Below are 286650 nucleotides of genomic sequence, written 5' to 3' on the forward strand. Positions count from 1 at the left end.
CATACGACACAGTCGCGAACTGCACGTTCAACTTGGCTATCTAAGCCAGGCCACCAGTATCTTTCTCTAAGTCGCTGCTTAGTCCTGACAATTCCAGGGTGACTTTCATGAGCCAACTGTACGAGTTTATTGCAGAGTGAAGCAGGAATGCTTACTCTGTCTGCGCGGAAAACTAAGTTGTCTACATAAGACAGCTCATTTCTGATTGCAAAGTAGGGCAGTAGTTCTGGCTGAAGAGATTTCTTTTCTGGCCATCCGTTCGCAATGTATGGAATTACTTGTTGCAAAGTAGTATCCTCAGCTGTTGCTGCCTGTAGATCAGCTTTACTGATGCATGGAGTGACAAGTGAGATGATCTCTTCTTCCAAGTCTGGAGATACTGGAAGTTGCAAAGGCAGACGGGAAAGTGCATCTGCTACAACATTATTTGAACCTTTGCAGTACTGTACAGTGAAGTTGTAGTACAAAAGTCTGGCGCACCAGCGTGAAATGCGTAATGGGCGTCGGCCCTCTGATCCAGCAGAAAGTAATGTAGTAAGTGCTTGATGATCAGTGCGTAATGTAAAATGTCTACCCCAGAGGTATACATGCCATTTCTCGCAAGCAAAGAGGCATGCTAAGGCTTCACGCTCACCAGTAGAATATCTGCGTTCAGCAGGTGACAAGGTTCTCGAAGCAAAAGCAATTGTAAGTAACTGGTCACCTTTGCGTTGTTGAAACACAGCACCCAAACCTATGTTGGAAGCATCAGTCGTTATGACTATCGGAAGCTTCTCGTCAAAGAGTTGAATGACTGGGTTTTGAGCCAGTACTGCTTTGATACTGTTGAATGCCGAATTGGCTTCATGCGACCAATTAAATGTTTGGCCTTTGCGCAACATGGAGCGCAGTGGTTCAACGACGTCAGCATAATGAGGAATGAACTTTGAGTAATAGCCAGCGAGACCAAGAAATGAATGCAAGGATTTACAATCTGTAGGAGCAGGTGCATTAACAATAGCATGCACTTTGGACTCAAGAGGAGACACTCCTCTGGCACTGACATTGTGTCCTAAAAATTGGATTTCCTGGACAGCAAAGACACATTTGTCGTTGAGTTTCATTCCTGTGTTGCTTATGCGGCTTAGTACTGCTTGTAAATTAGCATCATGTTCAGCACGCGTTCGACCCCAGACCAAAATGTCATCTAGGTAGCATAGTACTCCAGAACAACCTTTCAAAATGTCTGACATCATTTTCTGAAAAACAGCAGGGGCAGATGCAAGCCCGAAGCAGACTCTACGGAATCTGAACAAACCATCATGCGTTACGAAAGTGGTTAAGTCTCTACTTGATTCTGACAAGTTAACCTGATGGTATGCTGATGCAAGATCTAGCTTGGAAAAGTAAACAGCACCTGTAAGTTGCTGGAGAAGTTCTTCGATGTGGGGCAAGGGAAACCCATCAATCACGATAGCTTTGTTTGGTTCACGCAAGTCCACACAAAGTCTTAATGAACCGTTCTTTTTCTTCACCACGACCAGTGGAGAGACCCAATCTGATGCTGAAACACGTTCGATGACGCCTGCATTTTCAAGACGGGAAAGTTCATCGGAGACTTGTTGTCGAAGCAGGAGTGGCAATCTGCGAAGCTTGGCAGCTACAGGTTGCACACCTGGGCGGCGTTTCACTTCGTGCATGTAGCCTTTCACCAGGCCAAGTTCCTGGGTGAAGAGGTGATGAAATTCGGACGGAGCATTGGCAGGAATTCTTGGAGTTGCTGTACTTGAAACTTGCGAGCAGGACAATGTAGCGCCGTCGATGTATATGTGGAGGCTTCGAATGGCGTCCAAACCGAGAAGTGAAGAACCTTCTTTTGTCACGTAAAATGTGACAGTAGCAGTGGTATCGTTGTACCGGACGTTTGTAGAGAAGTATCCAACATGGGGAATGCATTTCTTTGAATAGTCCTGAAGGACAATGTAGGAGTCAAGGAGTCTGGTCCCCGGAAAGTACTGCTTGAAATCTTGTAAGTTCAGCAATGAGACGGTCGCACCGGTGTCAACGAGAAAAGGAATGTTGACTTGGCCGACTTGAACAGAAATTTTCAGTGGCGAAGGACGGCTGGAGCGTTCATCAACGTTGAGAATAGTAACTGTATTTGTTACTGCAGTATCTTGCACTTGAGCTACGTTTGGTTGCGAAGTTCGGACATTTGCTGAGCGGCAGACAGCTCTGAAGTGGCCTCGTTTTCCGCAGGCAGAACAGGTGCGGTTGCGGGCAGGACAGTTTGCAAAATTTGCGTAATGTTGAGACGATCCGCATCTGTAGCAGAAATTCGATTCAGATCGGTGCGGTTCATTCTGCTGTCCCGAAGAGTCCGATGAAGAATGAGGACGGGTGTCATGTTGCGAGCGGCCATGTTGGCTCCCTCCCGAGTTCTGTCGGGGAGGCCGGCGGCCATGATTCTTTTGTTTTGGTGGAAAGGAATGTGAAGTGCTTTGGCGGCCATCTTGCGTACCCGCTTGAAATCCGACCCTGTCAACTTGTGCGTTCGCGAACTCCTGCATTTCGAGTTCGGTACGCTCCTCTTCTTTGGCAATCTGTATTGCTTGATGTATAGTAAGGGTAGGTCCCAGCTGCAGAAGTCGTCTGCGGACTTGTTGTGCGGTTATTCCGCTGAAAAGCTGGTCGCGGACCATGGCATTGACGGAAGTCCCGAAATTGCATCTGCTGGCCATCGTCTGTAGTGCAGAAACATAGTCAGTCACGGATTCCCCTGGTAACTGTTTACGCAATTTGAAGTAGTGACGTTCCAGAATTTCATTGCTCGGCGCCTTGAAGTGATTCTCGAGCAGCGTGAGCGCTGCGATGTACTCATCTTGCGTGCCTTCGTCCCGAGTGCCATCTCCGCTCCCCGCCTGTTCCTGGGCAGCTTGTAGCGTCCAATAAACATCCAGGCCTTCAACTCCCAGTGCATTCAGCAGGAGGCTCTTCTTCAGAGCGGGCCGGGCGGTGTCTCCGGCGGCAACGTCGACGTACGCCTGAAAGACACGGCGCCATTTAGCCCAAGGCACGGGAGGAGTGCCCGGAGTTTGTAAAAACGGCGGAGGAGGAATAGCGGCACTCATGCTGGAAACGTGGTTCACTGTTGAGTCGCAGTCGCCAGGATGCGTTGGCGAATCACCGGTGCCAGCAAGCATTGGCAATACGTGCACAGGGTGTGGCCGCAGTAGGGTGTGGCCGCAGTAGGCCTACCTCATTTCGTGCAGAATGTTAAGTGGGGTGATGCCCCGTAATGCGGCTGAAAAGGTGGCTGGCCACGTTGAAATTGGCAGAAACTGCCGGAGGTACCGTCCGGCGGGCTAGGAAGGCGGCTCAGCGCCGGAGCGCCCGCAGTTGTGTCAGGACAGCCGGAGAGCGGGGATGGGACTGAAGTGACTGAAGTTTATTAACAAAGAGATTTGGTCGTACGATTTCGTACAGGGAATACCCGTTGTGTGGCGCTCTGCGTCACACAATCGAAACCGAAACTGGTAAGGCGCGACACCACACTACGCCTGCGACGTAAATGACACTGGCCCGAGTACTGTTTACTTACGTGCCAATATATATGTATTATGTGCAGCTGGATGCTTCGTGTCCAAATAAATTTGGGGACATCAAACACTGAAATGAAAGCACGAAATTCTGGCCAGCTGTTGAGGAGCACCATGACATTTATTACCTTTTGAAGACGAAATCTCGAAGGCGTGGATGTCATCAAAAGCACTAAAGCTTAATACTACGTTGAAAGTGGCAAAGCATGCCGATTGCTTGTGCTTGAAAGCACTAGCTTGCACTAGATTTTCGTCAAAGGAAACGCTCAAAGGTATGAAGTGCACCCCCACACAAAGCTCGCGCCTGCCTTCAACCCAGCTGCGTGTCACGCAAATTAGGTTCGCGAAATGAAATAGGTGGGCATCACACTGCAGAATACACGCATTTAGTGTACTTACTCGAGCATTTTCACTCGGCTCCTAGTTTCTTTTTTGCTTGAAACACAGTTATCCACTCGCGGCGAAGCTGAAAACACCGCACCGGCACTATTTCTGTGGCGCGTCATAATCGTCGCAGATTGCGCTGCTTGTTTTGGCATCCAAAGACGACGCAGTGGTGCCCAGACGAGCTCTTATACGCTGAAGCGGCGTGAACGGGTACTTTTTTGCACTTTAGCTTGCCCTGTTTACTTGGTGCAGCCCGCGCGCGCCTTGGCAGCCCGGTCAGCCCGGCGTTTGGGTGCGAGAGTATCCGCTCGGCTCGCCAGCAGCCTGGGTGCGAGACAGGCGTGCTCTGGTGTATAGTCGTTGCGCGCGCACTTCCCCTACCCACGAAACACGAAACCTCTATAAAACGTGTTATAGAGGTTTATAGAGGTTTTAAACGTTTTAAAGACGTTTTATAGAGGTTTTGTGTTTCATGGGCAGAATGTCTAAAAATGTCTCAATGTAGACGTTGTGGACTTCTTTGGCAGAATACACTCTGGCTATGTCGTAGCTGTTGAAAACGGTAATAAACATTTTTAGACATTCTGCCCATGAAACACAAAACCTCTATAAAACGTCTTTAAAACGTTTAAAACCTCTATAAACCTCTATAACACGTTTTATAGAGGTTTCGTGTTTCGTGGGTGGGGGAAGTGCGCGCGCAACGACTATCTCAATGATTCTTCAAATGTTTTGTCCACGAGCGCAAAGACGCCAAAACGGCATGTCTAAAGAGCGGTGACTGTCGCTTTAGTGAAAGAAGAGACGCAGAAAACAAAGCCCTCAAAATAATTGGTTTCGCTCCGCAGCGCGGGTTTCTATCCGCAGTTTGGTAAGTATATTCTTTTCAAGCCAAGGCGGCTAAGGCCGCGCAACGCTCGCGCAACAGCGAACGACAAAGCGAACGCAGGCAAGCATGCTACTGATGCTACGCAGTCGGAGGCTCGAAGCGGGTGTTGTCGAAGCGCGCATGTTTACCCCTGCATTCAAGAACATCTTTTCACTCGGCGCTCCATCTTGACTGATGATGATGATGATGATGATGATGATGTCTGTGGTCTTCCCCTTTATACCGGGGGGGCACCTTTTAGTGTCCTGACCGGAACGAAAAACAAATAAATTTTAAAAAAAAGGGAGAAACAAAGAAAAATCACACCAGGTCCATGAACATCACAATTGTTCACTGTCTCCCTGACCACCACTGCAGAAGCCTTGCTTTTGTTATTGCTGTCGCTGCCAGGGGGTGCACGTTGGTATCGCGGCTGCCGCTTTCACCCGATGCGCCACAGTCTTTCACAAAGCCGAGTGCCTCCGGTAGTGTGGCGCCATCTGTCTGACGAGGCCAGAGGCGTTCGCAGTGAAGCACCAGGTGTTCAATGCTCTCCTCGTCGTCAATGTCGATGGCAGACACACCTATTGACAGGAATGTTCACTAAATATTGAGCAATAGGCGGGATTATTTTGTGAGAACCGTTGTGTCTTTTCTGTTGAATGGTGACGCTGCGCTCAGCCCTGTCAAGTGAAGGGTGAGGCTTGTTTCAGAATACTTGTTCCTTCCTCCCCCTTTCCCCTCTTCCTCCACTAGTTCGCGGCAGCAGAGCTAGGCGACGGCCGGCGGTCATTTGCGTTTTGTGTGGCGTTGTCAGCTTTTGTTTGTGAGCGGATGAACGGATTACGGGCTGTTTGGCATCAAGTAACGGTGATCATACTGTCTGTCGCATATTTTCCATCAGTGTTTGGTGAAACAAGCTTTACTGTGCTTTTTGCGACGGTACGTTCGTCGGTACGTTCGTTTCAAGAAGCGATTGTTCTGCTCACCACCTTCGTTGCAGCCAGACAAACAGCTAAGAACGTGTGCACGTTCGGATAGAGTGCTTTTTTCGGTAAGTGCACCCGACTTTTCGTCGTTTTTTACTGAAAGGTTTTAGAATTGTGATTAAAATGTGAACAGTTCTTTGCTAGGTTGAACCGCGTGGTCGAACGCGAAACTATAGTATACGCGCCGGTGCGAATCGTAAGCCAGACTGACTCGCCCTATTTTGAGTAATTATGTTTTGCGCGTTACAGCTCGTGGCTCCACGCACGCACGCTAGTCACAGACCGACATAGTTTAACAACTATGCCGGCCTGTCGCTGACAAAGTGCAAAGCTTCTACCGTAGGCGCCTCGCCTGTAGGTGAGGTTATGATTGATTGTCGTTTCTTAATACGTGACAGCATTTTATCATATCTGTAACTGGAAATGTTTCTTTAGAGTGACTTGATGATCTGTTATTTGTTGTAAATCCTGCGTAGCTTACTTGCTTTCTCTTTATGCAGCTTTTCTTCACTGGTGTTTGTGCAAGATATTGGGCCTGAGACCACGCCAGCTAATGCGGAAGCCAGTGCAGTTTCTTTGACGTGACTTGGAGTGCATTCATGCAGAATTTTATTTACGTTGCTGCCGTGCCACTCAGCTTCACCTTGTGCGGTCACCTTCCGACGTGTTTTGTGCCACATTTGGTTGTGCTTTATTCATTAATAAAGCCAATTTGACAATATCATGGGATAATTTATTGTTGCTGAGAAGCGCGATTATTTATTTGCGCGCCATCCGCTAAACGTCATCTATGTAATACAGTATACGTGTTGATCCCCTGCGTACGTGTTCAAATTTATTATAAACCGATGTCTTTTATATGAAAACTGGATATGTCTGGTGTGCTGAAGTAGCCAATAATTCATGCGGCATATATGAGCGACCGCAACAACTTGATTCGGTCCGCAATAAACGCGAGTAAACTCAGCGTCGAAAATTTATATATGCAACAGTGAGGACATGCGTGAGTGAACAAGTGTGTACGTATGTTAGTGATCTTGCTTGATTGTTTGGTCACTTGCTCGACGACTGACATAGCAAGTGGGAGAAAAACAGGAAAGTGCTCTTGCGGGAGCTCTTTCGGTCCCTTCAATCTCTATCTTCCTATGGTAGTCGTCAGGCTGCCGACCAAACATGCTGCAAAGACAGTTCTATTAGTTTATTTGATATTTCGAAAGTCCAAAATTTGGAAAACGGCGAAAAAACAAGAACGTCTATAAAACGTCTTACCTTGGTCTTTTCAGAACGTCGTCTAAAGACGTCAACTAGCGGGACATTAGCACAGCTATCAGACGTCGAAAAGGCGTCTATGGCTACGGGAATGTCTTGACCAAGACGTCTATTAGCCCTTTTTGTAGCCGTTCAAGACGTCTTTTAGACGGCAAATAGCTTCTTTTGTGTTACGTTGGACGTTTCAAGATAAGTGCCGCCGAAGCTGATATATTAACAGGGTGCGCTGCGTGCGTGCCTGCGTTTTGCTTCTGCTAGCTGTCAGCTGCTGTCAGTCGCTGCTGTGCGAGCGTGCTGTTAGAGGCAGATCGTTATCTGTTGAGAGCAATTAATATACATCTACATCGCGTTACGGTGTGAAACCAGTTATTTAGGGGGTTTTGTGGTCTGCGTCATTTGTATGAGTAATACCGACGGTCACCGCTCTTTTGACCACGACCTCCTGTGCTTTTGACATGCCGTTTTGGCATATTGGCCCTTCTCGACGAAGCATTCGAAAAATCATTGAGGTAGCCTGTGCCCCACTCGCACTTCCAGACAAAATGTCTAAAAAAATGTCTCGAAGTAGACATTATGAACTTGTTTGGCAAAGTAGACTCTTGACTATGCCGCAGCTTTTGAAAATGCTAATAAGTATGCAAGCACATTTGAGGCTCAAATATTGCATTTAAAAAAAATGTCTATTTTAGGTCTTCTCGTAGACCAAGACATCTGTAGCCGATTCTAGCCACCCTAGTGCAGCACTAATGTGCAATTAGTGCAGCACTAATGCGTGCTGCAGTCTAGTCCAGTGGCGTAGCCAGGGGATGGCACACCGGGCCCGTGCCCCCCCCCCCCCGAAATTTTTTTTGCTATGGCATACAGAGCCTAAAAATACACTTGACCACATCTACCTGCCCGGCCCCCACTTCAAATCAAAGAGGTGCCCCCCCCCCCCCCCCGAAAAAAATTTCTGGCTACGCCCCTGGTCTAGTCACGTGTCAATTTTCAGATTTCGCGGGCTTTATTAGTAAGAAAAAAAAGCGATCACCCAATTAGTACGTTGTTGAAAATAGCACAGTTAGATGCCATTTGAACATGCCTACGTATGCCTCATTGAAATTTTCATGATTAGGTGAGTATTTGTAGAGTCAGAAACATAATCGGGACTAATTAACTAATCCTCATTAACGGAAAAATTGGTAGTGGCTACTACAGTATACTGGGAATATGCACTAGGTGTGCTTTGCGTAGCGACGTTTCTCTTTTATTAAATTGTGCTGCGTGATAGCTGGGACGCCCTGTATATCCACTTACAAATATCATGGATGAAGGGGAGGGGGGGGAGGTTCAATAATTAACATCGAGAAGCTCATGATGTTCATCATAACATCAAGAACTTCAAAATGTCAAGAGAAGTTCTGCTAACAACGTGGAGCAGGTTTATATGAAATCCCAGTACACATAATCAAGCTGCCGGGTTCAAAGAACAAAGCATAGTGCCATACAGCAAGTTATTAAAACAAATTCCAAGGGGATGACATGAAAACAAGATGAATCTATAAATGCAAAGGGGAAAATGATACGAAAAAACTTGTAAAGGCCAGTTAAAATAATGGTGGTGAGATATTCAAAATGGCAATGCAACCTTGACAGATTGACAAACTTCAGTAAGGGCTCAGAACAGGCAAGGATTAAGAGAATTCATACCTTCCTCAGTGCTTAGATAAGCACTCCAGGAGGCAAGTTGGTGTGATTTCAATAAACCAGTTGTTAGTCTGTGTTTGTCCCATCTACTTCTCCTCTGGTGTTTCATCCCAAGTGCAGTTTAAGTTCACATAGTTATGCCTCACCAACTAGACCCCCAACACAAGCTCCTTGAACCATGCAATGTCTTTTCTGGAAAATATGAAGGTTTTAACCTTGCCCGACGGAAGACGGTGGCAAGAATGCAGTATAGTATAAAAAAAATTGCACGAGTTAAAATAAATGTTCACAGCAGACAACAACACTCCTTGAGGTGCCCAAATAAAGTGATTGAGCCTATGTCCAACATTCAGCAGGACATGTTGTTGGGTGGGTTTGTGCTTACTTAAAAACATAATCTAGTGCAAAAGAAACAACAAAATGTAAACAGCACCTGCGACACATACTTGTCTCCTTCTGCGTGGAGGTCTATTTTTTGCACCAAATTATGTCCATCAAGGTAGGCTTGTTTTCTCAAACTTCTGTTAGTCAAAAGTGCAGGCAACTGTGCATATGCACTTACAGGCACGATACCAGCAGGAGCAAGTGGCCCACACTCACGTCCATGTCAAAAAGCTTCACTGAATGTACCGAAATGTTGACCCTAGAGTCAGTTTCAAATGCCTCAGCACAGTGGATCCATGCTCTACCCATTAGACTAGTAGATAATTGAAATTGGCGCTAATATGCCTAGAGGAGTAAACATCTCGGAAAGTGCATCCAAAGAATGCTAGTCACACCAAAGGATACTGCAATTACAGCATGGACTCGTCTCGCATCGATATATGCTGCTGCTGCAATCTATGCCCAAGAGGAACAAATATATGCAAGCTATGTCCTGTAGAGTTTATGCGTGAAGGTGGCAGTAGAAAGAAATCCTCGTTTGACAACTGGAGATGAGGAAAAATACAATCATCACCACCAGTTAAAAAAAAGTGGTTCGTGCATTTGATGTGCCAAAACAATGACCCAATTATGAGGCACGTGGTTGCGGGAAACTCCCAATGAATCAGCTGGAGCTTTACAATGGGTGCCTCAATCCACCACTATCATCCGAGCCCAACAAAGCAAGTCGTATGCAAAGGCAAACAATTTGCATGACAGTAATATTACTCCTCTCACTGAGCTACACAGAATATGTTGCAGAAACCAGTAGCGAGAATTAAAGAAAGCATCAGCCCCTATCATGGACTATACTTATGCCCAGCCAGGCATCGCCAACACAACTGCTGTGATCTTACAAATCTGCTGATTATTATTTACTGTCACTTAACTTTAAGCATACTGCATGCAAGTGAGGTTCAACCTTGCTGGTGCGACATACTGATGATGTCACTGTAAAGTGTTCACTACCATCAGCTACAGCTGTGACCCTCATACTTTTTATTGCGATGCAGAGCATTCGACCCCAGCAATGGGAGGCAGGCAGGCACGCACTTTATGCCAGGGACTCGCACCTTACATGACGCAGTCGACAGATAAGGAAAGCACATGGGAAATTATGTGTAGCTTCAAATGAACTCTGAAAACCAAGAGAAACAAATTGCCAGTGGCGGCAGCCCCAGTCACCATCTCCACACCACGCATGTGTTGTGCTACCATTGGTACAAGTTCTACGCATTTCTTGGCTAGACATGGCTGTAAGGAACAAAAGTTGGGTCCCTTAATTTTTTTTTTTTTATATAATGTAGGCACATGAACACCTTATGCAAAAGAAGAGGCTGTGGCAAAGGAAAATGGTCTCTTGGCATAAATATACATAGTCTGCACCCCATCAAGGGAAGCATCGATTGTAGTAATCTTCCTTGGATTATATCTCCTATGATATCTCCTATGTACTGGTGCTGGCTGTACACAGTAGAGAACGGACTTCATCCAGCAGGCTTGATAGAAGCTGCGAGCTGGTGCTCTTCCCATCCACAAGGATTCGATTCGAATTCTGAAACACAGCAAGGAAGCAAAAGTTTTAAAAAATTTTTGTTGGGCCATGCATCTTTCTTTCAGCGCACGTAAAAACTTATAGGTTTCACATGCTCTGAAGTCTGCCAGCTTATGGCAGACTTCAGAGAACCCTTACGTGCTCACCTTGAAAGTTTGTGTGCACATTTTATGAATCTCAGTCGGTTGACTCTGTGTTCGATAAACATGCTACATCACACCTGAGGCACGGGTGGAACTGCTCAAAGCCACTTTAGAGCAATTTGTGGAGGAAGCAAAGTTGAATTTTGAAGCAGTTTGGAGCAAACAAAATTTTGTTTTGGATCAATTTTCAAACAGATAAAACTTGACTTTGATACAATTTAGAGCAGGCCAATCATGAATGGCAATTCACCACTGCCCCTGAGGTGAAAGCTATACAGTCATTGCGTTCTGCCATTATATATGGGCAGATGAATGGTAACAAAAAAACTCAAGGAGGACCATGCAGCATGCATGCAATGGTGCAAAGAAATGACAGGCATATTATTAAAAGACAGCAGTATGAATAAGAGCACTTCACATTAAGACACAAACTAATGAACCTGGGAAGGATAGGTGGGGGGGGGGGGGGCTCTTTTGTACATGTTCTGTGATAGAACCATAAGAGAGGACAAGAGGGAGCAGGCAGCCAATAGGCAAGCTGAGGGAATCCAGAAACGCACACAATTATTATAGCTGAACATCAATATTGGCAGGCATTGCTTTTCAAAGCTTGAAATTGAAGAGTGAGATGACTTTAACAATTTATTTGTGCTAGTGTCTTGATTGGGTGCTATGTAGTGTCGCAATTTAACGAGACGTTCGATGGTAGGGGGCTGGTCGCGATTTTTGAAAACTATCAGCATGGGATTGGCATAAGCCAGACACAAAGCAGGCTAATTCCATTAGCCTGCTTTGTGTCTGGCTCTTTGGCCCTAGCGCTTACATTTTGATCCAATCCAAGACGTCCGGATACCGTTATAATATCCATTCTATCGGACAAAATGGTGCCTCTGTCTATTCTGTGCCCATTCTGTGCCAAAATGATTGACAGCACTGCTGCTTCCGGTTGCTATTCCCATGTCTGACTGTGAGATGAGCCTCAGCCAATCCCGTGTGTTTCCCTCTCCTGACGTTTCGTTCTGTTTTATCACAAAATGCGTACGAAATAGCCCCCATGAGCAATTGTTAGATGGGTACCAAGAGATGGGAAACATAGCCAAGGACAGTAAACAGTTAGGTGGGATTTTTATTTACTTATTTATTTACAGAATACTGTCAACGCTCCTTGAGGGTTATTACAGGAGTGGGAAAAATACAAACATTATACAAGCGAGGTAATGCAATGCAAATACGAAGAAGAGTACACAAGAATAAAGAGCACACAAAAGTAATAAGTGTCTCGTGCAAGGGGAATACTAATGCATACAATATGCAAGCATGGCAATATATTGCTTACAGAACCAAAAAGAATGAAGAAGCAAAAAACAATACGTTAGAATGTAAATGCATTCCCCCGAACGCAAGTAGTTTAGCACTAGGAACTTAGGAGCACCGACATGAGATTTTCAATGATTCCTAAAAACTTTTCTAGTGTTGGCTGTGCTACAGTAGTTGGGTCAAGTGCATTCCATTCTCTTATTACGCAAGAGAAAAATGAAAAACGGAAGGTATTGTTATTGCAGAACTATTCTTTAAACATTAGGTCGTAAAAACATGGGTGTCGAGAACCCTAAAAACAGTGTCATAGTGCTTGGGAATGCATTGAATACATTTTTAATGCCACTACATATAAAAAGCACTTTTGGTTTCGGTATCGAGGAGGCCGCTTCGCAGTGACGTGTCAACACAAGTCTGATGGAAGACTGCAACTCGCCAAATGCTAGCACCAGCTCTGTCATTTGCTATCAGTCGCACGTGGTTCACGCAAATAACGATGAGTGAATTGTCGTGCAGCGGCTCTCACAGTGATTTCTGCGATTTAGGCTCCATGCAGGATGCAGACTTCGCAAACCCAGTGAACTGTGTTGACTTGTGATAATGTCCATTGCGGTGCAGTTGGCTTGCAGATGCTGGATGACGAAAACTTCACAATCAAAGTAATATATTGTTTAAGTGTTGTCTGGCTCCGGTGTGTGGAGAGCGTTGACAGTGCATATCATGGAATCGAAATATGTCCCACCTGGGGCGCCTCAAAATCGTGTCAGTACTCCTTTGAGATCACAGGATATTAAAACCCCTAAATATTTGTACTCAGTCACTGTGTGCAGGGTGACACCATTAAAGGAGTATGGAAAAAATAGCTTGCCTAGGATGATGAAATCTGAAAATTTACAGGCACAAAATCAGCTCATCCAGGACAGAGAGATCACTGAGAGAGGTCTCCATCCCACAGGCTGATGATGATACACTGGCTCAGCAGCTTTCACCAAAGCTTTGTGTCATCTACCGACTAACTGCTTGTCGGACTGCCTTCAATGGCAGCTGCAGGCACAACACTTCTGGGGCCATTCTGAGCAAGCAAAAACAAACATTAATAGAAGGTGCCCAATGGTAATTGGCGTCATGCATTTACAGTAGAACCTCATTGATATGTTCCCGTTTAGTACCGTTTGCCAGCTCCTACGCTCGCTATTGTGTGAACTAAGAATCGCCTGATAGAGCTATTGATTAGAACTAACAGACAAGAAAGCCAAGGAAAGTATAGGGGATGCTATTTGCAGTAATTGAGATGTAAACATGAAGAAAAATAAAGTGGGCGAAAAGGTAACTTGCTGCCAGCAGAGACCGAACATGCGACCTCCTTCGAGTCCTGCGTCCGATGCTCTACCGCTGAGCTATGGCGGCAGTCATCCTTCCATCCACTTTATGGGGTATATACATGCATTTAAACCCGCGAGTGTTAGCGCCACTAGTAGCCATGATGGCAAGACTACTCGCCATCACTATTCCCTACACTCACAGAACAGATCGAGTGAAAAGGGCATCTTTTTGTCCCACAACAATAATAGTCATTTATTTTGCCTTCGTTTCCTTGCATTATCGCCGCGCGCCCAGCACTTTCTGGTCACGAATGGCAGCGTGACATAGCATTCTTGGTAGGAAAGTGGCCAGTGCCGAGTTTTCAAGAAAGGAAACGCAAGCAAGCCAGATGACGATTAGTGTTGTGGGACAAAAAGACGCCTTTTTTACTCGATCTATTCTGTGAGTGTATACTGTCCTCGGCTTTCTTGTCTGTTAATTCCGATTAATGTTGTGTCTAGCAAAGAAAAACAAGTCCTTAAAATCCCCCTTCTTTCGTTCATCCAATAGAGCTATGTGTTAACACGTCCTGATTAATACATTCCCGGAAAATATGATTATACGGCAGCAACATTCAGCACTACGGCAACGTGCGATCGTATGATGCGTTTTGCAGCCAAAAACTCTCATTCAGGTGTGCAAAGGGGCCCTCTCGTGTACTTGTGAAGCGCTATGTGGCAGACCGCCACTGCATGGCGACAGCGGCTTCTCCGCACTGCCTAATTTCCCCCCTCCGCACCTTCTCTGCTTTGCTCCATCGTCCCCTCCATGTCTTCTCTAAAATGCTCGATCGTCACCTAAGCCATTGCCTCAGCTCTCCGTTAACCACACACTGACCCGAAGGTACGCAGCCACGGTGGCCGTCAAAATGTTCAAACGAGTTTAAAAAAATGCCTCTTTTCTGTAGCACAGAGGTTTCGTTCTGTGATGGCCCCTTAGCACGATTTTGCTGGGCACTGCAAATCCTTCATTCTCAGCACAGTACATAGGTGCACACTCGTTCCACACACTTCTGTTCGGACCCCATGGCTACAACAACAGCTGAGAGAACATTGCGGAGCTTACATGCGGCACGAAGAATGGATGCTGTCGAACACCTCCAGTGCGCCATGGTTCGGTATGAGACTACAGTGTACTAGTACACTGTAATGAGATCCACGGAAGCGGAAATGCCGCCGCTGCTATCAGCACGCAGTGCCACGTAACTATGGTAACTAATGTTGCCTTTGTGCCCAGTGCATATGGCCGATAAGACGTCATTTCCTCCACACTTTTCTCCCAGAGCGCATTCATATTTGGGTTGCTCCGTCCACCAGTCAGCGCACTTCCGGACAGCGAAGCTGTTAGTCAAATCCTGAAAACGACTTTTGTCCGGAGAAGACCTTGTCGCGCTGTTGCCATAGCAACCGCCACAGCTGTGCACCACCTGGCCTCGCCGCGACGTCACGCCAAGGCTCACATGTGCCGAAGCCACGCCACCTCCAAGCCTACGGAGGAGCTGCCGCCACGCCTGAATACCGTGACAGCTGGGGTGACGTCATGCCAGCCACGCATGCAACGTGCAACAGCTGTGTAGAGACCGTGCCAAGTTTAACATTCGTGTCGCCTAGCAACCGTTTATGTCATAAAATACGTCATAAATGGAGTTACTGCACATGTACGTGTCTTCGGAATCGCTATAGAGGAGCTGTGCCTCGTCATCCTGAGGTAGCTCTGGCGATGGGCCGCCCAAGGAAGGTCCATACACGCGAAGAAGAGGCTGCTTATCGCGAGGCTCAATGTGCCGCCGATCGAGAATGTCGCCGTCCACAACGAACCGATCCAGTCTTCGTGGCCAACGAAGCAGCAGTGAAACGGCGACGGCGGGCAGACCTGGACTATGCTTGGTGCGAGACTGAGCGGGAAACGGCGAGGAAACGAGTCATGCGCAGTGAACCTGGAGTCTGTCGAGCCGAGTATGAGCGGCGAAAAGTCTATGTGAGCACAGATGAGCCAACGCCAGATTTGCTCGTGAATTTCTGGTGCTGGAGTTTGGACATTCGTGTAAGGTGTGCGATAGGCTTTGGTTTAACACCAATTTAACTTCAACCAGCTTTATGTGATGCAACGAAAAGCACGCCAATGCCTATCGAGTTCTACGAGAAATGTTCCTCGAAGAAAATGACCACGGTGAAATGAAGTTGTGCAGGATGTAATAAAGCAGCGATAGGCCCGCGCTTCGCTGTGCCAAGCTTTGCGCGACTTAGTGCAAACTTTTTTTTTTTCTGGCTGGACAGTTGTGCCTATTGGCAGGTCGCGAGAACCTGCCAGCAGAAATTTGTTCTAGAATACCTCTGGAAGGTTTCTGGCTAGCAGACACCAAAAAGAGATGATGTGCGCTCGCTGCCATCTTTATCAGGAGTCAATGGATTCAATGCTGGCACTTGGAGTATTCACCTTCATGCCATTATGCTTGGCATTACCTTCTAAAGCCCATTCCGCCCTGCGAGATGGTGCGACTATGAGTGGCAGCAAACATATCGCCACACATCTCAAGTTGAGACAGAACGCACACTGATCAATGCGTGTGTGCCACGTAGTATGCAAATATCCGCGAGCAGGAATATGGCTTAGCAATACGCTAAGCAATAAAGGTATATCCTTGAGCTGTCGCTCTCGGCGACACTATCACTTTCGCTAGATTTCACATCGTGTTGTATTGCGACTGTCACGTGCACTGTGTAGAGTTGAGCTTGTTAAGCCATTTGCGGTGCAGCAGTTTTGTTCACAGACAGGGCAAGTTGCTCATGATCATGAAAATGTATGTGATCATATCCCAAATGCACATGCTCGAAAATATGACTTCAGCTCTTTGGCAAACCTAGCCCCATATCTCCGAGTGGCAATGCAGAAAGAACGGGCACTCACGCGGTGCAAAGTCTTGTTTCCTGCCATGGCGGTAGCGTTTTTTTATGTTTACACTGGCTGCCCCACCGTTTGATTTTGCAATCTTTGGGAGTCTCGGGATTTCAACATGCGTGACCACGACATTGTTTCCTGTCAGGACCGAAAGTAGCTGGCTGACCTCTGGCTGCCAGAAGTTCGAAAATTGAAGAGCGCCACTATGTTTTTTGAGAAATAAATGTGTTTTGTCCTTGCACCTTGATATGGGCTTGTCAGCCTCAATTTTTACTGGATTCGGATCGTATGTTTTCGCGGAAACATATCGCCGAGGTTCTACTGTGTGAACTGAATGATGGTTGCTGTACAGCTTCTTCTTCGCTCACCATATGCTTGATGAGAAGGCAGATGTGGTCATCCTGGATGGAGCGGCTGTACAGGGAGGCACTCAACCCAACTTGTTCGACCACTGCAAATCATTCACACACAACTTCATGTCCCTCTACTACTGTGAAGAACAGATGCCACGCAAACAACATGCAAACTAACAAAGATCCATGAGGCTCTCCAGTATACCCAAAGTGAGCCACTAAGCTCAAGTAATGTGGCTGTACGTACCTCGCATGGCTCGTGATGGTGGGCACACTAGTGCACATCATATTCGCAGGCAACCAAGGCTCTTGCTACCTTGTACATTAGGGACCATTAAATCAGTTTAAATTAAAATTAAAATCGATGAAGTATTGCTTGAAAAATCTGTTGTCACTAATTCTGCTAAATTAGGTTCATTATTGGATGATAATATATGTCACTTCTTTCTCATAACTGGGTCGCATTGACGTAAGCACAACCTACACTTGCCATGATCAATCTTTGGGGATCTTTAGAATAAAATCCCCTATAAGCAATTAAACAGACCTTGGCAGGCACTCTTCGTGACATCGCACCCAGCTCACTTGGAAAGGAGGCAATGCCACTCGCCTTTCCTTCCTTGTGCCTTTTCTGGCTTACTGAACGGCCTTGATGTAGTGCGAAAGGGCACACGGACATGAGAAGGCACATACGGACACCACACAGCATTAGTCGTGTCCGTGTGCCCTTTCGCGCTACATCAAATGATTCACCAACCAGCCCACATAGCGACCCTCGTTGGCTTCCAGAGCTGCAGCTCACAAAACTGGAGAGTCTACAAACTATCCAACACAGCTTTCTCCTTAGTGTCCCTCTATGATGAGGATGCCACTGTATAGCAGCTGCAGAAGATGCTATTTCAAGGGAATGTATGGAGGCTTAAATAGTAATAAATATCCTTTCAAATAACTGCTTGCACGATGCTTTAATACATCAAGCGTATTAATACATGAAAATTATAGGAGCCAGGCAACACTCATTGAATGAGTAATGAGCATTATGATCAAAACCAAATTATTCCTCAATTTTGCCTACCATTACTGTCAACAGCTGAAATTACCTTCAGTTTTCTTCCCCTCGTACACAAAGTGCCTCTTGCAAAAGGAGCCTATTACTTGTCAAGTATTAATGCCATTAGGTGGCAGCAGGCAGAGACAAAGCCAGTGAAGCTCGTAAAATGGCCTCCAAGATGGGCAGCAAAACAGCTTAAATGGGTTTTGGAGCATTTTTTGGGGCACCCTTTCTATCCCAGAGCTCACATACTTGGACAAAACATATCAGTGAAGTGAGATCAGGCTAGCCAATGCATTGCCTTAAAAATCGATAGGAAATGTGGGCATTACTTCAGCATTTCATAAAAACATTTATATGTGTCCACTTCTGTGAACAAACAGTAGTAAGTGGGCACAAAGCAATGGCAGTCTTTTCACGTCGCCTATAGAGGTGTATACCTACATTTTTTTTTTTTTATAAGTTCACTCTAAATTCGTAAGAGTTTTTAAATTATTCGGCTTTATTTGAGAAAAGAAAGGGTTTATCTTGTTTTTGTGTGAGTTTTGTTGCACTGTGAGCGAACAAAGTTTTGGAAGTTGAGCTGTCGCTGCGGCATCCACATTTGTGGACGCCAGGCATACCAAGTTCGCGTAAGAAGCCGACAGAATGCCGCATGGTAGTAAGACCTGCTTCGTTGTCGTGCGGCTCTGCACAAAACATTTATTTTTATTTTATTTTTATTTTCAATACTGCTAACCCCAATGATAGGGGCTCTAGCAGGGTGGTACAAAACATATAGTAACAAGGTTTCTTAACAAATACAATGAATTCAGACAATACAAAATTCAACTGACAATATCAACGTGAAATGTCAAAATTTACACTGTGAAGAATCTGTAATGTAGCTAAGTTCGCCTTTTAGAAGTTGTGTTTAGAATTTATTTGCCTTATTCGGGACGTGGATTACGTGATGAAGACATACATGCCATAATTTTTGAGCTGGCTAGCAGAAGGGAACGTTCCAATTTGGCGAGCAACGATAATTGGTGCGTTGAAGCAGAACCACCAACAAGCAAAGGCCTCTTAAACAATGTTACTGCTGATAATGAAAGCATTCAGTTTGAACGTAACCATGAACGCATTGGTAATGATGATAAACGATGATAAAGATTACTAGAAGTGTTTGGATGCGAGCTCGTTGGTACGGATCCATCACAGAAACACAGTGCTAATTTAAACATGAACAGGGAACCATCATACGTGGATGGGTGCTGACTGCCAACGAAGCTTGTATTGTGCGTGAACAAATATATGGCTTACGAAAAGGGGGGGTGGAGGTGTTCAGAAAGGAAGATGGTTGCAGTTGCACGTGGCACCAATGATAAAAGCAGATGGGTAGATTGATGCAGCAAGCTGTCTTCCTTGTCAGAAAGGGTGAGTGATGGGGCACTGACACACACAGAGCCTTTGCGCTTCATTGTGAAAGTCTTGAAAACTTCTCGAGCGCGATTGTCTTTGTACTTGCCCACTACCTTGGTGTTTGAAGCAGAGGTGTGCACCTGCATTTGGCACAGTAAATTGCCAGATTACTGTCGTGCTCGTTCTTCACATCGTTCGCATGTTCCCGTAGGCGGTCTATGCAGCGTCCAGTCTGGCCTACCACATGCAACTGCAACCATCTTCCTTTCTAACCCCTCCCCCTTTTCATAAGCCATATATTTGTGCCCACGCAAAGCTTCGTTGGCAGTCAGCGCCTGTCCACGTGTGATGTTTCCCTGTCCATGTTTAAATTAGTGCTGTGGGCAAGCAAACGGGCCTTGAATGGTGGAAATGATGGTGATGATGAAAGCATTGAACATGAGGATTAATGCGTTGATGATGAAAGTGTTGAATCAGAGCTGATAGCAAGCGGCCACGTGAATGTTTATGATGATGATGACAATGATGAAGGCGTTTATTATGGTAAGTAGCGAGGATGATAATGATTAATGCATTGAAACAGAGCCACTGACAAGCAAAGTTCCCATCTACGATGAAGAAGGATAATGGACCCAGTGCAACTGGTGTTCTCAGCATCCACATATGTGGACACTTGTTTTCTTCTAGAGAACTAAAAATAAATTTTCCAGGTTTTCAGTTTATTTCCACTTTCGTATGTACTGTTATTGCATATACGCCAAAAAATACTGACTTGCACAACTAGACTGGTTGTGGGATACAAAGGATTAACATCTCGGTGCAATAGGGGATATTCAAAATGTACAGCGTCATCTGTCGACAATCCCACAAGCTCGATCCGCCATGTTTTGTTGGGCGCGAAAACGAAACCAGTCGTATATCACAGCCTTTCAGGTGCTACCTCCAGTTTTTTTTTTTTTAAATCTTCGTTCTGTGATGACTTAGCAATGCTTCATGCACTGTTCAGGCAACGAGGGAGTTCTGACAATGCCGATAACACTGGCACACCATTTTGTAACACCATTTTGAATCGGTAACACCATTTTGAATTGAATTTATCAGTTACCTGAACAAAAAAAATAAAAAAGAATGTACCGACGCGAACTTGTTTCGTCAGCAAGATCAGCACTGCGCTTTCGTACAAAAGCATACCTGCCAAATTTGGAGAAACGGAATCCGGGAGATCTACTCAACGGGGGGTGGGGGGGGGGGGTACTGCGATAGCAATTATATGGACACTGTCAGCGGGATTTTGCGGTCGCCGCTGATCTGTACTACAGAGTCCAAACCGATAACATCGCTTACGCATCGTCTGTTTCACGTGCGAGTAAAAGTGTGCTAGCGCTAGGGACGAACGCGGTTGAAGCAGAGATGAAACGACCCGGCCGTCACCGTCACGCTAAGGGCACATGCGATAGCATCGCTCCGCATGCGAGGCCTGTCGTCGCTTGCTTACCAGTTATTTCGTAGGGCAAGGGACCATAAGGGGCGCCGTTGAGACGGGGACGGTCGCAAGCGCTGGCGAACGCGCTATCTCGACAGACATCGGTAATAGCTACCCTTTTAAGTGCTGGGCTCTCCACTTAAAGCAGTAGTGACACAAAATTTTGAAGGCGAGATAACTTGTGGGACAGATTTGTGTGTACACAAACGCATCATCTACGAAATATTAACGGCTGATATAACACATTTAGGATCAATTTTTAAATTGCGTGTAGTGCATCTGCACGCGAAACGTCCCACCTCGCGTCACCGTGACGCTTGGGGCGCGCAATGCACTGGACGCGCGGGGCAAAGCTGGATTTCCGGGAGATTTTCCTATGACCCTTACAACCGGGAGAAACGTTCAAAATCCGGGAGTCTCCCGGGTAATCCGGGAGACTTGGCAGGTGTGCAAAAGTGACTGGTGCGATCAGTAAAAAAGAAGCAGCCGCAGCACCCACCTGTGAAGTGACAGTGAAAGCACACCTTGGAGAGCACGTGAGGAAACTCATATTCCACGGCATCCAAAGTAATGCTGCCTCTTGCTGACAGCTCACCACCACCCAGGAGCTCTGCAAATGTGTCCCTGCAGAGAAGGACATGGGGGCTGTTCTATAGCACCTTTCTTCTTCTTCTTTTAGAAACTACTGCAGTCATTAAAGACCAGGCAGGCAGAAAAATAAACTATGCACACATAAAAACATAAAATATTAATGAAATTATACAAGAATATTCAACGGATGATCATATACAAAGGAAGCTATGTTTTATAGCACAGAGGAAGCCTGCACACAAACACGTGCACGCAAACATTACAAGTAATACAAAAGTATTCAACAATAACAGTATCAACAAATGACCCTGCAAAAAGACAAAATAAAAGCAGTACACAGTACAAAAAGTAGTAGTGGTAGATAAAAACTAAATTATTATCACGGTTTAGATGTTCCAGGTGAAGCTCTCTCAAAGTCGTTTAAGGAAACAACATCAGGTGGCAAATTATTTGCTCGAAGAGTTGTTTGAGGAAAAAAAGAAAGGAATATTTGAAAATGCTTGTCCAAGTGACTTATGGGAGCTGGTTACGCATATGACGATGCCTAGATGTGCGAGGAAAGAATGGATGCATGTACTTAGCCATGGTATAGTATTTGTGTTCCTATTATAAAGTGAACACAAACATTTCAGGCACGGACTTCTGCAATGCTCTTCAAGAACCGGGATATTGTTTTCTTCTTTCATTAATTTTGTAGGAGAATATGTAGATTTAAAAACAGCTAAAATGAAAGGTACAGTGTATCTTTGAACCATCTCAAATATCTGAATATCTTTTTTTTTAGAAAGGGTCCCAAACCACTGATGCATATTCCAGATTAGGTCAAATGTACGCTTTGTATGCGGGCATTTTTAATTTTGGAGGTGCTTTTTTTCAACTTATGCCTCAGAAAACCTAGCTTACATGAAGCTGATGTGCAGACATTTTGTTATATGTTCCATCCTGATTATTTGGTAGCACAACACAAGCAAAGCTGAAGAAGAGACTTACAAGGACAAGTGCACACTCACGCTTGTCCTCGTCAAAATCATCAAGATGCAACCATATCAACTCGCCCGAATGTCTATGCTTCTTGTTATATGTGTGTACCAAGAAAGCGTGTTCGTAATGTTTATTCCTAGGTTTTTATATTCATTTACTTCATGCACTACTGTTCCTCGAACAGGGTAGGTGAATGTAGGTAGTAGTTTTTTTTTTCAAAAGCAACCTTAACCCTTTCACTACTGCGTTGGTTCTGGCCGTGACACACCCCCAGTGTCGGCTTGGTTTTGGGAATGTCAGGGAAGCTTGAAATGCAGAGAAATGGTGCATTGTGAAGTCATATGAATGAAAACTGGATATAACAACCTCGTTTGCTGCTGATAGCAGCAAGCAAGGCCGCAGTGCGCGAACGAAAGCAGTGATCCGAGTCATGTTTCAGTTTTTCGGAGAGGCAATGGCACGCGCCCCTGAACTTGATGCGCTGCAGCAGACACGCCAACAGAATACACAAAAACCAACCCTGCAAACCTGCGGCAGATGGCAGAACCCTCGTACCCGTAATCGCACGCGTGCCACATGGTCGGTCCACCCACGAGAGCAGAGTGCGCGGAGCGGCCATGCCCCCATGAGAGGGGTGGGCGCGGTTGCTCCGTACTTTTCAATACCTGTACCCACACAGTGAGGAACAAAAATACGTGCTTCTAGATAGATTCGAGAGACGGAGCAACCAGTAGAATCACGGAAAATACGCCAGTTTTGCGCTTCAGCACAGATTTTTGAATGCATAACAGAGAACGTACTGGTACATCAGTGACATGGCAGTGGGGGAAACGTGAGAATGTACCGGTACGTCAGTGACAGCGAAAGGGCTCATCAAAATGAGTCACCTCCCCATCAGTTCCTTTAATAATACTGTGTAATAATGAGTCAGCTCCCTGGCGGTTGCTTTGTTGCAAAAGGAATTAGAAGAACAGAAAGTTGGGCGAGAGTGTGCTGATTCATGATGGTACTTGGAAGCGCAAATTACACACAAAGTGCACAAGAACAACTAGACAAGACGAGTGCTCCACTTCAAACTAAAGTTTATTTACAGGAAGCAGCCGGGTTTTATCGTACACCAAAAGACAAACGCAACAGGTAAACACATGCGTGCACAACGAACTAACAAATGATGAATACTTATCAGCTCAAAGATAAAAACCATAAGAGAAAACAAAAACCAAAAGTTACCTTTTGCCAGTGCTGGGCAGTATTGAAGATACATGTATCTTAGATGCTATCTTAGATACTCCTTGGGTATCTTGTATCTGTATCGCGATACGTCTCGCAAGACGAGTATCTGTATCTGTATTTCCGATACATTCAATAATGTATCGTGTATCTTAAGATACAAGATACTGCAATAGAAACAACACCGAGCGAAACAATTAACGGTGGCTGAACTACGCTTCTCAAGCTGATACTGCTGCTACTAAGCTACTTGAATAAAACTAGCGACAGTGACATTCTTTTATATATCTGCCAGAGTTCTCTAGCGAGGGCAGGCGATGAGGTTTGCGCGTCCCTATTGGTGGAGCACAGTCACGTGGTGACGCTTGCGCGATCTCGACAAAAATACGCCCTCGCTTCTTTCTCGGTATTTTTTCTTTCTTTTTACTTGTGTCGGTGCCATGACACTTCCTCGTATACACTGCACTGTTCTACGTACTCCAACAAATTCGGCACCTTTCCCGAAAATTCTGATGCTCCTACAGTGCCGTTATCGAAGTTTCCCTTGCGTGGTGCTTCGTTATGAAGTCTGGAGAATGCAAGAATGGGGTTTCTTGGCATCTCGCGGCTTTCACACGACAGCGATTTAAAAGATATCGGGGATGTAAGCTTGTCTTACATAAGATGAGATTGACTTATATGCAAATGATATTCCAAAAACTGTCGCTCCACCGGTGCTGTGCTAGATGCCGTAGAACAAGCCGTTACGTAACATAACATATCTTGGTGTACCGTATCTTTGTTCTTGCTGCTCAGTTATTCAAGGGGTTATTTTCATCATAATTCGATTGTCAGCATGAGTGCTATTTTGATGTCCTTCGTTTGCATCCCCTTTTAAAGAAAGCCCGCGAAACAGGACCACGTGACTGCCCTCGTGCGCTGCAGTACTGCAGCGCTCTCAAACGCGCTTCGAGCGAAGCAGCCGGCGCATGGACCACGGCGAAATGACCGGCCACGGCTTTATGCATAGGCTTCACAGTGCGTCAAAATTTCTGACGACCTCACACGGCAAGGAAACGCCGTCGTCCTCGATATGCTGACATTTCGTGCGCCGGTTGTTTTGCTTGAAGCACGTTTGAGAGCGCTGCAGTACGGTAGCGCACGAGCGGCGCAGTCACGTGGTTTCATTTGATATTTCATGCACTTTCTTTTAAAATCGAAAAAAATCACCACGCAGCATGTACTCTACGACGTGATTGGCACCCACTTCGTCATAAATGAATATTAAAAATGCTACATAATCGACCTCAGTTAATCAATTAAGCGCAACATAAAACCTATTATAATGAGCACTACATGACATACTCCATTGGATTCCTTCAGTCGAGGTTAACCACTTTTTTTAGATATTTGGTTCTATAGTTGCATGAAACAACCTGTAAACGTATTCACTGTGATTGATACAGAACCGCCTTGCTATTTGACTAAGATATATTGGTTTCCTTTTTTTAGGTCACCGTAAAGTTTTTCGCTGTTGCAAATCACGAGATATATGTGGCAATAGTGTGAACAGCAGTGGCATCCTGCAACGACTCGTGCCACTACAATACGCCTGAGACAATTCTCGACGGCACTAGTTCTCTCGAAGAAGAAATTTCGAAAGATTTCACGTTAGTGAACATGTTGCTAACGAACGCTTTACGCCAGCAGATAAGTAGAATATAAAAATCATTGCAGTTTTAAGCCTTCAATGTAAACATGATGAGTCACCGAAAAATGTCGCTACCAGCGTACGTTGCTGCATTTCGGGCATGTGATTTCGGGTAATCCGGTGTTGCGAAAACGGTAATACGCTTACGGACAAGGTAGAACAGCACAGCGGTATTTGCGCCATCGTGCGGAGGCTTCTTATTGATGTTCTTGTATTCAGATGGCTGGTCAGCAAGTAGAGAAGCGGCACCCATTAATTACAGAAGTGTCAAACAAGAACCATTGACAACGCAGCGCTCTCATGTTAAGCTGAATTGTTTCGGAATGAAACTAATATGTCTTGAGCAAGTAAGACAGAAATCTGGGGACAGAAACAGATATTTTCTCAAAATTAAACAAAGTTGGTCGCAGTTAAGAAGATTCCGAGTACAGATTTTTGTTCATAAGCGTTTTAAGCTTCATTATATGAATATATAAGAGCAAATTTGCAAATGTATCGAAGTATCTTAAGATACAATTCGGAAGTATCGTATCGGATACAATTGTTCCGCAAGTATCTTGTATCTGTATCTCAAATACTTCTTGCCTGGGTATCTTGTATCGTATCGCGATACAATTTCAAAGTATCTTTGCCCAGCCCTGCCTTTTGCACATGAGGGTCACAAGACTAAGGTGATACAACTGTGTTGAAAAAAAAAAACCAGGTCATGCCAAGCGTGCGTGTGGCTATTTCGAAACAAGATAATGAGAGAAATTAGTATTGAAGCTTTCCATATCCACAGAAATGCTCCCACGTGCGTCAGCCAGCCGTCTATTCACCTACTAGACAGTGAAGTGGCTAATCTCGATCAGTCTTTGGTGCTGGGAAGAGATCAATGGCAGCCACGCGAACGCTCGACATTGCCTGGGCTTTTTCTTCAACACAGTTGTATCACCTTAGTTTTGTGATCCTCATGCACAAAGGTAGCTTTTCGTTTTGGTTTTTTGTTACGGTTTTTATCTTTGAGCTGATAAGTGTGCATAATTTCTTAGTTTGTTGTTGCGCACGCATGCGTTTACCTGTTGCTTGTGCATTTTGGTGCGCGGTAAAACCTGGCCACTTTCTGTAAATAAACTTCAGTTTGAAGTGGAGAGCTCGTCTTGTCTAGTTCTTCTTGTGCACTTTGTGTGTAATTGGTGCTTCCAAGCACCAGCAAAAGGAATTCTTTATCCTTAACTCGATGGTGCAATAGCATACGTCACATGGTTCAAGTTGGCATGTATAAATGTAGGCAGGATACTCCAATAATTTGCTAGAGTGCTTCTGTTTGTGCTTCTCTCTGTGCCTCGCTGTGTCGTTTTTTAAGTGCGTCCAAAAACACACTAAATCGGACACTTGGTGTCGGTCCCTTCATGGTCAGAATAACGGAAGTACACACGGACACGCGAGCACAAAGGGGTTACTGAGGGATTTAATATTGTAGTTCACAATCACTACAAAGCCAACACACAATGAAAGCCAAGGAAAGCGTAAGGGAAATTACGTTAATTCCTAGTTAATTGAATAAGAACGGGAAATGAAGGTGGGCTGAAAAACAGCTGCCAACATGGAGAAGACAAACCCACATCTTCAAATTTTGCATTTGCAGCTTTTACCCCTGATATACAATGGCACCATTTCTGTGACATCTTTCTTGGACACTTGTGTGCGCTAGTTAGCTACATCACTCACAGCCATGGCAGTGGATGTGAAACGCCCTGTTCACTGCAAGCTTCACGCAGTACGTCAACATTTTAGGCGACCCACCAACACTACACCAGGAGGTGTCAAAGCTGCCGGAGTCGAGACCCTTGTGACCCAATTTTGTCAGGTAAAGCCATCATGAAGCCAATAGACAAGGAAAGTGCAGGGGAAATTCACATTTGGGTTATTCTTACTCAGTGGAATAAAAAGATCATAAAGAGATGAAATTAATGTGGGCAAGAAAAAAACTCAACGGTAAGAGCGTCGCATGTGACTTTTCCCACTTGTTTCTTCACTCTGCCTTTCAGTACAGAAGCACAAGAGCAAGAGTTTATTGGGGGCGAGGAGTTACGGAGTCGCCCTCTATTGGACGTGCCTCGATTGCGTGCTAGGTAGGATACCGCCGGCGCACTGCCCATAGGTTTTGCTGTCAGCGCTCTACAAAAACGCTCGTGGAAGCCCTTCAGGGCATTTCTGTAAGCACTTTCAAAAGGAACTGTGTTCTTTACTGCCAAAATAATCATTTTCGACGAACTGAAAGCACAAGACAGTCTACAGTCGCTGTCTCTTTGCAGAAAACCGAGCACCCGCTTCACGCAGTCACCGCGTTGGAGACCCCTGAGCCGGCTTCTTGCGTGAAAGGTAGTCACTCGCTGAGTGCAAACTATGTGAAATATCTCGTTAGAGTAGACTGCCTGTATAACCAAACGGAGCATAACAGAAAGAAGCCTCAAGCCAATGATCGCACGGGTTCGCCACGACTGACGGTGCCTCTGCATGTATGAGTGTCTGCATGTATGTTCGTACTGATAGTTTCAATTTTGCTATGAGCACGTTTTGGCATTGCGCTGTGAACTTTAGGCCGCAAAATATGAGAATTTGTGAGTACACAAACAACTACTGTTGCGCGGACGCTATCAGGGCAGTTCAAAAAAAATTTTGTTACAACCACGGCTTCGGTGCACCTATGGCAACTTTGTGATGTGCCGTCCCAACGATTCAGTGTTCTTTTGTTTTTTTTTTTCAGTCTAAATTCGTGTGCATTTTAATGTCATTTCACAAGTTGTCTTGCACTGCGAATTGATCGGCCTTCTCAGTGGGGTTTCGTTTGGTGCTCACACAAAACGTGACCAAATGCGACGCCTTTTTTTAATGCTCCTTAATTATCGTTCCCTTTGCATTCCAGTGAACTTGCCGCTCTCTGTCATCAACAAATTCATAGCCAAAGCTTTACCACTTCGAGATTGCTGGTGGAAGGAGAAGCAGTCTACGAGACCAAGCATGTAGTAGCATGCAACGCCAAGGAAAAGAAAGAAAATACCCAGTAACGTTTGCCGGACTTGTTCTGCAAACGTCGGCTGTGACCTAGGACGCACGTGAACTTGAAATAGCAGTGAATAAAATAGAAGTTATTGCAGCAACCAGAAGCCACAAAACAGGATAGTAATTATTTGGCGAATACCCCAGCAATTTTGGCAGCAGTGTCGTGTCTAACGCCAACAGGGTGGCATCTTTCCCACGTAAATAAATGAGGCTCCAAGAAAATACATGGGGTTGGAGAGGCCCAACGTCAGTTTGAGAGTGGCACAAATAAATTTGGGCTTTTTAGCACATTGTGTTTGTGTCAGGAGAACGCAAGCTTGACTTGAAAAATGTTACTGCCAACATAAATGCAGCACACAGCCGCAGCATTTGACTCTCTCGCTATGTACGTCCACCAACTAACGTCACGTAGCTTATGAAGGCGAAAGCCTTAGATGCCTCTTCAATCGGGAAGATTGACCGTCGGCGGCGTCAAGACAAATGACGCAAAAATAATCATCACCATATGACGTAATCATGATGTCACAGATCTCCCAAATTTGTAACTTCATTATGACATCACCATTTTGTGACATAACGTGATGTCACATGATGACGTATTCACACGACATGGTCCCTTTGCACTGCCTCCGTGAAATGTGAAACAGCGCCACGAAACACAACAAAATCACGAAGGAACGCACGAAATTCCTCAGTGATTTTGTTGTATTCCACGGTGCGATTTCATAATTGTGAATCTATAGCAACTTGCCCAATTGTCATTCCTGCTTAACAAGAGCAAGAGCCCAACAAAGTCAAGAGCTTCATCTTCTGCAGCAACCCTGGGGGCTCTCAGAGTGGTAAAGCAGACAGTACTTGCCTTTTTGACATTGTTCCTATCAGGTACGAAGAGACTGGCAAGTGCAGCTTCAAGTCCAGCTTCTCGTGTGTGGAACCAGTTTCTGTCTGAAAGCAGAGGCACAGAGGGAGAGCAAATTCATGCCAACAGTCAACACCAGGCTTCCTAGGGATTGTCCGAAAAATCGACCAGTCTGAGGAAATGAAGGCATACTTTTTTTACTTCCCTCGAGATGTCTAATTGCCCATTCAAAATGTGGCCATGCCTCCATATATACAGGGTGCCCCAGCCATCTCTAGCCAGTGTTTAAAAATATGCTGATGCACTTCATGACGGTGCAAGAAAATAAATGTTGGACAAGCGGCGATAGGCGGGCTAGTTCGTACATAACTCAAAAATGGAAAAAAACAGCGCGAACACAAGACGAAGGACGAGCACAGAACAAGGAACGCGTTCTCGTGTCACCTTCCTTCTTCCTGTGTTGGCGCTGTTTTTTCCACTTTTGAAGTACATGTTGCTGACTATTGCATGCAGTACGTCGCACTATATTTTGCGTCCTGCTTAATCGCTTAATTAGCTAAGATTGATGAATTAACTTTTAAGGCAACCAAGATGGGTAAAAACATTCCAATTAGAAAGTTGTAGATTGGTTTGCAAAACGTCCGATTAGACAGTGTCTAACTATATATTCATTAAGAATCAGCAGAGTCCTTCAATGCTTTTCTGGTCACAAAACTCCGCCCGCAGTTACATTCAGGGACAGAGGCTGCCACTAGGGTCGCCGCGGTCAACGCGGGGGCATTCGTGCGCGCGCGCGCTGCGCTCGGCTGAATGCTGTGTTGATTCAAGGCAATGGTTTATCTTGCGCAAAACCGCAATAATTCAACTACCACTAATACTTCACCTGATATACAATGTGGTTGTTGCATACACATTTAAAAAACTTAATTTCATGTATTTTTTTAACATATCAAGGCTGCGATGGATCCAGTCATGCCGACGCAGCAACATTAGCTGTGTATGTTGTTTCAGCGAGGTTCCTTACCTCGGGCAGTAGAGCACGAGAATATTTATTCAGGCACGGGATATTTACTTAGTCTTGTGACACTGCACAAACCTTATAAACCCACCAACCTGAAAACTGAAGTTTCGCAGCGGGAGTTGAGCCAGCGTCGATACAACTATTTACGATTAGGCCATCGATGCCGCGGGAGTTTGACACGGCCGCATTAGAAAAAAGAAACGCTCTACATTTTTGTGTTTAGAGTTTATGAAAGCGAACTTCACTTCACTGCAGCCTACCTCACAGAGCTTTGGCAAAACTTGAAATCAGGAGTGACAAAGCTTTCGCAAGGTAACATCTGTGTGCCGCGTGAATACCCGCTGATCTATAGGACCTAACCTAGCCTTAACTCCGTTTTTGTAACCACGTTTTGTCCATTTTCTCCGAGTAACTTTGACAACTTCATGTTACGTGGACGTTGCACGAGCGAAAGTGTGTCGCACTTTACATGTGCAGTGTCGCAACGGCACTCGGGTATCTCCGATCTTCGCACTGGTGGCACCTTCACAAATCAAAATGTGCGTTACTTTGACTGCTTAGACGAACTACGTCTGCACCATGTGATGCAATGATTTTCTTAATGAAGACTGCACAGGGGAGACTTGATTATCTGAAACGAAACTGTGTTTCACAGATCTAGAGAAAATAAACACGTGTTCACAAGCAGAGCTCTGTTGCGCTTTTGATTCATTCAGAATGTGAAAAACGTAACACGGGGCAAAATACCCAAAAACCTGCCAAGCTGAGGAAACACTAATGCCCATTGCATCCACATTTCACTTACTTCAATGCATATGTTTGAGAACATCACACTGTCGAGCCACTAATCTACAGTAAACAAAGCAAGAATGCTACGATTGAAAAAGAAAGACAGAAAAACTTTTTTTTTGGAAAAATACCTCAGGGAATAGAAAGCTATAACGACATTTTCCTAGCATAGGAAAACTCTCTGCAAGGCGAGTACATGAAGGGAGCAAGCTATTGCAAAAAAACGAAGCAAACTCTGAATTACTATATAAAAATAAAAATGTAGGCTCGCACGAATAGCATACCTGCCAAGTTTGGAGAAACGGAATCCGGGAGATTTACTCAACGGGGGGGGGGGGAGTGTACTGCGATAGCAATATATGTACATTAGGCAGTTTTAGAACAGCGTACTCAAAGCTTTGCGCCGGCTTTTAGCGCAACTGCGCCTGCGTGTGCGTCGTACGCTAAGCGCTTGCGGGCTCCCGGTAAGTGACGGAAATAGCCGGCCGCAAACGCTAATGCTAACTTAGCGTACGCAATTCTAAAACTGTCTACTGTCAGCGGCATTTTGCGGTCGCCGCTGATCTGTACAGAGTCCAAACCGATAACATCGCTTACGCATCGTCTGTTTCACGTGCGAGTAAATGCGCACTAGCGCTAGGGACGAAGGCGGTTGAAGCAGAGATGAAACGACCCGGCCGTCACCGTTGCGCGAAGGGCACATGCGATAACATCGCTCCGCGTGCAAGGCCTGTCGTCGCTTGCTTACCAGTTATTTCGCCGGGCAAGGGACCATAAGGGGCGCCGTTGAGACGGGGACGGTCGCGAGCGCTGGCGAACGCGCTATCTCGACAGACATCGGCTACCCTTTTAAGTGCTGGACTGCGGCGCAAAGTGCACAGCTACTTCATGCGCAATGAAACTGAGTTGAACCTTTCTTCCGGCAGGGTTCTGTTTGGTGTCGCAGAAGTCCGTTGTATGCCCGTGTCACTGTGGCGCACGTAACCCACGAGCCGCTTCGCCCTTCTCAGTATTTTGCCAGCGTCCGTGGTGTGCCGGTGTCATTGGGGCACACGTAACCCACGAGCCACTTCGCCCTCCTCAGTATTTTGCCAACGTCCGTGGTGTGCCCGTGTCACTGGGGCGCGACCCACGAGCCGCTTCGTGCTTCTCAGTCTGGCAACAGACTTCTGCGACACCAAACAGAACCCTGCCCTTTCTACCATCGTTAAAAAGAAGAAGAAGAATCCTTTCTACTATGTGGCCACACAACTTTGCTCATGTGGCCAGACAAAGCAATGGACGCGCGGGGCAAAACTGGATTTCCGGGAGATTTCTCTATGACCCGTACAACCGGGAGAAACGTTCAAAATCCGGGAGTCTCCCGGGTAATCCAGAGACTTTATAGTCAGCGACCATCTCGTGCAAAGATCACGTGCTACGTGGCCGCCTCTAACAAAAAGAGTGGCACGTGGTGGCAGGTATGGAATAGTAAACTTTAGGTTCAAAACGAATAGTGATTTGGCCGAACAAATTTGGTCGAATAATTTCAAATCGAATTCGAATAGTATATATCACATACTATAAAGTTAACTGCATATTTGTCATGACCCAACTAACTTGAACAATATTTTTTAAAAATTGAAACAAGGCATGTGCAAGTGTTGTTCTTTTCGGTTCAAAGGGAAGTGGAAGCAACTTTTAACCCCTTCAGGGTTTTCGCCGTACATGTACGGCAGAAGCTTCCTGGTACCAAAGGGTTTTCGTTGTACATGCACGGCATAGCGTTTATTTTTAAAACGCGCGCCTTTTTCGATCATTTCTCTTGTTTGGCCTGTGGTGCCACACTTCGGGAATACGTGGAATTTTTTTCATGCGCCGATGTCTCTCCGTTGTATTTTTTTTTCGCTTCCCAAAACGGCGCGCCGCCTATCGTTTGCCCATCCGAGCGCGTTCGCGGTGCAGCTGGTTTAAAGTGCTCGCCTTTTTAGATGATTTATCTTGCTTGGCATGTGCTGCCACGCTTCGGGAATACGTGGAATTTTTTTCATGCGCCGATGTCTCTCCATTGTTGCTTTTTTTATGCTTCGCAAAATGGCGCGCCGCGCGCCGGCTATCGCTTGCGCAACCGAGAGCGCCCGCGGCGCGGTTTGATTTCAAACGCGCGCCTTCTCCCATTTCTCTTGCTTGGAATGTGCTGCCACGCTTCGGGAATACGTGTAATTTTTTTAATGCGCCAATGTCTCTCCGTCTTTTTTTTTTCCCAAAGAGGCGCGGCGGCTTGTAGTCTCGCATCAAAACGCGCGCACGCGGTCCGGCTGGTTTCGGTTTCGTCCTGCGGGTGGTTTTCGCTCCTTGCGCCCGCAAAGCTGATGGTTGTTTGGTTTCTAATCTCTCAAAGGGTGACCGCTTGTTACTCTCTCGTTTATTGCACCCCGGCGCGCGATTACATCTGTTTCCGTGCGGCGCTAAATAACACAAACGATGATGCCGTGATTGCGTTTCCTGTTTTGGGATCTCGGAAAAACTAACTACGTCTTGTTGTTCGTCAGACGAGGATTTTTTGACGAGTTCCGACTCCGATGACGATCAAGGAGCGACATCTGAAACGCGTGCGCGGGGAGCCATGCTTCAAAGACTATCACACGCTGAAAAGTTTTTAGTGTTAGAGCACGAGCGTTTTTAACCGAAAATGTACTCTGGTGCGCTTATTTTTGTATGTTTGTGAGCTATGTTTAATACAATGCATAATTTTTATTCATAAAAAACTGTGAAGCTTTTTTTTAGGATTCTGCTTGATTTTACTACGAATAAACCATATGTATGTAACAACAAAACTGATTTTTTTGTCACTTTACGGTCACAAAAAAAAACCTTAGACAATTTTTTTCTTAAATAGAATAGTCTGAAGAATTTATTTCAGCAATAAAAAAATTACACATTTTTGGACTGGATTTCGCGAAAAAATTCGACCCTCAAAGGGTTAATAGTAGCAGGATTTCACTTTCGGCAGAATGCAAGTGATAACCAGCAAAATATGGCACAATTTAAAAAATACTATACTTAGAGCCCATAAGCCTGTACAACTAGCTTTTAAACTTAAAAATATGATGAATCGACGTGAGGGTAATAGGTTCATTTATAGTGATGCTACCAAGGACTTCTGATTTGGAGCAATTTTTGGAGCAGCAAGATTTCCAATTTGGAGCACTTTGCAGCAGCGAAAATTTCCATCTTGGAGCACTTTGAAGCAGATGATTTTGCATGTGGGAGCACTCTGGAGCAGCTAATTTTACACATTGAAGTGCATTAGAGAAGCAAATTGCATTAACATTCAAGCACCTGAATAATTATTATGGGGCTCTTATGAAGAGGTAGAAATATTTCGATTCATTGCAAATCTCATGGAAAAAATTGTCTCAGGAGAACTCCATATTTCACTCGATAATGAAAAAATAAGGGCTCATGCAGTTGAGTGTTCTAGATTAACCTCTTCGGTGATTATTTTCAACACTAGCAAATAAACAGAATACCGGATCAATGAAAGTGTACTTTTTCAAATCAAACTCTAAATACATCTATGTGGTTATCAGCAGACGTGGTAGACAAACACAGTGACTTACAAGTGTGCCTCAATGCCAAAGAGTCACACTGTCCCTAATGCATTACCCTAAGACGACTCCAAGGCGAAAGCCAGCTTCTTTTTGTTCTCGATCAATGTGTTGATCCTCCCCCTCCCACTCTCTGCAAGCTTTCTGCACCTCACATGGTTTTGCACTACCTCCATGATCAGCACACCGATCACGGACGCAGTGCAAAGCGACGATGTCATGTGATGATGTCATCACGTGACATTACGATATATGACGCCGTGGTGACGCCACTAGTTCTGACTATCTATGACGTCGTGATGACGTCACAAATTTTGACGATCTATGATGTCATGACCATGTGATTATTTTTCGTATAAATCGATTGACACCACCGACGATCAGTTTTCGTGTTTGATGAAGCATAGATCTAAGGCTTTCGCATTAATATTGCGTATAGAACGTTAACAACCTGGCCATTCACAAGCTGGCCTTACATGCCAAACAGCCCTCCATCATGTCACCACTGCGCCGTGCGCGAAACAGCTTTGCTTATCATCCACTTCACAGAGTGGAATGGCTCCTCAATTTTTAAAAATATTTGTTGTGATAGCAATTATATGGACACTCTCGACGGGTTTTTGCCATCGCCGTTGCCGTACTTTTCCGTATAAACTCCAAACTGATAACATCACCACGAGCATTCTACCCGCTGGTAAAAATTCGCGAGTGCTGGCAACGAACGCGGCTGAAGCGGAGATTAAACGACCCGGGCATCTCCGTCGCACGGAGAGCGCATGCGATAACACCTTCCCGCGTGCGGGCCTGCCGTCGATTGCTCATCAAACAGAGAGGAAACGTCTCGCTTTGATGGGCCCGCCCGTCTTTCGTAAGGAGCATGAAAAGACTCCAGGGGAGGGGTAGGGGGACTGCATCGCTCGAAGGGTGCAGTCGCTGCCACGCGCTATCTCGAAGCATCAGGAGACTGCTCGTAAACATGCTGTGCTCTCAACGCCTACTTCGCGTTTAGAGAACTCATGGCACGAAAACAGCTTCGGTTGCTGGAGCGGCCATATTCCCTTAAACCAGCGTTTTGTCGAGTTATGCGAGATCGGATCCAAAAGAGTTATCTGCTAGCCTTACTTCGTATAACAATACAATTTATTGGTATCACATTCATTGCTTCGCCCTTACGAAACTGACTTTTTTTAACCGTCAGCTGTTGACCCTGGAAAGCGAGAGGCGGACGTGTAACATGGCGTAGCCACTTCACAGTAGACCGTCAGCGATGGGCCCGCTACTGACAGCTGCGCATATTAAAACGCAATTGCGGCTTCTCAGATTAAAAGGCATGTTTTTATTCATGAGTCCACAGGAAGCAATAAATTCGATTCGGAACCCTATTGCACTGACGAGCTCGAAAGGGCAGCGCCTTTTAAGCTTAGAAGAAGTGAGCGCTGGGCGAGTTGGTATTGCATTCCAGATTGCATTTTGTTCGAAAAACACAAACACGAAGGGAACAACCACGACACGAGCGCAGACTAACAACTGAAGGTTTATTTTCAGAAATCACACATCTAAAGAAAAAGAAATAGGGAAGACACGTGGTTATGATTACCGCGTGAGAGATTGTGGAGGCATTCTACATTCACAAATCAGCTGACGTATGTGTGGCAAGGCCTTCGGTGAACTTGCATAAACTCGAGATTGACTATCTAACCGCCAACCTGTAATCATAACCACGTGTCTTTCCTATTTCTTTTTCTTTATATGTGTGATTTCTGAAAATAAACCTTCGGTTGTTAGTCTGCGCTTGTCTCGTGGTTCTTCCCTTCGTGTTCGTGTTTTTCATGCAAAATGCAATCTGGCCTTTTAAGGGGTATTTTAAGCTGTGGTGACATAGCAAGCTCTCCCCATAGTGTTACGGAAGAGTTTTGTGACCAGAAAAGCACTGAGGGACTCTGGTATTAGTGTTTTTCTGCTTCTTGAAGATTCCTGTGAAATACAAAAAAATACTATGTGACATGCTCACATGCGTACCATAATTGCAGTGCTCCCTACCTTCCACGTGCAAAGTACAACAGCATTCTGCCACAGGTGCTGCTGCCTTTTAAAGGCAACAGGACTGTGAAGATGGGGGTGGCTGTGCGATGACGGACCTGTGGCGAGCGGCCGCACAAGCGATAACCGCCGAGTCTGCTTATCGCTGTCATGAACCACGGCGAAGGGAGCGGTGTGCAAGTGGGCGTGTAACGCGGTATTCTTTTGTATTTCACAGGAATTTGCAGTAATGTCCGAAAATCAGGCATTGAACGTAATGCCTGCAGTATTCGAAAGAGTAAATAAAACATGCTACAATAACTGCTTACACAAGCTGTAAGAATGCATTCATCATCGATGTTTTTTTAAGGTGATTCTAAAATTTCCTAAAAACAATTCCCACATATAGCTGTGAAGCTAGTTTTTCTACATGGCTTTACAGCACTGCCACGAAGCCACCTTTGCACCCCAGAATTCAAAATGCTGTTTTTCAGCGACATCTAAATAAGCTTCCTTTATGAGATGTGCTTGCTCTTTTTTTTTCTTTTGTGCGATATTAAGGAGGTTGACTTACAATTGTGCAAATATGTTACATAAAGGGCACGACAGTCCCTTTTATAACATGTGCACAATGGACGTAGCAGACTCCAATTGTCATGATGAACATTGCTCTTTTAGTGAAATTCTATGAATTGTAAGTATTTGATCACAAGCTAGTTCAGTCTGACCACGACATTCTGTCCAGTCTTACTACTGCAAGGGCGAACCATAAAATCCCAAGCAAGCGCCTCCCTCCCTTCTTCAGGAGATTTCAAATATGCGCCCCCTTCTCTCCTACCACCATTTTCACTGTTCCATTCACTGTTTTTAATTGCCCGACGAGGGCAAATGAAAACAGTAAATGCATGCGTATTCAATAAAGCATTTCATTAGAAGCACAGGTGTGCGTTCTTCATTCTTAGCGTCTCTTCCACCGCCATCTTGAATTTTGATCCATGACCAAGCAAGGCACCCCCCCTCCCCCCAAGTCTTGTCGGATTATTCCTCACCGCAGGGGGGGTGCTTGCACGAGATTTTACGGTATGTAGGCACAAGTTCACCCAATAATGGGTTCCCACAGGTCATCCCCAAACAGCTGGAAAAGCACTGGGCCTTTCTGGAAACTGTACAAATACCTACAAACACAACATCCTGAGCTTACCATGAGCATGTAGGTGAGAGTGCCACGTAAACGCTGGGCCATGCAGACACTGTCAACTGAGAAGGCAAACTGGCCCTCATTGGCTGTTCCCTTGGGCAGCTGGAAGGGCACACTAACACCCTCGTGTGGACCCACCTGCAATGAAAGGTGGCACCAATACCAACTGCCATACACCTGACACCCAGCTCTTACCCCTCGCAGCATCTTGGTGTTGAGCGTGTCCAAAATATTGAGCTCCATCTCCTTGAGCTGGTATGGGCTCTGGTTGGTGAAAATCACCGACACCAATACTTGGTCCCGCACCATGGGCAGGGTACGCACTTCGTAAGTCTGCAAAGCACCCCTCTTACTGCAAATTCCTGCCTATGCGCAAGTGCTTGTTTTGCAAAACTGAATGCAATATAAAAATGATGTCACTCACCAGTTTGATATTCTTGTCCTCAGCTAGTAGCTTGTAATTAGAGGCAGGCTGAAAAATTTTACAACGTGGACATTATTTTGCAACTAGAATGTGAGAAGACACATGTGTGATACAGTTTAGGAAGAGGTGCCATATTTTCGGACAGTGACTTTCAGAGGCACTTTCACTTTTGCGAAACATACGACCATCTATTACGAGCCACGGCAATGTGGAACTGTGCTGACGGTGCTATGTTATCACTCAGAGAAGCCTGCACATCTGGCGATAACCATGTGAAGGTATTGAAAAAAGTGATCACTCAACAGGTGTGAGCGCCAATGTCTTCATTGGCCATTGGGGAACCTGATTTATTAAGACCACTGCCGAAATGCTCATGTATGCTGATGACATTGTCTTAATAATTATTGGTGAAACTTTTCTGATATAGAAGAAAAAATGCATATTGAACTAGCCAAACTTGAGGATTAGTTCCCTTCTAAGAAGCTTAGCAGTAATCCTAAATTATATATATATATATATATATATATATATATATATATATATATATATATACACACAGTCGAACTCCGCTACAACGAACTCCGCTTCAACGAAATTTCCGGTACAACGAAAAATTCTCGGTTCCCCGTCAACAGTCCATAGGAGTCAATGCATAAATATGCTCGCCACAACGAACACGTTTTCTGCTGCCGTTCCGCTTCAACGAAATTTGACGATGCCATTCGGGGCTCAAAAATTTAATTTACCGTGCAATAAACACAATCTCGGACATTTTGATGCATTTTAGAACATAAAAATACGAATTCGAAGTCTGAATCGCGTGTTGGAACCACCAGAAACCGCCGCTGTTGACTGAGCATGGGGGCCGCCATTGCTTGATAGCGACGGCGATCAGACTGCCCTGCTTTCGCAACTGGCTTGAGTTGCTTCCGAGTCGCAGACAATCCGAAGCCAAAGCTCAGTTGTCGACACGGGTGCAATCGCGAAACGATAGCTTTTCCGATGCCTTTCCAATACTTTTCGTGCTTTTCGCGCTTCGCTAGTGGTCAGAGCGACGGTACATCCGCCACATCCGCGTTATCAACGCGAGCAGCCCTGGGGTGCAGTCGCGGAATGGTGCCTTCTCCAATGCCAATGCTTTTCGTGCTTTCGCGCTTGGCCAGTGCGAGCGGTGGTCGGAGCAACAATTCGTCCGCTTTATCAACGGGATCAGCCAGCCGCGAGTGGTGGATATGAATAGCACAGAATAAGGCGTAAGTCATCGCTCCGCGATAGCACGCCTGCACGTCGTCGTTGTCGGCGAATAGCTAGTGTTAGCGTGTTGGTGCAACTGTGCAGTTCGTGCTGCGCGCCCGTGCTTGTTTGATTCGTTCGCGGAAGCCGTTGTTTCTGCGTGCTTTTCAACGTGGCGTCGCTATGCATATATGAGAATTGCGTCGTAACGCTGCTGGGGACGCAAAGGAAGCAGCAGACACTTTTTGAATATTGGAAATAAAAGTTTCACTGTTCTACTAGCTCAGATCAGCCATATTTTTTTCGATTTCACTACAACGAAATGTTCGCTTCAACGAACATTTTTCCGAGCACCGTCAATTTCGTTGTAGCGGGGTTTGACTGTATATATATATATATACACACACACACACATACACTATGTATATGTTATTCCACCCCCAAACTAAATCTGTTTCACATGAAATACTGCTACATATCAATAATTTCCCCATGAATCTTGCATATTTTTTCTCTTACCTTGGTGTCCCCTTCTAGATGACTGCTTCAACTAGATACTACCTAGAGGAAATTAGCTTCAGGTTGTTGTGCCTTCGTGCAAGCTGATGAATATTTTTATTAGGGGTGTGCGAATATTCAAACTTTCAAATATTTTTCGAATAGTGTTTGCTATTCGATTTGCACCGAAATTTTACTATTCTAAGTATTCAAACTTCCGGAAAATGAATATAACGGTTTATAATAACGGAAAATAAATATAAAGACGATAAATCAGCGTGCAGCGTGCTTGGTATTGAGTTTTGGGGCGCCGGCGGGCGAAACTGCTAACTGCTTCCACCGGTGCTCCGAGCGGTCGCTGCGCGACAAGCTTGCGGGGGGGGGGGGGGGGGGGGGGGGGGGGGGCAGGGAGGGGGTCCGTTGCCGATGCGTAAAATGCCCATCCACAGTTCCGAGGAGCCAGCGGGCAATGCGATTCGTTGCTTGCGACAAAAAACACTTGTGGCTTTTTCGCTTTCGCTTGTCCGCTAGCGCAACAGTTCTTGCTTGCAAAGTTTGGATTTGTCTCATACAACGGCGCCGTAAGCGGAGTTAGGCTTAGCCACAACTCAATGTGCGTCGCGATGGTCGCGATGTGCGTGGCCGCGGTGCCCAATGTTTCAAAGTACGTCATGCTCGATCGCGAGTACAACGAGTCGTCCCGCGATGGTCTTCGTCACAAGGTGCGAAATGCTGATAAGCAGAACAGTCGGTCTGAGACGCACGTCTTCGATGTTCATGACGAGCGCGGTGCACTATCATAATCTGATGGTTGAGCTTCCACTTGCAGCTGCCAAACTAAAGCGTAATTATTTTCTAAATGATTGTTGACCTGTGAACACAGAGTGAGTGCGAATGCGTCACTAAGTGGCGCAATTTTAGACAGCCATGACCTCACGACGTGCAAGCAGAAGACGACGCTCTCCCGGAGCGAGGATCGGACCAATGGCGAGGCGTGCTGGAGCAACATGGCGGACACAGCCAATCGAAGGCCTCGGAACGAACTTCAAACAACTTTTTGTACTTTGAGCTTTTTGTACGTTTTCTTTTCTGAATGGAGGACCTAGCTAAAGCGGGAAATTTGAAGACGGAGAAATGCTCTTTCCGATGAGCCCAAGATGGCGGCGCCCAGTTGCAACATTGTGGAGCTATCATTTTTTTTAACGCAGCTTTTTTTTTTTGTGATTTCCGCAATAATTTTCGCCACCTCGACAAGCACAACAAATTTTTTATCGCACTTGTACGTAGTTTCCAGTGACGATGTTTTGGAATCAGAAAAAGGGCTACAGAAGCTGAAGATGTAATTTTCAAAAATAGTTTTTTTTAACTTTTCGCGATACGAAAGCCGTATCCCTCCTTAGAAATAAATCTGCTCTTTGACCATGTGTGTGACTTGTAATTGTTACTGTCTCGTAAGAACATACTTAGGAATTCTTTGCAACTTTTTTCTGCAATTTCGCTTCGAAGTATTAGAAAAATATTTCAGAAATATTCGAAAATTGTTCGAGAAATATTCGATTCAATTCGCACTCAATCTTTATTATTCGAATTCGCTTCGCACCCAAAATGTTGCTATTCGCACAGCTCTTAATTTTTATGTTTGCATACCACGCACTTCTGTATTTTACACTAGTGAACCTCTTGTACTGCGTATAATCCTGGGGTTCGACATATAGATCGTTTTCATGGAGAGGAGGAGCGTAGCCTCGAACCGGTGTATTTTCACCGCTTTCTCTCTCTCCACCTCGGCCGACCGCTGCCGCTGGTGTGTGCGGATTCCAGAGTTTTGCACTGCGTGGTGCGTGAGAGGTCAGCGTGTTTCCATTTTTCGACGCGCTGAAGCAATTGTGCTGCCGCAAATCGAAATGTCGGACGAGAACAAGTCGACAAGCTATATACCACTGCGCTGTGTTTGGCTGCGGCAACAGCTACGGAAGCCTGAAAGACTGGCAGCCAAGGCATGCGAAGTGCACAATGCTTTTAAATGACTTCACTTCTCTCAGAATGAAGGAAAGAAGATTACTTTTAAGGGCTCGTTTTTCTTTGTTAGACACAATATTAATGAGAACTAACAGACAGCAATGCCAAGGAAAGTATAGGGGGTGTTATTTGTAGTAATTAGAATATAAATGTGAAGAAAGTAAAGTGGACGGAAAGATAACTTGCTGCCAGCAGGGACCGAACCTGCGACCTTCGAATAACGCGTCTGATGCTCTACCACGGAGCTACGGCGGCGGTCATCTCCCCGTCCACTTTATAGGGTATATATGTGTATCGAAACTTAGGAGTGTCAGTCAGCTTCTGTCAGGTCGCACGCCTTCTTCTCCCGCAAATAGTATATTATATGTGGTGTCTTCCCTTATGGCCACATTTTAAAATCACATCAGCTTGTGATTGTGCTTGGGTGCTGGTACACTTTATCATCTGCACCAAAGAGAACCAATGTCCAGGCTGACAATTAATACACAAAATGTTTGGCCAAGAGCTGTTCTCTCATTACATCAACCTCTCTAATTTCTATGCTACAGCACATGATTTACAATGCCTGCGGCTAGAAAATGTTCCATCTTTGTGCGTGCAATTTCGAGGTTATCGAATTAGCACTTTCCAATCTACATGACTGAAAGGCCTGCATGACATGTGTGCGTTGGCGCAGGTACGCGTCTCTAACGTTTTGTCGAGAGCACATTCTTTCTCGACTTGACAATTTTGTGACGATAACTAAGGTAGCGTTATGACAACCGCACTTTTTTTTTTTTTTTCGCGCAGCAACCCGGGTGTCGTGTATAATCGGCCCACGTTCGTTAAAGCCAGGTCGTTACCTGGACACGTGTGCTCGTCGTAATGCTTCTCAGATACTCACCAGAAAACAAGCTGACAATAATGTTACCAAAAGCGGGCGCCCTTTCGGCGTATCGTTAGTGGCGGCGGCTTGAACCGAACCGAACTTACGCCATGTCATGCTTCCAGAAACAGGCTTATTTTCATTTTATCGTTGTGTTGTTTCTACACCGAATTTTGAGCTCACCCGTCGTACATCTGTTTCTTATCCTGTGCAACGATCAGAGGCCACAAGCTTTTAACTACGACGGCGACACGATTGAACACAGGCATTGGTGTTTGTGCTGTCGTTCCATGAACATTGTATTGCGACTTGCTAAGCGCAACCAAATGGTCTGTTAGGGATTAGAGTTACGTTTCACTTGCATAATGACGGCACGGAAACCCGAGAGTCATCTTAAACACTAATGCGCACACCTAGCTCGCAGCCGGACAATGGCCCTACGTGTTCGCTCGTCTCCATTTACATTTCTCCGATTACTTCGAGAGTTGTCCTAAATGTTAACACTCTCTTATAGCGCATATTCCAAGAACCACACCGAGGTCAGCTATAACAAAACATACAAAGCAATTGCCAATTTACAGATGCTGCTTAAGAACTGCATTGGCATTCTACTCATCGTCGGCGCTGCTGCGTACACAAGTTGTATCTATTTCAGGTGTGCTCTCGGACTCCAAAACTATCAATATAGGAGTCCCACAAGGATCTATATTAGGTCCTCTTTTATTTCTCATCTACATAAATGACCTGGCAGACTGTTTATCACCTCACACAGAATCCTTGCTTTACGCTGATGACACCACCATTTTCACTGCACATGACTCCATTCCTGCCCTAACCTCCCAGCTAAACAGTGATCTTCAGAGCGTCATTAGTTGGTGCCATAAAAACAAGCTTGTTATTAACCCATCTAAGACAAAGTATGTCATTTTCAGTTCTCGGTCGAAAAAACGTGATAACGCACTACCAGTGTAAACAAATAATCATGAAATATTCCCATCTGACAAGTGCACATTTCTCGGCATCGAACTTGACTGTTTCTTGAACTTTAATGAACATATTAACCAAATAAAAAGAAAGACCGCCTATGGCATTCGTGTTCTGCTCAGAGCCCGCCAATATTTTGCGCTCCCTACTCTAACTTCTCTCTATTTTGCGTTCCTTCATAGTCATTTCAACTACTGCATTGAATCTTGGGGACTTACATATAAAACTTACTTAAGCCCATTAGCGCATATTCAAAAACAGGCTCTCCGTATAATAACGCACAGTAATTATCACGCTCATTCGGCTCCACTATTCTCTTCACTAAATATCTTTCCCATTTCAAATATTATCGTCTTTAACTTAGCCGTAATTGCCTACCGCATGGTACGTAATCCGAATCTGCTGTATGTCGTAGGCAAGAAATTTACGACTTCCTCTAATAATACACGTTTCTCCCTTCAAAGCAATATTTTTCCGCCCAAGGCGCGCACAAACTATGGACAAAAAACAGTAAGCTTCTCCGCAATCAAGGTGTGGAACACTCTGCCTTTGGAAGCCAAAACCTCGCCCTCTTTATATGCTTTCAAACATTCCGTTCGCCTTTTTCTGAACCATCCTTTGGATATTTGAACTATATTTAATCACTGTCGTTACTTCATCGCCGCTTTCACAATGCTTCATGTATTCTTTATTCACTTTCATTACATTCTTTTTCATGTGAAATATTTAATAATATACTGTCCTAAAGATAGCATCATTACACATTGTTAGCTCTTACTTATTTTGCTACCTTTCTTGTATTTTCAGTGTCAAATAGTGTTAATTGTCTTTGCATACCATAATGCCACTCCTGTTATTTTGTGCACATTCTATCCTTGTTTGGCGCTATTTCTGCTCATGATTTTATTTTCCTTTGTATTCTATAACAAGAGGTCCCATTGCAGTGTTCGCATTAAGGGACCTCTTTCTGTATACTTCTCCCCATATGTAACCCCCCATTCAAATACGTTCAATAAACTGAAACTGAAACTGGGAACATCTCGTGGGCCGCCGCCGCTTGCTGTTTCAGCCATTTTGAAGCTGACAGCTAAGCGATTATTTACCAGCGCCTTTACACTCGCGAAGCGTTGCTCTGTTTTACCCGTGTACCGCGAAGAACAGCAATAGCTTGTGAACTGAGCGTATACGCTGCATACACCGCCGCGGAACCCCACACACCGGAAGGGCGGCGAAACATCACAGACACTAGACGGCGCTGCGGCGGTGGAGAGCTTTAAAAATGGCAGCCTCCTTGTGAAATTGGTGTATACCACCTACCTTGAACCAATAAGACTGGCTGCAAGAACGAGCTATACGCATGATAACTTTTTTGCGATATTATGAAGCAAGCAAACCCCTGTTTTCTATGTTAAAGATCTTGCATTCTGGTTTCGTGCGGGAAGATTAGCCACACATATTAACAACATTATTAAGTGCAACGAGCCATTCCTTGTTTCGTATTGTACTTTGCACTCCACAATGCCACACCAGGAACAAAGCTCCAGATGGTAGCTTAAGGCATGAGGACAAGTGGAAAAAGAGAATTTTTTTTTTAAAATGTCATTTTTCGGTTTTTGGTCATGTTAAATGCGCAATTTATCGCCCTTCATTTTGCTGCATAAAGTTTCTGTCTACGCTGTTTCTTTCAAAAGATACAAGCAAAAACGTTAGACTATCCATCATCTATGAAACAGAAACTGAATGTGCCAGTTTTGTGTGCGTCATAAGATTAGCTTGATATGTAGTATTTTGTTGGTTATTTAACAATCATATCAAGTGCGAACACGTAATAGTGCTCTAATAGTATTTTATACCAATAATTTTTAATCATAAAAGTCATAAGCTTCTCACCAGGTGGACGTGCAACACCGTACATCTCAAGGACACGTATGTGAGCCTGTATATCATCAAATTTGCTTCGTGTGACGTTGTGTGCCACCTCAATAATGGCAACAGAAGCACATTTGATATTTTGAAGCAAGTTGGCATTGAGCCTGGCCTCTACACTGCAAAAACTTGCTTCACAAGTGATCGGCACCGCATCGCTTTTTCCCATCACGGTACTGATATTGCAAAGCAAGCTAAAAAAAAAAAAAAAAAAAAGGAAGTTGCCACTCAAGCAAAGGCACACAAGAGTAAGGTCGAGGATGGAACTAGCTACAAATATCGAGGATTTTTGCACTCTCGATCACCTTGTCTAAGCATTGCACCTGTTTCAAATCTTTTTTGTTGATTTTCTCAGAACTTACATTTTTGGTATTTTTACGTACGCAAACATTCATAACGTTCATGCTAATGAAAATTTTTCATTAGGACTTGGCACACTTCCTTATCACATTAGTGGGTGTGCAATGAACCTCAATAAGCAAAATCGTGCCACAAGATTTAATACGGCTGCCTGTTATACGTAGGTGCCCCTAGTATTAGTGCATATTTTTTTGGTTACCTATTTAATCGCTATAATTTTAATATTTATCCGATCTCATTTGTTTTGGTTCACTGCACTGGCCGAAGCTTCCTTTATATCTCTGCAAAGAATTTGGTTTTTTATTGAGTGGAAATTGAGTTAATTGAGTTAATTTTTAATTATGAAAAATTGACAAAAAGTAGGACTTGCTTTATAATGCTCACATGCTCCTAAAAAAAGTGTGCTTTATAATGTAGACTAATAATATCTGGTGATTATCGCTCTTTAAAAAAATTTTCCGACACTTCGCCACATACCTTAAAGGAGCACTGACACAAAATTTCGAAGGCGAGATAAAGGGTGAAATAGATGTATGTGGGGCCATACACAACGTCTACGAAATATCAAGGGCCAATATAGCCTACAACATAATTAAAATCAATTTTAAAGTGCATGCCGCACGACTGAGTGAGATGCGAGCGCCTCGTGACGCCGACATCAACGCGGTGGCAATGTAAACAAACCTACGTCATGAGTTTGTGTTGGATGGTTGCCGGTTGTTCCCTTGCGCTTGTGCTACCTGCCATTTCTTCTTCTATGCCTGTGGCTTTGCGTGTGCTGGTTGTGCTCTCTTCTGCTGTTCGCTCGTCGTGCCCGTTGGCAGATGTTATGGCCGGCTCACGCTAGCGGCAAGCCTGCCACAACGGCACGGTGCCAGAACCGTCGCCGCACGTGCGAGAGCTGTCCAACGTGCACGGCAAGCTTCACCGGCGAGGCATTTGCGCCTCCGAAAATCATGGTCACACTGCCAAAAGCGGTTGTCATCCACCTCGAATATATCAAGTGGCCGCCGTGCGCTCTGTAGCGTGTAAGCTCCAAACTTATGCTTCCATTTGCTTTACGTTCATGTCCTTAAGCTTCGACAGCAATGTATTCGTCCCGATTCGGCGCCGTTTTTGAGAGCCACAGTCGAATAATTGATGCTGTAGGCTTAGCGAGTCGAGATGGTCGCTTCCGAATGCTCAGAGGACATAGATTACCAGTTTGTTAGTTGTTTCTAATCCTCCATAGCTGGCGCCACTTGACCTGGCGCCAGCTTGGGGACACTTTATTTGGTTTTACGCGACGCTTTTTTTAATGCCAGACAGACTAAAACGCTCTATTGACTGCTGGAACCATGCCTGGCAACGACACGGACGACGTCTGCACTTCTAGCGTTAAAAATGCGGACCAAAAAGCAAGCAGCTCGAAGTGTCCCGCGTCAGACGAACTGGCGTAACAGACGAACTGTCAGTGCGGTGACCGCTCGCACCCGCTCTTGTGCGCCGCCTACGTCACAATTTTCCGTGGTCACGTGGCCAGCTGTGTTTACCTTGCCTCCAGAAGTGCTCCTGCCTAGCTCGGTGCTCTTTGAAACCGAAACTGCGACTGGGCGCTGTAAAAACGTCTTTAAATAAATAACCGTCGCGCACTCGCACAAACGAGGTTTGCAGCCGTGAGAAGTGGGTCATAAGCTATCTATTGCAACAAAAAAAAGACAAAGTGCAAAATTATTGTGTCAGTGATCTTTTAAACACTGCCCAAATAAAAAACACCTATGGCAAACGACCGCTACAGTTCAAGTCTGGAATGGCATTCCAAATTAAATCAAGAACTCAGAAAATCTTCGAAGAGCCATGAAAAAAATCTTATTTCCAACTAAAGTTGTTTGCATCTTGAACATACAGTAGACTCCTGTTAAACGAAAGCTGAAGGGACCAGGAAAATATGTTTCATTTAACAGGAGTTTCGTTTACTGAGAGATGAAAAGGGGTGCAGAATTCAAGCACAAAACCAATCATGTTAGAGGCAGTTGTTCCATTTAAGCAGCAGTTTCATTTAAGAGATTTTCGTTTATTGAGAGTCTACTGTATAGGCATTTTACTTTGTTTTCTGATCTTTCTCTTAACTCATTAAAAAGACTAATAACAACACTTACAGTCACGTTCGATTTGTCGGATTCCCTAGGGACCGTGAAATCGTCCTAAAAATTGGCCAGTAAGAAAAAATAATGGATTCGAGCTTTTTTTATTCCACTCAAGCAGTTGAATCACCACAGCCACGTCCAAAACAGCTTTAATGCCCTCTCAGTACACTTATCACGCAGTTTGGTGCACGCCCAGGCTCTCGTGAATACGATCAGTACTTGCCGCGAAGCCCACTCAACTACATACCAACTGCCAATTGCAAGTTTGTGTCTCGTGATGAGCCCCGTCGATGCTATCAAAACGTGGAAGAAGTTACAGCTCTCTTGCATGGAGCGTTTGGAAACGATGACGTGGAACACAAAGACTGTGCCGGAAGAGCGGATAACTCATCCTGCTTTCTCCGATGCATGTGCGCACGTAAATGATGTGTTACTGCATGAAAACCTCTGCCGACACGCAGTGTTTGCTGCTGCGTGAGCCGATCATTCCTAGTTGTGCACAGCACGTTGCCAACTAAGTTGACGTCACTGCCAGGGTGCTTTGTGTACCGTACGCTGTACAGTTTGCCGCAAAAGCGTTCATTATGCCCACTCCATTCCCGACCGTAATGGCAAGCTGCCTTCATTTGTGAAGGCAGTGCGGCGCACTTAGCGGTCTCACACAATGAGGCAGCACGAATGGCTTGCAACTGCGCTAGGCCACACGCACTACCAAGCAGTTAACTGAAGGTGCTTATTACCCGAAGGTCGCGGGATCGAATCCTGGCCGCGGCAGCTGCATTTTCGATGTAGGCGAAAATGTTTGAGGCCCGTTTACTTAGATTTAGGTGCACGTTAAAGAACCCCAGGTGGTCGAAATTTCCGGAGCCCTCCACTACGGCGTCTCTCATAATCATATTGTGGTTTTGGGACGTTAAACCCCAGATATTATTGAAGATGCTTATTGTAAGGGTTGTCAGTGATTAAGCCGTACTGGCGTGTTTGCCACCTGCCGCCATCACGCCTTTGTGCATTTCTGTTGCTTATCCATAGAGACATCGCTGCATGGCGCCGTGATAGCGGCCCCTTTGAATTTCTGGTCTGCATCACCCCACAACACTTCGGCATTGCGGCAAAGCTGACTTTCGGACTCTGCTACTGTCGCAAACAGATAGACTCGCAAAAGCGCTGGTTCGAACCAACGAGATGATGGACGCGGCAGAGGTGGGGGCTTCAATTAAAGCCGTTTCGGACCGGCAGTTTGGGCAGAAAGTCCAAAAAATCGGATGCCGGAGAGTTCCCGCATCTGAAATTTTAGAAGTTTTTATACATCAATGTCCATGGGGCTTGTGACGGTGCAGCGAAAGCACCCAAATTTTCAAGCATGTGCAAAAAATCGGGCGTCCTAAAAATCGGCAGTTGACTGTGTACGTATCTTTTTTGATTGTCCTAAAAATCGGCAGTTGACTGTATACGTATCTTTATTGCTAATCAATGTTCTAATATTATATATTAGTCATTTTGTATTTACTGCAAGGTGATGTATTCTTTTTTTTTTTGCTCCCTTTGTTTCGAGTGAACACTCTGATAACCAATTTGTGTGTCTTTTCCTTTGTCTGCATTTTTTTCTAGTCATTAGCACTTATTTTCCGCTCCTGTAATTGATCTCCTTGTATTTTCATTTAACGGTTTCTCATATGTACTTTTTAAGACAGGCCCTGTACTAGTCAATGAGTATAGAATGGAACACTTTGTACATAACTTGCAATATGAAATGTATGCAATAATGAAGAATTGTGTGAAATTGTGAGGAAGATATGACACTGCATGCGCTTGAAAAACCTTTTTGTGCTGATCGAGTATAAGTAGATGCACCAGGCAACGCTGCACTTTTTTTTTTTTTTCAGGCCTGTGCACTGAAATAAAATTCTTGTCACCACTACTCAATTTTTTTTGTTTCTTGGCTTTTATGTTTTTGTTTTTAATGACCCTGTGAAAAACATACCATATTGTACTGGAATCAAAATACAGCAATGCTTTTCCAAGATATCAGATGGGAACTACGCTCAGAGGGCTTAAGAGTGTTTTCATAAGATGACAATCAAGTTGTTTCTGTGACACTGTCACCAACATGGTTTCTTCAGCCTCTGAAAAAGGACCCCTAAATATGGAGGAAAAGATGTCACTACATTCTTGTGACACTGGATTGACACATTCAATTGTGCTTGAAGAAAAACTGGTTGACAGTGGTTCACATCAGAGTCACCTCTTGGGAAAAAAAAAAGTTCCAAATGGGTCACTGACCGGTGGCATGCTGGGTGTCATGGGTGTCTGGGTGGCACTGAAGCTGGGCTCCTTTGAAGGTGTGGTGATGCCCGGTGTCTCTTCGTATTCTCGCTTGTCCTTGGGCACATCCTGCTGCAGCAGGGTGGCCGTTCCTTTGGACGATTTGGCTTTCTTCTTCTTCTTCTCCCCTCTGCTGCTGCCAGACGCTTCACCCTCATGGTGCTTCTTGCGGCCACTCCGCTGCAAGCAGCACAAAGGAGTTTGGAACAAGGTGCAAGCACAAAGAAAGCACACACTGCACAAGCCACAGTTCAGTTAGTGAGCTTGTAAATCGACACAGTCAGACTTGCACAAAACAAGAAGGTCCAGTTGAGTCCGCTTTTGGCGAGCTTGGGTTGATTTGGTGAATCTGAGTGAGCCTCGTTGATTCTGCTTTTTGAGCCTGACAAGCCTTTAAATACTTGGTATGTTTCAGTACCTATATGACAAGAATAAATGAGTGTACGCTGGAATAATTAAATTCATTCACGAAATGGATATCCACATTTTTCCAATATTCGGCATATTCAAGGCAGGACCCAGCTGAGGCCTTGAAACAATCTCTGTTGGCATAGAGTCCAAGCAGGTAGAGAGAAACAATGATGCCCTTGTGTGATGCAGAGAAAACGTCAACAAAAACACAATAAAAGTGCAAGAAAATACGAAATCAATTATGAAGATTTAACTGATTAGCCACCAGAAGGTGCAGGAATCGTATTGGGCACATAAGTTTGCGCACACTGCTTGGACTCTGTGGTGTTGGCAAAAACCTCCGTCTACATGCATTCACATTAACTAATAGCTGGTTGCCCGCAGACCCAAATGGAACATACACAGTTGTCAAACCCATAGACAAGGCAACATAAAGTTTCTGCGCACAACGTCAGGGCCAGGTGCTCCCCTTGTGAGCCAATGGCCTTTTTCAGGTGGGTAGTCTGTTCATGCATGGTGGCAGTGACGAGACGTGCGCCATGCTTTTTGGAGGTCACAGCGCAGTGATGCGAACACACTGAGAGGCACCTGGCATCGCAAGCTTGCAAATTTCCCCCTCCTCCCCCCCGCCCCCCCATAAGAAGTGCAAATCCAGGCCCCTGAGATTTGTTTACTGGCACGCAGTGGACAACTTCGGAAGCCATGGACCCCCAGTTTTGATTTCGGTAATCTCCACTGGAGGCACTGCTCGAACCTCGAAAAGGTCCACGTTGAAAGTTGTCAGTTGGAACCAATGGAGCGGCCGCATATGTGTTTTTGGTAGAATGCACGCTGCCAGTGGCACGTGCTCTACAATGTCAGACGTGCTGTCATAACACAAGCTTGGTTCACGTCATTCTTATGTTGTGCAGGGTCGCAGCAGCCTTGAAAACTTCAAACACTGAAAACTGATTATTCAAGGAAAAACCACAAACAAGACAAGCGTCAAGCTGTACATGGGGCCGAGGCATGATTTCTTTCTATGTGCCTTCGTTTGATCATTGTCGTGTGGTTTACCCAGAGGCCCGTCTTACTGTGCACGGCACACTCGACGTCTCGCATGCAGCCACACTCATACAATACACTCGGGGAGAAGTGCCTCGGAACACCAGCTGTTGTTAGGCTGTTGCAAGAAATTGTTATTGTGTGCACATTGCGAAATTTTTGAAACACTGGGTGCGACTGTCTATTTTGCAATAGTGAAAAGGTGATTTTTTCTGGTGCTTTCCGACAACTCTAGCTGCAGTCTGCAAGCCTGTGAGGCGGCCACGTTGCAGAACGACTGCTGTATAGTAGTTCATTTGCACAAATGTCGATTGCACTGTTTAGGATTAACAACCGAGTTTATTGCCATAAGTATGTGGAAGTGTTTGCACTAATAACTGTTTGCAGTCATCGCCAATAAAAACAATATCATTTCTCATTCTTTTATATACACTCTTTACAAAGGGCTATCTTGGGCACGTGTCTGCCACACAACAACACAAACCTTCAGCTATTGCACATGCTTTCCTTGCGCCACGTGCCAAGTACTTTTCAGTCGCGAACGGCGTGCACGCTAAGGGCATCATGTAGCACTTCTGATACGAAAATACCTAGCACTAGAGCACTGCACGGGCTCGGCCCTACCCGAAAACCTGGGCTGGGCCGGGTAAAGTAGTTTTCAGCGCGGGTTTGAGGTGGCGGGCTTGGGTCGGGCCAAGCTTGGACTTTGCTCAGTTCTTAAAGGGACACTACAGTGAAACAATCAATTGGTTTAGACTGATAAAGTGTACCCTGAGAACTCGAATGTCATTAATTTCACCATCATAAGTTTATCGATAGAGAAAAAATTCAAGGTCAGAGTTTCATTTTAAAACTTCGCGCCGAAGTCTCTGCGTGTGAAGTCACGGATTTCAAACTGTATTTGTCATATTTTGGGGACATTGGCTCAACGAAATTTTCTGAAACTTGGGATGTCAAGTCTATGGCCCCGTCAGAGGTCAATGTACTTCATTTTTACCGATTAGGAACTACGCAGGCCCCAGTAGATGCCATCAGAATTTATGGCATCACGGCGTTTGCAGCACAAATTCCAAGGTGGCGTCGCCACCCGCATCTTTTTTTTTTTTTTGCGCATTTTCTCAATTACCAAGAGTCTTGCCGGTGGGAGTGGTGATTTTGGAATTGTTATAGAGTAATTTACTGTTAATAGAAAAATCGTTTTTCTCTTTAGTGTACATCCCTTTAGTTTGTTCCACATATGTTGTGCATACGTATACGCTCCACATTTTATTTTAAAAAAAACGCCTTTTTTACGTGGGGCAAGTACTAAATTTCTTTTACTTCTTGCTTATCTCGATTTTTATGAAATGGGCGGGCTAAAATTAAATAGACGAGGCGCTTATATAGTTGACATCTTGCTAGTCTGTGCTTTATTTGCATTTGTTATTATTTTATATACCAAATGTTCTTCTTTAATTGCAGTAATAAATGTAATATAATAAATTTATATGCCTATAACTTATCGCAAGAGCGATCACAGAGTCCCAAAGCAGGGAAACGCTCTTGAAAGTTCCAGCCGTGCACTAAAACAAAAGGACTGCACGAAGTCTTGTTACATAGAATCCGTATAAAGACACATTCCTTTTCCGTGGCTCCGTCACGGCTGCCAGTGGTCATGTGATGCGAGATGGACATGCCCAGTCTGTGTGCCGCCCACATTGTTAATGTCTGAGCTTTCGTCTTGTTCCGCTATATCAGGGGTCTCAAACTCACCTAAGCTGACGGGCCACATTAACGAAAACGTACTCCCACAACGGCCAGGACAGTGACGAAGGCAGGAGCAGGGCAGTGGGGAATAGGTTGTACGAAGTCTCAGCTAATGCTGCCATTTCAAAGAGCATCTTTCGCAGATCTTTTCTGAAAAAGGTTTGGTGGCAGGATTCCAACATATCGATACCGATCTCCAAAAGGACTAAAATCTGGACGGCGATTCTGAAATGCAGCTTTGTTTCACGGTTATGTATCGACACATGGTGACCGCAGGGGGTGCCTCACGATACTTTAGACCTGTCATGCCCGTGCAGCTCAAAAACGTACTTATAAAGAAAACAAAAAAATGGGACGAAGACAGTCGTTTGCGAGCCGCATGCGACCCATGGGCCACGTATTTAAGACCTCTGTGCTATATAGTGCGAGAGCTACATGATACTGCCGCAACAGTGTTGGAATGTGCAAGAATGACATAGGTCCAGTAAACAAGGTGTGGAGCAAAATATATTCGCTTGACGAAATATCTGGCTTGAAAAAAGACAATTATGAATTCCGTGCCGGGTGACGTTCCCTTACCTCGAACCATATGCATCCAGTGAGCAAGCGTCGAGAAGCTTATTCGCACCTTTGTTACCAAACTGGAATGAACACCAAAAACAGATCGAAATCGCTTTGTCTACCTCCTGCCAGTCCTACCCGCGTAGTCTAATGGCCACCTTCTACCGGTAAAATATTGTTAGGATGGCATACACCATTATAATACGAAAAAAAAAAAGAGCATGGTGCAAAGTGTGCATAACATACACTGTTGAAAACTGCAACGAGAAGCCCTCAAAGGGGAGTTTTATAGATGATAGTGAAAAGTGGCAACAGGTCCAGGAATGAGGGAAATGAAGGGATTAGCTGCACAGCTATGTTCATTCTGCAGAGGTTCACAGAGACATCCTAAATTTGCTCCAGTGGTGGAAGGAAGTTAAGAACGACTACCGACGCCTTCACAATTCGCAAGGCAGATGTATGCCTCTGCGGCTAGCGCAAGCAATGCAAGAAACTTCAGCGCGGCAGGATATGTGATGCAACGGCGCATGGCGTGCTGAAAGCCAGAATCTCTCGACAACTTGATTTTTTGCACAATAACATGTGACGAAATAAACTATAAACTATGCTACGAAAAACTTGTGGTCTGTATATACAAGCAGTGGTGTGATATACGAAAAGAATTCGATGAAAAATAGCTTTTTTTTTTCTTTCTTTCAGCTCCTTATACATATTTCTAAAAGTACACGTGGTGCACACGGTTCGTTATAATTCTTATCTAGCTTAGTGTATTTACAACAAAGGTAATAAATTTGACTTCTCTCTATTTCTCGTGCTGTGGCAAGGTGCTGCTATGCTGAATACAGGTGCTACATAGGTATCCAGAAGGGTGCACGATTGGCTTTGTCGTAAAAGCGTGCTTTAAATTCCAATACAGAGCACAATAAAAACAAAGTGAAGAGCGCGTTCTGTTCTCTGTCTCCCCTGTTCTTATTGCATTCCCTATCGAAACTGAACTCATGTTGCAAACCACTTTTCTTGTTAAAATACCTGCTACAAAATGCTCTTGATTGTCCCCACTGTATTTGCAGAAAGAGTGGGTGCAGTATACCACTGCCGAACAAACATTCATTGTTGGCAGTATGTCCACTCAACTGTTTCCATCGTGAGCCATATTTTATAAGAAATTACCATAGGTTAAAGTATAACCGTTAGCGAAGCACGCACCAACATAGCGAAGATATCTGCCTCTTAGGACACCTTGCTGTCGATTACATGTTCGGGCAACACCACCTGTAGATTACTGGCTCGGGCCTCTGACGGGCTCGATCTGCGGTAGGGTCGGGCCGGGCCGGCCGGGTAGGTGAAATTTTTCTCGGGTTCGGGCCGGGCCAGGGTCTCGCTTTGAGTTACCGGGCCAGGTTCGGGTGGGTAAACTTGAACGAGCTCCGGGCTCGGGCCCAGCCCGGGCCGAGAATCACGGCCCGTGGAGTGCTCTACCCAGCACACAGTTTTTGAGAAGGGAGACACAGGAAACCCAGACGATGATTACTGCTGCATAGCAGAAGGTTGCCCCTAACACCCCCTTTATTTTTCTTACAGTCCATCTTACAAAGTAATGCTAAATATTCTTGAACTATGCTACACCAGCAGGTCCTTTTTTCTTTTTTCACACATGCAATGACACCACTTTCACACGACAGAAATTTTAGCGATCTATTCTTTCCAGACATTACTACTGTGTACAAAGCCATAGTTACACAAAAAACTGCACCCATGTCTTGTAGGCAAAGCGACACAAGGAAAGAAAATTGCGCACTCTGCATATTCATGAATGTTTGTAGCTGCGTGCTTCATTTAGAAAATAAATAAGCAGTACACTCACCCCCGTTTCACTCCTTCTAAGCATGGCAGCTTACGTTGCTTTGAATAGACATTAAAAAGACAGTTTCTTTTTTTTCTCTGTTTCCCACATCTCTAATTTCAGAGACTGCAGGACGAGGGAGACTGTCACCTCGGGTGTGCATGGATTAATCTAATAATAATAATAATAATATCTGGGGTTTAACGTCCCAAAACCAAGATATGATTATGAGAGACGCCGTAGTGAAGGGCTCCGGAAATTTCGGCCACCTGGGGTTCTTTAACGTGCACCTAAATCTAAGTACATGGGCCTCAAACATTTTCGCCTTCATGGATTAATCTAAGCTAGCTGTTTCAGTGTTAAATGTTCATTTCTCTCTCACACACACATGATAGTTAAACATGGCGACTTCCATTGTATAAGTGTATAAACTCGAAGTTAAGAGTTGTTGGTAGGCGACACAATCGTGATGTCATTTTGCCTGATGCCCTTAAAGGTAGGCGTAGCATATCTATCTTCATCCAAAGGGTGGCCCTCGATGGGCAATCTGCTCATAAATGTAGTGTAGACAATCCATTTTAACAGCCCAACCTTCCAGCCCCTCAGAGTTTTAATCAACAATGCAATTTCTTCCCCTCCAGACGAACACAAGGCTGGTCAAATGCCCACCTCATTCTTGGACACAGGTGGTGCCCCGTTCATGTCAGTGGTCTGCAGCACCGAATCCATTGCAACATCACCCCCTGCCGGCCTGTCTTGATCCTCGGAAGGTGACAGCCAGAAGTCCAGCTCATCCTGCTACAGTGAATAGATATTAGCGGCCAATGGGCACGACATACTAAACAAGACTTCCACTACAGTCAAATCCCACTACAACAATGTTGACGGCCTGCAGCTGTGGCAGAATCAGACTGTTGCAAAATTTCAAATATAGGCTACAAGATTACTACAGTAAAGCAGTGATTTTGACGTACAAAAATAGAAATCAGGCTCGTATACTGGTCTTTAAAAACTTATGCACTACTTATTGCCATCTAAATCTCATTAATTTGCATTCCAAAAAGCAGACTATTGAAAGGAAAAAACAAGCGTCAGACAGAGACTACGCAGTTAATTTGCAACAGTGGCATCCCAAAGAGGCATGAAGAAAGTAGCCCATATGAAAGATCAGCAAGAAATATAGTTCACTTATTCTGACACAAAGGAGTGAAGAAACAGTGAGCTGCTTCCCCCATGCCATTTCTCAGATCCACAGTGTATTTTAGCTATCTTGAAATTTAATTTATGTACATTAACACGAAAGTGTTCTTTGCCGGGGTTCACCAAGACTTTCATGACGCATTTCCGTGACGGAAATACGTCAGCAAAATGCACACGATCAAATGGCAAAGAAAAAAATGCAGAAGAAAAAAAGCTTCATAAACTGGAGTCAAACCCACAACCTCTCTGTCCGCGATGATAGCTGACGGGCACTCCATCCACTGTGCGACGGTCGCCTTTTTTTTTTTTATTATTGACTGCGCCACGGTCACACATGCAAAAGGCTTCACGAACGCGTTTTTCATCTCTCACACTTTCCTCTTGCAGTGTTCTTGGTTCACGGGGTGATGTCGCTGCCTGAGGGCGGTAGAGTTAAGAAATCCGTGGCCTCCGCGATTAGCTCCGGCAACGTGGTGTTGCACCATTGCTACTGCTGTCCCATTCGGCGCGTTTCCGAAAGAAGTGTAATTTTGTCGATGCCTTAACACACTGCGAGGTGGCGGCTTTAGCCCAGGCCTCGCTCATAGCATCCATCCATATTAAGTATAGCTCTGCGACACTCGCCTGGCCGTCACACCACGTTCCCCGCTCAAACCATGAGAAATCACGGCCACACAAGAGGGGAAACACAACTCGCGTCGCGTTTCTCGTCGCGTTTCTAGCCCGGCTGTGGTGTGCTCCTTCTGTTAACTCTAACATTCCGCTGGATGGCAAGCTTAGCCTAAGCTCAGCGTCCAATCACCAACGCTGTTCTGGCTGTCACACCGCTTTCTCTGATTATGCTCTCCCCATGCGAATGGAACAGCCTGAGCAACACTAGCAACGCCGCATTGTCGGAGCCAATCTCAGCAGCTACAAGTAATGCATCATGACACTAACGAGCGCTGATTGCGAGCATTTCAGTAGTCTCAGTGCGGCGGAGGCTTTCACTGCAATACTGTAGAAAACTATGTTCGGGGAAATGTGATGCCCACGGTGATTCGATTCGCTGACGTCGCAGTTACGCGATTCGCCTATCACATCAGCGTGTGACGCCTCATCGCCAGTGTAGGGCCACTTCCAAATGGACTAACAGCGTTTCTCCCCTGCCTACTGCTTCGAGTGCACTGGCACCGTCTAACGAAACGGCTGCAGTAAGCACCGCAGAAAGGCAACAACGTCGACAGGCAGATGTGGTGCAGGTAGGTGCTTCGGTGCAGAGAGAGACACGCCAGCGGAATGCCTTCGTGCGTTCATGGCTCGAGCTACGAGCTCTGCCTCTCGCGTTCCTGAAGCGCTGTGTGGTAGTGTATACGTGAGCAAAGGAGTCGATTACTTTATTACTAGGGAGCACACAACTTGCCGTTTCTCTCCATAAGTGACGACGTTTTGAAAGAGTGCATGTTGAGTATTAGTGTTTATTATGTGCATGTTGAAGCCATCCTTGTGCGTGACTCACCATATGATATGTCCAGGTGTATGTTAACTACTACAGCTACCATAAAAGTCTAATCGTGTTCATGGATGTTTGTCATCGGGATGGAGACGTGCCACCAGGCGTCAACGTGGGTGCGTCCACATCAAGTGGTGCTATAGGTGCCAAACACCAATAGACATTGTGCAAGCTCTCGTATATCGATGTAGAACAAACGTTCAACTACTTCTCCAAGGACACGTATCACTTTCGTGTTATACCGATTCTTGTGACGGAGGGATCAACCGTGTTTATTTAAGGGCAAATTCTGAAGCTCACGACCGAAATCAGGGAAATACCAGACACTTTTTGACAGCGAAGGTCAGACTTTCAATGTACGCGCTGCACGTGTAGTGGAATCTGTCAAAATGTGGACATTTACACTTTTTGTGTGAGTGGCAGAAAGAAAGAAACGAAGGACAGCTTAGGTGCTTGTAAAGACCTCTAAAAGAGAGCTCCTCGACATCCTCCCACCTTCAACAGTTGTAGGCCAACTTGTGTTTGTAGAACTTCTGTGCTGGTCACTACACAAACTTGCTGTCTCGTGCCTCAACTTGCAGTGCCCATATCTGGATCAAGAGACCCTCTACTACCCTTACGAGGGGACAAATGCACTTTGAAATTCAGTGCTCCTCAATGAAAACTATGCCATCCACTTCAAGGTCACTGCTCCTATGCAATGGACAGTGTTGCAATGAATGCAGCAGTACTATTTTTCTCCATCACATACACAGGTGGTCAAGCCGTTTCTGACCACAAAGGAAACATTTTTTTGGCCTCTCCTTAAGGAGGCACTAGCACACGATTCTACAACTGTGCCCAACTCAATGTGCCAGATGCACCCAGTGTTGCTGGAGCCTTATGAATATCGCCTATTTAGTATAACATCACTCAAGGCAGCAGAGGAGTGCTTGTCAGGGCATCATTTCAATGCCCTAGTTTTTGTTGCAGCATCACTAACCCTTTTCAACGTACAAGCTCTTGTCAACCTGGCAAGAGGGGCTAGAGAATGATTAGCTTCAATAAGAGCTGCTCATTAGGCTTGTGCGGACAGTAAATTTTAGGTTTGAAGCAAATTCGAAGCGAATAGTGATTTGATCGAATAATTTCGAATCGAATTTGAACAGTATATATCCCATATTATCAAGAAAAATAAGCATATTTGTCAGGACCCAACTAACCTGCCCAATATATTTTAAAATTGAAACAAGGCATGTGCAAATGTCATTCTTTTTGGTTCAAAGCAAAGTGGAGGCAACTTTGAATAGTAGCAGGATTTGACTTTCGGTAGAATGCAAGTGATAACCTGTAAAATATGTTACGTTTTAAAATTCACTATACTTAGAGCATATAAGTCGGTATAATTAGCTTTTGACCTTGAAAAATTATGAATGCCTTTCCTTCTCTTCAAGTGGGGCTTTGCGGCAGTGCGGATTTCCCCTGGATAGGTGTATTCATAGTATCTAGCACTCCTCCACTGCAGTGAAACCACCTTTACAGGGGTTTCATGCGGTCAACTGTCGATTTTTCGGACGCCCGATTTTCTGGACATGCTCGAAAATTCGGACGTTTTCGCAGCACCGTCACCAGACCCATAGACGTCAATGTATAAGAACATCTGAAATTTCGGGCACTGAAACTCTCCGGCGTCTGATTTTTCGGACTTTCTGCCAAAATTGCGAGCCCAAAAGGTATTAATTGAAGCCGCCACCTCTGTCGCGTCTATCATCTGGTAGGTTCGAACCAGCGCTTTCACAAGTCGATCTGTTTGCGTCAGTAGCAGAGTCCGAAAGTCAGCTTTGCGACAATGCTTAAGCGTTATGAGGTGAAACAGACCAGAAATTCAAAGGGGCCGCTATCACGGCGCCGTGCGGCTATGTCTCTACGGATAAACAGCGGAAATGCACAAAGGCATGATGGTGGCAGCTGGCAAACGCGCCACTACGGCTTAATCGCTGACAACCCTTACGATAAGTGTCTTCAGTTAATTGCTCCATAGTGCATGTGGCCTAGCAAAGTTGCATGCATACTGCACGCATTTAATAGGCAAGAACCTAAATGCGCCGCGCCGCCGTTCATGCTGCCTCTTTGTGTGAGACCGCTCAATGCGCCGCACAGACGCGTTACCTTCACAAACAAAACCCGCTCGCCATTGCCGTGGCCGTGTGCAGTCAGGAATGGTGTGGGCATCCCGAACCCTTTCATGACAAATGCGTGCGTACGGTACAGCAACAGTACAGTGACAGCGTCAGCTTAGTTGGCGATGTGCTGCACACAACTATAAACGATCGGCTTCACACGGCAGCAAATGCTGCGTATCGGCGGAGTTTCGGCGATGTGTGTGTGATGCATCGTTTACGTGCGCACACGCATCAGGGAAAGCCGGACGAGTTGTCCACTCTTCCGCCACAGTCTTTGTGTTCCGCGTCATCATTCCCAAACACCCCATGCAAGAGAGTCATAATCTATTCCGCGTTTTGCTAGTATCAGCGGCGCTCATGACGAGACGCAAATTTGCACGTGGCGGTTGGCACGTAGTTAAGCGGGGTTCGCGGCAGGTACCGAATGTATTTGCGAGAGCCTGGGCGTGCACCAAAATGCTTGATTACTGTACTAGGAGGCAATAAAGCTGTTTCGGACGTGGCTGTGGCCATTTGACTGCTTTAGCAGAAGAAAAAAGTATGATTTATTTTTTTCGGACTGCCCGATTTTTCGGACTATTTCGTGGTCCCTAGGGAGTCTGAAAAGTCGGACGTTGACTGTATATGTCTATTCGTTCATTTCGAATATTTCAAAATTCCGGATAATTTAAGTTCGTGTCGAAGCGAATTCGAACACTGTAATATTCGTTCGAATATTCCAAGTGCTCGAATATTCGCACCAGCCTACTGCTCACCTTTGTATCCGAGGCAACCTCAGCAGGAGCGCCTGTGGTGGCCTCGAGACTTCTCTTGTGCTGGTGAGCCTTGCGATGCTTCCGCTCCTGGTGGAGAGCACACCCCTTGTGAGCAGGGTGTTCTAACAAAGTCTCATCCAATACTTTCAACAGAACAATTGCCAAACAAAACAAACATAAATATGTAAGCAACAATAAACTCCCCTAAGATGAACTCAGTTAAGACGAATTTTAGTTTATGTTGAACAACACGGATATGTTCACTTGGTTTCGCATAAACTCAATGCAAAAAGATATCTGCGTAAGACGAACCACCTAACAGGTAATCTTCTGTTCAGGAAAACTTTTGCAGAAGCACAAACGCAGATATTGCAGCCTCGGTGGAGTTTCATTAATACTTCTTCTTGGGCGAGTTGGTTCATCGTAGATTAAGGGGGTAACAGCGCGAACACACGCCCACAAGAGAGACGACACGGACACAAGCGCCGACTGACAACTGGTTTAACTGGTTTTAACTGCACGTGTCAGTTTAGAAGCCTATCACATTAAGAAACTTCATAACAAGTGCGTTAGCGCCCCATCTCTTGCCCTCCTTGACTGTGAGTTTTATCTTCTAGATGCGGCTGTCGGGTCTTAAGTCACATTTTCCTTGGTTGGCTGTTTTGCGTTGTTGGCGATGCGCATTGTTATCGTTGTTATTCATCCCTCTATTCGTTTTTTTTTCTTTCACATGCTTCACTTTGGCATATATAAGGTGTATCATTCTGCCATTAAAACCAGTTGTCAGTCACCGCTTGTGTCCATGTCGTCTCTCTTGTGGGTGTGTGTTCGCGCTGTTACCCCCTTAATCCTCGGTGGAGTATTCAGTCGAACAAGGGAAAGAGAGAAAGAAAAAAATTTGACACATCCCACGTCTTGTGGGAATCGGTTTCATGCGAAGCAATGAGCGAGTGATGGTCTATGCTGCATTTTTTGGCTTTTAGCCAAGTGTTACGAGGTGGACTGATGTGTTTTTGTAGGCGTAGTAGTTGTGTGCACATCGTGGCTTTAACAGGCATGTCGACTACACTGGCGTTGAAACGGTAACTGATGGTCGGACGCAACGTCAGCACTCACTTTAGAACACAGACATCAGCATTATCGAAACGAAGTGCACTTTACGGTGCGATGATGCGAATATCATATGTAACTTTCATTAGCGTATTCCTTCGGGGTCAAGCAATGCTTCAATATAGCTTGCCGAGTCACAGAAGTATTATTAGACTTCTATAAAAGCGGAGCCAACACTGGAACCACAATTGACGTTAACCCGGCACGACGCCTGTTATCATAGGAAGACATATGTAATGTTTATTGCTTTGTTACGAAATTAGATAGCAAGCACTGCAACCACAACTGACATTACACCAACATTAGGCCTGCATAAGGTCTTTTTCCAAAGCAGTTTCAAGATATGTTGTGGCTCTGTGGCAGAATATCTGACTGCCGCGCAGAATGCTTGGGTTCTATTCCTTCTATTCTTTGCATTCATCGGGCCAACGCTGCCAATGTAAATTTTTTTCTTTGCGCTCTCACATTTAAATTATCAATGTCTGTTCTCGCCGTTCCTGGAAAGATACACACTGTCATTCACCTGTGGCACATACCCGCTTACCGTGGCCCATGGTATACGGGTATGTGCCACACGAGTCTGGAGGAAAGGGTTTGACGACGTACATTTTCACGTTATTCATGTCATGACCCGACAGCAATATTCGTCAGACCCTCTTACCCTCCCATGCCAATTTTGGTCTACACCAAGTTAAGGAGGCGATCACAAGAGCACCCAGACGTAGGCAGGCGTACGGACGGACGGACGGATGGACGGACCGACCGACCGACAGACAGACAGACAGACAGACAGACAGACAGACAGATAGATACGCAGATAGAAACGCTCAAAGTGCCTGGGGTTCGTTAAGAAATGCTTCACACTGAATAAAAAAGAGATCACTTCCTGGCACAAAGACGAGAAGCGAATCGGAGGAAGGGAGCAAGATAAGAGAAACAAAAGAAAGGTCTGCAGAGAAAGCCTGCCTGTCCCCCACCCCAGCAGATTGGGGAAGTGGCAGCTTGACCAGGAGTAGAAAGGATACCATGTCCTGTCCTTTATGTCGTGCCTTCCCTTTCTTAATTAAGAACAACATACTCAATTAGCCCAGAGCGCATTTTAAACTTCCAAGCGTCCTTTTGCGTATTCTCCCCAGCCGGAGTACAAAGGAGTGCAGAACAACACATCGCATCCGCCGTGCAGACAGAGGCAAACACAGCAGGAGTGGGAAACAACGCCTCACAAAGTGACAACGGAGACAAAAATTGCCAGTGCATTAGAATCAAGTACGAAACCAGCAGCAGCCTCCAATCAGAGGGGTCGGTCATCGCCCTCATACAATGGAAACCGAGCACATTTTTTTGCGTTCGCCTAGGACCTGTGTGCATCATTTCTGTAACCAGTCAACTGCAAATTGTGATGAAACGCTTTCATTATGAAAGCACATGCCAAAGGAAAGTTGTTTTTCATGCTGAATACAGCTGCATCACCTCTTTTTTGTGTGCCCGAGGCTGGTAACCGTGAGTAGCGTGAAGGGGAGACCTTCAGCTGGTAGCTGATCACTTACTATGGGTTCAAAAAGGGATAATATCTAAACCTCAAAGACAAGCTTGCTCACCTTCTTAAAGGCCAACTCCGGCAATTTTTCAAGGTCCATGGATCTCAATAAAATTCGCTGGGTACGTTCCTTCTCACGTTCCCGTTATTTATGCCAAATTACAAGCTGGAGACATACGCAGATTCATTGCAAAATAATTTTATTGATTGCCCCGACTCTCCCCACCTCGCTTCCCAGAATTATTGGCAACGTTGTGTGCGTGACGTCATTTTTGTTAACCGGAGGTGACAGAACCGAGGGGCCCCTAGAGCGTCTGCCATCCGCAAGGCAACAATCGCGAGTGTTTGGCGAGCGCTTCGTTGGCTGGGTGTGTGTATTCCAGTTCCTTGAGGTAATGCGTGCGATGGGTGGCAAGTGGTGTCGCGTTGTGGGCTGCACACGATTCCCCTTTGGCAGTCACGAAACACTTGCACCTAACGATTACCCTGCGTCTCTATATTAGAGTGTTTTAGCTAGCAATGCCGGTTTACCGCACGGAAGGTACGGTAATACCGTACCGGCTAAAGAATGCACATGCGTGAACACCATGGAAACACTTTCCGTAGCATATACAGTCGAACCCGTTTATAACGAACTCGAAACTGTCGCGAAAAGTGGTCGTTATATCAGTAGTTCGTTGTATATGGACTCGCCCTTAAAAACGTGCGCTTAGCGGCCAAGCCGTTTTTTTTTTCTTTGAGCACTTTTATTAAAGTGCTAGCAACCCCTTCGGTGACAAGCTAAGCCTTTTCGTGTCGTGAAGAGACGCCCGCTGCGTGCTCATGAGTGAATTAACCGCCTTATTTGCAATGAGCTGATAAAGTTTCACCGAAGCGATGGTACCGCGACATGGGGCCGATCATCCCTGGCTAGTTCCGTGCAGCGCTTCGCCTACTCGGGTCGCGGAGTCACTGCCGGGCCGCTTGCTGTATGCCGTATGCGCGCGTTTGTACGTTCTTCGTGCCTGCTTCACTCCGGACCGTGCATGGGTGCGACGACTAGCCACTTCGTTCAACGCAGCGAAAACAAGCATTTTCCAAGCAACGCGCACTCTACGTCTTCGCGATGCTCTCGCGGCCCTGCACGACGATTCGCGGCGCACTTCAGTTGTCACCGAGTTAAACCCACAGTATACGCTCGCTGTCAGTGCATCGACGTTTCTCGGTGCCCGCGCCGCTCAACAACAGCGAGGTACTTTCGTTTCTACAAAGCGACACGCACTTTAAAGCAGCCTCGCATGGCGCGCTCGTACCGCCGTCAATCCGCAGTGTACGGTGTACGCCACACGCGCAGCCGAGCAGATATCTACAGATGACTGTGATATAAGGTTGTCGGCTATAAGTCATAACAGCACGTTCATCGGCGGCTGCCGCCTCGCCTTTGCTCTTTTCTGATGCTTATCCGTGAAGGCATCGCCGCAATCGCGCGGAAGTCGTAATCACCGATCGACCGGTCTCTGCCGTTACCGAAAAGACGGACGACTTTTCGCGGCACATTGTGGCGTCGACGAGTTTAGGGATGCAGTGAACCTTTTTGCGATGGAAAGTTATCGCGGTTATCACTTCTTGCATTTATGCCTTCTTGCGTTCCAAGGCATTGTTTGGTTCATCACAGGCGGTCGTAGCTGCAGAGAACGGCGTCAGGAAAGGTTACTGTGCGAAAGCTGACCGCAAGGCGTCATGCTGCCTACTATTTTTTTCCCTCACTGCCATTCTACCACTGAAGAAACACCTGGAAAGTGAGCGACGTCGCTCGCAGTGTCCGAAATCTGCGTGCGGTGCTCGCCGATCTGGGTATTCGACATAGTGTAGGATGATCAGCGCAACCTTGACTCCCGCAAACACTCACACAAACACTCACTCATCCACCCGAGGAACACACACGACACTCAGCGCTCACTACCAACTGTTTATTGCACCTGAACGACCCTCTTATATAGGTACAGAAAAATGCGCAAAACCAATGAAGAAGAAAGGTGCGCATGTGGAAAGCAACACACAAGCGAAGCATGAGCGCCCCCACCCCACCAGGCAAAAAAAATTAAACAAATTGAAAAAGAAATACGAAAAAGCAGATAAACCAGCAGATCACTAAATCCTTGCCTCGAGAAAAGATATTTCCTGTTGATGTAACACCAACGATGGCTCGCTAACACAATTGTCCTTATTTTTTCCAATAAAATATGCTTCCAACAGCAGAAGTGCAGATGATTTCAAGCTTCTTCCAAGAACCTGCGTGTCGTGTGTGTTCCTCGGGTGGATGAGTGAGTGTTTGTGTGAGTGTTTGCGGGAGTCAAGGTTGCGCTGATCATCCTACACTATGTCGAATAACCAACTAGCCCAACAAGAAGTTTTATTGATCTGGGTATCTTAGTCGCGAATAAACTGGACCGGGGCACGCGCGAGCGCGCACCCCTGTCATGCTTTAGAAGGAATGTTTTAATTTTTTTCGCTTCGTATGTGCCATATTTTTACCGCGACCGTGTCTGAAGTGTTCGTTGTAAAAGTAGGAGGCTTTGAAAAATGTTCGATATATGTGGACACAGCTTCAATGGTTAGCATAGGAAAATCGTAAATGCACCCAAATATGGTTGTTATAACCGATAGATCGTTATATGTGGGATCGTTATAAGTGGGTTCGACTGTACAGGGTGCACCGTGACCGGGCAATGGTATACGGTGAGCTGTGCATCGTGCGAAACAAGGTGACCTAATGATGCGAAAGGTGGCTCATACTTGGCTTACATTAAATTCCTTCAGCCATACCAACGCGATGTTGAACGCCACTATTGCCAAACTTATGCACTCTTCCCATAGCAATATTAAGAAGCTTTAGAATTAGTCCGCGAACTTATCAGCGATAGCATTTTACCCGATCACGGCCCCACAAACTTGAGCTGCCTGGACAGGTGGTGCCATCTGGCAGTGGAATGTGAAACCAGGCAAGCAAAGAGCTAAACAGGTGTGTTCTACTTAATCAAAGAGGAATGGCCATTATAGTTGACCTCCAGATGCGTCGGAATCGCAGCTGTCATTTTCCGACAGCTCAGCTTGTGCACATGACACGGTCAGTGACAAGATTTCCCACGGAGTCACCTTTCAACTGAGCGTCTGCTCTTCGCCGATTTCGCAGCTTTCATACTACGCGCTGGCGGGACCGGCATGCCTTGCATGATTTCCGATTTTGTCCCCACTTATACGTCATGCGACGATAGTATGCTCGGGTTGGGTTTCGGTGTTGCGCTTTTTTGCTTATTTAAAATTATTCTCCAATTTGCCGAGTATTTCTGCTATCGGGCCCGTAACAGGAGCTTCTCAGGAACATAAAAGCACCATTACTTTGACATGGCCAAAAAATCGCCGAAGTTGGCCTTTAAGCAATTCAGTGCATATTGAAGAATTGCCGGAAGGTTGGTCTTTTCTGCTTCCAAGCATCTACAGAAGTTATGCCAACAGGTTAATTCGAAGAGTAACTAGGTAAATGCATGTCATATTGAGCATCAAAAACTTTTTGTAACCTGTACTCACAATGTTGTCTATGCCATTACACTTTCGTGCAGAAGTACGAATGTTGGTCAGATCGGCAGATGTATTAACTAGAGACTAAAAGAGCATCGCTATAATGTCACAAAAGTAATCTCAGCTCATTGTGGCTGCATCCCCTTGTTTGAAAACACTTCTATCCTTTATGAGGTCAACAGTAAGATGACGAGAGAAAATTGTTGAGGCCTATGAGATTGCTATAGATTAGAACAACCTTCCCTCTCACTGGTAATTTTTGCTCTGTCTTGATCTTTCCCAATACACGTGTTCAGTTCAGCAATATGCCCCATGGAATGTTTTTATTTCTGGTATTTCCACTCACTTGGTATATATTCATTGGTTCATGCGAAAATAAACTCTCTATCAGGGATGCTAACCAACTAACCTGCCAACGTGTTTTAGGCAAGAATTTATTAAGTGCACCTAAAAAGCATAGTGTCGCTATCCCAGACACTTTACAAGCTTTGAGCGGGTAGCGTGACGAGGAAGGATCGGCTTTAAACACAGATGGCTCAATACGCATGACCAACAGTCGAAGGAATCTAATGCTATGTCTGTATGCTTGCATGTCTTTATGTTTGTATAACTATGTATAAGTGTGTATATATACGTTCACGCGTAACATTGCCTCACTGCCAAATTAAATGAAAGGGTTGTAGGCTAGTCAAGCTGTCCAAGGACAGCTTTTTTCTGCAATCCTCCCATATGTACTTTGTAAAGATGGCAAATAAACAATTTCAAACATGAAATTAATGGTCAGTGTTTGATGAGTCACAGGTGATGATTTAAAAGAGCGATTAAACATATTCAAAACATCAGAAACGGCACCATTCAGACTCTTAGAATCAAAGAGCACCAGGTAGCCATCGACATACCAGAATGTCTTTACACAGGGGGAGGTGACATCCCTGTCAAGGGAAGCTAGAAACAAATCCCCGAGTACTGAAGCTAGACGATGCCCGATACACACACCTCTCTTCCGCAGAATCTAGCATTCTTTCATCGAGCCATACCGCTCTCTGTCAAAGTGTTTGCATTTAAACTGTCCATTGCACTCACCTTGTGCTTTCGGGACGCCTTCCTTTTTGGTTCAGCCGCAACAACCCCTGCCAACGAGGCGTCCTGCTGTGCCTGGGTTGGCTGCCTCTCCTCCTCTTGCAGAGGCCTGCACATAAACACAACCCTCCTTCACAGCTATGACCACATCACTTCCACAGCCAAAACAGCCTCCTAAAGAATTTTCTCAGTTGCTTACTACGAGCTGCTTTCGTTATTATATCACTGACTGACCCCTAGAAGTGGTGCCAAAAAAGCAGGCTTGCGCAAAGAGTAAATTTCAGGTTCGAAGCGAATAGTTATTTGGCCGAATAATTTCAAATCGAATTCGAATAGTATATATCACATATTATAAAGGAAAATGAGCACACTTGTCATGACCCAACTAACCTGCACAATATATATATTTTTTTTAAATTGAAACAAAGCATGTGCAAATGTCATTCTTTTTGGTTCAAAGGAAGTGGAAGCAACTTTGAATAGCAGCAGGATTTGACTTTCGGTAGAATGGAAGTGATAACCTGTAAAATATGTTACGTTTTAAAGTTTACTTTACTTTACAGGGGGGGTTACATGCGGACTAATATACACCTATTCGTTCAATTTGAATACTTTCAAATTTCCAATAATTTAAATTCGAATCGAAGCGAATTCAAATACTCTAATATTCGTTCAGATACTCAAAGTGCTCGAATATTCGCACAAGTCTACAAAACAGTAAACAAAACAAAGATAAGCCATTCCTGTGCACGTAAAGCTTCGTATGCTCGAGTCACATACATACATTAAGATTGTAAGCTGAGCGAGTTGATTGGTGTTTATGATAAATTTTGTGCAGCGCTCACAAGTAGGACGACGGACGGAAGCGCCTGTCTTGTGGGCTGCTTCCGTCCTACTCCGGATGAAATTTATCATGATCACATACATGCCTTTACAACTAAGGCTTAGTTAAAAAGAAAACATTTCTTTTTCTCAATTAGGCTTGTACCGAAGTTCCTGTGTTTCGGAGCATATACCATACTTGCTCACATAATGACCACATTTTTTTTTTGTCAAAAGAGCGACCCAGATTAGTGGTGTGACCATTACACAGAGTAAAACTTGAGTGATAATTTTGGAATTCAGACAAGTTGCAGGATGGGATTCTTATACCACAGCCAATGACTGTCACGCTGAAGAAGGCCTACCTTTACGTTGAAGACACAAATTAATTTCACTTTGCCTGAATCGCTCCCCGTGAAGTTGATGGGAATAAAAGAAAGTATAATGTCTCACTCCTCGAGATCAATGTCCAAGGCACGATGTGGATCATCAGCGTTGCGGTCATCGTCATCGTCATCAGTCAGTCGTGCACCTTCGGGCATCTCGGCGGCCGTGTTGACCACACCAAGTGGAGCCGGTAGCTCCTCCTCCTCCGACTCGGAGGCCAGTGGCTGCTTCTGCCTGTCCTTGCCTGTATACACCACAAGATGTTCCATGCATCTATCCAAGTAGCTTCTCAAACAGAGGAAAGAGACATGGATAAGCCTGCATGTGTCTTCTCAGGCATGCAGTGGCACTCTCTTCTTATGTCAAGCTCTGCTGCATTGCCCAGCAGCTTAGACATCTCTCCCAAACCAGTGGGTTCAAACAATTGTTTTTAAGGCCTTAGGTGCTTGTGTTGGAGGTCATCATTGAGAAACCTTGATGCAAAATGCAACAAAAAAATGCCTGTGGAAACAACTGTGAGCAAGTGAAAAAAATATATGCGTGCTGCCAACGTCTCCTTTCAGCTTTACTCTGCAATCTAACAGGTGTTCTTGTACATAAGAGTGGATGCACTGCACACTTATGTCAAACTAGGCGGCGCCATTTGGCGGCAATGAGACGAGTGACTGAGCATGCATGCCCTTGCAGGGGACGGCAGTGCAAGTGTGCCACTGCAGAAGAAGCATAACTTGTAAACAAGCCTGCATGATGGCAGCTGTACCACCAATAAAACGAAATCTGTACCCCCACGAGGTTTACCCTTGCCACCAGGAGAGCAGAAAATAAATGGAAGAGAGAACAGGAAGGGTGTGGAGAGAGCAGGAAGCGATTTCCCCTTGGTGCCCAAGGGTGTCATCTACACGAACTACGGGGCCGAAGGGGGCACACACAAACGTCCCGCATCGGCCCAATGCCAAATGCAAAGCTAGGCATGCGAGGGGTCGAAACTCAATCACGTGTGCTCCTTCCTAGTGTTTTCCTTTCTCCATGCGCAATCAGCTGATATGTACGCCTGTGAAGAAGACATGCTCCACTGCAACCCAGCGGTGGCACATCGGCAGCGTCACATTCTCCTTGCAGCATCAGCACGTCATAATTCGACCATTCTTTCTGGGAAAAGAAATGAAATCTGCTATGTGTTCTGGCTGGAAAACATGATTCTTGAAGTTTCTGAACCGAATTTCAGACTCTTTCCAGCAGAGAAGGGGTGAATCATTGCATTATGATGCACTGATCGCACGTGACTGCTGTGCTCCAGTATAGCATATCTTCGAAGGCGTCTCACTTTTATGTGCACTGACAGCAATGCAGCTGGGGTGCTTCACCATCAGCATCGCTACGTGGCATTGCCTTGTAGCTCCAAAGGGCTCTGCATGGCTTTATGGCTACATTGGGACTGGGAATCGCCACATAGCAACCAAAATTTTCAAATAAACTGGGCTGGTGCTGAGTGCTGCTTCAAATCATTCACTCAAATTTACCTAACAAAATATGGGACTGCACAAGTTTTTAGAAGTGGGATTTCGAAATAATCGAGTTTGGATTAATGAGATTTTTTGCTGTGTAACCTAAATGTAGTACAAGGGTATGCTCCAACACCCAGCAGCAAGGAAGTAGAACATCTCCACGAACATATTGAACTAGTGCACCAGGGAAGGGACAGGTGTAGCTGACATCCTAGCTGACATTAACACTACGAGGCTCAATGACATAAATATATGGTGCCGTAAACAAGCCCCAAATAATCGATGCTGTACATTCACAGCACCGTCTATGTTTGTATGTTTGAAGAACACGAGAATGTTCCAACACTTTCTTTTGCCCAGAAAGTGCTGTTACCCGGTGGGCATGTAGGGAATTTTTTTCTTGCACTGTTGACCTTTGGTTTCAATTATAAGGTTTGTTCAGGCTGGTGCAATGGTTAATGCTCAGACATCTGCACATGCACTAGCTCGTGGCTGTGAGTTTGGTTCCGTATTGCGGACAGTCTACGTTTGTTGCGCTCGCAAAAACTGACGCCTATCTGGTTTTTTATCTACCAAAAGGTGCCTGCTTGATGCTAGCTCATTTATTGATGCCGGTATACACGAACAATGCTTTTGTGCCTGTGTATTTTCTGTCTTGAGAATCGTGAAAACTGATAGCCTCTCAGCAGCAATAACATGAAAGATCACTGGATGCAGTTTCACACTCACTGCCATGGGTGCAGAACCATAGAGTTTTCTTGGACATGCTCACATACACAACGACAACAATGTGGGCGTACTCACCAGTTTCGCTGCTGTGAGTCGCTCAAGCAGCGATTCCTTCGATTCAGAATACAGCAATACCTCGTCAACTCGAAGTAGTAAAAACTAGGGGTGTGCGAATATTCGAAATTTCGAATATTTTTCCAATAGTGCTTGCTATTCGATTCGATTCGCACTGGAATTTTACTATTCGAACTTCCCAAAAACAAATACAGTCAACGTCCGATTGAAAGTGACCCCTTCAGATTTTCAATATGCTTCACCTCATTACACTCTCGTATTGCGGCAAAGCTGCCTTTCAAGCTCCGTTACAGTCGTCTCTAGATTTTCAATATGCTTCACCTCATTACATCCCCGTATTGCAACAAGGCTGCCTTTCAAGCTCTGTTACGGTCGTACTTTGCCAAGACACAGTCAACGTCCGATTGGAAGTGGTCCCTAGATTTTCAAAATGCTTCACCTCATCACAACCCCGTATTGCGGCAAAGCTGCCTTTTAAGCTCTGCTACGGTCGCAAATGTATTAACTCAAGAAAACCCTGGTTCCAACATGGAGATCAAAGATGTGGCAGAGATGGGGGCTCAATTAATGCTGTTTTGGACCTGAAATTTGTGCAGGAAGTCCGAAAAATCGGAAGCTGACGCTTTTTAGCAACCAAAATTTTAGATGTTCTTATATATCGACATCTGCGAGGCAGATTTGGAACTCTGGACTTGAAGGGAGCACACCCTTGTCTGCCACATCAGTTGGGCTTCCACAGAAGTTGAAAGAGGAGGAGAGGCTGAGGAAATGGCATCTTTGCCCATCACGTGTAAAGTGTTCTCGGCAACACTTTGGTTGCACCATATCATGCACATAAATAGAATTCGGCCTCTACATAGCCTCATTCTTGATAAGACAACCATGAAACACCACCCCGCCAGTGCTTCATCAACCTAGTGAAAAGAAACACTTTCATGTTGCTATCTCATAAGAATATGCTTAGGAATCCTCTCTAACTTTTTCTCTGCAATTTCACTTCGAAGTATTCGAAAAATATTCTAGAAATATTCGAAAAATATTCTATTCAATTTGCACTCACACTTCAATATTCGAATTCGCTTCACACCCAAAATTTTGCTATTCGCACAGCTCTAGTAAAAACCAGAAAAAAGTTCGAGATAAGCAGAATTTCGAGATACGCAAGGTTGCGCAAATTCCATTGAGAAGTCCAGTTCTATCTTAAATCGTTATCACTACTGACCAGTTTCTTAACAGGAGCGCCTAACTGACCCTTTGTAAAGGTTTTAAAGGGACACTAAAGGCAAATAACAATTTATGTCAGAGTGAAAGCTCAATGTATGACAACGTCTAAAATGGCAATATTATCAACAGCAACGCCCTACTTACCGAGAAATTAAGCGAAATGTATCACACGATGAGCGCCACGAGCGGCAGATTTTCAATATGATCCCGATGACGTATGAGAGTCTGCCTACAATTTCTCACTAGTAATCAGACTAGCAGCAATAAAAAAAAGAACCTTCCGTGCATCAAGAGACGTAATAAAATGCTGTTTGTTCATTTTTGTTTGATTCATGGAAAAAAGAACCTCTTTGGCATTGTCATGGGGAACGGTACGCGTGGTTCAAAGGTTCCGTTTTCGCCAAACTGCGCTTCGCCCGGCGCCCTGCTTCGCTCACGCGGTCGCGTCTCAGTGGTAGTTTCGGGATTGCGTACTGCCGCGTGTGTTTTGCGTGCTCGTGAAAGTCACTCTGACAGAAAGTTTGACAAAGTACCTCATGCATGTGATGTTGCCGGATGCCCGAATGGTGCACGCCGCCAGTGCACGGCAGCAGTGATGTGCGAAATACCACTTTCAGGCGGGTGATTTGAAATGTGCTAACGCGATGTGGACCACTAAAACGTGATTTTATTTCAAAATAAGCACTTCCTCGGCACAAAAGTAGCACTACGAGATTTCTGGACCGCTATTTCAACAATCAATGTCGACTTAATATTTGGCTTTAGTGTCCCTTTAAAGAAAAATAATGACGTACCAGAGCTATCAACCAGCTGTGTTTTTCGGCACTGCCTTTTTATTTAGTGCAGAAAGACCAACTAAGGCTGGTCTTCCTCTCAGTAACACTTGCACTTGGCAAAGCTTTCTCGAGTTGCTTAACACATTGCATGTGGTGATCATCCGCGCCACTGCACTACACTTTATTTCACATCAAGCAAAGCACGTTTCTTGTTTCGGCTGATGTCGTCACCCCTTGAGTAGCTGCGTCGACACTGCCGTGATCACCGTGCGTGATGCCCCACGTTGTTTCGCATAAGATAATGGTCAAACCAGCCGATGTTGCAGGTGAGATCAGTGTAGCCCACCGCTAAGTCCAGAGAATCGGCCTTCTCTGTCAATGTTGTGACTAAAAGGAGCTCCCCTCGCACGATGCGACCATGCAATCAGCGGTGTTTTGACGTCCGGAAAGTTCGAACCTCGAATCTGCTTCTTTGATTAGGGCTAGCTTTCTTTGCAGCATCAGTAGCTTGCTTTGCTTTGGCAGCGTTATCCTCACCACATCACACGGCTGATGAAAAAATCCGTGCAACGTGCCTTGTGTTAATCAAAATGTTGAAATAGCATCTCTGACGGTACACAAAACGATGTGTACAACCCGTGCTATTTTGCAGGGCCTGCCTCTGTGCACGTCTGTAGCGTCACATGACGTGACACAGGGTTGCTTGACAAAGTTGTTATGCCACTAGGTTCCGACTTCACTTTCGGGAAGAGTGTCCACTTCGTCGTAAGCGTGGCAGCCTCGCATGAAGCTTGCGAAACGTATGACATTTTGCCGCTAGAGTATTTTGTGGAACGGTTTGGCGGTGAAGTTTTTGTTCCACTCTCAGTCAAGATTTCGAGATAACCGATAGTGGGCACGCAAATACTTTGAGATAAAGGGCAACAAATACATTGCGCCTATGGGAAATCGTTCGGTAGCGCGGAAAATTTCGACTTAGCCAATTTTTCGAGATATGCGAGTTCGAGTTAACGAGGTAGTATTACTGTACTGCCCAAATGCCAAATCAGAATCATCATCATTGGATGTCAGCCATCGAGGCCAGGAATCTCTGACCAGTGAAAAGTTGGAATCCAACCGAGGAGCAGTTTCTGAGAAGCGGGCATGGCACAACAATGGTAATTGGTACAAAGGTGACATTATTCTGGTGCGTGCATTTTTCTAAGCCTGCAAAACATAGCCATTGTGATGAACATACTTTTTGAGTATTAATATAAGCTTCTTTCTCATTTTCATTTTTATTATTCATGAATGAGCATTATACCTATACCAATGAATAATGTCTTTTTCTCGCTTTATGGTCACTAAGAAGTTTTGGATGAATTCTTTTTCCTTAATTGGCCACTCTAACGATTTTAAAGCTGGAATAAAAAAAAATGTCTCTGTGGCTCACATCTGGTGAAAAAATTCAACCCTCAAAGGTTTAAGTGCAGGTCACGTAATTTAAAGGACAGTGAGTGTGACAGAATGAATACCAAGGGATGGAAGGGTGAGGGAGTCAAATAGAATAAGCCAGATGGCGCACACTGGAGTGATGATCCCGAGAGCCTTTTCTAGCTCACCACTCACTTTTCTTGAGCTTTTTCTTCTTCTTCTTGGTGCCACCACGTGCCATGTCATGCTCCTTGCGGCTTGCACTGAGGTACTTGTCCGACGAAATGAGACCTGAAAAGAAGGAACAGCGGGGGATGTAATCACGAAATTAGGCTCTAGCAGAGTGCACGGCTTAACTTACCAATACATCTTGAAACAATCAGAATAAACACAAAAACACCAGGAAACGTACCGTCCCCCAAGTGCGGACTCCAACACCAAGAGGGTACAAATTTAAAATGCCTTGCCTATGTACAAACATCAGTGTAAGTGCAGTCATTTACACTATTCTAGCTGCTAACACGGCACGATCGATCCGTCCCATCAGCGCGCGCTCATCTCTGCTCATTTGTTGTCGTCTTTTTTGCCACTAATTTGCGTACTTTGCATCTTTTCCCTCTTATTCTCAAGGAAACGTTAACAATAAACCTGGCGCTTTCCCTTTTCCATCACGCCTGTTTATTGCCGGTAAGCCTGAGATCGTGAAGCCCTTTGCGACACGCATTACGATCAGCTGTCCATAAGCGCAAAATAATTTGATGACAAGGTTCTAGGGACCAAATTATAGCACAGCCTACAAATAAACTGACCTCATGGCGTAAATAATTACATAATTGCTGTACAGCCAGTCATGCCATTGTACTTCTTCATAAACCGAATTCAACTACCCAGTCAAAATTACGCGCAATAGTTATCCGCTGGCAGCGGGCAGTCTCGTTGACATGGTACTGCCTTCACCAAAGCATACCTGCCAACCTAGGGACTTCTGAAATCAGGAGACTTGTTGCGGGGCAAGAGGGGGGGGGGGGGCAGCAAGAAATTGTTCCAGGCAATGCCTGTGACCGGTCAACAAAACTGTCCAGCATACGGCCCCCGCGCCTGTGGTCTTGGAACATTCTCGGCCCGATTGAAACACAGTTGCTGTGACCTCTCCAAGCTGGACCACGAAAGTGTGCCCGCCAGCGTCGGCAGCTGGGGTGTTTGTCTGTTTCTGGTGAAATAAACACACAAACACCTGGCAGAGGACGGGAAACAGCAGCAAACCGTTCGAGCTACGTGGACATTCCCTTTCCTTTGGTGTGTCACATAAATAAGCTCGTGTTGTTTCAATTCACCGGTTTTTGTATTAATATAGTTTTTTTTTAGAAATTGGGTTTTATTGAATTAAAATTATAGAAATTGAGATTTATGGCCACGATTGTACAATCGAGAAGACAAGCAAGAAATCGGGAGTTTCCCTGGCTAATTAGGAGAGTTGGCAGGTATGCCAAAGTGATTGAATTGAATTGTGTTTGTTCACAACAAGGTTGCGAGGATGACCAGGCAAAAAAGCTGCATTGAGCAGCTTGAGGGGAACCTGGCCACCTCATACACTGGGCAGCTTCACAGCGGTCAAACACACGGTGTACATAATGAATGGACTAACTAACTAAAACAGAAAAACAGTAAACATCCACGGTCGGAATAAATAAGGAAGGTTATTGTGGAAACATATGAAAACAAGGGGAAGAAATTAGGCAACATGCTAAAGACATAGAAAAAGACAAACAAATGAACCCATGGCAGCACAAGCAATCACATAAATACGTCGCTAGCCTTTTTAACGACAAGAGTCGATACACTGAGACCATTTTCTTTGTATAATTGGTTTAGAACAGTAGGTAAACAAAACTGTAGCATTTGGTCGCCGTATTTAGTTCTGTTTTTGTTAACGATCCAAGGCTCTAAATGACGAATTTTATAAAAAAAATTATGTTGCTGTAAGGATGCCAATTTTGTTAAAGCGTTACCATTCTTAATTTTTTCCATTCTATACATGAGGCAAAGCCTATATGTGCACAAAGATTCAATTTTTATAGTTCTAAGCTTTGTAAACAAAGGAGCAGTATGCCAAAGATATGGCACCCTGGAGACAAGGCGTATTGCTCTTTTTTGTAATACCATCAGCTAGTGAATGTTCTCAGCTGAAGTCGTCCCCCAGACTAGAATTCCGTATTGAAGTAAGGAAAGAAACATTGAATTATATAACATCATATTAATGGATGTAGAAAGATAGTTACAATGGCGACGCATAGTACCTATTGCTCTAGATAATTTACTAACTAAGTGATTAACTTGGCAATCCCATGACATAGATTCAGAGAAATATACGCCGAGCGATTTGAAAGACGATAGTATTAAATGCGAAGCATTTCTTAGCGAACTTCTGCGACTTTGAGCGTATCTATCTATCTATCTATCTATCTATCTAGCCGACTACGACTTTGTGCTCTCCTAGTCGCTTGGTTAATCGAATGTACACCAAAATTGGTATGGCGTAACAGGACTGCATGACAAACATCAATGACAAGTCATAACATGAAAATCATGACACGCATGTCATGTACAGCATGATTTACATGCCCGCTCATGGTGCGCTGGCGGCCGTTTCGCTAGCTTTATATACACCAAAATTGGTATCTTGCAACGTGACTGCGTAAGGAACATAAGTAAGACGAGTTAACATGAAAATCATGACACGCATGTCATGTACAGCATGACTTACGTGCCACGCTCATGGGGCGCTGGCGGCCGTTTCGCTAGCTTTATATACACCAAAATTGGCATCTTGCGACGTGATTGTGTAATGAACATAAATAACACGAGTTAACATGATAATCATGACACGCATGTCATGTACGGCATGACTTACGTGCCACGCTCATGGGGCACTGGCGGCCGTTTCGCTAGCTTGATCTACCCCGAAATGGGTATCTTGGGACGTGACTGTGTGACGAACATAAATACCACGAGTTAACACGAAAATTATGACACGCATGTCATGTACAGCATGACTTACGTGCCACGCTCATGTTGCGCTGGCGGCCGTTTCGCTAGCTTGATCTACCCCGAAATTGGTATTGCGCGACGTGACTGTGTGACGAACATAAAATCACGAGTTAACATGAAAATCATGACACGCATGTCATGTACAGCATGACTTACTTGCCACGCTCATGGTGCGCTGGTGGCTGTTTCGCTAGCTTGATATACACCAAAATTGGTATCTCGTGACGTGACTGTGTGATGAACATAAATAATACGAGTTAACATGAAAATCATGACACGCATGTCATGTACAGCATGACATTCGTGCCACGCTTATGTTGCACTGGCGGCCGTTTCGCTAGCTTGATATACACCGAATTGGTATCTTGCGATGTGACTGTGTGACGAACGTAAATAACACGAGTTAACATGAAAGTCATGAAACACATGTCATTTACAGCATGACCTACGTACCGCGCTCATGGTGCGCTGGTGGCCGTTTCGCTACCCCGAAGTTGGTATTGCGCGACGTTACTGTGTGACGAACATAAACAATAGAAGTTAACATGAAAACCATGACACGCATTTTCCTCAATGACATACAAGACGATGTATGCAGCTCTTTGCTGGCTGCTTCGCATTAAATCGATTCCCACAATGCGTGGGATCTGCTGGCTTTTTTTTCTATTTCAGTATTATTTCATTTAATGGGGTTTGCAGCAAAATATTTCAACCAGAAGTGATACAAGAGGAATTTTAGGCCACAAGAATGCTTAATTTACCATTAGCTCAGTGTTTGTGGTCTCTCCCTTGCCAATAGTGCACAGAAATGGCAAAAGTCACATCTCCAAATGAGGACGCCGTGTCGCATAGGGACAGTAAATGCCTAGAGGTTTAAAATGAGGCACGAGCAGCCTCACCAGGTATGTGAAGAGGCACGGACAGATCAATCTCCGTCACGGGGATGTCATCCATGGCTGCCCCTTGCAGATGCCCGTTGGCCGACTGAAAGGCACAAGCAAAATCGAGTGGTATGACACACTCCTACATTTAGGTCACCTCTGCAGATAACATAAGCTGGCATACATGGTGTTTTAATAGGGTTATATTCCGAGTGCTTTAGTGCATTGCTGATAATTAGAATTACAAAATGAAAGTTCCTACAAATAAGGAAGCAAGCAAATCCTCAACAGGCCCTTTCCACAGAGTGCAGCATCCTCAGCTTAGTTCAATTGGTAAAGCTCAAAATACTATGCGCCTGGTTTATGATTTAGAGGGCACTCAGAGCAGTACACAGAACATGGTGGGAAGTCTGGTACAGAAACCAACCACAGTTACTTGAATTAAAAGCATTATTAATTACTGCTACCAGTAATTACCCCAAGAAAGTAATTCATTACTTTCCACCAACTTCAGTGTACTGAACAGAAGGAGCTATTTCCCTGTGCCCTCTGCAGTGCTTCACATACCGACTAACAATTTGTTTTTTTGAAAGTGTTTGCCCTTTCCTCGCTTATTTGCGAGAATGCAGGAGGGAAGGCCAGTGCTGGTGCTCCAAACGTGTTCGTGGGGCTCATGTTGGCATTCGCCATATACACCCGTGAGCAAAAGTATACGGACCACGGAGGCGCCTGGTGAAATTGCCGTCTGCGCCATCCAGTGGAGCAGTGCTGCGGCTCGACAGCAGACGACTCTCACTTCTAGGCGGCGATTTTGCCACACGCGGCCCTTATACTTTTGCTCACGGGTGTACATATTTTCTCGCTTCTAACCCGCAACCTTGACAACAAATTACGGAAAATTTTCTAAAAAAAGATTCACTCGTATTGCCCCGAAGCTAGCTTGCTTGCGTGGCTGTGAAGCACTGCTGCGAAGCCACCTTGCACACGTAATTCACCATTTTTGTTTCTACTTTAGCTCCAAACTTTCTGTATTTTTTGTGCGGGCTATACGTGAGAAAATACATAAGCAGTGCTTCTCATTGCTGTGCCAGAGTAGAGCCAACGAAAAGGTGAAGTGGCCATCACTATCGAATCACAGTAGCACCCGTGAAAATTGTCGACTATCATCTTGTGAACCGTTAAAGGGGCACTGACACAAAATTTTGCGGCCGAGATAGCCTGCTGGATCAATTTCCGTGTACGTGCGTGTACCATCTGCAAAATATCGACAGCGAATAAAGCTTGGAAGGTATTTTATGTGAATTTTGAAGTTTGCGTGCGCGATCGAGCATTATAGGCCGCACCTGTTGCATTGACACCCTCAGAGGTGACCCGAGGTGACCCCCCTACTTCCCCTACGTAACCGTTGTAGCCGATACAACAAGTTATGATGACGTCGTAGCCGCCATTTCTGTTTTGACGCGCTCGCCGCTGCGCTGTTGGTGTCTCAAGAAAATTGTCGCCAAGAGACGACGATGAGGAGGACGACGACAACGAGGACGATGATGGCGACGACATCGCGCAGCACGTGCGGCAAGCGTGCGAATGCGAGGAGACGACGCGAACAGCGCGGAAGTGCGTCACACTTCTGTGTGCCGACGTGATCGAGCGCTGCAGCCGCTAGGTGGTGATGGTTGCACCCGGAGGCTGGTCGTTTTTGAAACCGAAACTGACACTGGTCGGTAATGAGGAGCCTGTAATTAATTATCTGTCGCGCGCTGCAGCAAACGATGCGCCGTGTTATGACTAACAGGCCCCCAGCAACACATTGCAGCAAAAAAACGCGAGGCCAAAATTTTTGTGTCAGTACCCCTTTAAGAGGAATGAAAAACTGAGCATTGTGGTTAACCCACCCAAATATGCCGAACTGCAAAACTGTCTGGAATTATTGAGGCCAGTGCCAAATTTGAGTGCTCAAAGCCGTGTTGCATGACATTCTTTTCAACAACGCAAGTGAATACAAGTAACTGAGTACTCAAAAAGGTAATCAATTTACAAAGTCACCAAAAGACATAATAAATTACATGTCTGTAAGTGAACTAATAGATTTGCTTTGACAAGCACAAACACCAGCGTAAGAGCTAATTCTTTGAGGTGACTCAATTAAATGCATACCCTGCTCTTGGGCATGGCCTTCAGGTAGTGTGGGTTGCTGGCCTGCTCTTGCCTGCGGGCTTCTCTCATCTGCAGGGGAAAGGAAAGCAGGCATAGCACAGCCAGTGGAGCCTCCTTTGAAGGAAATGCACTCACACTGTGGTCACACTTTTTCTCTACAAACACCAATGCAGGTGCCATCATCACAATGGGCAAAAGCTTTGGCAGAATTATTTGGAGAATCGCAAAGTCAAACAAGTCCCAAGTCGAAATTCTTACGATGGTTACAGTGACGATAACCAAAGAATCGGGAGATATCATACATCCGCTGCACAGTGCATCCACTATGCGGTAGACAATTGAGCTCTGTCCACTGCCCTATCTTGTGCAAGCTGATTCCATGTTCTTAATGTTGTCCCCGGCTGCATTTGCCATCCCCGAGTGCACGTCTGTCCAACGCGTTATGTGGCCCTTCTTTCAAGGCTTTGAAGAGCAGCTGCGGCAGCACTGCATTTCTCATGGCTTTACGCATGTTACCAGAGGCCGTGCAGCATCAAGTCGTAGTTGCGAAATGCCAGGTTCAAGAAAAATGATTTTGTACGTTATTGAACTTGCCATTTCTTTCCCATACTGCACAAACCAAGAGAAGTGTTAGCGAGCATGCTCAAAGATTAAGCACAAGAGTTCTATCTTGTGGGTGTTTTCTGGGACGCAGATTCTTGGCAGAAGCCCAAGAAAGACAGCACATGAGGCTTCAGAGGCTTTTTTCAGAAGAAAGAATGAGCACCGCTACGTAGGTGCACCATTGCTATCTTTGTTTGCCATCGAAATACAGTTTATCGAGTCTAGGCTGTGGAAAAAAACCTGTGTCCTTGATAGTCTGTGCTTTCTTGGTGTTAATGCACTTGGTGTATAAATGCCAGTATTCATGCAATGAATAAGCAGCTGAAAGTGAGCGCTACACATATTTTGGTTGAGTGGGCGTGTGCAAGTGTGAATATGCCATTTTCCCGCTCGATTAACTTGATATGAAAATGAACTACCAACTAGTCCAACAAGTTCTTTTGGCTGTTCAAAATTCTGTGTGTCGAAGCCGATAAAAGCTCCTCAGAAGATTTAAGGTTATGAAAAAATAAAACAGGGGAAATAGCAATGTACAAAACACCATCAGATGCTAATGCGATATAAAAGGCTGTTATGGCTAAAATAATGATATAAGATGCGTGAAAATTGGTGAGGTCATTCATCAGTAATGGTAGAATCCAAAGATAACATTTCCAAAAAAATAGATTTTTTTTGCAATTTTCTGTCCAAAAATGCAGTTTCCTCCCTTTGAGAGGACACAAAAGTGAAGCATTTCAAAACACTACTATTGTCATTATTTTCATGATCACAGGTACATCAATGGATCGAAATATCAAGGTCAATGTATCATTTTTAAATTTTTTGCCAGAAGCCCAATGATGGTAGCTCAATGCAAAACCATAGATTGCAAAGTCCTTTTTTCTTTTGTATTTTCATCATGCTGCTTCAATAAAGGTTCCCAATGTTAAGTCTTAATGAGAATGCAATGTAATCAGTGTTACTGACAGAGACGTACACATGTGCTGTCACTGTCAAAGCCTTCCTGGCTTACCAAGCATTTTCTTGCAGCAAAAGTGCCATCCATGGTATTGCGGTATGGTAGCTTACTAATAATACAGTGAAATCATATTTTGCTTCAGTGTTGCTTTACCCCAGTGATCATTAAATTTGCTTGCAGCTGATAAATTCCCAGTTGGAGGCAGTGGAATAACACTTGGCTTGCACCAGAGTCACAAGAGATTGCGCAAATCAGCCACAGACCATGTTGTACCCACGGATGAATGTCTCCATACGACGTCCCGTATTGTTTCACAGGTGACTCAACACATGTTAGCCAGGCCTGGCTTAAAGACGAGTTTATCAATAAAGTTCTATCATTCATGCTTTTCCTTTAGCCAAGTGTCTTTTGCATTTTTTCCGAGTAAATGTCACTTTTTTCTTTATTTATACATACTGCAGGCCACATTCGGGCCCAAGCAGGAGTGGTAACGAAAAAAATCTTCATATACATAAGTGGAAAACATGGTACATGGTCATTCAAAAAAGAAAAGTAAAAATACAAAAGAAATATTAATCACACAACGTTGTTTTCCGCACACATAAGTTCAAAAAGATACAAAGTAAATCCTGCGACATTGGATTGCGAACACTTTACACACCAAAGTTGATATTTGCAATAGCGTTAACAAATGCATCTGCTGAAGCAGAGGAAACTGCACTTTAGGGTAGTTTATTCCAATAGTCGATGGCGGCTGGAAATAGCGAGTACTTGTGTGAGTTTATGTGGCTTACGGATTGTCTCAGCATTTTACTGTGACTCGTCCGAAGAGAATGTCTGGTGAGACAGTGTAGGTATGCAGGGCGATTTAAATCTGAAGTGTCCACGATAGAGCTGAAGAATAAATTTTAACCTCGATATTATTCTGCAATAAACTCACTTCTGCAGATTAGCTTTCATAATTAACTGGCTAACGCTGCTCCTTCTTGAATAATCTGAAAAGGCGAACCGAACCGCCAGTCTTTGTATTTGCTCCAGTTTATCGATAAGATATTTCTGGTGTGGGCTCCAAACTGAGTCTGCATACTCTAGGCCAGGTTGCACTAAACATTTGTGTGCTTTTAATTTGGCAGATGATGGTGCCCCACGCAGTTTTCTTTTCAGCAATGTCAGTGTACCATGAGCTTCCCGACAGATCTCGTTAACGTGGGTTTCCCAACTTAGGTTATTCGTCAAAATTACCCCCAGATATTTTATATGCGAAGTGCTGGATAATGCGGTACTGCCTAGTGTGTATGCGAATTCAAGCGGGCATTTTTTATTAGTGAATGATATGAATTGTGTCTTCGTAGTGTTTAGCCTCATACCCCATACCTTGCACCATGCCTGAATAAAACCTAAAGATTCATTTAGTGTAAGCTGATCTGCATGACTGTGTACTGGCTTATATACGACGCAATCGTCCGCGAACAAACATATCTGTACTTCCGGGTGAACAAAGTCTTGTATGTCATTTATATAAATTAAAAACAAAATAGGTGCTAATAACGACCCTTGTGGCACTCCAGAAAACACACTCAGTTTTTCTGACAAACAGGAATTCACAGTGACACTTTGCTTTCTATTCGTCACATAACATGAAATCCAAGACACGGTGTCAATACCATAAGCATAGAGTTTGGTAATCGGCTCAGCATGAGGTACGACGTCAAACGCTTTAGATAAATCCAAAAAATTAGCATCAATTTGACCTCCTTTATTAGGTTCATTAGCAATGCGTCAGGGTTGACAATCCAGACCTGAAACCGTGTTGTTGATGGGACAAGAGATCGTTTTGGTCAAGGTGGGTAGCAATGGCTTTGTAAATGATGTGCTCCAAAACCTTGCAGCACGTACTGGTGAGTGAAACTGGTCTGTAATTGTTCAGGTCTGATTTGGAACCGGATTTGTGAATTGGCACAACATTTGCACAGCGCCAATCATCAGGGATAGATGACATCTTCAAAGATACCGTGTAAATTTTGTGCAGATATTTCGATACCCAACCCGCGTACCTGTGCAGAAAAATGTTTGTGATACGGTCAGGACCAGAACCCTTTTTGATGTCTAATTTGCGCAGTAGACATAAAATGCCATCCTCACTAATCGTAATTTCCTGCATCGGCACCTTGAGGTCTCGTGATGGATATGGAGAGAATGAGGCGGTTCTCGTAAATACTGACTGAAAAAACACATTCAGTTTGTTTGCTATGGATGTAGGCTCAGTGATGGTTTGATCACGCAATTTAATCTGTGAAACCGTGTGTTGATCTTTAGAAAGGTAACGCCAGAATTTCTGTGGGTCGCTCGCTATGAACAAGGGTAGTGTTGTATATTAAAAAAACGAGTTTTGGCTTCCTTCACTTTTGCTTGCAAGGCGTTTGTCAAAACAGAAACATAATTTCTGTGTCCACTTTTACGCCATCGTTTGATTTTTCGCTTCAAATGAATGATGTCACGTGTTACCCATGGGTTCTGCCTGTTTTACCAAGCATTTTCTTGCAGCAAGAGTGCTGTTCTTGGTATTGCGGTATGGTAGCTTAATAATACAGTGAAATCATATTTTGCTTCAGTGTTGCTTTACCCCAGTGATCATTAAATTTGCTTGCTGCTGATGAATTCCCAGTTGGAGGCAGTGGAATAACACTTGGCTTGCATGTCTGGTATCCTGTTTTGTCGTGCTTATTCTAATTGTGCTTAGTGTAAACAAATGAGCCCACTTTTTTATTCCACTAAACATATGCAGCACATCCATGAATACCTTTTGCTGTCTCATGCCACAAAAGTGCTCGGTACACATTTATTTCCGATATTTTTTTTTTTAGGTCTCCAGCAACAATTTTTTAGACTAATTATGGGTATGTACAGTACTCACAGATTCAAACGAGACATCAAATTTTGTTTGGCACAACAACTGGTATTGCTCGAGATGCTGCCGACCTATGCTGGTCTCTCGAGATAACGGTGGCGGGTCGAATCTGACCCGAACTGAAACGCTTGAGACTAAAGTATGTGCATTACTTAGCCCTAAATCGTCTCGTGTTAATCCGTACCTGCACATACTGAGATGAGCCACTTTGTTGGCACTTTGTTCTTGCCAGAGAAATGCTCTCACTACATGCAGTAGTTTGAATGCCAATCTCAGAGCAACCATGCAAGTATAGCACTGGAAAAACTTACATTCTCCAGTTCTTCTTTGCTAGGCTCATACTTTTTCTCCGAGAAATGGGATACTGCCGCACTCCTGAAATTAACAAGGCTCTGTGTACCAACAAAATATGAAGCAATAGTGCAATTAAAGGAACACTGCACAGAAGTACCAAACAGGTCTCGTGAAAGCCTTGGCCCTGAACTAAGGCTTTCCTTTACCTTGTTCATCTCGGGTTCCTTTTAACACAAACCTCCATCTTTTCTGCCTAGACGCATGAATTAACCTTTAAATATTTTCTTAACATCAAATAAGTGAAGAAAACAAAACGACATTGATACAGAAGAGCAAGCAAAAGCTCCCTTTCTGAAATGCCACTACAAACGAAATTGCAGCATTCATGGCATCATCAGAGCCTTCGTGGCGTACTACAAGCGTGAAAGGTCAACAACACAATGCAGACACTCGGTCTCTCGGTCAACAGTTCATTCCTACAGGTTTTTCATCAATGAAGCAGAGAACACAACTTCTTTTCCTTACTTTTCGGACTTGATAAATATTTCCGTCGTATTCTCTTCCTCTTCAGATGAAGATTCTGAGGGTGGGTCATTAATCCATTGGTCCAGGTCCAAGCTGAACAGAAAACACATGCTTTATGACACCAACACACTTCTGTGGCACGATGTTTGATTCCAGGCTTATCCCTCGTCCAGTAATCAGAACACATCACCAAGTGCATCAGAACCACTTAATACGCACACACACACACCACGTAAATTTATATGCTCGCATTATTAGTGTCAAACTAGCATTCCACAAGGCAGTACGAAGGCTGTAAATGTAGAAAAGCGGGTGTTTATCAAATTAGGCAACAATGTTGTAGGAATGATAGGGACATTATAACTGAAATTAGCAACACTATCTTTCTCATACTGACAGTTTCTCTTGAAGTAGCAGCATTACAAGACAAATTGAAACAGGAAGCTCATGTAATTATATGACCACCTCAATCCAAGCGCCCTTGCTTTCTAAGCACCCTGTCAAAATGCCAGGGCCGGGTATGGAACTCGTGCCGTCAAATCTGCTCAGCTACCATGGCAGCTGAAGTGTGACACTGCCAAGAGTGTGGTAATAACTTAATTTATTATCTACTACATGTGCTGGAAGTTTTCCACAAGAATTGCAATGAGGCAGTTACGCCAATACAAAATGGAAGGGATGAAGCACAAACACTGGGACGCATTATTGCACCTGAATGCAGGTTGGAATGGCGTGACGCTCAACAAGTGTGGTGACTCTCAGCATTCCGGAAATGGAGTTGTAGCACAATCTTGATGATACGTATCTCGCAGGCTCACGAGAAATACTCGCATCAGCTGAAACTTGTATCGCAGGAAAACATGGATAACTAGTGCGCCAAATGAGTAAGCTACGTACGCCTAGTGCACAACAAAAGGAAACTGGTGTGCAATTTCTATTATTGTTTTTCAGGGCCACAGCGCAGACTGCTCTGAACTGCAAATAGTTTTTACACATCAGTCATCACACTGGTAATCATAATTAAATAACGTGTAGACGAAATGTGCTGTGTCCCACGACAGCTCGTTGGTCCTTCCCAATCTCGGTATGTTTCCTGGCATAACACCAAAGGTCCGTTGGATTCGCCTGCACCACCCGAACGCACCTTGCCATTCATTTCAGTGATGCAGCGATGGCGACCTCTGAACCACGTGATTCGTTTGAAAAGGTGAAGCGCTGGTTCATAATTTTCCTGCCCCCGCCTATGCCGACGGTGCCGGCTTGGTGCAGTCGTGCACGTGCGCACTAGCAGCATTCAGGCATAGGCACTTCATACACTGTCCACACAAGCGGTTTGCCGCCTCTCTAGCTCGATGGCGTAAATTAAGCGAACAAGATCCCACTGCACCACTGAACTGCACAATTTTCAACTCGTGCCCCGATTGGTACAGGCGAATCGAACGGACCTCAATGTACGTGACAAGTACGCTCGCACCCGAGTTGTTTCTCACAGCCACGCAACTTCCGCGGCTGTGCAGGCACCTTCTTTTCGTATTGGCGGGGCAACGTACATTCGTATCAAACAGTGCAGGACGAAAATTGGTTTACAACAACTGTGCTCCAGCACACTGTGGGCTAATGAGCCTTGGCAGGGACCACGTAAAAATTTGTATCGTTTCGAAACTCGTATGAGCAGTGATCGTATCACCAAGGTTCTGATATAACCGGCCACTTCACCTAGCTGCCTTAACAGTTGCGTGTAGTGTTTTGAAGCAGTTCTGGAGCAACGAGAGGCATTTTGATTCAGCAACTTATAGCACTTTGGTGCAGCAAATCTAAATATACTTTGACCATGCATCAATTGCTGGGAGCGTGCAGTATGGTAAAATATAGTTGGTAAGAACTGGTTGCATTAAAAGCAAAACTTGATGCAAAAATAGTAAAGAATAGTATATGCTAGCAAGTAAGAAGTATGGTCTGCTATATCTGAAAAGTGTGTAGTAACAGGTGCGGTCAATAATCGACGATCATGCAGGTAAACAGCAGTCCACCCTGATTCGCATACGCTACACTGTGCACTGCAGCGGAATACTAAAACAGCTTGGTTACAGTGATGACCATGACAGTTGTGGCTGGAAGACTGACCCTTCAGGAAGTGGGACTTTCTTCTGGGCTTTGGGTGCCACTGGGTTGAGCTCACCAGTGAACAGGGCCAGCAGCTCGTCGCTCACTCTCTCACCCCGCGCATGCATCTTGCTCACTTGCTTCACCAAGTTCAGGGCACAGCAGGCCTGAATAGAGGAACATCGTGTTATCTATTTACATTACCCTCAGGGCACTGAAAGGTGTTACAGAGGGGGGGGGGGGGGGGGGGGTGAGTACTATTAATAAAAATATACAGCGTCTAACGAGAATACATGTTCAAGCAACAATTAGTGCAGTCCTGAAAGAGGACGCTTCCCTAACGCAGGCAGTGGAGGTGGGAAGGTGGTTCCACTCGGTTGCTTTTCAGAAAAAAAAACATTAGTGTGGCAGAAAGGAATGAAAACTTTACCCCAATGATCAAGACATGACAATATGTACGAAGGTTCTGAAATTAGTTCCTGCGGTAAAGCATTCTTTGAAAAATGCGCAGACGAGAAATTTTCTTTTGAAGATGGAAATTAATGAGTCCAAGGTCTGACTTTGTTAGTGAAACGCTAGCTAAGCAGGAATAACTTGAGTTGATGAGATGTGCTGACCAGTTTAACTGAATGGTATCAATCGTCAGGGCTCGTACAGGTTTCCAAAGCAAAAATTCAAGGATATTCAAGGAGTTTCCAGGACCTGTCGCAGGTTTTTAAAGGACTCAAAGCAGCATGCAATGTTGGAATTTTTTTACTCTAGGATTTTCAAAAATGACTAATTTTATTGAACTAACAATAAATAAATGGATATCATAATTATAACAAAAACATCTAGTCTTGATAACTTCTCAAGAACACAACACACAATGAACACTTACAAGAGCGGCTGAGATTTCTCCAGCATAGGCTCTAAGTTCACCAAATATATTCAAAACGCCCAGTGTAATGTTATTTCACTTATACAAATATAAATAAATGCATATCACAATGATGTTAATAATGACTAGCCTGGATCACTTAGCAAGTCTTAAACAGTACAAAAAAAAAAAGCTCACAACATGCAATGAACTCTTACAAGAGCTGTTGAGATTTCTCCAGTATAAGCTTGGTGAAGTTCACCCAACACATGCAAAACATTCAGCGTAATGTTATTTCACTTATACAAAGATAAATAAATGTATAGGAGGTATGCACTTGACGTCATCTACGAGAAGCACTAGTGGCGGGGCGCCATTTTGCAGGTCTGCGCACTCGCCGCACGTGCAAAAAACTCTCGGCACGTGCTTGAGCCTCTTTTTTCTTTTTTTAGTGTAGTTTGCAAGGGAAACTCGGGAAGCCATCAGGAGAGCATGAAGCGTGGTGCTAGAGAGGCTGGAAAGTTATGCGAGCACAGATTTTGCCTTCGCCGCAGGTCTGTCTGGCCACGCCAGACCCAGCGGTGGTGGCGACATCGTGAGAAGAAAGCATGACTGATGCCAAGTGACACGCTTGGTTGGTTCAGTTAGCACCCCTCTTCAGCGTACACTGGACCTTGTTTCTTTGTAACGTGCTCATGCTGCTTAAGCTGAGCGTTTGAGCGGTTACCTTGCATAGATGCGTTGCTGGCATTCTGTGCACCTGAGATGACATTTCGATGTCACCGCTGTGCGCACACCACGTTAAATGCACATCTGCGTTTTCGTGCGGTTTCTAAAACGGTCAGTAATGCTGTACACAATAAGCTATCATTTCCAAGTCAGTCCCGGTGCATGTATAGCCTTTGGCAATGCCTCGGTTGTGAGCGGCGTGGAGGAGGAGTCGGCCACGCCCACCTCTGAAATCGCGCTGTTTCCGAGCGGTTGGGACGACCGGAGAGAAGCATGCCGGGGCACAATGTCGGAGGCGATGCTCCACACGCCGCAGTTTTCAAGAAAGAAAATTTCTAAGTGCATTGGGTTGTGCACAGTCGACATTTGCAGCGCACTGCTCAAACACAAAGAAGCAAGAACTGTGACAGATGTTAGTTCACACTCATCCAGTGTGTGCATGTGCGTTCTTTTCAAGTGTCTTTCTTTGCGTTTAAGCAGCGCGCTGGAAGTGTCGAGCTGCGACAGTTCTTCGTTCCCGCTCGTCCTGTATGTGTTCTTTTTGTGCGTCCTTTGTGCTTGAGCGTGTGGGAATTCAGGCGTCCGCAACCAGTTGCTCGACGCCATCTTCCCTTGGAGAATTCTCGTGTCTCTCTCCTCTCGACCGGACGGGTGGCAGCTGGTCATAAATCGCAGTCACTTTGCTGCCACCCCGCCCTCAAAGTTAAACACGGTGTCCGATTGGCCCAATTTTGGCGGGATTTGGACCTTGCTTGCGCTCGCCTAGGAGCGGGGGCGTGCGCCGAGGTGGGAGAGACCACTTGGGGACCTCGAAGGGTGCGTACGTGTTTTGGCCGCTCCGGCCGGCGGCGATCCTTTGTTCTTTGTTCTTCGTCGCCGGCCGGCGGTTACGTCATTTTGTCGGGGCCCCGGCCTCAGCGGGCGTGCGCTACCCTCCGCAGTCTCGAAGTCCCGAGGCAGCGCCTCGCGATCGTGCACTGTATACGTTTCTTTCAAGTGTTCCTTTGTCTGTTCTGTTCCTTCTGCTCTGGGGTGCACGATCGCGGGAGCGCTGGCCGAAGGGTAGGTCGGCTCTCCAAACCTGCTTCTTTCTTTGTTTGTTTTATAGGTGTGCCATTCGCGGCCACATTTGGTAACTTGTATTAGCTAATTGGTGTCATGTGTAATTATGTCATTCGTGATTGATTCTGGTGTAAAACAACTGATCTCTTTGTAGTCCCAGTAATAAACCACTAATTTGGAGAGTGTCGCCTAGGGTCTCCCTTGCTGCGCGTGACGGCTTGCCGTCCCTTCGCAGTGACGGGCCGAGTTCTTGCGCGCAGCAGTGCAAACGGTACACGGGCGCGGGACGAATGAGGACGCGGCAGCCTGCATGAAGCTCCCAGTGCTCGAACCCGCGGTGGTGTTCGGTAAGGGCAACGTGAACATAAGTAAAACCAACCGACGATCGATGACGACACCACAAGCGGCACGCTAGAAGTATGGAGTTGCTTGCCGTTCTTCGTGTGACATTCTAATTTTTTGCTATCGCATTCATTGCTTCGTCTTCGCCGTGAAACAGTGACTTTTTTTTCTGATGCAGTTCTGCAAAATGGAACCATGTGCGCTCGTGCCGCATTACTGCTTCCGAAATGGGGAGTTTGCCAGCTCGACACACCGATCTACCACGTTAAGGAGGTCGCAATGTCGGATATGAGAGTGCACTGCTCTGGAAATTCAAGGAATTTCAAGGACGGGAAAAAATTCCAGGACTCTCAAGGGCGCTGAAAACGCATTTTTCAAATTCAAGGGTTTTGAAGAATTTTAAGGACCTGTATGCACCCTGATCATTTTTTGACTGGGGTCCCAAACAGGTGATGAATACTCTAACGTGGGCTTAATTAGTGCTTTACAGATTAGTAATTTTAAATGGCATGTGGATTTAAAGAAATTTGTGCGTATTGCCACGTGCGTTTCTTATTATCACTTTTGCTGTGTTCGGTTTTCGCCCACAAAGACTGTCAGCAACGCTCAGCGCAAACCACGCCTCACTGTTCGAGAAGCTTCGCGATTATTGTAGATCATTTTGTTAGGATTGCGCGCAAGACGCAAACACTCGACATTATTCTAGAGATTGTGCGACAACCAGTGATAACGCTGGAATATTCTACGGCACATGCATAAATGCCGACGCGCTTCACCGCTGGTCAGTTTTTCGACGGCCGACGCCCTGTTCGCCGCCTATCAGTGTACAGCATGTATTTCCCGGCCACAAGTTCGGCCAAATAAAGAGTTTCATCTTGACCATGCCAGCCGTTGTCTTCGTCGACGTCACGAACCCGTGACATCTGGTGGAGGTGCATCACTGTAGACTGTAGACCTCAAAAAAATACATGAGGCACACCAAACAAAGCACTCTGAATATCACAATCACATGGCCCGCAGCACGGATCCAAAGGCATGCGCCACCAGCACCAAAGTGATTGAATGCAGCGGGTGACACAGAAATTTCAAAATGCTGTTAAAGCATCTTGCTTCTCTCGTGCGCACTGGTGATGGCGACGGTTGCAATGATGGGCTTCAGCTTCACGTGTTGCCGAAGAAAGACGATCGGAGTCGTGCAAGAAGCAGGAACCTCGAAAGGGTCCCCCGTTGGAGGAAGGCAGTGCTCAGGAGGGCGGCTTTGGAGGAGCAGCAACGTCGAAACTGGCAGCAAGGAGTTGACACGAAGGCAAGCAAGAGCAGTGACTGGCATCCAAATGAGGAGGGGAAGGCAGTGGCCGCCTGTACAGTGGACGTCGAGAGTTTCGTGCTGGCAAGTGCCACAAATGCCGTGGCTAGAGTCTGAGGTTGTGTTTGCTGTGCTCAAAAAACGATTATTCACTCATTGTGGGTACACAGCGGAATCGTGAAAACTTGCCGGTTTTGCAGTAGGGGCTTTGCATGATCACTGCGCGATTTTTTCCCGAGGCGTGCAGCCGTGAAGTTTGCAAAACGAGTTTTTTGGCACCCCATTGCTGACGAGACTGCTAATTCTACGGTTCGAGTGTCAGTGTTTGTGCACCATCGTGTCCATGCCAGTGAAAAATGTCTAGGAACAAAATTCAATGGCCCTAGCACGCATTTGGAGCATTTTTCTCAAGTCGGATAGCGTGTTTCCGTGCCAGAAGTGCTAGCGCCAGAACTTTGCTCGAGCGCACCTTATGGAATGCTACGGCGCAAATCAGCCAGCGGTCTCTTGCCCACTTTTCGGCATCCAAGAGACCGCGCTTTTTTGGCATCCCAATGCACCAAGAAAACTTTATTTTCGTGTGGATTCTATCAAGGAGGACACCAGCGATGGATGACGCCCGGAATTAACGGTTTGGGCATGCTGCGCCAGAAAATTTGACAGCTCGCATCCACTCCGCAGTAAACAGCTTGGAGCACTCGGCTTGGCACCCTTTACACTAGGCGGGCATCGGTCCTGGGTTTGGTACTTTTGTGTCCTGTTCTGTGCCTGCATGAGACTCGTTTGTCGGACACATTAATTTAACACTGCATGCGCAAAAGGGTGGCTGCCGCTCAGCAGTGCCTCTGCTTGCCACTTTTTTCTAAGCGGGTCAAGCTCTTCGTGCGCTTCCAGTAATGTGGCTTAATATGCATGCGTTTAGGTCGGGACTAGGAGAAATTTTGAGTCAAGCGATGTTTCAAGTAAACCAACGTCTTTATAACAAGCAATTACTGTAATACAGAAAAACTAAATCCTGAACCAATAACTTTCCTACAACTATTTCCACTTCAACAAAGTTGATCCAAATACAACTGGACAGATAGGATGCACTTGATCAGGAATGCCCTGGGAGTTCCAATGGCAGCACACGACTTTTTTGTAGGGAGGTTGTGCCACGAGGCCTGGCTCTTCATGCAAGCTGTGCTTTCCACTACCACAGTTGCCAATGCAGTTTTCAGACTTTAAAAATTTGGACTTGATGAATATCCAGGACTACATAAACTGACTGTCAAGGTTTCCACAGAACTAATGCATTTTCGCAATTGATTTCTCGAATGAATTTAGGCCCTAAAGTTCGATTTTTCCAGACTAAATAGCTCGTTCCGAGCCGTGCCACTTGATTTTGAAAGCTGCCATGTTGAATTTTACACTGGCATGGCTTTCTGTGGCCAGTTGTACAGCCGCCAAGACTGTAAATCGATTCTGCAGAAGCCTGCAAGGTGGCAGAGGGGTTGAGAAAGAGAAATTGACCACCACCCATTTGTAGCATGAAGGAAATCCATACAGATTTCTCAGAAAGAAAGCTTCTTAGTTGCGGAAAAATTCGTCCTGGTCCGGGGTTCAAACCCGGGACCAACGCCTTTCTGGGGTGATTGCTCTACCAATTGAGCTAACCAGGAAGCTAGCAATTGGCAGTGCGAGGGAGAATTAATTGACAACCAATCAACCTTGCGGGATTCTGCAGAAATGATTTGCAGTATTCCGTGTTCGTGCGCTTTAAGCTGTCAATTAATTTGCCCTCGCAATGCCAAATGCTAGCTTTCTGGTTAGGTCAATTGGTAGAGCGACCGCCCCAGAAAGGCGGTCCCGGGTTCGATCGCCAGACCAGGACAAACTTTCCGGCAACCGAGAGGCTTTCTTTCCGAGAAATCTGTACGGGTTTCCATGTGGCTTCGTGCTACAAACGGGTGGTCGTCAATGTCCGTTTCTCAGCCTCCAAGATCGGTAGGTGCACCGTTTCCTTCAGTTTCGGAGGCGGTGGCCCCCTTTCTCGGCGAGCCTTATCGTGGAGTGTTTCCCGCAGTCTGGTTGATACCAGGCCAAACTCACTCGCTCCTGCACCTCCAGGTCTCCGCTCTGCACAAACAGGGGCAGCCGCTCCAGCAGCAGCTGGCTGCAGTCAGGCTCGTCCTGCTGGGCAGCCACCAGGCGGGCCCACAGCTTCAGGGCATTGTGCACGTACGCGCTCTGGATGTGCGGGGGAAGCTGGCTCGCCCGAGGACGCACCAGGGCCTCCAGGGTGGACTGCGGCTCTGGCAGCAGCCTGCACTCAACACAACCCAAACTTCAAACGGCATTTCGAATATATTTCGAATACTGTTGGCTATGCTTCGCACAAGAATTTTACTATTCGAAATATTCGAACTTCTGGAAAATAAATATATAACTGTTTCACTCACTTAAAATCAAATCACACCGCTTCTAAATGACGAGCGTAAACCCAATTCTCCTCGCCAACTTGGACCTATCGAAAGGTTAACGGCTGTCACCACAACCTGACGCTATTTTAGACAAGGGAGCTAAATCACAGTGCGCAGACTAGAAAGTGTGCAGCATAAAACTACAAAGCGCAGAATCTGCTTAGGCCACACTTAATTGAAGGTAATTCGCAGCCAGTTTTCGAGAGTTCTAAATAAAAATGCATGTGCGCGTAATGTTGCAAGATCTTTTCAAAGTATGGCATGCCGCTAATGTTGACAATCAGACGAAGAAAAAAAGGCCAGCACAATGCACCCTCGTAGAAAGCGAGATTTATTCCGCTGGCAGTTGCATTTCTTCGGTGATCCACTTTTTGCTGGCTTTAAGGTCCCTTCTGGATACGCCTAGATCACGTACCACTTCAAGGGCTGTTACCTTAACCCTTTGAGGGTCGAATTTTTTCACGACATACAGTCCAAAAATGTGTAACTTTTTTATTGCTGAACTAAATTTTTCAGACAATCCTATTTAAGAAAAAATTGTCTAAAATATTTTTCGTGACCGTAAAGTGACAAAAAATTACTTTTGTTGTTACATACAATGGTTTATTCGTAGTAAAATCAAGCAAAATCCTAAAAAAAAAGAAACTTAACAGTTTTCTATAAATAAAAATCATGCATTGTGTTAAACATAGCTCACAGACATACAAAAATAAGTGCACCAGAGTACTTTTCCGGTTAAAAATGTTTGTGCTCTAACACTAAAACCTTTTCAGCGTGTGATAGTCTTTGAAACATGGCTCGCCACGCACACTTTTCAGATGCCGCTCCGTGATCGTCATCGGAGTCTAAACTCGTCAAAAGATTGTCATCTGACAAACTGAAATCCAATTCATCAGATTATGATACGGCATTTGGGGAATAGTCCGCATCAGAAGAATCGCTGCTCGACTCACCGACAGCAGAGCAACCGGCGCGCACTTCCATAGCGTAAGCGAACTGCGTCAATGAGCGCACGGAAGAGAACTCAGTGGTTGTGCGCCCGTCCGAAAAGCAAAGCGAGCAAAAAAGCTACAGTAATCCTTCGGCTTATCGCCAACAAGACGTAGTTAGTTTTTCCGAGACCCCAAAACAAGAAACACAATCACGGCGGTGTCGTTTGTGTAAGTTAGCGCAGCACGGAAACAGATGTAATCGCGCCCCGGGGAGCAATAAACGAGAGTGTAACAAGCGGTCACCCTTTGAGAGATTAGAAACCAAACAGCCATCAGCTTTGCGGGCGCAAGAAGTGAAAACCACCCGAAGGACGAAACTGAAACCAGCCGGACCGCGTGCGCGCGTTCTGATGTGTAATGAAAGCCGCTGCGCCTCTTTGGAAAGCAAAAAAAAAAAAAAGACTGAGAGACATCGGCGCATGAAAAAAATTCCACGTATTCCCAAAACATGGCAGCACATGCAAAGCAAGAGAAATGATTGAAAAAGGCGCGCATTTAAACCAGCTGCACTGCGAATGCGCTCGGATGGGCAAGCAATAGCCGGCACGCCGTTTTGGGAAGCAAAAAAAAAAAAAAAAATACAACGGAGAGACATTGGCACATGAAAAAAAATTCCACGTATTCCCGAAGTGTGGCAGCACAGGCCAAGCAAGAGAAATGACCGAAAAAGGCGCACGTTTTAAAAATAAACACTATGCTGTACATGTACAAGAAAAACTCTTTGGTACCAGGAAGCTTCTGTTGTACATGTACGGCGAAAACTAGGGGTGTGCGAATATTCGAAATTTCGAATATTTTTCGAATAGTGTTTGCTATTCGATTCGATTCGCACTGGAATTTTACTATTCGAACTTCCCAAAAACAAATACAGTCAACGTCCGAGTGAAAGTGACCCCTTCAAATTTTCAATATGCTTCACCTCATCACACCCCGGTATTGCGGCAAAGCTGCCTTTCAAGCTCCGTTTACGGTCGAACTTTGCTAACCACAACCAACGTCTGATTGAAAGTGGTCCCTAGATGTTCAATATGCTTCACCTCATCACACCCCCGTACTGCGGCAAAGCTGCCTTTCAAACTCCGCTACGGTCGCAAATGTAGAAAGAAAGAAAACGCTGGTTCCAACATGGAGATGAAAGATGTGGCAAAGTTGGGGGCTCAGTTAATGCTGTTTTGGGCCTGAAATTTGGGCAGGAAGTCCGAAAAATCGGAAGCCGAAGCTTTTTAGCATTCAAAATTTCACATGTTCTTATATATCGACGTCTAAGAGGCAGATTTGGAACTCCGGACTTGAAGGGAGCACACCCTTGTCCGCCACATCATTTGGGCTTCCACAGAAGTTGAAAGAGGAGGAGAGGATGAGGAAATGGCATCTTTGCCTATCACGTGTAAAGTGTTGTCGGCAACACTGTGGTTGCACCAAATCATGTACGTAAGAATTCGGCCTCTACATTGCCTCATTCTTGATAAGACAACTATGAAACACCACCCCGCCAGTGCTTAATCAACCCAGCAAAAAGAAACTTTCATGTTGCTGTCTCATAAGAATATGCTTAGGAATCCTCTCCAACTTTTTTTCTGCAATTTCACTTCGAAGTATTCGAAAAATATTCTAGAAATATTCGAGAAATATTCAAAAAATATTCGATTCAATTCGCACTCAGACTTCAATATTCGAATTCGCTTCGCACCCAAAATTTTGCTATTCGCACAGCTCTAGCGAAAACCCTCAAGGGTTTTCGCCGTACATGTTCGGTCTACACGAAGCTACTAGAGAACGCCTGCAAGCTTGTCATTGAGGTCCGGATATTTTCCCATTTTAGGGCAGTAGAAACTTCCCAGCTGACGTGCAGCTGATTTCCCTCCTTTGTTTGCACCACTCATGGACACAGGTGTCAGGCACACAAAATATGCGACGTAGCTGTACTCAGCGTGCAAAATAACTTTCTTTTGATATGAGCATTCATAATGAAAGTTCACATCCCCATTTCCATTTCATTGGGAACAAACTTGACACAGGCCACTTTGTGATGGCGATGTCAATACATCACTGGCGGCCGGCTGTTGCTAATGCCGCAAACGTGGTTTCAGTTTCGTATTTGATCGACTAGTTTTGCGAAATGTGCTTTCCGAATAATGTCCTGGCGCTGCAAAATCAGCCTTTCATATAAAATTAATTAGTATCACCCGAAAAACGGCGAAATATCGAGCTATCCCAGCACGTGGCAGTACTACACAATACGTCACAAGTGTCAACACGACAGCTAGCAGCAGCTTTTTTTTTCACACAGCAGACAGCGCACTGCTACCAGGTCTACGGGTTACTGTGCAAAATGAATTGTTTTGTTTTTGGCCATGTTTTAACACAAAAGTGTTTTATGCCGGGCTCCACCAAGACTTTCGTGACGTATTTCCGTCACTGAAATACGTCAGCAAAATGCACACAATCAGATGCCAAAGAAAAAAACTAGAAGAAAAGAAGTTCCCTGGACGGGAGTCGAACCCGCGACCTCTTGGTTCACAACGATAGGTGACGGACGCCCTAACCAGTGCACTACGGTCGCACATGTAGGGGGCTTCACAAGTGCCCCTTATATCTCTCACACTTTCCTGTCACAGTGCTCTTGGTTCGCGGAGTGATGTCACCGTCTGGGAGCAGAAGAGTAAAGTAACGCATGGCCTCCGCGATTAGCTCCTGCAACGCGCCGTTGCAACGGTCCTACGGCCGTCCCATTTGGTGCGTTTCCAAAAGAAGTGTAATTTTGTCAATGCCCTACACCGCGAGGCGGCGACTTTAGCCCAAGCCTCACTCACAGCATACATCCATATTAAAGAATAGCTCTACGACACTTGTCTTGCTGTCACACCAGTCACACTGTGTTCCCCACTCGAACCGCGAGAAATCATGGCCAGACTAGAGGGGAGACACAACGCGCGTCACGTTTGCCGTCGCGTTTCTAGCCCGGTCGAGGCATGATTTTTCTGTTGACTCTTTAACATTCTGTGGGATGGCGACCTTAGCCCAAAGAAGCTCAGCGTCCAATGACAGACGCTCTTCCGGCTGTCACACCGCTTTCTCTGATTACGCTCTCGCCATGCGAATGGAACGGCCTGAGCAGCACTGGCAACGGCGCGTTGCAAGAGCCAATCTCGGAGGCCACGAGTGATGCATCATGACACTAACGAGCACATACTGCGACCACTTTGGTAGTCTCGGCGTGGTGGAGGCTTTCGCTGCAATATTGTAGAAAACTCTATGGTCGGTGAAATGCAGCGTCCACGGTGATTAGATTCGGTGACGACGCAGTTACGCGATTTGCCTTTCGCATCAACTGTGATGCCTCCTCGCCAGCGTAAGGCCATTTTCAAACGGACTAACGATACTTCTGTGTTGCCTACAGCTTCGAGTGCATTGGCACCGACCACTAGGGAGCGCACATTTTGCCGTTTCTCTCCTCAACTGACGATGCTTTGAAAGAATGCATGTCGAGTAACATTGTTTGTTATGTGCACGTTGAAGCCACCTTTGTGCGGGATTCACCACGCACTGCGTCCAGGTGTATGCTAACTACTACATCTACCACAAAGGTTTAACCGAGCTGATGGACGTTAGTCGTGGGGACGGATATGTGCCACCAGGCGTGAACGAGGGTGTGTCCACATCAAGCGGTGCTATAGCTGCCAAACACCAACAGACATTGTGCAAGCTCTCGTATATCAACGTATAATAGACATTCAAGTACTTCTGCGAGGACGTGTTTCACTTTCGTGTTATACCAATTCCTATGACGGAGGGATCGACCACGTTCTTTCACTACATTTTAATATGAAAGCGTTACTTGGCCAGGTTTGTGAAAGCGCACACTCGTCCGGCGTCCACAAAAGCCGTGTGCGGAAAACACGTGACCTCTCCCACCGGCACCGATGCCAGCGCCAACAACTGCCGCAGAAACCACTCGCAGCCGCGGAGTAGGAGAGGGAAATCCACGCAGCAGATTAGGAACTCCGGATTCTAAGGAAGCACGCCCTTCTCCGCCACATCAGTTGGGCCTTCAGGGAAGTTGAAGGAGGAGAAGAGGAAATAGCGTCTTTTTCTTTCACGTGTAAAGTGCTGTCGACACCACTTTAGCTGCACCAAATCATGTAAATAAAGACCATTCGACCTCTGCATTGCCTCATTCTTTACAAGGCAACTAGGAAACACCACTGGCAGCACCCCTCCAGCACTTCACCCACCTAGCCACGAGAAACGCTTTCATGTGCCCGCTCATAAGCATGTCACCTTGAAAACAGCACAGCAACACGAGGAGGGAGAAAGAAACAATGGGACAGGCACTGACTGAAGAAGCTTATTAGAAAGAATACAAACCTTCCTACATTTATACATTGTATACAGCTTATACATTTTTTTGCGCTGTTTTCAAGATAAATTCCAACCAACTTGCCCAAATATCTGTTCTACTAAATCGTAAGAACATGCTTAGGGATCTTCTGCAACTTTTTTTTTTTTTTTTTTGTAATATTGCTTCGAAGTATTAAAAAAATGTTCGACAAATATTTGACAACTATTTGAAAAATATTCAATTCACACTTTAATATTCAAATTCCCTCTGCGCCCAGCTCTACATTTAATGAATTGCACCAAAAGGCTCACTCTGAGTATTCTCCACAGATCCAAGCGGCAGCATAGAGCACTTCACAAATGCTGTTTCGCTGGCCATTGCCCATCAGCAGGTGGGTGTTGTCCAGCAGCACAGCCTGCAATCACGAGCACTCTTACTTTGTGCATCCTCTGACTGTCATCGAGGACGGCGGCAATAAGCATGCACCACGGTCCCTCCAGATCACACGAGGTCAAACTTACTCGATTCCTCGTGCACAGTAAACTGCAGTTCTGGCTCTTTTTCTGATTTTAAGAGATATGAAAATTGCGGTGGTTACGTGTACAGTTTACTGTTGGCAGCTCGCTTTTGCTGCACACATGCAACTTCTCACTTATGAACGCTCACACATTTTTCAAAAGCATCACGGGTCTAAAACTGGACTCACTTTTGGACTAAAACAGTTTTCTTATTAGAAAAGCAAATCAAGGTCAAAGTTTCTTTTTCGAATTTCATACCTAAACTTCGGCATTTGAGTGTCAGTGTGACTTCACGGATTTCACTGTTCTTTTTTTATAGTTTGGCCACATTGGTCCAATGAGATTTCTTGAAACTTGCTATGTTGAGTTCCTGACTCCTTTCAAACACAACACAATTCACATTTCAACTAACAAAGTATCATGCAGGCACTAGCAGATGCCATCATAATCCTTGATGTTATGGCGAGCTGGAGTGGCAACCTCGAGGCGGTATCGCAACCTGAATTTTCAACTTCTCATGGCAAGAGCTGTGCGTTGGATAGTGTCACAGGGTAATACCATTCTGTTTGCCTGTTAAGTGATCTTCATTTATAGAGAGACTGATTTACTGCACACTGAAGCACTTGAATTGCAGACTGATTTTAAGTGTGGTGGCAACACTGTTCATCTTCATTCTTTCTTTTTTAACACGAAAGTGTTTTATGCCAAGGTCCACCAAGACTTTCACGACGTATTTCCGTCACGGAAATATGTAACGAAAATATGTCGGCAAAATGAACACTATCAGATGGCAAAGGAAAAAAAAATAAGAAAAAATTCCGTGGACACGAGTCGAACCCATGACTTCTCGGTCCACAACGATGGCTGGCGGGCATTTAGCCCACCGAGCTACCGCCAAACACATAACAGAGGCTACATGAACGCGCCTTTCATCTTTCACACTTTCCTCTCACAGTGCTCTTGGATGGATGCTATGAGCGGCCCCCTTATAGCAGGCAGTGACATGTGCGTTACCAGGCTCAAAAAAAAAAAAAAAGAAAAAAAAACTTCATTGCCTCCACCATGGGCTCCGAGATTGCCCCATGCCGGCGGGTTTCTCTCCGGCCGTCCCAATCGCTGCTCTCCCCAGCAAAAAAAATGTATGGTGCCTCACGCGCCCGGCTACCGCGAGGGCGCGTTGAGTGAGGATTCCAGCGGCACTGGAGACCGCGGCAGAAAGCAGAGCGCACGGCATACCAGCATGCACGTTGGCACTTATTTGCGTGCAAGGAAGGATCAGCGGCCAGATCTTCTGAATGCGCTGAAGGCAAGTATTTTTTTCTGTTACTGCATTTATTTTGGCCCGATTTACGGAGGAAAGCATTGCAACTGCTCGATTTTCCCGATATAGATCACTGTAAGGAAGCATCAATTCGTCTCTGGTAGTTTTAAGGCAAAAGCCTTCAATGTCTCATACTCGCCGTGACCGTCCATCCATGCCCTGACAGGGTGCCAGCTGTGGCCTCTCCCCCTCACACTCTCTCAGCAATCACGTGATGGCACAGCGATGCATAGCAGCAGTTGCGCATTACTCCTTCCAACGCACGTTGCGCAACAGTTGCACAATGTGGCGGCGGCGTCCGTAAGCGGCGTAAGAATGTGGATTCCCCCGATACCATGGCGTAGTCAGTCGAATGGCCAGAGGCTTTCGCCAAACACACTTTGGAATTTACAAAGTGTCCTCCAATTTTTTTTACAGTTTTTTTTTCATTACAGTCCATTTCATTTCGGTGCAAAATACAGTAGAACCCCGCTGATACGTTTTTGAAGGGACCGTAGGAAATAAACGTAAGAGACGGGAAACGTAAGAGCCGAAAAACAGGAAAAACGGCAAAATATTTAGTGGTACAGAATTTTATTTCAATTCTTACGAGCAGCACGAAAATTGGCGCGCTCAGCCGCGATCTAGTCGATGGATAGAAACGCGGAGCTTAGGACGGCCTCATCCACAGAAATGTAATCAACGTATGTGATTTTTTTAACACCAACAGCTGTAGGCATGAAAGAACTAAGCACACGCAATCACGACCGGCGCGGCGAGTCCGACCGCGAACCGCACGCACGACCGTGCGAGCTCCAACCAGCTCGAACTCCTCCCGCTCTCCGACAAATAACGATGATGATGAGTCTACGCCGACGCGATGGCAGAAGTGAATGCCAATCTCGAAGGCCTTGCTTTTGCAAGCAATTACGTCATACACGCGATGTTTGTGCAATACAAATCTCAAAGGCTATGCTTTTGTCAATAGTAAATGCCAATCTCGAAGGCCTTGCTTTCGCGGGCAGTTACGTCATAGACGCCATCTTTGCAATTTGAATCTCGAAGGCCATGCTTTTGTTTGCATCAATTGAAAGAGTCTGTTACTTGCGCCTCTCATGCGGCTAATATTACGGTCAAACGAGGCCAAGCTGTGTGAAAATGCACCATGGCGGCTCTCTTTGGTAGTCACTCGGTCGGCTCCGAGTGCACTTCGCGACGTATCATACGGGAACGGTCCGACAGTTACGACGTAACAGCGGGGTTCCCAATACATTGTATCCTATGGGAGCTATGCCGGGACCGGCGGAAAACGACGTAACAGCCGGGAAAACGCAGCAGTGAGGAACGTGACAGCGGGGTTCTACTGTACCTTGATCTGAGAAATATAGCAGGTGTTTTAGTATACTGCCGTTCTCGAGACGTGTAAGAGTAGAAACTGGGCTAATTTTCCTCAGTGAATCATACTGTACTCCTATCGTGACGCATTGTTTTACTATTTGATCGTGTACAGATATTTATGAGGTGGTCAACCCAAACACGGTTATGCTCTAGAGCAAGGTTTCTCAAAGCATGCTCTAGAGAATGCTTCCGTCACCGGCCTTCAATTTAGCTTACAAAATGATGGGCCAGTGGTTGGCCGGAGCCTTCAGAGAGAACACGGAGACGACAAGAAAACAGTTTTACTTTATGAAGGCCCGGCTGTGACTGATCTGTCTCAGCGCCAGGGCGAGCGCGAGCGCCATGGTGCCCAGCCCAATAATCGTTCACTTTTTTTATCTTCTTCGCCAGCACCCCCATACAACGCAGCCCGCTAACCTCGTAGTGCATTTCCAGCACATGCGAATCTCTTGCAGAGGCATCGCACTTCTAAGTGCTCTCTTATAGGAGGCACATACATACAGCAAAAAAATAATAATAAATAAATAAATAACACATTTGAGAAAAAAATAGGCCCCAGCATGCACTTTGTCTCTCGTACACGTTGACCTGACCAGCGCCTCCTGTATTTTTCAGTGCCTGGGCGAACGCTCTCCTCAGGCCGTCGAGCGCGCGCTCCGCAGCCGCTCCGCAGCCGCTCGCCGCTGCCGCGTGGCGGCGCTGTGCAAGTGGACTACGGGAAGCTGGCGCTGAACGGCCGCGTGTATTACGAAGCTCCCGAATGCGTGTTTACATTCGAGTTTAATTGAATTTGCACTTTTCACAGGCTTTCCCAGGTACGTATGCCGCATGCAGTCCATGTGGCCGTGATGCCGGTGCGAAAATTGTATTCGAATTTGACTGTATTCGTGTTTTACTTTATACTTCAGGATTTTGCAACCACGTGCTCCGCATGCCTCGGTATGTCGTACTGTTGCAAACCGTTGTGCAAATCGAGCTGAAAGAAAAACACTGGTGCGCTTTCGTTCCATGAAATACCAGCTGCTGCTGGTGTACGGGAGCGGTCGCTTGCAGCGATTAGGCGAGATAGTTGGTTGCCTAATACAACTTCGAACTACAGAAGAGTATGTAGCCGCCATTTTCAACCCGAGGACTTCATAGAAGGAAAAGGACGGCGGCTCAAGAAGGATGCAGTACCATCAGTCTTTGCCGACTACCCCTCAAATTTGCAGCCCAAGGTAACGACTGGACGAAGCATGGCAAGTATCACTAAACGTGACCGCGCTGCGACCGAACAGTCAACATGCACCAGTAGCAACGCTGCCTCGCGACCGCTGCCGTGAGCAACGCTGGCATTAGGTCCCGAAGCTAAGCAATCAGAGGCAATGGACACTACAAGTGCTGCCGGTGAAACAATGGACAATTACTCTGTACATTGTCACAGCTCAAGTTAAAAGTCAACACTACGACTTTAGACTTGAACACCGTCTGTTCACAAACATCGGGCAGTGTTGCAAGAAGCACGTGGATGAAGGAGCTGTTTTTGTTTGTTTTTCGTACTATCATGATAAAATTGCTTTAAGACCTGAAGTGATGGAATCACTCGACATACTTCCTCATTTTTTGGCACCAGTTGTTGCTTCCTCTCAGTGGCAACAAATGTACCTGTCAAAAGATTTACGAAGAGAACGTGAGGTTACGGACCTCCTTGGAAGCAGCCTAGCGACATTTCGTGCTAGTTAGCGCATGCATTCAAGGCTTGCGTGTAGTCTGCCACACCAGCAGACGTTAGCATGCATCGGGGCTCTTGAAGTGCCGAAGCTTTCAGTATTAGCTACTGGCAAACACTGCTTTCAAAACTCGACTCTCAGACACTGAAAAACCGACTTGCAGACAAGCGAACATAATGGTGAAAGAACAATTTTCCGCGCATCACTTGCCCGCGCTCATGTCGGCTCAGCAGACGACGCGCGAGCTGCTCGATCAGCAACAGCCGCAAAAGACCTTCAAAAAAATTCTTGTTGCCAAGAGCGACAAGTGCTTCCCCATTTCTGTTTACAAACGTTTTGATTACACTTCAAACAGCGCGAATACAGCCGAAAACTCAACAATGTAACAGCTGCGAACCTGCGTTTCCGTGAGCGACGGTGCGACCGCAGCTCTACTTTGGTGGCGGCGCGTGGCGGCTTTAACACCGACGCACTAACACCGACGGCCGCTTCCCATTGCTCTCCGCTCCTTCGCCCAGGCACAGAAAAATAGAGGAGGCGCTGACCTGACATTTTCAAGTCAGTTGGAGGTTATATAAAAGCGCGAAACCACTTTTTTTGCTCGCCTCACGCAAGCCGCGGCACAGCGCGGCAGCCTTTCGACCCTCAGTGGCGAGTACCGCGGTCTGGAGGAGGAGTGGGCCACACCCACCTCGAAATTACACTTTCTACATGCAATTGGGACGGCCAGAGAGAAACCTGTTGGCATGCAATCTCGGAGACCATGCCTCCACAATTAGCTCCGGCAACGCGCCATTGCTACGACCATCCCATTAGACGCGTTTCCAATTTTGTCACCTTTGTAATTTTGTCAACGCTTTAAGACACCGCGAGGTGGCTGCTTTAGCCCAAGCCTTGCTCATAGCGTCCGTCTATCCATATAGAAAAATAGCTCTCCGACGCTCACCTGGCTGTCGCACCGCGTTCCCTGCTCGCCCTACGAGAATTAACGGCTAGGCTAGAGGCAAGACACGGCGTTTGTTGCGTTTCTCTTTGCGCATCACGGCGCTTTGAAGGAGTGCATATCGAGTATCAGTGTTTACTATGTGCTTGTTGATGCCACCTTTGTGCGGGATTCACCATATGTGGTGTCCAGGTATATCTTGGCAACTTTAGCTACAGCAAGGGTTAAATCATGATTATGGGCGTTACTCATCAGTAAAGAGATGTGCCACTAGGCGTCAATGTGGGTGCATCCATATCAAGCGGTGCTATATCTGCCAAACAACAATAGACATTGTACAAGCTCTCACATACCAATGCACTATAAGTAATCAACTACTCCTGTGACGACACGTTTCACTTTCGTGTTATACAGTGGAACCTCGTTAATGTGTACCTGCCGGGAACGCCGCATAACTACGCACTAAACGGTAGTACGCATTAACCACCAAGTAAAAATTTTCATCTCCTCGCATACGCAATCGCCGCCAGCAAAGCAATAAATACAGTGCCACAGCAAATATTGCCTAAAGTGCCCACTGCAAGGCCTTTTCTTTGTTTTTGCCAAACTGGAGAAAAGATTCTCGTACTCTCGCACGACCGTCCGATAGTGCCGATAGCGCGCGGTGGCGACGCCAAGGAGCATTTCGGAACTATTACAGGGTCCGGTATGCGCAATGACCAACGTAGCGACAGAACGGACAGTGTCGGCTTTCCGCGATATATGTGTGTGCGTCTCTACCGCGATCTGCTACTATATGAAAATTGACACAGTTCCAGTGAAACGCGGTACGGCTGCGTGGAGCCAATCGTCTCCTGGCTAGTTGCGTGCAGCGCGTCGCCTACTCGGCTCGCGCCGTCACTGCCGGGCCGCTTGCTGTACCACACGTGCGCATTTGTCGTGGGAGTATTCTTCGTACCCACTTCGCTCCAGACCGTGCACAGATGCGGCGATGAGCACAGATGAGCTTGTTCGGTTAACGCGGCGATGACAAACTTCCTGCAAGCGATGCGCACTCCGCGACGCTCTAGCGGTCCTGGCAGCGGACGGAAGCGCGTTTGGGTGGTCGCCCAATAAAAGCGTGCAGTATGGTTACAACAGCGCTACGCTTGCTGTACCGTCCCGCCACGGTGGTCTAGTGGTTATGGCGCTCGACTGCTGACCCGAAGGTCGCGGGATCGAATCCCGGCCGCGGCGGCTGCATTTTCGATGGAGGCGAAAATGCCTGAGGCCCGTGTACTTAGATTTAGGTGCACGTTAAAGAACCCCAGGTGGTCGAAATTTCCGGAGCCCTCCACTACGGCGTCTCTCACATATATCGTGGTTTTGGGACGTTAAACCCCAGATATTAATTAACACTTGCTGTACCGTACGCGTGCGTTTAGCGTGATAGCGTCTATGCAAAGAGGTTTCTCGTCGCCCACGACCAGCAACGCTAAACTCCACAACAGCGAGCTGCTTTCGTTTCTACAAAGCGGCGCGCGCTTGAACACGGCCCTGCACAACGAGGCGGCAGCGATCGGCGACCCAGCGCGTTCAGGTTGTCGCCTATTAAAAGCGTGCACTAGGCTTAAAGCAGTGCTGCGCCGCACGCGTGCCCGAGCAGATATCTGAAGATACTTATTGTGATAAGGTTGTCGGCGATAAGTCATGTTGGCGCGTTCGTCGGTGGCCGCCGCCTCACCTTCGTTCTTTCCCGATGCTTACCCGCCAAGGCATCGACGCAATCGCGCGGAAGTCGGAATCGGTGATCGACCGATCTACGCACTTCTCGAAAAGACTAAGAACCTTTGGCGGCACATTGTGGCGTTGGGAAGTTCAGCGGCGCAGTAAAATTTTATGACACAAAACGTTATCGCGGTACGCAGGGTACGCGCTAACCGAGAGGCGTAGGGTGAAGCACTACGGCTTAAGCGGTCAGCGAATGCATTAGGCTCTATGAGACTCGGTCGGGGATTCGTCGCAACTACGTTTTAACCGTTAGTACGCTTAAAGCGGGTACGTATTAACGAGGTTCGACTGTACCGATTCCTATGACGGAGGGATCAGCCATCTTTTTTTTTGCTCTTGACAATTCTACGTTTTCCACGAGTGTGACACAGTGATAATAAACCACACATTTGGCTCCCACATGCTGCCCCAAGAGCCTTGTTCAAAGGCCAGAGCGTAATGAGAGGAACTGCTTGTCAAGCAGTGAGACCAACCATTTGAGAGACACTAAAGGCCCGGACTGCTTGCACTCGAACAGCCACGTCCAGCATCTGGGATGCGATGGTGAGGCCATGCTTGGTCCCTTCAATCCGGGTCAGCTCCACCAGCACACTCACATACCTGCACACAAGCAGTGACGACAGCCTCACCTTTCTACTGTGCAAGTGGCACTCAATCAACAAAGGCACCAGCTTTCTTTAGTTCAGTCTTGCTTTATTAATTGTGCTTAGTTGCAAGGTGTGCTCATAAATTACATCGCAAGAACAGAAGCATCAAAGAACATTCTTCGCCATCATCAAATGTAGCACACTGTTGCAAAGACAACTTGATCCAGAATTGGAGATGGGAATCCGAACCCTTTCAACCGTGACCATTGCAATCCCATACTAAGCCACAGTATGTGCAGCAAGATCCACGCGTGAATCCCGCTGGACAATGAACTACTACTTTTTCCAGGTGCCCCCTGAGCCAGCCATTCAAGTCCCGCAACAACAAACTCCTCTCTGCTGGTCCATGGTCCACTCGGCAGTGCTGTCCCGTCAAACACTACGGATTCAACCGTGGAGGGAAGGGATGTGAAAACGTGGCTAAACACACGCAGACGTTACTTGCTTATCTTCACTTTGCCATCCCCTACGCCACATATCTTGGTCATCTCAACTACTCAAACTACTACATCCTGTAATCACCACAAAGGCATGAGATGCCACCACTCCTATGAATAAGCACTAGTGGCTTAGCACACTGAAAATGTTGCATTATTTCAATAATAATAATTGGTGGGTGCCAAAACAACGATGTGATTACGAGGCACGCCACATTGGAGTGCTCCGGAAGGTTTGACCGACTGGCGTTCTTTCACGCGCACCTAAAGGAAATACGAGGGCCTCTGGCATTTTTGCCTTCATCAAAAATGCAACTGCTGCAGCCAGGATCAGAGAGTTGCCTTACAAGTCTGAAATAAAACACAACAAACAAAGACGTCTTTGTTCCCACACAGACACCCTGTTTACAATTAAGATGAATGAAAAGCAAGGCCTGTTATGCAAGATTTACAAGTCTGACGTAAGCATCTCTCATTTTTTTTGTGAGAATTTCGAATCTGCAATAAAAAGATAACTGACCCTGTAGGTTTGCATTCGGTGACAAGCTAAATTATCACAAGGTTAATAGATTCTTCTGGAAGTTGGTCACGGGGCTGGAACATATAGCAGCTCTAATGTTTGCGTGGATTAAAATGCTTCGCTTACAAGTTTTTATTAATTCTTCAGAGCCACACCTACATGCCTGCAATCTTGAATGTGATGGGGCCACCATCATGTCAGTAGAACAGTCTGCTTTTCTCCGTTGTCATCACCATTCACAATGAAGTGGAAGGCCAGGTGTTGAACCAAAAAAGCCCAGTTCTTGCCAGAAAAAGGCTCGATAGCATGCATACCCAAATGCCGTGGTTGCACAAAAACCTTTAGGTGGCGGGTGCAACCACATAAAGTATAATTTTAGTTCCCCTGAGCTTACCATTCAAAATTTGTGATGTACTGGTAGTTGTTTTGGGAGCAGATGTCAATTATCTTGGAGAGCAGCTCATCTCGGTAGGTGGTCCCTTCTGCCCGATCCATGTGGACCATCAGCTTTTTCACTATCTCCATCAAGTTCTTCTTTGATACCTGCATAGCCACCATTATGGAAAATTCAGAAATTGCAGCCAGAAAAGGGACAAGTGCCCCTTTTCCAGCAGCAAGTGCTGGAAAAACAGTCATTGCAATGAACTTTGGTGGCACAGGGGCAAAAAAACCTTGTATTGGATTTACAAGGCAGCAGTGTCCTCAATTATACAAATACAAGGCACACACTTAAGCTGAAAAAAAGATAAGCATGACATTCATTTCAGCGTACGGTTTTCAGAGCTGTAGCAACCAACCCTTGTTTTGTTGAAACTGAACTGTATTTTGGCGTTTTATGCACCACATCCACACTATTGTCACATGGTTGTGACTGTGAAGAAGGCTGCAGCAAGAATGGAAAATATGGAACTCTTTATTGGGCAAACCTGTGCCCGGAAAATGAAAAGTCAAGGTACAAGCGATGCACGCTGTACACCAATAGCACCGTGAACAGTCGTCGGCCGTTGAGTAATCTCATCAGCGGTAATGCGCATGGGCATTTATACAGGTGACATCAAATGTTCCAGCCCTATCGTTGGAAGCCGCATTAGTTCCAGAATAAGCCGTACTGGTTGCGTTGTGCACTCAAACTTATCAGAACAATCTAAAATAATCAGGAACGTTTGACATGCCGGTGCGGTGCGCGCAAGGCCGTAGTTACACATTGCAACGGGTCGGCTACATGAAAATAGAAAGAGAAGCGTGCATGGCAATATGATTATGAGGCACACCGTGGTGGTGAAACCCCAGAGTAATTTCAATCATATTCGGTTTTTTGATGTGTACCTAAACTGAAGTACACACTTTGTCACGTTTGAACACCATGGTCGAAAATCGGCAGTGAAGCTATGACACTGAAATGTCCCTATGCGTTAGTTGTCAATTTGTGCAGGAAGTGCTGCAATGGTACAATGTTGCCCGGAATTTAGTGTTCTGGTCTATTGCTGCCTGTTTGACTAGCCCTACCAGCTGTGCCACACACACTGCTAAGACCCTCACCATGCCATAAAGCAAGTCCAGAGCTCTGAGGCGGATTGACTCGTCCTTGTCATCAAGACACTGCAGCACCAGGTCCTTGTGGGCTTGCACACTCCTTGGGTGCGTCTTCAGTATCTTAGACATGGCCAGCAGTCCCAGATATTTCACTAAACCAAGAAAGAAGCACGGGTCAGCTTGCACTGTTGTAGATGACGCAGGACACAACCCATTTTACTTGAAACCACTGAGGTCTCATCCACAGCACACCAGACATGACCATACACAGATGCTCACTGAACACACCTTCCATACCACCTGTTTCAAAAATTCATTTTTTTCCACTGACCATAAGAGAATGGAATAACTTTCCCCTATATATCATAGAAAGCATATCACTAACACAGTTCACTTGAAAGCGAACCTTAACCCTGTTAGATAGTTGTTTTTTTCCCCCTCTTATTGAGGTATGAAACTGCACCTGTCACCTGCTTGTTCTTCATGCATTGTCTGCTCTTATTTTTTCTTTTCCCATACCTGAAGCCCCGCAGTATGCATTTGTCGCCTTGTGCTAAAGCACCACTGCGTTAAAATGCTTACACCATGGTATCCATGAGGCTGACGCTCCATGAGGCTGACGGCCTCATGGAGCATTATTGGAGGTGGTTTCAGTAAAGCCACCGCCACCTCCAACCGATCAAGTTGCGAGGGACCTTGCCTTCCAGCCAGCTGGAAATGTGGCTGGTCTATCTGGGGCGCAGTCCAGAGTAATGGTGGCGACAGCTGCAGCGCCATTCCAGCATCCGTCAGTGGCATCTCACTGGCCACTGCACCCCGCAGTGATACAGCCGTCCTACCACTGGGACCAGTTGCACAGATCGCCCGCCTCTGCTGCAAGGCCACATTTCCCAACGCCGCCACAGCCGTAAGGATACCAACCGCTTGACTCCGGTAGAATTACCTACCATTGCTGCGGAAGCGTCGATCACATAGCCCGCGAGTGCCCTTCAGGTCGGTGTAGCGGCCCGCCCCGCTGCTACCGATGCAACGGCATCGGACATTTCCGCTCACAGTGCCCGGGAAACGGGAGACGGTAGGTGCTAGTCCAGCAAGCACCTACGAGACAGCGCTGCGGGTAGCGGCCTCGGCCGGCAACAAGGAGCCTTTCCTGGAAGTGCGGATCGGGCAGACTACATTCCTGGCCCTGCTTGATACGGGCTCAAGTGTGAGCTTGCTTGGAGGGCCAGTGGAAAGGGTAGCGGAGGCGACAGGTGCCAAACTCGGGACACAGGCATGAGCACTCCGAGTGGCATCAGGTTGGTCGCAATCAACCACATCCTTAATGTGCAAGGTACATTGGGCCACGAGCAACTGCATCCAACGCTTCCTGTGTGTGCCAGATTTGTGTCGGGACATTGTGCTTGGCAGAGACTTTTTGACTACATGTAGTGCAGGGTGGGCGGACTATTGGAACTGACCCGCAGTGTGTTGTGCCATTTGCTAAGCGTGAAAAGGATATAACCACTGCGATCACGATAGAGGAAGACGGCGAATCTTACTGTTTAAAGGGCCTCTTTGAAGAAGTGCTTGTAGTCCCGGGCCAGTTGAAGACACACCAACCATGAATAAAGTGCTCGGTGACTTCTACCATTTGTTTACTGCAATTCCTGGATGTACCAATCTCGCTCAGCACTGCATCGACACCGGGGATAGTGCACCGATGAGATGCAAGTTGCATTCGTTATATGCTAAAGATCAAAAGCAAAAGATCATTGAGGGTTGTGTAAATGACCTCCTGGGGCAGGGCTTTATAAGACATAGCACCAGCCCTTGGACTAGTGCCCCGGTGCTTGTTGCCAAGAAGTGTGGTGGCTACCGGCTTGCTGTAGACCACTGAACGCAAGCCGACCATTGAACGCGCGCACCGGAGTACCTGCCTACCCAATGCCTCAAACAGACTGGCTGCTTGCACAATTGGGCTGTGCAATATGGTTCTCGAGCTTTGACCTCTCTCAGGGATTTTTTCAGATTCCTGTTTCCAAGGCTGACATAGCAAAAACAGCCTTTATCTGCCATCGGGGTACATTCGAGTCTACGAGAATGCCCTTTGGGGTGGCAAGTGGCCCAGCAACTTTTCAAACCTTGTTGGATTGGGTGTTGCACGGGATCAATCATAACTTGTGGGGATTGAGGCCTTGCTCGTCGCCATTGCGTGGGTTTTTCGCCTATTTCTGCCGTCCACACGTCCTATCATGACTCTCCCCTCCTACGGTGCTGGGCGAGCGGGGGTGATGTTAACCCTCTCAACCGGCGCCAATTCTCGACAGTGGTGCCACGCTCGAGTCTCGCGAGACATCTCGCGCGGTGGGGGAGTGAGACTCTCTCTGGACCTCGTAGGGTAAGCACGTGTTTTGCTTCCCGTCCGTTGGCTCCTCTGTTTTGGGGCTCGCTCGGACGGAGTTCGCTAACGGTGCCTTGCACCAGCGGCGAGCGCTTACCTTACGTTGTCCTTTCCGAACGCTAGGCCGAAGAGCGGTGCGGTGTGTTCGCGTGTGATCATACTACGCTGAAACCGTACCTATCAAAGCCAACGCGAGCGGAGTTTGCCCTCGCTCGAGCGTTCGGGCCCTGTGGTCGCTGATTGTGAGAGTACGCACCATAGTCGCGAGGGACCGTTTCCCTCAGCGGCGTGTCGCCGTGAGCCCTTTGCCCGCGGAGACGTGCTAGCGGCACCCTGTGTGTTGTATTTTCACCCGTGGCATGGTTAAGCCTGTGTTGCTTCTCCTGCCGCCTTTGGGAGCGGGCACTGTACTGCGTTTGTGGTGTTGCCGCAGGCAATAAAGTGTTGCGGATTTCGAGAGCAGTACTGTGTACTCGCCGCACTGTGCTCGGCGCCTTTGTTGCGCCCGAACGCACATGGGCAGCGGCGCGCTAGTTCACGGGAGGCGACGGCAAACGCGGCCCTGTGGCTCGCTAAGTCCGAACCCACGCTAGTGGCCGTACTCCTGTGAGATACGCGCACACTAAAAACTTTGCCATGCTGTTTCTAGACGATGTCCTCGTCTACTCCGAGAATCTTGAGAGCCATGTCGAGCATGTCAGGGAAGTGTCGCAGCGCATTCAGAATGCTGGCGTTACGATTAACCCCGATAAAATGCAGGTCTGCCGGCAGTCTCTTAAGTTCTTGGGCCACGTCATCTTCCCTGGGCAGTACAGACCAGATGAAGAGAAAGCGCGGGTGGTGCTGGATTACCCAAGACCCAGCACGATTAAACAGTTTGCAGGCTTTCCTGGGACTTGCTGGTTATTATCGCAGCTTCATGCCCCACTTCTCACTAACAGCACATCCACTCACTGTCCTTCTGAAGAAAAACAAGCCATGGCAGTGGGCAGAGTGCCAAGAGCAGGCTTTCACTACGCTCAAGCAGTCCTTAGTTCAGGATGCAGTTATGAGCCTTCCAGATATAGATGGACCCTTTGTGGTTGAAACAGATGCAAGCAGCATTGGCATTGCAGCTGTGTTACTGCAGGCTGGCCCTGATGGACTGCAGCCCGTTTCTTTCATTAGCAGGGTTCTTACAGAGGCCGAAAGCCACTAAGCTGTCCAGGAGTGAGAATGCCTTGCAGTGGTGTGGGCAGTGGACAAATTCAGGGCGTATCTTGAATTTACAGAGCTTCAGAAACACTGTGACCACTCATCCCTGTGATGAATGTTTAGCAGTGACCAAGCTTCACCCAATGTCACGTGTTGGGTCCTTCACCTGCAGGGTTTCAATTGCCGAATCAAGCACAGACGGGGGCTAGCAAATATACCCGCAGATACCGAGTAGAGCCCTTCTTCAATGTGAGGACCACCCCAGTGACAGCTTGCACGAGAAACTGTTTCCCATTGCTGCACCAGAACCTGAAGGGAAAATTGCATTTGAGCAAGTAGCAAAGTAGCACTTGCGTTGGAGGATTATACGACAACCTTAAAACCCGTACAAGAACAGGCTCGTGACAGCCATCTCTCAAAACTGAAAACCGTGGTCCAAGGGGCTATGCTGCCAAATTCAGACCCTCATTATCGCCTTTTTCATGATCTGGCAGAAACAACAGAAGTGGAGCCAAGCAGACTGCTTGTTCAGCAAAGAGGCAACAAGGTACCATGGATACCTTCTCACCTCCTGCACCTGGTATTGAAAATGGCACATAACCACCCCACTGCGGCCCGCGCTAGATTTTTCAAAACCTTGAGACGTCTGGCGGCACAATTCGTCTGGCTGGGAATGCGGGCGGACATATCAAAGTATGTAAAGTGCTGTGCTATATGTCAGCGCACAAAAGCTCGACACAAGGAGCCTGAAGGCTTGATGAGCAGTCAGTGGGCAATAGCACCCATGGAAGAGCTTAGTGTTGACATTACTGGACCCTTGCCGACGGAAACTTTGTGAACTTGTCAACGACAACTAACAAGTATTTGTGGCCACGAGGTGTAGACGGCAAGTTGCCGTCTACACCTCGTGGCCACAAATACTTGTTAGTTGTCGTTGACAAGTTCACAAAGTTTCCAGAGCTGTTTCCTCTATGAGCAGCAACCAGTGCAAAAATCCTGGCTTGCATGGTCCAAGTGTTCTGCCGCCATGGGAAACCTGTGGCCATCACCAGTGACAATGGAAAACCCTTCGTTAGCACATTATGGCGCAACCTTCTGAAACACTGGGGAATCAAGGATCGGCATATCGTGCCTTGCCGGCCGGCTGGACAGATGGTTGAGCGTCACAATGGCACAATTAAGCAATGTCTACGAGCATACTGCACTAACTACAAAGACTGGAACAGGCATATACCCGAGATCAGCCTTGCCATGCATACTGCAGAGATATACTCCGGCATTGCTTTGCTATGGCACAGTGTTGCGCACTCTCTGGGAACCTGCGGGTGACAAGGAGGACACGGAGCCTCCAGAAGCAGCACAACATGCCCTTGCTGCAGAACTCCGGCAGTGCCTTGGAGAAGCCCTGAGGTACGCTAAGAAGCATCAAGCAGCTGCCTGGCAGGCCCAGAAGTCAAGTTACGACTGTCATTGACAGTCAACAACCATTAAAGACGGTGACCTTGTGATTTTGGATACTCACACCTTGAGTGATGCGGCCGAGGGTGCTTTGGCCAAGTTGGCACCGCAGCGAGGTGGACCTTATTGTGTGGTCAAGCAGGTTGGTAAAAATGACTTCATCCTGAGTGACCCAGCTATGGGACGTCGTTGAACCATTGCCCATGCCGATCAGTTGGTGCTGCACCACAAACCATTATTTCTCCCTTCCACCCCGGATTCATGATTCGAGTCTCAGAGGCTGTGTGTAGTTGCCGGGAGAGGAACCGGATGGCGCGAGTGTCAAGTGAACAGTGAGAAGGTGCATGTGCGTGTGGAAAACAGGAAAGAGAAACAGAGAGGGACACAAGGAGTCGGACAGGTGGCGCGGGTGTATGAAGGGTTGTGTGGTGAATGTAGTTGCCGATCGTTGAGTGCGACTGTCTACAATTTTCTTCTGCTCAGTAGTACGACTCACTAAATGCACAACCATCACCAAACTGATGCCGTTGAGGTTCATGGCACGCAGTGGCACGACGTCAAGTAGTGGGGAGAGACAGAACTGCAGCAAGTGAAATGCCGCTCTGTGGTTAGCCATAACATCATTTCTCTGAAGCTGTCTGCCACCTCCGGAAGGACAGCCCAGAAGCTCGAACTCACGTGCATCTTAAAGCGTGCACCCTTCACCAAAACTGCTTCGCCCAAACAAGGGAGTAGCCCATGGCAATATCGCCCTATTTACAGTGTAGATGTAAATGGCCCATCTGCTTGATTTCACAGCGCCTGTCCGCATCCATCCACAAACAGAAAAAACCCACGAGACTTCCTTCGAGCAAGTGACGACGTCACATAATGACATCGTGACATCACCGATCACAAATATCTGGGATGCCACGGTGACGTTACACGACGACATCACAGCACGATGCCACGTGATGACGTCGTCTATTGACAGTGCCTATCAGCCAAAGGCGGGCCAACGCAGTGGGCCATGAAGCCGGTGAGCGGATGCCAAAGACAGTGCAGAATGCTTCAGTGGAGCGGTATGCTTTTTGTACGTATTTTGCCATGTCTGTTGAGTCTAGGCACTGTGCAGTGGCACAGTTGCACATGGCAAGTATGGTTCGACTGCTCATTTCGTGAACGCACGAGGAGGAGCAGCACACTTACGAAGGATGCCGATAAAAGCAGAGATGTCTGTCAGCTCCACAGGTCACCCACCTTCACAGAATGGAATGGCTCCAACTGCTACAGCGATGCTGCATATGGCTAGACAACACCAAAATTCGTTCCTCCTATGTACGCAGGAACTCCTAGCATGTTATGTGCCACAGAAATTGGTTGGGCAAGCCCCATTACTTAGCACTGGTTAACTAAAAATAAAGAAGTCGTCCATGGGCACAAATGTATGTAAAAATGTACCATGTGTAGCGAAGCCTTGAAAATCTGTAATGGGTCGTTCTCTCCAGCGCCTTCTAGTGGGTCGCCCTCTTTGGCTCCTTTCTGAGAGAATGCCGCTCATGCCGAGAGTCCGTGCTCTGCCTTGACTGCCGTCATTGCGCATTGTCGCCGAGTGCCGTCCAATAAACGCCTTTACAAATTGGCGGAAAGTGCTGTGCCCTCCAAACAACTTCCATTCACCTTCGATGCCCCTGGCACTTCGGCGCCGAACACTGTCGTCTGCCATGCCTCAAGACACCGCCTGGCAAGTGCCTCCTCCCGAACCGACAGCATGTCCCGGTGTCCCTCGCATCCACAATCCATCTATCTTCAGTGGCGCCGATGGCACTGATGTGGAGGACTTTCTTTATTGCGAGGTATGAAAAAAGAAAAAAGAATAAAACCTCGGCCTGCACCATAATAATGTAGCAGGCACCTGTGGAGGACTGGCTCGCAATTTACGAGCGGTTAGCGTACCCAACAAATGGGACGAGGCAGGAAAGTTGAGCTTGGTATTCTACCTCGCAGGTGTGGCAAGCTTGTGGTACAACAACCATGCATCCAATTTTCCGACTTGGTCTGACTTCCAGACCACCATTGTCGATGTTTTCGGCTGCACTGCCATTTGTAGGCTACAAGCAGAACAGCGTTTACTCAAACGAGCTCAGCAGGCTCACAAGTTATATAGAAGATGTCCTCGACTTGTGCAAGAAAGCTAACGCAACCATGTCAGAATCTGACAGGATCAGGCATGTTATAAAGGGCATCGACGACGATGCCTTCACCATGCTGCTCGCCGAAAACCCTAGCACAGTGGCGGAGGTCATATTTCTCTGCCAAAGCTACGAGGAGCTGCGCCGGCAGCGGTTCATGACCCGTCGCTCTCCATCACGCGATGCAGAGCTCACTGGACTGTCAACCCTATCTGAGCAGTGCGTGTTGCTCGCAGAGGTGAAGTCATTCATGCACGAGGAAATTGCATGCCAGTTCTTTCTCCTGGCCTTTGCTCCCCCACAGCATGTTCAAAAGCCGTCAACCACATTTCTGCCTACACTCCACCGAGCGACTGAGCAGGAAATCCAGGAGGTCATGCCAGAATACCACAAGCGCCCTCAGGCTCCTGCGCCACTGAGTTACGCTCAAAATGTCACCAGGACGCCCCCAGCAATCCCTGCAGCTGCCCCACTCAGTTGCGCCGAAGCTGCCGCTACACCTTAGTCCTTCGAAGCGGGTGTGCTGGCTACAACGCTGACGTGATCCCTAGGCCCCGACTGCAGCCCACCATGCAGTCATATCAGCAGCCGCCCCGTCAATCACCTCCTCCAAAATGGGTGGGACCTGCAGCGAACCAATGGTGCACATCTGACAACCACCCCATATGCTTTGCGTACTGTTATGCCGGACACGTGGCATGTTATTGCAATCACGTGCAGCCACCTAGAGTCGCATCACCCATCACCAGCCTGTCCAGCCACCCATATTACAACCCACTTCAGCCTCTGTCACCAACGTCACGCCAAGCTCCATCTACTCGCTGCTCTCCGTCTCCACGACGTCGCTCACTGTCGCCGATGCAGCCACGTCTGGTCACACGAGACAAGAAAAACTAGTCGTCGCAGTCCAAGAAGCAAGGGCTGCAATGCTATTGAACTGTGAAAGCCCTCAGCGAAGCCCATCAAACGTGATAGACGTGTTTATGGACGGTGTTCGCGCATCTGCCCTTGTCGACACTGGAGCCACTGTATCTGTTATGGACGCAAAACTTAGCCGTTTATACGAAAAGTAGAAGAACTGATAGCTGGGCCAGTTGGTGACAATACTTGAACATGTTTAACTTAGTGCAACGACGACGTGGACACAAAAGAAGAGGAGACAAACCACAGTGCTAACTCGCAACTCAATATTTATTAGCAAATATGAACGAAAAAAGGACACTTCAACCCTCACACCCATGTGACACACAAAACCAATGAAACGGCAGGTCAGTTGACATCTTGAACAATAAAGAGCCTCACGCAGACCACGTGTACTCTCCAACACCAGAAAAGATACCGTGCTATCTAAAAACCTAACTTCGCTATCATGTAGGGCAATAGAAGGCACGCTAATGCACTGTTCGCCCCTTTTCCTGATGTTATAAGCTTCAATTATATTTCTCGTGTGGTTTGATCTTGGTGTGTCGATAGCACTTCAGCCTCATGAAAGATGGGTGTGCAATGGCACTGCACAACATGTTGGGACACATGTGAGTATACATTCCCTTGCAACGAACGCCTGTGTGAACACGCACTGCCCCAATTCCAGTACGCTCAATGCTGTTTCCATGTCTGATTCGTCGCCTGCCGATGCATTTAGTTCCTCCATTGCTGACGATCTTATGCCGGTCCAGCATTCCCGGCTACTGTGCCTGTTGGAAGAATTTCGTTCTTCTTTCGATGTCGTGCAAACTTCTCTTGGTTGCACGTCCGCTGTTACAGATCGCATCGACACTGGCGACCAACCGCCACAGCGGCAGCGGCCATATCGTGTACCTCCCGCAAAACGTCGGGTAATCAGCGAGCAAGTCGACGACATGCTTCGACGCTGTGTTATGCGACCCTCAAGTCCGTCCAACAAACGCCTTTAGAGATGCGACACTGACATCCGAGTTGCCATCACTCGAATAGTTTAAAGGGACACTAAAGGCAAATATTAAGTCGACGTTGATTGTTGAAATAGCGGTCCAGAAACCTCGTAGTGCTGCTTTTGTGCCAAGGAAGTGCTTATTTTGAAATAAAATCACGTTTTTAGTGGTCCGCACCGCATTAACGCGCTTCAAATCTCCCGCCTGAAAATACGACTTTCATACGTCACTGCTGCCGTGCCCAACGTTGCCCGCTTTTACTGCGCGGCCGCCGACACTAGTAGCAGCCGAGCGGAAGTAGCGGGACCCACAGTAGCAACAACGGGCGCTGCGGCAAAGACTTGCTCGGATGGGCACATTCAAAGCCTTCACCAAGTTGCGGTTGGTCTCGTAATCCTCAGTACGAAAGTGCAGCGAGCACACACGCAGAGGTTTTGACTGTTTAGCACACTGGCGCAATGGCATGACACTAAGCCACTTCGAGCGTAAGGGTTCATTCCGCGGCACCAAGTGAAAAGACACACCGGTTTCCTTGCTGCAGCACTGGCGTTGTGCACCATTCGGGCATCTGGCAATATCACACGCATGCGGCATTTTGTCGAACTTTCTGTCAGAGCGACTTTCACGAGCGCGCAAAACACGCACGGCAGTACGCGATCCCGAAACTACCACTGAGACGGGCGAGGCGCAGTTCGGCGAAAACGGAACCTTTGAACCACGCGCGCCGTTCCCCATGGCAACGCCACGGAGGTTTTGTTTTCCATGAATCAAGCGGAAACGAACAAACAGCATTTTATTACGTCTTTTGATGCTCGGAATGTTCTTTTTTTACTGCTGCTAGTTTGATTACTAGTGATTTATTGTAGGCCGACTTCCCTACGTCATCGGGATCACTTCGAAAATGTCCCACTCGTGGCGCTCATCATGTGATACATTTAGCTTAATTTCTCGGTAAGTAGGGCACTGCTGTTGATAATATTGCCGTTTTAGAAGTTGTCATACATTGGGCTTTCACTCTGACATAAATTGTTATTTGCCTTTAGTGTCCCTTTAAGATATCACTTCTAGCAGCCTCGAGACGAAGCGAGAAGTGCTACCTTCCGAGAGCACGTGGGCTTTCAGGTGTCAAGGCCATCACAACGTGCTGCTCTGCTCACGTGTACTCGAACCTTTGAGCTTGTGTGCACCTTAAAAATCCCCGCCACGCGATGAAAATGTGAACTGTGCAGAAATGGCAACTCTAGTTTGTGCACAATCACTGAGAGGGCGCTACAAGTTGAGGTGCACAGTGGTTTATTAGGCCATCAAACACATTGATCAGAGTCATAAGGAAAGAGTTAAGCCAGTGTGACAAGTGCACCAACAACAGCCAATGCCCGTCATTGTTTGCTACTACACTGATGACAACCATTGCAAAATGCATTACACAGGAGCAAGTGGCATTGCAATAGTGCCACTAGAGAAAGAGGTGAGCATCACAAGCTTACAGTTCTGATCAGAGTCTTCTATCAAGATCCTGAGCTTCTGGACGCAGAGCTGCAAACAAAAAACAGCTACAGTGAATACATAAAAATGCTGCAAGAAGTATTGTTAAAGCACTGACTATTGTAATTGGCACCCAATGTCATGTGTTCAGAAAGTGGCAGCAAGTATACATACACTTAAAGTAGAAGTGGGTTTATAATGCCTGTCCACAACTGACAACCACCGAGGTGGCAGTCAAGGGTAGCAACAAAGGAGACGTTATCTTATCAAAGTAAAACCAATGCAAACATACCTGGATTGACGCAGAGTGGTTTGGCATTCCTGAGGATATAGAAATCAAGACTGTAAGCGTGGCAAAAGAATAAAAAAAAAACAGGGGGGTAGGAGAAATGTGGACATGCAAGGAAGGATCCTCAAGAAGAAGCAGATGAGAGGGGTGATCCGGTGGTGGTGGGTGCAGCCATGAGACAAGAGGAAACAGAGAAAGAGAACAGGAAAGGACATTAGCAAAACTTGACCACACACACATGTACAGCACAGCTTTAGTACAGGACTCTCATCACAATTGTCCTTACTCATCAAGATGAAAGGATAACACACAGCTCACCGATTAGGACATGCACATACTAGTATGCAAATCTGTCAAGCGTACTTTGATTCCCTTAAGACAGAGCGAAAAGAATGATCTGCATGCTGACAATGCCACGATTGTGACTGCTGACTGTTATGCACATGCATATTCATTGCCCCTTCTGAATTCAGCCTTTCTCGCGAACATGTAGTGATCTTCACAGCAGGACACCTTGATAAGTTTATTCATTTATTCACAGTCTGTCCCAATGCACATGACCTCCATGTAGCCTTTTGTATATGATGAGAATTTCAAAGCTGAGTGCAACTGTGTACATAAAATACCTGGACATAAATTTTACAACTCAACAATAAGATGAGTATAGAGTCAATGGCAATTAACCGGCAAGAGGCCCAGCAGAAGTAGGAACAAGTGCATCTCGCAGTGCATGCCCACTATGCTCAAGTCGAATCTCTGCTGCCATCCCCAGAAGCAATTATTTCAGAAACAATGCACGTCAGTCAGTCCTTTTCTGCGTGCATCTGCACTTGGAAACTACACGATAAAGAAATTGTTGTTGCTTCATGGTGTGACATTGCACAACAAACATTCAATTTCTAAGCGATGTACACCTCTTCAGGTGTCACCTGGTAGTGAATGAAACAAGTCAGGTACCTCAAAGATTGAAACAAAACTTTTTTGGCCAGTGCAATCTCATGTGTCCCATACATAAGACTGTTCCTTGGCAAGTCAGCGATACGAATGACAGACTACAGAATTTCAGCGTAAAACAGCCTCCACCAGTGGATGATCATCTCCAAATGAGATACAGGCATGGAAGACTGCTTTGCAAGTGCACAACATGTGGCAGTATGCAGAAGCTGCACAGTTTTGAGTCAAGTAGCCCCATGCTGCATTGAATGTGGCCCTCCCTTAGCTCAGTTTAACACAGTCAACCAGTCAGAGGCCTCATGATTTGACACTGTAGCGAGCTGCGATATAGGCAGTCTATGGTTGAATCAACCGAAATCTCTTCCTTGCCTTCATGTCTGCAACTGGTCACAACCTTTCCTTTACAAAGCTAAATTATTGTTAAGCTGAGCTGTGTATCCAACTAAACTGAACAGCGCGATCTGCAAACCAGAATAAGTTATGCTAATTTTGTATTACAGAAAGCCTTTCTTGTGCCAAAATAACTTTATCTCATAAATTGCTTCATTAAGGTTTTCTTGGTTTCTCTAGAATAAAAGTGCAGTTGGGGCAGTATTTAAAGGGACTGTCTACCGTCCTTCATCGCTTTTCTGTTTTGTACCACAACAGAAAGCGCACCGTCTGAAGGCCCAATCTTGCAGCAGTTTCTCTGGAAAGTGAGTAGAAATTTTTAAAACAGAACTTTTCAATCTGCGTTCGGTCTTCTTCCATTGGCGTGAAACATGCCCACAACACTGACTGGTGGATGCGATGACGATTGTAGTGCCGGTAAAAATTAAAACCGAAAGCACATGTGATTTCTGTAGGATTACCTTATTTTCGCTGAACACTATTGCAGCGAATGTAACAGTAGTTTTCAGCGCGCTAGCGGTTAAATGAAGCCTTATTATACACTTGTTTTGCTGTAATCGCAGCCTATACGTTTATTTTAGCACTGCTGCCGCAGTCCAAGACAAGTCGATTCATCGAAAAGAGACAATAAATGCACGCCTTCACATCGCAGCACATGTGAGACATCCCAACAACAATACAGGGGCACAGTACGACCAGCGCGGAGAGCCGCATGACATAGCGCATGAGTTGAAGCAGACAAAACTGAAGACGGCACCGCAAGCAGCGCCACCGGGCGCCTTTTTAGATGCGTGAGAAAGAAAAAAAATAACTCTCTGACGCAACCGAAAGCTGTCTCGAGTGCGTGAAATACATTTTCAAATTATGCATGTTTGTTTTTAAGCAAAATGAGTCTACCCATGAGGATTTCTTGTCCTATCAGTAGATTGACCACATCGCTGTTGGGTGACGCTAGCAGTCATTCTTTCACATTTTTCAACATCAAATTAAAAATATAATTCTTTTTTTATGCGGCAAAAGCATGCTCATTGCCGCCGATGTGACGAACGATCTTCTCATTTTCACCACAATCAGAAAAAATTTTCCAAGCGGTAGACAGTCCCTTTAAAGGGGGAAGTGGGAAATCAGGATATGTGGCCTTTCTTAGCAGCAACCTGAGTACTGACAGAAGCCACTGGTGCCTCAGATCAGCCTTGTAAGCATTTGCAAGAAAAATATGGACGATGTGATAGGACTGTCACACATGTAAACTAGTTAGCTTACTGCAGGACATGTCGACCGGTATCCTATGGAAAGGTTTTGCATAAATGTGGCAGATGCAGGCATTAGTAGTCGACAGCAACCGAGAGCTGCCTGAGGGATGCTTTAATTCAGTTATGTTTGACTCGTCTCTTCCATCAGCTACTTTATTTTCAAGTACTGATATGTTTTGAAGCATTTAAAAAATTGCATCAGTATGCTTGGCTTAATTTGTGTCCCTGGGTGTTTTTGACAGTCCCACATTACCACCTGCATTGCTCTTCACTATAGGAGGAGAAACACACTGATAGGCTCTACAGTGATACAAGGCACAAGAGCTCTTAGAATAACAGCTAGTTGGTAAGTATTCATTCTAAAAAGACAGGGCGTGCAAACACATACACAAGAAAGAAGCCAGGACACCACGAGTTTTCCAGACCCTTTTCATATGCATAATTCTCAGACGCTAGTTCAGTTCCTCTCAGAGGAGAACCCCGGCTGTTGTAAAGCTTTTAGTATGGATATTGAAGACCTTTATTACTCCTTGCCGCACGAGGACCTGTTAAAATGTGTCAATGAATGTCGAACAAGGGCACGAGACGGTTTTCACCGTTAAATGTGGTGTTTCTACCAGGGCTTTTCTAGAAATTCTTTCCATGTATTTAAAGTTGACGGTGGTAGGTTGGAAGGAAGGCGTTTATGTGCACAAATCAGGGATATGTATTGGTTCTAAGGTTGCTCCGGTTCTTAGTGATTTATACCTTAGCAAGATTGACAAACTTTTGGAAGGTGCCTTAGCTAATTCTGTGATTAAGGTTTTTCGTTATGTGGATGATTACTTGATTTTTTGTAGTGGTGAGGGCTTTGAAAACGTGGTAACCTCAGTGAGCAAAAAATTTGAATTAAATGGGGGAGGGAGTTGCCTCAGAATAATGAAATACAATTTCTAGACATTTCCACGTGTCAAAGTAATGGTGCTCTTATGTTCCTGAGAAGCTCCTGTTACGGGCTCGATAGCAGAAATACTCGGCAAATTGGAGAATAATTTTAAATAAGCAAAAAAGCGCAACACCGAAACCGAAACCCAACCGAGTGTACTGTCTACGTATGACGTAGACGTTACGAACGAACCGGAAGTCGTGCAAGGCATGCCGGTCACGCCGGCGCGGAGCATGAAAACTGTGACAGCCGGGACGACCAGCGAAGCGCCGGCTAAACCAACGCTGTCTGTCGCCTTGTGCACAGCAGACGCTCGATGTAGCGGCCGAAGCGCCGAAGTTGGCGGTGCCCTCTGCTGCGTCACTTCCGCCGCCTTCCCAATACTGACGTCAAAGACGCAATGTTGCCAATAATTGTGGGAAGCCAGGAGGGCGTTTGCAGACAATCTTTAAAATTCATTTTCAAACAATCTGCGCATGTCTCAAGCCTGTAATTTGGCATAAATGAGGGAAACGTGCAAAGGAACGTACCCAGTGAATTTCATTGAGATCCATTGACCTCGAAAAATCGCCGGAGTTGGCCTTTAACGTTTCAGAAGAACCACGTGTGCTGGCAGTAGGCTCCTAGATCTTCAAAACCGCTATTAAATTTTTCGTCGAAGCACTCGAAGGTTGTAAAAAATGCTATCGCCATGTCTTGCCTTAAGTCTGCCCTCACCAAGTCGTGTGAGCACAAAATGAGTGATAGCTTTAAGGGGGGAGGTGGGGATCGAAGCTGAAATTCTTTATTTTTTGTCGTAGAACAATGAAATTTGGCATGCTTATTGGGAAGTGCACTGAATGACTATTTACAGTTTCATTAAGATATCTCCAGCAGTTCTGACATTATAAATTTTTACTTTCATCATTGTTATACCAAACTTGCAGAAAGCCTGGCGTGACAACAAAACATGGTAAAAGCCCAAAGTTGTCCTCATATTTTAGCCATAGGAATGGTTCATGCTATGACATTCTCCAAATATTTTTATTACCCTGATTTTTTTTTACACGGAACATTAAATCCATGCTTGCATAATGCATTCGTTATCGTCATGTCAAATTAGCTAAAGAGTAAAAAAACGAGGGAGTAATTCAAAAATATAGGAATGTCATAGCATAGAGAATTGACTAGTGAATACAATGCAACAGACCTCATGAAAATCCATCAAGCCATAGTCGTGCTACGCTTTCTGCAAGCGGGACAGTCTGGTCAAAGCACACTTCTGAGAAAACGGGCCCTAAAGTTGCACAGCCACTACATGTAAATAAAAATGCCCTGGGGCTGTAATATTTAGTGTCTTTGCTTGCAGGGGTTTTCTTGTGTCCTTGATCTTTCATTTTTCTGCACTATGTGCTTTCCTTTTTCTTTATTGGTTATTTTTGTCAGCTCTTTGAAGGGTGAGCCTTCAGGTTTAATGGCCATATTACAAGTCTGTGGCATGCAAATTTAGGTGTGCTGTGGCAGTTATGGCCAAGACATTGGTGGCACAGGAATTTCTTAGTAGTACTTAATGAAGCGAATTTGGCAGATAAAAATTCGTCCACTCCTTTACACAAGTTCATTTGTCACCCCCGCCTTGATACGCTTCATCATTCACCCGGTCGTGGTAATGGTAGTCGGCGAGGCTTTCATTATTTCAGTACATTTACAAAAGCTTGCTGCGATACCATGCACGGCTTGAAGCACGCCTAAATTACATCACCAATGAGTGCTTATTTCCCCCCGAAGTGCTCGGCCGCGGGGTTCGGGAAGTCTGTGCCCGATATGCTGGGTGGCGGCATTTGCTGGCGATGCGCAATATGCCAAGCCGCAGCGATGAAACATCGGCGTGCAATATGCTTGGCCTCGCATTTTGGGGCGCCGACGCGCGAAATTGTCGCGGTGCTTTGAGCGATCGCTGTGCGACGAACTTGGGGAGGTCGAGCGGCCGTGGCCGTGGCGTCCGCGGCGCAGCTGCCGACGCGTCAAATGCCGATCAGTGATTCCGAGCTGCCAGCGGGCGATATCATTAGTTGCTTGCAACAAAGCGCATTGCGGATTGTTCGCTTTCGCATGTCTGCTAGCACGATGTTCTTCCCGGCAAAGTTCGAATTCGTCGGCGCCGTGAACGTAGTTAGGCCTAGCCACGACTCCGAGCAGTAAGCATGGTCGCGGTGTGCGCTGCCGCGGTGCCCGATGTTTCAAAGTTAGTCATGTTCGATCACGAGCACAAAAAGTCGTCCCGCGGCGGTCTTCGTCACAATGTCCGAGATGCCGACGGGCAGAACTTCTAACCGCGGGTCCGACGAGTGAATGCAACACAGGTCCGAGACGTGCTTCTGCGATGTTCGCGAAGAGCGCGTCGCGCTATCGCAGTCTGATGCACGGTCTGAGGAATGAGCTTCCGGGTGCAGATGCTAACGCGTAATTATCGTCGACCAGCGAACACAAAACGAGTGCGAACGCTTCAGTAATTAGCGTGATTTTCGACAGCCGTGACCCCGCAACGCGGAAGCCGCAGACGACGCACACCGGGAGCGACCATCGGACCAATGGCGAGGTGCGCTGGAGCATCATGGCGGCCGCGGCCAATCGGGGGCCTCGAAATGACCTTTAAACGTTTGCTTTTTGTGCGCTTGTTTTTAAATGGAGGAGCCAGCTGAGGCGGGGAATTTGAAGACAGAGAAATGCTCTTTCAGACGAGCCCTAGATGGTGGTGCTCGGTCGCGTCGTTACGGAGCTGTAATTTTTTGAAGAACGCTTTCTTTTTTGCGATTTCCGCGATAATTTTCGCCACCTCAGCGGGCGCAACAATTTTTAATAGCACTTCTACGTGGTTTTCAGCGAAGATATTTTGGAATTAGATAGAAAAAGGGCTACAGAAACTGAAAATGTGATTTTCAGAAAATCAATTTTTTTTGCCATTTTTCGCGATTTGATCCCCGCGTCCCCCCTTAACACACAGGTTACGCGTCTTTTAGATGTAGGTTATCCCCATGACGCAGTGGCCACTGTCGCTGAGCGTTTAAAGAAATCCATTATGTTAAGTCCGAGCATGGTTGCAGAAAGCAATAGGAAGAAACGTGTCGTAGGTATACCGTACATTCATTGCGTATCTTACAGGCTAAGGAAAGTAAGAAGTAGATACGGCGTTAATGTTGTTTTCACGGCTGCCCATAAGCTAGGTAAGATATGTGCCGCTGTGCAGAGGAAGAATAAGCGAGTAAAAGACAAGAAGCGGACCAATATTTGTTTCGTAAAACATGCCAACGAATTCACTGATTGTCGTACAAGTGTGGTGTATAAGGTCCCTTTCAGCTGCGGCCGCTTCTACGTAGGACAGACGGGCCGCTGCATTAACCAGAGATTATTAGAACATAAAAGATCACTAACCGGAGGCTCACCTTCTTATCTATGGTTACATAGTCGAGATTGTAAGTGCACGCCAAAATTCAATGAATGCGCAGTTTTGTACCAACATAGGAATGAAGAAACGCGCCTGATGATTGAGGCATGGCATATCGAGAATAGTGGCAGCGCATGCGTGAGCCAACCATCGATTAACTTGCGTAAAGATGAAATCAAATGCCTTAACAGTTATCTTTCGCGTAGGCCCCCACGCGTGCCGGATTGATAGGTTCGCCTATTGCATGGGCATGCGCAGATGAGTTTTCATGCCTTCTTTCTTTTCCGCCGTTGTGCATCTATTCAGTTGTTAGTCCACGTTTGTGGTGTCCTGACTTCTTTCTTGTGTTCGTGTTTGCACACCCTGTCTTTTTAGAAAGAATAGCTGTGAACACTGAAACAGAAAATGTGATTTGAGGGAAGTTCCCAATTCTTGCTAAGTGTGCAGGTTGCCAAGTAGGAAAGTGCTGTATCTTTCACTAGTAAACACAGTCACAGCAGCACATCACAAGAATATTAACAATATCTGGGGTTTTATGTGTCAAAACCACGATATGATTATGAGGTACGCCGTAGTTGAGAGCTCCGGACATTTTGACCATTAACGTGCACTGACATCGCACAGTACACAGTCCATCAAAATGCAACTGCGACAGTCGGGATTGAAGCCGCAACCTGCGGGTCAGCAGCCGAGCACCACTACGCCAATACGGCGGACACACACCACAAGGAAGCGCATTCTATAATAAACAAAAGTCCTCCAACAGATGACAACAGCCACTTGTCAAAGCAGCCCATTGCATTTATCTAAAAAGTTATATTATGCCCATTGTGCCTTGTAATGCAATCAACCATAATGACTACTCAAAAGACAAATCCTGCAGAAACACAGCTCAACACTCATTCTTGCAAAAGACAAAAAAAAAAAAAAAGAAGGATCAACAGTCGTCCAAATGCAAACATGCTGTACTTTTGAAGTGGTTGTTCCGACCAACCTCATTACAACAGAGCACTCTTATCTACCAGCGCTAACAAACCAAATATCAGAATGTTGTTTCACAGGTGGAAGCTGCAACGCAACAGGGCCACACTACAATCCCACTCACCGGCAATGACTGTGTTGATGCACTCATAGAGCAGGGACATAGCAGAGGTGCTGAAATGAGCAGGCAAGTATTGCAACTATCATTTTCATTTAAGCTCATATTACTACATGCCTTACACTTCCCATAACCATAGCGAATGATGCCAAATTACAGAAACCTCACACAAATGCAACCATGGATGATCTGATACGAGGATTGTCCGTAAAATAAGGTTCCCAATGATTCTTTAAAATGAGAGACATGGTTACTGGCATTGAATAACACATTTTTGGAAAGCTTAGACATTGCCCTATTTTTCTACACTACCACCCGTGAGATCAGTGCATATTTGCATGATGTGTACCGTATTCTTTAGGCCCGAATTGTAGAACTCTCCCCCTGTGCCACAAGTGTAGCTTAAAACCTCTCCTTTCAGCTCCTCTCTGGTTCTGAAATGCGTCATAACCAGGTGTCTTCCCTTTTTTTTTTTCTTCTATTCAGGGAAGGGATGGTAGTCACTTGGGGATATGTCTGGGCTGCAGGGCGGGCGTGTGACAGCATACCATGCAAAGTTGTTGGTGAGATGGTTCGAGCGATGTGCGGACGAGTGTTGTCCTGATGGGAACGCATTCCCTTCGTGAGCGTGCCTCTCCTCTTCTTTCAAATCGCGCCGCGAAGCTTCTTCAGCTTCTCACAGTAGTGGTCCACATCGATTGTTCTACCGACAGGCATGGATTTGCACAACAATTACCCCTTCCTGTCCCAAAAGACGCTCGTCCTCACTTTGCCAGCACACTATAGCTTTACCAGCAGACAGCGTTTGTTTGAACTTCCGCGGATCCAGCGACTCTGGCCGTTTCCACTGATGGTATTGTTTCTTCATTTCCCGTGTCTTGTAGTGGGCCCATGTCTCGTCCTCAGTGACAGTAGAGTCCAAAAATTCCTTGCCATTGGTTTCGTAGGCCCGAAGAAATTCGCAGGTCGCTTCAACACATTGCTGTTCGTTGTCTTCCGTAAGCATTCTGGGAACCCACCTTGCACAAACCTTTGCGTACCCTAAATAGTCTCTCAAAATTTTATCAATGCAGGTCTTGGTGACATCAGGGATCATCTCGTAGAGCTCCCGAAACGTTACGCTTTGGTCTTTCAGCATTGTTTCTTCCACTTTTGCAATCGTTTTGTCTGAAACCGATGGCCGTTCAGAACGCTGTTCCTCGTGGACGTCTGTACATCCGTATTTCAATTCTCTGCCCCATTTGTGCACGTGTTGTACGCTTATACACTTTCGCCCGTAGTCTTCGTGCAGTTGGGAATGCATGTCCACCAGCGTAGTGTTTTTTGCACAAAGAACAAGCCTGGGCGGCGACTGTGAGCGGAGGAACCGAGCTACACGGCAGCGTCGCCGGATACACCGCGTAACAGCGTTCCTTGTGACTACACTTCTTGAGAACCTTATTTTACGGACAACACTTGTAAAAGCAAGCAAGGAATGCCACTAACATGGCCTAACTAGTTCACGTAGCCTTACCATGTTGCCAATATCAAAATATGTTTTAATTGCAAGAACTGTGATGGGTCTACGAGGCATGTCGTAGTGTGGGTTAATTCTGACCACCAGGGAGTTCTTTAACTTGCCTCTACATACGGGTACACAAGTATTTCACCGCAATCTAAATGCAGCCACAGTGGTTGGGAATGAAACGCACGTACTCGTGACCACCGTGGCAGGTGGTTCTCAAAGTGCTACCAGGCTGCAGGTACTTAAAGAAGCTAGCAATAGCCAATCACAAGTGATCTTAAGAGTGGCTTCGGAACCCATGATAGCACCATCTTGCATGGCTCAAGTATTGCATGGTACCTTTAAAGGATAACAACATACGAACTGGTACAACTAGCAAAGGATGTGAAACATGACATTCTTAAGTGCCACCTGGCCCAGCAAAAGCCCTGCTAGTGCACTATGCACCCTTTTATCATTACAGAGAAGCAAAGGTGACATTACGTTCACTCGCGCATTTCCATGCCTGCCTGGTACAGGTGGTACAAAAGAGTATGGGCACTCTACTCTACAGAGTACAATGCTGGTGTGTTCATGCAACATATTTATGCGTGCTGTTCAACCAGCTGCCGCTGTCACCTCTCTAGTCTTCTTGTTCCTGCTGCTTTCTAGAGTGGCACCGCATGCACTGTTGGCCAGCAAGCTCAACTGACTGGACAGCCCAGGGCAGGCTCAAGTTATGCAAATTAAAGGAAATGAAAAACCAAACAGCAAATGATGTCTGCTAGTTTGCCAGCCTGAGAGTAAAAACAGAAACAACGTCAGAGCCTTGGTTACCTGTGGATTAAGTTAGTTAGGGGCTCGATCAACTTTTTCCCCAGCCTAGGCTCAAGTGGGGTGAGGGCACCAAACTGCAAAAGGAGACAGGCACGACACACTTGGCACTGGTCACCAGAGCAAGGCACCATTCACAACAGTGAAAGCCTGTCCTCCTCTACGCACACACCAAACAAGTGAAAACAGCACCGTCAAAGGCCTTGTACGCTGCGGCATTTTGGAGAAATGGTGACTGGAAAAGCCAATCCACATTGTGTGCTGCCACAGCAAATTACATCTCAAACAGAACAAGCTCAGGGAAGGTGCCCCAACACCGTAATAACGTCTCATGCCTGACCACGTCCTATAGTCTGATTGAGCAGATATAAAGCCATTGACTCGGTGTGAATGATGCCTGTCAAAAGGAGCTAAGGGGCAGTGTAGAGGCAAACACAAAAAAAAGCAGCGAAGCAGAGGCAGTGTGAGAGGCCACGATGCAGCAATACTACTGCCAGGCAGCAAGACATGCAAGGTGGTTCCCAAGTGTTGATGCAGTGGCCGTTACCTGCGTATTATGTTAATGAGCGGCTGACTCAATTTTCTACCCAGCCTCGGCTCAATGTAGGTCAGAACCCCAAACTGGATGGAGAGAGAGAGAGAGAAAGGGCACACAGGTGACACACACAGGAAACACAGACACACATGCGCACACACCATGCTATGATGGGCACTTTTCCAGTCACCAATGCTTGAAAAAGCCTCCACAAGCAGCTATCCTGTTGCAACTCTCCCATTCAATAAGTATGAAATAACGTCACTTTTTGAAAGAAAACTGCAATACGCAGCCCAAGGCAAATTCAGCAAAAGATGTACAAGAAGTTGCTAGCAGAAGGATTACCAGTAAAAAGACTAAGCAGCGTGGAGAGTTGGGCGAGTTGATAAGAGTTCATTCTGGTCGAACTGCGCAGTGGGACGAGACACGAAGCGAAAGGCGCTCATTTCTCTTCGTGCGTCGTCCGACTGCGCAGTTCGACCAGAGTAAAAAGACACTCAGACTTTGGTCAGCACACCTGCAAGCATTGTGCACAGCTTGTTCACACCAAAGCAGCAGATGTAAAGCCCAGACAAGCTTTCTCATAGACCTACTTCACTTGCAGCATTACACCTCCAAGTGTGTACTATTTTACAACAGATGTTTCTTTTTTATGTGAGAAGACATTAATGACCACACAGCTCATGTCCACAGTAATGCACCAATTGCTCAAGTGTGCACACCAACCACATTATCCGACTGAAACCTAATATCCGATTCCAAATTCTAATGCTCTACATTGTCCAGATCCCGCACACGTACTGAAATCCGGCAGAATTTTTCTGGGCAAATGCCATGACAAGCAGTTGTTCTAAGATCCGCTCGACATTTGACACCAGTACAGCATGGAGGGGCACTGCATGCATTTCTCAACAACAATTGCCAAGTAGGTAACAGGTGCAGACATGTTTTCAGCAGCAGTTATGGATTCTTTCAGCTCTTTTTATGCTTACGTACGTAGGTCGCACCAAAACACACGCCACCTTAGAGCATTGACACAGCTGCTTCAGCCATCAGCATAAAGGTTGCCTCTCCACTCATCTTGTAGAGCAAGTATACTTTTTTCTTTTTTTTACTGCAACTAATATTAAGTTATGGTGAGGCAGCACAAACAATGTGACAGTTAAAGAACAGCACTTTATCCCGCTCTGTACCGTCATTCAGGCTGTTTCAGTGCAAGGCACGTAAACCAACTAGCCTGGCTAACAACCCTTGTATGGTACAAAGTTTTTTCGGCAAGGTACCCCAACTAACCTAGACCAAGCTATTACACAAAAATCTTGATACAAGGTCAGCATAAAAGGCTGAAAATGAGTGCTGGTAAAGGTGAATCGACTGTTTTTACATTTCAGAGTTGCACCACCCTTGAAAAACAAATTTATTTGAAAAAAATATTTTATTTTTCCAAAGTGGTATTCGGATGGGGAAAAAATCCCGGCCACCAACGAAGAGATTAGTTATTGTGACAACGTCGCCACAGTTTTACGAGGTGGCACGCTCCTGCACCCCTGGGGAGGAACAAACAATCTATCAATGTTACCAGACTACTCTGGTAACACTGATAAGAAACCAACGTTAGAAGAGTAGTCTGGTAACACTGGTCTTCCTCACCGGTTGCCTTGCCTGTGTGACTGGGGGACATCTATGAGTAATTCACTCGGCTCCACCCTCATCCCCTGCAGATAACTCCCCCCCATGTGGTTACTCCTTATTTTCTTCCACAATATTTAGCAACAAGAACCACACGTTTACCTTAACCTATTAAAAAAATCACGAGCATCTTTCCAGCCCTTCCTGCGCGCATCTGGAAACAGAGGTGAAAGCTTCCAATTCAATATGGTACATCAACCCATCAGAAGTGTTGCTACACATGAATATTATGTCACTGCACCTTGTTATAGCCTATTATAAAACCTTGGAATAAATTTTATAAATGCAAGTGTTCTTGAAATAAATACTACGTTCCACTAGAGGGCTGAGGGCCTTCCATCTTCCTCCTGGTCTGCAAAATGCATATTTAAGCTCAATAATTGGTCTATTTGAGTTTATCAGTGCTATAAATGACGTTCTATGATGCAAACAAGGGCATACTTGGCAATCTGAATCAGTTAGGCATAAAATTTGGCTAGCAGACAAATAAAGTGTCCTCCTAAACCATTGCAGGAAGGCTGCACATCAGTCAACTTGGGGCGCTAAACAGGCAAGGAACATACAAAATTAGAATGTGCCATTCTTTAGAAGGGCCCATGCTATAACTGTAATAAATGTTCAGACATTGCACTTTTTTTTATTACCTAAACATTTGCTTAAAATCTCTAAAAGCACAGGGTAGGACAGAATAAAAAAGAAAGATTTTAGTTTGTCTTTGCCATTCAGAAAGGGTACCCCTTTGTACGTATCTTCCACATTCGTGCTTTTCTTAAAAAGTCTTTTTTTTTTTTTTTCTGGCTGAAAAACAGTTTTTCCAAAAGCAAGTAGTGAGAGAATGCACCCCGTGCTTACCATTCATTTTTATCAAAAATCTTCTGGTACGGACCTCAAAGGGTTTGTCTGGAATCTCCTATATACAGTAGAACCCCGCTTATATGTTTTTCAAGGAACCGTAAGAAATAAAAGTAAGAGCCGGGAAATGCAAATAGGAAAAACAAAAGAATGTTTTGTGGCACAGGATATTATTTCATTGCTTACGATTGAAGAGAAGAAACAGAGCAACGTTGCCTGGACTGTTTACTCACGCCCAATGAGCACAAGAAGTTTTTCGAGCACCTGCAGTGTCATATCCTTTTAATAAATCTAGTGCCACCATGGCCGACACATGGCAAGCGATCACTTTCGGCGATACTTTCGCGAGATTGTCACTGGATGCATCGGCGTCTGCGAGCGATAATGTAGCGCTGTTGGCCGGACCCCCGCAGCTCGTGGTAGTCGGTCGAACACCTCGCGAAAGTAAACGGCCCCTGCTCCACCAACTACTAGCTTGGTCACTAGTGCACACATTGGCCCACTCTGCCACGATCTAGTCGTCGGATGGAACTGCGGAAATGATAAAGTCGTCATCCACAGAAACGTAATCAACGTGTGCGATTCTTTTGGCACCAACAGTTGTAGGTGTGAAAGAACTAAGCACACACAACACCGCCAGCGCAACGAGTACGACCACGAGCTGCGTCGCCTCCGACAAATAAGGATGATGATGAGTCCACGCCAATGTGACTGTGGAAACAAATGCCAATCTCTAAGGCCTTAGTTTCACAAGCGCTAGAAACATGCATAAATCAATTACGTCATAGACACCATGTCTGCAATACGAATCTCGAAGGCTCTGCTTTTGTTCACAAAAACCAAAAGTATGTTACGCTTGTTTCTTGCACCGCTCGTGCGGCTAACCTTACGGTCAAGCCAGGCCAAGCTGCGTGAAAAGTCAACGTGGCCGCTCTCTACCGCGGTCGCTTGGCCGGCTCGGAGCACACTTCGTGACATCTCATATGGGAACAGTCCCGCACATGCAATGTAACAGCAGGGTTCCCAATACATTAGATCCTATGGGAGCTATGCCGGGGCCAGCAAAAAACGACGTAACAGCCAGGAAGCAGTGAGGAACGTAACAGTGGGGCTCTACTGTATAAGAAACTGTCAGGTAATTATTGCATAGCCAATTTTCCAGCCAAGGCAGTCCAAAGACGCTGTGCGCGCTCTTCTTTTTGTTTCATATTTGTGCTTCGGAGCATGCCTGTTCCTAGCTGTATGACACCTTGTCCATGCCTGTCCATATGTGAAGATGCTGAAAGCCAAGAAGGTCTTCAGCAAGCGCAAATTTCGTATGAACTAATAGAGTTTTCTATCACCGACTTATTCTTCCTCATGCTCAACTACCGTAAAGACCGGAATATAGGTCGAACCCCCCACTTCCAACTACTGAAAATCGAAAAAAATAAATGTACATGGAATAACCAAAGTATCAGAAGGTGCGCGCCTTTACCGTGTAACAAACGCAATTTCAATTTGTGCACAGTGAAAATGCCATTTATTTACACGTAAGTTCCACGTGGCAGAAAGCCAAAAGATGGGCTCAAGCATTATCTTCATAAAACGTCACAACCGTCTTGACAGCATTGATTCGGATGCACTTTAAGGTCACCGGTAGCGATCACGACACGAGCGCGGCTCCCAGTTGAACTGTGCAGCCTTCGTTTCCACCTCTAGATACGCTGCAGCCTGGCACCAAAACAGTGTTCTGATCGCTGCGTGTCGTCGTGTGATCCTTCAGCATGAACGCTTCTGTGGTGAACTCGATCTGCCCGCTGATCATAGCCATATGTGCCTGTGCTGCTGTAACCAGAGCTGCTGGCATCAACAAAGAAATAGTGATTGGAAGAGGGAGAACAGCCGTGCAACCAGTTATTGTTTGTGACTCCCACTCGCGTTCAATTGCGCTAGCATCCCAACACACCTTTCACACACTTCAGACCAGATTTCTTCGTGCCTTCCCGAACTCGATCACTGTGTTCTTGAATGCTACGGTGAACTGTCGTCAGCCACCGGTCGAGAACAAGAAAGAAAGCACCTCGGAGCCCAAATAGATTCACAAGACAACAAAAACGCAAAATTACTAGATCGCCCATGGCACGCGGCGATGGAGGCGGTTGCCCATAGTGGCCAGACTTCAAAGTTTTTCTGCCACTGACCGGTATATAAGATGGGGGACGACTTTTTTAGGGCTGGTTTTTGAAAAAAAATTCGACCTATATTCTGGTTTTTACGGTATGCTTAATCAGATTTGTTTACACTTACCTTAGCTGCACTTATTTAGCTGAATTAGGCGCAATCAGCATAATTATGCCACATTTAACTCGTGTATCTCAGGTGGGTTTGGTTCGATCTCACACTACTTATTTAGTCCTAATTAGGATTAGTCTTAATTTGCACTAGTAAGGCTCAACTCGGTAAGGAGTAATTAGTAGAGCTGTGCAAATAGCAAAATTTTGGGTGCAAAGCGAATTCGAATATTGAAGTGTGAGTGCGAATCAGATCGAATATTTTTCTAATATTTTTCTAATATTTCTAGAATATTTTTCGAATACTTCGAAGCTAAATTGCATAAAAAAAGTTAGAGAGGATTCCTGAGCATATTCTTATGAGATAGCAACATGAAAGCGTTTCTTTTCGCTAGGTTAATGAAGCACTGGTGGGCTGGTGTTTCATAGTTGTCTTATCAAGAATGAGGCAATGTAGAGGCCGAATTCTATTTAAGTACATGATTTGGTGCAACCAAAGTGTTGCCGAGAACACTTTACACGTGATAGGCAAAGATGCCATTTCCTCAGCCTCTCCTCCTCTTTCAACTTCTGTGGAAGCCCAACTGATGTGGCAGATAAGGGTGTGCTTCCTTCAAGTCCGGAGTTCCAAATCTGCCTTGTAGACGTCGATATATAAGAACATCTGAAATTTTGGATGCTAAAAAGCTTCGGCGTCCATTTTTTTGGACTTCCTGACCAAATTTCAGGCCCCAAACAGCATTAATTGAGCCCCCAACTCTTCCACATCTTTCATCTCCATGTTGCAACCAACGTTTTCTTGAGTTAATACATTTGTGACCGTAGTGGAGCTTGAAAGGCAGCTTTGCCACAATACGGGGGTGTGATGAGGCGAAGCATACTGAAAATCTAGGGACCACTTCCAATCGGACGTTGACTGTCTCTTGGCAAAGTTCGACAGTAACGGAGCTTGAAAGGCAGCTTTGCCGCATTATGAGAGTGCAATGAGGTGAAGCATATTGAAAATCTGAAGGGGTCACTTTCAATCTGACGTTGACTATATTTGTTTTTGGGAAGTTCGAATAGTTCGAATAGTAAAATTCCAGTGCGAATCGAATCGAATAGCAAACACTATTCGAAAAATATTCGAAATTTCGAATATTCGCACACCCCTAGTAATTAGTAATTTCCCAAGCTTGGCTTCTCTGGGCTCACAAAAAATTCGACTTGAATTAATTGGCCTTAATTAGGTATGGCTTATTTAGACTTAATTACGTTCAGCTTAACTAGACAATACCATACCCAACCATAATTAGATTTGGCTATACTCACCTTGACTCAACTGTGCTCATCTAAGCTTAACTTGGCAATGGCAAGCTGGGCTAGGCTTGATTAGGATTAGCTTAAGCTTACTTATGCTTGGCTTTATTAGGTGATACCATGCTTCAGTAGGCTTAATTAGGTTTGGCTAAACTTACCTTGGCTTAACTAGGCTCATATAAGCTTAACTTGGCTTAACGTGGCAAAGGCAACTGGGCTGTTTTCTGGTGATGCCACGTGGCGTCACCAGAAAACTTAATTATGCTTGGCGTTATTAGATTATACGATGCTAGCTATGCTTGGTTAGGCTAATTAGCAGGTGTAAAAAGTGATGAGCGCCAGGTGCTCAAGCCAGCCTCACGGCAGCCGCTACGTAAAACAACAGCGCAGATGCGATGGAGCAAAGAAAGCCACACTCAGTTGACTTTTTTCTACGAGCGCCATAACCATGCGACATGAGAGGCCACTTGATATGACGGGCATGCCCATCGCTGCTTCAGTGCTGCTTCAGTGGTGCTCCACAGCAGGCGTCGCGTGTATACTCACGCCTGTACCTAACAAGTAACCTCTGATCTGTACGACCTGTATCTTAGTTATGACTGTTGGCATAGCACCCACATTTTGGCAAGTTTTAACTAATTTAAGATATATTTTTGTAGTTTGAAAGGCATGTTCATCTTAAATGTTCTAAAAAAACTAATCTTTACAAGACAAAGAAAGCGCTGTAATTTTCAGACTTGAACACTGAATGTGTTTCTTTTAGGATAGTGACACACTGTGGAATTTTTTAGTGTTTGCCTGTAAGAATCTGAAAACTTTTCTTTAGAAAAATAAACATTTCTTGTCTAAAAGAGACAACATTGTGGAAACATTTTACAATAAGTTGATAGCCTTCACACATAAGGGATGCATTAAGTTTGCATAGAGGGTGGTTATGGTGCTGCGACTTGCGACGCTTAACAAGAACTTTTATTTAGGTGGTTTTGATGTACACTCAAACCTCATTATAATGAAGTCCCATCTCACACCAAAATAACTTGGTTATATCCAAAATTTCGTTATAAACATATATTCGTAACACTGTATCGATGACAAGACTATCCTTCATTTACTTCCCTATAACTGATAGTTTGTTATATCCGTGTTTGTTTGTTATACAGTAAAAGCTCATTAAATTTGGAAAATTGGATCATTTGGACATGTTCTCTGGACCTGGCCAGTATATGCATACTTTAATGGCATCGAACCATCGTTAATTCAGACTATCTTCAATGTCCCAAAAGAGCAAAAATGGCAGACAACTGAAATGAGGCATCGCTATTTTCCTCAGTTGATGACCACAATTTTGTCCACATGCGGATCTAGCACTCGGGAGCTTCGTTTTGACCTGATGTAATGTGAACACAATGTCACAAAACTCAAACATGGCGGAAGTTGTTTAAGTTGAAGAGCTTTCAGCTGCGATCTGCATTCTAGCATAAAACCCACTTCCCACAACGCGACGGATCGCCACATGCGTGTGGTGGTGTAGCACCACGCGCATGTGGGTGCTACACCACCACACGGCAGTAATAAGGGAGCATGCTTCGGAATATTTAAACGCAGAAGTCTTGCACCGTGGTTACAAGAGGACCAAAATTGTGGCTTTTAAGAAAACTGCTCTCATGCAAAATAAGCGTACGATTTACATATTCATCAAGAAAATGGAAGAGTATTATTGTGTTACAGACATTTGTTCATTGTTTTCTTCATACTTTCGACAATTTGGCATTTTGGGCATTTTATGCTTACACACAGCATAAACACATTACCGCCACTGCAGTGCCACCACGCAACCCATAATTGTGCCACAAGGGCCCCGATATAAACGTACATTTGCTTATAATCAGAATGAGCTTTTAGCAACCAAGAACTGCAGCTGAATTCATAGTCTACATGTATTTTAATTTGGAACCAAAAACAGAGACCACAAAGGGTTCATATGTGCTGCTGACACTTGCAGTCATCCGAATAATAAAGGAAAGGTGAGGCAGTGTCAAATATTACTTTTCAAAATTATCCTAATGGATATCAATGCAAGAATTCTCAATTTGCAATACAGTATTTCGGTTTCATGTCTTGGAATATTCTCCCCAACTATTTCCAGACACGAACAATGACAGTGACATTGGTGCTATACTGTTTTAGTGATCATCAAAAACATGCACTTGTGCGAACAAACAATCGCAGCCAGGAGGACCATTTTGAGAGCTTCCATTCTCACTTGCCGAGCAGTCAATCGAACAGTGCTTACCAACTTGATGATTTTGATCAGCATCCAGTTATTAGTGGAGCTTGTCATGAGCTTGAAAAAGACTGGTGCCAGTGAGAGGTAGTTTTTTGGGTTTTTTCGTGCCAGCTCACAGATGACATTCACCGACGCAGACTGCACCCCTGCGTTCAAAGTCACCAAGACTTTTAGTAAAAGGACTACTGTGTCGACGGCTCCTCCTAGATGAGAAGACGTTTCGCATGCATTGTACCATATAAACACTTAGTGCATGTTGAATTGAAATTGTGTCTTTGGGATAAAACCCAGAGCTCCAATTAAACCTACTTCTGCAAACATTTTTCACCATAATCAGGTTTTGTTCATCATCATCATCATGTTCATAATCAGTTTTGTTCTTTATGTGCAGCTCCTGTGGGCTAAACATTATTGCACTGCATGCAGTAGAGAACTTGCAATGTTGAAAACATTCCTTGCTCTCCATTGTTGTCCGCACTCAGGCAGCAAGTTGGACCAAGCCAAACATTCTACAGGGTTTCAACTTGGGCTTGTTGGTGATTCGTCTTGATGTGGGCTGTGGCGTACAGAAAACAGGGGCACAAAAAGGACAAAGCACAAACTAACAACAGTTTATTGGCGGGAAATGTGACCTCATTTATACCTGCAATTGAACACACATTGCGTATTACAAAGCAAGGCAAAGGAAAACCTTGACATGTATGTGTCGTACCAGTGGGATACGCAATCGGTCGTACTTAGTTACAGTAGAATTTATTAGAGTATGGTTGCTCGAAACTGATTTTCACTTCCAACCTTTGATACAAAATTTACGCTGCTCCACAGATATAAAAAGGTGCTGCCCAATGAGATGTGGGCACAAGAAAATCTAGCGCGAGCCGTTTTGGCTGATTGTCAGCATTGCCCATCAAATGCACATCGTAACCTCCGAGATGGTTCACATGAATTTTGAAGGCCCCAATTGTCGCGGACAGTTTTCCTTTTGGAGATCCGAGCACTGGGAACAGCCACGCGTGTAGCATACGGCCCCCGGGTCCGTGGCCTTGGAACACTGACTGAATGGGCCATGAAACAAGCGAACCAGCGTCAGTGGTTGTTTTTCTCTGTGTGTGCTTGTGGCGCGAGGAGGAGAGCCCAGCGGAGTCGGCAGAGCGTCATTCGCCAGCAAACCATTTGAGCTGCGTGGACGTTTCCTATTTTGGTGCACCAATAAATAAGTTTGCTTTGTTTTAATCACCGGCTCTGTTTCACCTTTGGATGTTTCACGACTCGAGCTAACGAGTCGTAGAGACAGTACACCAATTCACCTTCGTATGCCTTCACTTTTAGATTACAGATGGCATTCGCCTGGAGCATTCCTTTTTTTTCTTGCAAGGCACATGCTGCTGTGCTCGAGGCCGTGTTGTTGTTCTGTGTGCCTGCTCTTCACATCGAAATAAGCCATGCCTCACAATCGGACAAAAGGCAGACGAGGACTCAAAGAGGAAGTGGCTCGACTTGGCGTAAGAGCTAAGCCTCGCAACGTCAACGTGCACAATTGCAGGGAAACGCATACCTGCCAACTCACTCTATTTGCCTGGCAAACTACCAATTTTGTGAGCAAAGTCGTAAATCTCCAGAATATCAGCCCCAACCTCACCCTGAAAAGAAGATAATGACAAAGGACAGCGGATATAAAATTTTCTGGCCTTGGCTCATTGCGTGCAGTATGCTTAAGTCACTTTCGTCATAATACCCAGATGTCACACAGAAAAGCATACCACAATTGCAAAGGGGCTACTAGCTGTCACAGGACACAGCACTTTTCGTCCCTTTATTGCACACACATGCACGCACCATATATTTATGAGTACCAGTATGATCACTGACATCTAGAAACTGCTGGAAATAATTCAGAGCAGTCTGTGACATTGCTGCAGCCCTGAAAAGCAAAAGCAAATACAGTCGAACACGGATATATGGAACCCACATATATCGAATTTTCGCCTATATCAAACTCGTAAATTATCCCCTTGAAAATCCTATGTAAAAGTATAGAAATTCGCACGTTTATATCGAACGGTATTTTTACCCGCCATTGGATATATCGAACACCGCGCGAGCTGGAAGGCGCGCTTCGGCACTCGCTGTGCCCCGCGACCTTCGCGGCACCGCGCCTCCGCCGACACCCGATACACTCGAAAAACTTGAGGGCGAGAGGGCTCACACCGTACTCCTGTTGGGCGCATTCTCCAACTTGTGGAACGGCTTTCTTTTTTCTTCTCTCTCTCTCTTTCTCATGCTTTCTCCACGTTACCGTCGGCTCGGAGAGCAGGAACGAAGGAGCCGGCGGCTTCCTCCTTTCACCTTTTCTTTTCTTTTTTTGTCGCTGTTTTGTGAGTTTTGATCAGCCAACCACAGCCCGCACCTTTCGTATTTCCTCAGCCAACCACGGCTCGCGCCTTTCGTACATTGCTGCTGCCCTCGCAGGTAGCCCGGGTAGCCATCGCCGCCATCGCGACTGACCGCGAGCGCTTTGTTGGCGGAGTCCACTTCCGTGAGTTGTTGCATACCACCGCATTCCTCTTTTGCATGCGTGCTGTGCAAAGGTGCTGCGGACTGCTTAAATTTTCGACTTCCCGTGTAGCAATGGCCAGCATCAAGAAGCGTAAGAACCTTGAATTTGCGACGAAGTTGAAAGCCATACAGCGTGTTGAGGCGGGCGAAAAAAGTTTGGCGGTGGCGGGCGGCATCGGGATACCACGGAGCCCACTGAGCACCTTGTTGAAGAACAAGGCAGATATCAAGGCAAAGGCGGCAGAGCAGCGAACATCAGGAGCCTGTCGTGTGCGCGCTCCTGCGATGACGAGCGCATAGACGACGCGTTTCGCGAGTTGTCGTCCTTCTTCCCGGCTGCCGTACCACCCGAAGTGTCTGCGGACGATTTTGTGGAAGCGGACTGCAATGTTCAGGCTGTTGCGAGCATCGCTGACGAGGACATAGTAGCTGCGGTCGCAGGGACCCAGGATGCCCAGGCCGACAGCTCAAGTGGCGACGAAGATCGTCTGCATGAGGCGGCGGCTACACGCGAGTACTCCGCCGCTGAAGTGGCGGCAGCGTTCGGCTTGATTCGCCGTTGTTGTGCCGACACGGAGGAAACCGGGCTGTCGCACCTGGACAGCTAAGATAAGCGATTTTTTTTCACACAAATAAAACATTCTGTTGCATCGTGTGTACGGAATTAGTCGTCATTTTTGAATGCGCCGATTGTAGGTGATCGTCCGCCACTGGTAAGGTCTCGGGACCTGTATTTTTTTATATCGAATTTTTCATATATTGAACTAATTCGCGATCTCCTTCGAGTTCGATATATCCATGTTCGACTGGAGAAACACATGCCAGCTTTTTTTTGTCACACACTATGCACAATAGTAGCACACTAATTTGGCATACTAAATGGCTGTTCTCGCTGCCACAAACTGTTGAAAGGACAATGAAAAAAGACACACGTGTCTACACAGCCTTTTATAGTGATAGCAATTATATGGACACTCTCGGTTGATTTTTGCCATCGCCGTCACGCCCCGGATATGTATATATATGTATATATATAAAAAGGCACAAAGAAAAATAAAGCAGAAGAAAAAAATTCTGAAGTACCCGTCCACAGATTCGAACCAGCAACCCCTCGCTCCCCAGTGCACTGCGTTAGACAACTCAACCACACTCCATGTATGCGCCGGCGAAATAACGGCGAGCTATTTATATACACCATGTGCCACTGGTGGTAAACAAATCTCGGAGGAGCGTGTTTTCTATCACGCAACACTCCTAATTTTCTTTCAATTTGAAAACTGCCCTTGAGACGCGCACGAAAAAGTGGATGGCACACCTTGCATCGGATGCCGCCGTGTGGCTGGAGATGCAGGGGGTCACTCCATGCGCCACAGTTTAAAAGAAAAAGTAATATCTAAGAGCGTCTGATTCTCCATTGTCGACAGTTGCAGCGCGTTGCTCAAGCACATAGACGTAACAACTGTGACAGCTGTTAGTTCATGTTTGCCCCGTGCATGCCTGTGCATTCTTTTAGGGTGTCCTTCTTTGTGCTTCAGCGGTGCGCTGCAAGTATCGAGCTGCTTCTCGTTCTTCGTGTGACATTTCAATTTCTTGCTATCACATTCACTGCTTCGCCCTTACGGCGAAACTGACTTTTTTTCCACTGTCCTTTCGTCAGTGCCTCGCAGCACGAATAGCCATGAAGTCATACGGCAGTGTTAGTTACTTGGCTGGTACACTAGTATTTCCATGTTTTTCAGTGATACGAATTTTGACTCACACGAATATTTTTCATGACCCTGCAAAATGTGTGTCATCATGATAAAAGTACATGTGCCTGCAATGCTAAAAAGCCCAAGAAGTGCTTTATGTTTTCTGGTCCCAACCAATGGATTCCTGCTCCTCATTTTCTCCTACATTCATGTGATGTGGCACCCAGCATACTATGTGCATGTGTGTTCTTTAAACACTAGTATGTACTAATACTGGGCCAGTTACAGCACTGACACACATCCAAGATCACACATGCCAGCACACACCTTAAAAGACATAATTGAAAGCTCTTGATGTGCAATCTGGATTTGGCTACTAGCTGGTGTAGGAAAAAATGCACCAAGTACTCATGCAACTCAGCCAAACTGGAGCCCTGGCGAGAAATGAGCAAGTCCTTGACAGAACTGTTGTGTGTGTTACTCCACACTGCTTCAGCCGCATCTCTCAATTGGTTTTCGTGGGTTTCCGAGAGCTTGGCTGCCAGCACTTTTAAAGAGCTCCCAATGAAGACAATGCTCATACTTGAAGGCCTTGAAAAATGCTTCTGAAAGTAAGCTCGTTTTATAACTATCTACAAAGGTGAGATCCTACAAGGCATTGTTAAAAGGAAGGGAATGGTTTGCCTGGGTCTGGGTCCTCTAGTTTTTCTTTCAGCCGTGGAAATGCTGGCCTCAGGGCATCTGGGAATCGGAGGAAAATCTTGTACATGAGCAGCACCGCTTTCTTGCGCAGGTAAGGCTTGGTGGATGTGAGCTGCAAGAGGCAGGCACACATTGAGCCACAAGGTCGATAAACACCCCACCCCTGAGAAATGTAAATAATAGTCATTTTTGTTGTTTTAGTCATTCAAATGCCAATATGCACACAGCCCAAGGTTTTACATCATAAAGTGGGCTGGGCATGCTTAAGGTTTTACATCCACACGCAAAAGCATTCCTGCTTAAAACAGCAACACTGAAGTCACTGCTCTAATAGTTCATCTTACAGCTTCTAAAATTTGTTGCTAAAGCACGCCCATAATTCTTTCAAATAAAATTTTGTGGAATTCTAGGGCTGCCTTGAAAATGGTCACCTTACTATTCCAAGTCTTTATTCATTCAATCTGGTTCTGAAATTCACTATTCGCACAGCCCTAGTCAATCGTGACACAAGTGAAGCTAGTGCTGCACTTCCACTGCCGATTGTGACGGGTGGTGTAGTTTGTAACCAATCAGAGTGAATCTGTTCGGAGCAATTTGCTTGGCCTCTTTTTGCCAACTGATTAGAATATGGGCAGTTTAAACGGCATTTTACGATGAACACGTGAGCACAGTCATGCATAGCTTGGTTTTTATTACATATTGCCTAGGACAGTTTGTACACACTGGTTTGCCAGCAAAACGTGTTCTTTGCATAATCCGAACGCATGACGAGCAATCCGATGCATGCCAACGGCTGCAGCACCACTTTGTGCTAGATGCAGGCTACATGGGCATTTAGGCTCTGTGCTATGACTGCTATATCAAAAACATTGCGCAGTGCAACTGGCATGAACTTTTTTTTTAAATGATCAAGCTTTTTCACATCCAATGTACAGTTGCATAAAAATATTGTCTACAGCGTGCAGCACTTAAAGTGGTAGCGAAGAATGGCTGAAATTCTTGAAGAATCCCTTCTCTATCTATTATTGCAACCATGCCAAACTGCCAATAACAAAGGCCGCACACACATGAAATTTTGGTTAGGCCAACTGCACAAGAATGAGCAAAAAATGCACTGCTGGAAAAGAGAGGGCTTTCATGGCAATCGTGGAAATGCTGTAGGCATAGAGTTTCTTACAAAAATGACTAGAGGGAAATCTGGCGCCACCGTCTATGCGAATTTCTTAAGGGGCGCCATTGGAGCACTGGGAATGACGGTATATGTGTCTGCGAGGCTTGTGTTGACTGGTGTTGAGCGAGGCTTCGGCTCAAAAGCGGTACGACTGCGCAAATAAAGCTTCTCTAAAACAAACCTTTTATAAGCGGATGTCATTTACGCGTATTATATTTTAAAATAAACGTCCACTCACCTTGACGGCATAACCAAACGGCGAAAGAGAGAAACAGACGACGAACAGTGGCAGAGGGAGCGCTGCCTTTGTTGTCTGCCTGCCAAGTTTAGCGGCCGTTGGTTACTTTTTACGCTTCGTAAAACTATACATCGATGAAGAGGTTTCTAATGTTAAATAAAACTCGTTTTTCTGCAATAATAAAAAACAAATAGAAATCAACCATTTCGACACAAGGAACGCATTGAAGCCAGACGCGTCTTCGAGGTGTCTGGGCTCTACTCTACGTGAAGGATATGAATCCGAGTCAAGTTCGAAGCTCACATGTCCCGGCATTCCTATGCATCCAACAACTCGCAGCGCCACTTTTCCCTCTGGGTAAGTGTAGGAAACTCTATGGCTGTAGGTGTGCTTGTTGCCAGACCAAGAATATTTTAGGCCACAAACACATGCATGCAGGTGGGACAGTGAACAGTTGGCACAAGCTGCACTTTGATGGGCGCAGCAAGGTGCAGGCAAATGGAATTGTAGCAAAATGGCACAACAGCCATAGCTGGACCAGTACTGGTTGCATGGAAACCATTCATCTGCTCTATGTATGCACAATGCACCCATAATGCACACAGACATACAGTTGTTGGTGCAATTTACTGAATTGGAACTAGTAGCAAACATTTGGTTCTACAATGAGCCAGCACTTTTCTTTCTGGCCTACGTGGGCTTGAGAAAACACCCGATAGACGTCAATGAAATTCAGTGGCCCTCACCAGCGTCATCACGTCGTTGGCCAAGTCCCGCGCCAGGTCGGCTGTCACAAAGCAGGCCAGGCCACTCATGGCTGTGCCCGAGTCATACATGCTCTGACTGTTCAGGTCCTGCCAAACACAGAGCTTGCATTTAAAGGAAGGCCCCCAGCAGCCACTGGGCAATGCGTAGGATGTACAGAAGCAGCTTACTTTGCGAATCATGTTGGTGGTGAGCATGAGGACATCTGTGCCTTCGTGGAAGCTCTGTGATGCAGCCAGGTAACCAATACGCTGCACACCAGAAATGTGCATGTGTTATTATTCGTATTGATCAAATTCCTCGTGACCTTCACAATTTTTTTCCTAAAGGGCTTGCATCGAATTTTCCTAACCTTTCCATTTTGCGACACAGTGTTGATATTCTCTGAAGGCAACGTCTCGCGAGCCTACTAGACAGCATTGGGTGGCAACAGGGCTTGTGGGAAGCCTGGAGAGAGGTCAACTTTGTAGACATTCCAATGCATGCCTTTGCTTCATTCCAAAACTGATTTCTTGCATCGTATAGATTTACACTTTGCTTTACTGCTAGCACTGTTTACATTTGGTGCCTTCACACTCGCACTCCAGGTGAAGCTTTTCTGGTGAGAGCACAAAACTTGATGGCACGCATGATATCTGTGCTCACAACAATGTTATCCTCAGCCATGAAGAGAAGAGCATACACTTAAAACATGTCGGTGACGTTAACCACCCTGTTCAGTGCTGTAAAAAAGACAATGGAAGTTTAGCGTGACAGCAATAACAAGGAGCAGTGGTGCGCTCCTTTGGCATAGTTGTCAAGCTGGGTGGAGAACACAAGCAAGTTCATTCTGGGTGGAAGGAATGGCAAAACATTTCACAATGCTGGTGCCAGCCCTCAGTATCGAGAACAGGCGTCACAATGCACTGGCTTGTACACGGTCAATTCTTAGCAACGTTCTATTCCGCCAGCACAGCTAATGGCACCAAGCTTCTCTGTTTAATGTGCTGAGTTCAAATCCTATTTATTTATTTGTTCGCACATCTCGAACATCCCAGCAACATAATTGCGATAAATCTACGCTTGCTGTTCAGATGCATAGAGAAGAGGCTCAAGAAGGCCTGTTGCGTGTGCTTTCGTTTATTCCGACCAAACTACTCACAGTGGCGAGGCTACGCTTGCATACCTGCCAACCTCACAGCATGAAAATTCGGGAGACCGCAGTGGGGAAAGGGGGGGGTTCTTTTTGCATAGCGGAAATTACTGAGACTGGAGACAGACATCAGAAAGGAATATATGTTTGTTTTGAGCTGCTTGAACCAAACTTCTTTACCTGTGAAAGCACCAAGGCAATTCACAGGCGCACGTGGTACAGAATCTGTACTTGTCACCTTTCCGCGAAGTCACAAAGCACGGAAACCCAGCAGTGTACGAGTCCAGAAAAACTTGCAAGTACTTTGATTTTGACGCCGTCGTCAACCTTCTAACTGAACTCTGAAAACACGCAACCCCCACGGCAGACGGCGTAGCGTACAAAATGCGGGGGCCAAGATGGAGACTCAAAAGTTCCAGCTAGGCTTAACGAAAACGATTGCCGCAAATGAACTGAACGGTGGCCATAGCGGCAAGATTGCGACACGCGGCGCCGTTTCTCCTAAGCACGCCGATATCGACAGTGCAAAGCACAATGGGGGCCGCTTAATTACCACTGGTCTGCCGGCCACCCCTCCTTTGAAAAATGGAATGTGCTCGACAGTCTCGTTATCGGAGCGCTCGTGCAGCGCCGCGGCTCCAGCCCCCGTGCACTTTTGGCAATCTTTTTCCGTTGAGACTGCACCTTTTCCCTCGCCTTCTTTCTGTACGGTGGCCAGCGCTTCTCACGGCCAGCCGGCCAGCCTTCGCCCAGATGCGCAGTGCCTAGAATGTACTCAGCGGTACTCTGCGATATGGTTACAATGAAATAGAAGTGTGGTGGCGAGTGCTCTTCCGCAGCACCACCACAGCAGGAAAGGCTGACGTATGCGCATGATTTTAAAGAAACAGAGAAAAAAAACCCGCCTCTGCTGTGGTGGCCAGATTTTCGGGAGATTCGAGATGACATTCGTACGATCGGGAGATTAGGTCCAAATTCGGGAGTCTCCCGGACAATTCGGGAGACTTGGCAGGTATGCGCTTGTCCACATCACCTTTTCACCAAGACGGAAACAGCAACAGGACCAAGAGGCATGCAAGAGTTCATTACTACAATGTATTTTTTTAAAGGAGTGGTGACAGAAAACTTGTGAATCTCTGTTTTTTGCTCTTAATCAGTGGCTACTGACTCGTTAATAGTGGCAACAAAACTCATTAGCCCCAGCACGAGATGAATGTTTAATTGACCGGAGGCAGTTTCGATTTTGAAGAGCACTTGGTGGCCCCGTGACACAGTCGGCCTACTCGTTAACCAATACTATCAGGTGTCCACGAGAGCCAGTGACATCACTGGCCAGCTTCTGCCATGTTGTCAGCGCTGCTGTTTCGTTTGCTGTGCTGAGCGTTGCGAGTGCTTGTTTCCTCAATTGTCAAACAACGTTGCTTATCTAGTGCGGCGATAGACGAAAGAGCCGGGAGGAGCGTAAAAATCAGTAGAAAAGCTCGATTCACTTTGCGAATCTCGCCGGTGGCTGCGATTTTGTTCTTGTCGTCATCGTCTAAGTGAGACGACTTTTTCCGTGAGGCTTGGAGCAGCCGCAGCCTTAGATGTGCTGAAACATTTTCGCTTCGATCATTTGTAAAGTAGCAGGTTGAGAAGTGACGGAGGAAGCAGTGAAATCACAACATTGGCGCTCTGTAACAGTGTTTATGTGTAACATGCAAGTGACGTGATGTACCCTTTACTGACTCGTATTTAGATTGGGCAACGCTGCGTTCTCAAGGCATACCAATCCCACGTACGCACGTTGGAACGCCAAAGCAGTTATCTGTCCACTATGCCATACGATCCTGGCAGGAGAGAGCTTTAGTTTGGATACCTGGTTACCGGAGCTGTTGACACCTGCAACAGTAGCAGCAGCCGCGGAGGAGGTAGCGACATCTTGTGGCTTTTTGTCCAACTACAATCATTTTTTTTTCGGTTTTCTCCGTAGCGTTGCTGTTCTTGTTGCAAAAAAAAAAAAAGCAATGAGAATACTGTGAGTTGCAAATTATCTCACTGCTCATGCTTTACAGAGAGTCAGTAAGCGGGTAAGTCGCTGCAATGTTATTTTGTAGGTCTCTGGTTATGCTATGCATCATCAGGTTTTGCCACCAGCATTGTCCATCTCGTACACGCCTCTGGTAACCCGGCCAGAGCTCGTGACGTACGTTGTTTACAAAAAGGCCCCGCTCGATGACATCATCGCTTTTTGCTTCTATTTCAGATTCGGAACTTTCACAAACTTTAAAACTCAATTAAAATACTTTTTAGGCTGTATTTGTGGCTGATATTGTACAGATGGCATCTATATGCACCCATTAGTGTGATGCAACAGTCAAATCGTGTCCGAATTTTTGTGTCACCACTCCTTTAAAGATTGTATTTGCTCTAACACGCCGGCCCTTTTACGTATTAGTTTTCTTTGCAATTGTTGCTCTGTAAAGGCAGCATTCATAGTCAAGCTAAGTGTTCATTAACAGTCTAGACATTCACAAGTTACCAACAACGCAATGTGTCAGTAACTTGTGAATTGGTGGTGCTCGTCTGTTCACATTCGGTGGTGCCTCAGCCGAGAAAATCGTGCATGCGGTACCCCAGCTGGCGTCACAATAATTTCCTTACCGACATTTATTTGCCAGAAGAAGCATGGTTTTAGAGTTTCCGACATGACAGATTTCATGCAGCACTAGGAAGCAGCAAGATTTTTATTCCGCTGGTTGTGTCCAAGCGATGAAAAATCCTGGGGTGTTGCTGGAGTCCACAGGTGGACTTGTCTTCTCTCACCGGTTGTCCTTGTGTGTCTATTACATCGGACGAACCCTCTCTGAAACGTCTATTGGGTGGAGGGTATTAAACTCGTGAATGACTTCATATTTTCTGCCTCCTGGGGAGTTTGACTAATGTATGTCAACTATGAGATTGTCGAAGCTGTGACTTGCCACAATGAAGTGCTGTGCCACTGCTTTCAGTAATTCCTTCACTATGTTTGCACGATGCCCATTTAATCTAATATTAATAGGACGTCCTGTTTTAACAATGCATTGTTTGTGACAATTTGAACATTCAGTCACGTAGATAACATTTGAACTAGTGCAGGTAAAACAAGATTTTATACGATGGACATAATCACTTCTGCTGCTTTTGACTATAAGATCACTTTTAACTATCACATCGCAGTTTAATGTGGCAGGTCACAACTTGGAAGATCTCAAACTTTACATGCTACAGTTAAACTTCCAGTTGCCGAGAGACAGACAATACAGAGAGTCATACCATATTCACAAGTTGAATACATTCCAGCCAATAGGTATAACTGTTTCAAAGGGGGCTCTTGAATCCATCCGATATGGTATATACACAACGAAAACCAGTGAGAATTAAGCCTTTCTTCTAAGAATTTCTGACCGTTCTTATCACCGTGAAATTGTCATTGTCAGGTGGTACCCACTTTTAACAACCATAATAAAGCAAAAAACATGCCTCCCGTCCATCTATGCTTTCAATCCGAATCACCAAACACCATTCCCTGTTGTTTCCTTTTGACCGATTCGGCATGCCAGCCCCTCCTTTCTTTGCACACTTGGCCTTTCTGTTTGCTTTGGAGGAGGAGAGGGTACAAGACATGCTCAGCTCGGAGACACTGGGTCCACTCCAGCAACACCCCTGGTTCTGTCATCGCTTCAGAGCTTCTCACTCACTTGTGCTACACGCTGCTGTGAAAACATTACAGCAATGAAATTCCGTCCATTTGTAGGAATGGATGCTTCAACCATGCAATGAAGTTAAGCAATATCCTGCACTTTCCCTTCGCTGCAAAAGGAATAAAATTGTTCAGTAGTTAATTATTCAATTATTATACGACATGACTGTTGTTCATTGAACCAGAGAGGCAACGATTAATTTTTAAAAAGTTTACTTTGTGAAATGTGCTTGCCAATAAAAGAGGCAGATTTTTCAACACAGACGTTCACTCTAGCTAGAGTGGTATTGACATTATCCTTTCAGAACTGGTCTCTGCTGTGATTTCTTCCCCAAGATGGTGCTTCAGGTATCCACTCAGTCACAAATGAGGACCTCCAATGTGCTTTGTTGATTGTACAGAAGACAATTCTTTTGATGAAACACCCCCCGCCTGCAAACATGGTGCTCAGGGATGTCCAGCACAACCTTTGCATAAGTAGCTGCACTATGGGGCACAACGTGATTGCCGCTTGACAAGCCGACTCAATACAGGAGGAGGACAACTGGGGTGATTCATGGACATTCCACACATGAGAATCTTACCTGGTCCAATGAAAATTCATTGCCATCGACTAGAACAGGGGTCTCAAGATCACCTCAGTTAGCGGGCCGCAGTCCCGCAATGGCCGAGACAGTGAAGAAGCTTGAAGCGGAAGGTGTGGGTGGAGTTCGAACAAAATGTCGGCTAATGTTGACATTTGAAATTTCAACAAAGGCCTTTCCCATATATAGGTGTGTGTGTGTGTATGTGATTGGGCCTCAGGACCCAAGAAACATATCGGTACCAGTCTTAAGAATGACTAAAATCCGGACACCTATTCTGAAATATAGAGTATTTTGCCCAGTTATATTCAACACATGGCAACCGCACGGTGTGTCTCATGAAAAATATACAACGAAGGCAGTCTGAGTCATACACGGGCCGGGCCGCTAGCGAAAGGTGCGTGGGCGGCATGCGGCCTGCGTGCTCTCCAACCTCTGCATTAGAGTAAGCACAGTCTCATAGAAATATTGTACTTCCTCGCATATAACGTGCACCAAAAAACGGGAAAATGTGCTTAAAAAGTGGGAGTTATATGCGAGGAAATGCGCTATGTGATTATCTTCCCAAAAGGCACAAAAACTAGGGATAATGCAAGCAAACAAATGGTCATCCACATTTAAAAAAGGCCTGGAAACAAATATGCCTACCTTATACGTGAACTTCGTGGAGCTCATAACTTCGATAATGTTGAAAGCTGCCCAGCTGATGTCATATCCCAACATTTGGAGCTGCAACAAAAATTAAAAGCAGAGTTCAGTTACTGCGTGAAGAAATCTCGTGCAGTGGCTTCCATGGACTAGCACACCACTATCGATAAATTGTGGAACTCGGCCATCCAGGGGATTATGATGGTTCACATATTGGAGCGCAAGACTGGAACGACCTTCCTGCCCACATCGCCATGTCATCTCAGTTGGCCCAATTTAAAACTGCAGTAAAAAGCCATATTTTATCCTTGTAAATGTGATCTACTGCTGTTTTTCAATTTTTTTTTGTTATTGTTGGTGCTGTTTCTGCTTTTTTGCTTTCTTTTTATCTATCATGTTTTCTTGCCCACCCCTCATGTAATGTGCCTCGGGACCCTTGAGGTACTAATAAACGAATAAACGAAACGAGTATTCAGATTAACTCTCATCACCTGAGATTACAGCCAAAGTGTCAGTACGAAGCCGACGTCAGAAATACAAAGAATTAAGCAGATTTTATATTGCACAAGAAGACAAGCACAATACAGGACATGGCAATGCAGGACATAAATGTAGAAAGCAAAAAAAGAAAAGCAGTGATCATACAATGGTCAGGGCTAAGACCACACTTGTCTTAAAAGGATACTGAACAAAATTTTCGCCACCGAGATAAATGGCCCAACTGAAAGATTGGGTGCTGAAATTTGCTGAAACAACCTTCATTTCAGCCAGAGACTAGCAGGAAATAATGAATTTAATGCATTTTTCGCAAATTGGCGCGTCTAGCGGCCGCGCCGCGAACTAGAGAGGAAGTGACGCGAAACTCGGCGGATACTGACTCGCCAACCGTGCTCGCTGCAAAATCGCTTACCAATCGACATCGCAAGCCGCCACCCGCTGCCGCGCGTCTCTCTCAAAACGTGTTCTCACGGTCCGGAAGGTGTTCTTGAGAGGAGAGGTGGAGAAAGGGAAGTGGCAGGGCAGGAGAGAGCGTGCCGGTTGCCCCCTCTTGCTGGAGCATTCGACGTCACGGCCGTCGACAAGCGCACTGGCGTGCAGCCGCCGCGCTCTCACAATCCACTAAAAATACGGCCAACTGCTCGAAATTACGTGAAATAAATGCTGTGTATAGGAACAGTCGTGTCGATCGAGTCAAATGCAAGTGTTTTCGTAGCTTTTTCAAATTTTTGTTCAGTATCCCTTTAAAGAGAGCAAGCAAATCACTAAAAAAATTTAGGCAAACTTAGATGTAATCAGGATAACAGCATAGGAATTCAAGACTGCACTTGAGAACAAGTAGAATGCTTCAATTATTTGCAGCCACATGGCCTGGACAGCGGTGCTCTGCGGGTTGGCTTTCCTCTCTAGAGGTTTGGCGTGGCAGCTCACTGCTTCAAAACCTGCTCCCCACGCAATGTTTCTGGGAATGCTGCCACAGCCTTCAACTTTGAGGACTGTAGGAGTGGGTGTGTTGGTACAACATGATTATGAATGCAAATCAGCGCAACCTACAGGAGGGGACAGAAGAGAGGACACAGACTTGAACTTTGGCTGACAGCACTGGTGTTGTTTTCTGTTTACTCATGCTGTGCCGTACGTCCATCGGCAACTGTGCATGCGGTGCCACAAGTTCAGCTGCTGTGGCCACAACACAAGTGCACGCCACGGTGGAGCGCAGCGCAATCCCACTGGTAAGTGCGCGCTTGCATCCTATCAGTGCAAGGTGTAATTTACGGTTGGCACCACAGCAGAACATGGCCAGACTGGAGGGGAAACATGCGCGAGCTGCATATAGTCCGGCCGTGCTTGCACAAGGCTGCAGGGTTGCACTGGACAGCAATGGCGATGCCAAGATGACCGTAATCTATGTCGAGTTGGTAGCCAAGCGCCTGGAGAACAGACGAGCACACACTGGATACACAGCGCCTCTAATTGTGTGGTTTTCCGTTGTTTGTGCTCTTATTCCCAGCACAAGCTGGCCGCTGGAAACTAAATTTTAATATCGGTGCATCTCTCGCAGATGGCACAGCAGCTAGGGATTGGTGGCTGCCCCATCCGTCTGGCCTGTAGTGGAGCATGAAACACGGTTTGTCATAACCTCCCTTCCTCCGCCACAGTGCCAGTGCTGCTCAGCCAAAGATGCCGTTGCAGAACCACGCTCGTTGCGAACAAAGAACTCGGATGAGCTGCAGCCCGCTCATACACTTTCAGACTGACTCCGTTGAACACATACAGATGGAATGCCGTTCCCTCTGCCATTCCTTCACAAATCTAACAAGGTACTGTTCCAGTTCCACCAACCGTTAACGGAACCGTGGTAATCCTCCAAAAATTGGGGGACCCTTAAAGGGGTACCGATACGAAAATTTTCAGTTGTCATTTTTTAGTGTCAAATGAAAGGCCAAGCCCTCAAGAGCCTAGAAAAGGCAGTGCTAAGCACGAGTGCACCCTGAAAAAGTAATTACAGTATGTTTTTAAAAGCTAGTTTCAGTTCCTACTGTACCCTGACGTCACAACACGGTATGAGCTTTTTATCACGTGCTCACACAATATGTGGCGACGTTTCGACGGTCGCTCCGCACCGTGGCTCCGTTGGTGACGCACAAGCGGCCATTTTGAATGTTTTGGTGACGCACAAGTGGCCATCTTGAAAGTTTTGGTATCTGACGTCATCACAACTAGCCAGACTGCTGCGTGAAGTCACCAGAATTATACTGTAGCCTGACGTCAAGCTAGTGTTGATGTCGGTAGGTGCGCCATGGAAGAATTGACCTTATGTTATCGAAATAAAATATATTTTTGGAGGGTGTCAACTTGAGCTTGTTGGCATGGCTTCATCGTCGGAAACAGCATGCGCACACGGGACCAGCGCAAAGTCCTGTCTGTCTTTCTAGTCCCATGTGCTCGCGCTGTTTCCGACGATGAAATAAAATATCTTGTCAACGTAGCTTCACACTTGCTCAGAGCCGTCTCTGCATACAGGAGATCTGTATGGCAGAGTAAACTCGCCTTTGAAAAAAGGTGTCAGTACCCCTTTAAGCTTCGCCTTTAAGAGTTGAACGTGATAGCGGAATCTGGCCCCTAGTGCGCACTTCAACCACTAAGTGCATACTTATTAATGTGTATTGCTACACACACACACACAGACACACACGCGCGCGATGTATCTTTAGTAATGGTACAGGTTTTCGATCTAAAGCACTTCCCTGTGCAAGAGTCGAGATATATTTCTCACAATGCCTCACAGATGGCAGCACATTTAACGTTTGTTTTGCTTGATCAATGCCTCATCTAGAAAGCAGGCGTTGGCTTGATATGTTTTCCGCTAGATGGACATAGTTGTCCATTTTTGGAGCTGTTTGAACGTTCGTGTGTGTTTTTAGCGGCGATGGCTGCATTATCCCGGCTTTTTTTCGAAGCATGGCATCGCGCAAAAAACGTAGCTTGATGGCCTCGCCAATGCGCCTACAAAACGCCAAATGGGCTCATTTTCGTCATGACACCTGCCAAACAAAATGCATTAAGGAGACTCCTTCCACTACATGGCATTTATGTAGTGTTTTTTTCCAAAGCAGTTACCAGTAACATCGTGGCTTTGTGGTAGGACATCTGCTTGCCACACAAATGGCCCGGGTTCGATCCTCAATGGGACCGAAGATTTTTATTGTTTATTTTATTTGCATCTTTCTCGATTTTTCATCACGGACAATTTTTCGCTCACAAGCGTCGATAGCGACACCGTCACCGACACCGGAATTTCTGCGACACGAGCTCTCTAACGCTATCGCGTTAAAAAGGAACTGGTTCCAGGAACACTGTTCTGTAGAACGCTTATGGAGCCCCCTCTTTCTACTGCAGGCACACAGTTGTGAGGTGCCTACTATGCCACAAATCATCATCCTTTAGCAAAGCTGCCTCGAGGTACCCGCTACATGGCTGTAAGGCAATTACACTCTTTGTTGATGCTGATGATAAAAAATTATGCCCTTTGGGAAACCACCCACCCGAATCACTTGGTGTGATCTTACTTTTCTGTCACACGATGTTACATCTGTTAACATGATTCCTTGCCCAACATGAGGCCTGTATGGGGTCTTTCTGCAAAGAAGTTTCAAACACTGGCATGGCTCTGTGAAGAAGTGCCTGTTTTCTTTTTTTTTTACACCAACAAAATAGGCTGTTGTGCTTACACTGCAAAACTGTGCAACAGTTTCGTGTACACCCTTTTGGCTTACCCATAGCAGTGATCTATGACACAGCTTTTTGCTTGAAGTGTCTTTGCCCTGTGATACAGATAAGTAGACACACATACTTTGGAGAATGTATGACAGTGGCATAAGTTGTACGTGAAGAAAATGCTTTCCTTACATAAGCCAGTTTTGCAACAGCGTTCGCCTTCACAGACATGTTTTCCTGTCGGAGCTCTTCCTTGATTTCGTCGATGCATTGTGAAATATATTTCGTCTGAAAACAAACAAACAAAAAAGGCACTCAGCACACAGATCAATTAATGGATGGCTTAGAATTTCAGCACTCGGATGAGAGGCGGATTTTGCAATCTGATTACGGAACTCGCGAAAAAAAATATTCTGGCAAGCTTACTCTGGCCACCGTAAAGTGGGGGAATGGATATTTACATTCAAAAAGTTGAGTGCACCAAAGAATATATCATCGTCACACTGTTTTTTCACAGTAACAAAATATGGCACAGTTAACGAGCATCAAACGAAACTAAAAAGCACAAATGTGAAGGATAGCAAGATGGACCGAAACATGTCAATCCATGCGGAATGTCTCCGGCGCAGCTGTGAAGCCGGTGCCAACTACACAGCTTTTTCGAAATCGCCGCAATGGAGGTTGGTTAGGGCGCATCATATAATGGACAGCGGTCGGTGCACTCACTTATCTGCAACTTGACGCCCCCGAAATATAGACTAGGCCTCCCAGCAGTTGGGCAGTCTCACCTCGTTCTCCTTGTTGTTCCTAATACCACGGACGAGGTCCGTCAAGTTCTTGTCGAACATTCGTTCGATATTGCCCTTGACTTTCCTTAATGCCATGGTGTTTGATCACTACATAAAGCTTGCAATCTTCTGAAAAGCTAAACAAAAAACCCAGTCGCACAGCCGCACCAGCGTATGACCGTCTTGCGTGGACGTACTACATATACATACATGTACAAAATAAAAAAATTGGAAAAAAGGGAGAAGTCACGAGCTAGCGATACCATAGAGCGATACGAGTAGACTCAAACCTCTCGGAGCCTCTGGAAAATTTTCAGTTTCGTAACCTTTCAATAAAATTGATTTTGGGTGTATTTCCGACCAAAAAGGTAGGCCTATAGGCTTTTGAAATTTTATATTTTCCGTTTTTACGGCGCATTTCGAAGAAATTGATTTTGGATAGACTTTTGACCACGGTGGAAGGTGTGTGGTAGACGACTCCCTGTGGTTGTGCACTTTTTGCGACAGATGGCGGGATACGTCGCGGGCCGTGCGCCGGGTCTTTCCGGTTTGCCGCATGCGTGTAGCACCGGCGTAAATCCCGGAGGAGGGGGGTCAGGGGGGTCCTGACCCCCCTTGTGTTCAGGTTGAGGGGGGCACCCTTTACACTGTCCCCCCTTGAGATTTATCTTTCAAACGACACATATTTGAATTGCTTGAAAGTTAAGTATAGTGCAATCAACTTTTTTTGTTAATGCCTACTTATCTTGTAGTGTGTATCTGTGTTCCAGTGATGCAAGCAGATGCATAGCACCTTATATGGACATGCCAAGGATTACAGTCGCAACGCTCCCGTCATCTCCTGCTCTCCTGCAAGCTGTGGCGGTATTTTGTAAGCATTCCTAAACGGACGGAGGCGGTCCGTCCGTTTGAGTCGCACGTGACTAATCAATGTGAGCACGCGATTCGTCGCGGCGCTAGTCACGGCTCTCACGACCAATCGCGTGCGACTCAAACGGACGGACCGCCTCCGTCCGTTTTAGGAATGCTTACAAAATACCGCCACTGGTCTTCGCTACAGTGACACAAACAGTTATGACCGATGGATACATGACACATTCCACAAGACACTTCTTCACTTCATACACAACACCGGCCTAACGGCGCACATTTAACACAAATATACATCACAATTATTATGCCTTAAGGGCACGTCTATGTCGCAAATAAAAAAAAAAGGCCTGTGTTCAATATCCTTCAGGCCTTCAGTTATGTGACAATGTTGAAATCGCAACTGCCGCTTGACCGCTTTCGGAGAAGACTCAATAGAATAATGCATATACATAAGCTGGGAATCCATGCTTGTTTGTTTTTTTTTAAAGTTTTATTTTAAAGCATGATTTTAGTACTTATATAAATAAAAATAAAGACAAGATGGCTGTTATGGCAAGATGTGTGTCCCCCCTCGTGATTTAACTAGATTTACACCACTGCCAGTATAGGAAAGCGTATATAGTTGAACCATTATGCGTGATAACACGGGTTCCAGAGCTTATATGTTTGCGTACTTTCCCGTTTTTCAAGCTCCGGCGACTGACTCCTCGGGCTGTGAAAGATGTAGAAGCAAATGTAGGCGCGTACGTACTGATGTCACAAAAACTCCGATTGTTGTACGGTATAAATAACGGTGACTACGAAATCAGAAGCTACCAAACATCGCATAGGTGTTGCCCTGTACACGTGAATGTCTATTTGTTCGGTTCGAGCGGAAATAAAATCAGTTGAAAGTAGCGCTGTGTCCTTGTCTGCTTTCTTTCTTCCCAAGCAACCACGGATTATCCGCTCAGTATCCATGCAAGAGCCCAACGTCCAGTGCCAGTGTGGGACATTCAATGGATGTACATTAGCGATACCATAGTGGACGTGTATTTACTACATAAGCTGAAACAGCAGCTTTCTTACGCATGGCAATACGCATCGTCACAGGTCATAACCAGAAAATTATTTACAGTGGAACCCCGATTATACGACTTTGAGGGGTCCACGCAAAACCGTCGTATAATCGAAAAACCACAGAGTGACCTATGTAGAGCTATGGTGCGATTATTACGGTCCCTAGAATATACTGGCTAGTCTGCCGTCTCCGCTGAGTCCGCTCTCCGCCGCGGCCTCTCGGGGATGCTTGCGGCGGTGGCGCTGCGGGCAATCGGAGTTCCTTGAGCAGACGCCCCTCCCGCGACTCTTGCTTGCGGGCGGGCTGGCGGAGCCGTTCACAACCGCGCTCTCGCGTTTGCTTACCTTTTCACGTCAAAGATCTGCGGTGTTTGCTTTTATTACAAAACGTGACATTGAGTACAAATAAGTAAGGAATACCTTAGCGCTAGTTAAAGTTGTAGAAGAGCACGAAGTCTAGTTTCCCAGTGATGACCACCATCCCTCAGTGCATCCGTCTTGCTTATCACTCCACGAGACAAAAGTGAGAGCATCAGAATTTTTAATCTTTATTGGATCCTTGACATGGGTTTTGTCAACGTCATTTAAATGCATCTTCTCATCTTTAGCAGCATATCATTCTTTGCCGCTTTACTTCTCTTTCGCTGTTCAGTGATTTTGTGAAGAAGCGGAATTTAAGTAAAATGTAGAACTTCATGGGGATTTTGTGATGGAATTTTAATGTTCTTAATTCACATCCCATATTAGGCAAATCTGTTTTTTTTTTTTCAGGAAAGCGCTGAAATCCACAATGCTCTTTTCATGCAGCTTACTCACGCTGAAATCATAAGTGGTCAAACTATTTCCAAGTTTTGCAATAGCTGCTTCGAGAGATCCGGAGGGGTATATCAGGCCTCCTTTATCAAAGTGCGCTGTGAATAGGGAGGCCTGATCACTCCCCGTTGCTGTGTTTCTGTCTGATGTGAGACATCTTGCGCAAGTCTCGCACTGCGCCACATAACCATGCAATATAGTAAGTCAGCATATCGTGACTTATTTTTTTCTGCAAATGTACTGTGGTCTGTGCCTGACGCTAGTGCTGTCTCCGCGCCACTTAAGTCTCCACCATAAATGAGGCTGTGAACGACGACAATTGTGGCAAGCGTGTGCGACTGTCATTCCCAGATAAAAGAGAGCTGATTACTTGCGGCGAACAGTTCCCGAACTTTGGTGGTCTTGCGAAGTTATAAAATGCAAGGGCATTGATAGTAATAAAAAACTGAGCAGCAGTGGGATGATCATTTGTGCCAGAGGACTGCCGAACAATTCCAAATACATTTTGCAGCTTGTCCTGGCTTAAACTTGAGGTCATCAAAGATAAAAAACCAGCAGACCTGAGGAATTCGAGCAGTCACTGTGCTCTCAATTGTGACACGGAGCCCTTCTGCTGTGCTCGATGAAAAGAAACCGCCAATTGTGTTGGTGGCATGTGTCTCCCATTCTTTTAAATAACCCAGAAATTCTTTCAGAAACGCACAGTTAGGCGAATTTGGGTAGAGGGCTCTTTTTTTTTTTTTTTTGACGCTCGGGAGGTCATTATTTTAATTAACCTATTCATATTTTAAATAAAGCTTTCGGTTGGCTCCATGGGGCCGCAAGCTTTCCCGACCTTCCTCGTCGGCTTACAGCCTAGAAGGAATCAAACCATCTGTTTCTGCTTTCTCACGTGAAGCCATATTGTACAGTGACGAATCCTTGTCGCTTGTTGGAGGGACGCTTTAGGCTCTTTTTCGGTGGTCTAAAGCTTACAAAAAAATAGTATTTCTATTTTTTATACTCTAATGAGGACAGGCACGTAGCCAGAATTTTTTTTCGGGGGCGGCCCAAGGCCTAATTATTCGAAAGAAAGTCTTTTCATGGTAAAAATCAAAAAAAGTTGCCCGGGAATATAAAAGGCTGGACGAATTTCGGGGGGGGCCCGGGCCCCCCCCCCCCCCCCCCCTTGCCTACGTGCCTGAATGAGGACATGTGTGCTCGTTACCCGCTTACGAACGGGAGACATATACCGAAGAACAACCTAAACGTGAAAAGCCGAAAGGCGAAAAGCAGCGCGAGCCTGTTATGTGTGTTCTCTGTTTTGGAAACGTAACCGATTTCGAATATCTTGTACTACGATGTGAGAGAACGGTCAGCTATCCCTATACCCAAAAAAAAGCAAACGAAATAAATAAGCAGCGCGAAACATGTGCGGTGGGCGAGCAGTCCACGAATTGACATTAATGAACGACAAATCTGGTTGAGTATTTCTTGTGCCGCGAATACATGTGTTCTTGTGCCGCGCTTCGCGCCTATTTCCTGCTCATTCCGGCATGCCACAGTGCCATTAAAGAACGAACCTATAGTTTCAATGGAGGAGCCAAAAACCAAATAAAACGCACATTATGAAAGCCAACACTTCTTTCATTTTATAATTTCGAACCTTGTGGCAAGATACTCGTGAAAAGATCCCATCTGTCTGTTCTTCGGCTGATACACATGGTTCTGATGTGCCAAGCTTTTGCTGTAAATGTCCCCGCCCCTGGGAGGCGCAACTTATTTGTGGCGTCATTGTAGGGCTATTTTTTATTGCTTGTACTGAAAATCATTGTACTAACCAACTGCCACGCTCTCTAATGAGAGTTGAAATATTGTAAATATATATATATATATATTGTGAGCGCTGACTGTGTCGGTCATCATCTTCACTTGTGCATACAAATCATCGTGATCATCATCATCGTGTTGGATCGCCGGTGTTCGGTTTCTGGTTCGCGCGCCTTTGCTGTAAATACAACAATCGTTCCGTCGTACCTGACGTCGTCTCACAAGTGGTGGAGGTGCTGTGGTTCCCACGTCCTCTTGCTCTACCGGTCACCCCTGGAGCTCCGGTCTGGTCGACGACTTTGCTTGCCAACAACATCCATGGCACAAAACGACGCACCTCCTACCGTCCCTGCCGCGCCCGCTCAGCCTGCTGGGCCACGGTACACCGTGAGTACATCCCAGCGAGACCCTCCAGTATTTTCCGGCCTTCGCGGTGAGGACGTAGAAGAATGGCTGGACAACTACGACAGAACCAGTGCTTGTAATTATTGGGACGAGGCACACAAGCTGCGCTATGTTCCCTTTTACCTCAAGGAGGTCGCGAAGACGTGGTACCATAACCACGAAAGCGACTTTCCTGATTGGTCAGCATTCACGGTGCAGTTGCGTCATATCTTCGGCACGTCTGCAGGACGCTCTGAGGTAGCGAAACAGAAGCTCGCTACTCGCATCCAGGGACCCGACGAATCGTATACGTCGTACATTGAAGACGTTCTGGCTCTCTGCCGCCGTGCCGAAAGTGACATGCCCGAGGCCGATCGCATTCGTCATGTACTGAAAGACATCAACTCTATCGCCTTCAATGCTCTTGTCATCCAGAACCCAACTTCGGTTCAGGACATCATTACGACGTGCCAACGCCTGGACGCACTCCACTCAATGCGCCTTCCACACGCCTCCTGTGACTCTCGCCTTACTGGCGAACATGAACTGCGCGCCCTCATCCTCACCATCGTGAGAGAGGAACTTCACGGCATTGTTCCTGGCAGCCCAGCTACTTCATCCGTCCGCTCTCCTCCTTCTAATCTGCGGGACATCATCAAGGATGAACTGGCGTTAATGACGAGCGTCGCACGTGCCCCGTCTCCCGTGGCTTTCCATGCGCCTTCATATGCCGAAGTTCTATCACGGCCTCCGGTACCAACTCCACCTGCGCCTGCGGACGTCGTATACGACCACTTGGCCGCGATGGCAGCCAAGGCACCAGCACAACAGCACTCCGCTCCTTGGCGCCCTGCACGCCCCATCTGTTTCTACTGTGGCATACGAGGCCATATTTCCCGCTTTTGCCGCCGGCGCCAGCAAGATGAACGACGAGGATATTCTTCCTACGAGAGAGATTTTACTCCGAGGTCCGATCCCTACGTTCCGGGACCCTACGTTCCCTCGTCACAACGCTCGCCTTCTCCTCCTTTGTCCCACGGCGACCCTCGTCCTTCCCGCTCACCCCGCCGTCGTTCACCGTCGCCCTTCCGCCGTACTTCTTCGCCCTTAGTTCTGCCCCGACACCTCTTGACAGCCACTCGGAAAACTAGAAGCTGCAGTTTTTGGAGGGGAAACTGCTCGTCATCTAAACGCAATAATTCCTCCTGCGCGCCCTGCAAATTTACTGACTGTATGTGTGGAAGGTATTTTGGTGGACGCCCTTGTAGACACTGGAGCCGCTATCTCGGTCATTCATCGCAAATTATGCCGTCGTCTACGAAAAGTGCAAACTCCGTATGTTGGTCCGGTGTTATGTGGCGCCAATGACAATCCCATTTACCCTATTGGACAGTGCACTGCTCGTGTTCTGATCGACGGAATTCGCCATCATATTCAGCTTGCTGTACTTTCTTCGTGTGCTTACCAGATTATATTAGGCTGGGACTTCCTGTCAGCTGCTTCCGCTGTCATTTCGTGTGGTCCGCCCATTATTCACATTACGGACACCGAGCATTCTAGTGCTTACGATTTCTCGTCGCCTCACCTTGTCGCAGCTGCGGATTTTGTACTGCCTCCAGCCCAAGAACGTATTGTCACAATCAAATCAAGAGATACTATAGACGGTGACGCAGTGGTTGTCCCTGATCAGCGGTGTATTTTTCGAGGAATCGCATTCGCCTGTTGTCTAGTGCGGTTTTCACGTGGTCATGCCAGTCTCACCGCCTACAACACGACATCAGAGACGCAACTCCTGTCTGAGGGGTCCACTGTTGCCAGCCTTATCGACGCAGCACCGGTATGTGTCGTCACTAGTGATGCAGAACTATCGGTAAACTGACTATCGATAGTATCGATAGTTTTTTCGAAACTATCGATAGTGTAAACAAATTATCGATAGTGCTACTATCGACAAACTATCGATAGTGCAATCGGTAGTACCATCGTAATATTACTAGCAATATTACAGCCACGCGTGTTTGTTGCTTTGTTTTCACTTATTCGGGTTTCACCCACAAAGACTGTTAGCAACGTTTGACGCAGACCGCGCCGTAATATTTGAGAAGCTTCACAATTGTTTGAGATCATTCTGTTAAGATCACGCGCCAGACGCGAATAGTCGAGTTTATTCGAGATCTTACGCGAGCGCCAGCGATAACGCTGGAAAGTTTGATGACTGACGTATAAAGTATGCGTTCCACCGATGATCAGATTACTTAACGGCTGACGACTGTTCCCGCCGCTATCAGTGCGCAGCACGTATCGCTTTGTATCTTGAGCTTTGATTTTCTGGGCACAAGTTCGCAAATAAAGAGCTCCGTATTCCCCAGTCTTGCTGCAGCATTCTTCACCGTCACAGCCACGTGACGATACTATCGATAGTTGTGTGAATAAGGATAACGGTTGCTGGCCGGCCATATTGCGAGGATATTTGCGATAGCCTACTACCAGGTTTGCTTAATTTATGAGCGATTGTCTGCAGAGAAATTAATTATTTCCGCAATGAAAATGGCGGAATATATCCATCAATAAATTTGTATCCAAAAGCAAGCAGTTACACCTTACAATTAACTTCTTTTTTTAAATTTTGAAATCATAAAATGCAATATCAATTTGATGCCACGCAGTCCCACCACATGTAAAGGCTTCCTTTCCGCTACAGCTGAAGAGTTTGACTTTATAATCATATGTCAGCAAAGCACTCTGGTGAAGAACTAAATCATGGCAACTTTTTTGCCCTCTAGCCTGCTCCTCCAGCTCCCCTATGTACCACGAGAGCGGGGATCCAAGTTTACTCTGCAGTGAGTCCGCGCTGTTATTTTATACTATCGATAGTACCATCGAATTCTTTACTATCGATAGCACTATCGATAGTATTTTTCACCATCGATAGTTCGATAGTGACTCAGCTACCGATAGTATCGATAGTACCATCGATAGTTCTGCATCACTAGTCGTCACTGTATCGCCTTCCTCGTCATTCGCAAAGTGTACGCCCGCGGGAGGTTCATCTAATGCTCTCAAGGCCACTTTGAGTACCGACCTGACTCCCACCCAAACCCATGACTTATTGGCCATTTTAAAGAAACACGAAGCTTGTTTTGACGTTTGTGGATGGCTTGGGTCAAACTACGGCGGCCTCTCATCGTATCGACACAGATGGGTCTCGTATCATTCGCCGTCGCCCTTACCGTGTCTCGTCTTCAGAACGCAAGGTTATCGAGGAACAAGTCAATGACATGCTCGCACGCAACGTTATCAGGCCTTCAGCAAGCCCTTGGTCTTCTCCTGTTGTCCTAGTTAAGAAAAAGGACGGGTCCGTACGATTTTGTGTTGATTACAGGGCACTAAACAAGATTACCCGGAAGGATGTATATCCTATGCCCCGGATTGACGATGCCCTTGACACCTTACAGGGCGCTGAATACTTTTCAAGCCTCGACTTGCGATCTGGCTATTGGCAGATCCCGATGCACGAGTCTGATAAAGAGAAGACCGCATTTGCTACACCTGATGGCCTCTTCGAATTTAATGTGATGCCTTTTGGGCTCTGCAATGCCCCAGCCACATTTGAGCGAATGATCGACACGGTACTGCGGGGCTTAAAATGGAAGACCTGTCTTTGTTACCTGGACGACATCGTCATCTTTTCGTCCAGCTTCTCACAACACCTAGAACGTCTAGACGAGGTACTAACGTGTCTAGCCAAAGCCGGTCTCCAGCTAAATACCAAGAAGTGTCGGTTTGCGAGCCGCAGCATCAAAGTGTTGGGTCACGTCGTCAGCAAGCTTGGTATTGAACCTGATCCTGACAAGGCGGCCGCTGTCTTGCACTTTCCTAAACCCACTACGCTAAAGGACCTTCGCAGCTTCCTCGGCTTAGCGTCGTACTTCCGCCGGTTTGTCCGTGATTTCGCCACTATCACAGCACCTCTTCACAAACTTCTGACCACAAGTGCATCCTTCGTTTGGACGGATGACTGTGAAGCTGCTTTCCAGACCCTCAAGCGATGCCTCACGTCAGGGCCAATTCTTCGCCATTTCGATCCCACAGCACCTACTATTTTACACACTGACGCAAGTGGGCATGGAATCGGCGCAGTCCTGCTGCAGCTTGACCAGACTTCGCAAGAGCAAGTAGTGGCTTACGCGAGTCGCACTCTCTCTCCAGCTGAACGGAATTACACCATCACTGAACAAGAATGTCTGGCCATCGTGTGGTCTGTGCAAAAGTTTCGCCCTTATTTGTACGGCCGCCGTTTTACGATCGTGACGGACCATCATGCGCTCTGTTGGTTGTCCTCTCTGAAGAACTTGTCAGGACGCCTCGGCCGTTGGGTGCTCCGACTCCAGGAGTATGACTACATTGTCACATACAGGTCGGGTAAGAAACACCAAGATGCCGACGCTTTGTCGCGTTGTCCGCTGTCGCAAAATAACCATGACGCACCTACCTCCTGTGTGGCACTTCTTAGCGAAGCGACCACGCCGATGACCAGCCTTAGTCCGATCAAGTCCACTGCGCCGGCTGAGTCGCTTCAGTCCGCAGACCTCGCCGCGCTCCAACGTGCAGACACATACTGCCGTACAATCATCGATCGGCTCACTGGCTCGTCCCGTGCTCCCAACAGCCGCTTACGACGACAGCTCGCGCGTTTCAAACTTCACGATGGAGCGCTCCTCCGGTACATTTACCATCCTCTCGGTAACCGATAAGTCCCAGTCATCCCTCGCTCACTTCGACTCCAAGTTTTAGAAGCCTTTCACGACGACCCGACGGCTGGCCACTTAGGTTTTCACAAAACCTACGATCGCATCAAGGCTCGCTGCTTCTGGCCTGGCCTTTCCACTAGTGTTTCCAAGTACGTCGAGTCCTGTTCGTCATGCCAGCACCGAAAACGTTCGACATCTCTTCCCGCCGGCCCTTTACAACCTCTACCGTGCCCGTACGCTCCCTTCGAGTTCGTGGGCATAGACTTATACGGACCTCTTCCGCTTACACCCGCCGGTCATCGCTGGATCGTTACTGCCGTAGATCACTTAACTCGCTACGCTGAGACGGCAGCTCTTCCTTCTGGTGCTGCCTCCGAAGTCGCCGACTTTGTCCTGCGTTCCATTATCTTACGCCACGGCGCCCCTCGAGTTCTCCTTAGTGACCGTGGCAAGACGTTTCTTTCTCATGTCCTCGCTGAAGTCCTACAGGCCTCTGACACCATCCATAAGACCACCTCGGCATATCACCCGCAGACAAATGGTCTCATCGAGCGTTTTCACCGAACTTTGTCCGACATGATCTCTATGTATGTTCAGCCCGATCACAAGAACTGGGACACAATACTGCCTTTCGTCACGTTTGCCTACAATACGGCCATACAACGCACTACAAGCTACAGCCCGTTTTTCCTCGTGTATGGCCGTGCACCGTCTTTTGTTCTGGACACCAGCTTCTTCTCCGCGCTCTCTGTCCCATCAGCGTCCCTTCCAGAAGAGTTCGCTGCCCGCGTCGCCCGCTGCCGTGAAATTGCCCGCGCCAACACCTCTGCCATTCAGGCCAAGAGGAAAGTTCGTTGTGATGAGACACGTAGAGTTGTGTCTTTCCACCCAGGCGACGAAGTGCTCCTCTGGACACCTGTCCGCACACCGGGGCTCTGTGAAAAATTCGTTCACAGATACCTGGGCCCTTACACCGTGCTTGAAAGAACGTCTGCGGTGAATTATCGCGTCGCTCCTGTTAGTTCGGCTTCAGACCGCCGCCGTCGCAGTACCGATACACCCATGTGTCTCGCCTGAAGCCCTATATCCGGCGTTCGTACCCTTACTAAATGGACGTCTTGCTGACCGCTTTCGTGAAGGGGGAAAATAGTGTGAGCGCTGACTGTGTCAGTCATCATCTTCACTTGTGCATACAAATCATCGTGATCATCATCATCGTGTTGGATCGCCGGTGTTCGGTTTCTGGTTCGCGCGCCTTTGCTGTAAATACAACAATCGTTCCGTCGTACCTGACGTCGTCTCACAATATATATATATATATATATATATATATATATATATATATATATATATATATATATATATATATATATATATAGTTGAAAAAAAATCTCCAATATTACGATGTTTGTAATTAATATACTCACCCGTTCTGAGAACTGCATTGCGTTTATTGTCTCCGTATTACATCGAGAACCAACCTTTATGATTACGAGACTTAGCACACTAAATATATCTGAAGTAATGTTTTTATACTCTCAGAATTGTTTGCTTATTAAAAACTGATCTTAGAAATGTTTGGTACTTTCGTAAGGACAATTTACCAGTATATATATTATGATGGCAGTCTTGTGATAACAGTAACTCCTTAACACACACAAAAAAAGTGAATTTTTCGCCCTTTGGTTTTGCTTCGAGCAACCGCGCGCTCTTAAATGAGTGTCTGGACTGGATCCACCACTGATCTTAGTGTGATCACGGCAGTGTCCAGACAAGAGACGACGTTGAATGCAATGTTTGGTCGGTTGAAGACGTTCCATTCTCTGCCCAGACGAACAGAACGAAAACGTGTAGTTCATGCGGGAGCGCCAAATAAAAGGCAAGGCGCGATACTCCACCGATTTCTCCTGCGCGACATGCACCGTGCAGGCGCTCCGATGGATAGCAGCGCCCCCTGCGCAGGCATCCGCGGCGCGGACGCGGCCTTGCATGGGGACGGCGCGGAGACGGCAGACTAGCCAGTATATTCTAGGGACCTTTCGGGAGCTTTCGGGAGATGTCTCACTCACATTCGCCGCTGCATGCTGCAATCGACATTCTTCTGGTTTACGGCTCTCTGCGCTGAAGTACGGCAGCAATGAGCTGAAAAACAACGTGGATACAGGTGTCTCGCCATTGCAAGTCGAATCAGCGCGCGACCACGGCCTACGGACTTTGCTTCTAGCTGCGAATCTGTCGAGTGACCTTTGTGCCAGCGAACGGAGAAACTTTGGTAGGGAGTGCCTAGTAAAAACCATCCACAAACAGGTGGAAATTTTAACTCTTATCAACCGGACCAGCTGCACAGACAACCGTACACTAACACACGGCTTCACGCATCAAAACACAGCGGATGTTCTCTGAACAGCGCGTAGCTGGCTTAGGTTGGTAGATTAAAACTGATTACTACCGTCAAATATAGCGAGCGTCTCAGGGTCTGGCAACGCTGGCAACGATCGTTTTGCCGGCGTTTTCCCGGCGTTTCGTACGCCGGCGTCCCTCGACGTCGACGCTACCGGTGACGGTGGCCGAAACGTCCACCTCTGGACGGTCCAGACATCACGGGCGGCAGCGTCGACGCCGGAAGCAGTTCGATGGACGCAGAACCAATCAGCGTGCGGCTGGCAGCGACTTCCGCTACGTAACGGCGTCGTCGGTGCTGCCAAAATGGCTGCCGCCCGCCTCGGATCTAATAAGTCGTCGCCGTGCACTGTGTGGCCCTTAAGTTCTCAACTGATGCTTGTATTTGACTTAGCTTGTTCCCTAGAAGCTTCGACAGCAAAGGGATCGTGATATCTTTGAAATCTTTCCGAGTGCCGTACTCAAGTTCATCGGTAGGCTTAGCAGGAATGAGTGTATTGGCCGAATACGTGGCCTCAAAGATATACGGCAGCTTCAAGCTCAGAGGCCATATATTACAAGTTTGTGCTTCTTCTTAATGCCAATAGCTGGCGCTACAAGTCAAATAAAAAAAAATAGACTTTTCGGTGGCGTTGCGTCACTGTGACTCGTTTTCTGCACCACAGAACTGCTACTGAGACATAAAAGCTATAATCAGGAATATATCTTGTTGGTCCATTGACGGAAACTGTACACTGCTTTACGAGGTGTCAGGTTCATTCCCTCTGGTCACACTGTGTGACGCTGAGCTAACGCTCTTCATATGGTTTGCCGCCCTCTCTGACGGCGTTGATGCGACGACGCCGAGGGACGCAACGCCAGGAAACGCCGGCAAAAACGCTCTATATGGTTCGGGCTTTATAGGTTTCAATGCATGGGCCCTATGGGGAGCTTTTCCTCTAGAGTCAGTATATTAACTCTATGCGTGCACCGCGCGGCGCAGCCGTCTCTGCCAATCATCACCGGGCCGCTTGGGAGCCATCCGACAAACTCGACTGCTGCAACGAGACGTCTGACGAATGAGCGTTGCCGCGCGCGCCGCTGTGCCATCACGGGATCGCTGAGAGAGTGTGAGGGTACGCGGACGCTACGCGGACCAAGGAGGTTTAAAAAAAACTTCTGGAGTGGAGGTCCCCTATACGCGCCCACGCGAGCGGGTGAAGCCTGGGAAACCGGTTGGCAGCCATTTTGCTCCGGGCAAGAGGCAGCGCAGCTTGAGCGCGGACAGCGTAATTGTGAGCTTCCGCGGGGGCGTTTCAGCGTGAGAACTGCATAGTTAGTGTCACTTATTTGGCCGAATTTTTTTGTTGTCCTGCAGGATTGAAGGAGGCAGTTTTTTACACCATTATACATGGGCTGAAGCGTGCCTGATAACACGTAGAATTCGCTTCCGGCATTCCCGAAATGAAGCACATGGAGGAGTTAATAAGTGGTACATTAAATTCACGCCCGGCTTTTACACAATTTCAAAAGAAAAAAGAAGAATATACAATGTGGTTTATACGTGAATCGATAAAGCAACAAATCCAAAATAACTTCAAAATGCATCATAATGCACACAATCACGAAACTAACCGTATGAAACACGCGTCCTTAAAAACTAAACACAGCAAAAGAAAAGATACAAAAGCAAACTAGTTGACCAGTTTGCTGCTGCTCTGGTTTACGCATAATGCAGACAATCACGAAACTAACCATATGAAATACGCACCCTTAAAAAGTAAACACAGCAAAAGAAGAGATACGAAAGCAGATTAATTGACTAGCTTGCTGCAGCTCTTGTTTACACTCGTCTATAATTTTTTTCAAAATAACAGTCCTTAATTGTCAGCCGTGTTCTTACTCCGCTCTGGGAGTTTTAAATGCGAGGCATTTCTTAGCGAACCTTTCGCACATTCAGCGTTTTTATCTACGAATCTATCTGCCTAGCCACCTACACCGAGGTGCTCTCATATGATCGCCTCCTTTACGTGGTGCAGACCAAAATTGGCATGGGAGGGTAAGAGGATTTGACGGATATGGCTGTCGTATCATGACATGAATAACGGGAAAATTCTGTCGCGTAGGTCGTCAAACCCTTTCCTCCAGACACGTGTGGCACATAGCCGTTTACCACTGGCCGTGGTGTACGGGTATGCGCCACATGTGATTGACAGTTTATATCTACCCAGGAACCGCGAGAACAGACATTGGTACTTTAAATGCGAGAGCGTTAAGAAAAACCGACATCGGCAGCGTTGACCCGATGAATGGAAAGAATAAATATTAAGATGAAACGGGAAACAGCGCGGTAAACGACGACAAAGAAGGAACACACACACCACACCACACGAAGCGCTGACTGACAACTGAATTTTATTCGGGCGAAAAGTATACAAATACACTTTTAGGCGCACCACGTCACAAACAAAATGACACAAACAAAGCATGAAAAGGCACAGAGACACAAAAAACAGAAACCTTGGTCATCGCCACATGGTGCATCGTGACTGGAAGGCGTAAGCGGTTCAGTTGATACGGTTAGCCGATAAATACGAAATTTCTTTGTCAGATAGTAAAACAGATGGACTACTGACACACTTTTCTTTTAACAATGAAATGTGATGCGCTTCGATAATCTCTCTTGTCATTTGATTTTGGTTCCTAGCTAACACGTCACAATTCTCAAACTTAGGGCGACAACCACATTGCTTACAATGAATACCCAAATGGCCACTAACGGAACTGGTCACGTTATTGTTATGCTCACGAAGTCTATCATTTAAACACCGGCCAGTCTGGCCGATGTAGAATCTGCCGCATGACAAGGGAATGCGGTAGACGACGTTACTTATACATGACACGAAAGGTGACTTGTGTTGTTTACTACAGCGGTGCTGTTGACGCGGTTACACATTTTTGACAACTTGTTAGGTGCACTCAAAACTACTCTAACATTGACCCGCTGACCAATCCGCTTCAAATTGTGTGATATTTTATGCAAGTAAGGTAAAACAGTGAGTTTTTGACCTTGCGCATGTCTAACGTTAGTATCACTTGCACGTGCCGAGGGGTTACAAATCAGGCTTGTTTGAGGAATCCGCGTCTAATCTAGTAAATATTTTCAGATCCTGTGCAAATCCCCTCGAATTAACCTGTGAAATGCCGTCTGAGAATTCGATTAGGTTTCTGGACCTACGTTTAAAATGGAGTTCCGAGGGTGTCTGTTGGAGTTTTGAACCGCGCAGCAAGAAACCCATTTTGTCGTTTCACAGCTCCCATTCAAAGTTGATAAAAAGAGGAATCGCCAAGTTGTGCATGTCGAACGCGCTCCGAAAATCGTGCGTGCACTGTAAGTGTGATAGTTTTCAAGGCCAGGTGACTAGATTGATAGGAGCTGGTTACCCGCACTACGTGCTAGCTTCGGTAGCACAAAAGCTTTTTAAGGAAATAAACGTTTGTAACCCCTCGGCACGTGCAAGTGATACTAACGTTAGACATGCGCAAGGTCAAAAACTCACTGTTTTACCTTACTTGCATAAAGTATAACACAATTTGAAGCGGATTGGTCAGCGGGTCAATGTTAGAGTAGTTTTGAGTGCACCTAACAAGTTGTCAAAAATGTGTAACCGCGTCAACAGCACCCCCGATGACAGTATCGGCTGTAGTAAACAACACAAGTCACCTTTCGTGTCATGTATAAGTAACGTCGTCTACCGCATTCCCTTGTCATGCGGCAGATTCTACATCGGCCAGACTGGCCGGTGTTTAAATGATAGACTTCGTGAGCATAACAATAACGTGACCAGTTCCGTTAGTGGCCATTTGGGTATTCATTGTAAGCAATGTGGTTGTCGCCCTAAGTTTGAGAATTGTGACGTGTTAGCTAGGAACCAAAATCAAATGACAAGAGAGATTATCGAAGCGCATCACATTTCATTGTTAAAAGAAAAGTGTGTCAGTAGTCCATCTGTTTTACTATCTGACAAAGAAATTTCGTATTTATCGGCTAACCGTATCAACTGAACCGCTTACGCCTTCCAGTCACGATGCACCATGTGGCGATGACCAAGGTTTCTGTTTTTTGTGTCTCTGTGCCTTTTCATACTTTGTTTGTGTCATTTTGTTTGTGACGTGGTGCGCCTAAAAGTGTATTTGTATACTTTTCGCCCGAATAAAATTCAGTTGTCAGTCAGCGCTTCGTGTGGTGTGGTGTGTGTGTTCCTTCTTTGTCGTCGTTTACCGCGCTCTTTCCCGTTTCATCATGCTTTACCAACTAGCCAACAAGTTGACCTTACTAAATATTAAGATCACAGCAGGAATCTAACCCAAGCATTCTGCGTGGCAATCAAGTATTCTACCACAAAGGTACGTCGGGTATATAGACTGGTTCGGAAAAACAGCCTATGCAGGCGTAATGTCTGTGCAACGTCAAGTGTGGTTGTGGTGCTGGCTATCTAATTTTGCAAGAAAGCAATGCACAGTACGTATGTACTCCTACGATACAGGCGTCATATCAGATTAACGTCTGCGGTTCCAGTGTTGGCTCCGCTTTTATAGTAGTGTAATAAACATTACATTTATATTCCTATGTTTCAGCACGCTATATTGAAGCATTGCTCGACCCAGAGGAATACATTAACGAAAGTTACGTATGATATCCACATGGTTGCACCATAATGTGCACTTAGTTTCGATAATACTGACGTGTGTGTTCTAACGTGAGGACTGACGTTACGTTGCACCTCAAAGTTACCGTTTAAACGCCAGTGTTGACGTGCCTAGTAAGCCCACGATGTGCACACAGCTACTACACTTACAAAAACACGTTGATCCAGCTCGTAACGCTTGGCTCAAAGCCATAAAATACGGCATAGCAGTACTCGCTGACTGCTTCGCATGAAACAGATTCCCACAACGCGTGGGATCTGCCGAATTTTCTTCCGGTTGATTTCTTTTGAAATGTGGTGAAGCCTGATTTTACAGCGAAAGCTTTTATCAAATCACAACAGCTGTGGGATGGTCGTCCGCTGCCGCCGCCGGTGTCCGTAACTACTATCGTGCGAAATAAGAAAAATGAAATAAATAAAAATAAACAGGCTCATATGGGATTTAAACCCGGGTCCTCTCCATGGCAGTCGAGTATTCTACCACAGAGCCACGCTAGTGACTGGAACTCCTTTGCAAAAACATCCTTACAGGCGTCCTGTCGGGCAAGGAATTGCGTTAAATGTGTAATATAGCGTGTCAGAAGAGTAAAATAACGACCAGGCGTCACAATGCTAATTGCGCAACGAGTGACCGGATCGTTAATTGCTTCAAATCCATTACAAAAGGCTCAGCCATAATTCTTCATCCAGGAACCACAGGCAGCATCAACAAAGTTCACATAATGCCTTACAGATGTGTAGCGGCACCTCACTTATCCGCAGAAAGACGAATAATGGCATAGTGATTGCTTCCGTACTTCACAAAAATTATGATTTGCGACGTAGTGGGTACCCTGAAAGTGTACTTGTATTAGTTTCCCCAAGAGAGTTTAGAACGGTCTCTAGAAAGGCCGCTCTTCCAGCTTTCGCTGTGACTGTGCTGCGCGCAGGCCCGGCGTTTTTTATATACAGCTTGGTAATCTTCGACAAATTGTAAATGTGGTTATCGAGTAGATCGCAGTCCAACAAGTGAGACATCCACAACACTCGCTTGTCACCAAAGGAGCGGAGAAATTCGCCATCTGTGGAACTTCCGCGCGGGCTCAAGCGACGACCGACACGTTTTCTGCCCGGAGCAATATGGCGGTCGTCGGCTTCAGCGGCGGCTCGCCGCCTCCACTCCAGAAGTTTTTTTTTCAACCTCCTTGACGCGGACGGACGCCACCGCTGGGCGACGACGCCGCGTTGCGCAACAGTTGCGCAACGCGCGTTTGTAGGAGCAACGCGCAACTGTTGCTATGGGCCGCTGTGCCAAAACGTGATTGCTGAGAGAGTGTGAGGGGGAGAGGCTACAACTGGCACCATGCCAGGGCACGGACGCATGGACGGATACCGCGAGTACGAGACATGAAAGACTTTCGCCTTAAAATATTATAGTTGGTTGAACATATCGTTGGGGAACAGTGCGAAAGACGAGGCACGCAAACAACTGCATGTAGCGCTGCACGTGGTTTTAAAGACGATAGTCTTCCTTGGGGAACTTAAACGCAGAAATTTTGGTCTGTCTTTCTGTCTGTCTGTCTTTCTGTTTGTCGGCACGTCACTCGATTCTGCCACCCGGCCCAAGTTGAACCACTTGCTTACCGCCCACCCATCTTGAACTGGTACGGCTGTTCCTACTTGTGAACGTTGTCGATCAAAAAGTAAATATTACGCATATCTGAGGCGCAACATCATTAGGTAAGTATTAGGTGGTGTGTTCCTTTAATAGAAAATATATAGATACGCAATTTTAAAGACCCTAGTTTCTTAAGCTGCGCTGAAAATGCGACTGCGCTGAAACTTGTCTTCCTTCGTGCCCTCTGCACAAGCTCATGTTGTGTTTCGGTTTCGGTTCAGTATTGCATTGTACTAATGACAGGGGGCGCCGCTCTGGCATTCCTGTTTTACCCAGGCGACGTGTAAATAAAGAGTTTGTGGAGAGTACTCGTTGAGTGCGGACGTTTCCTCTCCTTCGGCACATCGCGCCGAACCGCGTGTTCGGGCTGGCCGGCGTCCCCGCCGGTTGCGTTGGTCACCGCCGGTCTTCACCTGCCGCTGCGCCGGGACTACGAGCCCGCAACACAGCACTCACGTTTCCCGACGTATTGCCAGATGGCGTCCATATCTCACGCAGCGCCTCTTCTATCGTCTTTAGACGACATTTGCAGCGAAGCACGCAGATACGCGGCCAATTTTTAATTGTGCGCCGTTTTTTGCCCTCGTCTTTACCCCTGTTCCCCTACAACAAATGACTAAGAGGTCCATAACAAGAGGAGTTGTTCGATGGGCTCGTTTCTTTCTTAGAAACAACATCAAAACCAAGAGACAATAAGCTAAAGCAGGCACGCTATGCTTGCGTTAGCTTAATTTTTTTTTCTATTTTGCACGTCTACACACATACATGCACACATACAAACGCACTTACGAAATACGTTATATATGGTTGGTGAAACCCTCCCCCACCCACCCCTTTCCCCCACCCGAAAAAAATCTGACTATGAAAAATGGTGGTATGCTGGGCCAGTTGGTGCAACAATTTGTAAATTGTATGAGCGGACAAACAGCAGGAGCAGAAGGAGAGAAGTTGACCTTCCAACTAAAGTGTATTGGAATTTTCCTACAAACTTCAGTTGTAAGTTGAGCGTCTGTCCTGTCAACTTCTTTCCTTCTGCTCCTGCTGTTTATCCGCTCATACAATTTACAAAATGTTTAGACTATGTCCCCTGTGTGTAAGCTGACTGCGGAGTCTCATGGTAGGTTTCAGGGAACTATGAAAGATTCAGTTCACACCATACACTGCTGTGGCAGCAGATATACGCAGAAGAATGTGAGGGAGCCTGCACAATTATGCTGATCAGCTCACAGTACACAGACAAATTAGTAAGGCTCTCTGCATTGCAAGAAAATGGTGAACAAGTGTGGTGAATGGTGAACAAGTCAGAGTCCCTATATGCCATTCCTGATCTTTGACCAAAACAGTTCCAAGCCCTGCTGTGGCTCTGTGGTGGAATACTTGACCGCCACGCAAATACCCGGGTTCGATTCCGGTTCGAACTCCAATATTTAGGAGGTCACGCGGGTGTCTGTAGTGCACGCAGTGATTTTCAAGACGAGTGTCTGATGAGGCACTTGAGGCCTTATTTACATCACTGTTCGAAAGGTATGTAACAGCAAAAATCAGTGCGTCGAGGGGCCATTGAGTGTTCTACGCCGTCTACCTACTCACCGCAAACTCCCCGCCATGCCTGCCACGGCCATTGTAAAGCTAACCGGTACTGATGAGGAGCCGTTCAACGGCTTGCAAGAACGTAAAATGCCGCAATCGGCACATGAAATCAGCACTTTTATTTGCAGTCTCCGGAAGATATTCAGACAATAATAATATTGGAAAGAATATGAAGCGGATCGACCCTAATCCTACAGTTACTGTCCTTAAAGGTAGCATATACAGTGACTCTAGTCTCTACCTAATCCTTGACTCTGGCGTGCCCTGGTGTATTCATAGGCGTATCTACAGGGGTGGGGGTGGGGGGCAAGGGGAGCGCTAGCCCCCCCTACTGAGAAAAGTAAGGGGGGCGGAGCCCCCCCACTATCGATAGTGGTCACTGTCGGCTGTTCCCTGGCAAAGCGACAATTGAGGCGAAGTTTTCCTTCAACACAGCAATCACGTAATTATATAATGAAACTTGTCCTACGCTTCTGCTGTAAAGATTGTCCTCCGCGTCTCACGACCACGCACTGTATGTATACGTTCTCTGCGGTGCAAGCCACTTACGTGACACTTTCACGCCTTGTGCTCCAACATTGCAGAGCAGGCAACTCCTGAGCAGGGAAGGAATCTATAACGTTAGATCAGTCTGTCATGCTTTTATTCTGCTCTATCTAGCCCGGAATTTAAATCATCGGTGACGCAAATGCTGGCGGAGACCAGCAAACGTTTCATGGAGCGATGAAACCTCTCCCTGTTTCAGGAAATTCACCTTCTTCCAGTGAAAAGGAATAGCATCAGCGCTCCTTTATGTCCAAGCCGCTGCGAGTCGACGAGCGTGCAGAAGTGTTGAGTGTTTTAGTTTCGCCGAAGTGGAAGCGATAAAAAAGTTTTCAGCTTTAGTCTCCGATTAACCTGGTTAGCCTTGCTTATCATACGCGTGTGGTATCACGCACGAACATACAAAAGTGATGGTTGACCCCCCTCTCCCGAAAATATTTCTGGCTACGCTTCTGGCGGTGGACTCAAGCACATTGGGAAGCCTAGCTTTCAAGCATGCCCCGCAACTCGATCTACCGGACCAGGGAGATGGTCAAGGTCCACGGTTTTCTGGACTGAGGAGACTGAATTAACAGCCGCGATAGTTGGCCTTGATTCATCTTGAATTGGCTTTTAGAAAGCAAAATTAAACACGGACGACAAATAAGCACGCTAAGCGCCGCCTATTTCTCTCTGCCTATTTTAAAGCAAGGATGAGTTCAAAGGGTCGTATACGCGCACACACAACTCAACATCGTTTTACTACAACTGCAAACATTTATCATACGCATATGACTTTATATGCAAAGAATATTTGCCAGAAACTGTAGTACTTTTTACGAAAAATAAAAGGTGCAGTTATTGCTACCTATATTAAAAGACAATAACGAAATTTCGTTGAATGATACAAATCTAGACTACTGGGAAGACTGCCATCGACATAATTGTACTCATGCATAAAGTTGTGCGGTTAATGTATAAAATGTGTTGCTTGTAATACTATTACCTGCTTAACACGCATATATATGGTTGTCGCAGCGTGTGCTGTATCAAAACTGCACTTTTTCCATAATGTTATTAAACAGTGCTAAGCAAATTCTCTGTCGGGAGTTTTCTCTCTCTCTCTCTCTATATATATATATATACCAAAACAACAAAGGGTTTCTAGGTCCGATGAAATATTCACAGAAACATCAAACAGACGCGCGTGCGAAGCAACTTTATTAACGTTTCGCTCGGGGTCCATTCTGATGAAGCTCGGTAATAAAGTTGCTTCGCACGCGCGTCTCTTTGATGTTTCTATATATATATATATATATATATATATATATATATATATATATATATATATATATATATATATATATATATACAGGGTGTCCCAGCTATCTTTAGCCAAGGATTAAAAAATACACTATTAGAGGCAGGCGAGTGAAATCAGTTGCAAATTGCTGACAGTCACATTGCGCACTACAGACAATTTTTTGTTTTGTAATGAACGAATGTGTTAATTAGGATTATTTACCTTAATTGCTAAATATTGACTTTAGGCAAGAAATGCTGCTTGCAAAGTTCGAGAGCGCCTTCAGAAACCCGAGATGCATTATTTGCGATAAAGAAAGTCTCACGTATACTAGGGGCGTAGCCAGGGGAGGGGAGCACACCGGGCCCGTGCCCCCCCTCCCCCCCCCCCCGAAAGGTTTTTTTTGCCATGGTATACAGAGCTTAAAATGACACTCGATCACATCTGCCTGCACGACCCCCACTTCAGATCAAGGAGGAGACCCCACCCCGAAAAAAATTTCTGGCTACGCCTCTGACGTATACCATTTTTTCCAAGCTGTCGAGAAAGCCCGCGAAATACAAAAAGAACCACGTGTCTAGCGCATTCGCGCGCCGCGAGAATGCTGCCCTCAGCCGTGGTTTGAGCGAACGAAATCAGCTGCGGCCGCGACTCGCCGTCTCCGGCAGCGGTAGGCCAATAAGTTAACAGTGGTTTCTTGGCCCACGCTCGCTACAACTTGCACCGTCACGCGCGCCAACTGGCTGGCAGCGGGCCAAGAAACTACCGCCCACTTATCGGCCTACCGCTGCAACGGAGACGGCGAGTCGCAGCCGCAGCTGATTTCGTTCGCTCAAACCACGGCTGAGGGCAGCATCATCGCGGCGCGCGGATGCGCTAGTCACGTGGTTGCGTGGGATCGGGGCGACCGTGATTTCCTCCAGCGTCACTTTAGGCGCTTTAGGTACTGTATCCAAGGTCAATCTAAATAGGTCGCGAAAGTCGGAACGAAAAGTGGTCGGAAACCTATTGCGACAAACATCAACACCCGCGTGACGATTAAAGCGCTACTAGGTGAGGGGGGGACAAATAATGAAAACAAAAAATTAATTAGGCGTTTATTTTCATTAGTTTTAAATTTATTTGTCATGAATTAAATTAGTAGATTACTTTAATCAAACTTTAGTCTTGGGTATGTGGTTGAGTGGCCAATTTTTTTCGTTTATTTTCAGAAACAGCGGGCACATGCAGGCAGTCTGGTAACGTGGGCCAATGGTTTTGCGCATTTTGAGATGCAAATGGCGTCGCTCGTTTTTGCGCAGTAGGTTTGTGCCTGTCGTCCGTAGGTGATTTCCTCGCATAAGCGTTGTTTTCTAGTCGTGGTACTTGGCAGAAGGTAATATAGCCCATCGCAGCCATCGGGAACCGTTTCAGTGACTGTGTTTTGCCAGCGCACGGCCGGCGTGCGGTCGCCCTTCGGGACGATGAGTCCGCCACGCTACGCGAAGAAACGCTGCGCTGTCTACGGATGCAAGAGCAACACGTGTGCAAGGTTTGTGTGTGTGATGACGTGGATTGTGTGGCCCGTGACGGGGCGAAGAGGGAACGACAGTTCTGCTCTGCGGTACGCCTTGGAGGGGAAGACGACAAAAAGGATGCGCGAGCGGGGCGTGCGGCTCGAGGAGTTGGAGCGCGACACGGTTGGAACGGCAGCCGCTGGTCGGCGGTTCGGGTCGCGACATCGCTTAACCAGGCGTCCGGCAGCCATGTGGACCTGGTGAGCCTGATTCCCGCTCTGTGCCCGGTGCTGACACAGAGACCGGCAGCCTAGTCTGTTGCTGGCCTGAGGTCCTGGGGCCCGAGTGGTGTCACGAGGTGGCCGCGGCTCATGTTGGCGACGGGCAGCTAACCTGCGCTGCAGTGGCCTGGTAATCTACCGGCCTGCAGTGCCGTCATCACCACCACTACCACCTCGCCACGGTCAAGGCAGCCTGACTGTTGGCTGCCCAAGGAGTACCGGTGACGACCGACCTCGCCGCAGCGGCAACAGTTCATAACGGCGAGTAGGACACTTTGTGTGCGAGGCGCGTAGGACCTTTAGGATGTAAATAAGGAATGCTGTAGTGTGTTGTGTGTGAATCGTCAGAGTTATCGGTTGTGTTAAAGTATGTGTTGTGTGTACAGAATCACCTGACTGCCGGTTGAATTATTTCGGATCCTGGGCCCACATTACACCATCACAGTGTGCACGTTGAATTGTTATGCTACTTCTGATTTCTGTGTTATATATTTTGGGGTAATATCCTGTTCACCTGCAATAGTTCGCCAATAAAATACACCTTATTTATCAAATCTGTCTTTTTCGTCTTCCCGTTATCTTGCAGGCTTCCATTATGGAGCCGTCATAGTGATAAGAAAAAGAACATGAAGCTATAAAAAAAAAGTGAGAAGCGGCGCCCTGTCAAAAAATTTCATAATTTCGCGCCCATCGCGTTAAAACGTGACGTCATTTCCGCTTCCGGTTGTGACGTCATCTTTTTCTCTTTTTTTTAATTCTGTTTGTCCCCTCCTCACATAGATGGCGACTGTTGCAACAACTAGCCACCGGCTTGACACGTGGGCTTCTACGGAAGTTACGCTACCAGTTTACATGTACCTTGCTGTATCTGTGGTATCCGCCGCCATGCTCTGCCGAACTACGTCGGAGAGCCGCAGGGTCGCGAAGTAACTACACCGACCCGGTACCTCAAACAACTCTGTTTATTCTTAGTCCGTGATGGTTAATATACCCAGATGTTAGCTGACATGATAAGGCGCGTGCGCGTGCATCTGCGCATGCCTAGGGCTATCAGATGATAACGCACATGCTGAATACAACATTCTCCCTCCCCTCAAAAACTTGAACAATCACTTAGAAAGAGTAACAATAAGTAGACACTACATAGCACTCAATGTCGTTCATAGTCTTTTAACCACGACGGTGGTCTTCTTAGCCTCGTCGACCGCCTCAGTTCTGGAAGGTCCCTTGAAACTGAGGCTCCAAGGTTTGACGGCTGGGGTGCATCATCGGAATCGTTTGGCGAGTCACAACAGGAAGATTCTACAGGAGTAGCAGGCCGATGGCAGGGTACTAGCCGATTCCGATTCCAGGTGCGACCATCACTTAGTTTGTAAGTGTCTTGGCCACATTGGTCAATGATTGTGAACGGGCTTGAGTAACTCACAGCACCCTTAGGCACATGATCTGGCAGCCTGATTCGTACCGGTTGACCTGTTGTTAACGGAGACTGCTTTGCAGCTCGTCGACGGTCGCTGTAGGTCTTACTTGCTTGTTGCTTTTGCTTTACCCTGCTGCGGACGGCCTCCATTGCTGCATGTGGGTCTTGAAAAAACTGTTTACCTGGCGCTCCTACTAGATCCAGTTTAGTTCTGGGATGGCGGCCGTGCAGGAGAACGGAAGGCTTCACTCCTGTAGTGGCATGCGGCGTGAAACGGTAAACTCCTAGATATTCGGTGATGGCTTCCTTGAGAGACCGACGTTCACGCGGGCAGACCTGAACATACTCTTTGAGCACCCGGTTAAATCTTTCCACTTGGCCGTTCGCTTGCGGGTGGTAGACTGCCGAATACGTATGGGTGATGCCGCGTTCCTTGAGAAAACTGTCGAACTCGCAGGCTGTAAACTGAGGACCATGGTCACTCACAATCTCGTCTGGGTATCCTTCCCTGCTAAAAATACTTCGTAGAAAGGAAATAACTGTTGTAGCAGTCACTCTCGCAGCGAAGCAAACCTCTGGCCACTTGCTGAAGTAATCAATGGCCGTAATCGCGAAACGACAATCTGCAGACACGTTCGCAAAAGGACCCACAATATCAATTCCTAGCTTCTGCCATGGTGCCGACGGGAATGCAACTGGCTGCAATGGTGGTGTCACTGGTTTTGCAGACTTGTCAACTGATTGGCATACACCACAAGATGCAATCAACTGTTCTACTTGTTTGCACATAGCAGGCCACCAGTATTGCTCACGTAGTCGCTGTTTTGTCCTTGTTATTCCTGGGTGAGACTCGTGGGCTGCGTCAAGTAGCCGTCCTACGAGAGATGAAGGTGCGACGAACTTGTCTCCACGAAGTAGGAGGTCTCCAACGACTGAGAGCTCAGTCCGCACCCTGTAGAATGGAACTGCATCGGCAGGCAACGTCTTCACTGCAGGCCATGTCGAAGTCACCCACTTCATGATCTGTTGCAGCAGCTGGTCTTGCATTGTTTCAGCGACAAACTCCCCATGGGTAACGCATGGTGAGACCGCACAAACGGTCTCCCCAGTCTCTTCCTCCTCCACTTGAACTGGGAGAGGCATCCTTGAAAGGGCGTCAGCAACCGTATTCTTGTCACCCTTTTGGAATTCAATTGTGAAGTTGTATGCCAGTAGTCTTGCGTGCCACCTTGCTATTCGGAACGGACGGCGACCTACTCCCTTTTTACTTAGGAGTGTAGTCAGAGCCTGGTGGTCGGTGCGCAGAGTGAATGGACGGCCCCAAAGGTAGACTCTCCAGTGTTCGCATGCCCACAAGCATGCAAGGGCTTCCAGTTCCCCAACGGAGTACTTCTGTTCCTGTGGAGTAAGCCTGCGAGAAGCAAATGAAATCGTTACTAGCTCATCATTTCTTGTCTGTTGCAACACTGCTCCTAGCCCGATGGATGAGGCGTCTGTGGTAACGATAATGTCACCCACAGGGTCAAAAAGCTGTAAACATCTTGTGGACAAGGTACTTTTCAGCTGCTCGAAACAAGCTTGTCTGGCAGGATTCCAAGTGAACGTGGAATTCTTACGTAAGAGCTCACGAAGAGGCTCAACAAGCACTGCATAGTCAGGTACGAACTTTGCGTAATAGCCAACCATTCCTAAGAATGAGCGCAGGGTACTGATATCCGTTGGTGCTGGTGCAGCCTTGATGGCGTCAATGTTGCTTTGTAGCGGCCGTATACCCTGGTGACTTATCATGTGCCCAAGGAATTCTATTTCTTGAACATTGAAAATGCATTTGTCATTCAGCTTCAATCCCGACTTTGCAATCAGGTGCAACACTTGCTTCAGGTTCTTGAAATGCTCCTCAGGCGTGCTACCAAACACAATCACGTCATCTATGTAGCACAAAGTATTTTTGCACTTCTGCAGGATAGTGACCATCATTTTCTGAAAAGCAGACGGTGCCGATGCAAGGCCAAAGCAGACGCGTTTGAATCGGTACAATCCACTATCGGTTATGAAGGTAGTCAATTCTCTACTTTCAGGACTCAGCAGGACTTGGTGGTATGCGGCTGCTAAATCAATCTTGGAAAAATACTTTGCACCGTGAAGTTTGTGCAGCAGTTCTTCCGTGTGAGGCAACGGAAATTTGTCAATGACAACCGCTTTGTTCGGTTCGCGTAGGTCGACACAAATTCTTATCTTGCCATTTTTCTTTGCCACTACTACGATTGGTGATACCCATTCTGAGGCATCCACCTTTTCTATCACATCATTCTGCTCAAGGCGCTGCAGCTCTTCACGCACCGCGTCTCGCACTGAAAATGGCAAACGGCGTAACTTAGCAGCGACAGGCGTGACCCCTTGTCTTATCTTGACCTTGTGAATGAAATTTGCTGCTAGCCCTAACTTTCCATCGAACAAGGTTGAAAATTCGGAGAAAAGCTCAGGATCAAGGCCTTGTGGCTCTTGCGTAATGTTAGTGCATTGAAGTGACATACCATTGATGTGCAGCCGCAGGGCTTCGATAGCGTCGATACCGAGGATGTCCGTACCGCCTTTGACGACGTAGAAAAGTATGTCGGCGTGCCGACCTTGGAAGAAGACTGGCGCCGTAAGACACCCCTCAGTGCTTATTCTGCGGCGAGAAAAATCGTACAGTGCCGCTGAGGTCGGCTGCACCGGAGGGCATTTCAACCTCGAATACGTGACGGCCGACGGAATCGAGACCGCAGAGCCTGTGTCTACGAGGAGACGTACGGGCACGTCCTGCACGAGGGTGTCCACATGTATTGCTGCTTTTTTCTGCCGGGCGAGAAGCAACACGTTGAGGTCTTCGGATATATTGCAGGTATCGACCTCTCGGACAGCTAGTGCCCGCTCGTCTGGCATGCCGCTCCGACATACACGCTGGAAATGTCCCCGTTTGCCGCATTTACTGCATGTTTTATCCCGCGCCTTGCATGTTTTGGAATCTGCGAGATGCCGAGAAGACCCGCAACGAAAACACGCTTTGTGCTGCGAAGACGGCATTCGTGCTTCTGTACGGGCTGGCATCTGATGTTTATCCACCTTTTGGATGCTCGCGGCTGATGACTGTAGCTCAAGTGAGTATTTCGTGGCTTCTTCAATGTTGTTCGAGATAGTCAGCGCACGTTCAAGCGTAAGCGAAGTTCCTTCCAGAAGTAGGCGTTCCCGAAGAACATGGTTGCTCGTTTTCGCTACAAGCTGGTCACGAATGAAGTCGTCAGTTTGCTCCCCAAAGTTGCAGGACAATGCCAACTCGCGCAGTGCCGTGACGAATGCTGCTGCGGTCTCCCCAGGCAGTTGGGTGCGCTGTCCGAACCGGTGCCGTTCCACGACGATGTTCGTTTTAGCAGTAAAGTAGGCGTCCAACGTAGCCACCGCTGCATCGTACTCGTCGCTCGGGCCGCTTTCTTCTTTTCCCGCTGTATGCGGTAATGCGTAGTACAATCGCTGGCCTTCCACCCCCAAGCAGTGCAACAGCAAAGCTTTACGGCGAGCAGATGAGTGGACGTCGCTCCCCGATGCCAGGAGATAATTCTTGAAAAGGCGGTGCCACTGCGTCCACGGAAGGGTAGGCTTCCCGGGCGTCGGCAGGAACTCGGGCGGTTGGTGCAGGCTCATTGCTTCAGCTTTCGGTCACTTCACCACTCGTCGCCAACTGTGGTATCCGCCGCCATGCTCTGCCGAACTACGTCGGAGAGCCGCAGGGTCGCGAAGTAACTACACCGACCCAGTACCTCAAACAACTCTGTTTATTCTTAGTCCGTGATGGTTAATATACCCAGATGTTAGCTGACATGATAAGGAGCGTGCGCGTGCATCTGCGCATGCCTAGGGCTATCAGATGATAACGCACATGCTGAATACAACAGTATCCATCCCGTCCACAACGAGGGCGAAGAACGGCGAGGGCCATGTCCCTACTGAAACAACTGGGCAAGAACGGCGCACCCGCACGCTTCGTCGACGCGGCCGCGCACAAGGACGGCAAGAAATACGCAGTCGCAGTCGTAGACCCACTCGGATCGGTAACCAACTGCGCCACTGTCATAACCTCGAAACCAGAAATTGCAGAACAAGATAGCCCTCGCCCTGATCGACGATCGATGCGGGGAGGTGTACAGTGACTCGAAAACCACCATCAAGGCATTTCAAAGAGGTCGCGTCGCTAAGCAAGCGTGTTTCACACCTGCATCATTTACTGGATGTTTACTGGTTCCCCGCACACGTTGCCTCGATCGAGGGAGTTGCCCTCAAGCCCTCAACCCTACTCAACCCCAACGAGTCCGCCCATGAAGCGGCGCGCGCGTTAACTGACCGCACCGCTCACCTTACGGGCGACGACTCGACAACCGACTTCGACGGGGCACACAAAGATTCTCCAAGCACGTACAACGAGGTCACCAAATATTATTACATGGCCAGAAGAGACTTTCCACCTCCTCACCCCAAACTCAAAGAGCTCAGGCGGTCTCGTTACGATTATTGCAGACACACTCGCATTCGTCACTCGCACACCTTAACGAAATCTACCCGCATAAGTACACGGAGGCTTCCTGCACCGCATGTGGTCAGGAGGTCGCTACCCTAGCTCACATGCTCTTGGAGTGCGGGTCGCTACGCCCGACCTACAGCAAGCCCAGATGGGAAGCCATGCTGCACAGCCCGAAGTCGCAAGACCAAATCCTGGCCGTCCGATACGCCCGCGACAGGGCCCACAGGCTAGACCTGTCGGTCCCCACGTGGGAATAGCCGGGTGGGCGCGGGGGACGCTCTTCCCCACGTCTGTAACGGACCACAATAAAGTTGTTCTCTCTCTCTCTCACGTGGTTCTTTTTGTACTTCGCGGGCTTTCTTTGCAAATAATGCAGTTGGGGTTTCTGAAGACGCTCTCGAACTTTGCAAGTAGCATTTCTTGCCTAAAGTCAATATTTAGCAAGCAATTTAGTTAAATAATCCTAATTAACGAATTAGTTATTTATCAAACAACAAATTGTCTGTAGCACGCAAGGTGACTCGCAACTGATTTCACTCGCCTGCCTCTAATATTGTATTTTTTACCCTTGGCTAAATTAGCTGGGACACTCGGTGTATATATATATATATATATATATATATATATATATATATATATATATATATATATATATATATATATATATATATATATATACACACACACGGCTGACGGAGTGAGAGAGGTTTGCCCCCCGCCCTCTCTCGCGAACGAGTTGGTACGCCCCTGGGTGTATTCCTTGGATTGTTTTGAGCGCTTCCGAGGCGGATCTCAGAGGCCAAGTAGAAAGAAGCACATGGTTGAGATCTGCTCCGCCAGGCGCCGCAGCGATCCCAGCTGCTCACATTCTTTGAATGAACTCAATCAAGTTTCATTGATTATTCTGACACTTAACTAGCCTTTATCTTGAGTAATGTTATGCTCCGATATCATATGTATCCAAAATAACCCTTTCGGGTTATATTGAATGTATATTCGGAAAACCGGAAGTGCTTGGAAGGAAAGCGTCACTAAAAAGCAAAACATGCTTGCCGTGGCGCACAAACGGCATACTATCACGTAAAAAAGTATGGCTCTTTGGAAAGAGCGCTTGTTGTGCGCAGCCTAGCCGACGCGGTGTCCCGGTTGTGCTGAAATGTCCGTGGTGACTAAAGGCTTGCCCCTGGTGACCAGGTACATAGCGAAGTAAAGTGCGCTCATTGTGAGGGCAGCCGCTAAGCACACGTACGTGAAAATCACGGGGTCTCGCTCAATGAAGAGGCCGACCAAGAGCGGTGGCACCATGGTCCCTAGGGAAGCAGCCACCGTCACCATCGACATCAGCCTGTTGGTCATGACGACGAACTGGACGGCGTAGGACACAGCCGCGGCGAAAATCGCTGCAAGCGAAACGCCCGCAAAGCCGGACAGAGTCCAGAGCCAGGTGGCTGAGGAGGCCCCGAACACCGTCAACAGCGTGAACGTGACAGCGGTGAGCACTTGACAGGTGATCAGGATGCAAGAGGGTCCAGCAAGCATCGACCAAAGCACGGAACCAATCCTGGCCACTGTGAACGTGAGGAAGTAAAGGGACGTCAAATAGGCTGCTTCGGACTTAGTCATCTGAAGATCACTCTCCACGGCGAAAGTTGCCAGCATCTGGCCGTACGAGCATTCCAGTCCCAAGTACACCATAACGTAGCATCCCAAGAGGGCAACCAGGGCGAAGCGGTCGCTCACAGCCTGGCTCGACCGCTCGTCTCCTGGTGGCTTGCAGTCCGATCGGTCCACGAGGTACACAACGAACATAGAAGCCGCCACTAGCCCGATGAATCCCGATACGATGCCGAATGCGAACGATAGTTGCGTCTCCCTCAGGAGGGTCTCTCCGCCAAGGCCGTCGGACAGGGTGTCGTTTGCAGCCAAAGAGATGTTGCTGGACAGGAAGGGCTCGGCCACGAACGGCGCTACGAAGGCGCCCACTCCAAAGGCGACGTGGTACACTTGCAGCACCGGACCGCACCCGGAAGGCCACAAGTTGATGAGCCATACGTTCGCACCTGCATGAAAGCTCGACTTAACAAATGGCGCCAAATTGAAGTGGTAGTTTTCATTATTCCGGATTAACAGAAATGTCGCTCTGAGGAGTACGTCGAACTGGGACGCCTTAACAAACGTTTGCAACAACGCAGATTTCTCACAAATCGCGCGGACAGCGTCCTGCAACATTCGGCCGATCCCACGCATTGCGGGAATCAATTTCATGCGAAGCAGTCGGCCAGTACAACCTGGTATAACTCTATGCCGGATTTCTCGCTTTGAGCCAAGTGAGTTGGATCGATGTCTTTGTGTAAATTGAGTATTAGTACGCATATCGTGGGGTTGCCAGGCCCGCCGAATACAGTGGTGTGTAAATGGTAGCTGACGGTCTTACGTAACGTCGGCAGTCGAGCAAAGACGTCAGTTTCATCGCCACGAAGAGCATACTACAGCGCGATGATGTGCACCTCGTAAGTAACGGTCGTATCGCATTCGCGCAAGATTTGACTTGAGTGACTCCGCAAGATATGCTTGCGGAGTCATAGGTGTACATATGAAATGTTTGATACATTGATATAAAACCGGAGAACCAACAGTGCAACCACAAATGGCGTTGTCCTGACATGACGCTTGTATATACATGCACTCCAAAAAAAAAAAAAAAAAGGGGGGGGGAGCGAGAATGGTGCAACGGGAGACGTTCTCCTTTGCGGACACTCCTTGATCTAAGATCAAGGCATCAAGGGGCTTTACGGACGCTTTACTCGTCACGCCCTCTTGCGGCACGCCCCGACGGAGAAACTTTTCTCCTCAACCACGTGGTCTTGCTGGCGCGCGCATGCGCACGCCGAGTTACTGGAGTTACGTCGTGATTCCGTGCTGCGGAGAGCGGCCTCCCTGTCGCGCTCACTCGGCAGCCTCAGACTATCCGGCACTACCCGACTTCGGCGAGTCGCGTGCGATTACTTGTACCTAGGACTGATGCGAGCAATACACGAGTGAAGTTCATTGTTTTTGTTCTATGTGTTGAATACGTATGTGGCGCTTGTTTTTTTTTTCTGTTTTTTTTTATCGCTCGGCGTGTGCGCGATGCGTCACATACTTTCGTGTGTCTCGTGTTGCTTGTACACGTTTGCGCACGATTTGCTTGTCATAAATACAGTAAGTCCCGCTTCACAAAACAGTCTTGTTTTAATGAGCACCTTAGACTGTACGCCAGTAATTTGATTTTTTTCGGCGTTAACATGCTTGGCAAGCGCACGCGTTTTTAGTTTTGCGCAGCACTTAATTATAGCACTTATCAATACCACAAGCAATATAAAGAAGCATGAAAGTTAATTTTACAACCTTTTAGCAAACGTGATACCACTGGACAGTGCATGCGTGAAAGTGCGATAATATATAACTGCTGGAGGTTTACGCGTCGAAACCACGATATGATTATGAGGCACGCCGTATAGTGTGGGACTATATACGGATTAACCAATGGATTAACTTCGATCATCTGGGGTTCTTTAACTTGCACCCGAACATAAGCACATGGGTGTTCTTTGCCTTTCGCCCCCATCAAAATACGGCTGCCGTGACCGCATTTTAACGTTAAACTGCATCATAATTAGCAGGGGCGTAGCCAAGGGGGGGGGGGGTTGGGGGGTTCAAACCCCCCCCGAAATTTTTCAGCTTTGCTTGCGTATATAGGCACGCGCACATACCAACGTACGCACGAACATACATAAAGTATGGTTGAACCCCCCCCGAAAAAATTTCTGGCTACGCCCCTGATAATTAGAAGAAAATTCGACGACGCAAACCACCGAGCAGAAAAGGCGAAAGGAAAGAGCATCAACTCGCAACTGACTTTATTCTTGCAGTTCTTCTTGCAGCGGTTCGAGAAAAGACCAGCGGTTGTCCCGTACGCCCATAAGGTTGCACACAACCTTAAAAAGGTGGCCAATAGGTACAATTAAAGTACCTGTGGTGTTTTCTGCGCCAAGGAAACTGTCGGGCCTGTGCCCACAGATTTCAAGAGGACCCGTGCCTGCCCGCTGTGGTAAGAGGCATGCGAGGCCCTACGTCACCTGTGCGACGAGAGTGGTCTACGAAATTCCGCTCTCCTGTGGAAGGGTTTACATCGGCCAGACCGGCCGATGCGTAAACGATCGAGCGAGGGAGCATGCTCTTTCGATAAAGAATAACATTTTGGCACATTTGCCTATGCACTGCAGCACGTGTGGATGTGAGGCAAGATTTGCCAATATCATTATTCTAGGTAGAAGCAAGGAGGTGATTCAGCGAGAGATGCTAGAAGCATACCTCATCCGAAAGAAAAAAGATATCTGTATTAGCGATACGTCCGTAGTACTGCGTTCAGCTGAATTTGAATTTTTTGACAGATTTCTGAACTAGCACTTGCATTGAGAGTGGCCGAATGTTGGATATGACGCATGGTTTGTAATTGCGCATGTGTGGCATGGTATATATATTGCGGTGGATTTGCAAGAATGAAGTCTGTTGCGAGTTGACGCTCTTTCCTTTCGCCTTTTCTTCTCGGTGGTTTGCGTCGTCGAATTTTCTTCTAAACATGCACCAACTAGCCCAACAGCAAGTTTTACTAATGCATCATAATTGCACATATCTGCAAAATAAGTCAATGACTTCTGTCAATTAATTAAGGCAAAATTCTCAATCACATGCGTTTTGGATTACGCATGCCATCACTGAGAATTAGGACGGGCTTATGCACGCGTGCAATATGTATCTCTCGTTCTCAGGATTTTGCTTTGGCGTGCGAAACTCAACACAAAATGCGCTTCTAATGACAGCTGTGCAAAGTAGATAATCACTAACACTCTCACTCACCTTTGTGAAAAGAGTATTCCAAATCCAACGCAAGGCTAACCACCGCCACAACGACAACTACACAGTTGTCGCACAATGACCGCAATTTGACACGCCAGGCAAATACCGTGACGTAACTGTAGCAGAGTAGTATGTAGGTACAGCGTACTAAAATATTACAGAACACGTAGTGTGGGTAGCGTTCTTTTCCATAATTCGCACGGTGTAGCCCTAGTTTCTCTACTCAAGTAATCGAGCTGCCGCGACGCCAACACTCTAAGAAAAGATCGAGTAAAAAGGGCGTCTTTTTGTCCCACAACAATAATCGTCATTTATTTCGCCTTCCTTTCCTTGCACTATCGCCGCGCGCCCGGCATTTTCTGGTCACGAACGACATGCGCGCTATCAGCGTGACATAGCATTCTTGGTAGGAAAGTGGCCAGCGCCGAGTTTTCAAGAAAGGAAACGCAAGCAAGCCAGATAACGATTATTGTTGTGGGACAAAAAGACGCCCTTTTTACTCGATCTTTCCTTAGAGTGAAGAGCCACTCACTCTAAGAAAAGATCGAGTAAAAAGGGCGTCTTTTTGTCCCACAACAATAATCGTCATTTATTTCGCCTTCCTTTCCTTGCACTATCGCCGCGCGCCCGGCATTTTCTGGTCACGAACGACATGCGCGCTATCAGCGTGACATAGCATTCTTGGTAGGAAAGTGGCCAGCGCCGAGTTTTCAAGAAAGGAAACGCAAGCAAGCCAGATGACGATTATTGTTGTGGGACAAAAAGACGCCCTTTTTACTCGATCTTTCCTTAGAGTGAAGAGCCACTCACTCTAAGAAAAGATCGAGTAAAAAGGGCGTCTTTTTGTCCCACAACAATAATCGTCATTTATTTCGCCTTCCTTTCCTTGCACTATCGCCGCGCGCCCGGCATTTTCTGGTCACGAACGACATGCGCGCTATCAGCGTGACATAGCATTCTTGGTAGGAAAGTGGCCAGCGCCGAGTTTTCAAGAAAGGAAACGCAAGCAAGCCAGATGACGATTATTGTTGTGGGACAAAAAGACGCCCTTTTTACTCGATCTTTCCTTAGAGTGAAGAGCCACTCACTCTAAGAAAAGATCGAGTAAAAAGGGCGTCTTTTTGTCCCACAACAATAATCGTCATTTATTTTGCCTTCCTTTCCTTGCACTATCGCCGCGCGCCCGGCACTTTCTGGTCACGAACGACATGCGCGCTATCAGCGTGACATAGCATTCTTGGCAGGAAAGTGGCCAGCGCCGAGTTTTCAAGAAAGGAAACGCAAGCAAGCCAGATGACGATTATTGTTGTGGGACAAAAAGACGCCCTTTTTACTCGATCTTTCCTTAGAGTGAAGAGCCACTCACTCTAAGAAAAGATCGAGTAAAAAGGGCGTCTTTTTGTCCCACAACAATAATCGTCATTTATTTCGCCTTCCTTTCCTTGCACTATCGCCGCGCGCCCGGCATTTTCTGGTCACGAACGACATGCGCGCTATCAGCGTGACATAGCATTCTTGGTAGGAAAGTGGCCAGCGCCGAGTTTTCAAGAAAGGAAACGCAAGCAAGCCAGATGACGATTATTGTTGTGGGACAAAAAGACGCCCTTTTTACTCGATCTTTCCTTAGAGTGAAGAGCCACTCACTCTAAGAAAAGATCGAGTAAAAAGGGCGTCTTTTTGTCCCACAACAATAATCGTCATTTATTTTGCCTTCCTTTCCTTGCACTATCGCCGCGCGCCCGGCACTTTCTGGTCACGAACGACATGCGCGCTATCAGCGTGACATAGCATTCTTGGCAGGAAAGTGGCCAGCGCCGAGTTTTCAAGAAAGGAAACGCAAGCAAGCCAGATGACGATTATTGTTGTGGGACAAAAAGACGCCCTTTTTACTCGATCTTTCCTTAGAGTGAAGAGCCACTCACTCTAAGAAAAGATCGAGTAAAAAGGGCGTCTTTTTGTCCCACAACAATAATCGTCATTTATTTTGCCTTCCTTTCCTTGCACTATCGCCGCGCGCCCGGCACTTTCTGGTCACGAACGACATGCGCGCTATCAGCGTGACATAGCATTCTTGGCAGGAAAGTGGCCAGCGCCGAGTTTTCAAGAAAGGAAACGCAAGCAAGCCAGATGACGATTATTGTTGTGGGACAAAAAGACGCCCTTTTTACTCGATCTTTCCTTAGAGTGAAGAGCCACTCACTCTAAGAAAAGATCGAGTAAAAAGGGCGTCTTTTTGTCCCACAACAATAATCGTCATTTATTTCGCCTTCCTTTCCTTGCACTATCGCCGCGCGCCCGGCATTTTCTGGTCACGAACGACATGCGCGCTATCAGCGTGACATAGCATTCTTGGTAGGAAAGTGGCCAGCGCCGAGTTTTCAAGAAAGGAAACGCAAGCAAGCCAGATGACGATTATTGTTGTGGGACAAAAAGACGCCCTTTTTACTCGATCTTTCCTTAGAGTGAAGAGCCACTCACTCTAAGAAAGATCGAGTAAAAAGGGCGTCTTTTTGTCCCACAACAATAATCGTCATTTATTTTGCCTTCCTTTCCTTGCACTATCGCCGCGCGCCCGGCACTTTCTGGTCACGAACGACATGCGCGCTATCAGCGTGACATAGCATTCTTGGTAGGAAAGTGGCCAGCGCCGAGTTTTCAAGAAAGGAAACGCAAGCAAGCCAGATGACGATTATTGTTGTGGGACAAAAAGACGCCCTTTTTACTCGATCTTTCCTTAGAGTGAAGAGCCACTCACTCTAAGAAAAGATCGAGTAAAAAGGGCGTCTTTTTGTCCCACAACAATAATCGTCATTTATTTCGCCTTCCTTTCCTTGCACTATCGCCGCGCGCCCGGCACTTTCTGGTCACGAACGACATGCGCGCTATCAGCGTGACATAGCATTCTTGGTAGGAAAGTGGCCAGCGCCGAGTTTTCAAGAAAGGAAACGCAAGCAAGCCAGATGACGATTATTGTTGTGGGACAAAAAGATGCCCTTTTTACTCGATCTATTCTTAGAGTGCTGATATCGCCCTCGAAAGACCACTGTCGGGTGTAAGGCCATCTTGTTTCATCGCACGACCCGCGTTGTAACGTACGTATACGCAGATACGGCATCAGAAGCATTGTCATTGTAGGGCTAGCAGTTGAACGAATCCATGGCTCATCGTCATACTTGTGGTCAACGCATAAATAGAATGGCCAGTTTCGTTAACATCTGTTCACAAACCAGTCAACGAAGTCAAGGCGACAGAATCTGATTTGCTGCGCCCTCCCACAGTAACGATAAAAAATAAAGCAGCCAGAGAGGGAAATTTTATCTGTGGCCGCTGTCGAAAGATGGCGCTACTTCAAAATGTCGGAACGGTATGAACGGTTCTCGACATAGAGTTAATATACTAACTCTAGAGGAAAAGCTCCCCATAGAGCCCATGCATATGGGTTCCGCCATGATGGAACAAAACGAACGTTGCCAGACCCTGAGACACTCGCTATATTTGACGGTAGTAATCAGTTTTAACCTAGCAACCTAAGCCAGCTACGCGCTGTTCAGGGAACATCAGCTGTGTTTTGATGCATGAAGCCGTGTGTTAGTGTAGCGTTGTCTGTGCATCTGGCCCGACTGATAACAGTTAAAATTTCCACCTGTTTGTGCATGGTTTTTACTAGGCACTCCCTGCCAAAGTTTCTCCGTTCGCTGGCACAAAGGTCACTCGACAGGTTCGCAGCTCGATGCAAAGTCCGTAGGCCGTGGTCGCGCGCTGATTCGACTTGCAATGGCGAGACACCTGTATCACGTTCTTTTTCAGCTCATTGCTGCCGTACTTCAGCGCAGAGAGCCGTAAAGCAGAAAAATGTCGATTGCAGCATGCAGCGGCGAATGTGAGTGAGACATCTCCCGAAAGCTTCAATCAAAACTAAAGTTACAGGCCCCACGAAGCTTTATTGCCGTTAAAAAGTCTAAAAAAAGTTCGGTTGTGACTAGTTGGTACATAACTTTCAGGGCTTGTCTCATCTCTTCTTTGCCGTCCGTCCTGGTTTGCACTGAAGTTTTCAGCTTGAAAGAAAAAAGGGCTGTCACATGAAGTCGAGTGGTATGCGGCGACAGAAAACGCACACAACGGGACACTATGACAACTACGAGATACACGACGCGAAAGAAGTTTCAGGGGCTTTAACACGACGCGCAAACCGGCGCAATCGGCCGCAAGCACACACTCGCGTATTCGCGAGTGTGATATGGTGGTGCCATCTAGTTAACCAGCCTGCAAACGCTCCTTTCCGCGCGCAGTAAATTGCATAAATAGCCGTCGTATTCTTTCGTAGAAGTATTCAAAATAAACACAAAACAATATCCGCACGTTTTTAATTGTGCGGATGCTTCTTTAAGATTGATATGTGATGGCAAGAATGACAACGTTTCAAGATGTCAGCGTTCTTGTGGTTAGCGGTCTCGCGGCCCAGCTTTTCCTCTAGAGTCGTTCTCGATATGGTCGTTTTCGCATTAACTTAAAGGGACCGACAACTAGACACGGACGCACCTTTCTTCCAGCAACGCTGAGAATTGATAGCGATGCCGCCAGCCCTTCTCGCCATGGAGGAAGGAATACCAAGGAGAGGCCCTGACGTCACATTCGCGAAGCCTCGGCCCCTAGCGAAGGAGCAGCTAAACATTTCGCGATTTCCGTCGCGTCGTTTGCAAGCGCATGCGCGCATCCAGCGAGTCGCGAAACTTTGCCAGTTTTTTTTTTCTTTCGCCTTGCAAGCGGCACAGTTGATTCGCACGTGCTGCTCCTTCTGTGTGTTCCTTAGGAAAGCTACGCAATGTCCAGCTGTTGCGTATACCCGGTGCAGATCGCATGCACTGCGGAAAGTGCCGGGTGTCACTTTTCATGTGTACGTATACGTTCGCTTCATTGCTGATCACTAATGCATGGTATTTGAATGCGAAGCTCTCGTATGTGCCCTCTGTTCCTTCTTACTCATTGTGTCAACTCGAAACACACGTGAACTTTTATTTTTGGTGTCTGACGCGCCGTACATAACATGCGCCGAAGGCATCATATCGCGTTTTTTAGAAGCTGTGTCGTTCAAGGTGTGTGACCGGGCTAGTTGGTATTCCATAGTGACGTGAAAAGCGCGTGAGACACACAAGGACGAAAAACCGACAGCGCTGGTCCTCGTCGGTTTTTCGTCCTTGTGTGTTTCACGTGCTGTTCCCGTCACTGTGTCGTTCGTACGGAAGAGCAATAAACTTTTGTTGTTATCGGACTATGTGATGTATGTATTGTGCGGTGTGCGCTCGCAGCGTGCTAGCAGCTGTGTGCGCACTGTAATTACAAACTATACGTGCACGGTCGCGTATACAATACAGCGGTGTCCTCTTTTCGACGTGTAGTTACATCAACTACTAGGTTGGCGTTGCGCCGAATAGCTACTACGCTCACTCCATATATACGAGCGAAGAACCGCTAATCGGCCAGTAGATGGCGAAATCGGGTATGAGAGAGGAAAAGAAAGGTCTAATGCCCAGCAGAACGCGTAAGTCACTGCCAGGTGAGTTCGAGTAAGATGATGCAGGGGCTGAATGTTTTAGATGTGAAGCATCTTATGGCGGAGCTCAATCCGGTGGTGGTGGTGGTGTGCGGCGTGACCACCCTTACTGCGCATGCGCAAACCTTCTCCACTTCCCCTCTCCACTCCCTCTCTCCCCTTTCCCTCTCCACATCACCTCTCCCCTTCCCCTCCCCCTCTCCACTTCCCCTTTCCCCTCCCCCTCTCCACCTCTGAAACGCGGGCTTTACATGCCGAAACACTGCTTCGCATCGCCTCATGGTCCCCTTTAGCGGGAGATGGTGTGATTTTTTTTATTACGGTACGTACCGGTACTTTCTGTACTGTTGCACAAAAACGATCCACGAAGAATTTCAGCGCGCAGCGCTCGGGCCTGCCACGCACGAACAGCCTGGTGAACGTCTTCTTGCAACATTTTACTGCATGCAAACCGCACAATACACTCAAAGTTTACGCCGGGACTACAAATCTGCGCAGAAGCGAACCAGCGCGGAGAGCATGCCGCGGGGCGATTAGCGAAACGGCCAGGAAGCCCAAAGGCCGTGGAATGTAAATCATGCTGTTCATGACATGCGTGTCATGATTTTCATGATATGACCTGTCATTTATGTTCGTAATAAGGCCATGTTATGACACACCAATTTTGGTATACATCCGATTAACGGAACGACCGCAGGAGCCCCAATGCCGTAGAACGTAAATCATGCTGTTCATGACATGTGTGTCATGATTTTCATGATATGACCTGTCATTTATGTTCGTAATAAGGCCATGTTATGACACACCAATTTTGGTATACATCCGATTAACGAAACGGCCAGGAGAACACAAAGTCGTAGGCGGCTAGATAGATAGATAGATAGATAGATAGATAGATAGATAGATAGATAGATAGATAGATAGATAGATAGATAGATAGATAGATAGATAGATAGATAGATAGATAGATAGATAGATAGATAGATAGATAGATAGACAGACAGACAGACAGATAGACAGACAGACAGACAGACAGACAGACAGATAGATAGATAGATAGATAGATAGATAGATAGATAGATAGATAGATAGATAGATAGATAGATAGATAGATAGATAGATAGATAGATAGATAGATAGATAGATAGATACGCTCAAAGTCGCAGAAGTTCGCTAAGAAATGCTTCGCATTTAATATATCATTTCATTCCCTTACTTAAAATTCTGTAATTGCTTATTTATTTAATTTCTATTATTTAACACTCGTTTAATTAACATTTCATTAAAAAAAGAAAAAATCAAGATAGCCCTAACATTTTTGCTTTACTATAAATTACCTTTTTCGCATATCCCTTTTATTTTATTTTTTCACAAAGTCTACTGCCGCACGCTTCGTGGCCGATCCCCCGTAGTGGGTTGAGCTATTCCCCTAAGGAACCAACCAACAAGCACGAGTGTCTTCATCGAGCAGTGAGGATGAAGACGAAGATGCGGTAGACCAACCAAGAAGCTCGAATCATTCCGCTTGATGCAAGATTTCGACAGCTGACCGTGCAAACATTTTTAAAACTCTACGATGCGCCCCTCTCCCGTTCACAGACACTTTTCATCAAATCTCCAGATTCTTTAGGCGCCCGTGGCCTCGTTATCAAAGACCCCAAGTCATTTTCGTCGAGTCTCTGTTGTCTAATCTTCACGTTTCCCTTCAGCATTTAACTCCCCAAACCCTATGTTCGATGCCAGTTGACTTAATTTTCGATGACATTTTTCCAAAGAATGCTAAATTACTTCCAAAGCATGTTCTGGAGGGCCTCCTTCAAGACCATCTCAGTCATTTTCCTCATTATGTGGTAATTTCGACGGATGCAACGCAAAATCTTCAGAAGGCTGGAGTAGGCATTTTTTCTCATCAGCTTAATTGGTCTTTTGCGCTCCGTTTGCCTGACTTCACGCCAATTTATCTTGCAGAATTCCTGGCTATTACATTGGCTCTTCGGAAACTAAATTCTCAGCAATCAAAAGCTATTATTATTTCGGATGCTTTATCTGTTTGTACACATTTAACGTCCGCAAAGCAGTCTCCTCTTCTCAGGATATTTTGGTCTCTTGTACCGCGTAGCCTATCAGAAGTTCGGTTTCTTTGGGTCCCCGGGCATGCTGGAATTGCACTAAATGAAACCGCTGACTCGCTCGCTTCGGCATCGTTAAATTTCCCTATGGTACTAGTAGCTCCACAGTTTTCTTTTATTACTGCTGAACGATTCAAACGCCTATTAATCTTAAAAATCAACGAAACATCGCTCCTACAATCTGAAGAATTTCGGCACTTGCAATTCACATGGAACACCGCAAACTGCCTTTCCCGTCGATGTGAGGTGACCCTAACAAGCTTTCGCTGTAGAGTTCCTCGGTTAAATTATTATCTCCACAAATCAGGATTTTCATTAACTAACCTATGTGCAGTTTGTAATGAACCGGAAACAATAGATCACTTTCTTCTCACATGCCGCCGTTTCGCCTCACTGCGCCGAATAATTCTTGAGAGACCGATTGGCATGCTCGGATTGGCAGTTGATACACCCACCCTTTTATCGTTTGGAGCCAGTCAGTTGGGTGCGGGCCGCAGTGTTATTCTGTCAACGCTACATAAATTCATTCAGGCAACCGGAAGGATACGCTGCTAGTGGTACCGACAGTTACATCCAATTCTTTGACCCCCTTCTTTATTTTTGCTAATTTGTTTATATATTATGGTTTATCGAAAGCTTCTGCCCCTTTCACTTTTTTTTAAGGAATGTTATTATAGTTCTTATCTAATTTCTATCTTTTTTTATTTTTTAGCAAGCGTTGTGTAAACCATTTACATTATAAAGTACAGTGTGGCCAATCCCCCTTGTGGGTATGAGCCAAGATCTAGGCGACAAGACAAGACAAGTGCCTCTCCGAAGCATTCAGTGCAATAGAAGAAGAAAACAGACTGTTAAGACCAATGGGAAATACCACACTGGAAAACCGCTCTTCCTGAATGTGAGACTGTCCGAGTTCCTATGGAATATTTCAAAGAATTTTTATGACCCCTCGATCATGTATCACAGCAATCTATTTACTACGCAGAAAAATCTTAACAAAGGACTGGCTCTGTCTCGTGAGGAGCTAGATCAATTTCTCGGTGCCGTCACATTCATGTCATTGGTGGTCGCGAATTCGCGGCATACCTAAAAATATGCATCAAAGTTGCATTTTGCATAATACAACTGCGGATTTAAGTAAAGGTTGCTATTTAAAGCTGAAAAATGAAAAACAACTCTTTTTTCTTTTCACAATTCAGGCATTAAAGGGTTAAGTACATTCTGACCCTTGCCTGCAGTATATAGTGCTCTGTACGTTGGGATGGGCAACACAGTGTCACGTACATCCTTGTAAAGCTTCTTCTTTCCAACAGAAAACAGGTACTCGGTAGAAAAGCGGACGCTCAAAGAACGTACACTTGCCACAACTTCCTTCATATAGCTTTGTACTGCACCTTTCATCACTTGAGTGCTGACAACAAACTCGGGCAACAGTCGACCAAGTCTTATTTGGCACACGGAAGGGGTCGTCTGCCTCACGGAAAAAGAAAAACCTATTCACCAACAGTTTGATGAACAGATGTGCCAATCCAAGGCCTCCACTCTTCAGCCGTCTAAACAAATTCGTATGACTGCACCTTTTCCAGTTGGACCCCCACACAAATATCGCAAAAACCCTATGCATTTTCTGAACATTGACCCTTGAGCAGTACGTCATTTGCATCACGTATTATAGCTTAGGCAAAAAAAACCAGTTGCATACGGTAGCCCTGGCAAACATGGACAGATAATCTGCCCTCCATCCTACTCGCTTTCTCACTTATTCCTTTTGTTTGCTGCTTCCATAGTCACCAGTATTTTTGTATAACTCCAGCGGAACTCCAAGATACTTTACTGGCGTTTTGGTCCACTTAATATGAGCACGCACACACACACAAAAAACAGGGGTTGAAGGCCACGCGCCATGCCGAAACCCCAGGTACTTTCCCCAGTTTATGTGGCTTCCCGTAATTTCGGCGAAAGATTTAGAAACTCTCAATGCCTTCATAAGAAGTACTACATATCGCAATATCGTCAGCATACGCTATAGTTTCAAGTACCGGCATGGTTCTGTGGTTTGACCTCTGAGGATCAGGTTTCAATTGCAATCCTCAGAGGTGAAACCACAGAGCCACGCCGGTGCTTGAAACTCCTTTGCAAAAAGACCATATACAGGCTTCATGTCGGGAAGGAACCACATTAACATATGTAATATAGCGTGGTAGAAGAGTAAACCAGGCGTCACACAATGCGAATTGCAACGAGGAAGTTGTTGAATGCTTCCAACCCTTTAGAAAGGGCTCTGCCATAATTCTTCATCGTCATCAGCCACAAAATCAACAGAGTGCACATAATGCCTTACCGGTGTTTAGCTGGTAGAACGGTTCTAACAAAAAATTGCATAGTGGCCGCCTCCCTACTTCACAAAAATTATGATGATTTATAGGGTAGTGGGTTCCTCGCAAGTGCACTTCTGTTGGTTGCCAAGGAATACCATAAGGCCCCCATGAACCATTTCCTTAGAGTCTCACTAAAGTTATTTCTCTCTCTCTCTCTCTCTTTCTCACTTTAACATATGTTATATAGCGTGGTTGGACAGTGAAATAGCGACCGGGCGTCACACAATGCAAATTACGTAACTAGTGGGTCGTTTAAAGCTTCCAACCCATTATAAAGGGCTGAGCCATAATTCTTCATCGGCATCAGCCGTCGCATCAACAAAGTGCACATAATGCCTGTGGAGATGGGTTTAGCACAAAGCTTCCCCTACGAGGCGACCGTGAAGGGACGCGACGTTCTCCACTGCTGCAGCGAAGAAAGACGCTACGGCCGGGTTCGTCGACTCCGGCACGGCGCAGAAAAGGCACTCGAAGCAGGATGTCAACAAACAACAAGGGTTTATTAACCCAAGATGCAGCACAGTGCGACACTCACTGGCTTGCAGGCCGTATAGGGAACTCCGCAAGACCGAGCAAGTACGCTTGCCTACGGCGCGACGACTCACGCACGAGGGCCGAAGTCGAACGCACGAACGAGAAGCCGCCTGCTCAGCAGCGCGTCAACCTCTCGTCAAGGCCTGAGAGCATCTGACGCGGTCAAGCCCGCGCCAGACAGAAGCGAGCTCAAGGGGGAAGGGGGTTGTCACTGGCGGCCAATGAGGACAGGCGTTGCGCAGTGACGTAAGCTAGCTTGGTGGCGTGAGCATGTCAAGGCATGCCCGGACGCGTGCCCGCGCGCCGGGAAGCCGACGCATGGCTCGCACCAGACAAAGAGGCCTGGCGCTGCCGATTAACGGCGGTCCCCGGCGCTCGAGCCGCGCGGGGCCAACACGCGCGCTAGCTGGGGAACGAGGCGCCAAAGGGGAGGGCGCGCTCGATTCCCACATGCCTTACAAATATGTAGCTGGTACCTCGCTTGTCCGCAGAACGACGAATAATGGCGTAGTGGGTGCTTCCCAACTTCATAAAAATTATAATTTATGGCATAGTGGGTACCTTGCCAGTGTATTTGTATTAGCCCCAAGAGAGTTTAAACGGGCACTAGAAATGCCGCCCCTGCAGCTTTCGCTGTGACTGTGCTGCGCTTTCCGCGCAGGCCTGGCATATCTTTTTTTCGTGAGGCAACGCATGCGGTAATGCAGGCTACTTTGTTGTGATAACTGGGATTCATTTCGGAAGCGTGAAAATAGCGACAGACACACAAGAGAGGACACGTAGACAGGACGGGCGTACGTAGACAGGACTAGCGCCCGTCCTGTCTACGTGTCCTCTCTTGTGTATGTGTCTATTTTTGCGCTACCGAAATGAATGCCAGCACCCCATGCGGTCACTATGTATTGAAGCATAATCATGAAGCAAAAGCTGTATATTTCCGAATCGGCGTCCAGATTTTAGTCATTCTGGAGACCGGTATCGATATATTGCTGGAATCCTGACGTCAAATCCTCTTCAAAAGTAACCCACATATTAAAGGTGGGGAATGTCGCCTTTCAAAGGGAAACGTCAGCAGACATTTTACAAACTACACCCCCCCCCCCCCTCTGCGCTTTCACCGTCTTCGCTGTCCTGGCCCTAGCGGGACTAAATTTCGTGACTGAGGCCTGCTATCTGAGCGGTGAGTCTAAGATCCCGTGCTGTATACGCTACCTTGCATATACAGTGTAACTCTAGATGTATTGATCCTCTCCCGCCCCTTACGATATATTTCACTGCCTCCAGGATCGCAAGTAGTATATTAAAGTTCTTTCATTCCATTCTATTCCAGGATCGGAGATATTTCAAGCTTTCTGCGCCTCACCTGGTTTTGCACTGTCTCCGTGATCGGCCCACCTTTTACCAAACGACGATGCCATGTGATGACGTCATCACGTGACGTCATGGTGGCGTCACATATATTGATGATCTGCGACGTCATGATTACGTCACAACGTGATGATGATTTATTGGTTCACCCGTGTTGACGCGGACACCGCTGGACGCTGCCGACGCCGACGGTCAATTTCCGCGTTCAATGAGGCACCTAAGGCTTTCGCCTCAACAAGAACGACTAAAGTTATCAGAAGGAATCCGCTCGAGAGGCAGAAACTGACCGGTGTCCAAGGCGCCCATGGAAAATCCAGCCAGCACGGACGTGCCGTGGGCGTACAGAAGCTGGTTGGACAGTGGCGTTGCCAACACGCTGGCCGACGTAAGCGCCGTGAACAGCACACTCAGCAGCTGCGTATTGAGCCGGTCGTAGAGGTGGCCTCCTGCAACAAAGAGACACGGCTGCTGCATGAAGGAAGCAGCAGTGAACCAGGCTTACCGACGAAGCTGCCCGCCAGAATACCGACACCGCGCGTGGTGACTAGTTGCGCGACGCTGCCGACATCGGTGCCGTACACGTCGGCCAGGTCGAGTAGTGCCACTCCAGTCACCGAGAAGAACAGGCCCTAGCATGACACAACACGGACCTTCATGCCAGAATTACTGTATTTTTAGACGAAACGAGGACACAGGCACGCAGAAAACCACCAACAGAAGCGCTCCAGCAACTGAGGTTTACTGGAGCATCCTGCCGACATTTTACACACGCCAACCTGAACCATGTAACGTATGCTATCGCACCATCGAGTTAACGAAAAACAATTCCTTTCGCGACAAAGCAACCGACGGGGAGCTGACACACATGGTTGTTGTTGTTCCTCAGACATTTGGCACAACCCACTTGGGGGATAGGCCATGAATCGGATGGTGCCTTTCTTAAACACACATGGCCCCTTCATTGATTGTATACTTCCTCGTTCTCCCTCGTCTTAACCATGAAGCTGTTATAGCCGGCCGTAAAATATCCATGGTCACCAGAAAACCATCATCATCCGCACGTATATATGTGCCACAGAAATTGGGCCACTACTCACCACTGTTCCAATAAAAAATGAAGAAGGCAACAGTTAGCCCAAGAAATGGCCGCGAAGCGACGGCAGCGAACTATAAAAAGACAAAAAGACTGAAGACATAAATAAATAGAGAAAGAAAGTGATAGGAAGAAAGAGAAAAATAGACAGAAATCAAGGGAATAAAGACATAGAAGGATAAAAAGATCGCAAAACGCAGAGATAGAAAGTAAAGCGATATAAAGGAAGAGAAAGAGAAAAATAAGCATAAATAAAGGGAACAAAGACAGGGAAAGATAAAGATAGAAACAACGAAGAGAGAGAAAGAAGCGTTAAAGAAAAAGAAGAGAAAAATAGAAATAATCAAGGGATTAAAGACATTGAAGGATAAAAAGACCGCAAAAACGCAGGGAGAGAAAGAAGCGATATCATGAAGAGAAAGAGAAAAATAGCAGAAATAAAGGGAACAAAGACAGGAAAGATAAAAGATAGAAAAACGAAGATAGCGAAGAAAGCTGATATAAAGAAAAAGAAAGATAAAAATAGACAGAATCACGGGATTAAGACATGGGAAGGATAAAAATATCGCAAAAACGCAGAGATGAAAGAGAAAGAAAGCGATATAAAGGAAGAGAAAGAGAAAAATAAGCAGAAATAAAGGGAACAAAGACAGGGAAAGATAAAAAGATAGAAAAACGAAGAGAGAGAAGAAAGCGATATAAAGAAAAAGAAAGAGAAAAATAGACATAAATCAAGGGATTAAAGACATGGAAGGATAAAAAGACCGCAAAACGCAGGGAGAGAAAGAAAGCGATATAAAGGAAGAGAAAGAGAAAAATAAGCAGAAATAAAGGGAACAAAGACAGGGAAAGATAAAAAGATAGAAAAACGAAGAGAGAGAAAGAAAGCGATATAAAGAAAAAGAAAGAGAAAAATAGACATAAATCAAGGGATTAAAGACATGGAAGGATAAAAAGACCGCAAAACGCAGGGAGAGAAAGAAAGCGATATCAAGGAAGAGAAAGAGAAAAATAAGCAGAAATAAAGGGAACAAAGACAGGGAAAGATAAAAAGATAGAAAAACGAAGAGAGAGAAAGAAAGCGATATAAAGAAAAAGAAAGAGAAAAATAGACAGAAATCAAGGGAATAAAGACATGGAAGGATAAAAAGATCCGCAAAACGCAGGGAGAGAAAGAAAGCGATATAAAGGAAGAGAAAGAGAAAAATAAGCAGAAATAAAGGGAACAAAGACAGGGAAAGATAAAAAGATAGAAAAACGAAGAGAGAGAAAGAAAGCGATATAAAGAAAAAGAAAGAGAAAAATAGACATAAATCAAGGGAATAAAGACATGGAAGGATAAAAAGACCGCAAAACGCAGGGAGAGAAAGAAAGCGATATAAAGGAAGAGAAAGAGAAAAATAAGCAGAATAAAGGGAACAAAGACAGGAAAGATAAAAAATAGAAAACGAAGAGAGAGAAAGAAAGCGATATAAAGAAAAAGAAAGAGAAAAATAGACATAAATCAAGGGAATAAAGACATGGAAGGATAAAAAGATCGCAAAACGCAGGGAGAGAAAGAAAGCGATATAAAGGAAGAGAAAGAGAAAAATAAGCAGAAATAAAGGGAACAAAGACAGGGAAAGATAAAAGATAGAAAAACGAAGAGAGAGAAAGAAAGCGATATAAAGAAAAAGAAAGAGAAAAATAGACATAAATCAAGGGAATAAAGACATGGAAGGATAAAAAGACCGCAAAACGCAGGGAGAGAAAGAAAGCGATATAAAGGAAGAGAAAGAGAAAAATAAGCAGAAATAAAGGGAACAAAGACAGGGAAAGATAAAAAGATAGAAAAACGAAGAGAGAGAAAGAAAGCGATATAAAGAAAAAGAAAGAGAAAAATAGACATAAATCAAGGGATTAAAGACATAGAAGGATAAAAAGATCGCAAAACGCAGAGAGAGAAAGAAAGCGATATAAAGGAAGAGAAAGAGAAAAATAAGCAGAAATAAAGGGAACAAAGACAGGGAAAGATAAAAAGATAGAAAAACGAAGAGAGAGAAAGAAAGCGATATAAAGAAAAAGAAAGAGAAAAATAGACAGAAATCAAGGGATTAAAGACATGGAAGGATAAAAAGACCGCAAAACGCAGGAGAGAAAGAAAGCGATATAAAGGAAGAGAAAGAGAAAAATAAGCAGAAATAAAGGGAACAAAGACAGGGAAAGATAAAAAGATAGAAAAACGAAGAGAGAGAAAGAAAGCGATATAAAGAAAAAGAAAGAGAAAAATAGACAGAAATCAAGGGAATAAAGACATGGAAGGATAAAAAGACCGCAAAACGCAGGGAGAGAAAGAAAGCGATATAAAGGAAGAGAAAGAGAAAAATAAGCAGAAATAAAGGGAACAAAGACAGGGAAAGATAAAAAGATAGAAAAACGAAGAGAGAGAAAGAAAGCGATATAAAGAAAAAGAAAGAGAAAAATAGACAGAAATCAAGGGATTAAAGACATAGAAGGATAAAAAGATCGCAAAACGCAGAGAGAGAAAGAAAGCGATATAAAGGAAGAGAAAGAGAAAAATAAGCAGAAATAAAGGGAACAAAGACAGGGAAAGATAAAAAGATAGAAAAACGAAGAGAGAGAAAGAAAGCGATATAAAGAAAAAGAAAGAGAAAAATAGACAGAAATCAAGGGATAAAGACATAGAAGGATAAAAAGATCCGCAAAACGCAGAGAGAGAAAGAAAGCGATAAAGGAAGAGAAAGAGAAAAATAAGCAGAAATAAAGGGAACAAAGACAGGGAAAGATAAAAGATAGAAAAACGAAGAGAGAGAAAGAAAGCGATATAAAGAAAAGAAAGAGAAAAATAGACAGAAATCAAGGGAATAAAGACATGAGAAGGATAAAAAGACCGCAAAACGCAGGAGAGAAAGAAAGCGATATAAAGGAAGAGAAAGAGAAAAATAAGCAGAAATAAAGGGAACAAAGACAGGGAAAGATAAAAAGATAGAAAAACGAAGAGAGAGAAAGAAAGCGATATAAAGAAAAAGAAAGAGAAATAGACAGAAACTCAAGGGATTAAAGGCCCAAGCAAAAAACTAGAGATAGAAAGAAAGCGAAATAAAGAGAAGATGAAGAGTATCAGAAAGACGCTGGGAGCGAGCACTTATCTAAATAGGCAACAAAGGGAGAATAGAGCAATCATGCTTGGACCTGCATAAATACCAAAGTGGTTTTTCCACATGCAACTTGCCGAAGCAGCGAGCATCAAAGCGTTGCACCATAGCAGCAATATTTAAGACAGCACTTCAAGTTTTTCAATCTCTTGTGAAAAAGAGATGGCGGTGACGGCAGGCACATTGGACAGGGAGACCTCTTAGATAGAATTGTGTACACGGATAAGATGAGGCCGAGGTTTTCTTTTTTATACACAATAAAGAAAGGGGAATGACGACGAGAAGCTAACTCCAGTAGTTGGCAGACTCTATGAATTCAGTGAGCAAGGAGATCTGTGTAAAAGGGATCCATCACATTTTCCCACAAATGAAAAAGTTATACGCAGCTGATCGAATCTCTCCAGAAAGATGCTGACGACGTTTCGTGTTGGCACTACGTCATGAGTTGATGATCAGACAGAGCGTGCAGATCGACTGTTCATAGAAACGATAGAAAGCGAAAGAAACTCGTTTCCCGGAAAAATAGAAACAGGAAAGAGAGCAAGCCGCCTTCAATCCTCAGCCATCGGGGTGACAAATCACTCCCCAGAGAATATCCCTGCCGCATCTGTTGCAGTCTCCCGAGTCAAATAACCTAAAAACGGCACGAAGACGATCTCTGAGGCAACCTCAACGCAGTAAGAAAAGGCCAGTGTACTAGAAAGAACCAGCATTGATTATCAGAGCAAAAGCGCTACAGCTGATTGCGCCGTGATTAAGAGAAAGCCCAATAAGCAGAAATAAAGGTGAAACCTTAAATTAATGAGAAAACGTAGTAGTCGTCACATGCGTTCGAAGGCACCGTTTCCAAAAGTTAAACAACTCGTAGAAGAGATCTGAGTCAATATGTCGAGGAGGTCTTGAAACCTTAGCAAAAAATGCAAATAGGAAATAGACAGAAATCAAGGGATTAAAGACATAGAAGGATAAAAAGATCGCAAAACGCAGAGAGAGAAAGAAAGCGATATAAAGGAAGAGAAAGAGAAAAATAAGCAGAAATAAAGGGAACAAAGACAGGGAAAGATAAAAAGATAGAAAAACGAAGAGAGAGAAAGAAAGCGATATAAAGAAAAAGAAAGAGAAAAATAGACATAAATCAAGGGATTAAAGACATAGAAGGATAAAAAGATCGCAAAACGCAGAGAGAGAAAGAAAGCGATATAAAGGAAGAGAAAGAGAAAAATAAGCAGAAATAAAGGAACAAAGACAGGGAAAGATAAAAGATAGAAAACGAAGAGAGAGAAATAAAGCGATATAAGAAAAAGAAAGAGAAAAATAGACATAAATCAAGGGAATAAAGACATGGAAGGATAAAAAGACCGCAAAACGCAGGGAGAGAAAGAAAGCGATATAAAGGAAGAGAAAGAGAAAAATAAGCAGAAATAAAGGGAACAAAGACAGGGAAAGATAAAAAGATAGAAAACGAAGAGAGAGAAAGAAGCGATATAAAGAAAAAGAAAGAGAAAAATAGACATAAATCAAGGGAATAAAGACATGGAAGGATAAAAGACCGCAAAACGCAGGGAGAGAAAGAAAGCGATATAAAGGAAGAGAAAGAGAAAAATAAGCAGAAATAAAGGGAACAAAGACAGGGAAAGATAAAAAGATAGAAAAACGAAGAGAGAGAAAGAAAGCTATATAAGAAAAGAAGAGAAAAATAGACAGAAATCAAGGGATTAAAGACATAGAAGGATAAAAAGATCGCAAAACGCAGAGAGAGAAAGAAAGCGATATAAAGGAAGAGAAAGAGAAAAATAAGCAGAAATAAAGGGAACAAAGACAGGGAAAGATAAAAAGATAGAAAAACGAAGAGAGAGAAAGAAAGCGATATAAAGAAAAAGAAAGAGAAAAATAGACATAAATCAAGGGAATAAAGACATGGAAGGATAAAAAGACCGCAAAACGCAGGGAGAGAAAGAAAGCGATATAAAGGAAGAGAAAGAGAAAAATAAGCAGAAATAAAGGGAACAAAGACAGGGAAAGATAAAAAGATAGAAAAACGAAGAGAGAGAAAGAAAGCGATATAAAGAAAAAGAAAGAGAAAAATAGACATAAATCAAGGGAATAAAGACATGGAAGGATAAAAAGACCGCAAAACGCAGGGAGAGAAAGAAAGCGATATAAAGGAAGAGAAAGAGAAAAATAAGCAGAAATAAAGGGAACAAAGACAGGGAAAGATAAAAAGATAGAAAAACGAAGAGAGAGAAAGAAAGCGATATAAAGAAAAAGAAAGAGAAAAATAGACAGAAATCAAGGGATTAAAGACATAGAAGGATAAAAAGATCGCAAAACGCAGAGAGAGAAAGAAAGCGATATAAAGGAAGAGAAAGAGAAAAATAAGCAGAAATAAAGGGAACAAAGACAGGGAAAGATAAAAAGATAGAAAAACGAAGAGAGAGAAATAAAGCGATATAAAGAAAAAGAAAGAGAAAAATAGACAGAAATCAAGGGAATAAAGACATGGAAGGATAAAAAGACCGCAAAACGCAGGGAGAGAAAGAAAGCGATATAAAGGAAGAGAAAGAGAAAAATAAGCAGAAATAAAGGGAACAAAGACCGGGAAAGATAAAAAGATAGAAAAACGAAGAGAGAGAAAGAAAGCGATATAAAGGAAGAGAAAGAGAAAAATAAACAGAAATAAAGGGAACAAAGACAGGGAAAGATAAAAGACCGAAAAACAGAAACGACAGCCCGGGCCGCTGAAGTGCTCCGCACTTAAAGGGGTACTGACACAAAATTTCGCGGCCGAGATAGCTGCTGGATCGATTCCCGTGTACGTGCGTGTACCATCTGCAAAATATCGATAGCGAATAAAGCTTGGAAGGTATTTTATATGATTTTTGAAGTTCGCGAGCGCGATCCAGCATTATAGGCCGCACCTGGTGCATTGACACCTTCGGAGGTGACCCGAGGTGACCCCCCTACTTCCCCTACGTAATCGTTGCAGCCGGTACAAGTTATAATGACGTCGTAGCCGCCATTTCTGTTTTGACGCGCTTCCCAACAAATTGCTCCTCGCCAGCGGGTCAAACCTGAAGGGATTCGCCACGTCAAAATTCCTTCCATCCCCGACGCAAGAAAATTGTCGCCATCAGACGACGATGAGCCCGACGACGACAGACCGCGCGGAAATGCGTCACTGTTCTGTGTGCTCACGTGACCGAGCGTTTCACTCGCTAGGTGGTGATAGTTGCACCCGGCGGCTTGTCTTTTTTGGAGCTCTGTCAAACCGAAACTGAGGCTGTGTCGGTAATGAGGAGCTTGTAATTAATTATCTGTCGCGCGCTGCAGCAAACGATGTGTCGTGTTATGACTAACAGGCCCCCAGCAACACATTGCAGCAAAAAAACGCGGGGCAAAAATTTTTGTGTCAGGACTTCTTTAATATCATCATCAAGGCGCTCGACGAAAAACAGGAAGAATTCTTGGCGCGATCGAGCGCTCAATATGCTACAGATGGCTATGCTATACGGGGCTTTGCCTTCGTTACGCCAAGCGATGACAGCATACGACAGCCCGGGCCCTTTAAGTGCTTCGCACTTAATATCATCATCAAGGCGCTCGACGAAAAAGAGAAAGAAGAATTCTCCTTGGCGCGATCGAGCGCTGAATATGCTACAGATGGCTACGCTATACGTGGTTTTACCTTCGTTACGCCAAGCGATGGCAGCATACGACAGCATACGACAGCCCGGGCCCCATAAAGGGGCCCTGCAACACTTTTTGAGCAGGGTCAAAAAGCGCTGCCAATGGGTAGTCGAAGCTCCCGAGCACACGCGAGCCAAATATTATAGCGAAGCGCGCGGCCTGGAATTTAGAATAAATTCTCAAAGTCAGCTGAAAATCGCTCCCTCTTCTCTCGACAAATGACGTATTAGTCCGCAATACTTGAAGCGATTGTCGGCAGTTCCACTATTGGCTGATGTTATAATCACGATAACACCCTCATTATTACCTTCGTTGTTAATATTGAGTTCAATAAATAGATAATATGTATGTTTATATTGTGTTATGCCGTTAAAACACCGAACAAACATTAATATTGGCACTTCCGGTCTCACCGACAGCTCGTCTGCTCGTAGTTGCGTGGTTGCGTTTTCTTCACCATGCGCAGTGCCGAAATCGTGAATATTTCTGTGCTCTTGACCATCGCCGGTTGCCGTTGAGAGTGGGAGCCGTTCGAGTGTTGCCTCGTCAGCTGGAAACTGCATCCTCGGCACGTTCTCACGACCGACCGAGGCAGGGGTGCAGCATTTATCCGATAACAATGCTGGCGCCGGCTAGTTTAGGATACCTGTGTTCGCTGTATGGCGAGAGTTCCGTTCGCTGTCTGCTCAGTATGTCATCGAGCCGTACCTCGGCGTATCCTCCCCGTAGTCTCACGTTCCCGAGAAACCGCGACATAGCAACCAAGCAGACTCGCATTTTCACGGTAGCTGCAGACAGCCGGGGGATGGGTCCGCGCCGGCCCGATGCCCCACGATCCTTTCTTCTAGTCTTTAGTTCTTTGTTGTCAGCCCGCACTCGCTGTACGCCCGCATTCGAAGAGCAAAAGGCATCGAAGTGCCCACCCACCGGCTTAAATACTGTCAATCCAGTACCCCCACTGGGAGAAGGGTGCACGTAGCTTTGCCGTGTTGAATACGATTCAAGCGCGAGCAGTGCGACGAGGCGGTGTATCGGAGTATGGTCGAAACCCATCTCAGCTGTCATTTATTCCAAACTCGCACGCAGGTTTGCGTCCATGGTTGGCAGAGCGATGAAAACACTACGGCAGTTCGAGGTGCACACCCAATATTACCAAACCGACTCGCAGTTTTCAAGCACGCGCGATACTCGGTGCGATACTCGGTACGAGGACCACGCAAGCCGACCAGAAGTGGCACCACAGACCACGTGGTTGCGCCCAGACGCTAGAGAGAAAAAAATGAAAAAAAATTCCGCCGGCGCTGAAGTAACTTTTCGGCGGAGCCTCGCACCTCCGCGCTCCCTCCCTCCACGCCCCGCGCAGCTTTGCGCGCGCTGGCGGCGTTGAGCAGAGGGAGAAAGCTGCGCAACGTGATTTCTGTAATTTGGTAACGCCACTTCGACGGGAATAGCCGCCTACAGATGAGCTGGGACCTTGCCGCCCCTGCCCTCGCTGCCGTCTTGCCTGCTGCTCCGGCCATGGCGAACGAGACGCAATGACATCCCTCTTTCACTTCCCTTTCCCCCCTCCCAAGACGCTGTGCCGTGCTCTCGACTGGGCTGCAGAAATAAGCGTCTCTTCCTCCACATAACCATAAACAACAACACCACCACTTAGACTTGACGGATTCGAAAAATGTTTGCGGCATATGACTCGTGAAGAGTCATACGTGAATAACGAGACTATTCCAATATAACTCAGAAAGGTGTTGCAGGGCCCCTTTAAATGCTTCGCGCTTAATATCATCATCAAGGCGCTCGATGAAAAAGAGGAAGAAAAATTCTCCTTGGCGCGATCGAGCGCTCAATAAGCTACAGATGGCTATGCTATACGTGGTTTTGCCTTCGTTAAGCCAAGCGATGACAGCATACGACAGCATACGACAGCCCGGGCCCCTTAAAGGAGCACTGACACAAAAATTTTGCACCTTCTTTTTTTTCTTGCAATAGATAGCTTATGATCCACTTATCGCGGCTGCAAACCGCGTTTGCGCGAGTGCGTGACTGTTATTTATTTAGAGGCGTTTTTAGAGCGCCCAGTCGCAGTTTCGGTTTCAAAGAGCACCAAGCTAGGCAGCACTACTTCCGGTGGCCGGGTTAACGCAGCTGGCCACGTAACCACGCAAAATTGTGACGTAGGCGGCGCGCGAGAGCGGGTCCACAAGCTCGCACCAGGTCAAGTGGCGCCAGCTATGGAGGATTAGAAACAACTAACAAACGCGTAACCTATGTCCTCCGAGCATTCGGAAGCGCCCATCTCGACTCACTAAGCCTACAGCATCGATTATTTGACTACGGCTCTCAAAAACGGCGCCGAATCAGGACGAATACATTGCTGTCGAAGCTTAAGGACATAAGTCTAAAGGAAATGGAAGCATCAGTTCGGAGCTTACACGTTACAAAGAGAGAGAGAGAGAAAACTTTTATTTGTGAAGGCCTCAAGGATTATCCTCGTTGGGTGGAGCCCTTAGTTCAGGGCCCCATTGGGCCCCACACAATATCCCTCATACTGTCCCTATTGTGGAGCGAAGCCCACGGTGTATCACTGCACCTGGGAATGTCCACAACCACCGGGCTGCCGCCCTATAGGGTGTATGCACGACAGGCATCGACAGCGACATGCAGGTACAGTGGCTAGTGTAATGCAGGCAAGTCTCGCTGTGCACTCTGGGTAATCCGCCATTTTGAAGCAATAACAAGCAGACCAAAGCAGGCAACGTTTGTGGACTGGTCGTCGATGTGTGGTCGCAGTCGGTCTCCGGGCGTGCGGTTTGGCATCTCTGTGCAAGAATGCAACATTGTTTTGCGGCAAAATGACGCATGATCAAACGGATTATGCAGCGACGCTGTGCGTCAAAGACCAGGCGCGCTACAGTGAGAAAGTTGCCCTGTGTGGTGTGGACCCCTTTGAGCTTCGGGAAAGCGACTGCGTAAGAGACGTCAACCTGTGGCCGTGAATCGACGCCGCAGACATAAGCGAGTTCCTTGTTTTGAGGATCAGCTTCCTTACCCGCCAGCAACTAAAGGCTTAAAAAGGATTAGAAGGCCACAATATTGTGACCAGCGGTTGGATGCGCGAGCCATCGGTTAAGGAAGTTTCTTCAGACTCCGTGATTCTCAAAACAAAGTTACGTTTAAAGTGTTTTATTCTTCTAGCGGAATACAATGTTATCTTTTTGCCCAGGTCAACCACTCGCAGAGCCTCAACAGGCAACCTGTGGATTCATGGGCCCTGTGCAAGTGCGACGGTAAAGTCGTTGCCGCGCACTGTACGTGCATGGCCGGGAACGGCCATGCGTGCTCCGATGTCGCGGCACTGCTTTTTTACGTAGAGTACGGCGTGTGCGTGCGGCAGGAGCGTTCGTGCACGGACAGCGCCAACTCGTGGCTGCCGATGCACATCAGGAAATTGGATGTGAGGCCTAGTATCGCTGAAATGGATTTCGCGTCGTCGACGATGAAAAAAACGACGATTAGGTGCCGATGCCAGTGCAGCTCGTGAGCCGAAAAGCCCTTGCAGAGCCAGCAGCACCCACTGGAGACTGTGGCCCTGCGAAACAGAGTACACCAACGCTCTGCTCAAAGCAATGCCTGCATCCGCGGTGCCCAAAATAACACTTTTACAGTGACAGGAACGGGCAGCGCTTTAAAATAGGTAACGTAGGTGCGAGACTTGCATACGTGATAAATAGTGTCGGCAACACACTTTGTACTTCTGCGGATTATCGGCGACACCCTTCCTGTTGAGGCGGGCGATCCACTCGCGCTGCCGGCGTTGCGACAGCTGCCTCGTCTTGCCGCATTCATGAACCCGCACCTTTGGAATCTTGAAAAACCGAAAGTTGCTGAGGTTCTGACTGTTCTGCTTAGCCTTCTCTTTCTCGGCTTTGGTGTACGTACGGCTTTTGCAGCCTACAACGGCGCAGTAAACCATGACAGCTCCCGCACATCAGGGTCAGATAGAGGGTGTTCCCCCCAACCTCAATGAGTCGGCTCATGGGGCTGCGCGCGACCTAACCTACCGCGCTTCCCCCGGACAGCTTGGAGACGACTCCACCGAGAACAGGGACACTCCTTCTACCTACAACGAGATTACAAAATATTTCTACCTCGCTCGCAGAATTTACTCTCTTCCACATCCGCGGCTCAACAGAGCTCAGGCCCTCACACTACGGCTTTTGCAAACGAATACATATCCGAACCCGTGTCTCCTACACAGGATCTATCCCGATATTTATACCGACAGTTCTTGTCCCTCGTGCGGAGAAATCTCCACTTTAGAACACATGCTCTGGCGGTGTGCCCGGTCACACTCTACAGTCGATAATAACTCGGCCAGGTGGGATGTGGCCCTCCGTAGCCCCCTTCTGGCTGAACAACTCTGGGCTGTCCAGCAGGCCCACGATGCGGCCGAGAGGCTTGGCCTTCCGGTCCCTACGTGGGAGCGGCCCGCTACGTGTGGAGACGCGTCCTGCAGGACCTCAATAAAGTTTACCATACCATACCATCGACTGGTCATACACGCTGCTTTGCTCGTCTGCTTGTTATTGCTTCAAAATGGCGGATTACCCAGAGTGCACAGCGAGACTTGCCTGCATGTCGCTGTCGATGCCGGTCGTGCATACACCCTATTCCTTCACCCTCACAATCCTCTTGGGAGACTGCGCTGACCAGCTCAGAGCCGCAGGAGCAGCGTCGGCTGATCCAGCGGGCACGTTGTGTTACACGTTACAGAGCGCACAGCGGCCACTGATAGATTCGAAGTGGACGACAACCGCTTTTGGCTGTGCGGCCATGTATTTCGGAGGCACGAATGACAGCTCTCGCGCGTGCGGCACCGCGCCGTTGCGGCCGGCAGGCTTGCCGCTAGCGTGAGCGGGCCGTAACATCTGCCAACGGACACGACGAGCGAACAGCGGAAGAGAACACAACTAGCACACGCAAAGCCGCAGGCACGGAGGAAGAAATGGCAGGTAGCATGGCACAAGCGCAAGGGCACAACCAGCAAACAGCCAACACAAACTCGTGACGTAGGTTTGTTTACACAGCCATCGCGTTGATGTCAGCGTCGCGAGGTGCTTGCATCTCGCTCACTCGCGCGGCACGCACTTTAAAATTGATATTAAATATGTTCTAGGCTATATCGGCCCTTGATATTTCGTAGAGGTTGTGTATGGCTCCACATACATCTATTTCACTCATTATCTCGCCTTCGAAATTTTGTGTCAGTGCTCCTTTAAGTGCTTCGCACTTAATATCCTCATCAAGGCGCTCGATGAAAAAGAGGAAGAATAATTCTCCTTGGCGCGATCGAGCGCTCAATAAGCTACAAATGGCTATGCATGCGTGGTTTTGCCTTCGTTACGCCAAGCGATGACAGCCTACGACAGCCCGGGCCGCTGAAGTGCTCCACACATATCATCATCAAAGCGCTCGACGAAAAAAAGGAAGAAGAATTCTTCTTGGCGCGATCGAGCGCTCAATAAGCTACAGATGGCTATGCTACAGGTGGTTTTGCCTTCGTTACGCCAAGCGATGACAGCATACGACAGCCCGGGCCCCTAAAGTGATCCACACTTAATATCATCATCAAGGCGCTCGACGAAAAAGAGGAAGAAGAATTCTCCTTGGCGCGATCGAGCGCTCAATATGCTACAGATGGCTATGCTATACGTGGTTTTGCCTTCGTTACGCCAAGCGATGACAGCATACGACAGCCCGGGCCGCTGAAGTGGTCCACACTTAATATCATCATCAAAGAGCTCGACGAAAAAGAGGAAGAAGAATTCTCCTTGGCGCGATCGAGCGCTCAATATGCTACAAATGGCTATGCTACATGTGGTTTTGCCTTCTTTACGCCAAGCGATGACAGCATACGACAGCCTACAACAGCCCGGGCCCCTAAGGTGCTCCGCACTTTAAAAAAAGGGTAATGCAGAATCTGCACTTCTTCTGGTCGGAATAATATTTATTATAGCTCCGGCGCGACGCCCGTTTAACTGGTTTGTCCTGTTTCTCCACTGTATCGCTTGTGACACAGTGAACATTCGAGCAGGTAGTTTGTTCCGAGCATGTACCGTTTGCTATACAAAATCATCATGACACTGTGTCCTTCGGTAAAAATCCCTTACCAAAATACACCATACCTGTTACAATCAGTGACCTCAAAAACTTGCTAAATCTCGAACTAATGATGGATCATCATGGATCATTTACTTTCACGCATACCACATCACAGCTCTGGAACCAACTACCCACAGACATAACAGAACCACGGTCAGTTCTGTGACTAAACTAACCGACGGTTATTTTATACTCGCGTCACTTGTTGATGAGAATGTTCCACATTCCTGTTGCACTCTGTTCTCTCGCGCTCCCTTCACAACCCCTATGGGATTTATGGGGCCCTGCCTTTATAACATAACTGATGTACCTATCTTCGTGTGAACGATAAAACCATTTTATTGAATTGAGGTACATAACGTTCCCTGTTGAACGATTTCTCATCACTTAACGAGTGCCAATTATATTCAGTATTTAACAAATAGATATCATTCTTCGTTAAATACGCTAGTATTTTTCATCATGGCTTAAAAAATATAAAGTGTTCGAGCTCGAAGTGAGCTCGAACAACATTAAGCGCCACTTTTTCTGTGCAACCTCTGCAACGAAATCGCGTATGTCTGCCGTGACGGATAAAAAAACAGAGAGCCGTGCGCAAGGAGCTTTTTTCAAGGTATCACGAGGCCTTTCTCTCAAGACAGTTCAACACCAATGAAGACACCAATGTCGGTATTGCTTGGTGAGAAGTGGCTTTCGACCAGCAATTTTCGCCAACGACGCCATATTTGAATCTGCGCCGGTCCATGATACTTTGGAAGCGCAGGCACAGCGCCAGCCAACGTGCACCGTGGTATATGTGTCTCCGCCCACCAAATGAAGTCACGTTGTGCCATCCGTGCGAGCGCTCGTCTTGTGTCCTCTTCTTTGTGCTCCGTCCAGTTCGCGATGAAAAGTTTCCAAGAATCCAATGAGATTGCACCAAACAAGATTCGTATGTTCAAAACCAGCCTTCCTTAAGTTAAATATAATGCACCACATCGCCCCGCCTTCTGTGCAGTTGTCTTGGCACGATGCCTTGCTTATAGGCGCCCGCAGTGCTGGCCAACCACGCTTTTTCTTCAAAATCCGGAAATACACTTTTCAATGTAGGAATTCATCGGCGGCAAGGCTTTCCAAGGTAACAATAGACAGGGGGGTCAGGATGTGGAAGCGCCAACACAACGACATTCGCTTGCGACATCGCGATAAACACAGTCCTATATATAGCCCCAAGTGCAAGCCTGTCGTCACCTCTTCTGAGAAACACTCATTCAAGGCGAGTCTCCGCACATTATTTCGGCTACGTTGGGCAACCCACGTGAATTTTTAGCTGCATGCATCGTCCACCACATTCAATGAGTTTCTCCCTGGCAGCAAGCCTGCAAGTGACCCGCCTCGTCGAACGACTGTGACACTCCTGTGTGTGCCTCCATATCCCATTCCTCTCTTGCCTACTTTTCTGTCTCCCCAGTGCAGGGTAGCAAACCAGATATTCCGGTTAACACATCACACCTCTCTCTCTCTTGAAAACGTCCAAACACCACCCGTACTTGCTGTTCGGCGTGGATATGCTAACTACGACATTTGAGAAGCATCTATTGTCACGAGAGGTAAAACACAAAAAGAAACTGTCTGCTCTGTGAGGCGAAATGAGGACCGGGTGTACAAGAGTTGGCCTTCCTAAGCAATCCTTTATTTCATGCGCAATAGTGGCTTCGAATTACGGCTTTGCTCAGAAGCCTTTCAGGCATCTGCGAATAACGTGCATGCTCGGGTGTTCGACCGTCAAAAAAAGCCGGCAGATCCCACGCATTGTGGGAATCGATGTAATGCGAAGCAGCCAGCAAAGAGCTGCATACATCGTCTTGTATGTCATTGAGGAAAATGCGTGTCATGGTTTTCATGTTAACTCCTATTATTTGTGTTCGTCACACAGTAACGTCGCGCAATACCAACTTCGGGGTAGATCAAGCTAGAGAAACGGCCGCCAGCGCACCATGAGCGTGGCACGTAAGTCATGCTGTACATGACATGCGTGTCATGATTTCCATGTTAACTCGTGTTATTTATGTTCGTTATACAGCCACATCGCAAGATACCAATTTTGGTGTATGGAAAGCTAGCGAAACGGCCGCCAGCGCCCCATGAGCGTGGCACGTAAGTCATGCTGTACATGACATGCGTGTCATGATTTTCATGTTAACTCGTGTAATTAATGTTCGTTATACAGTCACGTCACAAGATACCCATTTTGGTGTATATAAATCTAGCGAAACGGCCGCCAGCGCCCCATGAGCGTGGCACGTAAGTCATGCTGTACATGACATGCGTGCCATGATTTTCATTTAACTCGTGTAATTAATGTTCGTTATACAGTCACGTCACAAGATACCCATTTTGGTGTATATAAATCTAGCGAAACGGCCGCCAGCGCCCCATGAGCGTGGCACATAAGTCATGCTGTACATGACATGCGTGTCATGATTTTCATGTTAACTCGTGTAATTAATGTTCGTTATACAGTCACGTCACAAGATACCCATTTTGGTGTATATAAATCTAGCGAAACGGCCGCCAGCGCCCCATGAGCGTGGCACGTAAGTCATGCTGTACATGACATGCGTGTCATGATTTTCATGTTAACTCGTGTTATTTATGTTCGTTACACAGTCACGTCACAAGATACCAATTTTGGTGTATATAAATCTAGCGAAACGGCCGCCAGCGCCCCATGAGCGTGGCACGTAAGTCATGCTGTACATGACATGCGTGTCATGATTTTCATGTTAACTCGGGTAATTAATGTTCGTTATACAGTCACGTCACAAGATACCAATTTTGGTGTATGGAAAGCTAGCGAAACGGCCGCCAGCGCCCCATGAGCGCGGCACGTAAGTCATGCTGTACATGACATGCGTGTCATGATTTTCATGTTAACTCGTGTAATTAATGTTCGTTATACAGTCACATCGCAAGATACCAATTTTGGTGTATGGAAAGCTAGCGAAACGGCCGCCAGCGCCCCATGAGCGTGGCACGTAAGTCATGCAGTACATGACATGCGTGTCATGATTTTCATGTTAACTCGTGTTATTTATGTTCGTCACACAGTCACGTTGCAAGATGCCAATTTTGGTGTATATCAAGCTAGCGAAATGGCCGGCAGCGCACCATGAGCGTGGCATGTAAATCATACTGTACATGACATGCGTGTCATGATTTTCATGTTATGAATTGTCATTTATGTTCGGCATACAGTCGTGTTACGCCATACCAATTTTGGTGCACATTCGATTAACCAAGCGACCAGGAGAGCACAAAGTCGTAGGCGGCTAGATAGATAGATAGATAGATAGATAGATAGATAGATAGATAGATAGATAGATAGATAGATAGATAGATAGATAGATAGATAGATAGATAGATAGATAGATAGATAGATAGATAGATAGATAGATAGATAGATAGATAGATAGATACGCTCAAAGTCGCAGAAGTTCGCTAAGAAATGCTTCGCATTTAATATGTGATATCGACCGGGCCACACGATCGATGCGAAATGGCGAACAAGGCGCGCAAAATATGAGCACACACGTACAATTCTGCCAAGTTATTTGAGGCTTTAGGAATTCTGTGACTGCACCAAGTTTCGCAAGGTCGTGCAGGACGCCGTGTTTGGGCACAGTATGGCCTAAGGAAATTCGCTGTCGGTTCATAATTTCATGCAGTTTAGCAGTATGGCCAAAGATGGTCAGCTCCCGCGCAGCAATGCGGCACTTTATGAGGTTGAGTTGCAAGTCAGCGTTCGTTGCGCACTCCAAAACACATCTAAGACAAAGAAGGAAAACCATGAGACACGTCGAGGTAGCATAGACACAACTTCCATTTGAGGGCGTCCATGGGTCGTTAAAACGCAGCACGCGCATTACAAAGCCCAAAAGGTATTACACTAAATTCATATAGGCCGTCAGATTCAGTTTTTAGGCGATCGGCTTCAGCAACCAGGACCTGCAAGACGCAACGAGAAAAATTCCTCTCTTCGAAGGCTGTCCCAGGTGTCTTCGATGAGCGGCGTCTTTGCGCGTTACGTTATTCAATTATAGACTAAAAAGCAACCCGTCCTTCTTGCGAACGAGGAGATGCCCCGGCCGGCACAGTCTCTCTGGCATTTGAAGGCGAAAGCACACTGGGTAATTGCATCAAGTTATGCAATCGGGGACAGCCCAGCCGATATGCATTGAATGACACGGCACGTGAGGCATAGCGGCAGAGAACAAACGAAACCGAGGATTCGAATGGATCGTTTCCTCGTTAGACAAAACAGCCAACAAATAATGAAGCGTGCTAAATAACCACGAATAATGCTTTGCAGCAGAGAACGCACCATTCCCGCGCAGGCCAAGCTCAGGTTGAGGGTTCGCAGGAGACGGAGGACGGTGTCCCTGCGCGCCATGTCGCTGCACTGTGGCTGCCGTCGTAATGAGGGGAGACAGATAAGCCTGCGATAAGCGCCACTCTAATTACGGCTCGCTTCGGTCGAAGCGTTCGCCAGGGGTTGAGCTCAAATGTCCATCGACGTCTTCTTTGTCACCAGAAGCGTGTCGTGGTCACTTCCCGACTGGGTGTGCGCGATACTCCAGATCAGCCGCTCAGCTACTGACCTCACACTGGATATAGCGCATGCGCAGATGACGTCCTTTAAAGAGCTTGGCTATTCTAGTGTCACGCGATACACGTTGAAGAAGGCGACGTCAACCCACCACGGTGGTCTAGTATAGTAATGCGCTCGACTGCTGACCCGAAGGTCGCGGTATCGAATCCCCGCCGCATTTCGGCGAAACCCTGGAGGCCCATGTACCTAGATTTAGGTGCACGTTAAAGAACACCAGACGGTCAAATTTTCCGGAGCCCTCCACAACGGCGTCCCTCATAATCATATCGTGGTTTTGGGACGTCAAACCCCAACAATTATAATTATTATTTCCGCACATGAGTGCGTGGCGCTGCTCGTTTTCACCACGGACGCCGCTCCGTTGGCAGCGGAGGCGACCAAGCAATCAAGCAAGGCGTCTCGCAAGCGCAAATATCAGACAGAGACGCTTGGCTGTTCAAGTGGTATATCCAATACTAACCCTGACACGCTACGTAGTAACGACAATACCTCTAAAGGAGAAAATTTTAGGGAATGTGTGAAGGGGGTATATTAAATTCTGCAGTTACTACATTTTTACTACCTTTCTTTTTTAAGAGTGTACAAGTGACCAAAGATATGGGTGGCGGAGTACACATACAGATGTCATTTCAAGATAACAGTAAACTTGAACGTGATCCATGTGACAGGCGAGGAATGCGCATCGATAACAATGTGTGCAGTAAACATGCAAGTATGTGTCCAGGGGAGTCTCGTGGAGATGTGGAACAGTGAGAGGAATAGAAGAAATGGCCCAGGCTGTGGGGGTACACCCTTGATATAAACGGTCAAAATTTGGGCTTGTTGGTGCATACTGACGACGAAAAAAATAGCGCTGAATGAACGGGGACACAAGAAGATGACGCACAGCACAGGCGTTAAAACACGTGTGTCCTCTTCTTGTGTCCCCGTCCATTCAGCTTTTTTCGTCGTCAGCTAGATATAAAGTTGGGGCCGGGTATAGGCAAGTGTGGTGTCATTTTGCGCTCTATATCCCACTGCAGGCAGTGTAGGATTGGCACATGAAAGAACAAACAAGTCAAAAGGCCACTTCTCACCTGTGTCCTTCGTCCGTATGACTGCCACCCCCTGGCTACGCCACAACGGCCGGCGTACTACCTTAATCCAGCTTGATCGGATTGGCTTAACATGACCATACGCAGTCAACCAAACGGCTAGTCATTCTCAATTCAGTCAACATTGACTTGTTCAGGATCAGCTTAATCCGGATTTATTTAGTCATGCTTAATCCGAAAGAACATAACCTAGTCGCGGTCTAATCTACCTCATGGCTATGAAGTAGATTTACTTGGACCGGATTAGCGTGATCCGACATAATCTCTATTAATCTTGCCTAATCCCACTTGATAGGTATCTATCAGTATAGATTGGTATCGACTAGCGTTAAATAGGGGATATTAAAAATGTACAGCGCCATCTGTCCACAATCCAGTAAGCTCTATCCGCCATGTTTTGTTGGGCGCGAAAACGAAACCAGTCGCATATCGTAGCCTTTCAGGTGCTTGTTGCTGATTATTTATCTTCGTTCTGCGATGACTTCCCAATGCTTCGAGCGCTGTTCAGGCAACGAGGGAGCCCTCACAATGCCAGGAACAAGGTAACATTGATTTTAATGGAATTTGTCAGTTAAATGAACGAAGAAAAATGATATACCGACGCGAACTTGTTTCGTCAACAAGATTGGCACTGTGTTTAAGTTCGGAAATGACCGGCGCACGCGAAAGCGCTCTTTAACCTCAGTTCTTATTTCTCCGTTCAATTTAGTCGCTCGCCTGCAACATAAGCTACACTTACAGAACAATATATAGCGATATATGCATTTTAAAACAGACGGCCGACGTCGCACGCGCGCGAGCTTATCGGTGTTGCAAATCGACGAAAGCAATGATTTACGTATATAAACGTGTGTAGGCAGTGCCATAGAGACTGCTGCGCGCGTCCGCGGTAAATCAGTGCCGCCACTCGAGACCCGATCGCAAAGATCCACACAGCCATCGCTTTGCAAGCTTCGCAAGGCAGTGTGCGCCGAAGTACATAGTCCGCACACCGCGTCTGCCCTTCGCTTTACACCACCAGCCCATTCGATTCACCCTGCACTATCTGAACTGGTTCATGGTGGTGACGTCAGAGTGCCGTCGTCGTGCAGGGAACGTTTAAGAAAGTGCAGCAGCAACGAGATGCCGAAACGAATACGAGAGTGCAGATGTCGTGCAAGCCCTCTGCTACGGTCGGCTGTCTCGTGAATTGTGGAGGTATGCAATATCTTCCTTGTCGCAAAGGTTATTTACGTGTGTCAGGTACTAAACTGCTCGAGAGATAAAGATCAGACTCTGCATAGAGTATTCGCCACTTTCGTGTGGGGGTATCAATGGAAACCAACGCGCAGGGGTAATTTGCTTCTCCCTTCTGTATCTGCTGGGATAATGGATTTTATTGTACACAAACTTACGCCTTGGTTTGCAGTACCGTGCTTGTAATCAGCCAAGCCATTTTAAAAATACTGCTTTATTGTTAAATTCGAGGCTCTGACTTACTAATTAATGTTTGAAGTTCTAAAAACAGCACGCAGACGAAAACGTGCTCTATTTTCAGAAAAAGACGTAATTGCATTCCCATTCCATACCGTGCAAAAGGCGCTTAATTTCATTCCATTCCTCCAAGCGTTGTCCCCATTCCGTACCAGGGTCGCGAAAATGTGGAATGATTCCGGAGTCATCCCACTTCTGGAGTGGCAACTCCGCAACACTGGGAAGCAACATACAACACACTCTTTGCGTTTTAGCATTGTGTGATGCCTCGTTGTTATTTTACTCTTCTACCACGCTATATTACATATATTAACACGATTCCTTGCCCGACATGACGCCTGTATGGAGTATTATTGCGAAGGAGTTACAAGCACCAGCGTGGCACTGTGGTGGAAGACCCGACTGCCACGCAGAGGGCGCGGGTTAAAATCCCATCTGATCCTAGAAATTTGTTTCTCATCTAATTTTTTTCTTATTTCATTTCATAGCGGTCACGGACACCGGCGGCGGCGGACAACTATGGCGCCAAAATCAGATGTTGTGACCTCATAACAGCTGTCGCTGTAACCATAGGTCGGCAAACTCACTCAGGCTCACTCAGACTTTGATCGAGCCGTGAGTCTGAGTCTGAGTGAGTCCGCGGGTGAGTAATATTTTGGTGAGGTTGAGTCCGAGTGAGTCCGGTTGAGAAAAATTTTAGCGAGTCTGAGTCCGAGTGAGTACGGTTGAGGAAAACTTTGGTGAGTCTGAGTCCGAGTGAGCTCTAAGCGCAAAATATATTTCTTAAGTGAGTCTGAGTGAGATCCACACCTTTTTGCCGACCTATTGTTCTATCTACACCACTTAAGCATTACTATCAGCCTTATGTCGGCTCACGTTTATATTCCCATCGACTCACACATACTTCCAAGAACTAGAATTCATACGCCAGATCAATATTTATTGATCAGAGACGTGATTTACAGGGGTGGGGGGGGGGGTGTCTTGCGTGATAGGCCCGGGACCCATACAGTGCTAAGCCTGTATGGGTCCCGGAAATCGGAGCCGTCCATATGTCGATATCTCTTCCTTATTTTTAAACTTATAGACCCATTTATATATAAATAACCTGTAGACTTGTCTTTTGAGGTGCCAAGACCTGCCCCCGGAAACTCTTTCATAGGAAGTTCTTGATAAAAATATTTCATGTGAGTCATGCCTTTAATAAGTAAAAATATCCTTACTGGATTGCAGCCACTGGTAACCCATATTTGAAGGTACGTGACCAAAAGGCGCCAAGTAGAGCACCAATTATGCGAGATATTGCTGTGAAAGAGCATTGAAATCATGGTCGACAAAGCCAATTATACGCTAACGGACTCACGAGTCGACCGACTCAGACTCATTCAGACTCGCATAGAGCCATGAGTGAGTCTGAGTGAGTCCGAGTGAGTAATAAATTGGTGAGTTTGAGTCCGAGTGAGTCCGGCTGAGAAAATCTTCAGTGAGTATGAGTCCGAGTTTGTCCGGCTGAGGAAAATTTTTGTGAGTCTGAGTTCGAGTGAGCTCTAAGGGCAAAATATTTTTCATGAGTGAGTCTGAGTGAGCTCCACATTTTGTGCCGACCTATGGCTGTAACAAACTTCAGCGCCGACAATGCCCTCTCCATTTTGGCCTTCGTGACAGGCGCGCAAAAGTCCACTTGCGTTAATATAAACATCTCTGGTTGCCACTGTTTTCGTTTTTCGCACAATTTCAACATATGTTTGCTTTTTAATTTCTGCCTGAGGTACGCGCTGATACTGTACCCTGAGATCTGCTCACATTGCATGAGCTCAGTTGTTCCGGATTGCGAAGTTTTCTCGTGCACCGAAAAACAATTGAAAAAATTTCGGTTTCACTCCGGAACGAAATAATAGATAAAGTTTCGGTTACGTTTTCGTTCCGGCAAAAAATATCGGTTTTTTTCTTCGTTTTTTGTTTTCGGTTTTCGTTCCGTTCCGACACCCTGGTTTCGACGATTTTGTACTAACGCAAGTAACCGGTAAAGCAAGTCCTACTGATTTTAGCAGAGCGATTTAAGCTTTCTGCGTCGAGTGTGTAATTTATTACAAGACTTTAAACATGCGAATCGTGACAGATCAGAGCGGCGCAGCCGAACGCTTCCGTTCTTACGTGGCATTGTCTTATTATACGTGGCACCATCGACTGATGTGATTGGATATGTCCAGTTTATCTCAGCCCGCTCATGGACTCCGCGATTAGCTCCGGCAACGCGTCGTTGCCGCAGTTGTATTTTGCTGTTAATACTTTATAATGTCAGCGCCGTCATGGCTACTGGCGGCGCTGACTGGCGCTCCCACGTTTATATACACATATATACCCCATAAAGTGGACGGGGGGATGGCCGCCGCTGTAGCTCAATTGGTAGAGCATCGGACGCGTTATTCGAAGGTCGCAGGTTCGGTCCCTGCCCGCGGCAAGCTATTTTTTCGTCCACTTTTCTTTCTTCACATTTACATTACATTTACTACTAATAACGTCCCCTATCCTTGGCGTTATTGTCTGATAGTTCTCATTAGTATTTTTCATGTGTACGTACGTTCGCTTCATTGCTGATCACTAATGCGTGGTATTTGCATGCGAAACTCTCGGATACGCACTCTGTTGCTTCTTGCTCATTGTGTCAACACACGTGAACTTTTGTTTTTGGCGTCTGACGCGCCGTACATAACATACACCGAAGGCATCGTATCGCGTTTGTAGAGGCTGTGTCGTTCATACGGAAGGGCAATAAACTTTTGTTGTTGTTATCGGACTACGTGATGTATGTATTGTGCGCCGTGCACTCGCTGCATGCTAGTAGTTGTGTGCGCACTGGAATTACAAACTTTAGGTGCACGATCGCGTAGACAATACAGCGGTGTCCTCTTGTCGACGTGAAGTTACGCCAACTACAAGGTTGACGTTGCGCCGAATACTACCTCACTCCATATATACGAGCAAAGAACCGCTAATCGGCCAATAGATCGGTAAATCGGGCGACGAGAAACGAAAAGAAAGGCCCAACGCCCAGCAGAACGCGTAAGTCGCTGCTCGGTGAGTTCGAATACGATGATGCAGGGGCTCAATTTTTTTGATTACGGCACGTACCGGTACTTTCTGTGCTGTTGCACAAAAACACTCCGCGGAGAATTTCAGCACGCAGCGCTCGGGGCTGCCACGCACGAACAGCCTGGTAAACGTCTGCGTGCAGCACTTTACTGCAAGCAAACCGCACAATACGCGCTAAGTTTACGCCGGGACTACAAATCTGCGTAGAAGCGAACCAGCGCGGAGAGCACGCCGCGGGGCGTCTTCTGTTTTGTTTGCCCCATACCTGTTTGTTTGCCCCATAAATTTGACGTCACTTCCGCCACACTTTTTGCAATGCATTGGGATACGATAGGGCCTCTCCTGAGTTTTCCTTCCTCCATGGCATAGCGCATGAGTTGAAGCAGGCGAAATCGAAGACAGCGCCACCAGGCGCCTTTTTGGATGCGAGAAAAAAAATAAAAAAAATTACTCTCTGACGCAATCGAAAGGTGCCTCAAGTGCGAAAAAATACAATTTCCAGTTATATATGTTTCTTTTTAAGCAAAATGAGTCTAGCTGCGAGGATTTCTTGTCACACCAGTAGATTGAACCACATCGCCGTTGGGTGACGCTAGCGGTCATTCTTTCGCGATTTTCAACATCAAATTAAAAATATAATTCTTTTTTTATGGGGCAAAGGCATGCTCGTTGCCGCCGATGTGACGAACAATCTTCTTATTTTCACCACAATCAGAAAAATTCGGCAGATCCCACGCACTGTGGGAATCGATGTAATGCGAAGCAGCCAGCAAAGAGCTGCATACATCGCCTTGTTTGTCTTTGAGCCAAATGAAATCATTCATGCCATGGCATCTAGTCCACCATATATCGCATGTTTGCCATGCACGCATGCATGCACAATCTAGTGTACACCATGCCAATGAAACGCATATTCTGGTATATAAATGCACGACCTGTCGTTTATGTTCATCACGCACTCGTGTCATGCCATACCAATTTTGGTATATATCACGTTAACAAAACGGCCGGAAGCGCACCATGACAGTGGCATGTAAATCATACCGTACATGACATGCATAACATGATTCGCATGTTAAGACCTCTCATTTATGTTCGTCATAGTCACATCGCGCAATACCAATTTTGGTGTATATCAAAGGAGCGAAATGGCCGCGAGTGCACCATGAGTAGAGCATGTAAATCATGCCATACACGACATGAACATTATGGTTTTTCATGTTACCACCTGTCACTAATGTTCATCATACAGTCACATCGCGCAATGCCAGTTTCGGTGTATATCAAGCTATCGAAACGTCCGCGAATGCACCATGAGCGTGGCATGTAAGTCATGACATACATGACATGCATGTCATAGTTTTCATGTTACCACCTGTTATTCATGTTCTTCATACAGTCACATCGCGCAATACCAATTTTGGTGCATATCAATCTAGCGAAACGGCCACGAGTGCGCCATGAGCATGGCATGTAAATCATGACGCACATTTTATGCATGTCATGATTATCATGTTACCACCTCTCATTTACGTTCGTCATGCAGTCGCGTTGCGCAATACCAATTTTGGTGTGTCAAGCAAGCGAAACGGCACAAGTGCGTCATGAGCATGACATGTAAATCATGTGCATGTCATGCATGTCATGATTTTCATGTTACCACGTCTCATTTACCGTCGTCGTACAGTCGCTTCGCGCAATAGCAATTTTGGTGTACATCAAGCTAGCGAAGCGGCCGCGAATGCATCATGAGTGCGGCAATTAAATCGTGACATACATGACATACATGTCATTATTTTCATCTTACCAACTGTCACTCATGTTCTTCATACAGTCATATCGCGCAATACCAAATTTGGTGTATATCAATCTACTGAAACTGCCGCTAGCGCATCATGAGCGTGGCATGTAAATCAGGTCGCACATGATTTGCATGTCGTGATTTTTATGTTACCACGTCTCATTTACGTTCGTCATACAGTCGTGTCGCGTAACGCCAATTTTGGTGTATATCACGCAAGCGAAAGGGACGCAAATGCACCATGAGCGTGGCATGTAAATCATGACATACATGTCATGGATGTCATGGTTTTCATGCTACCACCTGTTATTCATGTTCTTCATAAAGTCACATCGCACAATACCAATTTTGGTGTATATCAATCTAGCGAAACGGCCGCGAGTGCGCCATGAGCGTGGCATGTAAATCATGTCATACATGACATGCATATCATGGTTTTCATGTTACCACGTGTCAGTTATGTTCGTCATACAGAAATGTCTCGTCATACCAGTTTTCGTATGTATCCCTTCATTTAAACGGCCGCGAGCGCCCCGAGACCATGTCATGTAAATCATGCTGCACATGACATGCGCGTTATGATTTGCATGTTAGGACCTGTCATTATGTTCGTCATGAACTCTTGTCACGCCGTACCAATTTTGGTATATATGAAATTAACGGAACGGCCGCAAGAGCCCAAAGGCCGTGGAATGTAAATCATGCTGTTCATGACATGCGTGTCATGATTTTCATGATATGACCTGTCATTTATGTTTGTGATAAGGCTATGTTATGACACACCAATTTTGGTATACATCCGATTAACGGAACGGCCAGGGAGCCTAAAGGCCGTGGAATGTAAATCATGCTGTTCATGACATGCGTGTCATGTTTTTCATGATATGACCTATCATTCATGTTCGTAATAAGGCCATGTTATGACACACCAATTTTGGTATACATCCGATTAACGAAACGGCCAGGAGAGCACAAAGTCGTAGGCGGCTAGATAGATAGATAGATAGATAGATAGATAGATAGATAGATAGATAGATAGATAGATAGATAGATAGATAGATAGATAGATAGATAGATAGATAGATAGATAGATAGATAGATAGATAGATACGCTCAAAGTCGCAGAAGTTCGCTAAGAAATGCTTCGCATTTAAAATTTTGCAGAGCGGTAGACAGTCCCTTTAAGCTTCTCCGCTCTTCTGCGCCGTTGAGCAGCATTTGCCCTCTCCTTTCCCATGGCGTTACCCACCTGCAAACGCCAGTCAGAGGCGCTATCAAGCGGCACCAGCACATTGTCACACGGCGACTGCACAGCGAAGGCGAATAGCTGCGCGCGCGCCGGCGCCAATACGTCTGCCACGGCTACGACGTCACTCCTCTGGAAAGCGCAGACCGGCGGCGGCGGAGTGCACGGGAGGTACCGGCTCCGGTGCGTGACGTCACTGATCCTCGCGCATGCGCAGCACGACTCTTGAGGAGCCACGCGAAACCTGCTCGGCTAGGTCAGTGTAGCTAACGCTACTAAAATGTTTCAGGGCCCCTTTAAGGTGAAACCCTTAGATGCCTCATCAACTCGAAAAGTGACCTTTGACGGCGGCGTCAACACGACTGATGCAAAAAATCATCATTTGATGACCTCACCATATGACGTCATCATGATGTCACAGGTCGCCACCATTTGTGACGTCACACGATGACGTCATCACATGACTTCGTCGCTAGGTCAAAAGCCCGGAGGCACTGCACCACAACCAGAAACGATGCTTGGGTGTGCTGGTGAAACAATGGAAGCAGCGCAATAGAAGGGCAACGCACAGCGCTGTGTGTGTGTCACCCTTCTATAGTGTCTTCTAGCGCGCCGTGCAGATTCTGAAAGCTTCTAGTGCCTCCGATCCCAGAGGCAGTGCGAAATCACGCTGGGTGCAGAATGCTTTCGGGGAAAGGTGGTCAATACAATAATCGACCGAAAATAATAAGATGATGACTTTCGCCATAATTAGGGACGGTGCAACTTTTCACAAGCTTTGAAAAATTACTTGGCGACACTGGTGATTCTCGCTGACCTGAGTGGATCAACGCTGCTCGTTTTCCTCTGACGAGGATCAAAAACAAGAAGACGACGCGAATACTTCCCAACTGAAATTGGCCGACGGTCGATGGTTGGCAAATAAATGGGCAGCGCTCGGCAACCGGTATTGTTTACCGACCAATGGCGGCCCAAAGTGGGGCCCTCATTGGCAACCAATTACGCTGGTTATTGGTTGGCCAAAGACGTTCAGCCAACGGTCGGCAAATGATAGGGAAAGAGTCCTCCGTAAGGCCATGCTTTGCTACCTACCACGTTGGCAAGGTACTATGAGCCAGCGACAAGCCGACATTGCTATATATCTGTGGGCGCAATTTTTTTTCCAACAACGCGCGCATTATTTCTTGGTCAGCTAAACTTTCTTGTATGAGCGTTGAGCGTCGGCTGCCATTTTTTGCACTGCATTATTGGCACAAGATTATTTGATCCAGCTGTGCACCGCCTCATGTCTACAAGGATGGCCTACGGCCTTGGGCCTATGTTAGCAGCGAAAGGTCGGCCGGTGTAAGGCCATTAACCAATCCCAACCTCGGCCCAACTCTGTCGGCCAAGCTCGGGCCATGGCAGGCCAGGTCGGCCATGCACATTGGGCCAGCATAGAGCCGAAGTCGTTTTAACGCGATAGCGTTAGAGAGCTCGTGTCGCAGAAATTCCGGTGTCGGCGACGTTGGTTGTGAGCGAAAAATCGTCCGTGACCGAAAAATTGAGAAAGATGGAAATAATTAAACAATGAAAATCTTCGGTCCCGTTGAGGATCGAACCCGGGCCGTTTGCGTGGCAAGCAGGTGTAATACCACAAAGCCACGATGTTCCTTGCATTTGCTTCGGGAAGAAACACTACATAAATGCCACGAAGTGGAAGGAGTCTCCTTAACGCATTTTCTTCGGCAGGTGTCACGACGAAAATGAGCCGATTCGGCGATTTGTAGACGCATTGGCGAGGCCATCAAACTACGTTTTTTGCGCGACGCCATGCTTCGAAAAAGCCGGGATAGTGCAGCCATCGCCGCTAAAAATACACACGAACTTTCAAACAGCTCCAAAAATGGACAACTATGTACATCTAGCGGAAAACATATCAAGCCAACGCCTGCTTTCTAGAGGAGGCGTTGATCAAGCAAACAGCAAACGTTAGATTATGTGCTGCCATCTGTGAGGCATTGTGACAAATATGTCTCGACTCTTGCACAGGGAAGTGTTTTAGATCGAAAACCTGTACCATTACTATTCGCCGCGAGATCGGGCTATAGGTGGCAGCACCGTCGCCGCGTTTGTGTGAATAGGCGGTCGGCGGCGCGTATACAAATGTACGCAGCGGCGCTTCGCCGTATGCGGTTTGAGTCGATTGTTGGCGAGTAAAGCGCGTTGACTGCAGCCTAATGGTGATGTATGTGCCCTCCATTGCCACATCAATGCACGCAACCGTCCTAACGTACGTATTAATTGTGAGAGAAGTGCAATCTGCCGGTCAATGGGGTACTGGCCTTCACTCACATTCGTGTTTTGCCCTGTGCTCGATGTTTTTTCTTGCTTTATTTGCACGTGTTTAAATTGTGTTTTGCCTATACTACAATATAAACGGTGTTGCGCGACTGAGCCATTGAAGTACTTAATTCTTGCTCTAGCGGCTACAAAGAGAACCTGTATTTCTACGTAATTATATGAAGTAGAACTTTGCGCACTCTGCTTTTCGGTTTGCATGAATACGCGTATTGCTGCAGAAATGCGTGGCTTCAGGTCTTTTTTACCGCTACCATCCTCTGCAGACGCTGGTTCATGCTTTGTGGTATCACAAGGATTTCCAAATCACCAACACATCACGAGATGATGTCGCTAAAATTCTGCATTCACACCTCGACATTTAGTTTTTTTTTTCGTTCAGGACGACGCCGAATGAACTCTGTGACGTGCTTGAACAAGAAAGCGGTACTCACATTGAAATGATTTTGGCGAATGGACGGTACGATGGTTAGACCTGCGCCATACCGACACGGGCGTGTACTCACTTATTAGAAAGCATACAAGTCTCGTAAGGCGAAATGCTTATGTACAGTGAAACCTCAGTGATACGAATCTCACGGGACCACCAAAAATATTCGTATCATCCGAAATTCGTATCACCAGAAAGCATGGAAAATTAGCATGCGACAAAAGAAAGCTGGCGTACATTTTCATTTATTGTTTGTCAGGGCTGCGGCAACGTCAGGAAGAACCCTGAATGACTGTCAGTTAAGTTTTTAGATGTCGGCAATCATACCAGTACTCCAGCACTAGTAAATATGCGGCCCGTACGCGCGCATTTAATTATTGAACTAGGTGCGTTGTGACCCGCGACACTCGGAGGCCGTGACGCGTCTCTGAAGGTTTATTCTGACCGTAAGAAAAGTGTTTTTCTTACACCGTGATTCTGACGATTTGGCGGTGTGGCGCGCATGCCCACGCTTGCGTTCCCGCGCTCGCACATGCTTGGCGCGTCTTCCACGACAGCGCGGACAGCACCTCTTTGAACCTGGTTGGTAGCGAACGTTCGTATAACACGTCGCTAGGTGAAAATCGGTTCGCAACAACCGTACTCCATTACAATGAGGCCAATGGGCCTTGGCCGGGACCAACGAAAAATTCATATCACCCGGAAATTCGTATGAGCTGTGATCGTATCACCGAGGTTTCACTGTATATCGTGTAGGCAAACGTGCAAGCATTTGATACTGTGCTATCACAACGGAATAAGCTGTAATCTGAGGACGCGCATGACTTACGCACACATGCGAACGCGATGTGGCTAGCAGACGACGCAAGGAGCCATCCACACAGCGGGGTTTCGTCCGCTCGCCGCTAGGTGCCGACTCTGCTCGATCTCGCCGCCAATAGATACACCGCGCGTGCGCGCGTGTGTGTCTGTGCGCGTGTGTGTGTAAAAATACATAATAATAAGTATGCACTTAGTGCTTGAAGTGCGCACTAAGGGCCAGATTTCGCTATCTCTTTCAACTCTTAAAGGCGAAGCTTAAGGGTCCCCCACTTTCTTTCAGTTGGGTTATCCCAGGGACCCGCACTACCCGACACTTAAGGTCTTCTTTGCCGCGATGGCTGTAAACACCGCGTGCAAATGTGATGCGTTCTGGCGATATCTTGCAGCATTGAGGTAATTAACCTTGCTTTGCTGTTCGAAGGACGGGCACCATCACAATTGAGGTCAACTGCTGTGAAATTGACCTGAGGGCCGCCACCAAGCGAGTTCTTGCAGGCTTGTGTGGCCGCTGCAGGGCCAAGGTCGGCTGCTGTGCATAACGGGCATAACAGGAAAAAAGAAGCCATCTTGAATTTATTGACGTGCTAGCGCATCTCAATGTGTTTCTCGCAAGTTCCACTAACGCACTCGTTTCGATCGGCGTTCAGAAGCGGCCGCTTTCGAACGTAAAAGTACGTGCCAACAAAAAAAGCTACGCACAGCAAGACTGCCAGAAAACACACGTAAAGGAACAAGTTTGGACTGTGGTCTAAAAATTGACCGACTAGAAGAGGCGGCGATAGTGCGCCGATACCAGCTGTGACTATAACGATAGACATCATCTTGTTGCTGATATTGACGTAGGCGACGGTCCATGCGACCACGGCCGCGTACACTGGGGCTTGTCCGATGCCCATGAGCGCACTGCAGGCCCAAAGCACGGCGCCGTTGACGGAGCCCCACACCACGAACACTGCGGCCGTGACGACTAGGATGACGTGGGAGAGCAAAAGCATCTGAAAGGGCGACATCTTGAGGGTGACCAACGCGGCGGCTAGGCGGCTCGCCGCGAAGCAAAAGAAGTAGACGGCCGCCACCCGAGACGCCGCAGACTTGGTCAAGTGCAGCTCGCTCTTGACGGCAAATGCGGTGAGCATCTGGGACGTCGTGCACTCCAGCGCCACGTAGACGCACACGTAGCGCGCTCAGCAGGGCGAGCAGGATTCGGCCAAAGCGCACGTCCCCGGAGGACTCCTTCCTGCAGACGACGGTGGCATTTTCCTGCTTGACGTCCGCGTTGTCGACCAAGTATAGCACTACCATGGCAACTACTAGGACAAGATGGAATGCACTGGCTATGCCGAACGCGTAGTAAATGCGGCTCTCGTCCATCTCCGACGCGGAATAGTCGTATGGATCCGTTAGGTTGAACAACGAGGTGGTATTATTGTGACCAGCGGACAGGAAAGGCTCGGCGATGAGCGGTGCCACTAGGCAGCCGACGCCGAAGGCCAAGTGGAAGACTTGCAACGCCGGGCTGCTGTTCTGCGGCCACAGCTTGATGATCCACACGTTCGCGCCTGAACAGAACAATGGCGTCGTTAGCTGTGGCCGCCGTAATCGCGGTATGTGTCTCACCAGTGTCGAAGGCACCGGAGCTGATCCCACCGAAGAAGACCATCACGTGCGCCAGAGGCAGGCTTCCGCTGAGTGGAATCATGAGCACCGTCACGCAGGCGATCACCATCGTCAGGATAGACATGGTTTGCACGTTGTACGTGTCGTACAGCTTGCCCCCTGGAAAAGACGGAAATTTCTCAACTTTAGCCCTTGGCGCAGGAGCCTTATTTTTCGTGCCAATCGTATCGGTTAAATACCGCGACCGAGAAGTGTCCATCGGATGACCGCACCTAGCAGGGAGCCCAGCAGGCCGCCGACGCAGCGTGTGGTGATGAGGTGTGACACGCTCGATATGTCAGAACCATAGATCTCGACCAGGTCCAACAGTGCCACTCCAGTCAGGGCCATGATGAGACCCTGCACGCCAGAAGGTCTCGCTTACTCATGTGCGCGTGCCAAGTCTGTCGGACCGCCATTGTTTAAATATGGCCACGCAGGTCCGCGACGATAACGGCGGCCAAACAACCTTAATGCTGCATTCCAAGAACTGGCCACCTTTGCTCCCCGAATGCCGAGACCAAAGGCTACAAGGGCTACAAGTACCCTGCGCACGCCTAAACTCACGTCTTTCAACAGAACCAGCCAGATACGGATGGGAAGGAATAAACTAGCGAGTGTCTTCACGACTGCCCCTGTTAAGTATCATGATTCATTCCACTGTGTCCACATTGACTTTCATTACAGTTACTGTATTATCATTTTTGTCGATGCAGACTTTATGGCTGAGTTTTGTATTTAGTGCTTCATTACTGTTCCCTATCCTTTCCATGCATTCTTCATCGTAGGCACCCCTACTGTGAGTCTGTCAAATGACTTAGCGTAGAAGCCTGAGCGTGTTGAGCATTCTTTTTTTTTAACACGAAAGTGTTTTATGCCGGGGTCCACCAAGACTTCAGTGACGTATTTCCGTCACGGAAATGACGTAGAAACAATTTACACGATCAGATTGCAAAGAAAAAAGTTCCGTCAACTGGCATCGAACCCACGACCGCTCGGTTCGCAGCAACAGATGCCGGGCACGCTTTACACTCTAGAGGCTTTACAAAGTCATTTGTGTCTAGTTCACGTATTTGTGCCTTGAAAGACCGCGAGGCAGTTAAGTCCTTACGCAATAACGAGAAAATCGTTATTCTTGCTGCCGGTAAAGGAAACGCTACTGTTTTACTAGATACAAATGACTAGGTGAACAAGATGTCTGCACTTCTGGGGGATGAGAGTACCTACACTTGCCTGAGCAAGGACCCTACAGCGAAGCTTGAGGGATTTGCAGAAATTGCTTGCTGATGTCTTCCGCATGGTTCCACCCCAACACAAGCCTGTGTATTACTCACTCCTGTGCACTAATGGCTCCGCTCCTGCCTTATATGGCCTTCCGAAGATACATAAACCTGATGTGCCCTTACGCCCCATAGTCGATTTCACACGTTCGCCGTTATTCAAGCTGTCTGGCTATCTGCACAGAATCCTCTCCCCTCTTGCCGGACGAACTCAGACGCATATTAGGAATTCTGCCGACTTTATTGACAAAGTGCGCGACTTGTCACTAGAAGAAGACGAGCTGCTAGTGTCCTTTGATGTCAAGTCTCTGTTTACGAGCGTACCTGTCGAGCTTGCCGTTGACGTGTACACTTCGGCCCTTGAGTCAGACGGGACACTACCAAGCCGAACACCAATAGAGGTTGCAGACCTCGCGAGGCTTCTCCGGTTCTGCTTGCAGAACACTTACGTTACGTTCCGGAACAAGTTCTATAAACAGGTACATGGCACTGCCATGGGTGCTTCCAGGTCTGTCACCGTCGCGAACCTCACCATGGAAACGGTCGAGAGTCATGCTTTGCCCTCATTTGCCGTCCCGCCTAAAATATTCTTACGGTATGTATACGATTGCTTTTGCGTTTTACAACGCGAGGCGTTGCCGGCCTTTACATCTCAGCTAAATTCAATTGAACACTCGATACAATCCACAGTGGAAGAAGAATCGGAGGGCTGCCTTCCTTTCCTCGACGTCCTCGTAAAACGAGAAGACGGGCACTTGAAGTTCTCCGTCTACAGGAAAAGCACACACACTAGCCGCTACCTGAATTTCAGATCGCTGAATCCTTCCTGCCACAAACGCTCTGTCGTCTCGACTCTCATACAACGAGCTCAACGGACTTGCTCAAGCAAAGAAGACGCACGTAGGGACGTGGAGACCGTCCGTCGGGAGCTGGCCGCATGCGGTTACCCGTCCTCATTCATCAGTTCAGTTCAACGTCAACTATCACGGCAGGTCCAACCAAGCAATCTTTCAGCAAAGAAAAGAGCGTCGGTGCCGCATGCTCCGGGCTTCAGTGAGGCACTCGCCAGAATTTTGCGCTCCTACGACGTACAGGTATCCCATATACCTGCGCGGGAGAGCGGGAGAAGTTTCCAGGTGTCGTCTACAAAATCCCTTGCACAGATTGTACACATTTTTATATCGGTGAGACCGGCAATTTCAAGAGAAAGTTACGCGAGCACTGCAATGACGTGAAAAACAAAAAGGTGACGTCAAATGCACTCGCCGAGCATGTTGTGTCCACGGGCCATGTGATTAACTGGGAAGATGCTTCCGTCATCACCACGGAAAAGAAACTCTTTCCATGGCTTCATCTCGAATCATTGTTTATTCAAACCACTGAGCACACGCTGAACAAGAGCTGTGGTAATCTTCCGCCTGTGTATGCGCATTGCCTCAAACATGTGATTAAAGAACCTTATAAGTAAGCGAACTTGCTGCACATGCTTCATTGTGAACAAGGCTCCCGTGTGGGAGCCGAAACGTCTTTTGAAGAATATATTTTTACTTTTGGTCGGCGCTGTATTTCCTTCGTCCGCTGACAATAATGTATAAATCCGATTGCTCGGCACTGATCACGTTACAAAAAAAGATGGTTGATCCCTCCTTCATAGGAATCGGAATAACACGAAAGTAAAGCGTGCCCTTACAAACGTAACTTAATGTTTACAGAAGTAACTGAATTGATATAAGAGAGTTTGCACAATGTATATTGATGTCTGGCAGCTGTAGCACCGTTTACCGTGTACTTAGCTTTAGATGCAAGTTAAAGGGGCCCTGCGACACCTTGTCGACTGTCTTATTTAGCACCGCAAATGCGTGTAGTTATGAATGCGAGACGAACGCAAAAAGAATTATGCAAATTGGTGCACGAAAAGTGAAGTTATTAGTCCTGAAAGTTCAAAACTCAAGCAGACGACGACAAGAAACGTTTTTTTTTCGCATTTCACTCTCCCGCTGACGTTAAAGACCAGTTCCAATCATCGCGCGCGTCTTATAAAGACATACCTGAAATGTCACCTCATGGTGGCCTTCACACAGTACATTACAACCCCTCTTTTTGACGGCGTTGTTACCATGCTTACGACAAACCACGTGCGTCAGCTAGCAGACGCTCCCCTGGTTTGTCGTGTAGTGCACAAAATGAGTCTGGAAGACCTAACAGACTTCGTGCGCGAGCTTTTGCGACGCAGCGATTGCTTGCATGTCGTGCATGTCGTGCCATTGCAAATTGAAAGTGCGTCGCTGAGCCCCGCGCAGACGAAACGCTAACGCCCGATGGCGCGGAAGGCGTCGGCCGGTAAGCGTTTAGAATTTTTTTTTTCGTTGACAGCATCGTGCCGAATTGCGCGTTGCGTGTTTTGCAGGTGCCGGTGTGGCCAGTGTCGCTCGATGCCGCAAAAGGCAAAACGCGGAAGAGTATCGTTTGATTAGCATTCCACGGCGCACCTAGCGTCGTGTTCGTTGTTTTGAAAATATATCAGTTAGAAACAGGAATCATTTGTTTCTGAGAAAGCATAAACAGGGGTTTTGTTCCTCTTAGTGGTGCGATCTTGTACGCATTCCAAATAAACACGCAGGCGTGGCGTTACATCCAGCCGCACGCGAATGGCCCATGTGAACCGCGACAGACGTCACGGCCCTGCATTGACCAATCGCGTGCGGTCACGTGCAGCTGGATGTAATGGCATGCCGCCGTGCTTATTTTGGAATGCGTACAAGATCGCACCATAGGGCTCCGTAATATGGCCTAGCTTCCACCATATGAATATTGCACGTCACGTGTTGCGTCAAGCGAATAAAAAACGAACGGTCTTTGTCGTCACTGTCACGTGACATCACGTCACTTTCTGTAACAGAAATAGCCGATGTGTGTCGCCATAGTCCGAAATCAAGGTAGTTTACCCGTGAAATAAAAATTATAACCGCTTCGATTTAGGCGTTGCCACTTGCGCAACAATATCGGTGCATTCCACAGTACCAGAAGAACCGATGAAAAAGACATGCTCAAATTGTGTCGCAGGGCTCCTTTAAAGAACCCCAGGTGGTCGAAATTTCCGGAGCCCTCCACTACGGCGTCCCTCATAATCACATCGTGGTTTTGGGACGTTAAACCCCAGATATTATTATTATTATTATTATTATTATTATTATTATTATTATTATTATTATTATTATTATTATTATTATTATTATTATTATTATAGCACCATTTAACGTGAATGCACCCACTTTGATGATTGGTGGTACGTCTCCATCCCGACGACTAACGTCCATGTTAAATTATTAAACAAACCTTTGTGGTAGCTGTGGTAGTTAACGGTGCAAGCGTAATCAGACAACGAGGTGTGTTAGCCAGAAGAGCATCGCATATTGGACGCTGAACTTGGTCGCCATCCCACGGCATGTTAAAATCTGATTGAACACCACGGCCGGACTACAGGGAAACGTAAAGCGCGTCCTGCCGCCCCGGTAGCCCGGCCGCGATTTTTCTCGGGGCGAGCGCGTGAGCGGGGAACGCGGTGTTACAGCCAGGTGAGGCAGGCGCGCGTCGCAGAGCTAATTTTGGTTTGGATTAGCGTGGTGCTATCAGCGAAAACGTCACCCATTGCGAAAACGCCGACTATCGCCGAAGGCGAGCCACCCGTTCGTTGGCAGAATGCGCTTCTCTCACAAGTAATTGTAACGTTCGGCGCGCTTCGTGCATTCATTCGGGAATGAAGAACGCACATATTACCACAAAGCTGCAGTCAACGCATTTTGTTTGCCGGAAATCGGGTCACATCGCTCACAACGAAGGGCTGTTGTGCACGTTTGTAAACGCGCCGACAACCGCCTATCCACACTAGCGCGGCGACGGTGCTGCCACATGTAGCCCGATCTCATGGTGAATTGAAAACGCGCCGAATGGGACGGACGTGTAATTCGTTGAAGGAGCTAATCGCGGAGGCCACAGTAATGACGAATTACTTTACGCTCCCAGAGGGCAACACCACCCCGCCGACCGGGAAAGTGGTTGATATAAAAGGCGCGCTTGTAAAGCTTCTAGAGTCCGTGGCTGTGGCGCAGTGGATAGCGTGTCCGGCATCTGTTGCTGCGAACCGAGCGGTCGTGGGTCCGATGCCCGTTGACGGAACTTTCTTTTCTTTGCCATCTGATCGTGTAAATTTTTTGTACGTTATTTCCATGACGGAAATACGTCACTGAAGTCTTGGTGGACCCCGGCATAAAACACTTTCGTGTTAAAAAAAGAATGCTCGTTTTTGTTATCTTCGAAGCGCAATTTTTATTTTTAAATGATTAAAATTAAAACCTATATCTATAAAAACAAAATGGCCGCCATGGCAAGATGTGTTCCCCCCCCCTTGTGATTTTTCTGGAATTACGCTACTGCACACATCACTGTATGTGCTAGTAAGTGCAGCACTGTGTGTGTGTGTGTGTGTGTGTGTGTGTGTGTGTGTGTGTGTGTGTGTGTGTGCGTGTGCGTGTGCGTGTGTGTGTGTGTGTGTGTGTGTGTGTGTGTGTGTGTGTGTGTGTGTGTGTGTGTGTGTGTGTGTGTGTGTGTGTGTGTGTGTGTGTGCCGCCCTTCTTTATCCCCGTCTTCTACTGCGTTGTGTTCGTTCCACTGTAAGACGATTCCTTGCCTTTTGTGTATCGCTGCTTGGCTAACAATAATAAGCTTGAAACCTTACATTTCTAACGCTCCCAGACGTGCCACAAACTCGAGTTTATTATGCAGGGCAACTTTCAAAACACTTGCCACAATAAAGCGTGAAATTGCGGTGCTTCAGTGTCATTCTTCGGTCAGAATTCGCGCAGGCAGAATAGTCCCCGGAAAAAGCTCGCATTATGCGCTGAATTAATCTGTCAGGATCACTGAAATCACACCTTCAGTGATGAAGGAGTTTAAAGCCGCGCTCATTACGAGTTGCTTCAAGAGAAGCCTGATAGAGGTTAATGCGGTTGTAATGTTTTGGCGAACATACGTAACAACGTTTCATAAGCTCTCGCCCAACCGCGTTGCGTGATGCTCGCAGCAGTGTTTCTCACCATTCCCAGACAGCCGAGGCAGAGGTTGCACGTTCGTCCCAGCTTGAGCCACAGCTGGGCGCGCGGAGACAGCATCCTTGCAGCGTTGCCGCGGTTCCTGTCAGGGCCAAAGGAGTCTTTCTGTCGCGAAGGGCTGTTTCATGAAAGGCGCTTATCTCTAGCTTATCATCTGCAACAATTGCCCCCCAATTCCGGGCTTGCTTAGCATTACGGCAGCAATCACTTCATTCCTCCGACTTGTTTTTTTTTTTTTTTATTTCTGCCTGAAAGTCGCGCCTCGCTTTCCACGTCTCACTCATTCCTTGCACGCTATATATCATCGTGTACTACCTGGAAACAAAAAAAGCATTGCTTTCGGCTAGTCGCCACGCTTACATCTTTAGCGCGAAAGACGACTACAAACACAAAAGACAAGACACGTCAGTTCTGTCCTTTTTTTCCGCTATTTAGTTATGCGCCTGAAGTGTAGACACGCGGGCTCGCCCACTGCGTTCAGAGCCCAACTAAAATGCGTGTCTTGCAAAGAAAGGGCACAGTCGCTTCGTGGGAAACACGTACGCCCACACAGACCCGGTTTCCTTTCAGCGTGAGCGAGCAACCCTGCACAGCAGCGGATGGATGGATGGATGGATGCTATGAGCGTCCCCTTTATGACGGGGCGGTGACATGTCTGCCACCATGCTCGAAGAAAAAAAGAAAAAAAGACTTCCTTGTTTCATGCTGGCCTGATACCTTATCCACATTGATTAAATCTATGTTATTATACCAAAAAATTATAAATTCACGGTCTATCTCACTGTCTCTTAAGGCAGAATGACCTTATTTTTTTCCCCCATTATTTATTTTTGTACTTTATCTCTACTTTTCTGCCACGCAGCTGTTCACCGCCACCTGCTGGTGCATATCAGGCATGCGCATTTAGGAGAATGTCAATAAACAAGCTTCGGTGTTGTGCGGCCGGCTGTAGGACGCAATTCACCCGGTAGAGCGAGAAATACCGACGGCGAAAGAAGAAGACAGCGCCAGCACATGAGTGATAATATCACCGCTCAAAGGAAAGGAGACGAAAGCACGCACTCAAATCAACCCAGAAAGTTCATTTTCAGACTTTATGATCCGCCCGACTCTTGGCCGATCCCCCTGAGTGGGTAGGTGCCATCATCCCAGGAGCATCATCATCATCAAGTTCAACTCGTACAGGAGGCTAACACGCCAAAAACAGCACATCCTTCCCCGACAAAGAGACGGACGGACAGAATATGATTCATCTGGCCACATGTAACTTAAAAGAAAGTTTTGTAGGTCCGGTGCACACGTATTTCAAGGAACCAAGAAGCACACAAAAATCTCATATTTTCACTGGTTAACGTTTCCCCCGTGGCATGGAAGACACGTGCCACGGGGGAATATATATTCTTGCTTTTACGGGTTGAATCATGTTCTTTTTCCATACCACTCTTGCACGAATAAACACTGGGGCTTTGTGATTATGTGCAATCATATAAGCACGCTCTTTCGTAAATAAAAATGTTCACTTTGTCGTCCTGTCCACCATAGCCCCAACAGACAGTGGGTGTGAGCCACTGCGCAGCGACGACAGCGGGGCCGCCTTGTGCAGCGCGGGGGCCGCCGTCATGGCCGAGTCCCGCGATGCAGGCAACGAGGAGCGGCCCATGATCACCCACGAGCCGGACGCCCAAGTCAAGGCCACGCAAACCACGCCGCACGTAAGACACAAAGAACGCTGGAAAGGACCGGTTGGAGATTACGCCTCGCTAAAGATCGCCACACGCACTCCTCGTATTTCCACGCGACCGACAGGTTACTCGGACAGCGTCGGAATGCGAGGGAACCCTTCCAAATTGTTTTCGACTTTTCTGATAGGATTGCGCGCTAGTTTATAAATTCTGTAACTAACGCGGGCGCGAGGAATAACACAGGAATCTTCGATCCTGCAAGTATAAAAGCCGACGCGTTTCACCGACCATGGGATTGCCGACGATTGTGCTATATCAGTGTATATATACAGCGAGTGGTGCTATCAGTCTTCTTTTTCGTGGGCACAAGTTCGCCCAGTAAAGAGTTCCGAATTTTTTCACACCACTGTCGCCTTCTTCACCGTCCCAACGACGACAATACGCAGGCGCGGTTGGGTGCCCGCTGCTTCGACAATAAACACGTTTTTTGCTGAACAAATTTGCTCAACAGCGTCCAATGGCGCTTCTGACACGCCCAGCCTATCGCAGAAGGAAGATACGCAGTGAGGCGAACGCAAAAGCGCAGCTGTGACTTGCAGAGCGAGGAAATCTTAAACCACGTGGAAAACTGTACGCAACGTATGACGTGCACCTTCACCGTCATGCGCGTACTGATCAGACTTGCTTGTCCCCCACCGGATGGTAAAGCTGAGGCTTGGTTTGCTAAGCACGTTATTTATGGCGCAATGCTCGAAACACGAAGAAGAGACAGAGGAGCGCCAACTACGAACTGTTTATTGCTGAAACTTAATTGGCAGCAGCTGGTAGTTTTGACAGTATTGTTGGTGGTATTGGTAGTTGCTGAAGCTCGGTTTATTAGTTGGGCTACCTGTAGAGAATGAAGTTCGTTAGCGCTAAAGCAGACGTTGTCGGTAATCAGTAGCTGTTAGCAAGCATAATCTTTCAAGGCTGCAAACGCGCCGAGCAAAGAGCGAGAAAGCTGGCATGCGTGCCCACGCGATGCTGCATGCCCGTGGTGTTCATTCGGTTTATTCGAGCTGAATGAACGCGTATGCGCCAACCTTCGTTGCATGACCGGCATAGAATCACTGGAAAATTTCAGAGTACCGCAAAGGTAGGCTGCACGCGGGCAACATTGGGCGGCGGCGGCCATTTCCCTTCCGGACCATCCGGCGCGTTGGTAGCGTGTGTTGAGAAGTGACCGATCTTTTCGCCTCGATGCCGTGTTACGCTCGGCGTAACTGCAATATTTGTGTGTGTGTGTGTGTGTGTTTCTTCAAAAGGATATCAGAAGTGATTTCGAGTCATCGAGAGTCATGAATCGACTGCGCGGTAAGCGGTGTAGCCAATGAAACATGCGGCGAATGTTGCCATGTGCTCGCGAACTCTCTTCGTGGCTTCATCGGTCTCTTTTCGTTTCATGGCCGGGTGTGTTCGCAAGGTCCGGAGCTGTATAGTTGCATTAGCGTAATGACCGTACGAGATGCCCTTTACTTCGACACTTGGTGAATGTTGACTGTTTGCGCTAGCTTTGCAGTCGGTGTTCAGGTTCACTTCATAGCGCATTCGAGAACATTATCGAACATCGAGAACATTCAACATTGCCTTCGACTGATCGCTGACGCAAACCTTACTTGCGCACCATGCTTGCTGTTCAGCTGGGTGTTATCTGTAATAGAAGTGGTGTGTGTACGGTAAGTGGAAGTTGTGCGTGGAGTATTTGTCTCGGTACGGAACGCCAGCAGCCGAACGCATGGGCGAATCGGCCGCACGCACGGGCGAATCGGCGTGCGGTAGGTAAGGTGCATCTTATTTTGCGAATACGTTGTCATTTCCTAACAGATACGTATAAAATAGGCCATCAAAAATGATTGACGTGACTACTCAGTTGTTTCATTTCCTATTTTTTGTCTCCTTAATATTCCCAACGTTACAGTGCATTTGCAAATATTTTGCTGTGGTACAACAAAGTTTTTTTTTTTTTTTTGCGTTGCCAGCGCGTAAACAGCTAGGGTTCGGTTTCTGCACTGCTTTTAATTTCAACTTTTTTTTTTCGTAATGCACTCTTGTTAAACCTTCCTTGGCGCTGTGCTTTATGTTATTTTAATCAGGAATAGCACATCCCGAAAATTTTTAACGCGCATGCTACTGCAACACAGTATGTATATAAATCTAGGGCTCGCATGAAATCGATTCCCTGAATACGTCGGAGGATAAGCCGATTTTTTTTCTTTTTTACAACAGTATTGTAAGCGTACGCTCGGTGCAATGCAGCATTAGCAACATTAAAAAAAATAAAATACGCTTAATAACATTGCCTTATACCAAGTTTATCAACAGAGTTCCACGCTTCAGTTTTGCGCAGTGGCAAATGATCATGCGACAATTGCCTTCGAGGTGTACAGTAAACAGTTATTATTTTAATAAGTCTTCGATTTCGCTCTCGTGCGTGACACGCTTATAACTCGAAATGAATGCACAATCTGTTCAACAGATCGAGATATAAACAGCCGAGCAAATAGAAAGGTATGTAGTATGTAGTTTTCAATAACGCTGAACATAGCGAACCGAAAAGGTGAAATATCCTGTTGCATGAGAGCTTTTCCAGCTAAGTTTGTGTAGTTCACTGCAGAAAGGAGTGTTCTTCGAGGGGGCGAATTCATTCTGCGGCGAACTGTGCAGCCACGTACAACGACGCTCTTTGACGTTAATGTTTCCCACACGGAATGCAAAAATATACGAAATTCCAGGAGTAGCTCACCAGCAACGTTCGGTTTCTGGTGAGCTACTCTCTGGCATCTGCATGACGCGTTTAAAAAAGCGACGATGTACTTCTAGGGACCGTGGTATTGCTAAATGTCCGGCCGCGCTCTGCATTCAACGCGCCTGCACCCAAAGCGCTTGGAAGGGATATGGCGGCGAGAGGTCACGTGATGCGAGTAAGCCAATCGCGTCGGCGGCGGCGCGCGGAAAACAGATGCGATACTCTGAAATTTTTCTAGTTATTCTAGACCGGCACTGCAGGCGGCGCCATCTCTCGGCGGCGACGCCCTGCCACAATGAATGGGAAACAGGCGAGAAATATCGCATCTGACGAAAAAAAAAATTTAGTCAAGATTGACTCCTGGTTTTATAACGCAGAGACCCGCTGGAATATTCTGGTAAAATTGTAGTTGCATGGCAAAAAGTAGGTGTCCTGGACTTGAACGTTTCAGTGCTGTATAGAACAGGCAGTCGATTTTGATAACTAGCTTTTCTTCGTCAGATATGACTTCTCGCCTATTTCCCATTCAGCCGACAGATGGCGCCACGCACCATCCCGAAATCCTGGGAATGACCTCAGTTTGGCGGTCTCATTTCGTTGGATAGACACGGTTGAAATCCCCGTTGCGCATGATTGCGGTGGTGCTGTTTCGAGGTCCATGTCTTCCACGGCAGGCGAGCACTCCACCCAGCCCCGGAGAGGAGTCGTCGCCCACTGAGCACAAGTCGCCATTCGCGCCGCCCCCGACGGCTGCCGTGTCGGTGATGCCGCGGCGCTCTCAACCGTGGACGCCGACCGTGACATCACCCCGTGTCCAGACGAAAGGTGCGTGCGTCTGCTGAATGGCGCTGAGAAACTTGTACGGTACATGCATGCGCCAAGTATGGCTTGACACCTTTCGGGACAGTAACTCTCGGCATAGGCGGGGGGGGGGGGGGGGCTTCGCCTCACTGAGAGGGGGGTGGAGCCCCTCCACTTTCGAGTGGTCATTGCCAACTGCACACTGGAGAACGAACAAGTGAGGCGACGTTTTCCTTCAATACAGAAGTTACACAACGAAATTTGTCCTACGATTCTGCAGCAGGGTTTGTACAAGTTTCAAAGGAGAAAATTCAAGGATATTCAAGGAATTTCAAGGGCCTGTCAGAAGTTTTTCAAGGACTAAAAAACGGCATCCAAATGAGGATTTTTCATGTTCAAATTCTGACTAAATTTATTGCACTTATACAGTTGAAACTCAATATAACGAAGTCATCATCACGCTCAAATTACTTTGTTAAATCGAGAAGTTTGTAAAATTGACAAAGGGGCTTCTCAGTCCTTCGAAACCTAAAATTGTAACATAGAGGCACACAAAATCTACTACGGCATTGTTTTTGCCGCTATGTCATGCGTGTTCGTGTGAAAAGTCTGTTCAGGGGTACCGAACATTTGAGGCCCACATATGTGGTCCAGGCGATGCAGGCCAGATATACCGTCACGTGAAATGCAGCCGAAATGCAAAGACTGGGAGAACGAATGCAGTCATATGCGAGCAGGCTGTCACATGAATCATGAAATAACGAAAGTGTTCCTGTGGGAGCATCGAGAGGAACACTGAACCACTGCCACCCGTAGTACCATCTGGTACGTAACAGCGCGATGTTGAGTCCATGCACTGTTCCGTGCATGTGGTTGGCGTGTAGCCTTGTCAAAATAAAACCAGGCTCGTGACTATGGGTACGTGAGATGTCTTAACGCAACAGCTTCAGTGCCTGCGCATGAAGAAAAAAGCCATCTGTTTCAAAAAAGAAAAGCCTTTTTACTAATTCATTTCACAAGAAACTTCCAAGTTAGATTCGTTAATTCGGGTTGACAACAACGTTGAACCTTATGAGTACCTGCCGGGGAATGCAAATTTCTTCCTTAGATTGGGAACTACGTAAAATCAGTTTTCTTAGATCGAGTTTTAACTGTATTATTATACTGTAGATAAGACTAGCCTTGATGTCATCTAAAGTAGTTCCCGACACACAACAAATATTAAGGACAGGTGCTGAGACTTGTCTAGTATTAGCAAGGCTTGACATCGTTACAGTTTACTAACCACATGCACCATTCCCTTGACAGGGAAAAAAAGCAGCATAAATGGAGAACACACGAGTGAAAGTCGTAAGGAGATAAGCAGAGAGAGAGAGAGAGAGAGACTGACGGGCGAGGAGTGAAATGAACGTTAGGCCAAGGCATGAACAAACAGAATACATGCAGCAAAGTCGCAAGATGTTTCCGAAATGGAAAGTTTGCCGCATCGACGCTAATCTACAACAGAAAGCAGGTTGCACTGCGGACTACATTCGTCCCAAAATTCAAGGGTTTTCAAGGACAAAATACAATTCGAAGGACCTTCAATGGCCTTGAAATTGTAATTTTCAAATTCAAGAGTTTCCAAGGACCTGTACGAACCGTGTGCAGCAGTGAAGATTGTCCCCCGTGTCTCGGAGGTAGGGGACGCCAATACGACGACGCGCCTTGGGCTTCCAATATTGCAGCGGAGGCTGCCGCGGTTTAGGGGATCTATAACGCTCGTGCTTTTATTTTGTTCTGCCTGGCCTGAAATTTCAGTAAATACGGGCGAGAACCAGTAAACGTTTTGTGGACCAATCCAACACTCTTCCTGTTTCAGGAAATTCCTTTTCTGCCCTCGAAAAGGAAAAGGAAAAGGAAAGTGGGTAGATGAGTGTGCAGAAGTGTAAAGTGTTTTATAGTTTGGTGGAGCCAGGAGAGCTAAAGAAGGTTTCCGCTTTATTCTCCGATTAACCTGCTTCGCCTTGCTTATCATATGGTGGTAGCTTGCAGCGATCGCGGCGGCTTGTAACAAGGCGATAAATAAGGAAGTTGACTCGAGCAGATTTAGAAGCACATTTAGAATAATTCACTTTCGGGCCATACAATGTGGACTCTCTAATCGCAGCTGGGTCGGCGACGACAGCGGCGCAGTCGCCGCCCCGCAAGTCGGCTACGGTGGCCGACGTTACGAGCCCGGAGCTTCACCGCAAGGAGCCGCTTGAGTGTGCGCCGTTCGGGGAGGAGAGGCCCATCAGGACCGTGCACACATTCTGCATACACCTGAGCTTCTTCGGAATGGCACGCCTCCTTGCATATTGTTGCGACCGGGGTTTTTCATCCGTCCCACCGTTGCAACCAGTTGTTGCGACGTTAGGGATGCGTTAGGGACCCGGACTCCATTTGGTAGCGTGACAAGAGTCTCCGGGTTGAGGAACTGATGCTAGCGAGTTCGGAAAACGAAAACAAACATGTTTACTGGCATTCTTTGTACACTTGATTACACAGTGAAAAGGTTCAGCGACGAACGAACTGGATGAGCCTTTAACCCAGGGCTCGGAGCCCTTTTTCTCACACAGCACCGTCGTTTTAACCCCCTCAGGCTGGCTCCTCCTTCTTGATTGTAACCAATCAGAGACACGACACCACCCACCAGGGCACCAGCCAATAACGCTGTTGCTGAGGAGTCGTTGCACTCACTGAAACAACAAAGGTCCTGCGGTCAACAACACGCCGGTAGGGTCAGCCGTGGAACAGCTTACTCGGGCAAATTCATCTGCCTCTCCCCAGAAGGGCAGGAAAGGGTTTGCGGCGACTTAATGACTCCTGAAGCAAAATGGAAAGGCGAATTTTGGCGTACACTTACACTGTGCAAAATCCAAAATTCAATGAATGCGCAGTATTGTACGGCATGGGTATAAAAGAAATCCTTTACAATATTTTATTAAACGCCTTTCAGACGGAATCTGTCAATTAGAGAGAAAGAAAATGTTGCAGGAAAAAGAACGACAAGAGCAGCGCCAAAGTATTTTTGCTGCAAAGATCGATCTCGTAAAGCCTCGAGTATTCAATTCAATGTGCACTTTCCCCGCGCGAAAAAGGAATTGGCTGAATCTCGATTATCAGCCATGGTTAACTGTTTGCTCAAATTTTAAACGGTTAAATCTGGGATAAGCAGTATATATATATGTGTATATATATATATATATATATATATATATATATATATATATATATATATATATATATATATATATATATATATATATATATATATATAATACGGCGCGATGTCTGCGGTGCTTCAACTGCTGGCACTTTGTTCAATTTCTTTGTTCAAATTTTGGGCGACCAGGAGGCTTTATTTCTAAGAAATCCTTTCCCCGTGGCTTCGTGCTACGTACAAACGGGTGGCTGTCAATTTTCCCTTTCCGCCACCTTGCGGAATTCCGCAGAACTGATTTGCAAAACTGTGCAGTGTAATAACGGAGGGTTTATAACGCTACCATTTGTGTGATGCAGACTATCATTCGCTAACTGCACTGCAGGGCATGTACTACGCGCTGTTCGGTCCCACGGTGCAAGACATGGCGGTGACCTTGGACGTGGGCCTGTTCCGTGTGCTGTTTCTGCTGACCGCCAGGGGCGTTGGCTACTTTTTCGGAGCCATATCTGGTGAGTGGGGGGTCCCGTTGGTTGACAGCGCTTATGTCGGTTGTTGTGCCCAGGCGGGGTGCTACTGAGGCCCGTCAACCCGCAGGTGCTCCTCGTGGTGCTCGACCTGTTCCTCGCTATGGCCTGCCTCGGCGTCTCCTACTTCGGCACGCTCTTCCAGAGCGAGCTACTCTTCGGGCTCGGGGGATTCGCCCTCGGCGCAATCAACATCGGTCCGTTCATTCGCGCAGTGTGTAACGCCGCCCCATTCACACGGCATGTCCCATTGCAGTCGGTGTCCTGTGGATGTCGGCGCTGTGGCGAGAGGCCAGCGGATTCCTGCTGCAGACGCTCAGCTTCATGCACTGCATGGGCTGCACACTGGCGCCCATGTTGGGCGAACCGTTCCTGACACAGCGCAGTGTGCTTCAGCCGCCCTCGGACATGCCACCGGCCGTCGAGAGGGAGCTCGCCTACCTGACCAGCCTCGAAGACAAGGACTTCGTGTACGTCGCGTACGCCTACTGGGCCGTCGCCTTGTACGTGTTCGTCGTCGTCTTCTTGGTGCTGGTCGCGTACTTGGTCGACCCTAGGCACCAAGACCTCAGGGTCATGGAAACGCAGTGTCCCGTGGAACCGTGCAGCGGAATCGTAGTCGTGTTGTTCCTCTACCTGTTCGCGTCGGTCGCCATGGAAATAATCTACAGCCAGCTCATCGCCGCGTTCGCACTCCTCCTCGGCCACAACAAGACCGTGGCCTCGTACCTGACGTCCGCCTTTTGGGCCGCGTTTACCACAGTGCGGGGAGTTTCCATGATATGGTTACAGCAGCACGGTTCCTTCAACGTGCTGCTCCTCTGCAACATCTTCCTGGTGGCCCTGACTGGCCTCAACTCGGTCCTGGGCCACCACACGCGCGTCATGTGGATCGGCACGGCTCTGGCCGGCGCCGGCATGGCTCCCGTGATGCCATCGACGCTGCTGCTCCTGCACGACTACTCTGGCGTCTCTCTCGGCCGGTTCACTCTGGCGGTTCTCGCCGTGGGAGCCAGCTCGGCGTTCGCACCGATCTGCCTCGGGGCCGAATTGGAGAGCGAACCGATGCTCTTCCACTACGCACTCACTGCGCTGGCTGGCATCTCGCTGTTGCTCGTGCTGGTCGGAAGGACGCTGGTGCGACGCGATGAAGGATACACCCCGCTGCAGCGTGCCGATCAAGTATTCCCAATGAGATGAGCGTTGTTGCTTTCAGCCGAGCGTTTCCAACACAGCCGGTTCTTGTTCACGATAAAATTTTTCGACTACTCAGTTGCGCTGCTCTGGTCGTAGCTGTGAGGTGGCCGCTCATCTTCACAGAAACACATAACGGCTATAAAAAGAAAACTTGTGCCGTCATAGGCGTCTCTCAGTACTATAGAGGCAAGTACGTGCAGCTTCGCCAGAGTGCGAGGTGAACGGGCGTTGAGGCTGGCGAGTTGAAACAAATTGTTCCGTCATGAACGCGTTACGGTAACTGTCCAAACGTGTCGCTCAAGTAATTATTTTTCACTTAATTGCGTCAACGCCTCCTATAAGAGGCGTTGGCTGGGTTCATATTTGTCGTAGATTTCAGCTTGTATATGCCGCTGTATCGACGTCTATTGGCTTATGTGCGTTGCTTTTTATTCATGCGTGTCGTGTATATAAATCGTCAATCATCGGATTGTTTTATCATTGCGACAGCAATTATATGGATACTCTCGGCAGGTTTTGCCACCGGCGTCGCCGTGCCGTTCCGTGTATGTATAGGTATGTATATATCTAAAACCCACAAAGAAAAAAAAGCCAGTTCCACGTCTGTGCAATCTGAGTATCGTATAAATAGCTTCGTTAATTGTGACCATTTTAGCGTCACTTCGAAAAGCCCGCCTAAAAATCTTAAAGGGGTACTGACACAAAATTTCGCGGCCAAGATAGCCTGCTGGATCGATTGCGTGTACCATCTGCAAAACATCGACAGCAAAAAAAAGCTTGGAAGGCATTTTATATCAATTTTGAAGTTCGCGAGCGCGATCCAGCATTATAGGGCGCACCTGGTGCATTGACACCCTCGGAGGTGACACGAGGTGACCCCCCTACTTCCCCTACGTAACCGTTGCAGCCCGGTACAAGTTATGATGACGTCGTAGCCGCCATTTCTGTTTTGACGCGCTTCCCGACGAATCGCTCCTCGCCAGCGGGTCAAACCTGAAGTGATTCGCCACGTCGAAAATTCCTTCCATCCCCGCCGTAAGAAAATCGTCGCCATCAGACGACGATGAGCCCGGCGACGACAGACCGCGCGGAAATGCGTCACTGTTCTGTGTGCTCACGTGACCGAGCGTTTCACTCGCTAGGTGGTGATAGTTGCACCCGGCGGCTTGTCGTTTTTGGAGCTCTGTCAAGCCGAAACTGAGGCTGCGTCGGTAATGAGGAGCTTGTAATTAATTATCTGTATCGCGCTGCAGCAAACGATGGGCCGTGTTATGACTAACAGGCCCCCAGCAACACATTGCAGCAAAAAAACGCGGGGCGAAAATTTTTGTGTCAGGACTCCTTTAAGAAATTAGCTGCCCATACGGGGGAGCGCCAAAGATAACGTGCACTCAAAAAGCTGTGGTGACGTTGAAAGCGCAGTTTTCAAATCGGGGCCCCGCGCGCGGTAGGCACCCACATCAAAACAATGTGGGTGCCTCGGTTACAAGGTCTGAGTTAAACCTGTCAATTAAGCGCCTGTCCCCTCACGAAAGCTACGTCGAGAGCAGCTCGACAACAGAACGAGAGGGGTGAGGGACAATAGCCCTCGCCGGTTGCCAGTAGTGGTATTGTGTGCGCCCCGCAAATCTGTGAAGTCCACAATACTGCGTTACTGGTGGAACGTCACGTGGGGCCTCGATCTACGTCATACCAGCGGCGATGTCAACTCAGATGCTGCCAACTCAGATGAGCACTCACGCTTACTTTAAAACCAAACTGAAATATCTTACAAAGCAACGTTCGCCAGTAATAATCGGTCAGAAGTGCCCACGTACACAGGAAAGACAAGCAACACATCTCGCGGTTTCAGTTTCGGTGTCGGGGGGGGGGGGGGGTTGTTCCTTTAAGGGACCGCCCCGTACAAACACTACACCTGGCGACAGCTTTGTGGTAGCACATACGGAACCGAAGCACACACTTTTTACTACGCTGCTGCTTGTAGTCCGGGAACGCTAACTTTTGCAGACTACGTAGCATAAAAGAAAACACAAAAAACAAAACAAAAAGAAAAAATATAGGCATTATGTTGAAGACTTATTCCATTGTAAGTAAGAAAGCTTATCGCGCGAAGAATTTTCGTTTTTTGCTATTTCTAGTTTTCTGGCGTCACGATTTCCTTCGCCTGTCAACAATCGCCTGCAAACGGACTACTTGGCGTAGTAACACAGTGCAGAAGCTCCGCCCACGGCTGTGCTGCCACAGAAAGTTGTCGCCGGGTTACAGAAGGGCGCCCTCTTTTACGGGAGCGCGTCGGCCGCGGCTCGGGCCCGCTCGACCAAGGGCCGTCAGGTCAGAGCAGTCGAACAGGGCTGCCTCCCAGTCCTCCCGGGCACGGCCGGTCTGGAGGCACGCTCCTCCAGACCGGCCGTGTCCCGGGAAGGGTGTAGAGGTGTGGCGTTTTTTTGGCACGCCCACACCACGTGGAAAATGTCACAGGTGTTTTCCTCACAGTGCGGGCACTTCCCCGTGCAAGCGGGGTCGAAGTGTTTTACGATTACCGGGCACAAGAGAGTTTTGCTATAAGGAGGATTCGCTCCTCCGCCTTTGAGGCTCTTTGGGTTTGAGGTCCGGATCGGGACGGTGCCCGGAGAGTGAGCGGCATCGACACTACCATCGAGGTGTGCCCGCATGATCGTTCGGGGGCTCCTCTTGGCCTCGAGATCTTCGAGTGGCGCCCTCTCGCGTGTGACGTCAGAGAGGGGACTCGGGTGCCGCTCTTCGAGCGCGCGTTCGCTACGTGAAGGCTGCTCGACGCTACCGGCCAGTCTCTCCTGCTCGAGTTATTGAAACATTACTGGGCAAGTTCATAAAGGGATTTGTGCTGAATGTTCAAGCAAAATGCCCAGCGAAATCGAGCGGAGTTGCCGTCAGGAGCGCGTTCAGTGTGGATTGCTCCTGGTGTCGTCTGCTGGCCATCAATGTGTACATCTGCATGTATGGCGACGATTTCTTTTCGCTACTGTCCTATGGCTGTGGCGCACTCAAAATGACTTTCCGGCCCATTTTCGATCACTGATTTCAGCGTTCGAGCTTCGGCTACCGTGTCTGCGTTAAAGCGCAACATACGTACACCGCGTGCTGCGCGTGTTCGGTTGCCAGGCCTGCTCCTTCGATTCAATCTTTGTACGGAGTTTTAAGCGCGTAACAAGCGACGTGTGATGTCATTCAAATACAGTGAAACCTCGATGATACGAATCTCACGGGACCACCAAAAATATTCGTATCACCAGAAAGCATGGAAAATTAGCATGCGACAAAAGAAAGCTGGCGTACATTTTCATTTATCGTTTTTCAGGGCCGCAGCAACGTCAGAAAGTTGTTGTTGCTAGTAGCGCTGTGTAGTGTTCCTGTGTGTCTTCTCGTGTCCGTGTTTCCTTTCGCGCTACACCAAAAGCCTTTCAAGTCACACAGAAGCCTGAATAATTGTCATTAAGTTTTTATATGTCGGCAATTATACCAGCACTCGTAAATATACGGCCCGTACGCTCGTATTTAATTAATGAACCAGGTGCGTTGTGACCACGACAGCAGTAGCCCCTTCCAAATTTTAGTAAGCTTTTTTGCATGACAACGGAGTACTGCAGCGAAAGTAACAAAAGAAGCGCCTTGACGCGATGAATCAAGGCCAGAAAATTACTAAACCATGCTCCTGTGTTATGATTTTGTTATTGGGGAAGTGTTGGGGATGCTTTTTGGGAGATTTACGGCTGCGCCCGCACAAGTGCAACCTCAACGGTCGCGCATGTTGACGATGTGCGGCCTTACTCCTTCGCTAAGACCATCCTCGCCTTGTTTCGGTCCTTGTCCACCTGTCATAGGATGTCTGATGCTCGATGCAGGCACGTGTAAACACAGTACAACGACAGCAGCCCGCGTCGACACGTTAGAAAAAAAAAGCATGGCGCTAATGCCCTCTGTAATCTAAACGCGATGGCACACGGGGGCACATAAGAGCCTCAAAGATTCGCGCACACAATATCGGAGGCCGCGACGCGTTTCTGAAGGTTTATTCTGACCGTAAGAAAAGTGTTTTTCTTACACCGCGATTCTGACGATTTGGCGGTGCGGCGCGCATGCCCACACTTGCGTTCCCGCGCTCGCACGTGCTTGGCGCGTCTTCAGCGACAGCGTGGACATTCGTACCTATTCGTACCTGGGCGGTAGTGTACGTTCGTATCAAACGTGGCTGGGTGAAAATCGGTTCGCAACAACCGTAATACATTACATTGCAGGCCAATGGGCCTTGGCCGGGACCAACGAAAAATTCGTATCACCGAGGTTTCACTGTAAATTAAATGGTCGTAACAGGCAACGACTCCTGATTAAAGGAGCACTGACACAAAAATTTTGCACCTTGTTTTTTTTGTTGCAATAGATAGCTTATGATCCACTTATCACGGCTGCAAACCTCGTTTGCGCGAGTGCGCGACGGTTATTTATTTAGAGACGTTTTTAGAGCGCCCAGTCGCAGTTTCGGTTTCAAAGCACCGAGCTGGGCAGCACTACTTCCGGAGGACGGGTAGCCACAGCTGGCCACGTGGACACGCAAAATTGTGACGTAGGCGACGCGCGAGCGTGAGTGCGGTGGGCGCCGAACCGCGAGGCGGTAAATGCAGGAGAACGATCCTCAGGTCACGTGGGCATAAAGTCACGTGATCAAAGCGATAGCTCATCTAGGTACATCTTCACCTAGGAGCAGAGAGTGTGTCTAGGGACGGTTTAGGTACAACCACCGAACACGCGGAACACGTAGTGCAATGGGTGTTCTCTGGTACAATCGCGTGGTGCGTGATGGGTGTGTGTGAGAGGAATGAACGGGGTGGGCGTGTGTCCACAGCTTCCGAGCTAGTAAAGTTGCGTTAATTCGTTACCACTTAAAACATGGCAGGCCGTTTCAAGCACGTCTTCATTAGCACTGAAACCGACTCTTGGGAAAAGGAATGCAGGCAAGTGAGGTGTGAAAACGCAATGTGAAGTGCTAAATGTTGAGAAAGCTCCTATGAACCAAAAGTACTGGCAACAGCTAGGTTGAGGCATTTTCATTGGTGTCATGCGTGCTGACTCTACGTAGTTTCCGTGAATGGTTTGAGAAGTGTTTTGCGTTTTTTTTCCTTCATGTATTGCATGAAGCTGCACACTTTTCAAGTGTCCCGTAGAAATGCTTGTACGCAAGAAGAGTAGCTTGGGCTTGTTCGTGTACATACATAACGCAAGCGGAATAGCTCACACCGAGGCAGGGACGGTGTAAGCAAGTCGACACGAGAGTATGTGTTGTCTTGCTTGCTCCGACTTCTTCTTTAAATCCATGTTCGCGAACATGGTGCTGACGAAGATCTAGAAGCTTCAAAAAGTACTTTGGACACAAGTCGCACGCGATAGTCCTTCCTTCACCGCACTCCTTTGTTTTTGCTGTTGCCAAGGCCTCTTCTCCATGGACATTTTTTATGTGCCTTTTTAAATTGCTCGCATTTGAAAAAGCCTTGTCGCAGAAAGTGCAGATCTTGTCAAGTCTCGTGGAGGTGCTAGCGCGCGCCCCGGCGCTTTCGCTGCCGTCCATCGAGAGCGTCCGGCAGGAGAAAAGAATCGCTCTCCGCTAACTCGGGAGACGGGAACGCGAGGCTCACTTGTTGCGGGATCGGCAGGAACTGTAGGTAAACTGGGAAAACTTGGCATCGCCTCATAGGGAATAATCGAGCTCTTGATTTCTCTCGTGGTTGACGCTGCACTGTCCCTTGACGCTGCACCGTCCCCAGAAAGCGATGTTATACGGAGCGGTGACGCCTGCATCGAACTAGCCAATGAGAGCGAGGATCACCCTCCTGAAGTTACCGCTTCGCCGCCGAACCAGGTGAAGTGGCGCCAGCTATGGAGGATTAGAAACAACTAACAAACGCGTAATCTATGTCCTCCGAGCATTCGGAAGCGCCCATCTCGACTCGCTAAGCTTACAGCATCGATTATTTGACTACGGCTCTCAAAAACGGCGCCGAATCGGGACGAATACATTGCTGTCGAAGCTTAAGGACATGAATCTAAAGCAAATGGAAGCATCAGTTCGGAACTTACACGTTACAGAGCGCACGGCGGCCACTTGATAGATTCGAAGTGGACGACAACCGCTTTTGGCAGTGCTGCCATGTTTTTCGGAGGCGCGAATGCCTCGCCGGCGAAGCTTGCCGTGCAAGTTGGACAGCTCTCGCGCGTGCGGCGACGGCCGACGTTCTGCGGCACCGCGCCGTTGCGGCAGGCTTGCCGCTAGCGTGAGCGGGCCATAACATCTGCCAACGGGCACGACGAGCGAACAGCGGAAGAGAACACAACTAGAACGCGCCAAGCCGCAGGCACGGAGGAAGAAATGGCAGGTAGCACGGCACAAGCGCAAGGGCACAACCAGCCACCAGCCAACACAAACTCGTGACGTAGGTTTGTTTACACACCCCCCGCGTTGATGTCGGCGTCGCGAAGCGCTCGCATCTCGCTCAGTCGCGCGGCATGCACTTTAAAATTGATTTTAAATATGTTCTAGGCTATATTGGCCCTTGATATTTCGTAGACGTTGTGTACGGCTCCGCATACATCTATTTAACTCATTATCTCGCCTTCGAAATTTTGTGTCAGTGCTCCTTTAAATCCAAGTTTTCAGCAGCTGCCGTGTAAGCGCGTCATAAGTACTTGAAGTTTAAACAAGAAATAAGGCCAAACCCCATATACGCGAAAATGCACGCGACAGCGACGAGCGACGCGACGTAGATTGTCTTCGCGCAAGCGGTCGCTTGGATGGGCAAACTCCATTCACGCGACGGCTTCAGCGAGCGATCTCCACTGTTGCTGGCATGAGGGCGTTTACTCGTGCCAAAAGTAGCCCGTAGTCAGCGGTATGCAATGTAAAATACGATGTTTTGTTGCCTAATGGTACATAAAATGTTTATCATTGTCTTGCAGCATTTTTTTCGATCCCATCACTGCTGCTACGTGCCGCCAAGCCGCGTCACAGACGGCGCGGGACTTTTAGTTCCCGTCCCTGAGGGCACGTTCGCGTTCGACAGCGTCAACGTTGCGCTTGTCGCCGTTGGCTATGTTGATGAACGTTTTTGTTGATGCGCGTCGATTAAGAAGGCGGCGACAATCAGCAGTAGGTCACTGATGCATCTTGTTCCGGTGTTTCGCTATTGGCTGCTTGAGCACAGCACTTCCGGGCGACGAGCGACGGATTCCAAATCTGAAAAACCGAGCGATCGCGCGAAATCGACCACGCGACACGTCGCGCGAACGGCTCGTTTCGTCGCTCATAGCATCGCTCGTCGCTGTCGCGTGCATTTTCGCGCATATGGGGTTTGGGCTATAAAAAGGTTGAGAGCACGTGTCAAAAGGGGGTACATGCACGACGGTGATATGAAATATTTCCTAGGTTGCGCGGAGTTGTTTATTTCTTTTGGGGAACGCGCTCCGCTGTTCGTGTTTCATTTGTCACTGATAATACAGCTTGGTAAACAGTAGGAAAAGTCGGCGAATGTGTCTAAGAAGAGGAGAAAGTGAGCTCTTTCCGACCATTCTTTTGGCCCCTTTGGCTGGTTATTGCTATTCTTTACCGCGCTGTAAGAAGATTGCATATTTTACGGTGAAAGCTATGGATTCCTGATCAAACGTGAAAATTCACCGTCAGCGTCCCTAGTCGGCAGCGTCAAAACGAGTGATGCAAGGAATCATCGCACGATGACGTCACCTTATGACGCCCTCATAACATCACAGACCGCCAATATTTGTGACGTCATAACGTCACGTCACATGAAATTGTCGGTTTGCATTGCCTTCGTGATCGGGGGCTCGATCCCGGAGGCAATACAAAACCAGGCGTTTTGTAAGAAGCTTGCAATGCCTCCGATCCTGGACGCAGTGCAAAACCACGTAACGTCCAAAAAGCATTCGGAAGGAGGCGGGGAACACCGACCGAACATCGATGAACAAAAAGAAGATGGACTTCGCCTTCGAGTCATCTTAATTAGGCAAACGCATAGGGGACCCTGCGAGTCTCTTTAGTACAGCGACCGCATCACGCCCTACCATGAGTCGACGGTTGAGAGCGATTTATACTATTTTATTGCAAATACATCTTACTACGACTTTCGATGCGAAAGCTTTGTATTCATCTACGTTAGTATGATTACACTAATTCTGTTCAGCATACTTTCAAACGACCGGGGACGAGTCAGCAAACGTTGATTTATTAACGTATGTGTTAAAATACGCTGCAAAAAAAAAAAGATGTATTTCGTTGTCGCATTGTCTGCGAAAGCAGTACACACGCATGACTAATTTTTTTTTTTCGCGTGTTCTTTTCCGAGGCATTTGTTGCTCACCGCGGAAAGAAACACGCGAAAAAAGTATTAATTAAAGGAGTCCTGACACAAAAATGTTCGCCCCGCGTTTTTTTGCTGCAATGTGTTGCTGGGGGCCTGTTAGTCATAATACGGCACATCGTTTGCTGCAGCGCGCGACAGATAATTAATTACAAGCTCCTCATTACCGACACAGCCTCAGTTTCGGTTTGACAGAGCTCCAAAAACGGCAAGCCGCCGGGTGCAACTATCACCACCTAGCGAGTGGAACGCTCGGTCACGTGAGCACACAGAACAGTGACGCATTTCCGCGCGGTCTGTCGTCGTCGGGCTCATCGTCGTCTGGTGGCGACGATTTTCTTGCGGCGGGGATCGAAGGAATTTTCGACGTAGCGAATCACTTCATGTTTGACCCGCTGGCGAGGAGCGATTCGTCGGGAAGCGCGTCAAAACAGAAATGGCGGCTACGACGTCATCGTAACTTGTACCGGCTGCAACGGTTACGTAGGGGAAGTAGGGGGGTCACCTCGGGTCACCTCCGAGGGTGTCAATGCACTAGGTGCGGCCTATAATGCTGGATCGCGCTCGCGAACTTCAAAATTCATATAAAATACCTTCCAAGCTTTATTCGCTGCCGATATTTTGCAGATGGTACACGCACGTACACGGGAATCGATCCAGCGGGCTATCTCGGCCGCGAAATTTTGTGTCAGTACCCCTTTAAGCCTTGCGGAGGGTAAAAGTTCATCCGCATGGAGTATTTGAGTGGACCGACTGTTCGTTCGGCGAGGTGTAACTGCGAAGACTAACGGTTGCCCGGTAAGGTGTAAATGTGAGGACTAAATGTTAGTCCATTGAGGCGATCTGTCGGGACTAACTGTTGGCCGGTAAGGTGTAAATGTGAGGGCTAAATGTTAGTCCATTGAGGTGATCTGTGGGGACTAACTGTTAGACCCGGTGCTGTTAGTCCTTAAAGGGATCAATGGTTGTGGCAGCCCCATTAGTCCCCAAAGGGAAGAACCACATACCCTTTTAACACCCTTTTGCCTTGGAGTGTACGAAAAACATCACAGCTGTGGGTTCATTCAATAGAGTTATGAAGTGTTATATTCAAAACTAATTGATGAAAAGCATCTTTTGGTCTGGTAAATGTAAATAAAGGGTAACTTTTGTCCTCTTTTAATATTAATGAACGCCACGTCGAGGTCTATCGTTACGTGTAAAGTATTTTGATCTATGATGTAAACTCACCTAATAAAACGTGAAACACTGATATCAGCATTAAATTTACATAAAATCAGTGAACTGAGCTAGAGAGTTGTCTCTGACAAAGCCTTTTAGAGCGCAGATATGTACTCATTTTGGTGAAAAAAAATTTTTTCGGTAGGATCATTCGCATTTAAGATATCATTCTCGAAATATAATTGACAATTCGGGGGAGGTGGTGCGTCCGTCGCCAGAAAGGGAGAGAGGGGCTGACGAGACAAAGGAAGGAAGGGCTCGCTTGGCAGAAAAGGGGGTTGTGGGGTGCTTGACGTTTCTGTGGAAGGGGGTGAAGTAGTGTGGGTTGGGGATATAAAAAAAACGCATGGCTCAGCGTCGTTGAGGGAGAGGGCACGTTCTTCAGAAATTAGCAGTCTTTTTCGTGTTGCTGAGGGGGGAGGTTACCATTGCGCTGCGGCTTTTTTTCTCTCTTTTCCGTCCTGCTGCCAAGGTCGTGTAGTATTTTTTTTTTTTTTGTGGGGGTGGGGGGGGTGAAGGCAGCACTAAATCTCAGCTATCTCCCCGACCAGACAAGACAGGTAAAACTGTCAAAATGGTAAAAAAAAAACACTTCTCTCTATCTCTCTGGCGAACAGTGCTCGAAGGCAGCACATAGTTTTGACCTGGACAACTCAACGACGCTGGCCAAGGCCCGTGAACAAAAGAGGGGAAAAGGAAATTCCTCAAATCCTGGTTCACACACCGTCCATGACCTTCTGCCGAACGTTTGCAAGGGCCTGTGTGTTGAGTAGACTGATCGACTTTCCCTCATTTCTGTCAGAAGATGCAATTGGCATTGGTGGCGTAATGCTTGTACGTTTTATTGTTAATTTGTTTTGTTAAGTCAGAGTAAATTGTTTTTTATTTGTGCTCGAGGCTGTTCGTTTGGAAACTATACATACTCACGCAATAACTATTTGAAAAATGTCCATTGCGAGCGCAGCAAATTGTGTGTGTGTGTGTGTGCGTGTGTGTGTGTGTGTGTGTGTGTGTGTGTGTGTGTGTGTGTGTGTGTGTGTGTGTGCGTGCGTGCGTGCGTGCGTGCGTGCGTGCGTGCGTGCGTGCGTGCGTGCGTGCGTGCGCAACGCCAATTGCTCCGAAATCTGTTTTGCCAAACACAATGGAGGTACGCTTTTCTTATGGAGCGGTCGTAAGCATACAAACTGCAAGCGCCTATATGCGAGAAGTTGGACGATAAGCACAGACTAAAATGCAACTGTAATATTGAGTAATAATATTTTATAAAACTAGCCAGTTAATCGGGAGATGTATTCTTGATACTGCATGCCTTCTACAGTACTGAAATTCGCTCATTTTAGTGAAAAAAAAAAAATGGTTTTGAAAGGTTCAGCAGAAGAGGTATCCATTCAGAAATATATGGAAATGTTTCGTGCGTTTTGCACTTTGTTCGCGAAGTGGAGGTGTGGTTTATCATGGAGCGGCTGCCTGACACCATAGTACATGTGATCTGCTTATTGAGCGCTCGTCCTGTCTTCTTTGTGTGGTCCGTTTAATTAGCGCTGCTCTGTCCAAATTTGTTGTTAATTTTGGAATTGACAGTGCTGTGAAAACCTGGGTGTTTTCACAGACTGGCACCCTGCATGGGATTTAATGAGTATCTGTGGCTTCAGTGTCCTCAATTTTCGTGCCTTTGGCGTGGTTTACAGTTATCAAGTATCACTTTTTTTTTTGCCAAACTATGCAGGAAACAATCAGCTGAACCCTTGCGTCGTCAATGAATCTCATCGATGGTCCTTCGTGGACGGCGAACAGTTGTTCCCGGCGACTAGGCTCCCTTCCTTTGTTGTGCATCCTTTGCAGCATTCGCGGCTTCATTTCGACACGCTGCGCTTAAAACTCGAGTGCTGTTGATTTCACGTGATCTGTCTTCTTCTGTTTTGTTTTTAATGGCCTTTTGTATCTTTGTTTCTTCTTATATTCATTTCCCAACTTCTGGGTCATCAACCGAAAACTTCAGCTTATTGCGAAAAAATCGAATAATAAAAACTCAAGTGTTCTCTTGAATTTGATCTGCTAGAGCTCTGTTGAAAAAAAATTGACTCTGAAGTGTTTGCATGAGAATTCCTTCATGTAACCAACGCGCGACACGATCACCATATGGTAAAGAAACAGTAACAGCGGAGCAAAAAGAATGAAAAAGAATAAGTTTCGATGCATCTCACAGGAATTCCGTCCGGACAGAGTGAAGAAATTTGTAAAATACTCCGGAGGCACCAAACAATAACTCCGGAAGTCCAGAATATAAATACTCTCGATGGAGGGGGGGGGGGGGGTCGCTAACGGAAAGGCATTTTACTCCCACCTGGGAGTTTTTTTCAATTTACAGCGAACCGACCGATGCATCAGTGCTAGGCTGCGTAAGCGTTATGCTTCTTTGCACTCGAATGATGGCGCTAATCTGGCCCATCACCGTCGTGTATGTGGTTGCCAACTGCTTTTCAGTAATGTCAGTTAACTGGGAAGAGGAAAGGGCAAAGAGGAGCGTGAAATTGTGGAGGCATTCTATATTAGAAAAAACGGAGATAACTGCGTATACACGCAGACCGTGCCTCCTTGAAAAGAAATCATAGTTAGTATTTTGCGATGATGGCAAGAAAGATGATTGTGTATTCTTTCTTTCACCTGGTGTCGTGGTAGGCGGTACTGATGTACTGCGCATGCGTTGTAAGGTTAACTGCTAGAATGCTTCCTTCACTAAAGCGCAGTCTGCCTTCTTCCCCGTGTCCTGTGCTTTGGCTGGCATTTCTTTAAGCAAGGACTTTAAACTGCTTTTTTACAGACTCAAAGCCACAGGGGAAAGGCAGCTACTGGTACATAGCGCGACCATTCGTTGTCCTCTGGCTAACAGCGTAACTTTACAACACGGACAAAGGAAGAAAGAAAGCACGCATCTTTTTTTATTTTATTTTTTTTTTGCCAGCGTTCCAACGTAGTGACGTTATGCCCAAAGTATACATGACTCAAAACCTGCTCGCTCACTTTGCTGTCCTTCGCTTAAAAACGATGGTTGATGCCAGCAGGAGTCGTAGGTGCCTCCAAAGATGGCGGCTATGTTGAAGAAACGCAATGAACAAGGCGCGTTATTTTATTGCGCCCATTTTGGTCGTTGGCAGTGGCGGCTCGAACGCGTTCGTGCTCGTGCGTGAGGTCTCGGTGGTCCAATGGAGGCAAGGACATGCGAAGATGATGCTCAGCAGCCTGGCGCAAATCATCCGATTTCATTCCCTTCTTCTTCCATTGGACGGCTTTTTGACAGCGTAATGAAATCATATTGCCGGTCGTCGATCGAGCCGTTCCCTCGCAAAGCGCGAAACAATTTTCTTTCTTATGAAGGGTGAACGCTAGTCGGTTGAGCATTTCGTATAGGGGGCAGCGCGAAAGACACGGAAGGAAAAGGCACACATACAACCACGCGTTGCGCTGACTGGCAACTCAAGTTTATTTCGGTGAAGAACCTAAATAAACACATATCTCAGACGTGAGCCAACAGCGCTAAACACGGGACGGAGGAGAACGACAGACACAAGCGCTGAACTAACAAACACTGGTTTATTGCTTGTATATGCAATATATACGGAAGCATTGCGCAGAAGAACAACAAAAACACAGTAACTGCGCAATGCGCGAGAATGGGTAAGAAGTCATCATATCTGATGGGTCGGCAGAACAGGCTGTCACGTTTTGGACAAGTAATTGATTTCACAGTTACGAAGATAAATTGATGGAACACTGACGCAAGCATTTCCGTGTGCATGGATATGGTGTGCTTCGCTAATCTTACATGTTCTTTGCTGATTGTACGATTCCAAAACAGTGCACCGCTCAGGAATTGGCTGATAGCCACAGCTTTGCAGTGCTGGGCTAAATGACTGGGTACTGATTCGTTAAGCGAGTACGCGTGCTCTCGTAACCGGTCGTTCAAACATCGGCCGGTTTGGCCGATGTAGCAACTTTCGCACGTAAATGGAATCTTGTACATTACAGCTTTCCTGCAATCGACAAAGTGCTTTCTGCGCTTTTTCTCACGTATAGCAGTATCTACATGTCGGGCAAGAGTAGCATCGTGGCACCTTCGTCAAGGAACATGTCCGGCAGATGCTCTTTGGATGCATGAACCCTTCGTTCGGCCATTCCAGGAGGATGTGCAGAATCCTTCGTTCTGAATACTGCAGACAAGTCTGGTGTTCAAGGACTGACTGCGGGACCAATATTTTCGTCGATGGAATAACAGCGGTTCGTATACCGACTGGTGTAGGACTTCGAGAACTGCCACGGAAACCTCGTCGGATCGGATTAGACCACAACTTCCCGTCAAGAAAAAACAAGCTTCGCGCGAGGGACGTCTCTTGAACCTGAGCGATGTAGCCCTGCCAGAAGAAATTCGGCAGGTTCTGCAAAAAGGCCCCAAGTTCTCCGTGGAACCTGCTCTTCGACCGGAGGAAAAAATTGATACAGCAAGGGCTGTCTCCAAGCTATAGCCAAGGAGGAAGAACTCTGTAGGTGTGTAAGTGAATGTGTTCATGCTGTTTCGGTGAATATTAGCAATTATAAAAGGAAGTTACGTGTTGAACCTATCGTAGACTTTTGTTTGAAAAAACAGTTAAGGGTACTCGGTTCTGACAAGTTAGGTTTCTTCGTCACTATTAACGAGCAAGATTTTTTCAAGAAGGCCAACAAAGCGTTAGAAAGGAATTTCAAACCTATTTCTGTGAAAAGCAAGGATGCAAAGAGCACAGCGATCGCGCTGCTTAATAGGCTCGACCGGGGAAAGCTGGCCTCTTCTGTAGCAAAGGCAAAAGGTGAAGAGCTAGAGATTTTCTTCTCCATTAAAACGCATAAACCGGAAATGCAGTTAAGCGCGATTGTTTCGGAAAGGGATACATGGCAGCTGGCCGTGTCTCAGTTTCTGCAGAAACACCTTTCCGCATTGCACGTTAATGACCCTTTCCAAGTGGCTTGAGTACGTCAACAAATGTGAAGGTTCTGACGTTACAGCGTTTAGCGTTGACGTAGTTGATTTATTTATTTATTTATTTATTTATTTATTTATTTATTTATTTATTTATTTATTTAGAATACCCCTCAGGGCCAATGGAATTACAGAGGGGGGTGGGGCAAAAATACAGAAAATTGGAAATAGCTCAGAAACTGGTCACTAGAAACTACACAATATTAGCGGAGAAGAAAAGAACTCGCAACAATTCACAAATAAAATTCTAAAACGTTACAAGTACTTACATAAATTATAGCGGCACAAAAAGAAAACAATACATGATACGTTCATTATTAACTAAAGTCAAAATTCGGTGCATCAATGAAGATAGACACTTGATATAATAATGATGGTGCCAAGTTTAAAAAGAAAAGAAAAAACTCAGATACAGATATCGCGTACAGCTTCTTTAAATTGGTTAGTATCCCTGATGGTGACAACATCTGCAGGAAGGTGATTCCACTCATCACTTGTGTGTGGTACAAATGAGTGAAGGAAAGAGGAGGACTTACAAGATGGAATGCCGACTTTGTGTTGGTGATCAATGCGAGGTTGTGGTGCCGAAAGGAGTTGGTGTCGTAAAAGCGGTGATGATATATCCTATGAATGAGAGGCTAAAGATGGTAATCCTAGATTAGTTTTCATTAAACTGATGCTAGCGGTCCTGTTATAGTCAGATGAAATGAATCGCGTGGAATTGTTTTGAATCTTTTCTACTAAATCAATTATTTTTTGCTGACTGGGGTCCCAAACTGAGGCTGCATATTCTAGTTTAGGCCGAATAAGTGTTTTGTAGAGAATTAGTTTGAGGGATTGTGGTGCACGTGAAAAATTTCGTCGGACATAGCCCGGTGATTTGTTAGCTTTGCATGTTATGTATGAAATGGTATGAAATGTGCGTGTTTCAGGTAAGGTCAGATGAAATGTGGACACCAAGATATTTGTAAGATGAAACACAATCTAGAGGGGTGTTAGCGATTTGATAGGCTGGTGGAGTGTTAGTACGCCTGGTAACGCGCATTGCTCTGCATTTGGTTATGTTTAGTTCCATCTACCACGCATTGATAGCGTTAAGGTCAGATTGAAGAATGGCTGCATCATTGTTACACGTTATTTCTCTAAATATTGCGCAGTCGTCAGCAAAAAGATGAATATTAGATGAAACACGGGAAGGCAAGTCATTAATATAAATTAAAAATAAAAGCGGCCCCAGAGCAGAGCCTTGTGGAACGCCCGAGCATTTATATTATTCCTTGCCGCATGATCAATTGCTAAAGTGCATAGAGCAATACATTGTGGAAGACAATGACGAACTATCGTTCAGGAATAGCACTGGAGTGTCAACTGAGTCTTTTTTAGAAATTTTGACGTTCTACCTGAAGTCCACCTTCGTCTTATGGCTTGGGAACCTGTACATGCAGAAATCAGGCGTTTGTATAGGCTGCAGTGTTGCTCCGGTATTAAGCAACATTCTTCTAGGGAAGGTAGATAGTACTAGATACTGCCTTAAGCACTAAACTTCAGTCATGCACAAAAATTGTCTGATACGTTGATGATTACTTGATTATTGCAAAAAGATGTTCAGCAGTGGACTATGACGGTATCATGGCGTTTTTCGAGACTGAAGGCATGGGCCTCAGGTTAACCTCCGAGGTTCCAAAAGATAAAAAACTGCAGTATCTAGACCTTTGCCTGTTATTTGGAGACAAACATCTTTGCTGGCAGTATAAACCCCGATCTGCGAAACCTCTTCTAGATTACTCGTCCGGTCATTCCAAGCTTGTAAAACGAGGAATTGTACTGTCATGCTTACGTTCAGCCCTTGATAAAAGCTGCCTTCATATATGCTGCACCATGGTTTCGTTGCGCAGGTAGAGAGGTTATTAGCTGCTGGATACCCTTCGTTTTTAATGGCATCGGTATGTGAAAGGCTCATGGTGAAAAGTAGTGAAAAACGTACACGTATATCTTCAGGACACACGGAAAAAAACAAAAGAGCGGCAGTAATCCCTTACGTTCATAAAATGGCCCACGGACTAAAAAGAAGTTGGAAACCGGTTTGGTGTGCGCGTTGTTTTCTCTGCACCCAATAAATTGGGCAGTATATGAGCCATGGTACATAGGAGGACACAGGGAGTGTCTAAAGGCAGGAGATGCCTCCAAAAACATGTTAAGCAGTATGTCAAGTGTGTCACAGGAGTGGTATACAAGATACCCCTATCTTGTGGTCGCATTTACATCGGCCAAACTGGCCGATGTGTGAACGTACGCCTCAGGGAGCATAGAAGCTCTTTGAAAAGTACCCCATATTCCCACTTAGCATCGCATTGTAATTCGTGCAAATGTCACCCGCTGTTTGAAAAAACAATTATTCTGTTCCGGCATCCCCTCCCAACTACGCGCGAAATCTCTGAAGCGTATCACATTTCCAGGAATGCAGACCAGTGTATAAGCCATCCTTCATTATCACTACATGACTGTGAATTTAACTACATTTATAGTTCTTAGACAAGTGCCTTGATAAAGTGCTTCGTGCGCTGCCCGCTTTTTCTTTTTTTGACATGCGCACCTTTGTGTATAAATGTGTCCTTCTAATGTGTGAATAAACCAGTTGTTAGTGAGCGCTCGTGTTGTGCGGTTCTTCCTTCGTCTGTTGTGTGTTCCCGCAGTAAGCTGAAGAAGAGAAGTATGAAATACCAACTAGCCCACCTTTCGATACTTTTGCCCTGTTTGGGCTTCACTTTTCGAAGCACGTTCCGAACGCTCCCCTGTTCTAGTACACTCTAGTTCAACGCTTGTGTCTGTCTTGCTCACGTCTTAATCATGTACCAACCAGCCCAGTTAAGCGCACTTATGAAATACATATCTACGTATCAGCCCTTGTTGATAACAACAAGGAAAGATATACACCGATGCAAGAAGCTGTGAGCGCATGACTACAGCGGTTAACATGATCTGTCAGCAGAGACGCCGTAGGGCTCCGGTAATTTCGACCAGCTGGAGTTCTCGAACGTGCACCTAAATCTCTTCTGCAGCATTATCGCCTCCATCGAAAGTGCGGCCGCCGCGGCCGGGATTCGATCCCGCGACCTGCCGCGTCAGCAGTCGAGCACCATAAAGGCCCGAACACACGCACGCGTTGCAGCGCGTCAACGCGTACGTGTGTTCGGGCCTTAACTACTAGATCACCGTGGCGGGTCCTTCTCAGATAATAATACAGACGGAGCGCTTACACACCTACATTTAACAGTGCAACCGGGCCTCGATAATTTCACTCGTCCATTGGTTCCTCTTAGTGGCGAGCACATCAGATTTACTAAACTCGGGATGGCAGCCGCACTGCTTACAGTGAATCCCAAGATGACCACTGACGGCTCTTGTGACATATTGGTGTTCGCGAAGCCTTTCATTCAAACAGCGGCCAGCCTGGCCCACGTACACATGTCAAGGGTATTCTGTGCACAACATTCGCAGCACATTTAACAAAGTGTGGCTTATTATGTTTCTTGGAAAGAAGACGTCTTTTAAGGGCTCGTTTTTTGTTTGTTAGACACAATATTAGTGAGAACTAACAGATAATAATCCCAAGGAAAGTACAGGAGATGTTAGTTGTAATAGTTTTGATATAAATGTGAAGAAAGTAAAGTGGAAGTCACGTTCTACGTGACGCCAAAAGGCAGAAAAAAAGTGTTCCACACTCGCCGCCATGGCTGCGATCGGCGCTGACTAACACTCCGAGGTTTAAATGCACATATATACCCTATAAAGTGGACGGGGGGATGACCGCCGCCGTAGCTCAGTGGACGCGTTATTCTAAGGTCGCAGGTTCGGTCCCTGCCTGCGGCAAGTTATCTTTTCGTCCACCTTTACTCTTTTCACATTTATATCCCAATTATTACAAATTTCATGCCCTATACTTTCCTTGGCATTATTGTCTGTTAGTTCTCATTAATATTATTATTATGTTCCTTGTCACATTCAAAGCCCTCATTAGTACGGTTACTACATAACTACATAACATATAATATTGCCACGTACGTTTCTTTATCACTTTTGCTGTATTCGGTTTTCGGCCACAAAGACTGTCAGCCACGCTCAGCGCGAACCGCGCCTTGTTGTTCGAGAACCTTCGCGATCATTGTAGATCGTTTTGTTAAGATTGCGCGCAAGACGCGCACACTCGAGCTTATTCTAGAATTTGCACGACAGCCAGCGATAACGCTGGAATATTCGACGGCACATGTTTAAATGCCGACGCGCTTCACCGCTTGTCAGTTGATCGACGGTCGACGCTCTATTCACCGCTATCAGTTTATTGCTGTAGTTGGAGTTTCATTTTCCCGGCCACAAGTTCGGCCTAATAAAGAGTTTCATTTCGGACGTGCTGACTGCTGCCTTCGTCGACGTCACGACCACGTGACATCTGGTGGAGGTGCTGCTTCTTCCATGATCCGGACGCCCCCGCGAAGCGCTGACCCAAGCCCAAGCCGCGAGGAGGACGACGGCAAAGAAAACCCGGATCGTCGAATAAGCTGCAGGCAGAAGGGACTGCAGCCAGAGTACGGGCTCCTTCCCGAAAACACCAGGCAGCCCCAGGTCCCAACACCGACCGCAGCGACGATGCCTGCGCCGATACTTCTCCGGCAGCCCAAGGAGCCACCAACTTTCCGCGGGTCGTCATTCGAAGACCCGGAAACCTGGCTCGAGACCTTCGAAAGGGTCTCAGCGTTCAACAACTGGGACTCCGAGGACAAGCTGCGCCACGTTTACTTTTACCTTGAAGACGCAGGAAGGACCTGGTTCGAGAATCGGGAGTCCACTCTTCGAACTTGGGACGCCTTTCGCAGCGCTTTCCTGCAGACGTTTGCAAGCGTCGTCAGAAAAGAAAGGGCCGCAGCCTTGCTAGAGACGCGGGTACGACTTCCTAATGAAAGCGTTGCCATCTTTGGAGAGGAAATGGCCAGACTGTTCCGCCACGCTGACCCTGCCATGCCTGAGGACAAGAAAGTCAGGTTGCTCATGCGAGGGGTAAAGCAAGAGCTCTTCGCTGGGCTGATGCGGAACCCACCCTCGACAGTCCAAGAATTCATCTCAGAGGCGACGACGATTGAGAAGACGCTGGAAATGCGCAACCGCCAGTATAATCGCCGATCGATTCAAGACAGCCCAGCTGTTCATGCCGTCGGCTCCAACGACCTGCGTGAAACGATCCGAGCGATCGTGCGGGAAGAACTGCGCAAGTTGTTACCCTTACCACAGCCTGAAGCTGCCTCGATCGCCGACATCGTCCGAGAGGAAATCCAGCAGCCTCTGGGCACTCCCGAGTCAGCGCAGCCGCAGCTGCAAGCAGTGAGCTATGCTGCTGCAGCCCGACGCAGCCCCCCCCCCCTCCTCGCCCACGTCAAGACGCCGCGCCGCCCCAGCAGACCCGCCGCCGCTACCGACGTCATACCGCCCACCTGCCGGCCAGCGATACACGCCAAGGAAGACCGACGTTTGGCGCGCCCCTGACAACCGCCCGCTCTGCTACCACTGCGGGGAGGCCGGCCACACGTACCACCGCTGTCAGTACCGACAGATGGGGCTTCGAGGATTCGCCGTCAACGCGCCGCGCCCACAGCCGGGCGAACGGCCTGGCGACATCGACGACTACCTCACCGGAACACAGTGGCAAGAACGATGACCTTGCCGCTCGCCTTCGCCGGGCCGCTACATGTCACCGCACCGCCGGCAGTACACTGGCCCAAATCGGGGCCGGTCGCCTAGCCCGTATCCGGGAAACTAAGGGCAGCAACCGATGGAGGTGCGGTTGCTGTACGACGAACTACCGAAGATCCTCCGCCGCCGACGACAACGCCGCAACGAAATCTAAAGAACACGCCGCAAGCCGAAAGAAGCCCTGATGTCGAAACTTCACGGCCTGAGGAAGACCTGACGACGCCACGTCGAAGCAGCGGAACAAACCGTCGCAGCCGTGACCCGACGCCGCGACCCAACCGCAACGCAAGACGACGAACTAGCGACCTCGACGTTCTCATTGACGGCCACAACGTCACCGCTCTCGTCGACACTGGAGCCGACTATCCGCCTCGTGCGCTGCTGCTTTCAGTGGTACTGGTGGCGCCACCAACGGCGGACGGTGGCGATAGGTGGGTACGCGCGGCTCATAGAAGCCGTGGGCAAAGCGCCTGTTACTCTCCGTTTTTCTATTCATGTTTCATTCTGGTTTGATATTTGTACTGCCGACGCTGCTCCACTAGACGGCCATGCCGTCTGTTACGTCGATTGTTCTATATTATTTGTTTTAAGATGACAGGCCCGTTTTTTTATGCGTGCGCGCGATGCACTGCGTACGTTTCTTACGTGCATGTGTCCAAGTTGTTTGCGTGATCTGTTAACACAGATGAAATAAAAATTGTTGCAGTACAAAACAGCATTCTTGTTTTATTGAACACCCCAAACAGTACAACAACAATGACTACTACGGCTGTATGCCTGCTTAAGAAACGCACAAAAGACACGCGATTTTATCTTCGCCCAACACTAGTAGCACTCAACTAGGCCAAGAAAACCAAAATCTAACTTGCTGAACGTTTTAACAGCCGTGACACAGCTGCATAATAATGCGTGAAAGTACTGTAGCAAATGACCAACAAACATTCACACAGCGTTTTTTTTTTTTGTTCACAGACCGTATTAACATATGAGAAAGTTCTAACTGCATTGCAATCACATATTTCGGAATATCTAATCACTTTCACCATTGAAGCCACAATCCTCTAACACATGCGCTTTAAATTGAGCATGGCATTACTCAGACTTATATAGGAAATGCGCACGCGTGGCATTACTCAGATTTATACAGGAAATGCGCACGCGTGTAGTGTATCTCGTATGCTAGATTCTCCTTCGGTACGTGCAGCTCAAAATAAAATGCGATTCTAGAAGTAATGCTCGTGGAGTAGCGAGCATATAGCAGGACAACTACTTACAGCTTCACTTACCTTTGCAAAAACGGTATTCCAATTGCAATTCAATATTAACCGACGCAACAACGATAACAACACGCTTGTTGCACACAGGCGTACCAGGTTGACGCTCGAGGCCAAGCGCGGTATTTTAAGTGTAGCACAATCGTGCGCGTACAGTACGCTAGAATATTCTGGCACAATGTCGTCAAGCTTGCAGTCACTTCAGCGGTTCCCACGATGTAGCACCAGTTGACGTCCTCGCGTCATCAAACTGCTACGACGCCGAGAACTACGCACACAGCTGACTTGGAAAAACGCGGTCTTGCAGGAGGCCATCTTGTCCCGCAACCAACGGACAAAAGTACACAACTGAGGCGTCTGAAACATTGCCGTTGATGAGGTGGCAGCTGAACGAAATCAGGGCTCATCGTCCGACGTGTGGCCACCGCCTTAACACAAAATAACGTTGCAACGTTCAAGGAAGACGCGACGAAAGCGACGAGCCCAGCCGGTCTTGTCGGGTGCGCTACAGCACAGTGCACAGCGCGCGCTCTCACGGCCACCGAAAGAAATAAAAGAAAGTGGAGAGAGGGGTAAAGCCCCTTGATGTTGGAAAGTAGCGACGCTCCTTTATCCACGCCGGCTCATCCTCGCCGCGCCGTCCACCTCCTCTTTTTTCACCCTCTCTTTCGCGGAGCCGGCGCATCCGCAACGCTGAATGGCTGCGACGCGCGATAGCTCCCAGTCAGGTGACCCTGACGTCACGAGAAGCGAGCGCAAGCAAACTTCGCGCGCTTTCAGCTGCTCACGCCCGCCATGAACCCTCCAGGCGTCAACCCTCCAGGCGTGTGTGTACGGGTGTGTGCAGGTGTATGCGTGTTTGCATGTGCGCATGTGTGCGCCTGCGTTTGTATGTGCGTGTGCGCACGTGTTAACGGGTGAGTGCATGTGCGTGCGTTTGTGTATTCGGGATGTTTGCTCGTGTACGCACGTATGTGTATGCGTGCGCCTGCGCGTGCGTGTCTGTACTCTGTATCACTTGTGCATGCGCGTGCGTTTCTGTATCGCTGTGTACGTGCGTGTGTATCTGTATCGCGTGTGTATATATGTGCCTGCGTGTCAGTATCGCGTGCGTGTCTGCATCGCGTGTGTATGTATGTGCGTGTCTGCATAGCGTGTGTATGTATGTGCGTGCGTGTCTGCATTGCGTGTGTATGTATGTGCGTGCGTGTCTGTATCGCGTGTGTATGTATGTGCGTGCGTGTCTGTATCGCGTGTGTATGTATGTATGAGCATGCGTGTCTGTATCGCGTGTGTATGTATGTATGAGCGTGCATGTCTGTATCGCGTGTGTATGTATGAGCGTGCGTGTCTGTATCGCGTGTGTATGTATGTATGTGCGTGCGTGCCTGTATCGCGTGTGTATGTATGTATGAGCGTGCGTGTCTGTATCGCGTGTGTATGTATGTATGAGCGTGCGTGTCTGTATCACGTGTGTATGTATGTGCGTGCGTGTCTGTATCGCGTGTGTATGTATGTATGTGCGTGCGTGTCTGTATCGCGTGTGTATGTATGTATGAGCAAGCGTGTCTGTATCGCGTGTGTATGTATGTATGAGCGTGCGTGTCTGTATCGCGTGTGTATGTATGTGCGTGCGTGCGTGTCTATATCGCGTGTGTATGCGCATGTGTATGTAAGTGCGTGCGTGTCTGTTCGCATGTCCACGCACGTGTGTCTGTAACACGTGTGTACGCGCCTGTGTATGTATGTGCGTATCTATATTGCGTGTGTATGAGCGTGCGTGCCTGTATCCCGTGCGTATGATCGTGTGTATCTATGTGTGTGCGTGTCTGTATCGCGTGTGTATGCATGTCCGTGTGTGTACGTATGTGCGTGTCTTTATCACGTGTGTATAAGCGTGTGTGTGTGCCTGCGTGCATGCATCGTGTGCGTGCGTGCGTGTCTGACAGCGGCATTGACACAAAAAGGCTTCGGGCTCACTCATTTGGCCCAATTTAAGTAAACCACCACATTCCTTCTTGGGTGCCTTCTTTTAGCTCATCAAGACCACAATTATGAAAAAAATTCTCGCCTATACTTTATGCTGGTTACATTATATGCGTTAATACACCGCGTTAAGGACGGCCGAGGCGGCGACGGGAAGGTAAACCGCTCAGCCGCCAGTTGATATACTCATTTTTTTCGAAGCGCTTATTTGCATATACCGAAGCGTCTTTAAAAATATATTTGTCACTTTGTTCTATCGGAAGCCCACTTTCGTCATGACTATTGCTTGAGAAACAGGTTCTCATTTGACGCTTCAAGGGGCCGATTAAACAAGCACGCGCAGTGATTTTAATGCGGCTGCGGCGAGCCAGTGGAGGGTTCAGCGTGCCGTGCGCAGCGCGCCGGCCAGGGGAGGGGAGAAATCCGAGGAGAATTGAGGAGGAAAACGCGCTCGCGGAGGAGAGTGTCGCTACTTTCTAGATCAAGGGGCTTTAGAGAGGGGCACCTAGGAGCACCGCGTATCGGTGGAAGCAAGAGGAAGTGTGGCGTCGTCGGTGTGGCGTATTGTCGAGAGATGGCGCTAGTTTGTTTTTGCGCAACGAAATCGCAAACTTCGTTCAAAATGCATGGGATCCTATGGGGGGTTGGGAGAGGGTACAACCGCCTTAGCCGAGCGGTGGCGCCACCATACCGATGCACGAGGCGGATTGCGTCATCAGTGGGCCTTTCGCCACGAAGTTGAAGAAAGTTAAGACTGCTTGGGAAGGCCCCGAAATCCGTACCGCTGGAGGCAGGGGCGTAGCCAGAAATTTTTTTCGGGGGGGGTTCAACCTTACTTTATGTATATTCGTGCGTGCGTTTGTATGTGTGCGTGTATATATACGCAAGCAAAACTGAAAAATTTCGGGGGGGGTTTGAACCCCCCCAACCCCCCCCTTGGCTACGCCCCTGGCTGGAGGCCATCTAATAACGCCGTCTGGAGTCTGCACAGCAAGAGTAACAATCAATAATCGCACGTATCCTGCGAGTTTCGTAATCTTGCAACACTGCTCCAGGGACGTCATACTTGGCATGGATTTCTTAAACCATCATGGCGCCGTCATTGACTTAAGAACCAAGTCGATAACCCTATCGTCGGACAAAACGACACCGCCGGATACGAATCCATGTCACCATGCCCTGAACGTGCTCGAGGATCAAGTTACCATCCCGCCTCGCTCCAGCATCATAATTCCCGTCAGCACCGAAAAAGCTGAAGACATCGAAGGTGTCATCGAGAGCGATCAGCGTTTGCTACTACACCGTGACATTTGCGTTGCAAGGGGCATTGCTCGGTTGCACGAAGGAAAAGGAAGCGTGATGCTAACGAACTTCAGCCAAGAATACAGACACCTGAGCAGGGGCACGACGATTGCATACATCGAAGAAATCTTGGCCGTCAGCGATGCATTTGCCTTTTCGGATTACGACGAAGCTACGACGACTAACCCAACAGCTGAGCCACCCTTCGACGTAAACCCAAATCTTCCCGCTCGCCAACAGCAACAGCTTCGATGCCTTCTGCAGAAAAACAAGGACTGTTTCTCGTCGTCATCGCGGGTCCGACAAACGCCCCTTGCTAAGCACCGCATTATAACAGAAGAAAATGCTCGACCACTCCGTCAGAGTCCCTACCGGGTTTCGACGCGGGAACGGAAGGTCGTGAAGAAACAGGTCGACGAAATGCTACGCGACGACATCATCCAGCCGTCGAAGAGTCCGTGGGCATCCCCCGTAGTGCTAGTGAAGAAGGATGGGACTCTCCGTTTTTGCGTCGATTATCGTCGCTTGAACAAAGTCATGAAAAAGGACGTGTATCCCCTTCCCCGGATAGACGACACCCTGGATCGATTACACAACGCAAAGTACTTTTCGTCGATGGACCTCAAGACCGGTTACTGGCAAATAGAAGTCGACGAGAGAGACCGAGAAAAGACTGCCTATATAACGCCAGACGGCCTGTTTGAGTTCAAGGTCATGCCTTTTGGTCTTTGCTCGGCACCTGCGACTTTTCAACGGGTTATGGATACAGTACTGGCCGCCTTGAAGTGGCAGACGTGCCTCGTGTACTTGGACGACGTCGTTGTGTTTTCCTCAAACTTCGACGAACACCTTCGGCGCCTTGAAGCTGTACTTCAAGCAATCAAGACCTCCGGACTCACTTTGAAGCCTGAAAAGTGCCGCTTCGCGTACGAGGAGCTCTTGTTCTTGGGTCATGTGATCAGCAAGGATGGTGTTCGCCCGGACCCGCGGAAAACAGCTGCCATCGCTGACTTCCCGACGCCCACCGACAAGAAGGCCGTACGCCGTTTTCTCGGCTTGTGCGCCTATTACAGACGTTTCGTCAAGGAATTTTCACGGATCGCCGAGCCACTGACGCAACTCACGAAGGCCGACGTCGAATTCACGTGGGAAACGTCGCAAGTTCAGGCATTTCAAGAATTGAAACGACGCCTGCAGACGCCTCCGATACTTGCGCATTTCGACGAGCACGCCGATACGGAAATCCACACCGACGCAAGCAGCGTAGTACTCGGCGCCGTCCTTGTGCAGAAGACCGACGGATTGGAAAGGGTCATCAGTTATGCTAGTCGGTCGCTATCAAAGGGAGAAATCAACTATTCCGCAACAGAAAAGGAGTGTCTGGCCATCATCTGGGCTACATCGAAGTTTCGCCCCTACATCTACGGCCGGCCCTTCAAAGTTGTGAGTGACCACCACGCCTTGTGTTGGCTAGCCAACTTGAAGGACCCTTCAGGTCGCCTCGCACGGTGGAGCCTAAGACTTCAAGAATTCGACATTACCGTCGTTTACAAGTCCGGAAGAAAACACTCCGACGCCGACTGCTTGTCCCGTGCCCCCGTCGACGCACCGCCGCAGGACGACCACGATGATGACTGCTTCTTGGGAACCATAAGTGCCAACGACTTCGCTGAACGACATCAAGCCGACCCGGAACTCAGGGGCCTTGTGGAATACCTCAAGGGCAGGACCGCCGTTGTTCCAAAAGTATTCAGGCGGGGATTGGCGTCATTTCTCTTGAAAAACGACGTCCTCGTAAAGAAGAACTTCTCTCCGGCCCGGGCCGACTACCTCATCGTTGTACCTTCGGCACTGCGACCGGAGGTACTGCAGGCCCTGTACGACGACCCGACGGCTGGCCATGGACCTCGGCTTTTCCCGCACGCTCGCGAGGATACAGGAAAAATACTACTGGCCATGCCTTCCTGCCGACGTCGCCCACTACATTAAGACTTGCCGAGATTGTCAGCGACGGAAGACACCGCCGACTAGGCCAGCGGGACTTCTGCAGCCAATCGAACCACCTCACCGGCCGTTCCAGCAAATCGGGATGGACCTACTGGGGCCGTTCCCGACGTCGACTTCCGGCAACAAGTGGATCGTCGTAGCGACTGACTACCTCACCCGTTACGCCGAGACAAAGCCTTTGCCCAAAGGCAGTGCCGCCGAGGTAGCCAAGTTCTTCGTGGAGCACATCGTCTTGCGTCATGGCGCCCCAGAGGTCCTCATAACAGACAGAGGTACCGCCTTTACTGCGGACCTAACTCAGGCGATCCTCAAGTACAGCGAGACGAGCCACCGCCTCACCACCGCCTACCACCCACAGACCAATGGCCTCACCGAGCGTCTAAATAAGACCATCGCCGACATGCTGGCCATGTACGTCGACGTTGAGCACAAGACGTGGGACGCCGTCCTCCCGTACGTGACCTTCGCTTACAACACGGCCGTCCAAGAAACGACGCAGATGACGCCGTACAAGTTGGTCTACCGAAGAAGCCCGGCGACGACGCTCGACACCATGCTACCCAACGTCACCGACGAAGAAAATCTCGACGCCGCCGCTTACTTACAGCGCGCCGAAGAAGCACGACAGCTCGCCCGCCTACGGATCAAGAACCAGCAGACGACTGACAGCCGCCGCTACAACCTTCGACGACGCCACATGGAATACCAACCCGGTGACCGTGTATGGGTATGGACGCCAATACGCCAACGGGGACTCAGTGAGAAGCTTCTTCGACGATACTTCGGACCGTACAGGGTACTTCGACGCCTCGGCGCACTCGACTACGAGGTTGTCCCTGATGGCATTACGAACTCTCAGCGGCGTCGTGCACGACCTGAAGTCGTCCATGTCGTGCGCCTCAAACCATATTACGCACGTTAGCGAATCTGAGGACTGTCATTTTGCTTTATTATTGTGCTTTCTTTCTTGTGCTTATTGTTTATTGTACTTTGTTGCTTTATTGTTATTTATTGTTGCATGCATTGGCCTGTTCTGTTTTAAGCATCGGGACGATGCTTTTTCAGAGGGGGGCATTGCCACGTACGTTTCTTTATCACTTTTGCTGTATTCGGTTTTCGGCCACAAAGACTGTCAGCCACGCTCAGCGCGAACCACGCCTCGTTGTTCGAGAACCTTCGCGATCATTGTAGATCGTTTTGTTAAGATTGCGCGCAAGACGCGCACACTCGAGCTTATTCTAGAATTTGCACGACAGCCAGCGATAACGCTGGTATAGGCCTGACTGGCTGCCCAGGCGGCGCTGCGAAAACGGTGCTAAAAAGCGCCCCCTACGACAAGTTCTTTGGTTTCGAGTAGTCAGACAGGCGGCCGCATGCAGCACTAAGCTCAGATGCGCAATGGAGCCGCCGCTGTCGGTTGTGCTGCGCTTTGGATCTCGGCCAGTTTCTGGCGTGGCTGAGTTCTTCAGGCCAAGCAATCTGCGTAAACGCAAGAAGCTCTTCAACGTCAAGTATGTTTACGACGTGCAGGAGATTGAAGGAACCATTTCGGCGCGCTGCAACTCGCAAGTGCAGCGAATCTCATACGACGTTGAACTCGAGTTAAGTTTTACGAGGCATGCTCGCGCGATTAACGACAGTGCATAAACGAAAAGATTGCTGTTAAGAAAGCCGACATGATTTGCATTACACGACGACATTACACGACGAAACGGAATCAAGAAAGGTCCAGTGACGAAGGCTAGCCGTCGGCGGCCCGAATGAGCGCATTCGCGTCGTGTGCCGTTTTCTGCCGCATTCAGTCGCAAACACACTTTTTCCCCATGCACGGTCGTAATTTTCAACATTTGCTTCTAGGGAATTCGCCAAATTCTGTCAGCGTGCGGTCGCGGTCGAGAAGCGACGGCGCGCAATGTTTACAGCCGGCCGCTGGAAGCAGCCGGCTGTAAGCTGCCGGAAAAATCGTAGGCACATACGCAGGGTGGCTCATGTCATCGTTTTTCTCGTTTCGCACGAAATGCCGGCTGCATATCCTCGTGATCGCCGTCGGCAGCCACGGCGTGCCGTCTGGACTGCACACAGGGAATTATATACATATATAAACGCGTGCACGCGCGTACGAAAAGTAATCAGCACGTTACGTTGCAAACCACGTTTTGCTCGCGTACTCACTTCACGCGTCGGACGGCACGTATCCAGCGGTTCCGTCGCTCCACTTCGTACGGCTTTCAGGGGAACCAGTAAAACCGCACATTAGGATCCTTACCCCCATGTTCGAGGCAATTAACCACGCAACAATAACGGCGGCGACCGCGCTTGGGGCCGCGCGCTGCTCAGAGCCGTCGCCCAGACCACTTGCTTTCGGCATGGTTTGTTGAAGCAGGGATCGCTCGTCAAACATGTCACTCTGCAGGCATAGCGGACAAGTTCCTGCGTACGTTTTAAGCACTTTTTGAGCCTGAAAACTAGGCGCAAAATTAAGTAAAACGCTTAAAGCAACTGAGAACTGCGTAACTCGCCGGTCGGCGTCCATTTTTGACTACCCAAGCAACTCCGGCGCACGCCACCAGGCTCCGCCACAGTACTCAAAACTCCAGCGCGTCAGCCCTATATTCGACGGCACATGTTTAAATGCCGACGCGCTTCACCGCTTGTCACTTGATCGACGGTCGACGCTCTATTCACCGCTATCAGTTTATTGCTGTAGTTGGAGTTTCATTTTCCCGGCCACAAGTTCGGCCTAATAAAGAGTTTCATCTCGGACGTGCTGACTGCTGCCTTCGTCGACGTCACGACCACGTGACAATATACTACATAACTTATGAACAGCTTGTTAGGCGCCTCCAGAAAACCACTGCCGTGCCCTATTTACACAAGGTTTCTCATAATCTGAAGCGGACAGGCCAACGAGCGAATGTAAGAGTTATTTTAACCGCGTCTACGAAGCGCAGTTCAAGAAAGAAAGAAACAACGATGTTTCAGAGGACTGCTCTTAAGCCATAGGTGTGATAATTTCATGCTTTCTGACAAACTCTCAATAATTTCGTGCCACCAACTGAGGTGCTTAATGTCATTGCATTTATTGACCAATCCCCCGCCGCGGGTTTCATCAAAAAGGGTAGATTATTCCAATGACAAGATTAAAATTCTCAACTGCAATACAAATATTGCTAGTATTCAGATAGAAAAGTATACGTTATCAACAATAATAGGAAGAATCAGCAATTGATCATTCAAAGTCAATTCGGTACTGCAGTTGTGGTCGGCTGCTGTC

General features: G+C 46.8%; 6 protein-coding genes across 9 annotated transcripts; 1 reads left to right on the forward strand and 5 right to left on the reverse strand.

The window, feature by feature from the left end:
• Positions 1-10543: 10543 nt before the first annotated feature.
• Positions 10544-160936, reverse strand: LOC119404600 (AP-3 complex subunit delta-1). Of its 4 annotated transcripts, XM_037671155.2 has the most exons (34): positions 160708-160936; positions 160112-160207; positions 155705-155785; positions 149790-149870; positions 149601-149708; positions 147428-147557; positions 142503-142642; positions 133565-133638; positions 131251-131300; positions 123203-123252; positions 122913-122961; positions 112316-112461; positions 111171-111319; positions 109646-109772; positions 101846-101949; positions 95830-96043; positions 89462-89607; positions 87338-87430; positions 86830-86893; positions 82050-82118; positions 79914-79998; positions 76162-76257; positions 70311-70488; positions 69039-69144; positions 61751-61837; positions 56811-56939; positions 50495-50716; positions 38201-38248; positions 37972-38109; positions 37780-37914; positions 29160-29245; positions 21263-21387; positions 16844-16926; positions 10544-10755 (listed from the first exon to the last, which is right to left on the reverse strand). In XM_037671155.2, the coding sequence occupies exons 1-34, from the start codon at positions 160801-160803 to the stop codon at positions 10648-10650; spliced, it is 3693 nt and encodes a 1230-aa protein (XP_037527083.1). In that variant the 5' UTR covers positions 160804-160936; the 3' UTR covers positions 10544-10647. The 4 variants fall into 4 exon arrangements, with proteins under 4 accessions (XP_037527083.1, XP_037527082.2, XP_037527081.2 ...); XM_037671154.2 differs by lacking the exons at positions 10544-10755; positions 16844-16926; positions 21263-21387 and adding an exon at positions 48224-48268 and having other exon boundaries at positions 29117-29245; positions 123203-123231; XM_037671153.2 differs by lacking the exons at positions 10544-10755; positions 16844-16926; positions 21263-21387 and adding an exon at positions 48224-48268 and having other exon boundaries at positions 29117-29245; positions 56811-56936.
• Positions 160937-186628: 25692 nt separating this feature from the next.
• On the reverse strand, positions 186629-189653 carry LOC125759904 (uncharacterized). Its single transcript, XM_049419357.1, has 2 exons — positions 188288-189653; positions 186629-186705 (listed from the first exon to the last, which is right to left on the reverse strand). The coding sequence occupies exons 1-2, from the start codon at positions 189432-189434 to the stop codon at positions 186629-186631; spliced, it is 1224 nt and encodes a 407-aa protein (XP_049275314.1). The 5' UTR covers positions 189435-189653.
• Positions 189654-191267: 1614 nt separating this feature from the next.
• Positions 191268-207952, reverse strand: LOC119404601 (sodium-dependent glucose transporter 1). Its single transcript, XM_049419358.1, has 4 exons — positions 207944-207952; positions 207670-207796; positions 207455-207613; positions 191268-192368 (listed from the first exon to the last, which is right to left on the reverse strand). Exons 1-4 carry the CDS (start codon positions 207950-207952, stop codon positions 191434-191436), a joined length of 1230 nt encoding a protein of 409 aa, XP_049275315.1. The 3' UTR covers positions 191268-191433.
• Positions 207953-218302: 10350 nt separating this feature from the next.
• On the reverse strand, positions 218303-219075 carry LOC125759905 (uncharacterized). The gene is made up of 2 exons (XM_049419359.1): positions 218848-219075; positions 218303-218691 (listed from the first exon to the last, which is right to left on the reverse strand). The coding sequence occupies exons 1-2, from the start codon at positions 219073-219075 to the stop codon at positions 218365-218367; spliced, it is 555 nt and encodes a 184-aa protein (XP_049275316.1). The 3' UTR covers positions 218303-218364.
• Positions 219076-238758: 19683 nt separating this feature from the next.
• On the reverse strand, positions 238759-246356 carry LOC119404602 (sodium-dependent glucose transporter 1A-like). Its single transcript, XM_037671157.2, is given in 5 exon segments — positions 238759-239392; positions 239394-239773; positions 239832-239990; positions 240104-240230; positions 246244-246356. Coding segments are annotated over 5 exon segments (1335 nt in total). The 5' UTR covers positions 246319-246356; the 3' UTR covers positions 238759-238798.
• A 1521-nt stretch (positions 246357-247877) lies between these two features.
• On the forward strand, positions 247878-256437 carry LOC119404356 (sodium-dependent glucose transporter 1). The gene is made up of 6 exons (XM_037670897.1): positions 247878-247970; positions 251400-251550; positions 253676-253848; positions 255096-255222; positions 255276-255434; positions 255494-256437. Exons 1-6 carry the CDS (start codon positions 247878-247880, stop codon positions 256435-256437), a joined length of 1647 nt encoding a protein of 548 aa, XP_037526825.1.
• The last annotated feature ends 30213 nt before the right edge of the window (positions 256438-286650 follow it).

Source organism: Rhipicephalus sanguineus, chromosome 9 (assembly GCF_013339695.2).
Source record: "Rhipicephalus sanguineus isolate Rsan-2018 chromosome 9, BIME_Rsan_1.4, whole genome shotgun sequence".
Classification (NCBI taxonomy): domain Eukaryota; kingdom Metazoa; phylum Arthropoda; class Arachnida; order Ixodida; family Ixodidae; genus Rhipicephalus; species Rhipicephalus sanguineus.

What these genes read in the sequence shown, in the direction of transcription:
- LOC119404600 (XM_037671155.2), bottom strand. Translation starts at nt 160,803, where the DNA reads ATGGCATTAAGGAAAGTCAAGGGCAATATCGAACGAATGTTCGACAAG. An exon ending in TGGACTTGCTTTATGGCATG is followed by an intron (nt 111,320 to 112,315) that starts GTGAGGGTCTTA and finishes GTGGCTATGCAG; the next exon opens with GTATCAAAGAAGAACTTGAT. An exon ending in ATAGGAACAATGTCAAAAAG is followed by an intron (nt 21,388 to 29,159) that starts GCAAGTACTGTC and finishes CCTTCTCTGCAG; the next exon opens with GGACACATTTGCAGAGCTCC.
- LOC125759904 (XM_049419357.1), bottom strand. Translation starts at nt 189,434, where the DNA reads ATGAGCCTGCACCAACCGCCCGAGTTCCTGCCGACGCCCGGGAAGCCT. An exon ending in CCTGCGGCTGCACATCAATG is followed by an intron (nt 186,706 to 188,287) that starts GTATGTCACTTC and finishes TCCATTCTACAG; the next exon opens with GGTGCGGACTGAGCTCTCAG.
- LOC119404601 (XM_049419358.1), bottom strand. An exon ending in TCTGGCGGGCAGCTTCGTCG is followed by an intron (nt 207,614 to 207,669) that starts GTAAGCCTGGTT and finishes TCTTTGTTGCAG; the next exon opens with GAGGCCACCTCTACGACCGG. An exon ending in CATGGGCGCCTTGGACACCG is followed by an intron (nt 192,369 to 207,454) that starts GTCAGTTTCTGC and finishes GCTTTCATGCAG; the next exon opens with GTGCGAACGTATGGCTCATC.
- LOC125759905 (XM_049419359.1), bottom strand. Translation starts at nt 219,075, where the DNA reads ATGGTTTACTGCGCCGTTGTAGGCTGCAAAAGCCGTACGTACACCAAA. An exon ending in ATAATCCGCAGAAGTACAAA is followed by an intron (nt 218,692 to 218,847) that starts GTGTGTTGCCGA and finishes TCTGTTTCGCAG; the next exon opens with GGCCACAGTCTCCAGTGGGT.
- LOC119404356 (XM_037670897.1), top strand. Translation starts at nt 247,878, where the DNA reads ATGGCCGAGTCCCGCGATGCAGGCAACGAGGAGCGGCCCATGATCACC. An exon ending in ACCCCGTGTCCAGACGAAAG is followed by an intron (nt 251,551 to 253,675) that starts GTGCGTGCGTCT and finishes CTCTAATCGCAG; the next exon opens with CTGGGTCGGCGACGACAGCG. An exon ending in CTTTTTCGGAGCCATATCTG is followed by an intron (nt 255,223 to 255,275) that starts GTGAGTGGGGGG and finishes TGTTGTGCCCAG; the next exon opens with GCGGGGTGCTACTGAGGCCC.